The sequence below is a fragment of the Malaclemys terrapin genome, chromosome 7 (assembly GCF_027887155.1).
Source record: "Malaclemys terrapin pileata isolate rMalTer1 chromosome 7, rMalTer1.hap1, whole genome shotgun sequence".
In the NCBI taxonomy this organism is placed as follows: domain Eukaryota; kingdom Metazoa; phylum Chordata; order Testudines; family Emydidae; genus Malaclemys; species Malaclemys terrapin.
This window is the reverse complement of record NC_071511.1, coordinates 74,117,874-74,406,231: the sequence shown is the minus strand read 5'-3', so window position 1 is coordinate 74,406,231 and position 288,358 is coordinate 74,117,874. Positions and strand designations below refer to the sequence as shown.

General features: G+C 41.4%; 6 protein-coding genes and 1 non-coding gene across 10 annotated transcripts; 4 read left to right on the top strand and 3 right to left on the bottom strand.

The window, feature by feature from the left end:
• The first annotated feature begins 61,904 nt into the window (after window positions 1-61,904).
• On the top strand, window positions 61,905-64,614 carry GPRIN2 (G protein regulated inducer of neurite outgrowth 2). The gene has a single exon (XM_054033449.1). The coding sequence runs from the start codon at window positions 61,905-61,907 to the stop codon at window positions 63,708-63,710; it is 1,806 nt and encodes a 601-aa protein (XP_053889424.1). The 3' UTR covers window positions 63,711-64,614.
• A 5,421-nt stretch (window positions 64,615-70,035) lies between these two features.
• On the top strand, window positions 70,036-80,229 carry LOC128840020 (elastase-1-like). 2 transcript variants are annotated; one of them, XM_054033451.1, is made up of 6 exons: window positions 70,036-70,173; window positions 71,436-71,545; window positions 73,124-73,218; window positions 75,689-75,969; window positions 77,060-77,223; window positions 80,039-80,229. In XM_054033451.1, exons 1-6 carry the CDS (start codon window positions 70,077-70,079, stop codon window positions 80,213-80,215), a joined length of 924 nt encoding a protein of 307 aa, XP_053889426.1. In that variant the 5' UTR covers window positions 70,036-70,076; the 3' UTR covers window positions 80,216-80,229. The 2 variants fall into 2 exon arrangements, with proteins under 2 accessions (XP_053889426.1, XP_053889427.1); XM_054033452.1 differs by lacking the exons at window positions 70,036-70,173; window positions 71,436-71,545 and adding an exon at window positions 72,502-72,711.
• Window positions 80,230-82,961: 2,732 nt separating this feature from the next.
• NCOA4 (nuclear receptor coactivator 4) lies at window positions 82,962-109,870 on the top strand. 2 transcript variants are annotated; one of them, XM_054033447.1, is made up of 11 exons: window positions 82,983-83,069; window positions 94,670-94,733; window positions 100,936-101,090; window positions 102,648-102,788; window positions 102,980-103,068; window positions 103,697-103,805; window positions 104,684-104,755; window positions 105,717-105,863; window positions 106,057-107,070; window positions 107,376-107,465; window positions 107,912-109,870. In XM_054033447.1, the coding sequence occupies exons 3-11, from the start codon at window positions 100,950-100,952 to the stop codon at window positions 107,915-107,917; spliced, it is 1,809 nt and encodes a 602-aa protein (XP_053889422.1). In that variant the 5' UTR covers window positions 82,983-83,069; window positions 94,670-94,733; window positions 100,936-100,949; the 3' UTR covers window positions 107,918-109,870. The 2 variants fall into 2 exon arrangements, with proteins under 2 accessions (XP_053889423.1, XP_053889422.1); XM_054033448.1 differs by lacking the exon at window positions 94,670-94,733 and having other exon boundaries at window positions 82,962-83,069.
• On the bottom strand, window positions 86,200-87,600 carry LOC128840986 (jerky protein homolog-like). The gene is made up of 2 exons (XM_054035610.1): window positions 86,938-87,600; window positions 86,200-86,745 (listed from the first exon to the last, which is right to left on the bottom strand). The coding sequence occupies exons 1-2, from the start codon at window positions 87,598-87,600 to the stop codon at window positions 86,200-86,202; spliced, it is 1,209 nt and encodes a 402-aa protein (XP_053891585.1).
• A 4,776-nt stretch (window positions 109,871-114,646) lies between the features above and the next one.
• On the bottom strand, window positions 114,647-150,772 carry TIMM23B (translocase of inner mitochondrial membrane 23 homolog B). Its single transcript, XM_054035360.1, has 7 exons — window positions 150,543-150,772; window positions 149,220-149,278; window positions 143,592-143,685; window positions 143,244-143,328; window positions 130,667-130,725; window positions 127,703-127,813; window positions 114,647-115,248 (listed from the first exon to the last, which is right to left on the bottom strand). Exons 1-7 carry the CDS (start codon window positions 150,649-150,651, stop codon window positions 115,133-115,135), a joined length of 633 nt encoding a protein of 210 aa, XP_053891335.1. The 5' UTR covers window positions 150,652-150,772; the 3' UTR covers window positions 114,647-115,132.
• LOC128841372 (small nucleolar RNA SNORA74) lies at window positions 135,253-135,453 on the bottom strand. The gene has a single exon (XR_008445814.1). It is a non-coding gene; the product is annotated as a small nucleolar RNA SNORA74 (small nucleolar RNA).
• Window positions 150,773-150,996: 224 nt separating the features above from the next.
• PARG (poly(ADP-ribose) glycohydrolase) lies at window positions 150,997-266,350 on the top strand. Of its 2 annotated transcripts, none has more exons than XM_054035358.1 (18): window positions 150,997-151,358; window positions 153,931-153,997; window positions 156,406-157,419; window positions 162,979-163,162; window positions 165,751-165,873; window positions 167,766-167,849; window positions 169,701-169,775; window positions 200,068-200,160; window positions 206,901-207,058; window positions 228,398-228,477; window positions 232,242-232,302; window positions 235,740-235,815; window positions 241,852-241,999; window positions 252,492-252,570; window positions 253,428-253,536; window positions 258,420-258,525; window positions 264,947-265,075; window positions 265,962-266,350. In XM_054035358.1, exons 1-18 carry the CDS (start codon window positions 151,148-151,150, stop codon window positions 266,120-266,122), a joined length of 2,958 nt encoding a protein of 985 aa, XP_053891333.1. In that variant the 5' UTR covers window positions 150,997-151,147; the 3' UTR covers window positions 266,123-266,350. The 2 variants fall into 2 exon arrangements, with proteins under 2 accessions (XP_053891333.1, XP_053891332.1); XM_054035357.1 differs by having other exon boundaries at window positions 162,976-163,162.
• The last annotated feature ends 22,008 nt before the right edge of the window (window positions 266,351-288,358 follow it).

Here is a 288,358-nt window from a genome sequence, read left to right as displayed (position 1 = left end):
AACACAATAATGAAATATTTTTAAAGCCAATTTTAAACTAAGATCCTGTAGATTAACATGTTCTGAATAAATATTACAGTAATGCACAACTGTTTTTGTCAGTAAATTCAGAAACTGGGGGTTGGCAAATGACTCTTAAATGGCTTCATTACCACTTGAATGGCTTTTTAACAGTTTCAGTGTTGTGCTAATTGGTCTGGCAGACTGGAGGCTTTTTCACTTTTAAGTACTAGATCCCCTCCAGAGGAAGACTCACCGGGCTGCAGCAGCCAGCTGTAGTGGGAGTCTGCAGGAAGGGTCAGAACAGGGATAGGAAGAGGTGGGAGAATGGACACTAAGACCCAGGGGTGCCCCAAATTTTCGGGTGCCCTACGCAGCCACGTATGCTGAGTATGCCTAAGGACGGCCCTGTCTGTTTTCTTTTCTCTTCAGAGAGTACTGAAAATTTAGCATGTCACCAACTTTCTTTGTAGTCTTTTGAAGAATATTACCTGCTTCATGGTGACATGAAGAAACTTTGTGCCTCTCAAATTTATCTCAAACTGTTTTCCAGTTAGAGAATCCAGACTAGGGTTACCATATTTCAACACTGAAAAAAGAGGACACTCCACGGGGCACCGCCCCAACTCCGGCCCTTCCCCGCCTCCATTCCAACCCCTTCCCCAAAGTCCCCGACCCAACTCCGCCCTCTCCCCTGAGCACCCTGGATTCTCCCCCGCCCTCCCTCCCCCCAGGCTCCAGCTGCTGCTGCGCTGGGGAAGTTGCTTTGGCCCCCGCTGCGGTGGAGAGCGGCGGGAGCCAGGAAAGTTGGAGCCCGGGGAGGAGGCAGCTGCGTGCTCGGATGCCGCCCGCCACCTCTGTGCCCCAGCAGATCAGCAGATCGCGGGAGTTGTAAGTTTTGCTGCAGCCACTCGCACTCAGGGTCCCCTTACCATGACTCCCTATTTTCCCGGACATGTTTGGCTTTTTGGAAATTCCTCCCGGACAGGGATCTGAGGACCAAAAAACCAGACATGTCCGGGAAAATCCGGACATATGGTAACCCTAATCCAGATTGTGTGAAAACTTCATCTTTGCACTTACTTAAAAGTAGTTTGTGCCCAAAAACAAAGAATGCTGTGTGACAAAGTTCCTCCTCTATCTTGGTGGGTCCTGCACTTATTGGCGGATTTTCTTGCCTCAGAGATTCACCATGTGAACAGCCCAGAGACCTTCCCCTCTGGAAGAACCCACAGTCCAGGTCAATTGGGAGGTTTGGGGGGAACCCGGGCCCACCCTCTACTCCGGGTTCCAGCCCAGGGCCCTGTGGACTGCAGCTGTCTATAGTGCCTCCTGTAGCAGCTGCATGACAGCTACAACTCCCTGGGCTACTTCCCCATGGCCTCCTCCAAACACCTTCTTATTCTCACCACAGGACCTTCCTCCTGGTGTAGAGAGGGGTATAGCTAGAAGGACAGGCAGGGAAAAAAGGGAAGTTTTGTTGCATTGTACTCAAGAGTATACACCTTGTTCTAAGGTCCAGAAGGAGAAGAGAGGCAGACCAGTTAAGTCTCTGGGCAAAAGATAATAGGGGGAAAATAGGGGTGACATCATGGTGGGAGTCTAGTCTAGACCACTAAATCAGGAAGAGGAGGTGGATAAAGCATTTATAGAACAAATACAAGAAATATCCAAAACACAAGACCTGGCAGTCCTGGGGGACTTTAACTACCCAGACATCCATTGGAAAAGTAATATGGCAAAATACAAAAATTTCCAATAAGTTCTTGGAATGTATTGGGGACAACTTTTTGTTTCAGAAACTGCAGGGAGTAACCTGGGGGACAGTCATTTTAGACTTGATTCTGAACAACAGGGAGGAATTGTCGTGAATCTGAAGGTGGAAGGGAATTTGGGTGAAATGATAGATTTCATAATTCTTAGAAAAGGAAAGTCTGAGACCAGCAGAATAAGGACAATGGACTTCAGAAAGCAGACTTCAGCAAACTCTGAGTACTAGTAGGTATGGTCCCATGGAAAGAAAATCTAAGGGATAACTAAGTTCAGGAGAATTGGTAGTTTGTCTAGGAAACAATATTTAAAGGCACAACTGCAAACTATCTGATGCTAAGGAAAGATAGGAGGAATAGGAAAGGGCCAACATGTTTCCATTAGGCATTCTTTAATGACCTGAAAATAAAAAAGGAAATCCACAAAAAGTGGCAAAGTGGACAAATTGCTAAGGAGGAGTACGGGGAAAAAAAAAAGCACAAGCAAGTAGGGACAAAATCAGAAAAGCTAAGGCACAAAATGAGTTATTTTTATCGAGGGACATAAAAGGCAGTAAGAAGAGTTTCTTTAAATACATTAGGAGCAAGAGAAAGATGAAGAAAAGTGTAGGTCCTCTACTTAGTGGTGAAGAGCTAATAACTGAAATCATCAATAAGTCTGAGGTGTTTAATACCTATTTTTCGTCAATCTTAACTAAAACGGTTAATGGTGACCAGATACTCAACCCAATTAATATTAACAACAAGGGAGAAGAAACACAAGTCAAACTAGGGAAAGAACAAGCTAAAGTATGTTTAGATAAGTTAGGTGTATTCAAGTTGGCAGGACCTGATGACATTCACCCTAAGGTACTTAAGGAACTAGCTGAAGCAATCTTGGAATCATTAGCAATTGTCTTTAAGAACTCATGGAGGATGGGTGAGGTCCCAGGGGACTAAAGAAGGGCAAACACGGTACCTATCTTTAAAAAGAGGAAAAAGGAGGATCCAGGGAATTATAGACCAATCAGCTTAACTTCAAAACCAGGAAAGATACTGGGATAAATTATTAAATAATCAGTTTGTAAGCACCAAGAGGATAATAGGGTTATAAGTAATAGCCAGCATAGATTTGTCAAGAGCCAATCATGCCAAACCAACCTAATTTCCTTCTTTGACACAGTACTAGCCTAGTGGATGGGGGAAAGCAGTGGACATGGTGTATCTTGATTTTAGTAAGGCTTTTGACAGAGTCTCATGTGACACGCTCATAAGCAAACTAGGGAAATATAGTTCAGATGAAATTATGATAAAATGGGTGTAGAACTGGTTGAAAGACTGTACTCAAAAAGTAATTATCAATGGTTCACTGCCAAATAGTGGAAATGTATCTAGTGGGGTCCCAGATGGGTCAGTCTTGTCTGGTACTATACAATATTATCATTAATGACTTGAAAAGTTGAGAGAATGCCTATAAAAGTTTTGAATGACACCAACTTGGGAAGGGGCTGCAAGCACTTTGGAGGATAGGATTAGAATTCAAAGTGACCTTGACAAATTGGAGAATTGGTTTGAAATCAACAAGATATTCAATAAAGACAAGTGCAAAGAGCTACTAAGTTAGGAAGAAAAAAATCAAATGTACAACTACAAAATGGGGAATAACTGGCTAGGTGGTAGTATTGCTGAACAGCATCTGAGGGTTATAGTGGATCACAAATTGATGTAGTTGCAAAAAAGGCTAATATTATCCTGGGATGTATTAATAGGAGTGCTGTATGTAAGACAAGTGAGGTAATTGTCCCACTTTACTCAGCACTGATGAGGCCTCAGCTAGAGTTCAGTGTCCAGGTCTGGGCACTATACTTTAGGAAAGATGTGGACGAACTGCAGAGAGTCCCGAGGAGAGCAACAAAAATGATAAAAAGTTTAGAAAACTGGACCTGTAAGGAAAGGTTAAAAAAATTGGGCCTGTTTAGTCTTGAGAAAAGAAGACTGAAGGGAACAGACTTCCCAGGGAGGCTGTGGAATCCCCTTGAATGTGCCTTCCTGACTGACTGTGACCACAGGACCATTCCGTCATTTTGTGAGTCCGTATGCAAGTGTGCCTCCATGAGATTTGATTGAATAGGATACTGGGAAAGTTCAATTATAATAAAATAAAATGCTAAATACTAACAAACGCAGTGAGCCGAGTTCTGCCCAGTTACACCCATAACTGGCTCTGGTGCAACCCCCGGGAATCACTGTGACTGCATGGGTATACCTGAGGGCAGAATTCAGCCCAGTGAGTCTTTGTTACTGGGAACATATACAATCAGAATAAGGTATTGATGGCCTGATTTTCATCAGTCTGAAGACTGAGAGGTATGAGTATTTGTGCATCACTTTACCCATGCATTACTTCAACTGTGCATGGATCAAAACATCCTTCTGTGTGCACAATTGCCAGATTTCCAAATGCCATCACATGCATTTGTGTAAAAAATAGGAGTGTAATTGTCCATACAAAGATGCATTTGAACATTAGGTCTCAGATCTATGAAAATCAAACCCTGGAAGTCAAAACACTTTTCATCCAAATATTTATTTCATTTGAGCTGATGATTCCTTTCCCTTTGTGAAACTGCTGTGTGATTACAGGCCAGTTGCAATTCTCTGGCTCCCTCTGCTGGATTTTGGCTTTGCAGAATTGTCTCAAAGTTGAGGAAATGACTAATTTGCTGTGCCCATTTATCATCTCTGCCAGAATAAATGATCCAGTAAAATCTGACAGAAGACAAGATGAATGTGCAAAGGAACTTTGTAAAGAGGCCAGTTCTCAAACTGGCAACAAACAGTAAAGACATCCTGGATAGATGACATTTATTTTGCACAGTACGTCAAATGTACATGATGCTATCTAGCAGGTCAGGTATATTTAACCAGTAGTTCTCAACCTTTCCAGACTCCTGTACCCCCTTCAGGAGTCTGATTTGTCTTGCATACCCCAAGTTTCACCTCACTTCAAAACTACTTGCTTACAAAATCAGACATGAAAATACAAAGGTGTCACAGCACGCTATTACTGAAAAAATTGCTTACTTTCTCAGGGCTTGTCTTCACTACCCGCTTGGATCGGCGGGTAGAAATTGATCTCTCGGGGATCGAATTATCGCGTCTCATTGGGATGTGACAATCGATCCCCGAATCGACGCGCGTACTCCACCAGTCCAGGTAGGAGTAAGCGCCATCGATGGGAGAGCCGTGGAGGTTGATTTGCCACTGTCCTCACAGCGGGGTAAGTCGGATCGGATATGTCAAATTCAGCTGCGCTATTCGCGTAGCTGAATTTGCGTATCTTAAATCGATCCCCCCCCCAGTGTAGACCTAGCCTCATTTTCTGTATGCAATTTTAGTCTCGTTTTCTGTATGCAATTACACACATCCCTGGTTGAGAACCAAAATTTCCACTGATTTCAATGGATTTTGGACTCAGCCAGGGGTTCTATGCTGATCAGACAGAAATAACATACTAGGCACACCTGTCATATTAATTTATTGCTCCCTGGGTATTCCTGGCTTCACTATAGCTGGTATATGTACCCCTTTGATTATAACTATAAGCAATACATTCTTCACCAAGGTAAAAAGTGATAGATGCTTTTTTAACAGACTGAAACCTGGTGTAATTTTACTGCCTTAAATATATCTCTAGTCCAGTGTATGGTAAGAATAGCTGGTGGATACTTTTAATTGTTTCAGTGTAATTGGACCCTTCCTACACAGAAATCCTTTAAAACAATGATTCTTTTATAATTAACATTTAGGGGACTCTTCATTACCAATTTTTACATAGGGAAGTCCTTTTTCTTTCCATTGATATAAAGGTACCAATGAAAAGTTTTCCTTGCTGAGGAAGTTGTACGGGGGCCAATAAGTTGTGTGTCTCAATGGCTGGGCACCTCAAAAAATGGACAAGAAACTGTCACTCTCTGCCCCTGCCTGGGCACACATCCTGTTCAACACTGGTGTCTCTGGTTGCTAGTACAGCCTCCAATCTTCCCCTCAGGATGCCTGTCTGTGTATATTGGGTGATCCAGACTGCTTTTCCTAACTCTGTTTCGAGGGCCAGGCACAACTCTTCAAAACCCACTGATTGACTGTGCTGCTGACATCTAGGTTTCAGAAAATACTAAACTTTCATTTAACCAAAGTAAACTTAACAGCAGCATTCAGTACCCTTCTAATTCTTACGCCCACAGGGAAAGCTTAATTTGGTAAGAGCCTGGCAGCGCTCCCCTCCCTGATCACAGCGTAGCTCTCTGCTGTGTGATCCTGCTCCTCAGGAACCAACTGATGACCCTTCAGATTCAACCTCCCCTAAATTCCAAACAGTCTGGGTAGAACTTCCATGCAGGAGTCCAAGTTCTGTGTCTCCGTATACCCAGCAGTGTGTGTTCTTTTGGCCTTCATTCAACAACTTACCCCAACATACAATTTTGCTTAACACTTATTCTAAAACAATATCTTATGCCATACAATTTCATCTTAGCATATAGACCCTTCTCCACAAGTACATACCGGGTTAATACATAAACACTGGGGAGAAAGGAACTCCGGGAATTTAAATTTGTGGCTCTGCCGTGGTGGGATAAAGAAACAGGTTCACTAATTGAACCCAGTATATACTCTGCCATGAAAACCCTGAGATTACAAACAGGGCACAGAGGAATCTTTCCAAACAAATTTAGACAGTCTGTTACCAAATGCAGAATGCACTGGGGCTGAGTCATATTGGCGGGGCAATGTGGGGAAGTTTGTATTGATACTTATTGCTCTATACAGAACCTGCTGTGTGTGTAAAGTGGAGACCTGAGATTATGCATCTGTTAATCTTTCATGAGTATTAAAGTAACTTCAAAAATGTACTGGATTGATAAAGATCTTGGACCAAATTCTGCTCCCTTGAGTCCAGTGGGGTTGCAAAGTGGCAACTAATGAAAGAATTTGGTCCACAGTTTCCACTGAATGAAGTATCCACAGATCTCTCATAGAAAGCGTTTTAAAGCTTTTTAATTAGATATAATTTTCTATCTTTTTTCCCTTTTCTCTTCTACTGTTTTTATTATTATTAGGAGCATTGCAAATATTACCTCTTATTTAAAAAGACCTTATTAGGATCCACAGACCCACCCATCCCAAGGATCAGCTAACTGAATGCAGCTGGCATAGCAGGAAATCTACCTCATGTGACCAAATTCCACTCTGTTACCTCTGTGCTACCCAAGGGACTTTGTATAGTTGAGAATGGAATTAGACCCACGTTCTTCAGCTCCAAAAAACACAGGGTCAAATTCTCCTCTCAACTACACTGATACAATGCCATTGAATTCAGTGAGGTTTCTCCAAAAGAGAAGAGAATGTGACCCTGAATCTTAGGGCTTGTCTACAGGCTTTAGCAGGTGCGGGGCCCCATGCCTGGATGCGAATTGTCTCGCACCCCCTGGCCACGTCCCCTCCCTGCCCCATTGGATCCCTCCCCAAATCCCACCTTGGCCCCGCTCCAGCCCCACCCCCTCACTGCCCCATTGGATCCCTCCCCAAATCCCCGCCCTGGCCCCGCGTCTTCCCCAAGCACGCTGCATTCCTCCTCCTCACCCCTCCCTCCCAGGCTTGCGCTGACCAGCTGTATGGTGGCGCAAGCACTGGAGGGAGGGGGGAGAAGCAGGATGCGGCCTTTTTTTTTTTTTTTTTTTTTCCGCTCCGCCGACAGCCCCGGACATTGCAGGGCCCTCTTAGGCGCGGGGCCCCATTCCGGGGAATCGGCCGAATCGGCTTAAAGCCGGCCCTGCTTGTCTACACTGGCAATTTACAGTGCTCCAACTTTCTCGCTCAGGGGTGTGAAACCCCGTCCCCCCACCCCCAAGCACAGCAAGTTTCAGCGCTGTAAAGCACCAGTGTAGACAGTGCACCAGTGCTGGGAGCTGCGCTGGGAGCTATGCCCCTCGTGGAGGTGGGGGGGGCGTTTAGTGTTGCCAGTGTAGACTAGCCCTCTCACTAGGAAGCAATAAACTAATGGAACAGCTCTATGAGCTCAGCCTATAGAGAGATTGATTCAACACATAGCAGAGAGCAGTCACCTGCACAGGAACTGTCATGTTGTAAAAGACTTCTGCTGCTGCTTATTCCGCACTTTAAGGAGTATGTGTAGATAATCTAATGTGGAAAAAAACAATGGAAAGGCCACTCTACATTCCCCAAGCTCAGAAGTGGATGAGACTCCTTTTGATACACATCATCACCTCACTTTCATCAGAAAGGTAACAGCTCAGTGCCATGAAGTGCCCTTTCCCCCCCAGGAGCTCAACACAGCACTCTTAGTCTTTCTCAGGGTATCATGGACTGGGGCTCAAATCCTATGCTATGGGGGTGCAGGAGCTAGCCGCAACACCAGCACTATCCCACCCATTTTATAACTTTGGTTTAATGAGAAATAGATTTCCTTCTTCGAGTGATTGCTCATGTCAATTCCAATTAGGTGTGCACACACCACGTGCATGGCAGCCGGAAGGTTTTTCCCCTAGCTGTACCCGTCGTGTCGGCCCGGGCACCTCCTGGGGTCACGCCTTAATGATGCTGAATATTGGGCCCTGCAGACCTGCCACCACTTCAGTTCCTTCTTACCACCTGTGACGGTTAGCTTGTATCTCTTGCCTCTCTTAGCAGTCTTTGATCTTTGAACTTTGTAGATATACTTAGCTAGTAGTTAACAGTTAGTATAATATAGTTTGGTATAAGTTTCATTTGTGCGTACCGCCCCCCCCCTTTTTTTTTGTTTCCCCGGTACCGGGGCATGCCTTAGTCCCCGGGCTTTAAGCCCTGTGTGGCATGTGGCAAGTCTATGCCCAGGAGTAACCCTCACATTTCCCATCTGAAGCATTTGGGGGAAAGCCACCAAAAAGAGCGCTGCGAGATCTGCAGGGGATTCTGTCCGAGGACTCGGAAGGCGAGGGATCAGCGCCTCAGCTCCTTCTGATGGAGGCTGCTCTCCGTCCGCAATCAGACCCCGGATCGGCAGAGCCGACGCCAAGCACCTTGTCCTCGGTGCGCAGTGTGCCAGCACCGGCGGCACATGAGTCAGTCCTGAGGAAGGACTCCGCCAGAGACCTTTGGCACCGTATAGGCTCCGCTCATAGGTGTTCCATGCATGTCAGTGGGCGGCACCGTTCCCAATCCCCGGTTCCCCATAAGAAGAGGAGACCTGAAAGGGGCCGCTCCCCTACATCCAGACCGACACACAAGGAGCCTGCTACCGTGAGACCCATGTCGGGTCACGTGACTTTGGCTCCACCGACTAGGCTCTTGTCGAGACTGGGCCCACAACACTCCCCTATCTGGGAGAGCTGCGACCTACAGTTGCCATCCATGCCGGAGGCATTTAAGGCGGCCAAGGACCTCATCGCCCTCACGGCACCGCCTTCCCCTCCAAGGCGGGATAGGTCTCCTACATTGGTCTCAGCAGCACCCATGAGACCCTGGGTGCCATCCGGGGCAAGACTGTGATTATGCCATGTCGGTTGCCGTCCCCTTGGCACCGGTCGCCAATGCCCTCCACCAGTGCTCACATAGGAGAGCCACACCGGACCCCGAGTTCCTGGCACCAGTCTCCTGCACTGACGGGCACCGCTCCTCTATGGTCTTCCTACACAGAGTCCTCATAGTCAGAAGAGAGTCCTACTGGTCTAGGAGAAGCAGGAGATCCAGGTTGGGCAGGCACGGACAGCAGCCTCATCCAGGACCGTGGCCTGTTCAGTGGCAGACTCCTTCCCAATGGCCATTGTGGACCCCCTGGGCATTCTACTAGGGCCAGGGTCAGAATCAGAGGTCCTACTCCAGGTCTGCATCGGTGGCCTCGGCATCGTATGTACCTCTGGCATATTAGCAGGACCAAGCGATTGTGCTGGCCCTGACCATGCCACCACCGACCACACTGGCCCAGGCACCGATTGCATCGGCACTGACTGCGCCGGCTGCGGCACCGACTACACGGAAGACCAGGTGCTGCGAGATCCCCTTGGTGCCAAGGGCAGGGAACAGTGCCTGCTCCTAGCTAGGGCCTCATCCTTGCCCGATGAGGTGGTGGCGGGAACGTCGATGGCTCCTTCCCTGGAAGACAGTGGAATGCTCCAGCAACAACTAAGGAGGGTGGGGCAGAATCTGGGGATCCAGGTGGAGGAGGTCGTTGAGATCAGATCTCATGGTGAACATCCTCACCCCCTCTGGTCCCTCCCGTATTGCTCTGCCACTTATCAAAACTATTAATGATGCCACCAAAACATTGTGGCAGACCTCCTCCTCCTTACTACCAATGGCAAAGAGGAATGAACGAAAGTACTTAGTTCTCTCTAAGGGGTTCGAGCACCTCTATACTTATCCTCCACCAGACTCCTTTGTGGTAACCTCGGCAAATGAGCAGGAGTGCCAAGGCTACCAGGGGCCCTCCGCAAAAAAACGTGAGGCTAAAAAGCTGGACCTCTTTGGGAGGAAAATCTACTTCACTGGAGGGCTCCAGCTCTGAATATCAAACCATCAGGCCGTCCTTAGCAGGTATAATTACAACTCCTGCAGAGTGATGGCAAAACCTATGGAGCTGTTGCCAGAGGACTCCAGGGTAGAGTTTTCCTCCTTAGTAGAGGAGGGCAAGCTCATTGCCCAAGCTTCACCACAAGCTGCCCTTGACGTGGTGAATGTGGCCACCCACACTATGGCCTTGGGGATAGCCATGGGAAGGAGCTCCTGGCTACAGGTTTCAGGGCTCCCATATGATGAACAACAAACTATTCAGGACCTCCCCTTTGAGGGTTTGGCCCTCTTTTCAGAAAAAACTGACTCACAACTTCATAACCTTAAGGACTCGAGGGCCACCCTCAAGTCCCTTGGCCTCCACACTCTGGCTACCGAACGGAAACATTTTAAGCCCCTTCATCAGGCCAGGGTTCGGGTCAAGAGAAACAGTTCTCTGGCCAGAAGTAGAACTTTTGAAGGTTCACCCGGGGGTGATGCACTAGTCTGAACTGTGGATCCATCCCACCTCACCTTCTTGTGCCAACTGTCCCCTTTCTACCCTGGGTACTTTGCATGGTAGAAAGGGGATACTCCCTCCAGTTCTCCCTCTCTTCCACCCCCCTTCCCCATCCCTCTTCAGGGTCCCTTCTCACAAGCAACTCCTTGTGCAGGAGGTGCACTCGCTCCTAATGCTGGGGGCAGTGGAAGAGGTTCCTCAGGCGCTGAAGGGCAGGGGGTTCTATTCCTGGTATTTCCTAATACCAAAAGCCAAAGGTGGCCTCAGACCTATCCTAGACCTGCGAGATCTCAACAAGTTCGAAACTGAAGTTCTACATGGTCTCTTTGGCCTCCATTATCCCTTCCTTGGATCTAGGGGACTGATATACCGCCCTCAATTTGAAGGGGGCTTACTTTCATATTTCAATAATGCCGTCTCACAGAAGGTACCTCAGGTTCATGGTGAACCACAATTATCAGTTCACAGTCCTTCTGTTTGGTCTGTCAGTGGCTCTTCGAGTGTTTATCAAGTGCATGGCAGTTGTGGCTGCATTCCTATGCCAGCATCAGGTACAGGTGTTTCCATACCTTGACATCTAGCTAATCAAGGGCGGCTCGAGGGCGCAAGTGGAGGCACAAGTGAGTTTCATAAGGGCTACTTTCGATGACCTGGGCCTTCGACTGAATGTACAAAAGTCTACCCTAACCCCCATTCAGCGGATAAAGTTTATAGGGGCGGTATTGGACCCTACACAGGGAAGGGTGTACCTCCTGGAGTTATATTTCTGGTCCCTGTGTGACATCATACGAAGTCTTAGGCAGTTCCCTACTACCACAACAAGGAATTGCCTGAAGCTTCTGGGACACCTGGCCGCTCGTACCTATGTAGTACAGCATGCCAGACAGAGACTCTGGCCTCTTCAGGCATGGCTGGTGTCGGTGTATCAGCCAGTTCAGGACAGTCTAGACAAGATCATCCCTCCTCCTCGTCCGGTCCCCAACTTCCTCATATAGTGGCTCAACCCGCAGGAGGTGTGTGCAGATGCTCCCTTTGCCAGACCACAACCAACCCTCTTGCTGGTGATGCATGCGTCCGCGTTGGGGTGGGGTGCCAACCTGGGAGGCCTCAGGATTCAGCGCCTCTGGTCCCAAGCAGAGCTCTCACTTCACATCAACGTCAGAGAGCTGAGAGAAGTCCGTCTGGCATGCCAGACATTCCAAGTTCATTTGGAAAGGAAATGTATATTGGTCATGATGGACAATACAACAGCAATGTTTTATATAAACAGATTGGGGGCGCATGCTCCTCTCCCCTGTGCCGGGAAGCCCTCAGACTGGGATTTTTGCATATCTCACTCAATACACCTGGAGGCGTCATACCTCCCCGGAGTACAGTATAGTTGGCAGACTATCTCAGCAGGTCTTTTCATGGCTACAAGTGGTCCCTACACCTGGATGTCACGATTACCATCTCCAACAGTGAGGGTTTCCCCAGATAGACTTGTTCCACACGCAGCACAACAGGAAGTCCTATCATTCTGCTCCTTCCTGAATCACAGCCCGGGCTCCATCACAGATGCGTTTCTCTTTGCCTGGAAGGGACACCTCTTGTACGCATTTCCTCCCATACCTCTCATTCACAAGGTGCTCCTCGAAGTTTGAAAGGACAAGGCCTCGGTGATATTGATAGCTCCAGGCTGGCTCCACCAGCACTGGTACACATCTCTCCTGGAAATGTCCGTGGACAACCCAATCACCTTACCACTCTTCCCAGACGTGATAACTCAGGATCACCACCATCTCCAGGACCCAAACTTCGAGTTGTTTCACTTCATGGCGTGGAAGTTCCATGGTTGAACCCAATGGAGATCGCCTGTTTGGGTCTGGTCAGAGAAGTCCTCCTGGGTAGTAGGAAACCCTCCACTAGGGCTACCTACCTAGCCAAATGGAAAAGATTTATGATTTGGTCATCCCAATATCTCTTGTCTCCAATGCGTTCGTCGATACCCATGATATTAGACTACCTCCTCCACCTCAAAAAGCAAGGGCTTTCCATATCAATAAAGACATAGGCGCCAACTTTTCCCAGCACCGGTGGGTGCTCGACCCCTCCTGCCCCACCCGCCCCCATTCCAACCCCTTTCCCAAAGTCTCCGCCCCCTCCCTGCCCCTATTGGACCCCTTCCCCAAATCCCTGCCCCAGCCCCGCCTCTTCCCTGAGCATGCCACATTCCCCCTCCCCCCCTCCCTCCTAGTGTTGCCACTGCGAAACAGCTGTTTCACAGCGGGAAGCCTGGGAGCTAGGGGGAGAAGCGGGGAAAGCGCGTTTAGGTGAGGAGGCGGAGCGGAGGTGACCTGGGATGGGGCGGGGTGGGGAGCTGCCGGTGGGTGCAGAGCACCCACCAATTTTTCCCTGTGGCTGCTCCAGCCCCAGAGCACCCATAGAGTCAGCGCCTATGAATAAAGGTACAGTTCGCCACCATCTCTGCCTTCCACCCAGGTGTGGAGGGCCAGTGGGTCTTTACCAACTCCTTGGTGAGTCGTTTCCTAAAAAGTCTTGACAGACTATACCCTCATGTACAACAGTCGATCCCGGCCTGGGACCTTAACTTGGTCCTTTCCAGGTTAATGGGGCCACCCTTTGAACCCTCGGTGACATGTTCTTTGCTGTACCTCCCATATAAGGTGGCATTCCTGGTAGTGATACCGTTGGCCAGGAGGGTGTCTGAGCTCAAGGCCCTAACATCTGAGCCTCCTTACACCATGTTCTTTAAGGACAAGGTCCAACTCAGACCGCATCCCGCTTTTCTCCCTAAGGTTGTCTCCCAGTTCCATGTTAACCCAGTTCCATGTTAATCTTCCTTCCTTCCAGTTTTCTACCCTAAGTCGCACGCAAGCAGCAGGGAGCAAAAATTTCATACATTGGATGTTCAGGCATTAGCCTTCTATATCAAGCACATGAAACCGTTTCAGAAGTCCATTCAGCTGTTTGTCGCAGTAGCAGATAGAATGAAGGGGCTTCCAGTCTCCTCCCAAAGGATTTTGTCATGGATCACATCCTGTGTCTGGGCATGCTATGATCTGGTGAAGGTACCAGCTCCTCCGCTTACAGCACACTCCACAAGAGCGCAGGCATCATCAGTGGTGTTCCTTGCCCCTTGTTCCAACGCAAGAGCTCTGCAGAGCTGCGACTTGATCATCTATACATAAAATCATAGAATCATAGAATATCAGAGTTGGAAGGGACCTCAAGAGGTTATCTAGTCCAACCCCCTGCTCAAAGCAGGACCAATTCCCAGCTAAATCATCCCAGCCAGGGCTTTGTCAAGTCGGGCCTTAAAAACCTCCAAGGAAGGAGACTCCACCACCTCCCTAGGTAACGCATTCCAGTGTTTCACCACCCTCCTAGTGAAATAGTTTTTCCTGATATCCAACCTGGACCTCCCCCACTGCAACTTGAGACCATTGCTCCTTGTTCTGTCGTCTGCCACCACTGAGAACAGCCGAGCTCCATCCTCTTTGGAACCCCCCTTCAGGTAGTTGAAGGCTGCTATCAAATCCCCCCTCATTCTTCTCTTCTGGAGACTAAACAATCCCAGTTCCCTCAGCCTCTCCTCATAAGTCATGTGCTCCAGACCCCTAATCATTTTTGTTGCCCTCCGCTGGACTCTTTCCAGTTTTTCCACATCCTTCTTGTAGTGTGGGGCCCAAAACTGGACAAAGTATTCCAGATGAGGCCTCACCAATGTCGAATAAAGGGGAACGATCACGTCCCTCGATCTGCTGGCAATGCCCCTACTTATACAGCCCAAAATGCCGTTAGCCTTCTTGGCAACAAGAGCACACTGTTGACTCATATCCAGCTTCTCGTCCACTGTGACCCCTAGGTCCTTTTCTGCAGAACTGCTACCTAGCCATTCGGTCCCTAGTCTGTAGCAGTGCATGGGATTCTTCCGTCCTAAGTGCAGGACTCTGCACTTGTCCTTGTTGAACCTCATCAGGTTTTTTTCGGCCCAATCTTCTAATTTGTCTAGGTCCCTCTGTATCCGATCCCTACCCTCTAGTGTATCTACCACGCCTCCTAGTTTAGTGTCATCTGCAAACTTGCTGAGAGTGCAGTCCACACCATCCTCCAGATCATTAATAAAGATATTAAACAAAACCGGCCCCAGGACCGACCCTTGGGGCACTCCGCTTGAAACCGGCTGCCAACTAGACATGGAGCCATTGATCACTACCCGTTGAGCCCGATGATCTAGCCAGCTTTCTATCCACCTTACAGTCCATTCATCCAGCCCATACTTCTTTAACTTGGCGGCAAGAATACTGTGGGAGACCGTATCAAAAGCTTTGCTAAAGTCAAGGAATAACACATCCACTGCTTTCCCCTCATCCACAGAGCCAGTTATCTCATCATAGAAGGCAATTAGGTTAGTCAGGCACGACTTCCCCTTCGTGAATCCATGCTGACTGTTCCTGATCACTTTCCTCTCCTCTAAATGTTTCATAATTGATTCCTTGAGGACCTGCTCCATGATTTTTCCAGGGACTGAGGTGAGGCTGACTGGCCTGTAGTTCCCCGGATCCTCCTTCTTCCCTTTTTTAAAGATGGGCACTACATTAGCCTTTTTCCAGTCATCTGGGACCTCCCCCGATCGCCATGAGTTTTCAAAAATAATGGCTAATGGCTCTGCAATCTCACCCGCCAACTCCTTTAGCACCCTCGGATGCAGCGCATCCGGCCCCGTGGACTTGTGCACGTCCAGTTTTTCTAAATAGTCCCGAACCACTTCTTTCTCCACAGAGGGTTGGTCACCTTCTCCCCATGCTGTACTGCCCAGTGCAGCAGTCTGGGAGCTGACCTTGTTCGTGAAGACAGAGGCAAAAAAATCATTGAGTACATTAGCTTTTTCCACATCCTCGGTCACTAGGTTGCCTCCCTCATTCAGTAAGGGGCCCACACATTCCTTGATTTTCTTCTTGTTGCTAACATACCTGAAGAAACCCTTCTTGTTACTCTTAACATCTCTTGCTAACTGCAACTCCAAGTGTGATTTGGCCTTCCTGATTTCACTCCTGCACGCCTGAGCAATATTTTTATACTCCTCCCTGGTCATTTGTCCAATCTTCCACTTCTTGTAAGCTTCTTTTTTGCGTTTAAGATCAGCAAGGATTTCGCTGTTTAGCCAAGCTGGTCGCCTGCCATATTTACTATTCTTTCTACACATCGGGATGGTTTGTTCCTGCAACCTCAATAAGGATTCTTTAAAATACAGCCAGCTCTCCTGGACCCCTTTGCCCTTCATGTTATTCTCCCAGGGGATCCTGCCCATCTGTTCCCTGAGGGAGTCAAAGTCTGCTTTTCTGAAGTCCAGGGTCCGTATTCTGCTGCTCTCCTTTCTTCCTTGTGTCAGGATCCTGAACTCGACCATCTCATGGTCACTGCCTCCCAGATTCCCATCCACTTTTGCTTCCCCTACTAGTTCTTCTCTGTTTGTGAGTAGCAGGTCAAGAAAAGCTTTGCCCCTAGTTGGTTCCTCCAGCACTTGCACCAGGAAATTGTCCCCTACACTATCCAAAAATTTCCTGGATTGCCTGTGCACCGCTGTATTGCTCTCCCAGCAGATATCAGGGTGATTAAAGTCTCCCATGAGAACCAGGGCCTGCGATCTAGCAACTTCTGCTAGTTGCCAGAAGAAAGCCTCGTCCACCTCATCCCCCTGGTCTGGTGGTCTATAGCAGACTCCAACCACGACATCACCCTTGTTGCTCACACTTCTCAACTTTATCCAGAGACTCAGGTTTTTCTGCAGTTTCATACCGGAGCTCTGAGCAGTCATACTCCTCTCTTACATACAACGCAACTCCCCCACCTTTTCTGCCCTGCCTGTCCTTCCTGAACAGTTTATATCCATCCATGACAGTACTCCAGTCATGTGAGTTATCCCACCAAGTCTCTGTTATTCCAATCACATCATAGTTCCCTGACTGTGCCAGGACTTCCAGTTCTCCCTGCTTGTTTCCCAGGCTTCTTGCATTTGTGTATAAGCACTTAAGATAACTCATCGATCCTCCCTCTTTCTCAGCATGAGACAGGAGTCCTCCCCTCTTGCGCTCTCCTGCTTGTGCTTCCTCCCAGGATCCCATTTCCCCACTTACCTCAGGGCTTTGGTCTCCTTCCCCCGGTGAACCTAGTTTAAAGCCCTCCTCACTAGGTTAGCCAGCCTGCTGGCGAAGATGCTCTTCCCTCTCTTCGTTAGGTGGAGCCCGTCTCTGCCTAGCACTCCTTCTTCTTGGAACACCATCCCATGGTCGAAGAATCCAAAGCCTTCTCTCCGACACCACCTGCGTAGCCATTCGTTGACTTCCACGATTCGACGGTCTCTACCCCGGCCTTTTCCTTGCACAGGGAGGATGGACGAGAACACCACTTGCGCCTCAAACTCCTTTATCCTTCTTCCAAGAGCCACGTAGTCTGCAGTGATCCGCTCAAGGTCATTCTTGGCAGTATCATTGGTGCCCACGTGGAGAAGCAGGAAGGGGTAGCGATCCGAGGGCTTGATGAGTCTCGGCAGTCTCTCAGTCACATCGTGTATCCTAGCTCCTGGCAAGCAGCAGACCTCTCGGTTTTCCCGGTCGGGGCGGCAGATAGATGACTCAGTCCCCCTGAGGAGGGAGTCCCCGACTACCACCACCCTCCTCCTCCTCTTGGGAGTGGTGGTCATGGAACCCCCATCCTTAGGACAGTGCATCTTTTGCCTTCCAATCGGTGGAGTCTCCTTCTGCTCCCTTCCCTCAGATGGGTCATCTAGTCCATTCTCCGCATTAGTACCTGTAGAGAGAACATGGAAACGATTGCTCACCTGTATTTCCATTGCTGGTACATGGACGCTCCTCTTTCTCCTTCTGGAGGTCACATGCTGCCAAACCTCCTCACAATCCTTCTGTCCCTGCTGCGCCCGCTCTGAATCTTCAGAACATTGCGGCCGTAGAAGCATCTCCTGACGTCTGTCCAGGAAATCTTCATTTTCCCTTATGCAACTCAGAGTCGATACTCGTTTCTCCAGCCCTCGAACCTTCTCTTCCAATATGGCGACCAGCTTGCACTTTGTACAGACAAAGTCGCTTCTGTCCTGTGGAAGAAAGACAAACATGGCACAACCTGTGCAGGTTATAACAGCTGATCGCTCACCTTCCATATCACCATCCTCTTAAGAGCTTCCTCAACTGTTGCAGAAACTACTCAGAGAAACCTGCAGATGAAAGCCTCGGTGCGCTCTCCCCACGCGAACTCCCAGGCAAACTCCCACTGTTAGCTTCTGCTGTTCGCCACTCAGCTGGTTCGCTGCTGACTGCCCTTATATACCAGTCAGGCCCACTCAAGGCCCACCTGGAACAAAGCACTCCCAATTCACACTTTTCAAACAAACAAGCAAGCAATCAAGCACACGGTCAAACTGACCAACTGTCCCAGCAGCAGGCACTCAGATACTCACCAACACAGCCCCCCTAATGCAGCACTTAGCGTACCTCCTCTTGGACAGCTCCCAGGCAAACTCCCGCTGTTAGCCTCTGCTGTTCGCCGCATACTTTTACCTTGCATTACGCTACTGTAAGCCAAAAGCCTAATAGGGAAAAACTGTCTCAAGTAAATTGTACTCCTTTTTGCTTATTTTGCTTTCTACTCCATTTTGCTAGCTTTGAATTAGTAAAAAGAAATTGTAGCCTTGAATTAGTAAGAAGAAATTGTTCTGAGTTTATTCTTTGCTAATTAAGTTAATGTTTGTTCTTAGAAGAATCGAAGTTTTATGGCTGAAATTATTGCCTTATTTAGTTAGTGTTTGGTGTGTGAGTGAAGAATATATGGTATATTGATTAACTGAGAAGAGACAGCTGGGCCGGAGGGTCAAGAGGGGAATGGAGGAGTCGAGAGGCACCAACTTTATTATCAGAATCACCCGGATGGCAGATTGATGACCCTAAAGCAAAGGCATACACCCCAGGGACAAGATAAGAAACAGCTGCGGCTCTTCCCGGTAACTACTCAAAATAATGCTGATTTAAGAACAACCTTGAGTACCTCGTGATTGACAGCTCTGGTGTGACACAGTAAGGTCCATAGGCTTGTATGGAAACTTATTACTATAAAAGAAGGGTGTATTGCCATGGGACTTTGGGTTCGTTCTGCATCAACATCGGAGCTTCAAACACGTTCAACAGAGACCCAGCTCCCCTCCCTCATGTGCAGTTTCAGCTGGAGCAACACTAAAGACTAGTAACTATAAGATCCAACTGCAGAACCTTTTGGGGGGGGTGTGGGTATGTGTGTGTGAATGAAAGCATATGCTGATTTTAATGCTTAAATTGTACACACGGCATGCGCACACCTAATTGGAATGGACATGAGCAGTTACGAAAGGTAAGTAACCGTTTTTTTCTGTTACTTGCATCATTAAATTTTTTTCTTCAAACTTATTGTTTTCCAAGGTGAAAGGAGTAGAGTCTCCCGCATGATTTGATGTTGCCATGTATTTTGTTTATTTGGCAAAGAAGAAAAGAGAAGCGTTGTTTTTTTTTATGCTCCTGAAATCTGAGTCATTATGTCCATGAGTAGAGGTTACATAAATCTGATAGATTAGAACAAGATTTAGTTGCATAAACACCATGATTGGACTTCAATCTGTCACAGAGTCAACCCTGCAGATTATTGCAGACAGAGCCAGCATGGAGCTCAGATTCCATCCTACTGAACTATCTTTGGCAGGGTATGCGCTTGATGTATCACTATATTCCTTGCTCCGGTTTTTGTTCAAACCATCTGTACTATTTTATAGCTCTTATTTCTGCATCTCATATCTAACATATAGTACCGTTACTCTGCCTTTGCAAATGTGAACTGCTACCCAGACATACTGGCTGTATAGCATTTATTCTGTATTTCATCCGAGCAGGGGCCATTCCTCTAAATGTACTGTAGGCTACATTATTTGGAAATATTCCATGTCAAAGAAGTAAACAGAACCCTCATTAGGGCTGTGCACATATATTTTTAAAAGCACACTATTATACTAAATAGTGCTTCAAGGCTGCAGTGTTTACACCAAGTTAAGGTTAACTAGACCCATACGTCTTTTTTTAATCATTATCGCACATTTTTACAGATTAGAGCTGAAGCACAGAAAGACTAAGCCCAAAAATGTCAAGTGTCCACTTCTCAGGGGAAGATTGAGGGCAACATTCTCTTCTCATTTACACTGGAGCAACCTCCTTGAATTCAGTGAAGTTGCATCAGTGTAGCTGAGAGGAGAATTTGACCCTGTGTTTTTGGAGCTGAAGAACATGGGTCCGGAGGTGTTTTTCCTTCCAGGGTGAAAAATATTTTTGGTACCCCACAAGCAGCCAAATAAAAAGAAACAAACAAACAAAAAAAGAAACTAGCAGAGTGATTTGGCAACTGCCCTGATCACCTGTCCTTAAGGTCAGTCCTGTACCTAGGGCCTGATTTTTCAGAGTATTTAGCATATATATAGCATGTTATATGTTCTGAGCATAACTTCAATTGACTTCAGTCGCACCTGTGAGTGCTCAGTGCTTCTGCAACACATATCCCAGTGTATTAAGCTGGGTATGCAGAAAAATGAAGACTAAACAATTAGCAGCCACCTGTGAAAGGTTTGGTTTAAATGGCTTGCCCAGCATTAAATATAAATATAAATAAATATAAATTAATTGAGATATCCCATCTCCTAGAACTGGAAGGGACCTTGAAAGGTCATCGAGTCCAGCCCCCTGCCTTCACTAGCAGGACCAAGTACTGATTTTGCCCCAGATCCCCAAGTGGCCCCCTCAAGGATTGAACACACAACCCTGGGTTTAGCAGGCCAATGCTCAAACCACTGAGCTATCCCTCCCCCCAAAAATATAAAGGTCATCAAGTCCAGCCCCCTGCCTTCACTAGCAGGACCAAGTACTGATTTTGCCCCAGATCCCTAAGTGGCTCCCTTAAGGATTGAACTCACAACCCTGGGTTTAGCAGGCCAATGCTCAAACCACTGAGCTATCCCTCCCTGCTTTTTTTTTTTTTTTTTTTTATTTTATATAGCAGGATGTGTGTACTAATGGATGGTGACATCATTAGGAGATACGTCCATGTCCACCACTTCCAACTTATGCTCTTTTTCTGCAAGGACTTCTTTTTGACATCGCAGAAAATCTGATAACATTCGAGTTAATTGTTTTCTATCATCTATTTCAGCCGCCAACCTGCCATTGTAATCCGCCAGTACCATACAAGCATCATCTACCATCTTGGAAAGCTGTTCTTACACAGAACTTTGTGGAAGAGGCCAGAATAGAATATGATGCTCCAGAATGGCAGTCAACTTCTTCAGCCAGGAGACTATCCTTTTTTCTTTCTGCAGTCCCCTGCCTCATTCACTACACACCTTCCAACTTCTGCACTAAACAAGACAGTGGTCCTATAGACAATACTGGCATATACTACAGAACTCTGATTCCCATCCAAACTGTTGAGTAAATAAGGTCGGGGTCATGTGGAAAAAATAGTATGTGCGCATGTAACAAAAGACTATATAATAGTGCCTTGGGACACAGGTGCTGAATTAAGGTTGCACAGGCATCCTTAAGTCTGGCATGTCCTTATTTTTATGCTGGATTTGGCAACCTTATTTTTATTTTTTATTTTTGGTAGTATTTTTTTATGTAATTTCCTCAGGTATTTTTTTAAAGATGAACTGAAATTCCATCCCTGCTGGAACCAAATTAACCTCCAGCTCGGGTCATCAGGAGGGTTCGGACCTTTAGCTCCACAGGACAGACCTCCATCACTTGAGATAGCTGCCTACTATTGCCACCAATTCCTGAGTTGTCTTCTGTGTGAAGCAGCCACTACAGGGGAGAATGTGACATATATACACTTTGCCTGTGGGTTTCACAGCTAATTGCTAGACAGCAGAGGAATGTTGAAACTCAGGAATCCTGGTTTCAATTCTAGGTTCTGGAAGGGAGTGTTCTCTAGTGGTTATAGGCCTCTCTGCTCCTGTTCATCTAGCGTGCCCCATCCCACTCTGCTCTTATGCCCACCCACTCCTGTCCTGTTACCTTCAGGTACTATCCACTGCTCCCAGCTCCTGTACCTGTTACCAGCCACTCCTGTTGCTGCCAGCATATCCCTGTCCCCCACCTACTTCTCATCCCTCTGCATTTAAGTCAGGCTGCATCCTCCTTCTCCTCCATGCTGCTTGGGTACCAGCAGGGGGAGCACTGAGAGCACAGAAGACAGTCTCCCTAGTCCAGGGGTCAGCAACCTTTCAGAAGTGGTGTGCCGAGTCTTCATTTATTCACTCTAATTTAAGGTTTCGCGTGCCAGTAATACATTTTAACGTTTTTAGACGGTCTCTTTCTATAAGTCTATAATATATAACTAAACTATTGTTGTATGTAAAGTAAATAAGGTTTTTAAAATGTTTAATAAGCTTAATTTAAAATTAAATTAAAATGCAAACCCCTCCCCCTCGGACCGGTGGCCAGGACCAGGGCAGTGTGAGTGCCACTGAAAATCAGCTTGCGTGCCACCTTCAGCACGCGTGCCATAGGTTGCCTACCCCTGCCCTAGTCAATTCTGGTGCCTGACACTACAGCAGCACATGGAAAATGCAGGGGAAGTTATCTTCAGAGCCTGCATCCCCAGAACAGAGCAGTCAGTGACTTGGATTGAGATTTATAGATTCCAAGCCCAGGAGGGACCATTGTGATCATCTTGTCGGACCTCCTGTATAACTCAGGCTGTAGGACTTCCCTGAATTAATTCCTGCTTGAACTAGAGCAAATCTTTTAGAAAAAACATTGTCTTGTTTTAAAAATTGATGGTGATGGAGAATCCGCCAAGACCCTTAGTAAATTGTTTCAATGGTTAATTACTCTATTTCCAGTCTGAATTTGCTGAGCTTCATCTTTCATCCATTGGACTTTGTTCTACTTTTGTCTGCTAGACTGAAGAGCCCATTATCAAATATTTTTCCCACATAAGTAATTATAAACTGTGATCAAATCACCCCTTACCCTTCTCTTTGTTAAGCTAAATAGATTGAGATCCTTGAGTCTATCAATGTAAGCCACATTTTCTAATCTTTTAATCATTCTTGTTGGTCTTCTCTGAACCCACTCAAATTTGTCAACATCCTTCTTGAATTGTGAACACCAGAACTGGACATGGTATTCCAGTAGTGATAGCAGAAGTGCTAAGTACAGAGGTAATATTATCTCTCTACCCATACTTGAGATTTGCCTGTTTGTATATTCCAGGATTGCATTAGCTTATTTTGCCACAATGTTGCACTGGGAGCTCATGTTCAGCTGATTGTCCCCAAAATTCTCCAAGACTTTATCAGAGGCCCTGCTTCCCAGATTAGAGACCCTCATTCTATAAATATGGCCTACATTCTTTGTCCCTAGATGTATAACTTTAGATTTGGCCACATTATGCATATTGCTTGCTTGCATCCAGTTTACCAGGCAATCCAGATCTCTCTGGATCAGTGACCTGTTTTCATGATTTTACCATTCTGCCAATCTTTGTGTCATCTGCAGACTTTATCAGCAATGATTTTAGGTTTTCTTCCAAGTCATTAATAAAAATGTTAACTAGCATAAGACCAAGAACTGATCCCCACTAGAAACACACCTGTTCAATGATGATTCCCTATCAGTTAGCTAGTTTTAAATCCATTTAATGTGTGGCACGTTAATTTTGTATCATTCCAGATTTTTAATCAAAATGGCCTGAAGTGTATGGATGGACCTATGTATAGGCTAATTAGTACATAGGAGCTGTGTGGGAATGGAGCATGATCAATGCATATGGAATCTTTGGAAAATAATGTTCTCAGGCCTGGTCCCCACTAAGTCCCCACTTCGGACTAAGGTACGCAAATTCAGCTACGTTAATAACGTAGCTGAATTCGAAGTACCTTAGTCCGAACTTACCGCGGTCCAGACGCGGCAGGAAGTCTCCCCCAGTCGATGCCGCGTACTCCTCTCGGCGAGCTGGAGTACCGGCGCCGACTGTGAGCACTTCCGGGATCGATCCGGGATCGATTTATCGCGTCTTAACCAGACGCGATAAATCGATCCCAGAACATCGATTGCGTGCCGCCGGACCCTCCGGTAAGTGAAGACAAGGCCTCAGTCTTTATAACAAACTGTGATTTTTCAGAAGCTATAATATGGCCAGGTTTGGGTGGAATTTCACAGGAACAGCATTTCTGACAACAAGGTAACCCTCCCTCCCAGCCACATTTCATGTCCCTGCTCCAAAACATGGAGATGCTAGAGTTTCTCAATGAAACCATTCTACAAATTCAAATTATTTTAACATGGACAAGACACCATGTTTCCCCCAAACCGTGTTATAGAAAATGGTTGAATTATGTTTGCTGAAACTTAATAATAACAATAATATAAGGAGCCTGAGGCACACACCAAGCATGGCAAATTTCAGCCTGAACAGTTAAAATTTGGCAAAGCTGTAAATAATTTAAAACAGGGCCTTACCATGAAAAGTATTAGGCAACCTTAACTAGAGGCATTGCTAGGAGTGGCTACCTTTGAGCCAAATTCAGTTATTAGTTACATACATAGAGCTCTTATTGACTTCAGGATGAGTCTTGTTTACACATACAGGGGCAGAATCTGCTGTTAAAAGAGAAAAATGAAAACATGCATGTAGACATGGGAGTTTGATTTCAGTCAGCCATGCCCACTGTACTCACAAAGCACTTAATATTGCTTTCCACCTCCCTACCTCATTGCTTGTGACAGCAGCATTGCACAATCTTTTCCTTATGCCTTTCTCCCTCTGGTAGTTAGGGCCTAATCCAACACCTATTGAAGTCAGTGGGAGTTCTGCCATTTACATCATTGAGATCAGGAGCAGGTCCCTGGAGTCAATGTCTTTCCAACACACTCTATGAATATGATGGGGAATATACCCCTTACTCTTACCTCCAAAATTATACTTAACAGCTCTATTATTATTATTATTATTATTTTATGAAGTGTGGTCCAGAGACAAAAAATATTTCCTGAATCACAACTTTAAGAAAAGAAATTCAAGAGATTTATGATGTGCATTAATGTGTGTTATTGAAAGATGCCCAATCCCCGTTTTGCAGGAATGTCTTGGTGTACAAGACGTAAACAGTGAAGAATTTTTAAGGTGATCTTGAGGTGTGTAATTTTTAATTTCATTGTTTAGATGAAAGTTTTCCAAATTGTGCTATTTTGAGCAGTGCCTGGTCACATGGTGCTGACTAACCTGGTTTCCACTGAAGAGAAACAAAACAGATGGAAGGGGGGCAATGAAACAAAGAGCAAAAGTAGACAGTGTGATTAACTTCTCAAAAAGGACAAAATACTTATTGCACTAAAGGCGGCTTAAAAATATCTAAATACTGTAATACTGTCCTAATATTTTTCCATGTAAACTATTGCTGTGTTTGCCACAGGAACATTATGCAATTGTGGATGGGAGGGCAGATAGTCTGGCGATGGTGCATGTGAGGGGAAGACATCTGGGTGAAGGTGAAATGAGGGAGGAGATGGCCATGAGACAATCTCTCGATTAAGATGTGCTTCACACTAGGAAAAATTTGGTTTATACAAAAACTCGATTAAAAAGAAAAGGTAAACAAGAACACGTTGTAATCAACCATTTCCCCATTTGCTTGGTGAAAAATCAGCTGCGCTGCCTTGTCATTTGCTAAGTCTTTGAAATGTTTACCCCAGAAGATTAACTGAATCAGCAGCCCCACTGCAAACTGCATAGGCTGAATGGAAGCAGAAGAACTAGTCTGTTTAGCTGGAAAAGCTGCTTTTAAATCCAGGGTGATAGAGGAAGGAGGTGACATGGCTCAAAAATACCAATCTCCACAGTACTAAAAAGCCTGAAGGCTTTCAAAAAGATTAATTTCCCAAAGAAAAGAACACCACACCCATGCTGCTCCTTGAAAGAAGTGATGATAATACTGTTATAACATTATTCCCAGGGAAGCCGAATCTATAAAGCCTGCCAGAATTCAGTAATGACTTTATGGAACCAACAGATGAAAAAAGGACCACAGGAATCATCTACCTTCTTTGTTCACAGAAAAATAAAATTACAGAATAAAGGCTTAATTCATAGACTATACTTGAAACAATTAGGCCATCTAACCAGCAGTCTTCTTCTCCCAGAAGGAAGAAATGACAAAATAACGGTGCTGCTGCTTTTTAGGTGAAAATGCCCAAAATGAGTCTGACAAACTGTTCTGTGCTATCACGCTTCAGAGCTAAACACGCTAAATCTTGCAAGGCATAAATGCAAACAAATCTTTGCACGTTACAAATTAGTTTTCTTTTATTATTGACCTTCCTTATACTGGATATGTTTGAGTGCTTATGGAGTAAGCCTATTACTGCTATTCAACTTCAGAGTGATTACCGGTCATAATTGTTCAGATGTATTATAATCAGACAAATTCAAGCAGTAAGACACGTAAGTCTTTCCAGTCTTGGGTCTTTATAAATCAGGTGCTGTTATAACCAAGACACCGATGGCTTGGATGATTTTAACCATCCCTAGAGTGCAAATACCACCTTGAAATGCACTTCCCAGAGCTCTTGTTGTTGGTATAAAATGAAATTACCACATAGAAATGAAGAGAGAGGTCTGGGTGGCCAACCCTCCAGGATTGTCCTGGAGTCACCAGGAATTAAAGATTAATCTTTAATTAAATATTATGCCATGTGATAAAACCTCCAGGAATTCATCCCACCAAAATTGGCAACCCTAGAGAGGTCAGAACTGCATATTTTCTTCTAGATGTTGTAAACATGAATGTGAAGTCACTGGCATCAAGTCAGAAAGCTCCAATTTTATTCCACATGCTAAAACTATTTCATATTTTACTAATCAGATGCATCTTTGTGCTGAAATGGCAGATGTGCTGCAAAGAGAGAAATCCATAGCTTCTCAGATTCTTAATGGAACATAATACTGGGAACAGTAGGAGGTTTGGTGTAGATGCAGTGTGGTCCAGGCCTGTGTACTGAGCGACACTGGAGCACAGCTGTTCTGTCATATGTTACAACATCATGACACTACACCAGGGGTGGGCAAACTTACAGCCCGTGGGTTGGATGCGGCCTGCCAGCCATTTTAATCTGACCCTCAAGCTCCCGATGGGGAGCGGAGTCTGGGGCTTGCCCTGCTCCGGTGTGCCAGCCGGGGAGCAGGGTTGGGGGCTGCTCCACGAGGCTCCTGGAAGGGGCAGCATGGCCCCCCTCCGGCTCCTACGCGTGGGGCAGCCAGGGATCTCCGTTCTGCATGCTGCCTCCACCCCAAGCGCTGCCCCGCAACCAATGGGAGCTGCAGGGGCGGTGCCTGCGGACGGCCACGTCTCCGCATAGGAGCCATAGAAGGGAAATACTGATGCTTCTGGGAGCCGCTTGAGATAAGTGCCACCCGGAGTCTGCCCCCCTGAGCCCCAGTCCCCTGCTCCAGGCCTGATCCCCCTTCCACCCTCTGAACCCCTTGATCCCAGCCTGGAGCACCCTTCTGCACCCCAAACCCCTCATCCCCAGCCCCACCCCAGAGCCCACACCCGCAGACGGAGCCTGCACCCCTTCCTGCACTCCAACCCCCTGTCCCATCCCTGAGCCCCTTCCCATGCTCAGTCCCAGCCCAGAGCACCCTCCTACACCCCAAACTCCTCATCCCCTGCCCCACCCCAGAGCCTGCACCCCCAGCCGGAACCTGCACCCCACTTCCCCACCCCAGCCTGGAACCCCCTCCCACACCCTGAACTCCTCATTTCTGGTCCCACCCCAGAGTCCGCACCCTCAATGACAGCACTCACCTCTCCCACACCCCAACCCCAATTTTGTGAGCATTCATGGCCCACCATACAATTTCTATTCCCAGATGTGGCCCTCGGGCCAAAAAGTTTGCCCACCCCTGCATTACACTATCATCATGATGCTGTGATGCAAATGCTCAACCTGAGGCCTTTATCGGCTTAGTGCATCCCTGCTGGGAAGTCAGAAAAGTAAAACAGGACTCAGGGAACTCCTGGATATGAGAGAGTAGTCCAGAGCTGCAGATTTATTTTAAAATTAAACCTTGTATATTATACTGGGCAGTTCATGCATGGTTTAGGGGATGCTAACATGGCTAAAATTCTATTGTTTGGTTTTGATGTCACATCTTTTTTTTAAACACATCAGTATGACACTTTGGGGTTCATCCAGGCCATTAAGGGGTTCAGTCAACACCTGGCTTGAACTCTGCATGCCAAGAATGCTACGCTGCTGTGACTCACAGCCCTGACACCAACAGCCAGCATACAAGCATGCAGGTCACACCCTGGCTCCCTGCACCCAGTTACTCTTTGCAATGGGGACCTCAACAACTCTTCTAGCCCTGACTTCTCCCCCCAAAATGTCTTTCTGCAGTGCACAGCCCCTCTTACTGTAGCACTCACAAAACATTATAATCTTTGCTGCTCCTTTAAAGAGACAGCACCCAGCAGCCTGTTAATTTAACTGGGGTTAACACACCCTTCCCTTCAGTCACAGAACTAGTTGGATTGTAGTAAAAATAAAACAAGCTTATTAACAAAAGGACATAGGCTAAAGTGATACCAAGTAGAAGTAACAGGGATAGAAATGGTTACAAACAAAGAAAATATGGTACTTAGACTGAAGCTCAACCTAATAAACTAGAATATTTTGTTTAAAATTTTTTTCACTACAGTCATTCTTCCAGCGTGGCTTGTTAATCCTTAGCCAGAATCCAAACACAGCTCAGTTTCTTTGTCCCCTCAGCTGAAGGATAACTTTGGTGTTCTCTCCCCCTCTCTTTATAGTCCAGGAAACTTTTGAAATGTATTCTTCTGAAGTGTATCTTCAGACAAAGGTTCTTTTCCCTGCTGGCTGTAGCACCATAAGGCTTCTCACGCGCTTGTGATTTTTACAGTGCAAATGATGATCTTCCTGCAGTTTCCAATACAAATGAATAGTGCACTGTCCTTGGCCACAGCTGGCTTGAGGGGTCAGCCCTTTTCCTTTGTCTGGAAAACCTGTTTATCTGTTACCCCTGAGATGCTTGGTTTAAACACATTTTGGTCACATATGACCAGCACATCTATATAATTCTTTGTAAGTTAAATATACATACATCATGCAAGAATATTAATGATCAGTGAGTTATTAGTTTTCCAATGCTGTATTACATGCCACCTTTTGGCTAAATATTGATAACAGTATGTGAGGTGTACTGAGCTGTTCAGGCCACCTGAAACACGCTGCTACATATCAGGGAGCTCTACGCCATCTGGCACTGTGGTGCTCTAAGGGTTGCAGTCAGACCCCCACAATGACTAGACTTACAGTACTATCAGAGTTGGCCTATTTATATCTTCCTAATCAATCATTCTTGTCTACAAGTGGCTATCACCTCCATAAGTAGAAAATCAATATAAACTCAAATGAATTCTACTATTAAAATTATTGCTAAGCATGAACATAGTCTTGTAATTGAAATAAAAATTAACTATGAAATTGTTTATTCCATTTGTCAGATAATGTTACCGATTTATTTGTAAAATTCCTATGTCAAAAAAGTTTCTTAAAATGTAAGTATTTTATATGTCAGATTTGAAGTCCCTGCTGGATCTACAAATTCAAATGATCCCAAATTTTCAAAGTTAAAAACACGCAATTATTTGCACATGCTACAAATGCCTGCTCTAGGCATACAGATGCCAGCTGTAGGCATACAAATACCTGCTGTGCATGCATGCATACCTCATTTGTACACACACAGGCTATTTTTGCATGCACAAATTCATTGTTTGCAAATAACTGCATAAGTCAAACTTTGCAAATCTGGGCTCTACTTCTAACTGGTGTTATGTGTAATAACATTTTACTTTGATTTCTAAGATAGAGGTGCATCGGGTTGTGTTGTGTTAAGTTGTGTCATGATGGCTGAGAATGCTTTAGATTTATTCATAGCACAATCTAATCCTTTAAAAACTTACAGTATAAATTCTTAAATATGGACACCTTGGATTTGATCCAAATTGCCTGTGGCAGATGGAATTCAAGGAAATGAACAATGTAACCTACAAAATGGCATATCTTCCTGGAGGGCTACATTATTTTCATAGAATACAACAGATTGTAAAAATACATTAGGGGAAAGGCGGCCTCTTGGTGCTGGCTACAGGCAGCCTGGTTGCAGGTGCAACTTCATCGGTTTAAATGGAATAGAATCATGTGATGGCGAGTAAAAGCCTTCCTGTACCTTCTTTAGGAGAGCCTGCAGCCATGATACTCCACACCCCTGCGGCTCCCATAAGGGGAGAGCCTGCCTTGCTACACAGCAGAGGTGGGGCTTCTGTGAGTGAAATCCAAGCTGAGTTTTCCGAGTCAACTGAGAGAAGCACTTCCAGCTGAGCCTAGTCAGGCTGGGAGGTAGGAAGTACTGGCTTGAAGTCAGGATGGGGGTGTTCTAGAATCAGAAGAGCTGCTCTGTTTGTTTATATTCGTTTTGTGTTTTACAGATAGTTCTGGAGTCGGAGTTTAAGGATTTTAGCTGCGCTCAGTATTGCCATCCACCTGTTCAAACAGCGTGAGTCAGCCCCCCCAAAATGACGAGACTGGTTTTAAATCATGACATTTTTGAAATAATACATGTTGGGTTCTTTTTACCTTCTGCCATCTGAACCTTCAGGAGTTAAATTTTGAAGCTTTTGTTCACTGCACTAAGGGCTAGAAACTTACTTTATAAACCAGCCAACACCGCTGAGATTCTTATGTCATAAAATGATTCCAGGAACTTGGGCTCTAAGAAAAACTCCAAATATCCTGAGAGCTGGCAACAGTGCAATAATTTTATTTCACAAGAACCCTGTAAAAATAAACCAGAAACCCCAGAGAGATTGAATTTAAGCAAAACACAATCCTGTGAAGTTTCTCCCCACCTGCCCAGACCCTGTGTTTTGCCCAAACCCTGCCACAAACTCATGCTAGGTTTGAATATAGCCCAAAGCATCTGAGGAATCCAGAGACCCACAATTATAAGGTGTTTTTTTTTGTTTTGTTTTGTTTTTAAATAGCACCCCAGTCATGGACCAGGACCCCATGGTGCTAGGTGTTGTACAAACAGAGAACAAAAAGATGGTCCCTGTCCAAAGGTTCTCTGATCTAAGTAAGTATATAATGTTTTATATTCAGTTCTCCTTCCACTGTGAACTATTTTAACAAAGATACATTGAATAAACTGTCCCAAATTGGATTTTAAAATGTTTTTTGTTCTCATTCAATGTAAAAGTAAAGAGGCATATGTGATCAACAATAAATTGTTGTGTGTGCCAATAAGGGTATGCATTACTGAGCTACTGGGTGAAATTCACACCTGTGTGACTGGCCACTGTAAAACCTAACCACTACTTTAATCCCATAATACCTCAAAATAGTCTCTTTGCCACTCTTTATGGCAGTGACATCGGCTCAGGGATATTTTTTGGTTTTGGGTCTCTCTCTCAGAACACATATCACCCAATCAACCAGTGAGTTTTCCTCTTTCTCATTTTTTCTGCTGCTGAATAGCTGAGGGCCATGGAGATTGTCGTGGAGACTGAGGTAGAAGAGAGCATTTTGATACTCATGGAAATATAATTATTAAAAAAAAAAAGTCAGAAGTTGCCAGAATCCTTTAGTATCCAAAATAATCTGTATTTTGTACTTTGAATGCAAACAGTTAACGGTTTTGGGTATCAGTGTTCCTGAGCAAATCCAAAACAAAAACTAGAAGGCCAAATACCCCCTCCTGCAGAGGGCCTGAGAGGAAAGAAATGCTTTAAGATATGCCTCACAGAGTTTTCTGTATATTGTTCCCTCTAAGGTTTGGGCGATTGTAGAGTTTGGAAGGGGCGATTGCTCCCAGCCTCACAGAGCACGGAGAGTGGGGGTTTGCAGAAGCCAGGGTGTCATTGAGTTCCCCGATACCTGCCCAGTAGCACCAATGGAATGCTGCTGGTATACCCACAGTTACCAAGGAACAGTGCCTTTGAGTATAGCCTCACCACCTTTGGCAGCTCAGCCGAGGGTCTCTTGCTGGGGGCAAATAGTGAAGGGGAAACTTTAGTGGCAGTGGCATGCCCTGTCCCCTCCCCCACCCATACAGACAAGGGCAGAACTGCCCACAGAGCAGGGCCGGCTTTAGGCCAATTCCACCAATTCCCCCGAATCGGGCCCCGCGCCTAAGAGGGCCCCGCGCCCAGTGGCAGAGCCGCCGGTGTGGGGGCAAGTGGCCGAGAATCCCTTCCCTGGCTAGAGGCTCCTTTTTAATTTTTACTCACCCGGCAGCGCTCTGGATCTTCAGCGGCACTTCGGCGGCGGGTCCTTCACTCGCTCCGGGTCTTCGGCAGCACTTCAGCGGCAGGTCCTTCAGTGCCACCAAAGACCCGGAGCGAGTGAAGGACCCACCGCTGAAGACTAGGAGCGCCGCCCGGTGAGTACAAGCCCCACGTGTTTGTTTACGTGGGTTTTTTTTTTTAGTCATCCCTGCTGGGGCCCCGTCAAAACTGTTCAAATCGGGCCCCACACTTCCTAAAGCCGGCCCTGCCACAGAGCATCCCTGCCCTCCCCCTCGGCACACTGAAGGGGACATTCTGAACCATGCTGGTTTGGTGAGCTTTGGCCTCCTGCCTCGGCACATCCCTGAGGTGAGCCCCAGCAGCCTGCTATAAATACCTGTTTTGGTTTATTGCTCCAATAAACATTGCAGATAAAAAATGCTTTACAGAAGCCAAAAGATTGTTGCTTAATAAAGCAAAATTATTAATCCTTGACATGCAGCACAACAGCAGCTACTGCCCTACAACTTCACAGCCTGAGGTCAATTCCTATGTGTGGGGAGAGAATTTGCCTGGAAGGACGCAGATAATCACCTTATTTTGCCAGTAAAGCCCAGCTTTGAAGGCTCAGAGAGAGCCCCCTCCCCTGCCATAGTCATCTCTTTCTGAGGAAGAGGAAGCGTCAGAAACTGAGTCTGCTCCCCCCCCCCCCCCCCAGCCAGACTGAGATAAGAGTGGTGATGAGGGTTTTATATGAGAGCTTAGATATAAAGAGAGCTTATGATGTCAATATGAAACAGGAAATAAATTAACACATTCATGACCAGGACAAACAAAACAGGCCATGGAGTATCCTCCACCAGAAACCTTCCCATCTTTCTTCCTGCTGCCCCTTGCTTTACCACATATCCAGCCAGTCTCATCGGTGAGGAGGGAGAGAGGGGATAGGCCACAACAAAATAGAAGCCACCTAATTACACAGGAAAAATAAAAAATGCAGGGACAGGAGTGGTGCCAGATAAACAGTAAAAGGCCTGGGACGATACCAGTCAAACCTGGTTAGTGTCCTGGATAGTGTCCACTTCTTGCACTATCTTGTTTCTCCTAGAGATACACCACCTTCCCCTCTTATCACAGAGACCTCACACAACCTCCTTCCCTTCACTGCTTCAAATTCCCTCACCAGAGACATCTCCCACCTACTTGCCTTGGTTTATCCTTCCTTTCTTCATCCACCATCAGAGTACTCCCTTCCCATTGCCTCGTTACTGTTCAGCCCAACTGGGTGTAAGCGACCCATCCACCATACTAATTCTTGTTTCTCCATCTGTTTCTCTTCCTGCCCCCTCCACCCAACCTGCTGCCAAAACACCCCTTCCCCAATATTGCACACTTCCACTGGGCTATCTTGAATTTCCCCTTATTTACTGGTGCTTCTTAGTAGTGGGTTTGGAGCAGGTCAACGTTGCCTAGAGTCTAGACAACAGAGAGAGCAACAGGCTTGATGGCTGCTTTCTGAAATCACCAGAGAGGGCAGTCTTTGACCTGAGTGTCAAAAAAACAGCTTCAGATAAGGGGAAGCCTTTTGCAGATGGGGGGGCCTTTGTGAAGAGGGGAGAATGAGAGAGAGAGAGAGACTTTGGCTAAGTATCTCAAGTTCAGCATGTTTATCCAAAACATCCCCCAGACTTCTAGAATTGAATGTCTTTGTGGGTGTTTGCAATGTTGACGCTGGGATATGCGTTCTCATATTAGTTTTACAGCTGATATTGTGTGGCTTTTGCATGCACTTTGACAGTATGGAGCTAGGTTTTATAAGTGTTTTCTTACCATATGTGTTTTGCAATGTTGAGTCTGAGTGTTGTGACTGGATGGTTGGATATTGTTCACTTACGTATTTTTGCAATATCAAGGGCTGGGTTTTGTGCATTTTCTTATGGACTCTTGCAAGCTAGAGGCTACACTTCATGTGCCTGGTTATATTTTGGCAGTTCCAATGCTGATAAACGTCTACTTTTAAACCACTTTGGTTCAATGAAGATTTTTCCACAAAGTGAAAATGACCTCTAGAAAATAACTTTGTGATAGAAAAATCATTTTGATTTTTGCCCATTCTATCCATTGCTGACTAGTTTATTCACTGTGTTGGCCATGATCGGGCCCTATTTTTGTGGTTCTTTTTGAGGCCCTGATAATTACGAGATTCAAATTAAACTAAAATTCACCAGACCTCTTTTCCCCAACTTCTTAGGGGAGTTAGCCCTAGGAGTGGGAGGAATAGTAAAGCACTAGCCAGAATGTCCATTGGGCCAGCCGGACATCCCTTGTCCTCTTCCTCCTATTCAACCCAAGCAGATGCTACTCCTCTGAATTTACCAGGAGATTCCTGTTTCTAATCCATATATGCAAAGCTGCTGTGTATTTCCTTCTTTACAGCCTTTAGAGACATGGAAGCAGCAGGTGTTTCCCACTCATATTTTCCAGCCTGTGTGAGAAGAGGGAGCAATAATGCCCCAGATAGTAGCAGTCCCTCTGTGCCCGGGTACTCACACTTTGCCACATCGCTCTCACAACCATCACTGTAGTCTCTCCTCCCCCTCCCACCTTATTCTCCTCTCTTCCCTCCCCACCTTATTTCCCCCCTGCTCCTCCTCCTCTTTTGTGACGCCCCCACCACCATCTGCTCCTCCTTCTGACCCCCTCTCTTTCCCCTCTCCATGCTTCCTTATCCTTTGCTGAGTTGCTAGCTCTGCACAGGCCCAGTCTCTCTAATCAGATGAAGCAGCAGGATTATCTCTCTCCCTCCCTCCCAGGCTCCATTTTGTTTCTTCTTTAGTCGGGGGGGGAGGAGGGGGCAGGAAGAGGCGTCACCTGTAGAGGCAAAGGAAACTGCATCCCTTAATCCCTTCTCCATTTGTTTTGATGGTCTTCACTCCCCACTCCTCTCTCCCCCTGCGCACACCTTGTTACCAACAGGAGGAGGAGCAATCTGAGTTTCCAGAGGAAACCTAAACTCTCATGGCTTTGGTTTTCTCATTTAATTACTGAGCATCTTTTGAAATCCCCCCCATCCCCAGGTAACCTGGACTGGCAAGCTGGATGTAAAACCTCTCTGAGTAGGGGGAAGGTAAGGACCACAGGAGGTACATGTTCTCTTATCTTCTTCTATTACAATGAGATCTTTTCATTTTAAAGGCATGTCTTGGAGAATAACAAAGCAAATTGTATGGAAGTGAGAGGAGCTGCAAAGAGACAGACCCAGAGTTCTGTGAGTATTGTGCTGGGGGCTGATGATAGCTGGACTCTGGGAGGGAGACCTAAAATCCAGTGATTAAAACTGAAATAGTAATTAATCTTCAGAGTTTTATTTTTTTCCCAAAAAGAGAGGAGGACCTCTCAGAGGTGGTATTTGTTTTGAGTTTTAAACAGATCTCATCCAGCTCTGCAAAAGGTGATTCTCTTTCCATGCTAAATGCCTGAAAGATCTTATTAAAATGTGTGTCTTTTGTCCTTTAATCTCTGTGTGTTCTATGGTATTTTGGAGATTTTAAAAGAAAATAAATACGTTAGGTGTTTCTCCCCCCAACACTTTGGGTTGTAGGGATGCTCAGCTGCTGTATCCAACTCTCTTGTGTGTGTTTTGCTGTTTTGATACCAAAAAAGCTCTGCTAAAAGGAAGAGGAGATAAGTCGTATAGTGGTTTTACTAACTCTTATTTCTTGGGTGTTTTTGCTGTAATATTCCATCAGAGAACAACATTCCCAGCACTGTACCACGTGGTCATCGCATACATTTTTGATGCTGTCAGCAAATTAACACACAACAGCAAATGCAACCTGAAAAAAATCACTGTTCCACACTTGCATTATACCATTGTTCTAAATGATGTTATCGGCTTTATTTTCTCCGTTGCTGCCCTAGGTAAAGGATCCATCACAGCTTCAGTGGTATTTTTTGTCTTCAGCTGTTTAGAATGACTGACTAAAAATTTGCTCTGAGCTGTAACCTGGTTTGCAAAAGTCTCAAGCCAGGTACAAATTGATTTAACAAAACTCAAATGGGGGGCAATTATTTTGCTGTGTTGAAGTCTGAGACTGCAATAGGGAATTGTGTTTTGTGTGCATCATCTAGCTCATAAATTCCCATGTTAAAATTAAAAACTTGTACTCAGTGCATTTTATGGATTAGGGGAAAGAGATGAAGAGAAACAAGCAGGTTATTTTTATTTAGAGGATTACACATGAAATATTGACTGGGACTAGAGAGTCATATAAGAACTTATTTTTTTAAAACATGGGGAGGTACATAAACAAGGCAGAACATATACTGTAAATAGAAAAAATATATATTTGTCAATAATCTATGTATTAAACAAAGTAACCATTTGATGCAAAACTCCAGTTTTTGTATTGTGCCTACCTGCAAAGGTGATGGTTAAGGTCCTGAGCCTGTGAACACTTAGGCATAAACTTAACTTTAAGCACTTGTGTAATCCCATTGGAAGTTAATCATGTGGGTAAACATTTTCAGGATTAGGGCAACAGTTTGTCCAGTGGTCAAAGCCCTCTGCAATAAGACAAAACAGGATTTAAGAAGTGTCTTTTTAATTTTTAATTTTTATGTTCTGGCTTTTGTTGACTTTTTTAAGGTCTGTGTGTTCTTTTCATTAGGATGTATTTTGTTACTACTCTCAGGGGAATTATAGCTAAGGTTTAATTTCTTATTTGATAATTGCATACAAATGCTTAAACATTAAGAGCAATCACTTGTACATAATGTCCTTGGGCTTTTTATTTGTGCTTATTAATAAGATTATTCATTCATTAGATAATAGTGCCAGGTTAAAGCATCAGAAATATATTTACCCTTTTTATAGTAAGCTAAGTTTTTGTTTTCAAATAGTCAAAATCAATTTGAAAAATAAGAGCTGGGCGGGGGCGGGAGGCGAGGCATCAAAGTAGGCAATATAAATAATCTTCCTTATCACTCTGTACAGTTTAAAGCTTAATTTTGCCTCTGTTAGCAGCGATGATAAAATAGCACAAATCAGGTGTAGCTTTAAAATGTCCAGATGGGCAGAGGCATTTGGTGCATTAATGAGATGATATTACACCTGTCTGCATGCTGGGTTAGTTCTGTGCAGAACAGCAAAGGGTTTCCTCCTCTTTCCCTTTCTGCTAACTCCTTTTTTTTTTTTTTTATGTAAACAGGTTGCATTCTCAGCTGCCGTTCCCTGTAGTTAGAATCTTAAAAACAAAACCTCTTATAGTCACAACATGTAAAGCATCACTTAAATCCACTACAGCAGGGAGATTCCAGAGATAAAGCTAAAACTTTAGTCTAGGGCCACCTTCTTGTGCTTGAACATTACAAAATGTTATATAATACATGGCATGAGAGATCACTCAATCCACAGAGACATCTTCCAGTAATTACAAACAACATGGTGAATTGAAGATACTATGTTCAGTCTTAACTCTGTTTTGTTTTCCCCTGGTTTTTATTGGTTTAAGGGATACATTTGAATTAAAAATTGTATTTTTATTTGTGGTTTGTTTTGTTTTGTTTTTTTGCTTATTGTCACAAGATCAGTGTAATTGTAAGAAGTCAGAGGAAAAACTATTTCTCTTTTTCATTTTGCTTGGTGCATTTGACAACAGTACATGTATAGTCAGTTTTATTTTTCCTTATACAGTCAGTTTCCTCCTTTGTATGAGTGCTTTGCACAGCAGTAAGGGACACTAAAATAGAAAAAAACGTGATTGTAAAACTATGAAAATTGGCAGGTGGACTTTGAAGGGTAGAGATGTGGACTTAGATATTATGCTGATGGCCACTCTAGAAAACCATACGATAATAAATAGTGCCTGACACTGCCTTCAACTTCATATTTTTAAAATTGATTTGAGGTCATGTGGACAGTCTCCCTTGAAGTTAGATACTGAGTATATATGGAGTAGTTGTATGTGATCATCAAGGTTGGGGTTTAATATTTTGGCATATAATAGACTGAAACATGTCACTAATCTTATGTAGCTGTCCTAATGTAGATTCACAGTGTACGCTGCTGGTTCTTTTGAAGCTATTATGATGTATACCATAAAGGTGTATGTATAAATCTTGCATACATTACAGCAAATCTGTGCCAGTTATGTGAAAGGGGCTTTTGTTTTTTCCTGGCAGCTCAGCTGTTCTTCTTAATTTGCAAATTCTGAAAGGTTTGAATCCCCAATGAACTCTAAATATTATTTTTGTTTTTTACAAGAGTCATTTCAGTGACAAGCTATATTTTTAACAAGAAAATTGTCTAAAACCAACAACCATTGATTTTACACTTCTGTGACCTCAACTGTTTTTGAGAATGGGGAGGGATATGTTGAAGGGGCAGTGGAGTGGAAAGATGTTAAACCACGCTTCGGCTGAGACCACTGATGCCATAATTCTTAAGGCTGAGTTAAAACGACTAAATTAACCTAATCTAGAAACACTATTGCGTGCAGCTCTAAGCGAAGAATTACCTAGGAAGAATGTTTTCAATTTGTTTTTAAATTGCTAGATCTTAGAAAAATTCCATTCAGAAGGAGCTCCTTCAGCAACAGAAACATCTATTAATTAAACAGAAGCCATGTTGTGAACCTGTTTTAAGTAATCCCTTACTCAATTAGGAAATGGGACTAGGGACAAGCTAAGTGTAAATGAGGTTGACACCAGCAGACATCTCAGCCTGAGCAATGCTATGAGCATACTCGTTAACTATTAGTGCTTTGGTTTAAAGCGCAGTTCTGCATTGAAAAGGGACTGTAAAAATAGCACCTTCTTACTCAACCAGTATGTTTCTTTGTGTGTATTTAAAGTCACATCTGCTCAGACAGATGGCGTTACTCCTGTTTGTGCTGTAGCACTAACAGCACAGAGGAATGAGCTGTGCACAATCTTTCTCCTTGTGCAAAATGTTTACCAATTAAACTTTACTTATCTGCTAAGCAACTTTTGACCTGGAAATCAGAGATGATAAATGTGCAACCCCACCAAGATATTTTTTGTTACTTTTAAAATGGCACCCTACTCTAAAAGATATCTTTGCTCATCATTTTCTGCAAAACATGTGTCTAACTAGGATAGGGTGAATGTACTGTATCTTTAATGGATTTTTTAAATTCTGTCAGAGGAAAAGACTTTTCCTATTTGTGGCCTTCTCCCCGTTCTTTAGTTCTTAAAGCACTTGTTTTCAAAGAGAGGTTTTGATACCTGATGCACTATGTTGTGGTATCCTGAAAGTTGTCTTGCTGAATTATTTGGACTATCATCGCACTGAAGTCCATAATATAATGGAAGTAACAAACTATATGGTTTTGGGGTGTGACTGACAAATTGGGAAGACACACTTAGACTTTACTGTTTTTGTGTGTGTTGACTTGACCTTAATGTAGAATGTAGGGGGGAAGTTCTCTGGTTAATGCATTATCTAGGGGTTGTGGTCTTAACCCTTTTCAATAAGTGGTGCAAGTTCTACCAACAAAAGAAAAAAAATTTAACTTATGAAACAAAATGTTAATAACCCATGTATAGATTATCCCATTTTAGTGTTAGGGTTAAGAAGCAACATAAAATCATGAATGGCAAACATGCCATTGTCCAAATGTTGGACAAAGGCCCAAAATTAAGGAGACAAGAAAATTCTTGTTCAAATAGCTTAAAATCCAAAGAATTGTGATAGTGGAATAGACCAGTTTTCCTCTGGAACAGTATCTTGTCACCAGCAGTGCTTAATAGCAGATTCTTCAGATGGTCACCTATAGTTATTTGATATAATAAAGGTGGGCAAGGTATCTTCTTTTACCCAAGCTGATGTTAATTTTGAAATGTTTAATCTTCATGAGCTGGAATGAATTTCTTTAGGGCTCATAACACTTTCTATCATTATGCTTCATAATTTGCTTTTCTGATGTTAATAACAGATGGTAATAAAGAAGTGGAGGATTCTGTAACTGACTGAACAATCAATTGAGATAAGCCATTGTCTTCAGATCAGCCAAGCAGTGGAGAAACACACCTGTTCCCACAGAATGGGAGATATATTTATCCCTAAAATACAGTAACTTCTCCTCAGTAGACATCCTGTGAACAATGCTGATACCATGCTTGCAAATTATGGTCTCCAGTTGTTGCCACACCTTGTCGTTCAGGCTTTTTCAGTGCTCTTGATTGATTGCAGGCAGTCTTTTGTAGGATATTTTGAGGATGGACACTCTTCCATCCCACAGCTTCAGCTAAATGGTCCAGTACAAACATTTTTTCATCCCTTCTTCCAGTGGCGTAGCCAGGTTCTAAGAGCAAAGGGAGCAAACATTAAAAAGGTGCCCCCCCTTGGCTCTTCCTCTGGCCACACCCCTTTGGCTCCTCCTCCGGCCACTCCGCGCCACCCCCCCTGGCTGGCTCCTCCAGCTGTGCTGCACCTTTCTCCCCCACCCCCGACTTCTCCGGCCGTGCCGTGCCACCCCTGCGGCACCCCCCCATGGCTCCTCCGGCCATGCCGCCCCATCCCCATGGCTCCGGCTGTGCTGCCCCCCCTTGTCTGCAGGAGCCCAGCGCCGGTCCAGCAGGCCAAGCTTCAGAGCGGAACGTGGGCCCCGCCTGCTGGCGCCATAGTAACCCCTAACTAAGGCGCCACTTTTGGAAAATGTGCTGAGGGGAAGCAGCTGCTTCCCCTGCACCCCCCTAGCTACGCTACTGCCTTCTTCTCTCTGTTCCGGGAGAACAGATTAATTGTTCTTGTCTCTGAAAATGGTCCACAGTAACTTCCCAAATAAATCTAATTAAAAGAACTCAAAGTAATCATAAGTAAGAAGCATAAGATACCTACTCTGTTTGGATATGTACCCCATCTGAAAAGGTCAAATTGTTGTAGTTCTAGTTGAGTTAAGCCAAAGAGTAAAACCTTTATGTTCTTAGGAGCTCAAATGAGCCTTAGGGCTTCTCTACATTACAAAATTAAGTCAACGTAAGTTAAGTCGACATACAGCCACTGCACTAATTATAGCGGGTGGTTCAGATCCACACATGCTCCTTCTGTCGGTGGTGCACATCCTCACCAGGAGCGCTTCCACCGACTGAAGTGGGACACTGACAGCTTGAGCCCGGCATAGTTGACAGCTTGGGCTGTCAGCGCCAGGGAGGGGTGGAGGTAGGGCTCCAGCTGTCAGCCCCGCTCAGGGCTGACAGACAACAGGTGATGTAAGTAACGCAGTATCTACACGGATCCTGCATTGCCCTAACTACATTGACCTAAGCACTATGCCTCTCGTGGAGGTGGAGTTATTGTATCAATGTAGTGGGTGACTTACATCTTGCAGCATAGACACTTACATAGTTAGGTCACTTCGTGTGACTCACAACATTTCAGAGGAATGAACCCTTTGAATGATACTGCACATCAATTGGGTAGACTAAACTATATTTACATAACTATTCTTACAACTCCTTTTCAAACCAGTTCAACATTCCCTTGCACAGATGCACACTCACTTCTCCCCTCTGGGCAGAGATTGCTCAGTCTCTGCCAGTGCAGAAAGGTACTGCTACTGCCATGCTATCGGTACTTGTGAAGAGTTTAGCATACTAGAATAAAAGCTAGGAAGTGAGTGAATCTCTATAAGTAAGTCTCCAGATTCTGATGATTTTCCACAGCTCTGTTCTTATGGACAATAAATTCAGCATGATTCAAATTATGATAAAATATTACATCATAGTTCACCCTTTGTACCAGTGTGTGTGTTCGTGGTAAACCCTTGCATACTTGAACAGGAGTGCTACATGTCACCAAGTGAGGATGTAGCTATGAAATAGGGTGCAAGCAGCATAAAACTGACCTATATTCAAGTATAATTATGATGTACAGCAAATAGATCCTGCCTCTGGTTTATTTGCTGGAACAAGGTTATTCCAGCACAGATAAAAGTTGTTTGTTTGTTTTAAAAAGTCAGTCCCAGCAGTAAGTAAAATGCTTATTCCATGGCATCTGATGGGAAAGGCATTTGAAGACAACTGTTTTTTATACTGGCATTTTCTTATTGGAGAAATTGTCATCTATGATGAAACAATATTACTGTTCAGCTAATCCTTGCTTTACCTATTTGAAATCCTTTGGATTAACCACTCTGACCTAACACTGGGAGTCTGAGGAAGGGGATGGTTTGCACTGATGCTAGTGTAAGGAGTGAATAGAATTTAACCATTTCTGATCAGATAGTTTTCTGTGAATGTGGCAGAAAGTTCATTATAAGGAAGAAACTACTGAATTATTTCAAGCAAGGTACTTTTTTTTAAAAGATAAAAATACTTGTCTCCTAACATCCTTCATCCAAGGATTTCAAAGTGTTTTGCAACCATACATTAAGCCTTGCGAAACCACTATGATGTATTTATCTTATCCCCATGTTACAGATAGGTAAGCTGAGTCTCACAGAGAGTGGGTGACTTGTTCAAGGTCGCACAGTGAGTCAGTGATCCAGACATGGAGATAGAAACCAGTAGTCCTGGCTCCCATTTCCTTTCTCTAATCACTGCACAATCCTCATCCCTTTTCATAATTTTAAAATCTATTTTCTTTTTGCTCCATGTTGGTACTTAGAGTAACTTTAATCAACTTTTGGAACCTCAAAGTCTAAATGGGTTGCGTCCTGAATTTTTCTTACTGTGCACAGTTACTTGTTGATAGAGGCTTGCTCATGAACGCTGGAAACCTGCCATTTCCTCCTCCTCTTTTTTGTGTGTAGACCATTAAAGACTGTGGTATAGGAGTTAAAGAGGGAAAATATGAGAGCCAGAGAGAGAGAGAGAACCTATTGGGGTATCTAGTCCATCTGCCACCTATAATACTGATGACACTGGGTTTGTGAAAGAGACAGGACTTTTTTCATCCATAAGAGGATAAACAGCTTCTCCACTGACCTATTTGGTGTGGCATCTTGGAGGGATAGCTCAGTGGTTTGAGCATTAGCCTATTAAACCCAGGGTTGTGAGTTCAATCCTTGAGGGGGCCACTTAGGGATCTGGGGCAAAATCAGTACTTGGTCCTGCTAATGAAGGCAGGGGGCTAGACTCAATGACCTTTCAAGGTCCCTTCCAGTTCTAGGAGATGGGATAAGTAAGCATTGGCTTCCCCGGCTGTCTGGTGAAATTCTGGGTCACCACCTATCTCTTTCCTTTATATTTCCAGTGTCATTGCTGCCACCACCCATCGCAATTTATAAAAACAACTGCTGTCCTTCTGCCCAGCATGATATCATGTGAGCCTCTCCAAGGACTACTGTCACTGGACTGTGTGACAAAGAGCTCTAAATGTATAGAACGCAAGGCACACTCTGTCGCTTAGTTTGCCACCTTATCACTGTCATGTTCAAGCTCAACTAGCCAAAGAAATGCTAGTCCTGAAGTTAATGTTGAACTTGGGACTTTGATAGATCATGACATTAGGTCAGATCAAATTTATTTCTTTCCATTTTTACTGTTGCTGTTAAACTTCCAAGCTAGCAGCAAAACAAAGAGAAAAATAAACAACCCTGCAAGATTATCAGAGTATTTTAAAGCAAGCATAATATTAATTTACACATGCATCTAAATGTTTCAGTCATCTAACCTCTTGGAGTGGAGTGGGCTAGGTATGCAAGACATGGGGTGGTTGTATGCAGCCTTCTGTAAACAAATTATATTAGTTTGGCTTCCTGCTTTCTTCATTACACTATCAGCAGCAAGTCATGACTTTTATTATTGTTTATTTCTATTGGTTTTTTGTGTGCATGGAGCAGCCCTGCAGGCAATCTCAAAACATAGGTCCCTGACTCAGAGTTTGCAAGTCCCCAATCCTGCAGAGACTGAGATGGGTGGATCGTTGTGTCTGCACAGTGTTCAGTTGAAGTCAGTAGGTGCAGGGGTTGATCTGTGTGGTTCTCTTTTGGGGACTGGGGCCTATGGCCCTGACCTTGCAATGGGATTTACCCAGGTGGAGCTCATCAGAGGATCTGAGCCAGAGTGTTGAACTCTGGGCAGTGTCCAGACTTACATCAAGGTCAGCCTGGAAAGACTGGGGTGGGGCTGGAGTGTGTGGAGGACAAGGGTTACAAACTTTGTTGATGCCTTTCAGTTTAATTTGCATCTGTCTATACATTTTTGCTGTGCTATATTTTTGATGGCTGACTTTGAATGTCAGTTGGATTTTAAGTAGCATCCAGTGTTAAGGAGTTGTAATATTTTTTTTTAAATCATCCTGCATGGTGGTTGGGAAGCCAGGTATTGGTCACTGTCATGTTTGTGCATTAAAGAGTTGAAATCCTTAAGAAACAGAAAAATGCTATACCCACAAGGGCTATTGTGTGCTGACATTTAACTGGACATCAGTAGCAAGATATTCCTACTTAAATAAATGTGGCAATTAGATTAAGTCTCTGCTTTGTGTAACTTTAGTCTATTATTTAGACAGGCTAGAGACTGTATGTTAATATGTAAATTCAGTAGACAGCAGAGCTTTCACTGTGAGTATAGTACTAGGTCATCTCACTCTCACAATATTTCATGTTTTTCTTAAAACCTCATCTACTGAAATCAGCTTATTACATGAGCATCTAGCTTTTATTTAAAAAAAGTTGTTAGCCTTCATGGTTGCGGAGAAAAGCTTGAAAACATGAACCCTAAATGCTCTAAAGGCAGGAGGCAAATAAAAAGAATGCAACTTTTATTGGATTTCAGAATAATCAGATTTAAAATATATCATAATTTTTTGAGACCTGACTCATGATTTTTGAACATGTGGGGTTGGCAATGCTCCAGGGTGTGGTGTGTGTGGGAATGTATGTATGCATGGGGGGGGGGGGGGGCATAAAGGGCAGAATGTATTGGTCATATTCATGTGTAGTAAATCCCCAGGTGAGTACTACAGGCCATCCCTGGATTCATGAGCAGAGGTCAGCCAAGGTGGTCAAATGTCCGTATGCTAATTTATCACATGAATATCATCTCCATTTGTGTGGTTTTGCTTTGGGCAAATAAACTATGGACGTACGGAACTTGTCTTCCTGATTTGATTGCATATTTTTATTAACTCAGTAAATATAGAAACCCATTCATTTTTTCCACAAAATAACTATTTTCATGTTACGTCATGGCAAGGTAAAACTATAAGCAGGGTTTCCCTGATATGTCATTGTTTTGGGGAGTCAGTCGGAGGAGAGAGACTCTTGCTGGAGCCTGGAGTATTCCCAGACACTTCTTCACTTGATATAGAAGGCTTTCCTGCTTCTTCCTTCCTGGAGTATTCCCAGACACTTCTTCACTTGATATAGAATGACTCCGGCTCTCCTGCTTCTTCCTTTGATGCTCTGTCAGTGGGTAAGCAAGATGTCTGTCTGACATTCCACACTTTACCCAGGCTGAGGAACAGGAGGCTAGTGTTGGAAATCATACCAAACTTGCTTGGAGTTAACCCTTGTATAGCTGATAAGAAGTAACAGATGCGGCTGATCAGCTTACTTATATGTTACTTACTAGGCTTTTGTATTGCACTCATCGAGTGCCTTTATAACATTCTTGCTCTGTGCAAAGAACTCTAATGTGAGGCACTTTTTTTTTCTTGCACTCCCATAATGATCACAGAGGAAAAACAGGCAAAATGGATAGGAACATAGTAAACGTTGTACCAGATCATACTGGTTGGCCCGTCTAGCCTATTATCCTGCCTCTCACAATGGCAAGTAGTAGCTGCATTGGAGCAAGGTGCAAGAAATGCTGGGACAAACAGCTATGGAATAAACTGTGCCTGGGGAACATTTCTTCCCAACTCTCATTAGAGGCTAGTTTATGCCTCAAAACATGAAGGGTTTTCTGTCCTTCCAAAACTCTTGTTTTGTGGGTTTAGTTTTTTAGTGTCTTTGCTATTGTTAATTCTGGATGATATGGTTGATTAATCAAAACAGTGACCATCAGTTGCAGAACTGGCCATGTGCCGATTCTGCAGAACTACAGGGCAAAGTGATAGTTGAGATAACTGAGAATGATGAACTCGTATTACAAATTAGCACAGTTGAAAATAATCCTACTTATTGAAGTGCATACTCAGTATGTGTTCATTACATGCATGTGACATTGTTTATCCACTCCACTTGATGACCTATGTCTGATAATCAGGGGTATTATTAAGAAGAGCCAAAGCATTTAAAAGAGAGGGACTACCAGCTTACAGCTGTGGCTAGCACAGTCGGTGCAAAGTGCCATACAGTATGTGAAAGCCTAAATTATGATAGTTTTTAAAAGTTCTTAAATATTTAAAAATTGGGATCTCTAGCCCAGTTCTGCAATCATCTCAGGTACCTATGTGTCCTGGTTGCTTACAGAACTTGGGAAAGCCTTGTCAAAGAAAATTCGTGTATGAGATCATCTGTGATCCAGAGACTCCCTAAATTCCTCACCAGTGTCTCCTCTCTTTAATTTCCCCTGCCCAAGAGGCCCTTGTCCCAGGCACCTGAGCCTCTAAGCTTTTTACTATAGCTAATCCTGTTTTGTCAATGCCTTTTAGGGGTTTTGATCCCCTGGCAGTAATGGATGCTAATCATTACAGCTAATGACCAGTTTCTTTTGAGAGGGGAAATTGCTACCAGGCCTCATAATATTAGAATGTAAATCCTCAGATAGATCCTCCTTATCTTGTGTAACGCAACTGTAAATATTAGTATGGTTAAAAATGGGCAAACTTTTATTATATGATTTCAGGATACGATAAATCAGTTCATACCAATTTATTTTTGTTATCTCCTTATTTTAATTGCTTACTCCGCCCAGCTCTAAAATAAAGGAATGTCAGATATTTGAAAAAGGGAATCTCTTTAGACATTTAAGTATAGTAGTTTTCTATCATGGGTGACTACAACAGAACTTTGTTATGAAGATGCACTCTGCACTTCTAATATTGATGTACGGTATTTCCCCCCCATGCAGTCAGTAACTGATCACAGCTGCTGTCACTTGGATTGCAATGAAAGTTCTTGAATGTTTGCCATATGATATCACTAATAACAATTGTAGCCTCTCTCAGGCAATTCTTCCTGAGCAGTATGTCAGGGAATTTGCAGGTTACAGTCAGGGTGTCTGTAATAGGCTTAAATAGAGTTAAGAACCTAGATATAGCAGCCTTCTACTGGAATAAATCTTATAAGTAAATTAAAATCACACCGCCCTCTTGGTATAAAACATACATACATCTGTCCTGGTGTTAAAGAAGAGTTCGGTGCCCTGAAGTTGTAGTGCTGTGCACGATCTATTGACAGACTTTATGAAGCCTTTCATAATATATTTTAATAAATGCTGACACAAAATGGAATCAAGATTTTAAAAACTAACTAGTAATTTTTAGGTGCCCAAGTTGCAGGGCCGGCTCCAGGGTTTTGGCTGCCCCAAGCAGTCAAAAAAAAAAAAAGCTGCAATCGCGATCTGCGGCGGCAATTCGGCGGGAGGTCCTTTGCTCCCAGCGGGAGTGAGGGACCGTCCGCCGAATTGCCGCCGAATACCTGGACGTGCCGCCCCTCTCCGGAGCAGCCGCCCCAAGCACCTGCTTGCCAGGCTGGTGCCTGGAGCTGGCCCTGCCAAGTTGAGACACCTTACAAGTGCCTGATTTTCAGAAATTCCTGAGCACCCAACCTCTAAAAATCAGGTCCCTTTAACTTGTCTCCAGTTGGGGACCCAAAATTATTCATCATTTTGAAAATCTTGGCCTAGATCTATTATAGAACTCTTTCTTTTCATTTCCCAGGTATATATTCTCCATTTGTGGCAAGGGTGGTTCTAATTTTAACAGATTTACTCTGTAATCAGGGGCTGATTTTGAAAGCATGGAGCAAAATTTTACAACAATCCATTGCTGTAAGGCAGTGGTTCTCAAACTTGTTCCGCCGCTTGTGCAGGGAAAGCCTCTGGCGGGCTGGGCCGGTTTGTTTACCTGCCATGTCCGCAGGTTCGGCGGCCAATCACAGCTCCCAGGGGCTGTGGTTCGTCACTCCAGGCCAATGGGAGCTGCTGGAAGCGGCGCGGGCCGAGGGACGTACTGGCCACCTCTTCCAGCAGCTCCCATTGGCCTGGAGCAGCGAACCGCGGCCACTGGGAGCCGCAATTGGCCCGGCCTGGCCCACCAGGGGCTTTCCCTGCTCAAGTGGCGGAACAAGTTTGGGAACCACTGCTGTAAGGTCTTCATAAAATACCACTTTCCTGACTGATTTTAAGAATAGTTGGAGGAGAGGAATGCGCATTACAAGCATATGCCCATAACCAATGCTGTCTGGATTTGTTATAATAGGTTGTAGGCTCTGCCATCATTATTCTTTCTCTAATTATGTGAATTATAGCCAGTTTTTGTGTTGAACATTACATTTATGTAGAATAAATAATCCACAAAAAGTTATTGATATAGAATATGAAAAGTAATCACTAGGGATACTGGAAATGTGCAGGAATTTTTACGAGATTGTGTTTAATCTGTAATACACTCTCTCCTTGCCTCCTGCCAAATTCTGCAGAGAATTCATAATGTATCTATTTAATCTGTTTTTGAGAACTTAATGTTAGCAGCACACTTTTCCAATTTACAGAGCAACAATGAGTTTAAAAATGAGCACAGCTAACTATCAGTCACTACCAGGGTGACATAACTAGCTAAATAAAGCTGCTGTGGATTTCTAGATAACAGCGTTGTAAAATAATAGATTGATTCTGCCCTAAGATTAAAACACAATCAGTTATATAACTTTTATGGCACTTTCACTTGTTTCACAAGGCTTCCTTCACCTACTGGAGGAAATGGAAACATCCATACATCTCTAGTCAGCATACCCTTTCCATATATACTAGTATCAAACCTTTATATTGCACCATATTTTCTGTATAAGTCACAATGTACAAAAAAAGTTTTTTTGTTTGTTTGTTTCTGTCCTATTCATCACATCTCTCCATCCATAAAGAGAGGCTCTCTTAGTATTAGATATCCAGCTGTATGGTATCTTGGAATAACTAAGGGAGGGAACTTCCAAAGGGCACAGTGTTGACCTAACTCTTGTCTCTGGAAGTTGTGGTAAAAATCTCCGCTTCGGTGGCAGGAGTGTTAGGCCAACACTGAGTTCTTTTAAAACTCCCATCCCAAAACAAAATGCAATAAAGGCAGCTTAGGAATGATCTAAAATAGCTTTTCTATGTATGTTGTGTTCTAAAAAGTCCAGTATCTTATGTGTGTTTTTTCCCAAGCCCCCAAACAAATCTCATTCTATTAGCAAAGAAAGATTCTTGGCTTTCTGTTGGTGGAAAGTTCCTGTTTCTAACCCTGATAGTTTGTTCTCAGAGTGGGTCAATATTTGAAAGACAGATAAGTGACACTATACTGATGACAACAGAGGGCTGTATGTTATGTCTTTGAGTACTTCTGTTTCAAATGTGTTCCGTTAACATGTTAACCCCAATCCCCACATGGGTTTTTTGCATCTCATGCACTATTACCATAATAAAGGTGCTGCGGTCAAATTAAACGTTTAGTAACACTGATACAGCCCTACTCACTTCAGTAGGGTTTCACAGGTGTGATTGATTATAACTTAGAAAACAATAGTGTTTTAAATGGAAAAGAATGTTTGGTTCTCTTAGCTATGTCGGCTCTGCAATGTCAACGAGAGTAAAGAGAGCAGTCAGAGCTCAGCACATGAGCTGTGTGTATTGACAGTCAGATTTTTTGAGCAAGATGGTGCTGTTTATATATAGTCATTCTTCAGAGTATATTGCACTTTAAACCCTTACTCTAGAACTGAATTTGACTTGTTTAGTATCAATGTAATTTGAGGAGCGAATCCATATTTTGGTAGGGGAGGGGACAATAAAAAGTGTTAGGGACAGATTTTATAAAAAATTGTTAGAAGCTTAGAATGCCATAGACTTCATGATAAGATTTGGAATATTTTCTGACAGAGATGGACTAGGGGACAAAGTGCAGGTGAGGCAACCAAACATGCATGATGAATGCAATTTATCCCAAGGTTATCACTATCATAGATGAAGTGTGTTTGGAGAGAGAGAGAGCAAGATATATATTCAGTCTTAATACTATTTAGAAACTTAGTACAAAATATGTGGATCCCCATAATCAAATGTTTCAGTGTGAAATGCAGAGAACATGGCAGGGCCGCCCATAGGATTCAGGGGGCCTGGGGCAAAGCGGGGGAGCTGCGGCTCTTGTGCTCAACCAGCAGTGGTCCGGGTCTTCGGCAGCATTTTGGCGGCGGGAGCCCTTCAGTCGCTCCGCGTCTTCTGCAGCACTGAAGGACCCGCTGTCGAAATGCTGCTGAAGACCCGGACCACCGCCGGGCCAGGGCTCGCGGGGCCCCTGCGAGGCCCGGGGCCTGGGGCAAATTGCCCCACTTCCTCGCCCCCGCCCGGCGGCCCTGGATGGATCAAAAGTGGTACAATTTCTGGAGTGATCTTTCAAGATTACTGCCATCTGGTGAGAATTGTGTGTCTCACCCATTTTTGTGGCAGGAAATGGTAGACATAGTGCATTGTCACAGACGGTAGTAGAATTCTGTTTAATGGGAAGTTCTGCAGAATTCAATGAGTCAGGTAATCATTGAAATTCCTTTTCACGGGATAAGAGATTATTGATTTAATTTGTGTAATGTGAGGTTTCATGCCAGTTGTGGCTGTTGCACAGACTTGGTATAAGAATGAAGGGATTGCGAAGCCAAGTAACTAAAAATAATCATTGTTCTTTGGGCTGGAGAGTATTTTTCAGGGTTACAGTCTAAAATCAAATCAAATCTAGACCTGAAATCAGCTACTGTAACAAACTTGTGTGTATATGCTGTATAGAACATTAGACATTGTGTTATGTACATATTCAATTAGTTAGAAGGATGCTGTTGGGTTGACTTAAAGGCTAAAATCTAGAGTGTATTTTTTAAAGGAATAATTTCCATTGCTTAAAGTATATTCCAGTAAAATTGGTTTTATTTTGTCTGAACCTAAATATTTTCCTGCAGCATTTAGCCATTCAAATAGTGCTACACAGTGTTACTTCATGAGAACCAGAAAATGAAAATAAGTCTCTTTAATTATACAATGAGTAAGATGAAAAAAACAAACAGTATCAGTGGTTTAAGTTTTTTTTAAAAAACTTTCTCTTTTATCATCTAACGTGCAATTAGTGGCACACACAAATCTATTATTAGTTCAGATTTTAACAAGATAGTGTCCCTTTCTTAAAAGTGCCATTGCAATAAGTGGATGAAACATAGGGTAAATCAGATTTTGGGTGGGCTTTCTAAATCATGAACTTAGCACTAGGGAAAATAAATTTTCTTTAGGTCCCAATCTTGCAAACAGTAATTCACATGGTTAGCATCACCGGTGTGTGTAGAATCAATGATGTCATTGACTGCATGACAGTGAAGCCCCAGTGCAAGCGTTTATACAATTGCAGCTTAATTTCTGTTTTAGTTCCTCTACAATGTGCACAATAATACTTCCCTATCTCACAGGGCTGTTGTGAGGTGTCCAGATATCATAGTGACAAGCATCCCAGAAGAGTCTATTAATGTCTTTAACAATGCAATATATGAATTGAGACACAGCAATTTTTCAAGGGAGAAGAGAGCTAACTACTCAAAGAGCTATTAAGCTCTGACACTAAAACTTTTGTGCTATTTATAAACAGACAAGAGTTGAGAAACTGGTTTGCTCTCCATTACCGCAGTTATGAGAATGCTAATAGGCACTTGGATGCTAGGATGATGGAGCTATAAAAGCAGCTAGATCAACAAATATTGTATGTCAGATATTTTCTCTTTATTGACTTTGTTTGAAGTTGGGCATGTGCAGAGAGTGCAGAGTTGGGACCCACTGATGCAGTATTGTCTTCCCAGATTTGCAGACAAACAGCACCTGCTGCTCCTCATAGCTTTCCAAAGCCATAGCAAACTGAAAACTGCTCTTACTAATTTTCACTCCTACTACTAGAACCCCCTGTGGGAAGTAGGAAAACTGACAAGAATCATTAATGCTTGTGAAAACTCTGAAGAGCTGCTGAAGCAAGCACTGGGTAAGAAAATGGGAAAGAGTAGTACCATGGGAAGAATCTCTTCCTCTTCTCCACCAGCTTGGGGGCACTCGTTGGTTTCTCACCTGCGTGTTGTCCCTGGACAGTGACCCTATAAGTGAGGGACAAGGAAAAAATACACTATCATCTGTTATGGAAAAGATAATGTGTAGTGAAGCCAGGAAAGGAGGGAGCTATAACAAAAGCAATTGAGGGGTTGGTTTAATAGTATTGAGTAAATTGACGTGGAAAAACTGGCAAAATGAAGACAGATACACACATGGAATTAAGTGGTAGCCCACAAATTTTATTAAACATCTAGCACAAGAGTACTACCCGCTCACTACCCATACTTGCCTATGCTAGGCATTTAATGGGTTTCAATGTAGGTATTACAGGGCTCCATCCCATATAACCCATAACTGGTGCTAGGGTTCCATGGCTCTTTAATATATAACCCACAATGTGGGGTAAGCTCTCCTCAGCTCCATCAGGACTCAGCTCTCTCTGAATCCTACCTAGCACCCTTCCCTCCATGAGGGGGACAGAGGATGTAGCAGGATTGGGGACCTCGGCCCATGAGGGCCACAAGGTCTCACCCTAGCATATAACCCCAAGGCCCATCACCAAAATCCCAGGTCTTTTACCTCTGAGAACTGTTCATTTTATTCTCTCAACCACACTGAAAGCCAGCCGCAAGTTGTGACAAGTAAGCAACACCACCCCAGTACTTCAGTTAGGTAACATGTGTGTTCCTACTTAACCGCTCGTTGCTTGCAGGTGCTGTGAAGAAGGCAAAAAACTCCCTGGTCCTCCGCCAATTTGGTCCATGGAAGAAAAAATTCCTTCCTGACCCCCCCGAACAGACGATTGGCTAGACCCGCAGCATCTGTCAGGCCAGGTTCCCATTCCTAGTTTGGGGGGGTAGGGTGGGCTGCTGGAATAGAACTGAAAGAGGCTCCACATGGCCTCTGTGCTGGGCTAAATCTTGGGAACTGGGGAATGCTGGCCAGTCAGCACTCCTCTCCCCCAGCTGGCCAATGAGTGCCAGAGACTCCCATGGGAAGCTATTGTTCCTTGGCAAGTGCTTCTCCGCATCGCTACTGGGACTGTCCCCCCATCAGTTTCCCCCACCTGTTGATGCAGGTGGGTGGCATTTTTTAATGGATCTGACTGATATTCATCCAGCTTTGTAACTGCTCAAATAATTTTTGGTGTATATACTATTTGACATACGAGTAAAACTCATTGACAAATATATTTTACTGTTATTTGGTCAGCCCAAGTAATAAATTATGTTTTAAAAAAATTAACCTGAAAATTGATTGGCAAGGTTATAGTTAAGCAATAGCAAATGAAACACAAATATTTAATTTATTTAAATTACAGATGCACGTGGCTTTGGGGTGCATGGGGATGCAGGAATTTTGTACTTTGCCTAGTAGGATTATCCTGGAGTTAGTAGGTGTCAGGTAACTGATTCAAACCATGGAAGAAAGACAAAGTTTTGTCTTCATCAAAATTATCACTTGCAAAATGAATAGTACTAACAAGTCTATGTAGAAAGATTATTGCTGGTATTGTGCATATGTAATGCCACTTGCTTTGAAAACTTGATCCAGATGCCAACATGGTTTTATGGATTGTTTTGCATTGTATCCATTTATGTTCTGTTTTCAAAATTGTAATTGAAAACATATGCATGAAATATAAAAAAAAATTGAGGACTTCATTTAGGCATAGTAATTTGTCACTAAATCTCAACTAGTAAAATGCACAAAATGTAATATCCTTATACTAAATTTACTAATGCATTAAATAGGTCACAACTTTAATCATAAGTCATAGCAAAACACACAAATTTGTTGCTTTCAAGTAAAGTAGTTCAGTGGAATTAGTGAAAGCATCCTAGATCCCCTCATGCAGCCATCTGAAGCTAAGCCAAAAATAGTGGATGTTAATTCCATTTCTATCCTAATCCTTTCTGTGCTTGTCTAACAATTTTGTATATGCCCATAACATATCTACCTCAAATGGCATGCTTTCTTGTTCATGTATCCAAGTGCAGACATCTTCATGTTTTCGAACTAAAATCTTTCACATAAAGTCTATGTAAACAATCTAGCTATCTTTAAATAGAATGAACCTCACGGGTGTTTTGTTGATTTTAAAATAAAACAAAGCAATTTCCTCCCTCCACACACTGAAAGAAAGGGACTTCAGATCTTCAGGTTCCCCAGCTTTCACTCTACCTTTATCCCTATCCATGCTCTATATGTGTATCCGAGTTTCTGATCTGCTTCTTCACAAAATGTAAATGTGCCCCATTGACTATGTAAATTACTTTAGCAGTGATCCACATTTTTATACATACCATTCTCATGACACCAGTATGGCCTTTATGAAGATATACATTTTGGTATAATTGCTGGGATGCGTGCCCACTCCTTTCCCCTCTTCAAAAGGAGAATTTGTAGGTACACTGCACATAACCCAGTATGTGGAAGAGAATCTCTCTGGTGTATTTTGGAAGGATGAAACATATATAGAGTGGTGCCTCTATGCCATAAGGACACAGTGTATGGAGAGATGATGATGGGTTTTTCTGGACTTTGGAGGTTCAAGTCTGCAGCATTTTGTAGGCTAGTCGCTAGAATGTAGAGTTTTGGAGGGAGGGTGTGTGTGTGTGATCTGAATTACATACCTGCCAATCCCTTGTGATGCAAAGCCATTTCATTTTAAGTTTGTGTAAAGTACTGCCTGATGGCATGGCAGACCCATCCCCAGGAGTGCCATTTAATTAGTTCTGCGCCTACCTCCCTGCCCCATGTCTACGCTTCAGGAAGCTCTGAGATGAAAGGGCTGGGTGCTTCAGTAGTGCTCCCAGCCTTTTGTGTATGGGTTAGTGACAGAGGGAAGGGGGAGGAGGCAGCTCCTCAGCATATGCAGCAGCATTGACTGGCTGTACTTCCCCATTATCTTGTTTACTGAGAATGTGCAATTTCTCTGTAGAATGACTGGGTTTCCCCCATCCGCCTACAGGAGGGTCAGAAACCCATAGTGTTGGCAGGTCTGATTGTTAGAAGGAAAGATGGAGGGTAGTAGAGGGAAGGTTAAGAAGCAGGAGTGAGTATCCCTTGCCTCCACTTGGGAATAAAGGTATATCATAGTGTAAGTAACACAACAGTGTACTGTTCACTTGCCATGTGACCATGGGAAAGCCGCTTCACATCACGGATCCTCAGTTCCTCATTTTACAAATGGAAATAATGATGTTTCTTCTCTTTCGTAAGGTGCTTTGAGATCTATGGGTGAACGTGCCTTGTAAGAGCTAAATATTAATTATCAACTCAGACATACATATCTCAATTCTGGCTTATATAGAGTGTATGGACTGAAAGAGAACTCAGGCTATGGCCGGTATTTGGTGGGTGGGTGATTGCTCATGGATTATTACAAAGGACCAAGGAGAATAGGATCTACAGATAAAAAGAGGGTGTGGAATTGGGGGAAAAGATGAGGATGTTTGTGGAAACTTTCCTTTGAATTTCCTGATAGTGGTGGGGGTGAGGGGAACATGTTTGTAAAGTATATTGCTCTAATAGAGGTTTGTTCATCTTGTTGGAAGGTATATCTTTTATCATCCTTAACTCTATCTTAAAGTTATTGTTAGGGAATTTCCCTTTTTGTATAATCATTTTTATTTTTTTTTTATTTAAGGAATAATAAAGTGACTGTTTCCATTATTTTGAGGTCCTATGGTTCTGGGTACCAAGAGCAATATTTATCCTGTATCAGAATTGAATATACATGTATCTGAACAATAACCAAGTTTAGAATGCTAAGTCAGTAAAGCAATAATTTACTTGCTGTCCACAGAGTGAAATAACCACAGATGTGAGGTTGGCTTCCTAATCCACTGGTGTTCAGTTACTCAGTGTAGTTCTGTTTAAAATTATCTGTACGTGTGGATAGCATCAAGGGAGACGAACACGATTTTATAAAGTAGTTGTTCCTTTTTGGAATTCTATTGAAAACTTAATCTTTGAAGTTTTCAGCTGATGTTGTTATGGCAACAGATCATAAGTTCATGTAAAAGTGTTTCTGCCATATTAGTGATTCTGCACCTGAATTTGACATTCAAATCCCCCCTCAGGCTCTGTTGTACTGTTTACTGTAATGTAAAAAGTTTTGTTCATACTTTGATGTGTTAACAGATCGTTACCTCCCAAGTCTTACAAGTTTCATGAGTTGTGTCCCTGGAAAAATTCCTACAGACTTCAATGGGAGTAGGATCAGTCCTATATCTCTACCTTCTCTTTGCTGTATTGGAGACTTCCTCTCATCTGAGACTTATAGATCCTGTAGCTGAAGAAATGGCCATTGTGAAATATTGGTTAGCACGGGGTGGGCAAATTTTTTGGGCCGAGGGACACATCTGGGTGGGGAAATTGTATGCAGGGCAGGGCGTTGGGGTGTGGGAGGGGGTGTGATGTGCAGGAAGGGGCTCAGGGCAAGGGATTGGGGCAGAGGAGGGGTGTGGGGTATATGAGGGGGGCTCAGGGAAGGGGGTTGGGGTGCAGGAGAGATGTGGGGTGCGGCAGGGGGCTCAAGGCAGGGGGTTGGGGTGCACAGGGGTGCAGGGAGCAGCAGGGAGCTCAGGGCAGGGGGTTGGGGTGAAGGAGGGGTGTGTGGGAAATGAGGGGGCTCAGGGCAGGGGGTTGAGGTGCAGGAGGGGTGTGGGGTATACCAGGGGGCTCAGGGCAGGGGGTTGGGGTGTAGGAGGGGTGCAAGGTGCAGGCAGGGGGCTTAGGCCAGGGAGTTGGGGGGTGGGGTACAGGAGGGGTTCAGGCTCCGGTCCGGCGCCGCTTACCTCAAGCGGCTCCGGGTTGGCAGCGGGGCACACTTAGGCCAGGGCAGGCTCCCTGCCTGCCTGCCTGCCCTGTCCCTGTCCCCGCACTGCTCCAGGAAGCGCTGCAGCCCCTGGGGAAGAGGGGGGCGGAGGGCTCTGCATGCGCTGCCCTTGCCACACCTCCAGGTACCTCCCCCGAAGCTCCCATTGGCTGCGGTTCCCCATTCCCGGACAATAGGAGCGGTGTGTGTGTGGGGTGCCTGGAGGCAAGGGCAATGCATGAAGCCCTCTGCCCCCCCCCCTCCCAGGGCCACAGGGACGTGGTGCTGGCGGTGCTGCTGGCCGGATACAAAGCCCTGAGGGGTCGGATCCAGCCCGCAGGCCGTAGTTTGCCCACCCATGGGTTAGCACCAATGGTGTCTTAGGGTCTTTACAGATGTGTAGGAAGACAAGATCCCTGCCCTAACAGTTTAAATCTAAAGCTCTGACCTTGCAATCGGTTATGCCCATGCATACAGTTGTACTCTGGCATTTAATCCTATTCACTTCATTTAGAGTACATTTGGAAAGATATGCTAGCTGGTGTATCTGTACACAGGACTGGGCCCATGTGTGCATTGTGAGAGAGCTGGACCAGTGAAGTGTGTTTAAAAACTAGGTCTCATTCCTATCACTTGCTTCTAGGGTGACCAGACAGTGAGTGTGAAAAATCGGGACCGGGGGTGGGGGGTAATAGGAGCCTATATAAGAAAAAGACCCCAAAATCGGGACTGTCCCTATAAAATTGGGACATCTGGTCACCCTACTTGCTTCACTTCTCAAGTGCTTTCTGAATGGGATTTTCTAAACACTTTCAGTTATGGGGTAGCAGTAGAGTTGTACAGAATGAGTTATTCATGCTGACAGCAAGTGGTTGTTGTCCGTCATTCCCTTCTGACTGTGCACTCCAGTACCTATCACATGTTGCTTTTGTAGCAGATTTGTCATTGGGAACATCATGTTGCTGTCATAGATGATCAGAGTATGAAGGGTATAGCACTGGGGTTAGGTAGAGGCAGTTACCTGAGGACTTTACATCTCTGTGGAACCAGGACTCCAGGGGTTCATGGCCTCTGCAGCCCTTGCCACCCCGCATTCAGCAGCACTGGTTAATGCCCTCAGCAACCTGGTGTATGAGCTTTTCTCTGAAGTTGGGAGACTAACCGTTGGGTGTGGGAGAGAAGGGTGACTGAGTAGGGGTTAAGCAACAGGCAGGTCTCACAGTCCAGACAGCAGGACAGTGGAGCATGGACTCCATAACTGATCAGTGGACTTTCTCCACTGTTATTTCATCCTTGGACAGCAGCAGAGAGAGTGGGGGAGCCCTTGGGGCTCCAGTAGTGTCCCAGCCCCATGTGTTTCCGGCTGCATCATCTGAGGGGACAGTTTACATTTATTAATATTATATATATGAAAGGAATTAATCCTGCTAATTAGTGGGGCATTAGTCTGTATAGAATTGGGGGATACAAGCAAACAAAATATGAAAATAATAGGCAATTATTTATTTGTATTACAGGACACCAAGAAGAACAGTTAGAAAAGCCCAACTCTCCAGTTGTGCTAGCTACTGTGTACATACACCGGGGCAGTCCCTTCCCCAAACATCTTAAAATTGACATTTAAAAGATCTTTTAAAACCCCAATATGTAAATGATTGGGAACCATGTAAGCACATGAACTTATTCCTGTTACGCTCCTCCTCCTTTGCCAGCCAGAAGAAAGGTGGCTGTATTAGATGCCCTCACCTTCTGTTCAGGGATTGGGCAATTTCCTGGAGAGATGAACAGAGTATTTTGATCTATTTACAGCATATTTTTGTTCTTGTGTGATGAACTTATCAGTTACATCTAGCTTTCTTGTCCCAAGAATTAAAGTTCTTCTTTGAAATGCATTCTAATGGCTTGAATCATGTATTTGTGAATGCTTTCTTGCTGCAAAGCCAGAATATGCAGTGTGCATTTGCTTAAAAGTTCTTAAAAACATTGGGACTTACATAGTCACAAAGGTTAAGGTTAGAAGGGACTGCCAGATCATCTAGTCTGACCTCCTGGACATCACAGGCCGTTAATCCCCACCCAGTTACCCAGTGTGGAGCCCAAAAACCTGGATTAGACTCAGTATTACAGCCCTCAGGAAACTAAAATATTGTATGCTACTGTAGAGAATAGGAAAAACCAAGGGACACACATGCCTGAGAGGCTGCTGCAATGGCAAGCAATTGATTTGGTGAGCTGCACCCTGATTATCCTAGCAAGCAACCAATGCCCCACGCTACAGAGAAAGACAAAACCCCCTCCAAGTTCCTGCCAATCTGATCTGGGGCAGAGTTCCTCCCTGACCCCAAAAATGGTGATCAGTACAAGTCTGACTGAGCACGTAAGAAAGATCCACCAGCCAACATCTGAGTGAGAGAATTCTCAATATCATCTCAGAGTTCCAGCCTGCCCTTTTCAGTGTCCCATCTCCAGCCATGGCCCTTTTTGATGCTTCAGAGGATGGGCGGGGAAACAAACCTGAAATACATTGAATGGGGGGAAATATTGCCTTCTGGACCTCTACTGAAAATCCCCTGAAGTCCTGAGGCATGAAATTTAGAAACACTTTCATCTGTACTTCTATATAAAAAATTACTTAGTATTATTTGATCTGGCCACTTAAATGCATGCTAATAAATTAAATGCTGCAGCTTGATTTAACTATGTGTTGGTTGGGTAGAAGATTTTAAAAAATGAAAAATGGAGTGTGCTCTGTTGTTGAAGAAAGCTGTTCAAATAATTTCACTTCAATTATACATCAAAGTGTCTGGTGAGAGGAGGGAAGGTGAATAGGCCAAATAGTCAATGCAAGATGTTGCAACAGCAGGAGAATAGAATAAGTGACATTAAAAAGAGAGCCACTGGAAGAAGCTACTTAAGGGCCTGTTACATCTGGTTAAAAATAAGACTGTTACTATTACAGTTTCTCCTAAATGAGGAAATAGTAACATAAAAATAAACATTTGTAGGGGTCATAGGGTCAAATAATAATTATATACCAGGCAGTAGAAGCAAGTATGTTCTTAACAGAAGTTAGCTAGTTCTCTTGTCAAAGACAGAAGAGTTGTAATATTTCATTTGAAAATGAGTATTTTCCTCCTTGCTGTTGGATATTAGCTTCAACAATTAATATGAACTTCTGGGTTCTTAAGGCAATTTGCAAAAGGAAACCCTGTTCTGAGATGCAGAGATCTTCTGGTTTCAGAGGGGTAGCCGTGTTAGTCTGTATCAGCAAAAACAACGAGGAGTCCTTGTGGCACCTTAGAGCGTTCGTAGGCTAAAACCCACTTCATCAGATGCATGGAGTGAAAAATACAGTAGGCAGGTATAAATATACAGCACATGAAACAATGTAGGGGAGGGATAGCTCAGTGGTTTGAGCATTGGCCTCCTAAACCCAGGGTTGGGAGCTCAATCCTTGAGGTGGCCATTTAGGGATCTGGGGCAAAAATCTGTCTGGGGATTGGTCCTGCTTTAAGCAGGGGGTTGGACTAGATGACCTCCTGAGGTCCCTTCCAACCCTGATATTCTATGATTCTATGGGAGTTGCCTTACCAAGTGGGGGAGGCGGGTCAGTGTTAACGAGGCCAATTCAATCAGGGTGGATGTGGCCCATCTCCAGCAGTTGACAAGAAGGGGTGAACTTCTTGTCAACTGTTGGGAATGGGGCACATCCACCCTGATTGAATTGGCCTTGTTAGAGCTCTTCTGCTAACTCACCTGGTGGATCCTATAACTGCAACCTTGAAGTTTAAATGGCCATGACTGTCTCTCTGTGGTAGGATAAATAGCAGGGGAAACCCAGCAATAATCTGAATTGTGGGTGGGTGTGAGTGTGTTAAGGTAACTGCCAGGAAAGGGATAAATTTAGACCATATGCTGTGTGTGTTTGTGTGTACTGCTAGCGGCAGAGTGGGAAAGCCACCTGATTAGTCTCCTCTTTCACTTTTTTAAAACAATATATAAATAAGGCTTGAAAGGATTTTCTGCTTGTTTGGGGGAGGTGGGAGAAAGAGTAGATTTTTTTTCCAATTTAGAAACTTAAATCCAATTTAAGCTTTAAGACTCGATGACTGGATAATTTGTGAAAATTATGACATCACAAGGAACTAAAAGCTGAACAGCTGTGAGAGGAAAGAATTTTTAGTCAGACTGTTGAAAACATTTTTGTTTTTTGTTTGTGACACCACCTGTTTAACTTAGGTTCCTAATAACTTTTCTCCTGAGTGTTCATCTTTGTTTAAAAATGTGCCTTCCCTTCAGTTAAGTTGTGGGCGGTCACAGTGCCTGTCTCTGGACACCGTAAAAAGTGTTTTTCAGTAAATTCAGGAGAGACTTGACATTGCTGATACTTACTCATAATGTGTAAAAACTCATTCTGTATCATGAAGTACAAACCCAATTTTGGGGAAAAATCCTTTGTATAACAATCTTAATGGTAAAAAAAAAGCTGATCCACTTGAGGATAAAGAAAGATGTTGTACTTTGATCTCTGGAGGCACATGCTCTTGACTATAAAAAGTAAGGGAAGCCTAAGCAGTGGATCCATAGGGATGATGAGTATTTCCTGATCTTGAGTATCGCTAATTACATATTCCTTCTTGAATTGTTTTTAAAGTCTCTTTCCTTCCTGCAGGTCTCTTATTTGCCATGGCAGCCAACAGCCACCAGGTCCAAACCCATTCCCATCAGGAAACACTAAATTCTGTTTGCCACCGTCCCCTGAATCTAAACAGCCACCCTCTGTCTAAGAGCTCCTCAAGTCTGGCATGCACTGGGCAAGTGAGTTCTGATGAAAGACAGAGCAACAAGCAAGATCTCAAGAAGAGCCTCAGTAGTACTGTCTGCCAAACACAGGTGAGCAAGAACGATGTTGGAAGTACCCCTAGTTCTGAATGGTCTTCCACACAGTCTGGAATGGTGGAAAGTTCGTCGGCTGTCAGAACAACGAGTGATCAGTCACCAGGTGATAATGTGCAGAACAGAGCTACGACTACAAACTGCTTCCTGACTGTTGACCAGACTCCAGTATCCCTGGAAGGAAAGGACACTAAGATGCATGTCAAGAGTAGCACTGTTGAGAACATTTCTTCAGTCTGTGATACACACCAGCAAAGTATGAATAGAATGGAAGGACTGGAAGCTTCAGTCCAAAGAAGCCATTCTGACCTAACATGCAGTTGCAAGCAGCAGAGTTCTGTCGCCCACATGGAAACCAGTGCCACACACTCTATTATAAGTTCTTCTAGCAGTAATTATGATACACCAATGCATAACATGTCTTTCCAAAGACCGAGATATGGCTCTGGAACATATGAAAATACTCCTAACTATCAAAACTGGGTGACTCAGATTCCCACTTCACATAGAGACCAAAAAGTGCCCACAAACAGCTTTGACAGTGGCGGTATAACACATAACACAACCATTTATACAGATCCTGGAACATTTCACACTGCTGTTCTAGGACCACACATGCCAGGAAGTGGTTTCCCAAACAGGACAATGTGCAGTCAATCAATTGGGCTTAGTCAAGGTGGCATGTCTTACAATAATGTATCAAGCAGTATATACTCTCCCACAGTGATGACAATTCACAACAGCACTGCCCTACCCTGCAGTGCAAGGCAGGATTCTGCTATGAAGATAGATGGCACTGTTTCTGCCTATTGCCATTCTTTGCCAATACCATCTCTTCAACTTGTTCCAAGGTTGGTATGCTCAGTTAGTGACTCGGGAAGAGAACAGGTAACTCCTGGATATTGTCAGTCCTTGCCTACTTCAGATATGATGACCTTTCCTAAACTGGTGTCATCTGTTAGTGAATCAGGTCTGGATGCAAAGCGAATCCTGAAATGCTGTAGTGTTCCTGGGGAGCATCTGTCACATGCTCAGCACTGCGTTCAACAGAGCAGAGCTCAACAGGAAATGAAGGCTTCTTACATTGTGTTGCATGACCAGCAGTGTGCAGACATGATAATGAAGACTAAAGACACATGGACTATGACCTCTATGAATGACTTAACCAAAGAACTGAGATCTCCTCTTGAGTGCAAAGATGCAGAGGTACAAACCATTTCAACAATGGAATGCAAGTCTGTGGCCACAAGCCCATCTGTTGTAGCTGAAGGTCACTCTCATGTGTTCCCAGAGGTTAATTTAGAACATGACCAAGAGGCCCCAAAGTCTCCGGTACGTGAAGTGAGATGGGATGATGAAGGGATGACATGGGAAGTATATGGGGCAGCCGTGGACCCAGAAGTTCTTGGATTAGCCATTCAAAAACATCTTGAAATTCAAATAGAACAATTCCAGACAGAGCCTATAGAGCTCTCTAGGAAAAGTACTGAGGAGTCACCTCCAGCTAAAGAGGCAAAGAAAAGGCCATTTAGAACAATGATGCACTCTCTGAGACACCCAAGCTGCTGTGCCCGTTCCAATACTGTTGTGGAGTGAACATAGCTACATGCCTGCAACATTTAAACTGTCTTGTAAATAAACATTGAATCTTAAGACTTAACGCAGCTAGTGTGGACAATCCAGTCACTTTAGAATAGGGTGGGAAACTGTGAGTTGACATAAAATAAGAAACTCCAAGGAGATCTATTACCTGAGAACTCAACAAGAAACTCCAAGGAGATCTATTACCTGAGAAAGCAGAAGCCTTGTATATTTGTAGCTCCTTGACTTTTTTGTTTTCTATAGTACTATTCAGTTCTTGTGTATTACAAGCAATGATAGATTTTTTTTCTAAAAGAGAAATCTTCTAAGGTAATGTTATTGTACTTTGTACTTTAATAATTTACAGTTAGGAAAACTTTTTAAAAATACAACTTACATTCCTTAAAATCCTATTACATTGAAACTCTTTGGGGAAATAGTATGCTGTTTTTAAAAACTATAACTTAATTGCATTTTAGACTTTACAGAGCCATAAATACCACTTTAGTAATATATAAAGGGCATAATATTAATGACACTGTAATTGCTATATAGTTAATGAATAAGAGTGATCTGTAATATAAATGTGCAGAGTAACTTCAATTCTGCTAGTCTGACTTCATTCTATACATCACATATGTCACAGACAATGTATAGATAGAAGACACTACTGCAATATCACTTAAATTAGTCTATATAGTTATAATGAATTACATAAGTATCCAAAGGACTTAGTGCTTGCAATGTAACTAAGACATAAATGTACAATATTACCAAAGATACCTATTGAATCATGAATGACTCATGTAATGTGAATTTTATCCTGAATAGCTCTTTCTTACAAACACGACACAAAAAAAGTATCTCAGGCTAGTCTGTCATACTGTGTCTATATTACAGATTGGTTTCCTGACATTAAATGTAATTTTTAGTGATTTCTGGATGTGCATCTACATTGAATTGTAATTTTTTAAAAAAATTGCATAAGTGATAAATATATAGTCACAGGGATGCCCATTTGGATGTGTACAGTACACTAGCGGAGGGGCCATCCTGGGCAACTTGCCCTCCACCAACCTCGTATCCTCATTTGACTGGAGTGAAACATGTTCCTAAAGTCAGGTTGCTGTTCATTTGCTTTTAATGTAATGCAACTTAAACTATAAGGTTAAAATTTCCAGCTGATTGATTTGCCATGTGAACTGTAGGATCCCCTCTTCCCAAAATTGGTGTGTGTGTGTGTGTATGTGTGTACACAAAAATTATGGAAAATCATTTGAAAATAACGGGATAGTTCTGATCACTGTAATTTTTTCAAAATAATTGTAATAAGTCCTAAAATAGTATTGGTATTGATTAGAAGGGAATTGTAAGCAGAAGAAGAGACCAATTAGGCTCAATGTCTCTTAAACAACGGTAGGTTGCTATACAGTGTAGAAGCTAGTACTACAACTACTAGGTTATATAAACCACTGCAGTGAATAAACCTATAGTACAGTACTGGCACAGATTTGCTGCTACAGTACCAATATCTGATTATCACTGTAGAAGAAAAATAAACAGCAAATGAAGGGGAAGGATAGCAAGGCAATCAGGTCAATGTCTTGCTAATCAAAAAAAACCAACCAGATGCTCCCTTATTTTGGGCATTTCAGGACTTTAGGCTTCTAATTGAGTCACTGTGGCTTGTTAATATAGTGTGTGCCGCTGAGGATTTCCTTTGCTTTTGGAAAGGATTAAAATAGAAGAGATTTTTAATGGGGATTTAGGAAAACTAAAATATTCATCTGAATATTAACTCTGTGGATGAAATATGACAACTGCCTCTTTTTTTAAAGGCATCATAGCACAGAATTTTGGGTTCACTTTGGATGTGGTCTTTGGAAAGTTACTTTTGGCATTTTGAATCTAAATGCCTGTCAGGTAACACGTTAATTGAATCTTTTCAGTTTTTGACCACTGTACAAAATTATTGTTGTGAATGTTCATGGAACTGGGGTTAGATTTATCAGAGACAGAACTGTAGTTTTTAACTTCTGAGTTCTAATGACTTGGAATGCTGTAGATTCAGGCTTGTCTGCATTTAAAATTTAACAGCTTTTGAAAGAGAATTGGCACCAAATTTATGTTCCAAAAACCAGAAGATGCTACTCTGGATAACAATTGGTGCTAACCTGTCTAGATGCTGGGGAGAAGGGCATGTTGGAACTATCAAAATAGCTCCTAGTCACAAAGTAATAGTGGGTAATTAATACATTTTAGAGCATCATAACTTAGCACTAGAAGGACCAACTAGTATCTGAACACATGGATTCTGGATGGCTCACAGCTTGCTTAAAGTGTAAGTTATAAAGCTGTTCCCTTCTAAGTCACTGGTTCAGATCTAGCCCAAATTGGTGTTGACTGAGAATACGTATTACCTGTCATGGGTGTTTATTAGGTAGCGTGTGTGAAATGAGTTATCTTAGTCCAGTTACCAATAAACAAGTATCAATATCATTAAATCTGCTGTTTGCAGTCTTGGAGAAGAGGCCAAGAACTGAATTAGCCCCTCTCTCACCTATTGAAAGTGGCCCCTGAAGATCAGCATTAGAGATGCATTGGGCTGAGCAGTGAAGAAGAAACTTGCAAAATAACCATCTGTGCTGTACCTGTTCTTGGTTGGAGTTCTTTGATCTCCAAGACTTTCATGAGCACTAACCAGGCTCCAGTTTTTTTGAGAGACAACAAATAACACCAGCACTTACTAAAATAATAAAAATAAAAAATATTCCTGTTGATCTTTTTTAATCTGTCCCTGGAATTATAAACCATATACTCTGATCTTGGTTCACCAGGATCTGCATGTGTAACTTCCAGGACGCCAAGATAAAAATTTTCATCCCCAGAAGCTCCACTTGCCTTCATGTGAAAGAATGCAAACTGGCAATGAACTCAATAGAACCTGGTATTCTGCCTCCCAGTGTAACTAATTGCTGGTGCTTCAGAGGAAAAGAATCCCTACTCCCTATAAGGCAACTAGCCAGTTGTTCAAAGCCGTATGTGTTTGGGAAGGCATTTCTTCCTGCCCTTCTTATAATCTGAAGCAATAAGAAAGGATCACTTCTGTGGTGACAGGCCCAAGTACAAAACATCTTACTCAGACAATTATTTAGCTTTTTTGTAAATCCAAGCAAATAGTGATCTGCCAGTAAGTGTGGTGAGGTAAGGGGTCCTTGGTGGGACAGAAAGTTGTTCCTTGTTAAAATTACAGGTCTGTCGCATCTTACACTGGGGTTACGTTCCGTAGTCAGCGCGTAAAGCGAAAATCGCGTATAGTCAAAATTACATTGAGTGTAATGGCAGGCAGAATCACCCGCACTACAGGTACAGTATTAAAATTGTTGTTTTTCTCTTTGTTTTTGTTTTGTTTTTCCAATCGCGTAAAGCTGAAATTGTGCATGTTAAATGTGCGTAAGATGCGACAGACTTATAGAACAAAGTCATGTAGTTCTTTGTAGGAAAAACAGTTTGGGGGAGGGTGCAGCTAAATTTTACTTAGCCCTGGTCTACAATATGAGTTTAGGTTGAATTTAGCAGCGCTAGATCGATTTAACCCTGCACCTGTCCACACGACGAAGCCATTTTTGTCGACTTAAAGGGCTCTTAAAATCAATTTCTGTACTCCTCCCTGACGAGGGGATTAGCGCTGAAATCAACATAGCCGGGTCGAATTTGGGGTAGTGTGGATGCAATTCGACAGTATTGGCCTCTGGGAGCTATCCTAGAGTGCTCCATTGTGACTGCTCTGGACAGCACTCTCATGGTCACCTGTGCTGATCAGCTCGCCACACTGGCCAAACAGGAAATGAAATTCAAAAGTTCGTGGGGCTTTTCCTGTCTACCTGGCCAGTGCATCTGAGTTGAGAGTGCTGTCCTCTGAAGGAAAAATAAAAAGAGGGAAACATTCATAGGAGTTACAAACTTAGAGCCAGATTCGTGGTTGGTGTAAATTGGCATAGCTCCGATGAAATCAGTGCACTTTCAGGCACTTGAAGTCCAATATGTACTTTGGGCAGGTCTACACTTCGAAAACAACTGAGTTGTAAGATGCATTAACAGTGTTGACGCTCCAAAAGTCGATGCTAGCCTCAGTACTGTGGACGCACTCTGCCGACTTAATGCGCTTATTGGGGACACACACAATCGACTGTATAAAATTGCTTCCTAAAAAATCGACTTCTATAAATTTGACCTAATTTCATAGTGTAGACACTCAGTCTTACTACAAGATTGGGAGCCAGAAATTCCTGACTTCTACTCTTGGAACTGACCCTTATGTTCTCTGTGACTTGGGCAAGACACTGCTCTCATGAGTTTTCCCAACTGTGAAGGTAATACTTGCAACTGTTCCTTGCAGCCATGTTGAGGTGATTAATTCATGGTTTCAAAGCTCTTTGAAAATGAAAAATCCTATATTAGTGTTAAGTAGTATTGTTAATTGGACAAAAGGGGTGGGAGAAGAATGGTTTATTAGATGGAAATCAATCCTTTCAGTAAACCCTTACAGTGTGGGCTAAATAACCATACAGAACTCTTCATAACACCAGTCATTTATGTCCTGCTTTCTTGGGTAGGAAGATAGAGATGATGGGGTTTATTTGGTTTTAAAATTACTTTTTTTTTCACTTTCTTCAGTAAAATAGTTTTGAAATGAAGGGATCAATTAAAAACCAATGTCTGACCCACATCTTTTCAAAGCCTCACCCCCTTAATAGTTCATGTTGCTAGATCCATCTAATCATTTGAGGATAAGAAACTGGTGATTGTAAGTGTCTCTGGGCAGAGCCCTTGTTTTTTCAATATGCCTGTAACTACCGCACACCCTTGTATCACTACAGACAATGAAAATGAGTAGTGTTGTCTAGCCCCCTGTGTTGAACTGGAGATTCTAAATAGGCTAGCTCTGCAATGGGGCAGAAAGGTGACAGGATGTGTGTTCATTTTGCATGGAGAGTGTAATTTGTAGATGAACAAGATCTATGTGTTTTTCTTGTTTGGAAAGATGAAATGTCAGTCTTGCAGCTAAAGACACTGGTTGTTTTAAGAATGAATGTTCTCCTCACCATCACCACCACTTTATAAAATGAGAGATTCAGCCTCCTGGCCTAGAGAGATTCCAACTGCCATTGGGGAGTACTGTACAACTGGTTCATTTCCTCTTCCTGTCACCCCCTTTCAGGGCTGACATGGGCTTGCAGAACTGAAGCCCCTGTTAGGAAAAGAAAGCCCCAAAGAATAACGGGATTTAATTAATAAAAGAAAAACTTAGGTTGAATATTAGAAAAAGCTTTCTTATGGTTAGAGCTGATAGACTGTGGAACATCCTCTCCGGGGAAGTGCTGGATGTCCAATCTCATCACACATTTAACTCTTGTCTGTATCAGATCAAGAAACACACTCGAAGGCTTTGCTGCAGTTATTCAAATGTACAGTTTCTGCCTCTCTAAAGCTCTAGAAATGCTGGGTCTTGAGCTTACAGTCATCACAGGCAGAAGGGTCAATGCATTCAGATAGCAGAGTACTAAGCTGCAGTCTGTAAATCTTTAGAAGCATTAATCCCAACTAATATGTGACCTAAACAGATGCCATCTATCTTATTATCAGCCTTCCATATATGACAGAATACATTGCTCAAACAACATTTCAAGGGAATTTTAAAAAGGAAGGGAATAAACACGAATGAGGAAATGATGCCAACAAATCTTAACCCTCTTCCAACCACATACTGTTTTCTTACTGGGAAAAAAGCAACCCCAGCAACAATTAACCACATGGTGTTGAAAGCTGTTCAGCCTCATAAGAAGAGATTTTGTCCCCTATGCGGTTAAAGGTAGCGTAATTTAATGAAGCTGGGTCAAGCACTTTCAATGAATTAAAGTGTGTTTGTGTTACTTCATAGAAAATAGCTTCCCTTGCCCCATCTGCTGCTCAGCGGTTGGATCTGCCACTCATTTTTATCAAGTAATAAAAATTCAATGGCTTCCTTCATTTGAGATTGTAAATCATTAATCATAAAGTGGATGTTGGATCAAAATTCCCTAAACATACAACAGTACCTTGCAGAAATGCCTGTTTAGTTTGTACCTTCCAGGGTAAAACTGCTGATGAGAACCACCCTCCCACAACCAGTCATAACAAGAATGCTAACCACAGGCAGAACCATCCAGACCTTGGTGTTTTGATCTGTCCTGCATTGTTTTACTGTATTTATCCTGAAAGTAACAACAAGCAGTGGTGTTTATGGTCCTGTCCCTCCAGTGTCATGTTCAGTAATGACAATTGTGCTGCAGTACAAAAATTCAGTCTCTCTTCTTCACTCGTCTGATCAAGTTCTTGGCAATGATGATAGACGGATTGCTTATGCTGCTGTTAGTGGTTTCCTTAGCACAAGCATCTTCACTCCAGAATGCTCGTCATCCCACATTCCTGAACATCGGTAAGTTGACACTACATGATCTCTGTTTTTTGAAAAAACTATTAAACAGGCTAATGCCATTAGCCAGTGGTTTTAATTCAGCAGATCCTGTGCACATGCTTAAACTTGTTTGATAAAGCTCGTTCCTTTCCTGCTTAATAGTGCTCTCTGTTGCCAAATGTTCCCCTTTCTCTGCATCTGCAAGAAATCTATTATAAATATGACTTTATTGGTGCCATAACACTGTTGGCTGTTAATGATACCAAACCCTAATGGCTGCTCTCTAGATACTGGCAAAAAAACAAAAACCAGATAATAATAGTATTAATTAATACCATGAGATGAAACGGGCACCTCGGGTCAAATTAGAAGGAGCTATTTGGGTTCCATGGGGATTTCTTTGGTCAAGTGTTCAGCAACCCCACCTAAAAGCCCAAATAAGTCATTTTCTTCTGCTCCTAGGTCAGAAGTTGCCATTTCTGTTAATATTTTGAAAGCCCCATTTTAAAAGGGAAGTCTTGGAGACTCCAATTGCGGGACTGACACCTGGCAAGATTGTTTGAGGGATGCATCTGATTTACACAATGGAACCAATTGTGTGACTAGAGATTGGAGGATCAGGCTCCTGATGTAGGGTGGGCTATTTTTAAACACCCAACTTCGTACTTTTAATTCACATTTCTTCAAACCTGTCAAGGGCATTGGTCCCTATTGCTGGGTGCATCCATGGTAAATATGAAGTTTCTGAAAGATGCAGCTTGAGGTATCTGAGTGCAAATTCACAAGAATGTGTCCAGTTAATGATATGTAACACAAAACCAGTAAAACATCTGAAAATCTTCTCACAATAAGCTACTGTATCTCCAAAGTAGTCAAACAGAAAGTGATCACACATTCCAGAGAAACAATCATCTGTAAATTAAGAAGCAAAAGGAAGTGTGTGTCCCAAAAGCAAAGTAGTCATAGACATTTGAAAATAGCAGGTGTGGGTGTATAAACTAATAAGCTCACACAATAAACTCTTCCATGTATTTATTGATCTATTTGAAGTTTTAAAATCCATTAACTTTTTTACTATTCCTATACATGCATGCATAAGTGTACAAAAAAGAGTAATATGAACACAAGGCTGGTGAATACAGTACATTGTTAATGATTGTCATTTTACCCCATTTTTCCAAATTCTCTGCATGTTTGAGTTGTATGCTCCATCTTTCCAGAATCAGCCTACTACTGTTAGAATATGATCTTGTAGACTTCCTTTATTTATCTGTATATTTTAGATTGGCCAACAAACTGTGGTGTTCCATATTTTCAACCAAACACAGTGGAGAGGATTATATCGGGCAACGAAGTAAGGCCACATTCTTGGCCTTGGCAAGTCTCATTACAGGTAACAATGACCTTTAGACAGAGGAACAAACCTAGCTGTCCTTCCTCAATACAACATTTTTATTGACGTCAATAATACAGTTATTAAGAGTGTGTGTGCAACCAAGCAAGTGACTGTAACTTGTGTCTCTATATTGTGCCACATGCTTCTCCTACTGAAGTCAGTGGTAAAATGTATGTAAAGTATGCTTTTCACATAGCTTTTAATAAAGGGATTGTGGTCTAAGAACTATTTATATAATTTTATATATAATATAAGGAGTTTCTTATGGTTGTAAAATATTTGTGAGCTACAATATGTAGCCATCAAACCTGAATTGAAGTATACTTTCCAAAAAGTTGGTGGAAGCACATTTAATTTAGGTTTTAGCCACCCCAATCCCCCTCAAACCAACTCTCTTTAATGGCCCTGTATATTTAATAGTAGGAGGACTGGCCACTTTCAAAATAAATTCTAAAACCAAGAATTGTATAGCAGCTTCATGGGAAAATAATTTCCTAGAAAATAATGAAGACTTGATTACAGATGCAGGCAAAAAGGATGAAATAGAAAGAAAAGGGATGGAGGGTATCTCTGTATGACATTGGTGAAAATACAGAACTTCAAGACAGCAACACATTTTCATCAGTAATATCATCTGTTTTGTATCTAAACAAAGTAGATTGGTATGTGACTGAATTATTCCACCAAGATAAAAAATGGAGACCATGTTCTCATTCATCCAGGAGTCTTTTATAAGCTGGTTTCTCCAGAACCTCTAACTCAGATAGTCCTCTACTTTCCACCACTGATACATTTTTCTTGGCCATCAAAGTAGATTATATTTCTGCAGGAGAAAGCTTGGTCAGGGAAGAGAATGGGATGTATATATAAAGAATCAATAATTGAAGTGCGGCTGACATCTGATAATTTGGACGTAGAAATGGATAACATGCACGGGCAAATTAAGTTAAAAGTAACATAATATCCTATGGTTTAAATAAAATGAGAGATAACTAGCTGTGTTAGGATTCACAAACAAAACAAAGGAGTCTTCAGTGCGAGATTCTTCCATCCTTGTCTTCCATATTTATGTTGTTACCCTCCATGTGTTTACTGCAATGTTGGAAGAGGAACCAATAGGGAGATGCAAAGAGGAGGGAGATGTGATGAGAACAACAAACAAGGTAAATGATCCTTGCAACAACGTTTTGAATAGACTTGAGGGGTGGGGCAATAGGGCTGGCCTCAATGCTAGACAAGACCAAATTACAGTAGTAAAACGGCTTGGCAGTCTGGACATACAAATATCTCCATAATTATTGCTTATTAGTTAACAGTGGTTTTCACTACCCCATCTTTATTCCACAATGGCATTAGCAGACAGGTCTTTCTTAACAATTCTTTAGCATCATTTTACACGCAGAAAAAAGAATGCTGGGATAAATAGATTTCTTCCACAACTGCTAGTAACACATATTGCTCAGTAGAGGGCACTATTACACCACCATTAGTTCATCCATTCCTTTCATGTGCCCAAGAATGAAATCTCCTCTGACATACATTTCTATTATTTTCTAACTTTATTTTTCTTTCTAGGTTTGGACTAGAACAAATAGCAAATTTATTCATGTTTGTGGAGGGACTCTCATTCACAAAAGCTGGGTTCTCACTGCTGCCCACTGCTTCCAGAAGTGAGTTTTACATTTGCAGTTTTTGCTTGAGTTCTTGGAGGTTATGGAATATATTTTTGTAAACTTATTACCACTAAAAGGAGAAATAAGTGCAGAATTAGATGTATTCTGTACTTCAGCCATTGTGACTCAGAGCCACCATGAAAAGAGACACATCAGAAAGACTGATAGAAATTGATCAAGGGAAATTGTGCACACTAGTGGGGTGATTCTTAAACTTACTCCTGGGACATTCTATGCCAAAAAAATAAAAATTCTGCGCACAATATTTTAAAATTCTGCAAATTTTATTTGTCAAAATAACACTACATAATCACACCAGTTTCAATTATTTTGACAATTTATTTCAAAATACCTGTCAGCAGGTATGTCTGTAACAATACAGACACACAAAAATTCCCCCAGGAGTAAAGAAACCCTATGACAACCCAGTTCCTGTTTCTCTGTCCCCTTCCCCACCCACCATAGCCCAGCTGAGGGGGTGGGGGACGGTAACCCACAACCCCTCCCCCTCAGAGCGTAGCCGCAGGGCCCCCCCAGCCAATACATCCGAACCCCCTCCTGCCCAGAGCACAGCTGTGGGGCTCCCTAGTCCAGACACCTGCCTCCCTACCCCCTAAAGCCCAGGGATCCAGAGGGAGAAACAGCCTGATGCTCTGTCCCAGGTTTGCATGGAGTTTCCTGCGCACTGCTCTCTCCTTCCCTCACGGCATGCTGGGAACTGCAATTGCCAGGAACCCTCTAGCTCTCTCCCTCTCCCCCGCAGCAGTGTCTTCTATGTGTGAGCTGGGCACTGCCAGGTCCAGCAGCCCTAGTGGTGGCTAGCGGCACTGCAGCCTATTTCTGTGGGGCAAAGGAAATTCTGTGCGCATGTTAATTTCTGCAAAATTCTGCATTGCGCAGTGGTGCAGAATTCCCCCAGGAATATAAACTTGGGAACATAACCTAGAAATTAGGGTGTTAATAGAAAAAGAAAAAACCATCAAAATGCAAAAGATGATAACCATGGGGTATTGCTTAGGAAAATATTTTGAAAGAAAGCATATAAATGAGGTCAAAAGAACTTCTAGTTTTATTACTTGGATTGAGAAATATACCATTGCAAGAAGGAATAAAATCAAACAAATATGGATTTACCCAGTTCTTAAACTGTCTTGCTTTCTGCGATCAATATTCCACACTTGTTTTTGAACAAACAAAAAACCACTATTATTCTTTCATATAATGATACAGACAGCAGTTATTTTCTGTACTTGGTAAACTTTCTTTGTATTTAGTGTTCCTTTTCTTGTACCATGCATGATAATAATCTGTGAATGTGTCACACATTTGGTAACTCCCCTTTTAAAGTAATTGTAATGTAGTTTTTAGTTTATACAGTATAGAGAAACCATGCAGGTGAAGTACAGTGTAAAACAAGTAACAATAGAAACTAATGCAATTGATCTTGTTCAACAAGTCATTCCAACTATTCAATAAGTTACAGTCTAACTAAGAAAACTTCAAACTTTCTGAAAAATATCTGGTCAACCTCCTTGCCAGTATGTAATTTGGTGTAAGGTTAAAATTCACCCTATTTCAAAGACCCTGTGTAAAGCTCGTCATGCCACTTAAGCTGTACAGTGGCAAAGCTTGACAGATTCAGTAGCTAGAAATCCCATGTAAAGCTACAAGTCCTATGTCCTGCCCATAATTAGAGCAGTCAGGGAATGAATTCCATTCTCCCCATTCCTCATTTAGGCCTCAACTCAGCAAGGTACTTAAGCATGTACCTATCTTTAAGCACAGGAATAGTCCCAAAAAATATTTTGCTGAACCAGAGCCGAAGCTTCTGGTGTAAAGCACATTTACTCAGGAGGAATGCATTTTACCCTAAAGAAATGTATAAAATTCATTCCTTTTTCCCAGTCAACTAGAAATGGTACTGAATCTTTGATGCAAAACCTTGTTATACATTCATGTGCAATGTCCAAAGGTGAAGGACAAGTGCACTAAGCCTCTAAACCTGCTTTTTATTGTTGTATTTTATAGATACCTCCTAAACATCTATAATATGTTTATTCCCACTGTATATGGAGGCCTGCTGTAAATAATGATGCATTGTTTCCTCCTGCAGTGAAGAGTCAAACTGTATCTTTGCTGCTGTTAAACACTAGGCAAGCTGCTCTTTACGTTTATGGTGTCAGCAGAACCCTCTAAACTAATTTCTAATCTACTGTTATGGCAGGATCTCATTTTTCATCATAAACACACCTTCACTCATTTCAGCAGGCTACCATTTTGCACTTCTAAACAATGTCATTTTAAACTCACAACGTTTGATATAACTGTCGTGCTAGTTTGGGGTAAACAGCCTTCTGGTCAATTATGTGAGTGTGGGGAGTATTGCACATAATAGGTGGAAAAAACTCATTAAAAAGAGGGCATTAGGTTCAACATAATGAGACCCTATGTTATTTTAATTTTTTAGAGGAAAGGTAGAAGATGCAGCAAATTGGCGAATTCTCCTGGGCAAGCATAACCTTAATCGTACCGAATCCACAGAGCGAGTCTACCGTGTGAAGCAAATTTATCGGCATGAGCGTTTCCGCTACCCTCACCTAAACGAGCTGGATTATGACATTGCCTTGGTCAGGCCTGTAGAAGACATTTTAACAAACCATTTTATTCACTATGCCTGCCTGCCTAAGAAAGACAGCACTCTTCGTCCAGGACAATTCTGTTGGGTGACTGGATGGGGGGACACAAGAGGTACTTCTGAGTGCTTCTCGTAGCATGAGTTCAGGGGTTAGACTTCACCAGTCTGTGGAAGGTGCATGCCTATCAGAGACCAACTTTTAGCCAATTACTCTTTGAAATTCCTATGATATAGAGGAGGCTTCTTTTAAAAACACATAGCAATATAGGCAGGATGCCTTCCTATGTGCTGAGGCACAAGAAAACCAAATAGTTTCCATTGCTTCTGAAGTGCAAGTACCTAGTATAACAGCACTTCCTGAAATAGGTGACTGACTTAATCTTTTAAATGTTACTGTTATAACAGTATAACCATAGCACCTAGGCGTCCCAGTTAAGGACAAGAACCCTAGGTACTGTATAAACACAGACCAGTCCCTGCCCCAAAGAGCGTATGTGACATATGGTAACAGTTAGTGCCCATGCTACCACATGTCTGAATACTTGCACAGCTAAATCTTTCAACAACCATTCAGATTTTATTCTGAGGTTCTTCCCTGTTTTCATGTTAATGTACATATGTATTTATTTATTTTATATTTGGGGAGCACATTTGAGGTTCCAATCTGTATTACAGCCCCATCGTGTTAAGCACTGTACAAACATCTGTGATACAATCCTTGCCCCAAAGAGTTTATATTCTAACTAATGCCCATGAAAAGTGTCAGACTCTTTAGTCCTGGAGGCTGACGTCTCCTTATCTGCAAAACAGATAAAACATGGACAGCAGCAGTACAAACCTCCCTCTACTGCCCTGCCAACATACCATGACCCTGCCCAGGGATGAATGAATAGTTGGATCCTTTTTCCCAGCTGCAAACTGTGACAATACATTGTGGGGAAATGCAGTTTCATAGTTGACTATACTTGTGGAATAGACACACACACATCTGACTATTTAAAACAAACAAACAAAATCAGAATTAACAAATCGGAAACAAAAATAGAATGGTAGGAATCTTTTAATTTGGAACATGGTAGACCCAAGTTCTTGTAACTTGTACATGAATACTGTTAAATTGCATTCCATGTCACTTGAAATGTTCATATTTAGAATGGAAATGTTTTTCATGTTCCCTTTTCTCATCTATTTTATCTATTTAAGGTGGGAAAGAAAACCTGGCTTTGTCTGAGGTTTTGAACCAGGCCAAGTTACCAGTCATAGATTACAGTACATGTCGCCTAAAGAAGTTCTGGGGAGACAGAGTTCGGCAGTCAATGCTCTGTGCTGGATTCATGGACACTGGGGAGCCTCCTGCTGCTTGTCAGGTACAAAAATCAGCTGTTAATTCCAACTATGAATGAAAACATCAGGCTGTTCAGTACAGGGATAGTTAACATAGTTTGTAGCTTTCTAAAAAATGGCCTGTTGCTGCCCCTGTCTTTAAAGAGAAGCATGTGTGGCCTGTGACAATTATACATCTCCATATGCAAGGGTCCACACTGCATGCTAGGAAATGTAGTTTCAAGGGGCATACTTCCATGTTCAGGATAAAGGCTGTTTATTGTTGTTGTTTTGCCTGTTAAATACATTTATTTATGGAGGAGAAATCACAGCTGTTTTCTCAACAGAAAATTGGCATCATTAAATCAGTAACTTCTCCGTTAAAAGCAATTAAGATGATTAAACATGGTACTTAGTAGGACAAAGTTTGGACATCCCTCATCCAATTGGAGAGAAATAGTTTTAAAGCAGTGGCATAGATTAGGATTGTCAAAGGCCTCAAATTACAGGAAATTGTCCTGATTTTCAGAATTAGTCCTGTATCCTGATTTCAATAGTAGCAAGGGGGCGGGGGGGAAGGAGTGGGAGTGAGAATCGGGAAGAGATTATTTTAAGCCCATTGCAGTATATGGAAAAATGTTCATAGCTGTATATATCCTTAGAGAAATGTAAAAATCTAAAAAATGCCCAAAACTGCTGCAAAGGAATCTCTTGTCAAAAGCTTGTGTATTATCACTTTTTGACTAGTCTAATTAAAGGTATTTAACTTTTCCACCTCTTTGTATTATAATGAGTGAAAGATATGTACCAATTCCCAGGCAATTTCTAGGAATATATTATTTAATATATTTTATGATGATTTTTGGTCAGGCATTATTTAGGGGAATTAAAACATTATTTTATTTTTGGATGTGGGAAGACTTGGGGAGTGTTAATTTTTAGTGCTTGTGAAAAGTGACTGATTGGTAGCCCTGGATACTGAAGTTCTTTGTACTTCCCATAGATCAGCTACAGCACAAGCACCTGTAGTGCAAACTTCCCTACACAGTGCTGTCAACATGCCCTTTATCCTCTCTGGATGCATCCCTTCAAGAATTACTAAAGTAATTGGCTCATTGACTTCTGCCAGGAATGGGCAAACTAAGGCCCATGGGCCAGATCCGGCCCATCAGAGCTTTGGATCCGGCCCGTGGGATTGCCACCCCTGTGGCGCCGCAGGCCCCGCACCGCTCCTGGAAGCAGCCGGCACCATGTCCCTACAGCTCCTGGGGAAGGGGAGGCAGAGGGCTCCGCGCGCTTCCCTCGCCTGTGGGTACCTCCCCTGAAACTCCTGCGGCCAATGGGAGCTTTGGGGGAGGTACCCACAGGCGAGAGCAGCGCGCGGAGCCCTCTGCCCCACCCTCCCCCAGGGGCCGCAGGGACGTGGTGTCATCTGCTTCCGGGAGCAGCGCGGGGCCAGGGCAGGCAGGCAGGGAGCCTGCCCTGGCCCCGATGCGTGCTGCTGCTACCCCGGAGCCGCTCCAGGTAAGCGGCACTGGGCCGGAGCCCATACCCTGAACCCCTCCTGCACCCTGCATCCCAACTCCCTGCCCTGAGCCCCCTGCTGCACCCTGCCTGCACCCCAACCCCCTGCAGCACCTCGCACTCCCCCTGCACCCCAACCCCCTGCCCTGAGCCCCCTGCCGCATCCCGCACCCTTCCTGCAGCCCAACCCTATGCCCTAAGCCCGTTCCTACACTCCTCCCTGCACCCCTGCCCTGAGCCCCATCGCACCCCTCCTCTGCCCCAATCCTTTGCCCTGAGCCCCTTCCTGCACACCACACCCCCTCCCACACCCTGCACTCCCTCCTGCACCCCAACCCCTTGCCCCAGCCCTACATTCATGGCCCTGCATGCAATTTCCCCACCAGAGCCCTTGGGCTAAAAAGTATGCCCACCCCTGGCCTATGCAGTTCTTGACCTCTCTGCTATGACTGCCCAACCATAGGGCATATTAGTGTCAGCTGAAATGGTTTTTGTGATCTGTACTTTTTTCTAGTAGGAATCTGATCAAGACCACTAATTCACTTCATGTGGGCCACTGAACACCCATCAGATGTTAGTAATGACCAACCTAGCCTTGATCCAGACCTATGGTTTAAGAGATGAAACACACTGTATACTGTTACTACATCTTTGAATCATCCACCTTCTTAATCCAATAAATGATTAGACAGCTTTACAGAACAAGGAGCTGACTCAGTCTGCATCTAATATCCTTATGTGCTTGGCAGAAAATGCTGTTCATGTGACCCATGTGGAGTTTAGGTAATCCTAAAGAGGACTCTCACCTGACAGCTAAATCTCATCAAGAGTATCCTGCTAAAACAGGGGTTCTCAAACTGGGGGTCGGGACCCCTAAGGGGGTTGCAAGGTTATTACATGGGGGGGGTCATGAGCTGTCAGCCTCCACCCAAACCCAGTTTTGCCTCCAGCATTTATAATGGTGATAAATATATAAAAAAGTGTTTTTAATGTATAAGGGTGGTCGCACCCAGAGGCTTTCTATGTGAAAGGGGTCACCAGTACAAAAGTCTGAGAACCTCTGTGCTAAAACATGGTGCTTTCCTCACTTCTTGTAAGTGGAGACCTTACCGCAAGATGCCTCAGAGCTAAGAACTCCAGTGTAGCTCTACATCCTTTTCTATACCTTAATGACACCCATTAAAAATAGATCTAGGTGTGTTTTATGCATTATATAGCATGCAAAAAGTCTGATTTGTTCTGTTTGTTAATAGAGCTATTAAAGAGCACAAAGTGATTGGCATATATAGCAATTTCCTGCAATTCCAAGTCCTATCTAATGGTTGTTTCTTTCAGGGAGATTCAGGTGGACCACTGGTTTGCCAGATTAGAAGAGAAAAGTGGGAAGTGCATGGTGTAGTTAGCTTTGGGCCTATTGGATGCAAAGTGGAGAACAAACCCAGTGTCTTTACGAGGACTTCTGCTTACATTTCCTGGATTGAAGCAACCAGAATCCGGGACTTCTTTTTGTAAAGACATGAAATACAACTTAAGTGGGAAAAAAATAAAAATATTTTAAATAAATAAATTAATGTCTTCATTTCTAATTTTGAGGTTAATTAGGCTCTTTGCAGAGGGCAAGATAGATGAATCTGCTGTACCCTTCACTTGTTTCCCCTTTCCTGAGTACCAGATCACTAGGTTAAATTTTCAGTGGTGTACAGTTCTGTTAGCTGTCTTTCATAGACACTTTCCCTTCTCATCTTGTGTCTTTCCTTTCTCAGTCCCCCATCTTCTTTCTGACATTTTTTCTTCTTAGACCCCAAACTCTAATTCTCCATGCCTCTATTCTCTTCTGCAAGTGCTGATCAAAAGGAATAGGGTGTACACCAGACAATACTGAAGGCTGCACTAGGCAACAACAAATTATTGGACATCCTTTAAAAAGAAATTCAGGATACTTAACAGTTCAGTGTCCCTTGCCAGGTGATTTGTTCAGTGCTTAAGTAGAGGAGCCCTGTAGCTATTATGGGGATTTGATGAGCTACAATATTGCAGTTTTCTTAATTAAGAAACTTGAAAACATTTATCCTTCCATAATATATGGGGCATAGGCTTGAAGTTGCTTTGCAGAGGGAGAGCAAGCTCCTTCTAAAATAATTAAAAGATGGGGAGAGGTGAATGGAGGTTGGGGAGAAAGCAGGAAGACAAGGGAGGTGTTTCTGCAAAGTGCTTGGTCTCCAGCTCTGGGTGTAGCTTTGACTTTTTCTGCTTTAAAACATTAATCTTTATATAGTCTCATCCAGTAAGCAAATTAACATCACTGCAGTGGAAAGGGAGTAGTGAGATATTGTTCACACCTTTATCTATGCTGTTGTTTAGGGGGAGATGGGTTTCTTTGAGGGGGTAGGAGGTGAAACAGTTCTGCCCCTCCCATCTCTGCATCTATTCTTTAAATCAGTAGTAGTTCTCAATCTATGGGTCACAGAAAGCTGGCAAGTCACAGTGACTTCTACAGGCATCCAGCGTATTCTTGCATGAAGGCCTGAAAAATTAGCTTGAAACAAGTATGAGGAAACAGCCAGTCTTCCTCCACCAGTGGACAGAGAGGATGGGGGAGTTGCCCTTGGAACCTGGAGCTACCCAGTGAAAAATTTGCTAGTGAAAAATTTCTGAATAAGGTACTTTTCTACCCAAGTATGTGCTGCAGTTGCCATGGGGATGCTGTTGGAGGGTGAAGGGGAGTGAAAAAGCAAGATGGGCAGTGCCTTGTGGGCTGGGGACAGAAAAATAAGGTAAGGCAGTCTGGATGAGGGAGAGTGGGAGGGGTGGCAAGGCTGGGTGCTTGTGGTTGGAAAGGTTGGACAATAGTGAATGGGAGAGGAGACTTGGTGCTGATGGGTAGCTGGGGAGGCTTGGCACTGGCAGGTAAGTGGTCATAGAGTTCTATGCCTCAAGCTGTGGCCTACTTTGAGACAGTCTGACAGCTCTGCCTTAGACCAAACTTGCTGTGGTTTGGGAGCTGTCTTTAGGGCTGCGCCACCTGCTCCCCCCTCCCCCACACTCATTGCAGCATGCCTGATCCCTTCTCAGGTCCCCCTCCGTCAGTCCCAGAGGCTCAGTCAGATGCTATGCACAAAAGCAAACTGTAGAGATGGGAAAGCTACAGCTCTTGCGCACAATTCAGCCAGATGAGATCCTGGCTGAGATGCAGACAAACATGATGGGGCAGTCAAATGAGATCCTGGCCACCCGACAGCCCTGCCTTAGCAAAAGGAACGTTAGTGACAAAGACATTTCTGGGCTTTCTCCTGGTCACTGCTGCCAGTTCCATTTGTGTCCCATATGCCAGGAGCCCTAGGGCACTGAGTTGGGATTTTTCTTTCTTTTCTGGATGCCAAAAACCTGCCAAGGAATTCTTTTGACCCCCCCCCCAAAAACCATGTATGAAAGTGTGTAGGGGTGCTAGCTTGTCTCATGCCAGCAAAGGGTGTGTGTGTGTTCCTGAAGCCCCAGCTGTGGGAGTCCCGTGATATGTGAAACTGAGGTTCTCATGCAAAGAAAAAAAATTGATATTTCTAGCCCCAGGCACACCCCACAGGCGCTACGCTGCCAGGCCAACAGAACCCAACCTCTCTGTGCAGCCCCAGCCTAGGATTAGGTCAGTCTTGCTCTCTCAGGGGGTCTGACATTAGAGGTGGTTTTGGAATTAATTGGTAAACTTAACAGTAACAAGTCACCGGGACCAGATGGCATTCACCCAAGAGTTCTGAAAGAACTCAAATGTGAAGTTGCTGAACTATTAACGATGGTTTGTAACTGTCCTTTAAATCGGCTTCTGCACCCAATGACTGGAAGTTAGCTAATGCAACGCCAATATTTAAAAAGGGCTCTAGAGGTGATCCCGGCAATTACAGACCGGTAAGTCTAACGTCAGCAGCGCTGGGCCGAGGGGAGCTGCTTCCCCGGGCATGGCGGCTCGTGTGCCATGCCCTGGCCCGGCCCTCAGGGCTCAGCAGCACCAGCTCCTGCCACCTGCCCTGCAACAGGCAACCCCGCCCCCCCGCGGGCGGCCACCGTCCTCGGCCAGTCCCCCCTCTCCCATTGCCCCCCCTCGCTAAGCGGGGCGGGAGGGGCAGAGGTTTTGAGCATGCGCAGACCCAGTTCTAGCGCAGCAGGAAACTCGGGCCGGCAAGGTGCCCGCCCTGGTAGTGGCGCCTCTCTGCCGCTACGGGTCAGCACACGCACACTACTCCACGCGAGGCTTCAGGACGGGCACAGTTCTCGCGAGAGTAGCCGCTCGCTCTCCCTCTCCCGTTTTGCGCTGAGCCTCCAGGCCGTGAGGTCAAACCGCTGCGTCTCTGGGACCCCTCCCGCCCCCAGCCCGGTAAGTGCGGAGCGCACCGGGACACGGCACCCCTCCCCGCGCCTGCGCTCACCCGCTGCGGAAACCCCGCCGGCTCGTGCTCGCCCAGAGCCGAGGCTCTGCCTCGCGTCCCGGCCGGCCCGGCTCAGCCCCCGTGTGCGCCGGGGAGGGACCGCAGCGCCGCCGCTCCGGCCTGGGCACACGGAGCTTTCCCCCGCCCTTTGCGCGCCGGTGACTGACGGGCGGCCGGCCGCTCCGGGCCGCGCTACCCCCGGGGCTGCGTCACGGCGGGTGACCGTGACTCCTGTAACGCGTAGGGCAGCCGTGCAGACAGACGGGCGGAGAGATGCTGCCTGTCCACGTTGGGGAGGAGAGACTGCCAGGGGCAGCGAGTGGAGTGGGGGCAGAGGGTGCGGGAGGACTTTGGGACAGCGCCTACAGATGGGCTTCCTCTGTTTGAAGAGCACATGCTGGGGGTTACCGCAATCAACATCAGTGGTTCTCGGCCTCTCTAGGCTACTGTACCCCTTTCAGGAGTCAAGTATCAGAGGGGTAGCCGGGTTAGTCTGGATCTGTAAAAGCAGCAGAGAGTCCTGTGGCACCTTATAGACTAACAGATTTATTGGAGCATGAGCTTTCGTGGGTGAATACCCACTTCGTCGGATGCATCACCCACAAAATCTCATGCTCCAATACGTCTGTTAGTCTATAAGGTGCCACAGGACTCTTTGCTGCCTTTCAGGAGTCTGATTTATCTTGCATACCCCCAAGTTTCACCCCAGTTAAAAATTACTTGCTTACAAAGTCAGACATTGAAAACACAAAAGTGTCACAGAAGACTATTACTGAAAATTGCTTATTTTCTTATTGTTACCATATAATTATAAAATCAATAAAATATAAATATTGTTTTGGAATTTCAATGTATGGTATATAGAGCTGTATAAACAAGTCTGTATGAAGTTTTAGTTTGTACGGACTTTCCTAGTGCTTTTTACGTAGCCTTTTGTAAAACTAGGCAAATATCTAGCTGAGTTGATGTGTCCCTTGGAAGACTTCTGTGTACCCCCGTATTTTAAAATTCAGCAAATTTTATTTGTCAAAATAACACAGTATAGTCACACGTTTCAATTATTTTGGTAATTTATTTCAAAATACCTGTTAGCAAGTATGTCTGTAACAATCCAGATAAAAACAAAAGATTCAGAAAAAGTTTTTTGACAAATAGATTCCTTACTAGGCATGTTAATACGGAACTTTGAGTAATAATTCATTTAAACTACAATACAGAAATGTATTTCCTGCACCCCTCAGAAGCAGTGCAAAGGCGTGGGGGAGTTGGGGTATCGGAGGAGCTGAGGGAGAGGGAAGTAATTGCTCGGAAGGAAAGTGAGAGTGAACTTGGAGGGTTGTTAGGTGTGGGTGGGAGAAGTATGGAACAGTTTTTTTTAGTTTGTTGGGGAAAGGGATTTTTAGGGAACCTCTTCCATGCAGACCCTGGGTGATCCCAGCCTCTCAGTCAGCCACCCTCTTCCCCCATCCCCATGTGTTCCTGCACCCCCACTCAGCCACCCTCTTCTGCCTGTCTCCGTACGCTCATGCTCCACCTCCCTGATGGGGCAGGCGAGATGGGCCGGTGGGGTCCCTGCACCCCCACTGCTATTCAGCCCCTGCCCCAGTCTGTCCCCCACTAGCCCTTCTGAACCCCAGTCTGTGACACCCCAGCAGCTCCATGTTCCCCACGCTGTCTGTCCCCCCATATCCCATGCCTCCTGACCTGACCCCACTGGCAGGGAGCTGTGAGGAATGCAGCCTCTGCTCTTCCCTAGCCGCAGCTGGGGCTGTTCCACCTAGGAGCAGCTGTTCTCTGTTCTGGTGCCAAACTGGGTGACTGGGCAACAAAATGGCAGATGAAATTCAATGTTGATAAATGCAAAGTAATGCACATTGGAAAACATCCCAACTATACGTATAAAATGGTAGGATCTAAATTAGCTGTTACCGCTCAAGAAAGAGATATTGGAGTTACTGTGGATAGTTCTCTGAAAACATCCACTCAGTGTGCAGCGGCAGTCAAAAAAGAATGTTGTGGATCATTAAGAAAGGGATAGCTAATAAGACAAGATATCATATTGCCTCTATATAAATCCATGGTACGCCCACATCTTGAATACTGCGTGCAGATATGGTTGCCCCATCTCAAAAATGATACATTGAAATTAGAAAAGATTCAGAAAAGGGCAACAAAAATAATTAGGGGTATGGAACAGCTTCCATAAGAGGAGAGATAAATAAGACTGGGACTTTTTAGCTTGGAAAAGAGACAACTAAGGGGGGATATGATAGAGGTCTATAAAATCATCACTGGTGTGGAGAAAGTAAATAAGGAAGCGTCATTTATTCCTACTCATAACACAAGAATTAGGGGTTACCAAATGAAATTAACAGGCAGCAGATTTAAAACAAACAAAAGGAAGTATTTCTTCATATAAAGCACAGTCAACCCATGGAACTCTTGGCCTTCACAACATCCTCTGGCAAAGACTATAACAGGGTTAAAAAAAGAACTAGATGAATTAATAGAGGATAGGTCCACCAATGGCTGTTAGCCAGGATGGGCAGGGGTTGCCCTAGCCTCTGTTTGCCAGAAGCTGCGAATGGGCGACAGGGGATGGATCACTTGATGAGTACCTATTCTGTACATTCCCTCTGAAGCACCTGGTATTGGCCACTGTTGGAAGACAGGATACTGGGCTAGATAGACCTTTGGTCTGACCCAGTATAGCGGTTCTTATGTTCACAGTGGCCCCTGGTGGCCAAAAGGTGTAACTGCAGCACTTCTTGGCAGAACGAATTTTCTGCTGAGGAAAAAAAAAAAATTCTGAGCAGCACATGAATTCTGCATGTGTGAAGCGATGCAGAATTGTTCCAGGAGTAAGACATGACTACAATAACACTGCATGGTAATAATAAGTATAAACAACAGTTACCCCTCTGGGGGGGGGTACTGAAAAAGGTTTACTGTACAGACCCATTTACGCGCGGATGTCGGGGATCAAGCTGTCATGACCGTGGGTTAAGAGGGCCATGCTGAAAAAAGTGTCTATGATTCACTTAGAAAAAAACGCTGTTATTTTCTGCTCTTTCATGCTCACATTTTTTTCTCTCTTATGAAGTCTGTCATTTGCCGCAGATGAATGTTTTCGATATTTTCCACATTTTGCTCCTCCATAAATCTTACAACAGTTTCTACAGCACTAAGGGCTTCTTTGGGCGAAATTTTGACCTTTTCAACAACATCCTCATCATTGTCATTTAGGCCTGCATTATTAGAATTCTCGCCATCACTTTCGTGGTCCGACGTAGCCTCGCAGCCTGTTAATATTTCTTCCTCAGACAGAAATTCTGAAGTCGGGCAATCTTCATCCATCTCCAGCCACTCGGTAATGATTTCCGGCGACGTATCCAAACTAAAATCTTTTATCATTTGAAAGAGAAGTTTACTTTTATCCTCTTTTGTTTGCATGCGTGTTTTTAGGACATCTTCTGAAAATCCTTCAAAGTCTGGCTCTGAATCAGTGCCACTGCTGGAGTTTTCCGAGTCTGACCTGTCTTTGACAGAAGAGGCATCACCGAGAGCCTTCATCCAGTAGTTTTCAATGGACGTTCGTTTTACTCCGTCCCAAGCTTTTTTTAACTAAATAAATAATTTCCTTCATGTTTAACTGTTTCAGGAATTCGGAAATGCCTGAAGATGTGCATGACACGATCGCTGAAATCAGCTCCCGTCAATAATTGTTTTTAAAATTCTGCCCTGGTCTAAAGGTTGAATTTTTGATGTTGTGTTGAATGGTAGGTATAGCACTCGAATTTTTCCATCTCTCGATACCAGTGATTCGGCTGGAGGATGGGCTGGACAATTGCTAAGTAGCAAAAGTGCTTTGGCTTCGAGTTTCTTCGACCGCAGATGCTTACGAACAGCTGGAACAAAGCTGTTGTGGAACCAGTCGTCAAAAATGCGTCTCGTCATCCAAGCATTTTTGCTGTTAGCATATATTACTGGCAGTTTGGCTCTATTGAGGTGATTAAAGCAGCGAGGGTTATGAAAACAGCCAGTGAGAAGAGGGGTAAGCTTATGGCTTCCCATCTTATTACTACTAAAAAGAAGAGTCACACAATCTTTTATCTTTTTAAATCCAGCTGTTTTCTGTGTCTCGTAATTAAAGGCTAAAGTCTCATCAGGTAGCAGTTTTGCAAATAAAGCTGTTTCATCACAATTATAAAGTTGTTCTTCGTGGTAGTCTTCATTTTGTAAAATAGATTGTAACTCGGTGGGAAACGCCTTCGCGGCTGATTCATCGGCTGATCGGCTTTCTCCAGAAATCGATACCTGTGCTATGCCATGACGCTTTTTAAAACGACTTATAAACCCCTTGCTGGCTTGGAATGATTCATCCCCCGTTAAATTTCCAAATTTTGTCGCTTGGGCTTGAAGAATTGGCCCACTTAGCATCATTCCTTTCAGCCTTTCCTGAGCAAACCACGTGCACATGGCTTTGTCTATTGTGGGTTTTGCTGAATAGTGCACACGTTTTCACTTCTGCCCTGTGGCAGAACTGATATTTCGTACAAAGCCATTCAGTTTAGATTAGTTCTTTAGCCATCCTCGGAGAGTAGATTCGGCAATCCCAATATCTTTTGAAACTTTGGCCTGGGTTTCTCCGCTATTTACTCCATCTATTGCAGTTAGCTTTTCTTCTACAGTATAGGAACGCTGACGCTTGCTCTCTGCCATTATATTAGGCCTACCTTTAAAATTTTCTAATGTAGTATATATACTGTATTACTATATAACTAGAGTACTAATGTATATATTATATATATCTCTAGCGTGACAATGACACGTCTTTACCAATATCGGTAAAGACGTACAACACATTTCCACTCCGCACTTCCTGTCGAGTTCTATGTTAGTGAGCAAATCTATAGTACTACATAGCAAGTTCCTGTACCGCATGTTAATGAATCTCGCATGTTAAATAGGTAGCACTGGGAGACATGGTACTGCTGCGCTTTAAGCGGATTCGCGTGTAAATGGGACTGTACTGTACTTTTACTTTTAATTTAAATGCCATAAAACCACAATCAGGCTTTAAGAAGGGTGCTGAACTTTTGTGTCCCAACTACATTACAGACTTCCAACACTTAAAAGAACCATTTCAAACATCTAGAACACATTTAAAACACTTTCCACACTAATGTTTGTAATGTTCTCAAGTGTGTATTGATATTACTGCATTAACTCTGAGCAAATCTTATACACCAAATCTGATATAACGCTGTCCTCGGGAGCCAAAAAATCTTACCGCGTTATAGGTGAAACCGCGTTATATCGAACTTTCTTTGATCCACCGGAGTGCACAGCCCCACGCTCCCCGGAGCACTGCTTTACCGCGTTATATTCGAATTCGTGTTATAGCGGGGTAGAGGTGTAACTGGTTCAGTCTGAACTATTCCAGTGTTAATGTGGATGGAAGTGCAGCAACAAAGTTCACTTGATACAATTCCAAAATGGCATGGGTAGATAAAGAGCACGTCTAATCTCCAGTTTTGCAAAGTGCATTATGTGAAGCATTTTTTGTTGTTGTTCATTAAGGTGGTAATTCCAGATTCCTCTCTTGTTTTGAGCCTACTGCAGCTTCTGTAACTATGTATGGCTTCTGTTTTATAAGGTACAGCATACAACAAAGACCTGTGTTTTGGAGAAGGGGAATGCTGACACCAAGTTTTATTAAATGCATGCTATTTTAGATTGAAAAATGCTTATAATAGGGATTACACTTTACATTTTGCTACAGCACTTCTCCATCTGTTAAGAGGATTTGTGGGGCCTGCATTCTGTGATAGGTACTTTAGGAGAACCATGATTCATTGGTACTATAATGGGAAACGTCTCAGTCTTTTAATATAGACAAGCATTAGTAACCTAAACAGTTTACAATGGTAGCTCATTTGGATCATTACGGTGACCAGTTAGCGACAACCATAGTCAACAAGAAGTAATTTTACTAATATAGATAGACTCTGTCAAGAATAAGTTTTTTGTGTCCAAAAGTTCTCTTAATTTGGTAATTAATGTTTAGAAATTACCAGTTTTATGGGTGTTTCTGACCCAGTCTGCATTTGAAATGTATGAAAACAATCTATATAAGCAGTAATTCAGATGATGCTGTTACAGATGAAAAGCTTGTACAACCATTATTCTGTTGTATCTGCCCCTCCGTCCCCCGGCATATGATCTTTTTCATTATACCAAAAGTATTCTTTAGTCCCTGAGCATTTGGACCAAAAAATAGAAATGCAAGAGCTGAGGAATATAGAAAGTAATCTTTTAGGGAGGTAGGGAAAAGGTCTCAGTTTGAGCACTGAAAATTCTGACATACAGTAACTCCGCACTTAGCGTTGTAGTTATGATCCTGAAAAATGCTACTTTATGCGAAACGATGTTAAGCGAATCCAATTTCCCCATAAGAATTAATGTAAAGGGGGGGGGGGGGTTAGGTTCCAGGGAATTTTTTTTGGCAGACAAAAGACATTATATACATATACAGTATAAGTTTTAAACAATTTTAAACAAACAGTTTAATATTGTACACAGCAATGAATGATTATGAAGCTTGGTTGAGGTGGTGGAGTAAGAGGGTGGAATATTTCCCAGGGAATGCCTTGCTCCTAAATGATGAACTAGCACTCGGCTGAGCCATCAAGGGTTAATATGCTGTTGTTAATGTAGCCTCACACTCTACAAGGCAGCATGGACTGAGGTAGGAGGGAGGAAACATAATAAATGCAGGGCAGTAGCTGCAAATACTTCCCTGCGGAAACTGAACATGATGATGAGCCTAAGCTATCCAGCTGGAGCGCACCATTCCCTCCTCTTGACAGCACATGCACGGCTGCACAGGTGCTGACTTTCCAAAGTGCTGGGGAGTGCAAGAAAGACGTGCATTGCCCCTTTAAGTACGCTGAGCCCCGTTTAAGTTGCCCTTTTAAGCAGCTCAGCAAGTTCAGACAGGAAGCAACAGCTAGCTCCCTCCTTTCTGTTCCTGAACCCTGTCCCCCTCCTCCCCTTTTTGGAGAGGGGGTATGGAGTGGGGGAGGAGCAGGGGGACTTCTTGATATCAGCATCCCTCTTCCCTCCTCCCCCAGCAAGCAGGAAGCTCCTGGGAGCAGTCCAAGGCAGAGGGCAGGGCAGGAGCAGCAGGGCAGTGGGCTGAGGGCCACCTGAACTGCTGCTGGGCAGCTGTTGAGCCACATACCTTACAGGGAATTTAGGGGAACTGATGGGGGAGGAGGGCTGCTGCCACCCCCCCCCCGGTTCTAATCCCCACAAGGAGGGGCTACTCTTACAGAGAATCCTGCAAGCAGTGGATAAAGCAGGCAGCTGGCAAACGCTGTTATAAGGGAGTATTGCACGATATTAAACAAACTTGTTCCCTATCCCTTTCTTTGATAGGATAACGAGCCTTGTGGATAAGGGTGAAGCTGTGGATGTGGTATACGTAGACTTTAGTAAGGCATTTGATACGGTCTCGCATGATATTCTTATCGATAAACTAGGCAAATACAAATTAGATGGGGCTACTATAAGGTGGGTGCATAACTGGCTGGATAACCGTACTCAGAGAGTTGTTATTAATGGTTCCCAATCCTGCTGGAAAGGCGTAACGAGTGGGGTACCGCAGGGGTCTGTTTTGGGACCGGCTCTGTTCAATATCTTCATCAACGACTTAGATATTGGCATAGAAAGTACGCTTATTAAGTTTGCGGATGATACCAAACTGGGAGGGATTGCAACTACTTTGGAGGACAGGGTCATAATTCAAAATGATCTGGACAAATTGGAGAAATGGTCTGAGTTAAACAGGATGAAGTTTAACAAAGACAAATGCAAAGTGCTCCACTTAGGAAGGAAAAATCAATTTCACACATACAGAATGGGAAAAGACTGTCTAGGAAGGAGTACGGCAGAAAGGGATCTAGGGGTTATAGTGGACCACAAGCTAAATATGAGTCAACAGTGTGATGCTGTTGCAAAAAAAGAAAACATGATTCTGGGGTGCATTAACAGGTGTGTTGTGAGCAAGACACGAGAAGTCATTCTTCCGCTCTACTCTGCTCTGGTTAGGCCTCAGCTGGAGTATTGTGTCCAGTTCTGGGCGCCGCATTTTAAAAAAGATGTGGAGAAATTGGAAAGGGTCCAAAGAAGAGCGACAAGAATGATTAAAGGTCTTGAGAACATGACCTATGAAGGAAGGCTGAAAGAACTGGGTTTGTTTAGTTTGGAAAAGAGAAGACTGAGAGGGGACATGATAGCAGTTTTCAGGTATCTAAAAGGGTGTCATAAGGAGGAGGGAGAGAACTTGTTCACCTTAGCCTCTAAGGATAGAACCAGAAACAATGGGTTTAAACTGCAGCAAGGGAGGTCTAGGTTGGACATTAGGAAAAAGTTCCTAACTGTCAGGGTGGTTAAACACTGGAACAAATTGCCTAGGGAGGTTGTGGAATCTCCGTCTCTGGAGATATTTAAGAGTAGGTTAGATAAATGTCTATTAGGGATGGTCTAGGCAGTATTTGGTCCTGCCATGCGGGCAGGGGACTGGACTCGATGACCTCTCGAGGTCCCTTCCAGTCCTATAATCTATGAATCTATGAATCTAATACAGTAGATCAGCAACGTAACAACGTTAACCGGGACAGTTATGTGAGGAGTTACTGTATCACCTTGAGGCTATGCATTATGGTCTTCATTTTGTACCTGACAAGTTTTAACTCTGTTGGTTAGTCATGCAGAGGAGTTCTTAGTAAAACACTCCTTTTCTGAAGCCTTTAGCAGTGTGTTCTGGTGCTGGGAAACAAAATAATTACTTAGTGTTAAAATCAATTTACAAAAATAGTAACAGATGCTATATCTGCCTCCAATCCTGCCTTGCCAGTTTTTGTGGCACATTTTCCTTTTTTTTTCTCCCCTCTGCCCACTTGCTGTGCGAAAGACCCAGGGTATCAATGAAAACTGACAGTAGTGAAAAGCTTATACGAGACTATTGTTGTTTACAGCTTTTTATTCCTTGCATCCCAACAAGTAAAAGGGGCTACTAACCACATGCTCATTGAGTATATTTTATGTATCTTTTTAGTATATAACACACGTTGTCACATCCAGTGAAGAGATTTGTGACAAAATAGTGGGATGTATTACAGCACTTTCTGGTTTTGTGGTTTAAACTGACAAGTGGATACTAAAATGCATTTGCTAGGAAAGAATCTTATTAAACCTAGAATGAGCTAATTGACCGCCTGTATTGCCGAGTAGAGCCTAATATAAGCATTTCAGATACTTTCCTAGCTAATGTGGACTGCTTTTTAAATAGTCTAAGGTAGTTTTTGAGTACTCCCTATGACATGAGATTTTAATCTTTTGATATAAGAATTAATTCCTGTCAAAACATGCAATAGAAATGTAATGACATTACCCATTTTCTGTGATATTGGACCTTAATAAGAAGTTGATTTTCTAAATTTATTTGGTCCTTCTTGGGGATAATAATAATACTTCCCCATTTCACAGTGGTGGTGTGAGGATAAGCACATTAAACTTTGAGATTTACTGATGAAAAGCACTATACAAGAGCTAGGTATTATTATTGTGTTTAAGTAGGAGCCATTACAGTGGAGTAGTGTGTTGGTTAAGTGGGTATTACCTGGAGGCAGTCAGTACCAGTACATTCCTAACTGCACTTACTGCTCAAAGAACTATTTTTTTTTTTTAATTCCAAAAGGTCTCTGGTCCTGGAGGAGTATTTGGAGAACTTCAGATGACTTTAATACAAGAAGAGCGTAGTTTATCTGAGATTTGTTCCCTGTTTGGAAAAATCTTAATTTAGCACATCTCAAATCCATCTGAGAATTAATGATAGAAAAAATTTGTTACATTTTGAATTATTCACTTGGAAGGGTGAAGTAGGTATTTACCCATACATTTAAAATTCTGGCTCAAAAGATTCCTGGATGTATTTTTTTAGTCCTATATTTATATTCTGAAAGCAATAGATTATTTGTTTTCTAAATACAGTAATTGTTGGTATTTACTAAGATTGTCCAGAGGAATCATTACTGTAAAGAACAATGAGAGAAAATATTTTCATAGCTTAGGTATGTAGGCTTCTGGCTAATGCTAGTTAGCTGTGTGTGTATATTATGTGTTCTATAAAATTGTTCCAGGAACTGCATCCAAGAAAGCACTTCAGTATAACTCTTTTTTTACAAAATGGGTTGGAGTTATAGGGAGGGTCTTTTATGTACCAATTAACCAGCTTTGCCATACACTCTAGGCACTTGAATTCTTTTTATCAGTTTAACCGTGTCTAAATAATTATCAATAGATGGGTGTTAATCATACACTAAAACATAGAATTTTCTAATTATGCATTTTACACCCACTCCCTGAAACGAGCAAGGATAATATCAAAACATCTTAAAACATTAATCCCATTCAGCTGACAGTCAGTTACTTCAGTGGTTTGAAAATAATCATTGTAAACTAGGCACATATTAAAATAATTGGACCATACTTGTGCATACTACGTCTCTAGGTGTCTTAGTATGGTGTGTGCATTATTAACTAGTGCACAGTATTCTAAAAGCAAAGTTGTCCTAGGAGAAACTTACTTCATGGGTTTGTTATTGAGAGTAATGGGTTGCCTTGGAATAGTACATGAATGGTATGAGGATAATAGCTGTCATAAGGTCCAAGATCTCATGCCAATTATTTTTGTCCTTGCTGAATAGAATAGTAAGATTTTGATGTGGACAGATTGTCTCTTATGTAAAGTGTGGAAGATTTGGTTGAAGAGCTAAGTTACAGATCTTTCTGAGAAAATTGATCCATATTTGTTAGCTAAACCACATACACAGATTGCATGCTCAGCCCTAAGCTGAGTGTGCAGGTTTGGCAAACAAAATTCCATCTTTTAATTTCCAAAAGGGGATTGTTTGGAGACTAACATGTGCCATACTTGCAGTTTTCTAAGACCCCTAAAGTGGCCTTTCCCCTTTGCATTGTCCTGTTGGACAGAGGTTAGAAGACTAAAATCCATAAGCGTAAAGTGGGGGAGCGGACATCATGTGTTCAGCAGCAGAGCTGTGTTCTTTCTGTGCAGCAACCATGCAAAGTAAAGAGCCTAACAAACTCCACTTCCCTAGAAGCTTATTTTAATAAAACTTCTATTAAATCTTAAAAAACACAAAATCCTCCCTGAGTCCCCCGCTCTCTCAGTATTAGCAATCCGGCCTCTTCTCCCAGCTTTATGCTGCCTGTAGCCTCCCTCGGGTTTCTGTGCATGAGCGTTCCGGCCAGTCAGAGCTCTCTGCAGCCACGGTTGTTTCCAGGCGTTTCTCTGTTTGATGCACCCGTAAACCCCTCCTCTCTATGAAGACGTGCAAGACTGAGTATCGGCTGTGGCTGCCCTGGCCACGTGGGGCTCGAGGGATGGGCTTAAGGAAGTAAACTGCGCTGGCAGATTCCAAAGTCTGCTCACTGCTCACAGCTGATAAATTTGCAGGGGCTACACAAGGCCGCGAGAACCTGGGATCGTCGCACGGGAAGACAAGGCGAACAGTAAACAGGTAGGATAAGCAGGCTTGGCTTTCAGACTGCAGGGATGTGACATAAAGTCAACGGTATGGGTGTCTGGTTTAAAGATTTGCATAAAATATTTACCACAGGGACTTGTGATCGCATGAATTTTTGTTAGTATGTTGTGTTTGTTATATTCAGAATAGGACGATAATGAGAACATTAAACACGTCTGGGACTAATAACTTAGACACAAGCAAAGTCTTTGGTTTCCAGACTTCTTTTTTTTTTTTTTTTTTTTAGAAGAAAATTTAATTGCATTCTTTTGTATGAAGAATTCATGTGTTTCTGCCTCTGCACTAGAAACTGTTTGGTGCATTCCTGAGCAGATATGCATTTGGAACAAGATTGCAATTTTGTTTAAAAGAGGTTTTGGGTGAGTCCTAGAAAGCTGTATAAATCAGTGGATGCTGAAAGAGAAAACACTAAAAGCTTGTTAATAACCAGAGTCACTGCTGAACTATTTCTGTCATTGGATAGAAATGCAGGATGAAGAAAGTGTAGTTTTAACTAATGTAGGGGCTTTCATTGTACAAGTTGTAAGATGTACAGACTCTTTTCCCTGATCATTTTCAGTTTCACATCAACAGTCTTCTATACATATATTTAAAGACATTCTAGATTAAAAATACTAATTGCAAAGTTTTGAAACATAAAATGTGTAAAACAACTTAGTGGCTTTGTACCTATGATATACAACTGAGACAGTGGCAAATATATCCTACTAAAGTGGCCTTAGTTTGCTGTAGCTTAAGCTAGGGAATTTTTGGCTAGGAACATTTGTGAAGAGTGCCATTGGATCTTTAACAGCTACTTGGAGCAGAAAGAGCATAAGCTACAGTGAACTAAGGCAACTTTACTTTTGAATGAGAGCATGGGGGTAGGGAGTGATAATGTCCTTTAATTTATGTGCATTACCTTCACAACTTTAAAAAAAGAACAGGAGTACTTGTGGCACCTTAGAGACTAACAAATTTATTAGAGCATAAGCTTTCGTGGACTACAGCCCACTTCTTCGGATTCACAACTTTAGTAACTTTGGTTTAACTTTCCTAAGTGTCCCATGGAGACAAGCCCTTAAATACCAGGATAATTAATTGAGCCCTTCATTCTTTAGAATTAACTGCAGTTATTGTATGAGAATGTTAAAAACTGAGGCTCTTACTGCTACAAGAAGGTGTGAAAGATCCAGTGGCACTCATTGTGAATGTCCTTGACCAGAAATTCCCTACAACTCCACATTTTTGGTATACTATTTGTGTCTTCACAGTTTGTAATATACCCATAATATTTGATGGGTTGTAGCTTGGTAGAGTAGAGATGAATTGAGTGACATTGAATTGAAAGTGACATGAATTGAGTGACATTGAATTGAAAGTGACATGAATTGAGTGACATTGAATTGAAAGCTGTAGCATAGGCAGGCCTCCTGTATTTTACCACTATAGTAAAATACAGGAGGCCTGCCTATGCTACAGCTTTCAGCTCTGCCACTGGTCAGGGTGATGAACTATGCATCCGAAGAAGTGGGCTGTAGTCCACGAAAGCTTATGCTCTAATAAATTTGTTAGTCTCTAAGGTGCCACAAGTACTCCTGTTCTTTTTATGGGTATGAAATGGCTGCCTCACTCCAGAGGTGGCTGCATTTCATTAGTACTGTGTGTGTGTGTGTGTAGTTTAGTTTTAAAATATTTTGAAAGATGCTATATATGGTGCTTACAAAACGTTCTGGACATAGAGTGCTAAATCAGTTAGTGTATGAAAGCTAGATGGTGTTGATGGGAGACAGGGAGGTCCAGTTACAACCCTTTCAGTGCTTTGGCTGCTTTTTCCTAAAAGGTAGCAAAATTGACAGTGAATGCCAACCATGAAACTGACACATCTATTGTCAATTTTACTCTTCTAAAATATGTAAGTTGCAAAATGTTGTAACTTGTAATGGTTTTGCATTGAGTAGATGTGCAAAACCAGTGTAATTTTCACCATCTCTTCAAGCTCACTATTATTTATACAAACTATAACACTGCAAAATTAACTTTTAAAAAAGTCACACTATCTTCTGAAAAATTGTGACTGCTATTGTCACAATTGGTAGGTAAAATTACTGTAACTGGTTAGTAGGTGCATTTAACAGCACTTAATATATAACCAGTGTCATTGTTTTGTTGGTCAGTTATGCTTCCATCTTATGCAGTAGCACCATTGCTCTTATGTAGTGCCTGGGGGATGGGCTCACATGGGAGTTTACCCTAGCAGCAGGAAGGATCATTCAAGAAAGGAAAGGGAAGAGAATCAACCATGTTAGTTTGTTCTTGGCTCACCCAAAAGGTGCTGCTTAATATTAGCAGGGGAGCAGAATACTCTTCAACAAGAAACTTAAAAAGAGAAGTCAGGACACATTTAGAGGAGGCTGCATCAGAATTTTTTTTAAGTAGTTAAAAATAAAATTTAGCAGTGTCCTCTGAACTTTAAAATTAAAAGGAAATGATGCACTTAGGCTTCTCTTGGACTGAAAATCACTGTAGCAAGAAGAAGGATTTTTTTTACAAACTTATTGAACATGTAAATGAATTGAGTTAATATTAGAATTAAACATATAATATTCAAGCAAAAATAGAGACAAGGTAGGTTGGCCCTCTGCATCCTGAGTAATTTGGTGGAGACTTACATACATTTAAAAAAAGGAATTAAAGTACTCTTCTAGTTCTAGCTTGAATATGATCATATGTTTCTCAAGAGGAGGAGATATTGGATGAAATTACTTCACAACTTGTGGTGTGATCTTTGATATTACATACAAAATATTGATTCTACCCTTTTCCATGGAGAGAAAACCAAACACACCATACGACACCACTCTGGAGAATGCATATATTTGTGTTTGGGTTTTGTTGTTTGTTCGTCCTTTCATTCATGGTGGTTTCCTGCATTTTCATGTGATATTATTACTAAAGACTTATTTTCACAGATTTAAAATATATTTACAGTGAAACTTACATTCTGCAGCACTGACTGAAGTCCACAGAGGAACTGAAATTCTTGGGTAATAAGTAATCACTCCCACCAGGCAAAAATACTGTGATACAATTTCTGTAAATGTGGTACAGATCTTCATGCATTGCAGAATTCTAATAATGTTAACCTTCTGCCTGGCTTACAAAATGTTTATGTATAGAACTTTCTGCAGAAAGATTGCATCTTAGCTCTCTTCACTTGAGGATATGTTGAAACTGAGCAGCCTGTACACATACAGTTTGTGGGTGACTTCTAGAAGTTTTGAGTCAAATTCACTGAGGAGTCTGAGGGCTAGTCTACACTGGCAACGCTAAAGCGCTGCCGCAACAGTGCTTTAACGTGGATTGTGTGGTCGCAGCAGAGTGCTGGGAGAGAGCTCTCCCAGCGCTCTAAAAAACCCACCCCCATGAGGGGCATAGCTACCAGTGCTGGGAGCGCGGCTCCCTGCACTGGTGCACTGTCTACGCTAGTGCTTTACAGTGCTGAAACTTGCTGTGCTCAGGGGGGTGTTTTTTCACACCCCTGAGTGAGAAAGTTGCAGCGCTGTAAATTGCCAGTGTAGACAAGCCCTGAGCTTGTGTAACATGACTCATTCAGACCTCTTGGTAATGAGACTTCGTTATACTTCTATCATCTTATCAAAGAGAGTCTGATGTGTAACTTACACATATTAGGAAGTCTGAAAAAAAATGTATTGCTAGATTATTTTATAGTTTATCATTCTATTGTAAGAAAATTTGCATTGGTGTAAAGGTCTTGAGTTTCGTTATTTACATCTATGTAAGACCCTTTGTGTTTTGGGGGATAGAAGAGGAAACTAGTCTTATTTTAAAAAAATGTGTATTGGAAGCAGTGTAGTTCAGTCTTTCAACCAAACAGAATTCTCACTGCGGTAACTGTTGTGAGTGGAGGCAGGGAATCATACCTTTCAGAGTAGTTCTGTGCCTCATTTAGGGTTTGTCCTGACTAGCAAAAAGGTAGGATGTAGTTGGGCTTAGCTAACATTTCCTACCTAAACTCAGCCTAGACTTGACCACTTTTCCTAATCAAGAGAAGGCCAGAGATACTGCACTCTTCTGATAGTCTTTTGAAGTGAATCTCATGTTTTATAGCACAGGTCTGAAGAATCTGTTAGCTCTTGTTCTAAATTAGGCCTCTCAGAGTACAGCATTTTCTAAAAATTACCTAATGCTGCAAACATAGGTTCAGCATCACCAGTGACAGAAAGTTTCCTCCTCCTATCCCCAGAAAAACAAAGGGTCTTACATAAAGACATAATGTGTGTCACCCAGAACTGGACATATTATTCCAGCTGAAGCCTCATCGGTGCCAAGTAGAGTGCACATTTACCTTCTGTGTCTTACAAACAACACTCCTGTTAGTTCACTCCAGAGTTACATTAGCCTTTTTTGCAACAGCATCAGGTTGGCTTATATTTAAGGCTACGATTTGGTCACGGAAGTCACTGAATTTGTGATTTCCGGAGACCTCCGTGACTTCAGCCGCTGGGAGCTGCAGGGTACCCCCACCTCCCGTGGTGGCCAAGAGTCCTCCGTCAGCTTCCTGGCCACCAAGAATCCTCCCATCAGCTCCACAACCGCCGCGGGCGGCGAGGGGAGTCCCCCAGCGGCTCCCCAGTTCCTGTGGATGCAGGGGACCCGTGCAGCTCCCTAGCCGCTGCAAGCGGCAGGGGATCCCAGCCACCACAGGTGGGAGTCCCTCCCAGCCACGGGGCAGAGGCTGCAGCTCCGAGCCACAGCAGGGCAGGGTGCTGGACCCTCCTCCCTCCCCCTTCTTGTCATGGACGTTTTTAGTAAAAGTCAGGGACAGGTCACGGTTTCATGAATTTTTGTTAATTGCCCGTGACCTGTCCATGACAAAATTGTAGCCTTACTCATATTTAATTTGTGATCCTCTATAACCCCCAGATCTTTTTCTTTTCTGCCTAGCCAGTCATTCCCCATTTTGTATCTGCATTTAATATTTACTTCCTAAGTATAGTACTTTGCATTCATTGAATTTTGTCTTGTTCATTTCAGACTAATTCTCCAATTTGTCAAGGTCCTTCCAAATTCTGGTCTTCCAAAGTGCTTGTGAACCCTCTCACTTCAGTGTCATCTGTAAATTTTAAAAGCATACTCTCCACTCCATTATCTAAATTGTTAATGAAAGTATTGAATATTATCGGACCGAGGATAGACCCCTGCGGGTCCCCAATACATAAGTCCTCCCAGTTTTAATTATTCCTTGAGTATGGTCTTTCAATTAGTTATGCACCCGTCTTATAGTAATTTCATCTAGACCACGTTTCTCTAGCTAGCTTACAAGAATATCATATGTGACTGTGTCAAAAGTCTTACTACAGTCAAGCTTGATCAAGTCTACAGCTTTGCCCCTACCTGCTAGCCCAGTAACCCTGTCAAAGAAGGAAATTAGGTTGGTTTGGCATGATTTGTTCTTGACAAATCCATGCTGGCTATTTCTTATAACAGTGTTATCCTCTAGTTGTTTACAAGTTGATTATTTAATAATTTGTTTGAGTTCTTTCCAGGTATCGAAGTTAGGCTGATGGGTCTGTAAGCCCCTGGGTCCTCTTTGTTCCCCTTTTTAAAGGTGGTATATTTTCCCTTCTCCAGTCCTCTGAGACCTCTCCCATCCTCCATGGCTTCCTTAGCTAGAAAAAAGTTTAAAAGCATTGGAAAACAGAAATCTAATGAGGAAGTTTACAGCACGTTGATATTCTTCCTCTTTTTATATTGTTAGTGTGGATAGATTACTATGCTGAAAAATTACCCAGAAGAATCGCAAGACCTTGATGTGACCTCCTCATTAATATTTTTCCAGACAACTTGCTTTCTGTAGCACATTAGATATTGCAAATTGCTGTGTACCAAAAGTAAACAGAGAAGACAACCAAGGCAAAGATTGGTATATTCAGGCACACTGTCCACAGTGTTACTGGACATTACTTTCTTATACCAGTTTTTTTTAGTGTTTGGTCTCTTGACCTTTAGAAAAATTACATTTCAAATGTGTTTTCAATAACAAATTAGTATTCCTGAGATAGCAGATGCAGATGACTATTCAGAATATGCCCTCCTCATTCTTACCTTTTCAGGGACTTTTGGAAATATTTAAGTTTCACTGTTGTTAAAACAAAATTTCCTTGTGGTTTAGGATCACTGTCAAGAATGAGCCCACCGCAGGATAGGAGTGGAAGCTCCTGCAGTAAGGAGCCCCTTGTAAAGTGCCTTCAAGCTAAGAAAGACTTGGAGACCGCTATTGCTGGAATTGTCAAGGCTGAACAGCAAATTGAAGTCAACTGGAGAGAGGTATTTAAAATATACTTTTTAAAAGTCTAATGTTTTGCCAGTCTTTGACCACAGTTTTGATTGGTAGTTCTGCAAGATACTTGGTCTTCTGAAACAATAAGCAGTCTGTCCTAGAAGCACCATTATTAAGGCTACAATTTAGTCATGGGTATTTTTAGTAAAAGTAATGGACAGGTCACAGGCAACGAACAAAAATTCACGGCCCGTGATCTGTTCATGCTATAAATACCCCTGACTAAATCTGGGGGGTGGGAGGGAGCCTTGGGAGGTGGGCCAGCAGCACCCATTCCAGCCGCACAGGCCCCTGCTCGGGCGGTCCCCAGGGTCAGCCGCCCAGGGCTTGCTGCAGGGCTGCCCAAGCGGCTGGCTGCAGCGCTGCTCCAGCACTGTAACGCAGCGGCTGGTGAGGCTGGCCCCGGGGCCATCTGAGAGGCTGGCCCCGGGGCCAGCTGCTTGGGCAGGCCAGGGGTCAGCCACACTGGCTGCTGCAGAAGTGACGGAGGTCGTGGAAAGTCAGGTCGCAGAATGTCATGGAATCCATGACAGACACAGAGCCCTAACCATTATCTCACTGTTACTCAACTATAATCCTTACAAAACGTAAGCATTTGAGTATTGCTAACCTCACCAGGTAAAATAAAAACCTCAGCATCTCACTGGCATATGTTTTGTGTTAGTCTCTGGGTTTTATTAATAGTTTCTTATTTGTAATGGGATTTTTTTAGTGATTCACTATTTATGCTGCTGGAAATAACTTCTTTAAACTGAAAGATATAAAGGTGCTATAAATAATATGTAGTAGAACAGCTGTTTTAATAAACTGATATTCCTTTGCGTTTGGGTACTCCTTCAATGGGAGTGGTCTTGTGTTTGGGTACTCCTTCAGTTGAAGTGGGGTAACTGGTAAGTATGTTGAGTAAAAGCCCACGTCTTTGATGAATAAACGTACAATGACATAGATTTCAAAATGGTTTGTATTTGTAGATTAAATGTATTTTATGGGGTGAGAAGAAGGTGGTTGAAAGCTAATGTCTGTTTGTGTCACAATATATTTTCTCCTCTATTCCTGCTGCCATGGTGGTGCCCAGATTCTGACAAGGGACTCTGGGTGTTACTGTAGTATGCATAAATGACAAATATTACTATTTAATATTATCTGTCTGTGGAATTGGGTAGCCACATTTGACTTTTGTGAAAGTTTGTTGTTAATCATTGAAACTGCATTTGTCCTAAAGAATACTCAGACTTGTGTACAATAGCATTAGCTTTCTTAACCCAGCGAGTTGTGTGTGAATTGTATGTTGTGACGTGTGAAGGTTGGTGACTTCGGTGTGTTCTGTGAACAAAGAAATTTCAGGTTATGGTTTGAGGTGATTACGTTTAGTACAAAAATATTAGTATTTAATTTCAGTGGGTGGGTTTCCTCTCTTTTTCTTTCTTCCCCCCCCCCCCCCCCCACAAAAAAACAACAACCCACAACACATTGGGCATGTTCTGGTTTGAACTACTCAGCAGACATTCCAGAAATACTAAATGGAGCTCGTATTTATCTTGCAGGTCAAAGCTCAGATTCACAGCTGCATAAGTCGTCATATGGAATGTCTGCGCAGTCGTGAAGTTTGGCTGCTTGAACAGGTAGATCTCATTCAGCAGCTCAAAGAGGAGACCTTGCAACAGCAAACATACCAACTCTACTGGGTAAGATTTGTGTGTTTAACTCATTTTAGCTATATTGGCCCTTTCAAATACACTGGTCTTGCTAGTATGTATTCATGGTAAAGTACAAATCTTGAACAGGTATATCCTGTGTCAAGTATAAGAGTATGAATTTGAACATGTGATGCCTTTACTGGAGCTAAGGCAATAATAATGTTTTATTTTTCATATAGTTGCTGGGACAGTTCAATTGTCTTATCCACCAACTGGAACACCCCCATAGTAATGACCTAGTCAATCAGATTTCTGTGTGCCTGGAGAGGTAAAAATATTACATAATCTGAATAAATGAGTGCTATTCATTTTGACTTTACATTGAATTTAAACTGTTTTCTGGTCATAATGTCTGTAGACCATCTTTTCTACATAGTTAGCTTTTATGACGTATGTATTAATACTTTACTAAGAGCTATTTTCGGTAATTCCTAAAAAAAAAAAATATTGGTGAGATTTTCAAAACAGTCTCGGATAGAAGATGAGTATGGCTAAATACCCAGGATTGCTTTGAAAATCTCAGTGCAAGATTTTTAAATTGATCCTTTAAAGAGAAGTCAGGATACCATCAGTTGTAATGCAAGCACAACTATTTGTGCAGGTTACTACAGAGGTTAAGGTTTGATTTGGGAGGAAGAGTAAGTGTTTTGCTGGATATTTCACTTTTTTCTGTTTTTACTGCATAGAGCCTTGGATGGACATATCTTTTTATTTTTGTGTAAAAACCTAAATAAATAATTCAAATTAGTTCACATTTTTGGCTGTTTGCAGCAGAGCCAATTAAAAGCCTTTATACAAATATTGGCTCAGTTTTACAAGCTTAAAGCTAGCGAAGGGTTTAACTGAACTTATGGGTGAACTTTATTTTTTATTAAAGATCTCCTTAATTCTTTTAGACTAGGCAGTCTGACCCTCAAACCAGAAGAGTCTTCCAACCTGAACTTTGAGGCTGATACATCTTTCCTTCGCCAGGCCATCACGTCGTTTGGCTCAATTAAAACAATGGTGAGTACCAAGGCTTTTCTAGTAGGATCACTGTTGAAAGTACTTGATTCAGATATTTTTAAGGGGAGAGGGAGTCTGCAGATCCCTCATCATTTATTCAACTGGTTTCATTTTAAATCTTTAGTTGAAATATAAAACATACACAAATATTTTTACAGCTTTAGGCACATAATCTAATAATCATTGCATATTTCAACATTTTTTCAACTTCAGAAAGTGTAGAACTCCTTGATCAGATAAATTATGATCACATGGGAGGGATGTGATATTTATATACAGCAATAACAAAACCCAAGCTATGTCAAGAAGTCAGTTTCAAAAGTATCTCCTCAGCTACGTTTGGAGTCAGTCTATATGCAGTCTATATGTAAAGCTTTGTGCAGCAGCCTCCTTAAAGTATACCTGCATTTTATTAACATACAGGTATGTTTTTGGCAGAGGTTGATTGGAAGGTTAGGGTGACTGGTGGAGGGCGGCGGGTATGTGTTCTTGCTTTTTGTTGTAGCAGTTGGAATTTAATGTGGGGACTTCCTTTAGCGGATGCCAGTTGTAGGCAATATCGATGGAAAAAGTACATGCCCCAGCCTCTGGGAGCGTTTAACTTTAAAAAAGCAGAAATAATTCTGCTTAATTGCTCTACACTGAAATTTGCCATAACATCTTTATTTTGAAGGCTTCTCTCCTCCCCCCTTCTGCCCCCCCGTTCAGTAACCTTGAAGTTTCCAGGGTATAAAAGGAGTTTACCAGTTGTAACTCTGCTTTTAATGCTGCTTCATTATAGTCTTAATGTTTAAACATTTGTTTTTTAATTAAATTGAGTTGAGTTTTAAAAATGAGGAAAGTGATTATTGTTCATACTTTTTTTTTTTTTTAAATAGCAAACTCCTGAGACAGAAAATGCCTCCCCTTGGATGTCAGTGCAGAACTGCACGCTGGCCCAACATGAACAGGTAAAAAGAATATTTGTCTTCTGAAAATAGGATTTGACTAAAGATAGTATAAGCATAATCTTGTTATCTCTCAGCTTTCCTAACTGGTAATTTTTATGGCAGTTGTTAAGGTATTGCAGTTTGAGTATCTAGTAATAATGTGGCAATTGAGTATGCCTATTGGGGAGGATGTTCTAGTTTCCTTTTGCCATCTTCCCTTACATCAGCTCCTTAAATATGAACCTGGGTTAATTTGTCCATGGGGGTGGAATGGGGTGGCTCCAGCTTGGCTCTTCTAGTCCAAATGCTAGAGGATAAATGGAGTCGAGTCCTAAGTGTGCCAGACAGGGATTTGGAACCATTCCAGTTGTATTGCAACAGTTCAGCTGGGAGGCACCATGTTGGGTCCAGCACAAAGATGCAGCTGTGTTCAAGGTATTTTTCATGTAGATTGACAGACTGTACAGTCAAAAGTGCTGCAGTGTTTACAGGACCCAGAACTACTGTGGGTCATACCGATTAATTTTACACACATAACTGTTTCCAATCTAGTTTCTAGATACTCCTCTACCCCAATATAACGCTGTCCTCGGGAGCCAAAAAATCTTACCGTGTTATAGGTGAAACCGCATTGTATCGAACTTGCTTTGATCCACTGGAGTGTGCAGCCCTACCCCCTGGAGCAATGCTTTACCGCATTATATCCGAATTCATGTTATATCGGGTCGCGTTATATCGGGGTAGAGGTGTAATTCGAAACAATTGGAAAAGCAAACCACACAGCAGTAAGCTGGTTTTCTGCCACATAGATGACTGTGAGGCTTTTGAGAAGATGGCGTGAGAAGGGACTTCTGTGGTTCTTCTTTTGGTTAATAAATATTGGTATACATTGGACACACTGTACATTCTAAGATTCTCTGTAAATTGCCTCCACAATGAAATAGTTATTTTTATAACATGGAGACCCTACGTTCTTTTTTAGAAGAAACTATTGTCTGGGACGTTGGGTTCCCCACTCAGTGACTGGCTACTTGGAAGCAAGTCTGCTAGCAATTGCCAGGCTCCATATGCTCCCAGCATCAACCCTGAGGACTGGCTTATGAAAAAGCATGTGCCAGAGACCAGCCAGGTATGCTCTTCACATACTAAATAAGATGTATTAAAGAGGAATGTGGTGGTATGCTGCAGTTGAAATTGGAAGGGTGGGGAGCACATCCATTATACTTTCCTTGCATCTCTGCCTTACCCTTGTTACATCTTGCTTGATTCTCAAAATATTCTGAGCTGTCACTATACAAACAGTATTTTTTTTGTTTGTTAAGGATTTAAACTCTTCCAAAGTCTGTTATTTTGAGGAAGCCTGGGGAAATCTGAAAGATTTGGAAAACTGGCTTCTGCAGAATCAGCAAAGAGAAGAAACTTCTGAAAAAACAGATTCCCATAAGCACAAGAGCGCCTATTCCACCAGCGGCTCCTTCTTTTCCACTGAAAAGATGGATCAATTGGAGTTCCTTGAGCAAGAAGAGATGGACATTTCTGACTGGCTGCTTACTCCTTCTCACCCAGAAAATGGAAGTAGTGCCTCAGAAGAGAAATGGAAATGTGTGTTTAAACCTTTTAGGGAGGAATATAACATAAATGATTGGCTTCCCAAAGCTGACTCCTGTACTAACTGTCATGGCAGTCAGGCCAAGAGTGTAGAAATAGAAAACCTTGGAAATCTTAAGTGCCTGAATGATCATCAGGATGTGAAGAAATCACCCACGGTATCTACCAATGTCTGGCTTCTACAGCACCCCCAGACTCCATTTAAAGTGGAAGATGTGTGCAAAGCTAATGAGCCATGCACTAGCTTTTCAGAGTGTGTGTGTGATGACAGCTGTGAAAAGGAAGCTCTGTGTAAGTGGCTCCTGAAGAAAGAGGGGAAGGATAAAAATGGCATGCCAGGAAACCAGATACCGGTGGTGAACCCTGAGCCTGAGAAGCCTAAATCTGCTGTCAACATCTGGCTTCATCCCTCCAGGCAGCTTCCAGAGGAGTCAGCTACTACCACAGTGAAATTGGATAGTTCAGTGAAGGTTGTAGAACCTCTAAAAGCATTGCTTGAGAGTCCATTGACAACCTGGCTAGCCAAATCAGTGCACAAAGCAGCAAGCACAGAAGAAAAGGCAAACCAGGAGAAAGCAGAAGTTAGCTTCAAGAGTCCCTTTCTAGACCTCCTGGCCCCATTCCACCTTCCTCTGAATGTCAACAGTTGGATGTTGTCTTCAAAGAATATAGAAAATGTCAACCAGCCTCCAGTGGAAGATAAATGGCTTCTACGCAAGAAGGCACAAGTGAGCATAGTTTTTAATGTTTGTTCCTAGATAATGTGTTAAGACAGTATAATTACCAGTGTTACTGCTTTCCCTGTGTTTACAGCAATCCTCAATGCTCAACCACTATTTTAAGAGTGCTGAAATAAAACAGATCTCAGTATTGAAATCCAACAAACTTTGTAAAGCAAATATAGCCAAGATTCATCTCATAAGAAATATTAGATGTAACTTTCTTTGATCTGACCCCTTTAAAAGATTGCTGACACACAGGAAAACTAACTTAGATGCATTTTGAATGTCCTTAATTATGTCCCCTTTTTCAGGACTATGGCCTACCTACAGTTTGTGAACTTTTTGCCTGTATGAAACTGAATGGAGATAGAGAAAAGTGGCTGTACCAGACTCCTTTACAGGTAAGATTAATCAATTACACAAATGCATTGCTAATAAACACAGTTGTGCATTCTATAATCCTTGAAGATATCTACATTTAAATGTTAAAAGCAACATATGATTTCCTTTCTATATCTATCTTTAGCAGCTTAACCTATTCCCTCTTCTCCATTCGTACCCCTCCTGGTCCTCCATTGTTCTTTCCCTCATCCTCTTCTGCCAGGGGAGGTTGAGGGAATCATTCCCACTGTTAAGTAAATTGATATTAAATATTGAATCTTTGTATGGTTTATGGTGAATTACAGAACAGAAACCTATCAGTACCAAGAAACTCAGCCTCAGAAGCAGTATCTTTATGTGAAGCATTTTCAACATCCCTTTGTACGCGCTTCTCTCACAGAGTGTTACTTTGTTTTACCAAAGAACAAAATAAAATAACTCTGCATTCTGAATTGTTTTGTTCTAGAAGTGAAGAACCTGAAGCATTAGAACCACGTCACCTTCCTGCTGATTGCCACACATACATACTATGTCATTGCAGTCTGCTGAATAATTGTGTTTGTGTCTGACTAGTCTGCTTTAGCTAAAAAACAAACTATAATTATAGGTAACTGAGTTATGGTGCAGAAAATGCCTTTGTGTTATAAATGACTCCTGAATATAGCAGGCCTGCTGAATATACGCACACTGACACAATAGGCATTTGTAAGATCGTATCTTTCATGGGCCTATGTGAAGCTTCTTTTATGGGTTGTCACTTCAAGCATGTTGAAGCTCAGAGCAATTGTAAAATGAAATGTCTTCGCTGTGAAATCTGCATCTCTGGTGCTTGGACTGTACTATATAGTGTTGCAGTTTCCTTGCCCAAAAGGTTGCCCTTCAAATTCTAGAACTTTATCTTGAGAAGGATTCCATCTTTTTCAAGATAGCTTATTCCTTAGTTGAAAGCAAATTTTTGTTAACCTTTGAAGGATGGCAATTGTTGCTTGCATCCTATGTACAACTCAGCCTAAGGCTGTTAAACGTATTCTAGTTTTTGAAAGAAATGTACTGTTTTTGGCCCCTGACACAAGATGAGAACTCTTAGATGTGTTTTTAAAGGAAGACCTTCCTGTCAAATTTTTCCTTTGAATGAGATCTTCAGCTAGTGAGAACTGAGACAGATTTGGCCCAGATCTTTTTAAATTGCTTTTGAACTGACAGTCTTTTCAGAGCTGTTAGTCTTTGTGAATCAATACACTCTGAAGCTAGTAGGTGCCCCACATTTAATGAGGTAACAATTACAATTTTACTAAAACAATTTGGTGTACAAAAAAGTGACTCAAAGATGTCTATTTTTAGACTAATTGGCAGTTAACTTATATTGTATAAACTGCTGGTAGTCATGTTTCCTTGTCTGATTCATAGACCAATACAATTATAAATGGAAACCTCTCAGAATGCTTAACAAAAATGGAACTTTGGATGCTTGAGAGCCTCCTAATATGATGTTCAATACGTTTTCCAGCTGGTGACCTCATGGATCCCACCACCTTTTCAATCTGTTTTAGATAGTTAAGGTAACTATCACCTTGGTATCAGAGTTGGGAAGTGGGGTCAGATTAATTTTGATCACTGTAGCAGTGGACATAACATGAATATACCTCCTTTAGTATACAACATTTTATTAAACCCTTATGAAACTGCATAAGTTGTCTGAAACCATTGGTGTACTAGGTGCAAATGAGCAGTAGGTTTTCTAGCTTGCATGAAGAATTAGCAAAGTTATTTAATATCTGCACAGTTAATTTCCCCTGTTCATTTTCATTAACTTTTTTCTGATGATTTTTAGATAACGTTTTCTTAAAGTTTGTCTGGCGTAAAAATGGCCTCAGCTTTTCAGTGCAGAAAGAAAATCTTGTTCCAAGGACTGAAACTTAATACCACTTGCCTGGTGCTACACAGTATGAAAGTATTTGTGTGTACCACTATGTTCAGATAGCCTGTGAACTGATTTATGAAAAAATCTTGGCCCTTTGCACACTGAAAATAGACTCTATAAGGGCTTTAGATTAGCAGACCACTTAAGACCTTTTCTTTTAATAGTTTGAGCTGTCTACTGAAATCAGAAAGTGTTTTTTGAACTTCAGCTTTTGCCGGACCATATTGCCTGTTGCTGCATGGAAAGACTACACTATGACTAACTCCAATGATAGCCTATTTTGATTAGCAGTTGAATTTGATGATGTCTGATGTGCAACTCACCTTTATAATCCTTTTAACCTAAGTTAATGAGTGCTAACTTCATATTCAATTCATTATGCCCTTAAAACTTTCTGGGTGTGTATTCATTTGCTTTTCACAGAACCCTAATTTAGTTAATACTAATAAATATTTATGTAAAGTGTTGATTAGTCTTTTCCATTAAAAAACATTGCAGCCAAAAGTGGGTGTGGTGGTTTTTATTTCTTTGTGGAAAGCTGTATTTGGGGAATTTTATAAACTTTGTTCAGCTTTCTGTAATTTAGAATTATTTCACTGTTCCCTACAGGCTCCACCCCTCATCCTTTTGAGGCTCTAAACACACACATTTCAAATTTGCATATTGTCCTTTGACTGATATGGGACTATCCAGTAGGCTACGTGGGTGCTCTTTAATACAGAAGCTACTTAGAAGAGGCACAGCAACAGCAACAAATGCCTCCTCAAGAGTACTACTGGAAGGTCCTTTCTGGTGCTGTAAGGGGCGGGGGTTGGGGGGGGGGAGAGTATCTGTTCTAGGGCCCTTGCAGAGGGGAAGATGGAGCGAAGGATGGCCATAAGCAGAGCAACTGGCCACTTTTCAAGATCTTTTATTTCATGCAGGCATTATAACTTGTTGGCTGGTCCTGGCTGCCTCTTGAACAGCATGCTTGGCAGGGGGGAGAGGGTAACAGCTCACTACCAGGCCTTTCCCCCTGTTTGACAGTGAAAACAGAGAAAGCAATTCATGGCCTGGCTATTTCTCATCACTTCCCAAATTCTGGCACTTGGGCAGGGCAAAGCTTAAGGCAAGCTTTAGGTAGAAGCTTCTTTAATGCCTGCTCATCCTTTTTTTTTTCCTTCCCCTCCTCCCCCCCCCCCCCTTTACAAATGCATTTCAGAGGGTGCTCACCTCCCTGCTACTTTATCAGTTGTTTATAAAGATGGCTATCTACTGGCCACCCACTCTAATCAGCACGCAGCAAGTAAGCCATCTTTCATATAAGATGCAGCTCAGGTTCATGGAACTCAGAACACTGCTGTAGACAAGGTTACTGACGCTTTGTCTACATTGCATTTACTCCAATGACTAGAATTCCGTCATGAAAAGCCCTAGTGTAGACAGAGTAAATGCTATAAGCTGCAACTTTCACTGGTATAGTCAGCCCTGCTTGTCTGATATTGGCAAATCCGCAGTATAGACAAGACCTTCGAAATCCATTAGTTTAAAAGACGTAGCTGAGGGATGCCTCTTATGTTTATAGGTTAAACCTTCCTTGGGCATGAGTAAAAATGCAAGCCACAGGGGAGTTTTCTGCATTTTGCTTATTAAGCTGTCTAGAAATTGCATGTGTATTGATGTACTAAACCCCACTTCTGTAAAGTCACTGTACAAATCTTTTAAACTTCCCTGCAGAATAGATTGAAGTGAGAATTCCCTTCTCTTTGACTAGAGAAGCTGTGAAGCACAGTCCAATCTTTTGCAATGACCTGGCCTTTGAAAAGGGGTATCATTCTGCACCTCCTCACATTTTAGTGCAGGGAGAAGCTGGGCTGACAGTTACAAGTGCCCAGAGGCTAGGAGTGTTCGCACCTTCACTGCTTTCATGTACATACCCCTATGGTTCAGAAAAGCACTCTGCCTCCACCAGGAACTATGGGGCTGGAAATTCCAAATGTAATCTGCTGAAGTAAATGTTCTTAAACTGATTAGAGTATGGAGAGCTGCTTGCACATTCTCAGTTATGATGGAGAGTAAAAGTAGACAGCATGATTAGCTTCTTTCAAAAGGACAAAACAGCTTTGACAAAGAGAAGATAAACAAGGACTGCCATGACCACCTTCTACAGAGCAGGTCTCATCTGCTTTTAAACCCCCTGAGCCTGCCATCTGATTCTAGGCCTTTTCCTTTTCACTCTAACCAAGCTTTTGTTTTCCCCCACCTGCCTTTCCACTTACCAGCCATCTCCCACCTTTAATCATGTGACCAGTTTAAAACCATTGCCTTGAATTCAGCTTGAGCTGCTATAAAACCACTTGCTTTCCACTACTCTCCTTGTCAAGGCTCAGGGTCTGTATTTTATACGAAGCCTTTACCTTTCCAGTATGTTTGATTAATTAAATTAATTAAACTCCCAAGCCTACTTTGCTTTAGTGGGGACACTACTTCAAGGTAGTTTGAGACTTTTTGCAGGCTAGATTTACTAGAGGGATAGATCAGTGGTTTGAGAATAGGCCTGCTAAACCCAGCATTGTGAGTTCAATCCTTAAGGGGGCCATTTAGGGATGTTGGGCAAAAATCTGTCAGGGATGGTCCTTGGTCCTGCTGTGAAGGCAGGGGACTGGACTGGATGACCTTTCAAGGTCCCTTCCAGCTCTATGAGACCGGTATATCTCCAAATTATTTATAGTCAATCTAGCCTTTAATTATGGCCTTAAGGCATTAGTGAATTTGATCATCATATAGGCTAGTAACTAATTTTGCATCTAATGAATTACAGGTGACCTGCAAAGGAGACAAGAGGCCTTGACTTAATTTTTTTGGGGGGAAGAGGATTCCAATTAACTGGATAGAGAGTAGGGTATCACAAATCAAGCAGCTGAAATCTAATTGAGGGGAACTATTTTCACTTGCTTTCAAAACTTTTTCAGCTATCAAACTTGCATGCCCCTCTGCTGCTGGAGGAGTCCAGCTGTTTGTTAAAGCCTCACAACACAACCTGTTCTGTTGTAGTTAAGATCTGTGAGCTTACATTTCAGTCCTGAAAAAATCTCCAGCAAAATGTGAAACTTTACATTCCTGATATTTATTTTTCAAGCAAAACACTCCCAAAATTTCAAATTTCCTTTATACACCATCACAAAGGAGCAATTAGGGAGAAGCAGCAGCAGCAGCTACTCTTCCTTTTCACTCTACTCTGTATTTATCAAGAAGGAAAAACACAAAGTAGCTCCAGTAGCAGAGCTCTGTGGCTCTCAGCTAGAGCCAGATGTACATTGGTATTAAACACCTGCTTGGTACTGTGCTCTAATGACTGATAATTTAGGTTAATTGGTGTCAATTATAAGGCTTGTTAGCTATCTAGATAAAAGCTAGTCCTAAAGACCTTTGCTATGGGGCAAAGCAAGGCTCCCTTTTCAAGGGAAGAAACTCCTGTGAAAAGCCACATCCTTTCATCTCCTCTTGTAGAAAGAAGATAAGGTAAAGTCAAGCTAGGAGAGGCTGCTTCCTGCTTTTGTTGCTCTCATTGGATTGAGGTATGAACTGGGATGCAGAACTCCTGTTTCAACTGGGAGTATTTTTTTTAACGCTACCTCTTTCACAGGGGTTGTACAAGTGAGGAGGAAGCTTTTGAGATTCTCTTGTTTTCAAACAGTACAAAGGGGTGCTTACTAATTCACAAGCTCTACTTTATTTAAAAAAAAAAAAAGGGGGGGGGGTGGTAAAGCTACTACACAACACAGTATCTTCAAGTCACCTTTTACCGTACCTTTTTCCTCCTGGTTTACTGCCATAGCATAGGGGGTTTTGTTTTAATCCTGAGGAAATTGACTAGGTCTCAGATGGATGTGAACCAGGGAGTAGCTACAGCAAAGTTATCAGTAAAGGTAGGTAGGAGAATCACCAGAGGAAGAACTAGAAGACTGCTGCCTACAGTGAATCTCCTCCCATGCTTTCCACTCACAGCAACTACTTTTTCACTGAAAGCCAACTCTGTGTTATAACTTCCTGGCACTATGCAAGAGCCCTACTGTAGACAAACTATCTCCACAGCCAGAGGATGGGGTTAAGAGAAAGCAGAGGGTTTATTTTGGAGAGAAGGAAGTGTGTTGGAATAAAATCCTAGTCCTATATTGGGATTTGTAAATGCCCTGGATTAATATGCACTTCTGTAGTGTGGCTTACTGACACACATACTCACGTGTAAGCATCTGACGTTAAGTGTAGACTGCAGCTGTTCCTGTAACATTTTTTGTAACCAGTAAATGTATAGTAATGTAAGGAATCCACTATTCCAGTTGTAAGTTCTGCTCATACGAGGGCTGATTCCCCTTTCCACACTAGTGTTACCTCACAGATTTACTTTAGTGTAACTGAGAAGAGAATCAGGCCCATGCTTCTCAGTGTGGGTGTAGTGAAGACTGTTCTCAGAGAAACTGTCTTTTACTGATAACAAAGGCTTAGAATTCTTCAAAAAGCATAAACATTATCCTGCTTGACTCCATAGAAACATTTTTACCAGATTGAAATAGATGGTTTAACAGAAACTGCTTTCTAAACAGTGATGTTCTGTTGCTTGGTTTCAATTTACTGACCAAACCAGTTTCCTCATCATCTTAATTCTGGAGCACTCATCTGTTTTAATAGTGAGAAAATATTCTGCAACAACACAGATCGCTGTCCATCCCCGCCACAGCCTGCATGAAGAAATGAGTCCCTCTATTTGTAATAGAAACAAATACAACACCCAGTCAATTCCCCCCCTCCCCCTTTAAAACTATCACCATACCATTTATCTAGCAGCAGGAGCCAATTGGCCTGTGGCTTTTCTGTTCCACTAATTCCTATGCATTGTCCTTCTGTGACCTAATCACATTGCCCCATCAAACAAAACCAGGGGTTGGCATCACCATGTTGCACGGCAGCAGACACTTGACAAAATTACTGGACTTAGTGATGGACGTTGGGGGGGGTTATGGCATTGTCATTCAGCATTTCTTGAAAAATTACCACGGCCCTCAATTTTTACCACAGACATGTTCCTGAACAAAACTATTTTATAATCAAACAAAAACCACTGGACTCTAGGTGTTTCTTTGCCTTATCAGGTTAAAAGAAGACAGCTTAGAAAAAGCACATTCGTACCATGCTTCTATTTACTGCTTGATATACCTATTAACAGTTTTCACTGTGCTTTTACCATTAGCACAAGGCAAGGCTTGTGCTAACTGCTAATGACAAACTCCACCTTGCTCCAGCTGAATTAACATTGGCTTACAAAACCATTTTTATTTAGGTTAGAACTGCAGCAGTTAGCTCTAGGGATTCAAACTTTATTGGCTAGAAAGTAGCACAATCATAGTACACAAATAACCGAATGAACCTGGTGGCATAGCACTGTCTACATGAGCCAAGTTAGGGGACCAGATCTTGGAGCTTATGTCCAGGGCTAGTAGAAAGTGAGATGCTGGGGAGACAATCTGTGCCGTTTGAGGAGAAGTTAATGGCTACATTGTAATCATTTGCAGATCCAACAGGTACTGCTGCCTCCAGTAGTCTGCTGGCTAGAAGAAATGTGCCAGTCCTGGTAAATGGTGTCAATGAACTTCCTCACAGTACAATAGCTTCCATTCAGTTTCACACTAATTGTAGATAAAATATGAAGGGACATCACCAGACAGATTTTGCAATCAATTTGATTGGTGAACTACATAAATGTCCTATAGTCAGTCCTCATGACCCTGCTCAGAGGGATTGTCGTTGTACTGAGCCCTTCATATGCTCCCAGTTGTTATAGAGAGCATAGAGGCCAGTAAGCATCAAGCCTGCAAGGCCTCCTCGTGCTATTCCACGCACTCCACCTGGAAAAGAAGAATAAATAGCATTAAATAATACCCAGGGAAAGTATTTAGTTAGAGCAATTGGCTAGGCATCATTTAATCTAAGAGGATCTCAAATCCAACATGTTCTATGTGACTGGATCTTTTCCCCCTTTAAAGTCTAAGCTTATTCATGAAAGCAAAGCTCTCCCAAAGAGTACTTGTAGTTTTACTAGACTGTATGATAGACTCAGAAAGACCCATTATAACTTTAATTCTGTTAGTATAACTGCCCATACAACTGTTATTAGCGCTACTTATTTTAAACGGATGGTAAAGAGCTTTTGAAGCAAACAAACTCTCCATAGGTCATATCTTCTATATATTTCTCTTGTCCTTATGACTGGATGTTGATATGCAGATGAGACCTTTGCTGCTTTAGAATTAATCTCATGTTTATTCTAGCTCACCTGAAATCCTAATCCTGTCTGTCAAATAAGGTAACTGAGGGGGAAGTGGGGGAGAGATAGCTCAGTGGTTTGAGCATTAGCCTGCTAAACCCAGGGTTGTTGTGAGCTCAATCCTTGAGGGGGCCATTTAGGGATCTGGGGCAAAAACGGGACTGGACTCAATGACCTTTCAAGGTCCCTTCCAGTTCTAGGAGATAGATAGGTGAGGGAACAAGCAAACAACAGCAAAAACAGATGTGAACTTCTGCAACAGAACTTCTTTATATCTGGCCCTAGTCCTTTAATTAGAAATTGAGAGTTAAACAAGACTGCATCTAGATTTTTAAAGTTTAGCTAATTTTGGTAATTTGGAATAAATTGGGGAAATAGGATCAGTCATCAAGCATTTGAGGGGATCACTGAATTGACTTACTTCACTCTCACTTAGGGTGACCAGACACCAAGTGTGAAAAATCGGGACGGGGGTGGGAGAGTAATAGGAGCCTATATAAGAAAAAGACCCAAAAATCGGGACTGTCCCTATAAAAATCAGGACATCTGGTCACCCTACTCTCACTAGTATCAGGCAGTTGAGATCAAAGAAAAAGCAATGAAAAAACAATTTATCTAGCCACCACATAGTAACACAGAAATATAATAAAACCATTGACTCTCCTATGCCAAGTTTCTTGTAAAAAATTTCTACTATTAATGGTAAAACGTGGGTTTAGCTACTCAATGGTCATAATATAATCAGATGAAGTTTTCAGTCATTTGACAGTTAGCATTTCAGTTCTATGCCCTATTTAACACCCTGCTCTGTTAATCACAGTCGGACAGGCAAAAGCTGAATTCTAACAGTAAAATGGAGACTTCTGCAGTTTCCAATATCTAGTACCTTAAAGCTTCCTGGCACAATTCCAGGAACACACTGTACATGCAATGGTATTAGGGACCATGACCGTAAACTGTTGGGAAAACTAAGTATTGGAACCTTCCGTGTTTACCAGGAGCAAGCCAAGTGAGAGACCAAGTCTGACATTTAGAAATAGATCACTTTCAGTTTTAGAGCTAGATATGAACTGCCTGCTAGATGGGAATTAGCAGAAGTACAAGGGGAATTTCACAAATTCTTCAGCCTTAAACAGAAAAAGGAATGTGTATCACAGTAATCTGTACCAATTAATCAGTTCCTCCTAGAACAACAAGGAGTCCGGTGGCATCTTAAAGACTAACATGCACAAATAAAACTAAGCTTTTGTGGGTAAAAAAAACCCTTCTTCAGACGCATGGAGTTTTCACTCCATGCGTCTGAAGAAGTGGGTTTTTTTACCCACGAAAGCTTATGCCCAAATAAATGTTAGTCTTTAAGGTGCCACTGGACTCCTTGTTGATTTTATGGTACAGACTAACATGGCCACCCCTCTGATACTTAGTTCCTCCTAGGTCATTAGCTGTCTCCCCCTAAACTGCTCAAGGTTTTGTAGGTTACTTTTAGTGGGACAAATTGTTAGTTTCACCTAGATTGAGGCATTATTTGAGCTTTAAGATTAAGCAGAATCCCTCTGAAGCTGCTATGTCTTAAATCTATTTGCATTGGCCTAGGCATGTAATAAAACAAGGAAACAGCAGAAGGGATAACCGGTGACCCAACCTTACTTCCAGTCCTACCTTCTATAACTTTGCAGCCAGACTAGCTGTGCTTACCTAGCTACAAGATCTCTTGTTTGTAAGTGGGTCAAGAACTCAATTCTAGTTAGGCTCCTAAATAAGTACTGAGCCCCCAGCAGCTCCCAATGAAGTCTTTGGGAGGTGCCGAATGCTCAGCAGCATTAAAAGTTATCCTTATTTACCTAAAACAGGATTTAGGAGCGACTCCTATTTTTGAAAATTTGTCTTGGGTACATAACACAAGAGGAGGTAAAGAGCTGACAGGAAATTTGTGCAAAAATAAGCATCTCGGGGAAAGAACAATATCCCCCCACCTCTCCCATCCTAGGGAAAAACTCAAATGAAACCTTAGCTTATGCTGTGGGAAAGGATTTGCCATGGAGAATAAACAAGGGAAGGCGTTAACCAGTTAGGTGTAAAGGCAGATGAAAGGACATTGCAAGGTTTCACCTATTCACGGAACAAATACTACAGAAGCTAAACCACAGTGTAACTCCTCTTTCTAAAAATCCCATTCTCCCAATTGAGGGAGGTTGCAAGAGGGTCTGAGCTGATTTCTGACAGTAGGAAGCTATTTATTTAAAGACAGACATTTTATTTGGTTGTTGCCATGAGTCACTTGCCATGTCTAGCTATTTTTTTTGTGCAGGTTTGGACTCCAATTCTCATGGCAATGTACTGCTTAGAGCATCTGAGGCAGCGCCAAAGTTTTCATGTAGGCAGGTCAGGCAGTTGAGTAACGAAGCCGCACACAAGCTTTTATAATCCTCTAACCACCACATGCTTCAGTGCAGAGTGGGTATTTTTGGGCAGCTTGGTGCCCCTTGTACTTTGCTGAAAGATTTAGAGTATGTTTCAGCAGAACAGCTTGTTTCATGTAATGGAAAGTGATACATATGGTTTGTACAATGAGCCTTCCTGTTAACTGGAAAGCACAGGAACTGGGCATACTTAAGCCTCCAGATATCACTATTGAATTCTGCAATTTCACGCTTACTTGTTTGGTGCAATTTGCCTCTCTATCCAAAGCATTCACACACACAGGAGCGCAATGCTAAAGGAGTATTCTCCCACTCCACCAAGTGGGTAGACTTGTATTTGAGTAAGACGTTAAACCCTTACTGCTCTGCTCTAGCCAGCAAACTGCAGTTTCACCAAACAAAACTAAGTTACTGGGCAGGAAATGCGAAGTGTTCTGACCTGATGACCTTGCTTAGAAATCACCCCACCCCCATCCCCAGGGTGCAAACTAAGTGATAGGCTGAATTCCCACTCCTCCCCTACAATCACTTTCTGCTACTCTTGATAGCAAGTTGCTGTGGCACACCCCATCAGACATACATAGTTATGCAATTATCTCACGTTGACATGTGCAAGGTGAGCCTGAAAGAGTCAAAAAAGGGGCTTAATTTGCTAGAATCCTATTAAACCGTATCTTTAAAGGATAGCCAAGTAACAAAAGTTATTTAAGGAAATTGCCAAAGTTTCTAAGGATACATTTCCCATGCCTTAAGTTAGATGAGCTGTTGTCTGATGTATACTTTTAGCTTGATACAGCTTATCAAAATAATCCTGTCTGCTTACCATACCAGTGAGCGTGCATACTCATTCTGTCCCAGTTCATCTTATATTTTATTGTACAGCATACTTGCAGCACTCAGAGCACAACTCTCATACCAATTCACTGCCTCTTCACAAAAAGTGGAGCTGACAGAGCAGGGGAAATTATGTGCTCAAGCTGAAAGAGCTGGACAGGCACATTTTTAGCCTATTGTTTTCACTGACAAATAGATATAGGAGTTTCAGGCAACATTAATTCTTCATTTCCTGAAAGTTTAAAAAAAGAAAACTAGGGGTCAGGAGCTGAAGAAAAGAAAATGCCAACATTGATAACTGCTGCCTATTACCTTAAAAGGTAGACATTAAAAACACTAAACCTGAAATCTAGACATACAAAATATGTCAAAAAGAAGAACAGGAGTACTTGTGGCACCTTAGAGACTAACAAATTTATTAGAGCATAAGCTTTCGTGGACTACAGCCCACTTCTTCGGATGCATATCCGAAGAAATATGTCAAGAAAATATGTCAAGTAGAACAAGGCAGATAGTTAAATCTAAATATTTCATGGCTTCCAGTATCTGCCTCCCAAGAACTTAGAATGAGAGATAATCTTTTTTTCTTTTGCAGCCTGTAGAAGAAATAGCTATAAAGGGCCTGATTTCCAGAGGTGATAAGCACCTTCACCTCCCACAGACTTAAAATGAAGCAGTAGTTAATTGGCATCTCTGAATCTAGCCCACTGCTTTTCATTTAAAAACAAAAACAAAAACCCACATTTGTGTAGTTAAATGTAGGTCTATGCTAGGAACATTTTCTAAAAGGTCACTACTGCCCCTGGGAGTTTTTAAAAGTTTCCAGGGTAGCAAAGGCCCGTCAGTATAGAAATTACTGAGGGAAAGCAGAGGTGAAGAAATGAACTGTTCTAGAGAAGCAGCTCCGATTTCAGACTGCTGTAGCCAGACGCTAAGGCATGGTCTATACTTAAAACACAGGCTATGTCCACACGACAGACCTTACAGCAGCACGGTCTCCCATGTAGCCGCTCTGTGTGGACTTGGCACAGCGCTGTCTGCACCAGCGCTTTTGTCGGTGAAACTTACATTGGTCAGGGAGGGTTTTTCCCACTCCCCTGACCGACAAGTTTTACTGACAAAAGTGCTAGTGTAGACACAGCCTTAGGTTGACCTAGTTACATCTCTCAGGGCTGTGAACAATTTCACACCCTATACAATGCAATGCAGCTAGGTTGACCTCCCTCCTCACTGTAGCTGGATTACCTACATCAATGGGAAAACCCCTTATGTCAGTATAGGAAGTATCTACACTACAAGAGCACAGCTACAGCACTTGAAACTAGGAAACTCCTTGTTTGGTGGCAGTGGTGGAAGGGAGACAGACTTCATTTTCTAAAGAAACTAAATTTTCATTTAAAAAAAAAATAAAATAAAAAACCACTTTACAGCCCCTGCATGGTTGTTAACATCACCTTCTATATATTAACCAATGCGGTGCTATCTTCCTGAGTCTGTTAGCTCCTGTGTTTCCACTGGTGATATTCAGAACCCAGCAAGCAGCAGTGAAATTGAGAAGGTGCTCTATTTTACACTGCTTAGTTCTCTCAAGTAGCAACAGATCAGGCATAAATCAGAGGCAACTGTTTAACCCCTGAATGGGTTGTATTTGAACCTCCTCCCTTGTGAAAAATACCCTTCCCTTCTTGTACCAGATGTGGAACAGCTGTTGGATCAAAGCATGATTAAGAGTGAATCTGTCCACAACCTAATTCAGTTGAGTTTATTCATTTAGAACTCATCTCAAGGTGGCATCCAAGAGGCTGACACTATAAAGAAGGCAGACCACACTGGTTGTTCACTATATTTCTAAAGTATCTGAATGGATTTCAATTTACAGCTAGGAAGCAAAATCTTCTACAATACATTTTATGTATGTTCTGAAGACAAGCAAGGTATCACAGAGCCTGTATCTGCAGCAGGTTGCAAAATACCTCAAGGGTTTCTCCCTGAAGAAACATAATGGATTAAACAAGAGAATCTCTACTTCCTAGCAGATACATTAAAAAAAAAAAAAGACTTGGATCAAGGAAACTGTAACAAATTGGGCTGCAGTTTGCAGGGCTCACTGTCTTGTGGTTTGTCTGTGTGGCTTCTTTTACAGCTAGACCAGTTCGCCTGAACTTCTGCCCATTACAACTACACCAAATTACTCTCTAGATCTAGCCTGGTCAGACTTTGTATTGGTAGCAATAAAGTGATTAGTCCTGTTTAATGAATTTAAGATTTGTTGACTTTCAGGGTTGTGTCCTGTATTTCTAAAATGATGACTGGTCCATTTTAGCTATTAACATGTATGGACCTCCTGATTGCAACAAATTAATATATATTTATTGCAATAGATTTAGGATCCAGAGACTCTAATCAGGATCACAGCCCCATTGTACTAGGTGTTGTACGTATACATGGAAAGAGTCCCTTTCCCAAATGTTAGTGGTCTCCTTGCTGCCTCCCCAAAAGAAAAAGCTAAATACACTAAGACATAAGGAGGGGAAAGGAAAGTCATTTACAAACTCGGCTCATGTTTTATGTTAAAGGTTAAGTTTCCTGCTGACTCAATTCACTGTGCAAAGAGCTTTGCTTTTATAGCTAAACAGGTAAATTGAAAACTGCCAAACTTGTTTTAAGCTTGACTGAAGTTTTCAGTGACCCTTGTTTTTGAATCAAAAGAAATGTTGCTGAATGAATGAGCCCACACAGAGATAGGGTCAATATAAGCTTGAGTCTGAACATGTATGTGCGATGTTGCAGTCTATATGATTTTATAAAAATTTGCTAATGAGTGAATATAATGTAACCGTAATATGCTTCATGCAAAAGGTGTCTTTATAAGCTTTGTAATGATACCTTACAATCTAGTGAGTGTGTTCATCCTATTTCTATAAATGTATCACTCTTGTATCTAAAACTAGAAATATGAAATAACTCAGAGGGCCTATTGTAATTATGCAAAGTGTGGGCAATTAATGGTGGTTTGGAATCTTGATGGCTCCCATCAACCAGGACAACTGACTGTGGATAGCTCTGTTTGCAGGCAAGCCTTCCTATGAGTCAGGCTGGGAGGAAGGAGGCCTGGGGGTCTTACAGTGACATGTGATCATATCACCTGAACTGGAATCCATCTTTAACGTGGTGCTTTTCCAGTGAGGAGGGGTGGGAACCCAGAGGGACAAAGGATTCCCGCCTTATGCAAAAGATATATAAGTGGGTGGAACAGAACAAAGGGGGGCAGCCATCATGAGAAATCCTCTAGCTACTACCTGAGCTGGAACAAGGGCTGTACCAGGGGAAAGGATTGTGCCCAGACTAGGAAGGCATCCAGTCTGTGAAAGAAACGTACTGAAACATCTTTGAGGGTGAGATCTTATCTGTACTCCATTGTATTACTGTATTAGACATAGACTTGCGTGTTTATTTTATTTTGCTTGGTAATTCACTTTGTTTTGTCTGTTACTACTTGAAACCACTTAAATCCTACTTTCTGTATTTAATAAAATGATTTTTACTTATTAATTAACTCAGTATGTATTAATACCTGGGGAGGCAAACAGCTGTGCATCTCTCTCTATCCATGTTATAGAGGGCGAACAATTTATGAGTTTACCCTGTATAAAGCTTACACAGGGTTTATTTGGGTTTAGACCCCATTAGGTGTTGGGCATCTGAGTGTTAAAGACAAGAACACTTCTGTTAGCTGCTTTCAGGTAAGCCTACAGCTGTTAGGGGATATGCAACCACATACCACAGAACAAAAACACTAACCCAGGAACCTATCCTTGCAACAAAGCCCGTTGCCAACTCTGTCCACATATCTATTCAAGTGACATCATCATAGGACCTAATCACATCAGCCACACCATCAGGGGCTAGTTCACCTGCACATCTACCAATGTGATATGTGCCAGCAATGCCCCTCTGCCATGTACATTGGCCAAACCAGGCAGTCTCTACGCAAAAGAATAAATGGACACATCTGACATCAGGAATCATAACATTCAAAAACCAGTAGGAGAACACTTCAACCTCTCTGGCCACTCAGTAATAGACTAAAAGGTGGCAATTTTGCAACAGAAAAGCTTCAAAAACAGACTCCCAACGAGAAACTGCTGAACTGGAATTAATATGCATATTAGACACCATCAAGTTAGGCTTGAATGGAGACTGGGAATGGCTGAGCCATTACACATGTTGAATCTATTTCTCCATGTTAAGTATTCTCACATCTCTTGTCAAACTGTCTGTAATGGGCTATCTTGATTATCACTACAAAAGTTTTTTTCTCTTAATTAATTAGCCTCTTAGAGTTGGTAGGACAATTCCCACTTTTTCATGTTCTCTATATGTGTATATACATCTCCTTACTATATGTTCCATTCTATGCATACAATGAAGTGGAGTGTAACCCATGAAAGCTTATGCTCACATAAATTTGTTAGTGTCTAAGGTGCCACAAGTACTCCTGTTCTTTTTGTAGACCTGGGTCTGGGTTTGCAGCAGGCTAGCGAGTCTGGCTCAAACCAGGCAGGGCACTGAAGTCCTAAGCTGACGGGACAGGAAAGCAGGGGCAGAATTAGTCTTGGCACATCAGTTGGCAGCTCCCAAGGGGGGTACTGTGATCTAACCTGTCACAGTATGCATCAGAACATCCACAGCAGTAATTCTGACCACAACAGATCAGTTCTTATTTCTGCCTATTTATAAGTGGCAAAACACCCAATAGGTAGATTTTTAAACGGAGGAGCGCAGAAAGAGACCCACCACCTGACTATGTTTATGGGCTTTTTTGCTTTGGAATGTTTATACAGAAGTGAGACTTTGAATTTGAACTCATTTAAACCACTTCTCTGCAAACTATGATGACATCGTGCAACCCAAGGAGGGGGGGGGGGGGGGGGAGGGGGGAAGAACAGGAAGAAGGAAGTGTTGACCTGTCTTTTTCTGAGATTATAAATCAGTTTACAAGACCACTTTTGGCAGGCAACGAGGGGGGAGGAGGAGTCAGTCTATAACTGAGCAGCATATGCTCCCTGATGACCTAGAGCGTTTTCTCAACAATTCTCCTGCTCCTTATAATACTGGTAAAAGGAACAGGAGAGGATTTCCTTTTGTGTATCACTAACCGTCTACTTAGAACATTCCGTGTAAAGCGTGATCTCAAAATGTGTCCCAACAAGCTGCAAGAGTAGTGTAGCAGTTAATACTGCACGGAACTAGCTCCAGTTGTAAAAAATCTCTAATCACAGCACTTAAGCTTCATGCCACAGCATAAACAGAAAAGCTTAGATAACTTTTTCCAGAGTGGAACCATGCACTCTTTGGCCAAAGTTCAATTTATTTTGTTGCGTAGTCATTTCTAAACATTTGCTAATCTAGACCGTGTGGAATAGCTAAATTCTGCAAAGGATTTTGTTGCAACATAGTTCCCTATTCTAATCTTGTGACATCTTTGTACGTGCATTTAAAACATTCATAAGGGGCAAAATGTGAGATCAAGGGTTAGCTTGGGGAATCAGTTTTCTAAGTAGCAGCATAATGCACTAGATGCCAACAATGGCCTTCCCGTGAGCTATTTCTGACCAGTTTTCCCCTCATCAAAAGCTAAGTCAATGCAGTTTTAAAAATCCAGTCAATAAGCAAACTTCATAATGCAGACACAGAAATTTTCAATCCTGCAAGGCTACCACTGATATTTAGTCACAGTGCTACATCCATGCACTGCTGGGGGGGAGAAGGGGAAAGAGTCAGAGCTATGTAGAGCCTAGAAAGTGAAGATGGAAATCATTCCCTTCAACAAGTGTGAATATCATCTGTGATGTTCTCACTTAAGGAATCAAAACTTATCATAAACCTTGGAAAGTTTCAATCACACCTATAGTGTAGCAGTTAATACTGTACTTAACTAGCTCCAGCGGAGTTTAATATCCCAATTGTTCTTAGGGGTTTTTGCATGTGGCATTTCATATGTAACAAAGTATAGAAAAATTGCCTGAAGTGATATATTGGTACATACAGTGCTGTGAACAGAGGCAAACCATTATCTACACTGCCATTAGCTCAGTAACTTTGGACATTAGAAGTTAAAGGAATACAACATTTTTTCTTCCTATTTGCCTTTTAGTAATATATAATGTATATACTCATTCATAAGCTGAATATTTTTGGTAAAAAAGTGATGCATCAAAGAGCGAGGGTTGGCTTATAAATGGGTCTACACCAAAATATGATGATTTTAAACTCTATGGAATCATTTAATTGAATATCTAATACACCGGCGTTTTGTTTACCTGGAGTGTCTGCAGGCATGGAGCCCCTCAGCTCCCTGTGGCGCACCACTTCCTGCAGCTCCCATTGGCTGGGAACGGCAAACTGCAGACACTGGGAGCTGAGGGGCTCCATGCCTGCAGACGCTCCAGGTAAACAAAATGTCCAGGTCCACTAGCGGCTTACCCTAATGGGCCAGGAGCCAGTTTGCCAGCCCCTGAAATATAGGGTCGTCTTATGAAAGGGTCATACAGTTATGGATATTTTTACCAAACCATCTTGGGGGGTCAGCTTATAAACGAATGGGCTAATGAAAGAGTATATACTGGGTGGGTGTGTGGGCGTGTGTATGTATTTTTTTTTTTTTTTTTAAAGAAAATCAGTACACTGAAGATATACTGCAGGAACAATCCTGTCTTGGCAAGGGAAAGACTAGGTGACCTTACAAGTTATCTATGCCTGTGCCACCCCAAGATTGGATTAAAGCAATGCACTCTCCATGAGATGACTGAGAGGGGCTATGGATAAAGGTTTATAAAATCATGAATCGTGTGGAGAAAATGAATAAGGAAGTGTTGTTTACCCCTTCACACAACATACGAATCAGGGATCACCTGATGAAATACATAGGTAGAGCAGGTTTAAAACAAACCAAAGGAAGTACTTCTTCACACAGTGCCCAGTCAACCTATGAAAATTGTTGCCTAGGGATGTTGTGAAGAACAAAAATATAACTGGACTAAAAAAAGAATTGGATAAATTCATGGAGGATAGGTCCATCAATGGCTATTAGCCAGGATAGCCAGAGGTACAGCCCCATGCTCTGGGTATCCCTAAACGTCTGACTGCCAAATGCTGGGACTGGATGACAGGATGGATCACTTGATAATTGTGCTGTTCATTCCCTTTGAAGCATCTGGCATTGGTCACTATCAGAAGACAGGAGACTGGGCTAGATGAACCATTGGTCTCACTCACTATGGTCATTCTTATGGCTTTACACTTGAAAAACAATGTGAAACTTCTGCTAGTGTAAAGTATGCCAGCCTGCCTGCTTAGTGGTGCTTCCTGCAGGAAATATCCCATCATCTTCCAATGCTCACTGTCAGTGTGCAATTCATAGTGGTGTTTGACTCAAAGTCCTACTGGCTTAGGAAACAAGTTACCCAAGAAACAGTATAAGGTCTCTACAAAGGGTGATGTAATTATATTCCCAAAATTTACCTCCTACAATATACTAATTGTTTACTAATGTGATTTTATAACCCTCCTAATTACAATACCAAATCCCCTGTTGCCTTAAGGAAAAAGGCTACTTAAAATTCTTAGGTTTTCATTTTTGTAGAATTTCATTTTTCTTTGAAATGGTTTGGTTACTATTATAAACAATATGTACTTAGGGTTGTACTGTAATGGTAATGTCAACACAGATGTAACAAGCCTTGTGGATTGGGGCTGGGGGGGGCGAAAGAGATGTGGTATATCTTGATTTTTAGTAAGTCTTTTGATACGGTCTTGCGTGATCTTCTCATAAACAAACTAGGGAAATATAGCCTAGATGGAGCTACTATAAGGTGGGTGCATAACTGGTTGGAAAACTGTCCCCAGAGAGTAATCATCAGTGGTTAACTGTCAAGTTGGAAGGGCATATCGAGAGGGGGTGGGGGTACTGCTGGTACTTATGCTGGAGCAAGAAACAGCTGATTTAAGGAGTCATCCTTTTTTGTGAAGATGGAATCCAAAACCAGGCCTACAATAGTTTGTACTGTATGTCTATCTAATAGAATTTTATAGGTCAGACCCCCCCAAACACTTCGTTCCCTTAAACAATCTTTACTTCTCAGGTGGCTGAGGCCAAAGACTGAGTGTATCCTCATTTTGCCTTAACAGGCACCAGAGATTTTAGGGTTATTATTATAACAATACATGTAATTAAGTGGTTGTGAATCTACTATATCACAGAATGTATTCTTCCACCATAAACATTCCCATACTTTTTAAATCCTAAATCCTCTAATTCTTAAGTGTAAGTCTACTCTGAAAAGTGACTTTAAAAACAGCACTGTGGAGATTCATATTTGTTTAAATGATTTCCGGGTTAAATTTACCCAGTTTACATAGGCAATTTTCCAGTCCGACAAACTCCATATGGCTTCTTTCATTCTCACACATCAGCACTGATAGATTCTGCAAGCCAAACTATGCCTTGAGTGCCACCTGTGTACCACATTGTCTTTAGAGGCTTTTAACAAATCTAATATATATGAAGGAATAAAACCGCTCACATTCTTTGCTGTGTTGGTTGACACTAAAGTCCTGTGTGTGCTCAGAGTTGTATCTGTGGAAACAACTTTGCTGAGTACAAATATGCCCTTTTTATATAGTCACTCTTCAGAGCAGAACTGCACTTTAAAAACCCAAGTTTACATTCATGCTTTACATATCTTTGGCAAAAATATTTATATTATCTTCTCAGTCTACCTGTGCATTTGTATAACATTCCTGTCATAGTCCCAGCAGCTACTGTGTTCAGGTCATCTTCGGCACCTCGTGTTTTCTCTACGATGACTCCAAATGCGCTGTAAAGCAATGCTGGAAGAGGAATTAAAGTTATTGGTAAAATATCAAAATATTTGCACCAAATTACCTTGCCATCCATGTTCTAGAAGAGATAAGATTAACCAGGCCTTGGATTCTGGTCTCAATGCAGCCGTCAAAGCTATCCCTCCTGAGCTTACATTCATATTTTTCCATTTCTGGTGGAGTCTTTGCAACTTCCCTTTACTCCTGCTATTAATGCCTTTTCAGTCTTTAACATTACCTCACTTCTATTCTATAAGGAGGATATCTATGTCTATCCTCATTCTAAATTAGGATTCTCAGAATTTTCAACTGCACTATAAGCTCTGTTTCTGTCTGCATATAATAATTTTGTCCCTAAAGCTGAAGTGTTGCACCACCTTACACACTTAGTTAACAGGAAAGCATCAGTCTGAGGGACTGCCTCCGTGGCAAAAGGGAATCTATGAACTCATAGTATAGGTGCATGAGCCCAAACCAGCAAACAAACTAATCCCTGGTATAACGTAACAGTATCTAGAATCTTCATATAGGGCGAAGACGAGTAAAGAACTTCATATCACTCAAAACAATATAGATACAATACTGTTAGTTATTCTTGCTGCTCTAAAAGCCAGATTATGATACCTTTGCTCACATGATTGTACTTTACTCCTCCAAAACCCACCACACTTAAAATGCTACTGAATATGAGCAAGGATATTAATCTGGCCTTAAATGTGCAGTATTAGAGAAAAAAAATCTTGTTCAACAGAATCCTTCAAAATGGATCACTCCATGAATGGACAACTGTAACATTACGGAACCATCTCTGTTTAGCAGAGACTCTTGAAAATTAACACAAAACAGCAAGGTGGAAGAGGAGAGGGTTGCTCCTTATTTTTGACACACACACAAAGCACTCCAAACGGAGAAAAAGCATGGAGCTTCTACAGCACCTAGCACAGGAGAAGCCAGAACCAACTCATGTCCTGCTTGGCACCCTTAAGGACTATAATATGCTAAGTAGGAACGTCATGTTCTATATGAAATTTGCAAACTAGAATGCATGCCAATATAACAAACACTGAAGGAAGATTACTCAAGAAAACAAACACAGCTGTGAAGAATCTGTTAATATATCACTTATCACACTGGAACCTTGAACTGCAACATGCAGCACCTTTTTCAGACGTGTTTTTATCTATATTGTTTTCGTTTTATAATCAGGTAATAGGTAAACCTAAAAAAGAACTGCCATAATGGAAAAGACCCAAGGTTCACCTAGTCCAGTATGCTGTCTGACAGTGGCCAGTACCAGATGTGGGATAATCTGCTCCCCACCTTGTGTCATCCAGATTTCTAATGGTTACAGATGTGCTTCAGGATTTAAGCCTAAGGTTCAATATCTCTTCCAAAAATTGGTGTAAATTGTAACTCTGGATATCTGTAAAATTATCCAATCCCTTTTAGAATCTTAAATTCTTGGCGTCAAATTCCATAGTTTAAGTACACATTCTGTGAAAAGTAATCCCTTTGATCAGTTTTTTTTTTAATTTCCTACCTTTCAATTTAATTGAATACCCCCTTGTTCTTGTGTGAAACAGGGAGAACAGAAGTTCCTGATCTACCTTTTCATTTTATCAACTTTTATCATGTCCCAACTTTAGTCTTATTTCTAAGGTAAACAACCCCAATCTTTTCAATCTCTCTTGAGGCCCTTGATCATTCTTGTTGTTCTCCTCTGGAGTCCTTTTAGTTATGCAATGTCCTTTCAGGGTATGTCTACACTGCAGCTGGGAGTAAGCCTTTCAGCTGGGTAAGACAGCCTTGTGATAGCAGGCTAAAAATAGCAATGTGGACATTACAGCTCAGGCTTTCAAGTTTAGGGGGTTGGGTGCGCTTGAGAACCCGAGTTGCAGCCTGAGCCCTGCTAGCTTGAGTCTATTTACCTGGGGTTAGGAGGATCGCTCCAAGCTGCAGTGCAGACATATCCTAAGAAACTGGATGACCAATACTGTACACAGTATTCCAGATGAGGGTGCACCATTGATTTATATAAAAGCATTCTTTTATTACTCACCATCCCATTCCTTATGCATTCTAGCATCTTGTTAGCTTTTTTAACTACAGTTGCGATGAAGCGGAGGTCTTCACTGAGCTTCCTACAACACCACCTAAATCCCTTTCTTGGGCTGAGATAGTTTTGCACCATACAGGGTTCTAAATTAACTAATCTATATATGTCCCTCCAATGTGCATTACTACTTTGCATTTAGCAACACTGAATTTCATTTGCTATCTACAATGCTAGAGAGACAGATACAAAGAAATCTTTTTAGGATGTCTATTGTCCTTAATTACTCCTGTTGATCCAGCAGGCCCACTGATTTTTGTTCAGTCTTCTTACTTCTGATATATTAAAACAACCCCCTTTAGTTGGTTATTTTTACATTGTTAGCTAGTTGGTCTTCAAAATCCATTTTGGACTTTCAAATTTCTCTCACTTTATGTTTGCTTTATTTTTCAGAGACAGGAAAAAATGGTGACTAATGACTAAGCAGTTGTCATAATACACATGAAAGGCTGAGAGAATAAGTTCAAGTTAATTCTACAAACGTCTCTCTGATCAGAGGACTAGAGAATTTGGGTGCCCAACTTCAGACACCTGAAAGGGGCCTAGTTTTCAGGCAGTGCAGAGCACCACTTTCTGAAAAACTGGGCCTTTTAGATGTCTTAAAGTTGAGACCCAAAATCACCAGCTCTGACTGAAAAATTTAGCCATAGGCTACATCAACTCATTTACTATGCCAAGAAACCAAAGGTGTTTTAATTTGCTTCAAACCCTTTGTACATTGTTTAGTTTAAGATAACAGTTTGACTTACCCAAGGATCCCAGAGTGTTGGCCCATAGAGCTCCTTGCCTTGTCACCATATTTAAAATTCTGAAGATTAAAAAAAAAAAAAAAAAAAGCATTGTTTAATAAAACTTAAATACCTTATTTATTAATCAGGTGCCTATGGGCCCCAATCAAGATGAGGATTGCATGGTACTAAGCACAATGGAATACACATTTAATTCTATATATTTAGTATAGTAATAACTATAGTATGAGGACCATTTCCCTCATCTCCAGCCCCACCCTAGAGCCTGCACAACCATCCCAGAGCCCTGTCCCTCATCAGAGGAGATCATGTATTCTTAAAAACTTTTTTTTTCCTAGAGAGACATGTATATGACTTCCTACAAGCCCGCCTCAAGTTTAAATGATGCATCCCTGATGCCAGTCCTCATGTCTGGAAACTGTTTAAAACAGGTTCTTAGGTTTGACCGCTGGTGCTGCTGTTCAGTTCAAAACATTGTTTCTTTACTTAAAAATGCTGCTTTGCACTTCTGGGAAACGCAAAATGACAGTCAAATGGAAAATGACCATCTACTAGAGCAGTGGTTTTCAAACTTTTTTTCTGTGGACCCAGTTGAAGAGAATTGTTGATGCCCGTGACCCAATGGAGCTGGGGATGAGGAGTTTGGGGCGTGGGAAGGGGCTCTGGGCTGGGAGCTGGGGTTTGGGAGGGGGTCAGGGCTCTGGGCTGGGAATGAGGGGCTTGGGGTGCAGAAAGGGATTATGGGTTGGGGGGCCTCAGAGGGTTGGGGTGTGGGCTGCGGGGTGGGGCCAGGAATGAGGGGTTTAGGTTGTGGGAGAGGGCTCTGGGCTGGGAGTTGGGGTTCAGGGCTCTGGGCTGGGGATGAGGAGTTTGGGGTGCAGAAAGGGATTAGAGGTTTGGGGTCCTCAGGGCTAGGACAGGGTGCGGGAGAGGGACAGGGCTCTGGGATGGTTGTGCAGGCTCTAGGGTGGGGCTGGGGATGAGGGGGTTGGGGCACAGAAAGGGGTTCCAGGTTTGGGAGGGCTCAGGGCTGGGGCACAGACTTACCTCCGGTGGCTCCTGGTCAGCAGTGCAGCCGGGGTGCAGAGGCAGGCTTCCAGCCTGTCCTGGCACCATGGAGCGTGCTGCACCCCAGAAACAGCCAGCAGCAAGTCCAACTCCTAGGCAGAGGCGCGCAAGCAGCTCCGCACAACTCCCGCCCGCAGATACTGCCTCCCCTCAGCTCCCATTAGCTGGTTTCCGGCTAACAGGAGTGCGGAGCTGGTGCTTGGAGTACGGGCAGTGCGCGGAGCCCCATGGCCCTCCCTGCTTAAAAGCCGGACCTGCTTCTGGCTGCTTCTGGGGCACAGCACGGTGTTGGAAAAGGTAGGCACTAGCCTGCCTTAGCTGGGCAGCATCGTCAACGGTACTTTTAACGCCCCGGTCGGCGGCGCTGACCAGAGCAAGGTGACCTAGTGCCTTACATGCTGCGACCCAGTACTGGGTCACAACCCCCGGTTTGAAAAACACTGTACTAGAATGCTTCCAAATGATACCATAATAATCCTCTTCTAGTCACATAAGGTATATTAGGCTTTGTCTATACTAGCACTTTTGACGGTAAAAATTTTATCAGTCAGGGATGTGGAAAAAAAAAACCCCACCTCCCTGACAGAAATAAGCTTCAGTGCCATGTCACAGGAGAAGCTCTTGGTGTAGTTACTGTCGCTCATTAGGAATGTTTTAATTAGCTCTCCCGCTGGCATAGAACGGCTACTCAGAAGACCTTATAGTGACACAGCTGCAGTGGTACAGCTGTAAGGACTGTAGTGTTGACATAGCCTTAGACTCCCCTAATGACTTAAGTAGTGGGGATGAGATGAGGAAATTAGACAAGGAAGCCAATACATTTTTCTCTTGCAGTGTCATTTCTACCTTGAATGCTACAAATGAAAAATTAGCCACTCAATACTGAGTACAGTAACTCTTCACTTACCATTGTAGTTATGTTACTGAAAAATGCGACTTTAAGCGAAACTATATTCAGCGAATCCAATTTCCCCATAAGAATTAATGTCAATGAGGGGGTTCGGTTCCAGGGAATTTTTTTTCACCAGACAAAAGATGATGTGTGCGTGTATGTATACACACACACACACAGTATAAATTTTAAACAATTTAATACTGGTACACAGTGATGATGATTGTGAAGCTTGTTTGAGGTGGAGGAGTCAGAGGGTGGGATATTTTCCAGGGAATGCCTTACTGCTAAATGATGAACTAGCAATTGGCTGAGCCCTCAAGGGTTAACTCTCTCACTCTACAAGGCAGCAGGAAAGGAGGGAGGGCAGACAGAGACACACACCGTGTGTGTGTGGGGCGCATTTCCCCTTTAAGTATGAAGAGTGGTGTCAGAAGTACACTGCCATGTTAATTAGATCAGCAAGCTGAGACCAGACTGCAGCTCCCTGGAAGCTCCCTCTGTTGTGTGTCCCCCCTGCTCTATGGAAGATGGGGTAAGCGGTGTGCAGGAGCAGGGGAACACCCTGACATTAGTCCCCCCTCCACACACACAGCAAGTAGGAGTCTCAGCTCCAAAGCAGAGAGCAGGAGCAGCACATGGCAGTGGGGGGAGGGACAGTTGCAACTGCTAGCCTGCTGGGAAGCTGCTGCACAGGGAACTTAGGGGAGCTGATGGGGGGCTGCCGGTACACCCTGGTTCCAACCACCCACCAGCTAGCTCCACCAGGCTGCTCTTCCTGCAAGCAGTGGACAAAGCAGGCGGCTGCCAAACAACGTTAGAAGGGAGCATTGCACTAACTTTAAACAAGCATGTTCCCTAATAGATCAGCAACAAAACAATGTTAACTGGGACGACTTTAAGTGAGGAGTTACTGTTCAAGTATTTGCCCCTGTTAAGTCCTAAACAAAATGGAAAATAGCTTTCTTCCAATTCCCATCCATCTGGCTCGTATCTCTCCAAGTAATCCAACTTCTCAGTTTCAAAACACTAGTATACTACAGCTGTGAGTGACTTGCTAGCTTAGTTATAGCAATATTAATTGCACTGGGTAATTTGTGCTCTTTCCAGTGAAAATCATGACTGTCAATATACAGTAGTTGCAAACCAGCCACACAGAACATACCAAGGCTCTCAAAATTGAAAAAAAATCTTGTAAGTACGAGTGACATTTCTTCATGATACTTAATACAACAATCTTTGGAAATTAGTGTGGTATGCATTGGGAGGGCTGTGATTATGTAGCTAGATACAACAGCCATTATGCACCATATAATACCTCCAACAGGCTTGAATGATGCAGCCATTGTTACTAACAAGAAAAACTGGGTAGAACGCCAGGATTACTTTCTAAGGCTATGTCTACACTACTGCAGTAAGTTGACCTTTGCTACCCAACTCCAGCTACGTGAATAACATAGCTGGAGTCGACATAGCTTAGGTTGAGTTACCATGGGGTCTGTACCGCGGGGGGCCAACGGGAGAAACTCTCCCATCGACTTACCTTACTCTTCTCTTTGGGGATAGAATACAGGGGTCAACTGGAGAGCGATCTGCTGTCAATTTGGCGGGTCTTTACTAAACCCGCTAAATTGACCGCCGGTGGATCGATCTCAGAGCGTTGATCCTGGCTGTTGTGTAGATGTAGCCTAAGCTTAAGAAAAGTCTCCCTTTCAGCAAACGAATGAAGTTTCAGTTTTCTCAGACCCTATCACCTCAGAATCTGATACAAAAAAATAAAATTTTAAGCTGGCTCCAGGTATAACCAACTTGTAGAAACCCTACAAACTCTCCCCCTGATCAGCAGCTAAGATTGCTCTCTGAACCTTTCACATCTACCTCTGACTAATAAGGATCTGGTAAACGTTGAGCTCCAGAATACACTATCATATCCAGCTAAAGTTACAGGAAGGATTTATGGTAGGTAGGAAATGTAATTCCCCAAGTCAGACTCTGGGCACGACACTGGAGTTAACACCATATTCTTGCGAGAACGGCCATGATATCTTTATAATCATCAAGTTGTCGGAACCTTTGGTTAGGTTTTACATCAGTTCTGAATGATGGCAGCCCAGTGCCCTCAACTCCCTCTGGTATTTATTCATTACTGACTCAAAAACCACTACCTACTGAATCACCAGCACCAACTACTGCAGTACACTGGGTATCTCTGATCCAATTACTGACTTAATGTGCTCACTTGTAGCTTATGAGACAATAAACATAGTCAGGCTGACAGTAATTGGACGAGAGACCTTCCAGGAAACCAGAGTGTTCCAAGAGCTGAAGCTGGTGGACCCAGCAGAAGGCACTCTTCCTTCTGAGGTCAACACTGAACCAATGCCCAAACTTTAGGCAGTATGGTGAAGACTGAAAGAAGGGTGGCTGGTTTGAACAAAAACTATTTTACCAAATAGACGCATTTGAAATGGCTCGACACTTATGTTATAGTAACAATGGATAGTGCCGGGAAATATTTGGTTAAAAGAAAATTGCAGTATATTTAGAAGATTAAAGGAAATAATTTTACATATTCAGTTGCCCCTGGAATCGTGTACACTACAGAAGCTTAAGAAATTTAATATTTCATGTGTGGTTCCAGATTAACATTAAAGAGTGAAGGCAAATGCTTAGTGCACACTCAGGGAAGCACAGCACTGTTCCACACTGGTGGCAGCTGCCTTCAGAAGTGTGATGACAGGCACATGAAATGGCCAGTATTTTATCTCCCAGCAGTGTAACACTGTCACAGGCATGGTACTGCCCTGGACAGCTTACTGCCACTGGAATTCAGTGTCAAACTATTAAAACATGTTTTACATGTATTTGTTTCTGAATTATCAAGCTCGTTTCCCCATTACTTTCCTTTGTAACACTACACTCACTTTTCACTGAAAGACACAGGACAACACTGAATGCTGCTAGATTTAAATGAGTTGAAAAGGTATGGAGAAGTTCATGCTGAAACTATCAGGTGTAGTACAATAGAGAAGAGATGCTCAAGTAATATCCATCTATCTGAAACATCAACACCCTCCATTTTCCCAATTTATCCATTTTACATCAAGTTTGAGAATTTAAAGAGTCAGGAAATTAAACAAGAATAGCAATGTTAATTGGGACACATTGCATACATGTTTCAAATAGCTGCAATGTTAAATTAAGTCTCTAGCTGTATTACTAAGGTTTTTTTTAAATATTTACATAAATGTAAATTTAAAGTTAAGAATGTAGATTGCCTTAAAAAAAAAAAGGCAATCAGTTAGGTGAGCTTATCTAACTAAATATTTCTGTACAGCACTGGTCTCCCCTGACCATGTCTGGAGCCTTCACTGGTCATCTTGCTTTCGTAAATAAGGTATGGTTTTGATTTAAGTCTATGTTATAACCAGATAACAGTATAAAGAGAGAGATTAAGAAACTACAGGCAAAGAACAGAAATTTATGAAAAAGCCTTTGTAGTTCATTCAAACAGTGATTGGCAGCAATTAAATTTGATTTTAGCAAGATTAAATTAAGCAAAGACCTTTCAGTGTAAAGTCATCAGAGGCATCAGGCTCAGTCCTGCTCCTAATGACACTTCCATCAACTTCAGTGGGAGAGGACTGTTGCCTGAGAAACAGACAGAAGCTCCTGGCATACGTTAGTAATAGAAGATATTTCTGACATCCTTCAAAAGTTCATTGACATTCTTTGTGATGGTGATTATTAACGATACGATTATCACGGAGGTCATGGATTCCATGACAGTCCAGGACTTCTGTGACTTCTTCCAGAGTGGTCAGCCCATCTGAGCTGTGGCGTGGCTGGAGCAGCTACCAGAAGTCAGCCCCTGGCAGTGCTCCAACTGTTAGTTTCCCCCTCCCCTCGTGGATTTTTAGTAAACGTCAGGGACAGGCTCCTGTGAATTTTTTTTTTATTGCCCGTGACCTGTCCCTGACTTTTTCTAAAAAATATCTGTGACAGAATCTTAATCTTAGTGATTACCTAATAGAAAATGTAGTTTGAAGGGGATGTAACAAAATGAAACTAAGTTTCAGCTTATAAAAGAGAAATGTAAGGAGTGTCTACCCTTGCCGCTGAATATGAAAGGGTGAAACTGAGCACACTATTTCACTGGACTTGCATAAAAGGACAAACTTAGGTGGAGTCTGTGTGTCTGTTGCCCTCTACTGGCTCAACTTGGTAAAAGTTTTTCATATGACAGTCTCAATTAAGAAAAGTAAATAATTTTCTTGCCTCAGTTTGCTCACTGTACCCTCCTCCCCCCCAATCTATAAAGTAAGGAAAATTTATCTAAAAACCAATCATTTAGATAAATTTAGACTTTTCTAAAACATTATGAAAATAACTTTAGGATTTATACTATAGGATATTTGGTTTTTGTTTTCATTTTATACACTGAAGGAAGAAGGAAAAGAATACACAAACCATGCTCAAACATGAGCAGTCAATGGGGGGGGGGGGGGTAAATCACTAGTGAGTGCTAATTTCCTCCCACAGATGACTTAATTTCAAGAAGAGGTACTATAGCCAACTTAAAATGACGTTTTTCAATACAGTAACTCCTCACTTAATGTTGTAGTTATGTTCCTGAAAAATGTGACAAAGTGAAACGATGTTAAGTGAATCCAATTTCCCCATAAGAATTAATGTAAACAGGGGGGATTAGGTTCCAGGGAATTTTTTTTTTTGCCAAACAAAAGGCATTATATACATTTTAAACAAGCAATTTAATATAGGTACTGTACTATAGTTGGGAGGTGCCCCTGCCTTATCCTACACAGGCACAGCCCACTGGCACTGGAGATGAGGCAGGCAAGGAGACTGAAGGTGCTGTAGGCTAGAAGCATGTTGCAGCAGCGGCAGCTTCCCCTACTCTGCAAGCACCAGGGGCGGGGGGGCTCAACCCTCAACCCACCCACTCTCCCTCTTTCCCCCAAGCTCCCATCTTGACCTGCCTCTTCTCCCCTCCCACCTCTTCCCCCCTTACTTCCCACGCTGGGTCCTCGCTCCTCCACCCTCCCTCAAGCCTGGGGCAATCAGCTGACTTGCAATGTGAGGGAGGGGGAGCTCCTCCCCCCTCGCTCCTGCCCCCAAAACTTCGCAAGCCAGCTGATTGCTGCGGGCAGGGGAGGGAGGGGGGAGGAGTGAGGACTTGGCGTGCAGGCTCCCCCTCCCTCCCCTACCTCTGGAGTTTAATCTAGAGACTTGGAAAGAATATAGCATGTGCCACACTGTAAGGTGAGATGAGTGCTAGGGATTTTAGGAGTAACAGCACCCCAGAACAAAATTTTGTGCCTTGGACTTTCCCACAGTGGAACTTCCTCCTGCCCTGCAGAAAAAACAATAATCTAGGTGGACTCAGCTGTTTGCTTTCTGTGCTGGCATGGAGACTGATTCTATTCTGAGGCTGGTCTACACTTAAAAAACTTATATTGGGACAGCTATGTCTGTCAGGAGGGTGAAAAAAGACATATCCCTGAACAACATAATTATGCCAATAAAAATCCCAGCATAGATGCAGCTATGCTGACTGAAGAGCACTTCTGTCTACATAGACAACATCACTTGGAGTGGTGGTGTTCCTACACCGGAAGAAAAACTGCTCCTTTTGACATAGGCTGTCTCTACACTTGGGCGCTATACCAGCATAGCTATGTTAACTTAGGCCTGGTCTACACTACGACTTTAATTCGGATTTATCAGCTTTAATTCGAATTAACCCTGCAACCGTCCACACGACGCTATTTATTTCGATGTATAGGGCCCTTTAAATCGATTTCTGTACTCCACCCCGACGAGCGGAGTAGTGCCAAAATCGATTTTAGCAATTCGAATTAGGGTTAGTGTGGCCGCAATTCGATGGTATTGGCCTCCGGGAGCTATCCCACAGTGCATCATTGTGACCGCTCTGGACAGCAATCTAAACTCGGATGCACTGGCCAGGTAGACAGGAAAAGCCCCGCGAACATTTGAATTCCATTTCCTGTTTGCCCAGCGTGGAGAGCACAGGTGACCACAGATAGCTCATCAGCACAGGTAACCATGCAGGCTGATAATCGAAAAAGAGCACCAGCATGGACCGTGAGGGAGGTACTGGATCTGATCGCTGTATGGGGAGAGGATTCAGTGCTTGCAGAACTTCGTTCTAAAAGACGAAATGCAAAAACTTTTGAAAAAGTCTCCAAGGGCATGATGGAGAGAGGCCACAATAGGGACTCAGATCAGTGCCGCGTGAAAGTCAAGGAGCTCAGACAAGCCTATCAAAAAACAAAGGAGGCAAACGGTCGCTCCGGGTCAGAGCCGCGGACATGCCGCTTCTACGCCGAGCTGCATGCAATTCTAGGGGGGGCTGCCACCACTACCCCACCTGTGTTCGTGGATTCTGGGTCGGGGATAGTCTCATCAGCGACGCCTGAGGATTCTGCCGATGGGGGAGAGGAGGAGGATGAGGATGAGCTTGCAGAGAGCACACAGCACTCCATTCTCCCCAACAGCCAGGATCTTTTTATCACCCTGACTGAAGTACCCTCCCAAGCCTCCCAAGCCAGTACCCAAGACTCTGACCCCATGGAAGGGACCTCAGGTGAGTTTACCTTTTAAAATATAAAACTTGTTTTAAAAGCAAACGGTTTTTAATGATTACTTTGCCTGACTTTGCATTCGCGGTCAGTTCAGCTACTGGAAAAGTCTGTAGCTACTGGAAAAGTCTGTTAACGTGTATGGGGATGGAGCGGAAATCCTCCAGGGACATCTCCATGAAGCTCTCCTGGAGGTACTCCGAAAGCCTTGCCAGAAGGTTTCTGGGCAGTGCATCTTTATTCCCTCCTCCATGGTAGGACACTTGACCACGCCATGCTTGCAGCAAGTAATCTGGTATCATTGCCTGACAAAGCCTGGCAGCGTATGGTCCCGGTGTTTGCTGGCATTCAAGCAACATCCGTTCTTTATCTTGTTGTGTAATCCTCAGGAGAGTGATATCACTCCTGGTAACCTGGTTGAAATACGGGAACTTAATTAAGGGGACAGAGGTGGCCGTTCCTACTGGGCTGTTTGCCTGTGGCGGAAAATAAATCCTTCCCTGCAGTTAGCCAAGCGCAGATGGGAAATTGGCCCTGAGTTTTTCGCGTTTGGCTAGCAGGGATCTTCCCTGTTACCAGCCACGCGGTGGGGGGAGGGGTACCGTGATCATCCCAGAGAATTCATGGCGGGAGGGGGGCGGCGGCGGGGGGCGGGGTTAGTTTGGTGCCTGCAGGGATCTTCCCTGATACCAGCCACGTGGTGGGGGGGGAGGGGTACAGCGATCATCCCAGAGAATTCATGGCGAGAGGGGGGGGGGGGGGTGGTTAGTTTGTTTTCTGGTGCTGCTGAATGTTAACAGAAAAACCGCAGCACTCTACTTGCCTGAAGGGGCCCAGACAAGCCCCCCCACACTGCCCCCCCCCAACTGGCTGAGATTGGACACAGCTCGTGTGGAGTGCTGCCACTTCGTTTCCCAATTCTGCAGCACTCTACAAGCTATGCTTGGTATGTGGGAAAGGAGGGTGTAGAAGCTTACCATGGCCGCATGCAAGCCGAATTCTGTTGCCCAGACCTGTGATCTCTAGCAGCAAAGCCACAGGCACTCAGCATTAAGAGGCAAAATGCGACCTTGCACAGAAATCACATGTGCTATGTAATGTGAACAGTGTTGGTCACCGTGAAAGAGTATAAGCATTGTTCTGCAAAATGTAGCTTTTAAAACAATTCTCTCTTTTTTCCCCTCCCTACAGCAGCTGCAAATTCCTCAAGCCTCCCTCCTCCATCCCGAAGGTTATCACAGATAAGGCGTCGTAAGAAGAGAATGCGGGAGGACATGTTTTCTGAAATTATGGAATCCAGCCGCAGTGACAGAGCTCATGTGAATGAGTGGAAGGAAACAGTTTCAAAGTATAGGAAAGAAGTCAGTGAACGTGAGGACAGGAGGGACCAACGTGAGGAGAGGAGGGACGCTCGAGATGAGAGGTGGCGGCAAGAAGACCAGAGGATGAAGGATGCAACGCTGGGGCTGCTCCGGCGTCTGGTGGAGGTTCAGGAACGGCTGCTGGATAACAGACTGCCGCTTCAGCCCCTGTTCCACCCTCCCCCCTCCCCATGTTCCGTATCCTCCTCACCCAGACGTGTAAGAACTCGGGGGGGGGGAGGCTCCGTACACCTTCCCATTCCACCCCAGTAGACAGCCCAAGCAAAAGGCTGTCATTTTTTTAACCTTTTCTTTGTGGCTTTTTCCTTCCCAGCAATCCTCCTCCCAAATACCACCCGGGTTCCCTCCCTCTTTTTCTAATCTATTAATAAAGAATAAATGATTTTTAAATGATAGTGACTTTATTTGGTTTGAAAGAAAGCTGGGGGAAGGGGCAGGGTGGGTTCCTTACAGAAAATCAGTCAGTAAAGGGGGAGGGTTTTCATGAAGGAGAAACAAACAGATATTTCACACGGTAGCCTGGCCAGCCATGAAACTGGTTTTCAAAGCTTCTCTGATGCACAGCGCTTCATGGTGTGATCTTCTAATCGCCCTGGTGTCTGGCTGCGCGTAATCAGCAGCCAGGCGATTTGCCTCAGCCTCCCACCCCGCCATAAAGGTCTCCCCCTTACTTTCACAGAGATTGTGGAGCACACAGCAAGCAGAAATAACAATGGGGAGATTTCTTTGGCTGAGGTCAGAGCGAGTCAATAATGAACGCCAGCGACCTTTTAAACGGCCAAATGCACATTCTACCACCATTCTGCACTTGCTTAGCCTGTAGTTAAACAGCTCCTGACTCCTGTCCAGGCTGCCTGTGTACGGCTTCATAAGCCATGGCATTAAGGGGTAGGCTGGGTCCCCAAGAATAACTATGGGCATTTCAACATCCCCAACGGTTATTTTCTGGTCCGGAAAGTAAGTCCCTTGCTGCAGCCCTTTAAACAGAGTAGTGTTCCTGAAGACGCGAGCGTCATGAACCCTTCCCGCCCAGCCCGCGTTGATGTTGGTGAAACGTCCCTTGTGATCCACAAGTGCTTGCAGCACCATTGAAAAGTACCCCTTGCGGTTTATGTACTCGGTGGCTTGGTGCTCCGGTGCCAAGATAGGGATATGGGTTCCGTCTATTGCCCCACCACAGTTAGGGAATCCCATTGCAGCAAAACCATCCACTATAGCCTGCACATTTCCCAGAGTCACAAACTTTCGTAGCAGCACCTGAGTGATTGCTTTGGCTACTTGCATCACAGCAGCCCCCACAGTAGATTTGCCCACTCCAAATTGATTCCCGACTGACCGGTAGCTGTCTGGCGTTGCAAGCTTCCACAGGGCTATCGCCACGCGCTTCTCAACTGTGAGGGCTGCTCTCATCTTGGTATTCTGGCGTTTCAGGGCAGGGGACAGCAAGTCACAAAGTTCCATGAAAGTGCCCTTACGCATGCGAAAGTTCCGCAGCCACTGGGAATCGTCCCAGACCTGCAACACTATGCGGTCCCACCAGTCTGTGCTTGTTTCCCTTGCCCAGAATCGGCGTTCCATGGATAGAATCTGCCCCATTAACAACATGATCTCCAAAGCACCGGGGCCTGTGGTTTCACTGAATTCTGTATCCGTGTCTGTGTCCATGTCCTCATCATGCTGCCGCCGCCACTGCCTCCTCGCCTCGTTTCTCTGGTCCTGGCTGAGCATAAACTCCACGAGAACGCGCGAGGTGTTTACAATATTCATGACTGCTGTCTTGAGCTCAGCGGGCTCCAAGCTTGCCATGGTATGGAGTCTGCAGTGTTCACCCACCCAGGAAAAAAGGCGCGAAAATGGTTGTCTGCCGTCCGTTGCTTTCATGCAGGGAGGGAGGGAGGGAGGAGGTGAGGCTGTACCCAGAACCACCTGCGACGATGTTTTTTGTCCCATCAGGCACTGGGATCTTAACCCACAATCCCAATGGGCGCGGGAGACTGCGGGAACTATGGGATAGCTATGGAATTGCTACCCACAGTGCAACGGTGCAGAAATCGACGCTAGCCCCGGTACTTGGACGCACACCACCGAAGTAATGTGCTTAGTGTGGCCGCATCCATTTCGACTTTATACAACCTGTTTTTCAAATCCGAATTATCTAAATTCGGATTAATCCCGTAGTGTAGACATACCCATAGTCTCTGTAGTGTAGACATAGCCTAACCCTCTCCCTGCCTGATCCTGCAAAGGCTGGGAGTACTGAAGAAAGAGTACTCTGTTCCAAATAAGAGGAAAAACAAACGAATAGGTGGGTTTTCAATAAGCATCCAGGGAATGATTAATGCTTCACTTATTCTCTTTCCATACCACTTTCAGAAGGGTCAAACACCACCACCAAAGCTCATTAAAAAAGTAAAATCAGCACTTAACAGATTAACCAAGACATTTCACAACTCAATTAACCTAATACTGTATTTACTCTTTGTACAACTTGCCCCGCAGAAGAAGCAAATGTACTTTAGTTTTGTTATTGTAATATATTCAAAGTTAGCTTTGAGCCATTCTAATAACGATGGGGTGAAAGTATACATTTGTGGGTACATTTATATACTTACTGTACATTTCTAGGTTTGGACCAGGCCATGCTGTGTGTCTCCTTCAATCCCAGCCGCAGACCATTCAGTGCGCCAAATGCAGCACCTAGTGAATCATAACACTAGACATTACTTTATCAACAATACAGTAAATGGACAAACACATTCATTCCCAATCTTGTAAGTCTACAGACAACAGTCAGGTAGCCATTGCATATGTAAATACATACACAGTCTGCAGGGGGAAAACAAAACAAACAAAAAAACCTATAGGACAACATCTCTTCAGTTTTATTGTGTCATGTACTTGGGATTTAATACAGTAACATCAATCTTGCATTAAGATATACAGTAAATAGTCCCATATACCTGTCATACAACACCCTCCAATGGTAAAAAAGGCCAGCTCAAACCTTCCCCGAGTTTTGTTCGCTCCTGTAGGTAAGATAAACTCATCTGAATCCTGAAACAGAAGAAAAGGTAAGTGTTTATACATTTGTACTTTCCAAATAGGCATGGTTTCAGACACATCTCAAATTCTCTCTGTTGGCTTAACTAAAATAATTTTTTCACTTGACCAGAGTACTAAGGTTAAAAAACAAACACTTCCACATAAATGCTGCTGAACACCACAGAGGAAAAAAAATCAGTAATACTCTTGCTTCTCGATACTCTTGAATTATGTTACAGAAAAGTATTCAGATGGAATAGATTAGTTACAAATTCTAAAAAAGGGATATTTTAAATATGCAAGTGGATGAGATTCTCTTCCTAGACTAGTATTTCCAGCTAACTCAATATGAAGTGAAAAAGTCAAGAAACTCAGTATGCATTCATTAATCATTTGTACGATGTTTGTTTATTACTTATGCCTCTGAAAGCACCTATGCATTCTCCAACTAAATGCATACCAACATAATACAGCGTTCATTTTCTTTTTCTACTACTTTTATAGTTACTATAAAGAATCCCTTAGAGCAGTATAAGAGATCTATTCTGAGGATGCTAAGGGGCAAGGAATACAAAGCTATTGGTGGTTAAGCATTAAAAATGTACAAAGAGTGATGCACAAAGAAATCCACAAGTCTTTCCACAGAGGTGTTTCCGATTATCTTTTGGATGAATCTGCTGTACATCAATGGCAACCAATTGTAATGCCAAAATCAGGGCCGGCTCCAGGCACCAGCTTACCAAGCAGGTGCTTGGGGCGCCCACTTCGGAGAGGGGCGGCACATCCGGCTGACGGTCCCTCACTCCTGCTCTGAGCAAAGGACCTCCTGACAAATTGCTGCCGCAGATGGCGATCGCGGCTTTTTTGTTTTGTTTTCTTGTTTGGCTGCTTGGGGCGGCCAAAACCCTAGAGCCGGCCCTGGCCAAAATGTGGGTGTAGGAGGTCAATTACAGCGTTTGTTTGGCTTGCCAAGGTGAGATGGAAGAAGAAAGCAATATGACAGCTGCTTCTCTGGAGCATGCACATCAATAATAAAAGAATTCAGAAGATAGATTTTTTTTTTTTATAATTTGTTATGCAGTTTACAAGTCTAGCACAATATCTACCCTATATCCAATTAACATTTGAAAAAGGAAAATTGTAGTTTCACAGTTCTGTATTTTTTGTGAGTCAATATTGCATATTCCTTGGTAATTTATACTTCTGTGGTAAGATTTTCTTTAAGGTAGAAGTTTCCTTCTTCACTCTAGACATTAGATGTGGCATCTAACAGCTAGAATTCTAGAAAATTCTGAGTCATGTTATTAAGCGCACTATGAATTACAAAATGAAAGATAGCCACACTCATACACCATGACACCTAAATAGTATAAGTGTGTTTAAGAGGTCAGCAAATTCATTTTTCCCTACTAATTTTTAAGAGTAGTTATATTGTCTGTAGGCTCTCATTTCTTAAGCAATTAGGCATGTTAGCCATTATTAATTTGCCATACTGATATTGTAGAATATTTAACCAATTATCTTGAAATATAGTTTCAATAAACCTACCTGTAAGCTCAGAGGCTAGGCCCAGCCTACTGATTTTTAATATAATAATTCAAATGAAGAGGACATTAGTGGGCAACAAGCTGCATCAGTTTGTGGCTGAATTAAGAATGGTCTAAAGAGGTAAGCAATATCCTGGCACTCAACTTTATAGTTTATAAACAAAGCATATTGTCTAGGTTTTCTACAATCTCAGATCATACTGCATTCACTTAATTTTTGTGGTATTTTAGAAAAGGCAGTCTCCATAATCCTTCAGTTTTAGTTCTGCGTTATAAGAACTGAAGAACAAAATGATACAAAAGAGTAGAGAAGATGCAGCATGCTAGTTTGTCAAGATCATACTAGAAAATATCCCTTGTGTACTACTGCTGTAACAATGTTGTCCTGTAATCTCTTCCTGCAACAGCTCATAGTTAATCAAATTTCAGTAAATAAAATATCTACAATGAAAGTGGAAAATTGACAAACTTTCAATCCATAGCAAAGTTAAGCTTTATTCAGAGCTTTTCAATTAATTTTTTTTAAACTGGTACTGACCCAGTATCTATACTGACATGAAGTCAAAGGCATCCAAATTGCAGATGCCAAATAACCAACGCGCTCTCTGGGTTCTGAATTGTGATTTTTCCCTCCCTCTCCCCTTTTTGGCCATGTGAGGTGATGGTGTTTGTTTAGTGCAGTCGCTTAGATGCTACTTTTCTGAGATTTCCAAATGTTCATTCTGCTCTCAGCATAAATATTTTAGTAAAAATCTTATTTTGCTGCAGTTTAGATGTTTTAACTTTGCTTTCTGAATATCTAAATGAAGTATGGTCTTTTACTTCAGAGTTAGGGTAGGCTAGCTTCTACTTGTAACAAAGTGGGAATCTTCTATAATATTTTTATTAATCCTATGTGTATCTCTGTTTCCCCTATATTGTGCTGGCTACCCAGTGGTGGAAAGAGAACTGTTTGCTCTCAGGGCAGGCTAAGGCCGTGGCTACACTCGAAACTTCAAAGCGCTGCTCTCCCAGCACTGCAGGTACTCCGCCTCCACAAGGGGATTAGTTTACAGCCCAGCGCTGGGGCACTGTTTACACTGGCGCTTTACAGCGCTGTAACTTGCTGTGCTTACGGGGGTGTTTTTTCACACCCCTGAGCAAGAAAGTTGCAGCGCTGTAAAGCGCCAGTGTAGCCATAGCCTAAGAGACGGGTATGAATATGCCTACCTGTCTGAGGGCTGGTCTACACTGGGTGGGGGTGGGGGTTTGATCCAAGATACGCAACTTCAACTACGCGAATAGTGTAGCTGAAGTCAAAGTATTTTGGATTGAATTACCTGGGGTCCACATGGTGCGGGATCGATGGCCACGGCTCCCCCGTAGACTGCGCTACCACTGCTCGCTCTGGTGGAGTTCCAGAGTCGATGGTGAGCGCGTTCGGGGATCGATATATCGCGTCTTAACAAGATGCGATATATCAATCCCAGATAAATCAATCGATTGCTACCCGCCGTATCGGCGGGTAGTGAAGACATATCCTGAGTTTGAATGGATCATTTAAAAAAAGATTGGTCAGGCAGAGCCTTTATCAATAGAGAATCTGGAAAGACAATGGCAAAGCCAAATCACCAGGATGTTAACACCTAGCAACCAATGACCCAGAGGGAAATGGATCTTCCCACCTCTCAATAGGAAAGCTGAGCAAAATCCCCCATCTTGAGAACAAAGGACCAAGAAGGTGTGAAGTGAGAGGATAAGAGCTAGCTGCTGAAAGGAGTCTGGGCTCTCACCTGGGAACAGATCAAGGTCAGACAGAGACACAGAGGGCTAGTCTAAACTGGCAACGCTAAAGCGCTGCTGCAGCAGAGCGCTGGGAGAGAGCTCTCTCAGTGCTCTAAAAAACCCACCTCCACAAGGGGCATAGTTCCCAGCACTGGTGCACTGTCTACACTGGTGCTTTACAGTGCTGAAACATGCTGTACTCAGGGGCGTGTTTTTTCACACCCCTGCATGAGAAAGTTGCAGCCCTGTAAATTGCCAGTGCAGACAAGCCCAGAGTCTGAACATGGGGCTCACTATGCCCCCTGCCTTCACTAGCAGGACCAAGTACTGATTGCTCCAGATCCCTAAGTGGCCCCCTCAAGGATTGAACTCCTCCCCAGCCCAGCCAGGACTAGCAGTTGAGTCCAGGGCAGGGTAGGAGCCACCAGCCGGGTCTTCCCCAGTCCCAACCCCTGCCCCACAGTGATTTACCTCTCTGCCAGCTACCCTGGCACCCAAAATATACTGCTGGGGAGAGTCGCATGACTGCTCTTGTGGCTTCCCTGTCAAAGTAATTTTTCTGCGGGGAAGCAAGGAAATATGTAGGGGACATGAATTCTGCGCATCCACAGTGGCGCAGAATTCCCCCAGGAGCAGATAACCAAGGCAAATCTGCCAGTCGTGGGCCTGGCAGTAGGTGTAAAGACTTATAGGATTTTCCAAATTCAAGATGACTGACTACCCTAGATATGTCGATATAACAGATGAAGAGGAAGTAAGAAGTCAAGTACTATTTCTAGTGGTTTATACAGTACAGGTTTTTACTTTTAAATAAAATCTTTGAATAGAATACAAGTGCTGTTTTCTTTTACTTAAATTAAGTTTGATTCACCACTGAGGTTACAGAACATTTAGTGTGTGCCTCCTGAAACCTTTGCAATTCCCAAACTCACTGAATGGAAGCTCTTTTGAAGAGAGTTGTTACTTTTGCTATCTTAAGAGTGAGCACGTGTTAACACTCATGCAAAATAAAAGACCGGTGCTAGATCAGAAGAGTAACACATACTGCTGTACTTGTTTAGCCAAACAGATTTCCTTAAGTAGCAGTTCCCTCCCCTGACCCAGCAAAGCTCCTAGATATTTTAGATGTGACAAAGTGTCTTTATTAAGATCATACTACAAGCTATTTGTACTAAACATCTGTTCAAAACTGAGGACATAAAGAAGCAGCTATCTTCTTTGGGATATTTTTGCCATATTTAATACAACTGGATGAAACTGGGAAGCAAATGAGGTTTTCTGTAATTGTTTAGTTTGATTTTATCTTCTGATGGTCTACAGAATTTGCATATTACCTAGATCTCGGGCAGATTAAATATAATACCAAAGCTGGGAACGGGCAACAGGGGATGAATCACTTGATGATGATTACCTGTTCTGTTCATTCCCTCTGAAGCACCTGGCTACTGTCCAAAGACAGGATACTGGGCTTAATGGACCTTTGGTCTGAACCAATATGGCCATTCTTATGTTAACTTTCTGCAAAATTAATTTTGCAGACAATTTTTAGCTTAAAAATAATCCTGCTTTCTTAAAGTTATATTTAATTTAGTAATATTAGTGGTTTTAATTGAGAAGTATGTTGTACTCAGTTGAGCATTTTGAGGTGACATCAAGTCTACACTGCCCTTGTACACTAAAATATTTGGATATTCCCAAAACATTTTTCTTATAAACACTATTGTTTCATAAATCAGCTGTGAGTTATTTTATAAGGGATACTTTTAAACTAAACTAATTCTGATGTAGGTGTTCTCTCCTCTTGGGTGTAGGATCCAGCAAAGGGCAATGATTAAGTGTAGTATCATCAGTTTCACAACTGATACATCCCTTGTGGGGTACTATATCTTGACCTGGAAGGAAGCATGACTTAAGATTCTAGAAATTCCATTTCTAATTTGGACTAATTCACACTCTGTCCCTAAACTGGATTTCTCCTCTCAGGCACTATGAAATCAAGAAGTTGTACTAAGTACTGTGCTGAAACTCAGTTCTCAGACTTCAAGTGATCAATAGTATAAAATTTGTATGGAACCATATTAAGTTTTAAGTTTTCTGCTTAGTTCAATTTGTCGCTGATATAGAAGAGAAAAATCAGACCTCTTTACTTTAGGAAAAGCAGCTCTACACAAGGGAAACAGTAACTCATTTAAGAGAACTGACTTAATAGGATCAAAATAGAAACATGCTTCTTACCTGTATTAAATATCTGGGATCCACACTTAAATAAGGAGACAAAGGGCTCATTCCAGTTACTGAAAGAGGAAGAAAAAGAACTTTGTTACTGAAATCAGTATGAGCAATAGCTCCAAGACTGAGGCAGAAACGGGGATGGGAAGATGGTTGAGGAAAGAGGGTAGTAGTTATTTTGATCCGGTCATTTAAAATCCATGTTTCAGTTAATTAAAACTGTCATCACTATTATTTGATATCTCCAGTACATACACATTTCTACAGTAATAATATACTGCATGACACAGAGGAGACAAACACCATGATCAAGGAAGTGGTTATTGGGAAACCTGGGTTCTATTCTCTACTCCACCACTGACATACGGTGTGACCTTAGAAAGTCACTTAACTTCTGCCTCCATTTCCCCATCTGTGAAATGGGATGATGATACTTACCTACCTTTGTAAACATTTTTGTAAATCAATTTATCTATAGACAGACTGGTACAAGTTGTATAGATTATTCTTAAGTGCAAAAGTTACAAATTTATTTTATTCTTTAAATCTACAGCCAGGCTGAGATGGGCAGGATGATATTTTGTCCAAAAATCAACCTGTGGACTCCCTAAAACAAGTAATTAAAAGTGTACTATAGAGCCAATTGCTTAAGTCATAGTTAACTGTCAAATTCATTCAACTATATATAAAGTCTTGTATAGGTCAGCTCAAACTGATTTTTTTCTTAAACTAAGCAAGGCCCCCTTATCTGCTTATCACTCCCAGCAAGGATGCGATCACTCATGTTTCTGTGCCAAAAGCAGCTTGTATGAATAAATACTGGCCACCCGCTCAGGCACCACGCTAGTAATAGCGGATGGAAACACAGATAGTCAAAGCGGCCAGGGCCTCAGCTCACATCCTCGATTGCGTGCCGGCTCTTGACGCCCCCCCTACACAAGCACTGGCTTCTCTGCGATTGCCCAAGGCTCGGATTCCGCAGAGGACAGCTCACCCCGCCCGGTACCCGTGCAACCCGCGTGACTGGTGCTAGCTGCTTCTCAGGGCTCGAGTCAGTTTCAGGTACCGGTGCGCCCCCCCGGGAGGGTTACTGCGGATGTTCTCGCGGTTACTGCGCCGCCAGCTTCCCCATTTCCCCCTTACTAGAGCCCTCCTCTATCCCCGCCCGCGTGCCCCGGTTCTGCCCCGTGGCCTCGAGTCCCGCCCGTCCCCGGGGATATAAGAGCGGGGGAGGGGGAGCTCCGCGGGGGGCACGGGCTGCGGGAGCCCCCGGCCGAGCGTGGCGGGAAGGGCAGGAGGCCGGGCCCGGCCCGGCCGGCGGATACTCACACGGCACCCTGGCCAGGTCCGCGTGGGAATAGCCCGGGCCCCCGGCTCCTCCAGCACCGAACAGGCCGCCGAGGCCTGAGCCCTTCGAGTTGCCACCGCCGCCCTCCATGTAGCCGCCTTTGGACAGGGCCTGGCCCTGACCGAGTCAACGAACAACCTCCCCAGCGACCCCTCCCTCGCCCGCTGCTACTGCTGCCGCCGTAAAGCGAGTACTTAGCGCCGCAGCTTTCACGTCTCCTGTTCCGCTTTACGACGGACCGGGACGTGTTGCTTTACGGTCCAAGGAGGCGGGGCGGCGGAGGAACTGTTGCTATGGGGAGAGGGGGAGACATTTTGAGGTGTGTGGCCGCGGCCCCTGCTCCCCCATTGGCCTGAGTCCAGCCCCCAGTTGGGGCCCTGTTCCTTGTCCGCTTACTACTCCCGGAAGGTTTGGGGTGCGGGAGAGCCGGGCGAGCTGCTCCCGCCCCTCCACGCGCCTTCGGCAGCAGGAGGATGTGGAGGGGAAGGACCCCTGCTGTCTCTCCTTTGGGGGCTGCCTCTCCTTCCTGGTGAGCCCAGCGCCGCAGCGCGTTTGGGGGTGCGCGGAGCGGGGGGGTCTCCTAAGCATGAGTGCAGGGGCTGAGTGTGAAACCCCCAGGAAGAGAGTCAGGTTGGGCCCCCCCGCGTCCTCCAGTCGCGGCTCGGAGAAAGAGCAGCCCCCTTCCTTGGACAGAAAAGGGACACTGCAGCCTCCGCCTCCTGCCCCTCCCCCCCGGGAACGAGGGCCCAGAAGCAGCGGTAATAGCCAAAGCTTGGCAGCCACGGTGGGGAACAAAGGTTTGTGCCACCCGCCTCCTTTTAACCTTCTTCTGTGTATCTCTTTCTGTGGCTGTTTTTCGTCTCCTGTTTGACTTGGTGTGGGGGGAGAAGCCTTTCCCTGTATGTGTGTGTAACTGTGATTTCCCCCACCCCCATGTCCATCGGAGAAGCCAAGATTGTACTAAGTGCACAGAGACAAGTATGTTGTTCAGTCTTCTGATTGTTTTGTTTGCTTTCATGTACACCTCTACCTCGGTATAACGCTGTCCTCGGGAGCCAAAAAATCTTACCACTTTATAGGTGAAACCACGTTATTTTGAACTTGCTGTGATCCAAGTGCGCAGTGCCACCCCCCCCCCACCCCCCAGCACTGCTTTACTGTGTTATATCCGAATTTGTGTTATATCGGGTCACGTTATATCGAGGTAGCGGTGTACTTTAAATAAACAGGGCAAATGGTGTCTTTACTACTACTCCCTACTTGTCACCATCTTGCCTATAGAAACAGTTAGTTTCCCCCTTTTTTCGTAGAGTTAGACTTGCTAAGATTTGATACTTTTTATAATCTTTCATAAAATAGTTTTGCTAGATGTACATTGAGAGTATCAGTTAACCTAGTTAGAAAACTGACCAGTTTTCAAATATTTAAAGTGCTATCTGCATGATGAATTTAATGGAGAGAAATGCTTATGTTAAATTATAAGGGATTCATCTGTTTAAATAGCCAAAAGTTTCTCATGTTCATCCAGATCTGATCATCCAAATCGTGTTCATCCATGGGGATTACAGGAAGTAATGACTGTCAGATTTAAACATTGGAGGCCATTGTAGTGATGAGATTTGGTTGTTGTAGAGGTGAATGAAAAGAAAAAGACAGGGATACAGACAAAGTAGAAATGAAGCCAGAGGAGGGAAAGTACTACACCCCAACAAATTAAGAACTTTGTGACTTGCAACTTGCGAGTTTCTTGGCTGCTCTGCAGGTTTTTATTCCTCCAGAACTTCAGATTGTTTACTGGAGTAGCCCAGTTAGTTAAAAGGCTTCAACTAAATGCTTTATGCAGTGGATTGTATCAAGGTGAAGATTTAAGTCTTGGTGGGTTGTACCATCATATTTGGGGCTTTTCAGCAGCAATCCAGTTAGGACAAATATATAGATTGTCAATTACCTTAATATATTTTGAACTTAAAATTCTACTTCTGATTTAGAAATCTGATTTTTGTTGGAAGATTTTGGTTAATAAGACAGATTCTCTTCTACCTTTCCTTATGTGCTGTCTTACCTGCATAATACTAAAATGTAAAATATAAAATATCAATAAAAATGGTAGCATTCAGTTACATACACTTAAAAGTACAAATTTTAAAGTCTGTCCCTCCTAAAACTGGACATACATTTCAAGAAATTTTCTGGTATGAAAGGATGCGTGGGTTGCACGTTCACAAAGGAAAAAAGAAATGAGCAAGTTACATGCATTCTCTATTTTGAACTTTGGAATGACTGAGTGCATAAACTACAGCTGCTTCAGCTCATTTTTAATACTCTCAGTATTACAAGGCCCAGGTTTCATTGTACAATGTTTACAAATTGGCTTTATCAGTCAAGTATAATATGATACTAAAATTGTATGAAGAGCACACGAAGTTCAACTTAGTGGGGGTGTTGAGGATCTTGTTCCACCCCTTCTTGACTTCACTCCCTGCCCCACGCATTCTGAAAGTTCAGTGGGTAGAATGTGTCTGTCAGTGTTCACTGCTTATGGGTATGTGTGCACGACATAGACTGTGTCAGCATAGCCCCATATAGTAGACGCAGCCTGCACTGACAGAAGAGGTTTTCCTGTTGGGGTAGGCCTCCCTCAAAATGTTAGCTGAGTTGTCAGAAACTCTCTTCTCTCAATGTAGCTGTGTCTGCTTTGGGGATTATGTCGGCATAGCTATGTAATTTTCTACGCCATAGCTACGTGGTTTTTTATACCCCTGATAGACAGAGCTATGCCAATATAATTTTCAAGAGTAGACTAAACCTAGCCACTGATCAATACAGTTTTATTTGGAGCAGTGGTGGCAGAAGAGAAGCAAGACTGACTATCTTAATTTTGCTATGTAAGGATCCAGGGCGTGTCTTTTTCCCATCTACTAAAGGCGTATGTTGGCATCAATAGCTAAAGATACAGAAGCATCTAATATTCATGTCTGAGAAGTGAATACATCAAGAGCCGCAGTATGGGTAAGGTAATTTTCCAACCCATTCCATTGAGTCCAGCCAATTACTTTGTATTCATTGTGAATACTAAGTAGCCAATGCACTTACCCTGCTTTGCAGATAATCCTGGGATGGGGAGGAAAGAAACCTGTGACTGTATCCTAAAAGCAAAACTGGAGTTTATAGGGAATACAAGAACTAATTACAGATGTGAAATCTATATGTGATGTAATATTGCATCATTAGTCTGGATGATGCCTGAAGCAGTTATGGTAATGAAAACTTAATTTAGATGTTTTACTTGTAGCTGATACAAAATGTAAACTTCATGGTTTTTGGTAATATTGCAATTTGTGTCCTAATATACATAGTATGTTTTTTCAGTTTACAAACAAAGGACAATTACCACTTGGATGGAGAATAAAGGACCCAAGACAACTGAGTTAAAGAGGTAAAAGCTATACTATAAACTGCTTGAAAGATTTTTTTTTTTTTTTTTTAATTAATGGAACAATTCTTTTAACGGTCTCTAAAGAGGATTTGTGTCAGAAGATTTATTATAACTTACTAACATAATCATTTTATTCCAGAATAGAAGTAGGACTATTGTAGATACGGCTCTGCTTTCATTTTGGTATAACATAGAGCAGGGGTTGGCAACCTTTCAGAAGTGGGGTGCCAAGTCTTCATTTATTCACTGTAATTTAAGGTTTAACGTGCCAGTAATGCATTTTAACATTTTTAGAAGGTCTCTCTCTGTAAGTCTAGATTATATAACTAAACTATTGTTGTATGTAAAGTAAATAATAGTGCAGTGAGGTGAGTGGGGCTGGCAGCTGGTATCCCAGGCCAGCAGCCAGCTGGCAGGGGGCCAGTGGCCAGGACCCCAGACTTGCAGTGAGCTGAACGGGGCCAGAGGCCGGGACCCCTTCTTTCTGCCAGCTCCTGCCAGACAGGGTCTCAGCTGCCGGCCCCGCTCAGCCTGCTGCCGGCCCCGCTCAGCCTGCTGCCGGCCTGGGGTTCCGTTCATCCAGGCCGGCAGTGGGCTGAGTGGGGCCGGCAGCCGGGACCCTGGCTGGCAGCAGAGTGCCACTAAAAATTGGCTCGCGTGCCGCCGGTTGCTGACCCCTGACATAGAGCATTAATAAATCAAAGCTCTTGGTGCAATCCTGTTTTCAGCAAATAGTTTTGCTGTTCCTACAGCTTTTAGGATAATAATCAGTTCTGATGTAAGGTGGTGCATCTCCATTGACTGTGTTCAAGTTGTAGCTACTCACATATGGGTTTAGTTTGAAGCATACTCTCCTTGCTGAGTATGAATGTCCAATCTTGCTTTCATAAACTTATTCATAGGCTGGTGTGACAGTATCACTATTACAAATACACCTCTACCCCAATATAACATGAATTCGGATATACCGCGGTAAAGCAGTGCTCAATGAGTAGAGAAACTGATGTAGGTATACAGATTAATGGACGTAGATGTGAATATTGTAAGATGAAAGCCACCAAACTCTTTTTAGTTGTAACTAGTGTTCTTGTAGCTTCTGCGCTTTCAGTGTCAGGTCTTGAGCAGTGGCCCATTTATCCTGTTTATTTGGATTGCTTAGTTCATAGTACGCAACAAGTAATCCATTTATTCATCCATAGTATCTTCTAAGAACAGCAGAATATTATCATTTATTGAGGGGGCTGCTGACTTTCAGTAGCTTATCAAAATGAGTTTAGACAAAGAGTTTATAAACTATAACAATCAGTAATTTCCCTTTTTTATCTTTTAGATGATGAAAGATTAAGGAAAAACCTAACAAACTACTGTCTAACATTTGATCTATGTTACTTATAGACAATTCTATAATAGAACCTTCTATATGAAGATCTTAAAGTTCTGTATAAACATTTATTTAGTTTTACACCGTCTCTTTGCTATAGATATCTATTTTTATACAGATTTACAGATGAGTACATGTAGGTACAGAAAGGTGAAGTGATTTGCTCATTGCTGCTTGGGTTCATGCTGGGAATATAAACTAAATCTTTTGAATCACAGACCTGATATTTAATCAGCAGATCATGTCTCTGTTCACTCTTACTGTAATATTTAGTCTAGAACTAACTTAGCTGTAAAATAACAACACATTTAGTAAATATCACTTTTTATTAAACTGCAGACTGTTTAGGACTGCTACATCCAAGAATTATTATGCATAAATGTATAAACTGGATGCATGTGGAGTAGGAGTAGAGGTATATATGACATTGGTGAGAAAATAACTAAATTATTATGTCCAGTTCTGGTGTCCATACTTTTAAACATGTGTAGAAAAATTGCTGAATGTTCAGAGAGAAGCTACAAAAATGATTTGAGGTCTGGGAAACATAGTTATTCAATTGAGCTAGTTAAATCATATTGTATTTAGATGATCAAAAACACAGTTAAGAGATGAGTTGATCATGGCCTCGAATGACCTATATTGACAGAAAAGAGACCTCATTTATGATAGCAGAAAAGACATAACAAGATTCAGTGGCTGGAAAGTGAAGATAGAAAAATTTAATTGGAAGTAAGATGTGACATTTTAACTGTGAGGATAATCAACCACTGGAACAGATGACTGAGAGAAGTAACTAATTCATCATCTGACTTTGAACCTTTAACAGGAGACATGTTATCTTTTTAAAAGATATACTCTAGTTTAGCTGTAAGTTATTGGACTTTACTGCTGATGTTACTGGGGTAAAATTCTGTGGTTTGTCTTACATGATTGTAGTAGTCCCTCTGGCCTTTAAATCTACAAATAAGAATTTCATTTTGCAAGAAACAGTTAAACCCAGCTTTTCAAATCTTTTCTTCCACAGTTTGCAGAGCAAAACTAATAGCACAGGAGCAGATCCCAAGATGACTTCTGTTAAAAAGGATAACTTGTGTGAGCATGATGTTAAAAAGCTAGAGAATATTTGTCCACAAAGCTATCCAACAAAATCTGTGGAAATGAGTACGAAACTTGTAAATCTGCCTCAGACTGGCAACCTGTGTAAATGGGAGGCAGAGGGGCCATGCAGAGATCAGTCATCAGACATAGAGCCTGTTAAAGGGACCGGGTCTGGAGATCAGTTTAAAAATGCCAATATTGATCACATGCACAAAACTGGCAAGCAGGTTCACAGAGGTAGTGAAGAAAATAGTGACAATTGGACTCACAGGAAATTATCATCAGGCAGGTCTGTGAAGATGGCAAATACAAAACATCCATTGAAAGACAGTGAAACAGAAGGAAAAGTAACTTCATGTAATCCACAGCAGCTAAAGAGCTGCAATCCTGTCCATGTAGTCTGTGTGACTAGTGAACAAGAGGAGGTGGATGTAGTTCCAGAAAGCCCACTTTCAGATGTTTGCAGTGATACTTGTGTATCTGATATCAGAGGTCCAGGAAAACTGAACAAATATCAAAGTAGTTCAGGAGATTCGCATGCTTTTGAGAAAGAAAGTGAACCGGAGTCACCAATGGATGTAGATAATTCCAAGAATAGCTGCCAGGGCTCAGAAGCTGATGAAGAAACAAGTCAATTTCTTGATGAGCAAGAGGATGTTGACACATCAAAAGCTGCAAGCAAATCTTCCAGGTTTCAGCAAGGGAATGCTGACCCAGAGTTGAGAAGGTCACCGTTTTCTTCCAAATGTTGTGAAGGTGCTCGATATAACCTCCATTTTGAAGGGACGGATGACTCTGTCAAAGAGGATGAATTGCATACGAAGTCATATGGGATCTCTCCCACTCTTTCATCAGAATGCAAAGGTGCAAAACACTGTGGGAAGAAGGACTCGAAAATCACTGCCCATTTCATGAGGATACCCAGAACAGAGGAGAAAAGGTAACCTTTGTTTGTCCTCTTCCTTCTTTCCCTTTTAAATATATTTCTTTTCAGTAATAACACAGTAGTTGTTTTATTATCCTCTAAGCAGATTTGCAAAATTTACATAAAAATGAAGAAACCATTGCTATAAAAACAGCAGATAATTTCAAAAATATTTATATAACCTTATTTCAAGGTTACACAATAACAGCTTGTCTTGTGCCATTTCTAGAACACAGAAGAAATATTAAGGTCATGAATTAATACTGACCTTCTAAAGCCAGAGTAATGCAAAGTGCTTCTCTGTATATCTTGTCAAGACATTGTTTAGAATAATTAGATTTTAATACATGGAAACACATGATGGCACAGGACATCTTTGACAAAGAATAGCTTTACTATTCATTGTTTAGTAAATTGTAATAGCAGGGTTCTTCTAAAATAAAGAGGTGGTACGTATTTTCTTTTGATATATCTTGGCAAACGAGTACTGTGAATTGTGGAATGACTTCTGACTGTTACATATATGAGCTTGAATACAAGTGAAATTTTTCTTTCTAAAGAATTAGTATGATCATAGAACCAAATTAAATTCCTAATGTAATTCCATTGAAGTCAATAGATTTATAGCAAGGATGAATCTGGCCTACTGAGCTATAACACAGTCTAATACAATTTAGTAGCTCTTATCTGCTTTTAAAGAGATCCAGTGGACCAATCCTTAAATACACTGATAATCTATTTTTGAGGTGTTTTTGGGTAAAGAATGTAAGCCACTGATCAAGAAGATTTCCTTCAAACTTCAATTGTTCCTTTGTCAATGATCAATATTAAAAAAAAAGATGTTAGATTTTTGTATGTGCATTCGTCTAATGCAAAGAAAGCAGAAGCTACAAAATTCAATCAGAATACATGGGGGAAGGGAGCTTTTGTTTTTTTTTTTTAATTTGTTTTTTCAGTGCTTACATTACTCAGCTAAAAAACAAACAAACCTGACTTAGTTTTGCTCAAACTTACCAAAATATCCACCTTTGGGTTGAAACCAATATGGAAAATTTCATTCCAGAAAACATTGAGAAAGATATTCATAATTGGGAAATGTAGTGATGATGGGTGCTTGCTGTTTGTTTTTTGTTTGTATTACCATAAAGCATAGAAGTCCTAGTCATGGATCAAGACCTCATTGTGCTAGGTGCTATAAAAATACAGCAAAAACACAAGCTGCCTCAGAGGTGTACACGCTTTATAATAGATTTGTCTAGGTTATATTTCTCTAGTTTGTTTTTGAGGAGGTCATGTGAGACAGTATCAAAAGCCTTTTTAAAGTCAAGATGTATGACATCTAGTGCTTCTCCCCACCCCCATACACAAGGCTGCTTATCCAGTCAGAAGACTATTAAGTTGGTTTGACATGAATTGTTCTTTACAAATCCATGTTGACTGTTACTTACTTTGTTCTAGGTGCCTACAAATTGATTGTTTGCTCCATTATCTTTCTAGACAACCAAGTTAAGCTGACTGGTCTATAATTCCCTGGGTTGTCCTTATTCCCCTTTTTATAGATACTGTACTTGCCCTTTTCCAGTTCTCTCCTCTCTCTCCTCTCTTCCATGAATTCTCAAAGATAACTAATGGCTGAGAGATCTCTTCAGCCAATTCCTAAGTATTCTAGGGTGTATTACATCAGGCCCAGCCGACTTGAAGACATCTAACTTTTCTAAGCCCTGGGCTACACTGCAAACTTATGTTGATATAACTGTGTTGCTGAGGGGTATGGAAAATCCACTAAGTGCTACAACAGTGCAGCTGCACTGGTGCAGCTCTGTAAGTGTAGACAAGCCCTAAGTAATTCTTAACTTATTTCTCCCCTTTCCCCCCCATTTTAGCCTCCGCTCCTTCCCTATTTACAATGATGTTCTTTGCTAGTCATCCAGTCACTGCTAAGGATGAAAGAACTACATTTTTAAAAGAAGTATTTGAGTTTCAGATCCAAAGTTACGAAAATTGAAATTCAAAGACTGATGGCTTTGTCTTTATTTCTCATGGTAGTGGGGTCTGAGTTGAAGAAGTAGTGGGCATCTGTGCCTCCTTATTGAAATCAGTGTGAGTTGAGGGTGTTCATTGTGCAGACTCTGGTAAGACATATAGGTTGCAAACTCTCCACTTTATGTGGGGACATATTCTCTGTTCTTTTAGAAAAGTACTTGCAGAATGCAGCATTCCGGTGTTATGCTGTGGCTAAAAATATAGGAGAGCTGAAATCTTGAACAATGTTGTCTAAAATGACCTTTAATCAATATTTTTTTTCTATTAAAAAAAGAAACTGAATATGAGAGTCATGGGTATTCTGGCCATAAATCAATTTCTTCAGAAATAGCTGCCTACTTGAAATTCTCTTGTTCATAAAGTAACATTTGGAGAAGTAGTAGGTTGTGAAGGCGAATGGATCTCATGCAGACATAAAGAGGTTGGAGCAGTGGCTATTTGTATAGCTATTTTTCAAACCTTTAGGGTTACTGAACTGTGTTAGTAGAGTATAGAGAGAGACTTGTTGAGTTTGCTGTTCAACAATTCTGGCTAAGTGAAATTGCAGCATATCCTTCTTAATAAATCTGGTCTCTACTTCAAACAATGAATTGTACTTTCATATGTTCCCAAAGTAAATGTTATTTCCACAGCTCTAATTTTTTTTTAAAAGCTGTATTAGTAGTATGCCCATTTATTGCTCAGGTCTGTAGTAATTGGGTTTTTAGCTATCCTCAAGATGTGCAAATGAATGCTGAAAACTTACAGTACAGAGCTGATGGTGTATTGCCATAATTATTTTATCATATGGATCTAATTTTTTATTACTTGTAGAATTTAAAAAGTAAGAAGGAAACGGAAAACAAAGTAAACAATTGGTCTGTGAATTTGCATTCTGCAGGGTTGTGTCATAAATGTGCTATTAATTCCAATGTGTACCTTGCATTGACAACAGACATGAAAGACAGGATGTGATAGAAATTCAGTATTTTCAAAAGAATCTGTTTCTCCTTAACAAGTGCAGATAACTCCCATTGGCATTAATGGAGTTGAGGGAAGAACAGATCCCTTTAACCAAAAGATTTTGTACACTGTGTTGAAATTAGATCAGAGAGGACAGTGAATGAATTTGGGCCAGATTCTGATTTCAGTTTCACCAGTGTAAATTCTGAGTAACAAAGTGGACAAACTAGCAATTTGTGTTGAGAGAAGTGTTTTTTGCTTGACTATATGACATATTCTGTTATAGCTAGGTATTAAGCTACATCTTTGCCAGTGGCACTGCATCTGTTCTCAATAGCAAAGAGCAGCAATTGGTAAAAATCACTTGTGCAACTAGAAATGTAAGTTTTTAATGAAGTAGCTCTTAATTTTTTAAGCAGCAGTAACCTTGCTTCACTAGAGTATTGTATGCTATGCCTATTCTGTGAAAACAGAATACTTGGCATCGTCTGACTTTTTTACTGAGTAATAATATGCACCTCTACCCCGATATAACACAACCCGATATAACAGGAATTCAAATATAACGTGGTAAAGCAGCGCTCTGGGGCGGGGGGGGGGGGGGGAGGGCAGGGCTGCGCACTCTGGTGGATCAAAGCAAGTTCGATATAATGAGGATTCACCTATAACGCGGTAAGATTTTTTTTTTGGCTCCCGAGGACAGCGTTATATTGGGGTAAAGGTATAATTCAAGACTTTGCTTTCTGGCTTGGCTCTTCAGTATGTATCTAACAACTGTGTGCATACTTTTATTATAGTATCAATACTTCATGGTACACATTGTACTTAAGGTTGAGTCCCGGTTTCTATTTTACTCTACCTCTCAGTGTAGACATGCCCTTACTTTTCAGGACTTTCTCAAGCTTCTGAAATTTTCTGTACTTAGTCTTTGATTCAAGTTACTAGATATGGAATCCATTCTTCGGGTAGCATTTGCTTATTTGTAACAATTTCCTTGGCTAAAATCTGATAAACAGAACTACTTAATTTCTTGGAGGTCTAATCTAACAGAAGAAATTAGTAATATAGTTTGTCAAAATTGTTATGCTGATCTTTTGACTTCTGAAGAAAGTTCAAACTGGGATTTTTTTTTTTTTTTGCCTCAGTGGCTGATAATGAATGAGTACACCAGATTTTAATGAGAACATGGAATAAATGGCCATCCATCCATTACAACTGTTGATTTTATATGAAATAGGTTAGCACAGAAACCTCTGGATAGTCTGTATTTCAGTGTATAGTCTGGTAGAGATGCTCACCTTGCCGTAACAAATAAGTCTTGCACAAGGGGAATGTCCTCACAAGTTAATGTATATATTATATATAATTTATTATAGTTATAGTTAGTAAATCTAGATTCAAACAAAGCTTCAGGACACTATCTCTTTTATCTGTTGGGCACTGAGCAGACTTCTGGGCACTGAGTTAATAAATAATGAAGTGTTCAACAAAATTAGTCTTGTTTGTGGAGCCTCTTTGGTTAGTTTAGCCCCTGCCAGCTTCAAGAAATAGAGTTAAATTATTGTTCTAAATTACCTGTGTAAGTCTGAAGTAATGCCAGTGTAACAGAGAACAAAATTTGGGCTTGTTTCTATAATCTTTCCTTGTGTGTTAGGCCCAATTCACTATTGCCCTACAGCTTGTCTAGTTACTTACGCACATGCAAAGTGGGTGTAAATCATTACCTGTAAATGACTATATAAGGAGAAAGGCAAAGCTGGATTTTGAAATGTGTAAGAGCATTTGCTGCTCCCATTAATTTTAATGTCCGCTGTGACTGCTCAAACACTTCTGAATATCCATCTCTACTTCTGATTTAAGTCTGTGCCTCCACTTTGATACCTTTTTTTGTATTCAGATAGGATATTGCTTGTATGTTATACTGAGATCTATAATCACTCTGAAGTTCTACAACTGGTGATTTGTACCAGGTCTCTACAATGTCTGCTTAAGCCATACTATACAGGTGGAATACACTGGAACTGTTTTTCTGCTGTTTGAGGACAAATATAAAGGCTGTTCAAACTACTGACTTAGAAGTCAATATGTTCCATTCTCCCGGTAGTGTCTGGGGAGCTGGTGGTACGGGTAAATGTCATCTTGAGAAAGCTGTTATCCGCTACAGTGTCCTGATGGGTTCATATGGTAAAAGTACTTTTCATCATGTATAAATAGAATATTGCATTGAACATGTACAGTTAATGATTAAACTGATACTTAGAGACTTCTGTTAATGGGGACCATAATGGGACCAAAGCATCTGGCTAAGGATTGTGTTCCATTCCATAAAGTTTACAATATTTGGAGCAGTTTTGAGAATGGCTTTTCTGCTGTTGAACACTATGGAAAAGTGCATGTTGTTGAAAACAAGGTGTTTCTGGATTCAACTTTTGCTGTGTTTTGGATGCAGTTAAAAAGGATTTTAGAAAAGAAACTGCTAAAGTGACACAAATTTAGTTTGAAATCTAATGTTAATACATACATTTAGCTGTAGAGTATTCCACTGTAAATAAGATGTGCTTCAATGTATTCCTTTTATTTTAACAGCAGGAAAGAACCTTATGAATTCAAACACCAAAGGCCAGGAAGGAAGATTGCTAAATATATCCCACCTTCACTTCCAACTAATAAGAAATGGTTTGGGACACCTATTGAAGAGATGAGGAGAATGCCTATGTGTGGGGCTCGTCTTCCTCATTTGAGACCATCAACCAATCACACAGTGACCATCAGAGTATGATGATTCAAAATAATATTTGAAAACACAACCTTCTTATTAAATTGATGGCATAAGACTGATATCCTGCCATTTATCAGTTTTGCCGCTTTCCTGATTGTGGAAACTTTTGACTTCTCAGGAAGCTAGCTAGAGTCTAATATGCTTAAAGATGACTTGCTTTCTGTGATACAGCGGTCTTATAATTTGGTTGAGTAGGACTTTAGAAATATGATTAAGATTTTGATTCTCGCCCTTATGGGACAAACTTTTCTTTTAGATAGGTTTGTGCCTCACCATTTGACTTCAAGTTTTGGGAGCTGCAGCATGTATCTCTGTAGCCAGAATTGGTTGATGTTTTCTGTTTTCAAAATTTCTCCATTTTTGACTCAAGGTATAAAAGATAAAAGTGAATGAGTGAAGAGGAGTCTAAAGGAATCTTAGCCTTGCATCCCATACTAACCTGGCACATATATGTGTGTGTCTGTCTCTCTCTCTCGCTCTTATGTACAGTAAAATAATTTTTAAAGTGAAATATATGATAAACTGGCAGCATGTCACAAAAGCACAGCTAAAGAAAATCACATTCATTCTCAATAAACTGACATTTATTTGACTTACGTGTTGCTTAAAAGGCATGTGGTCTATAAGGTGTTCAAATGTTAATGCAATGTTATAAATAGAATTTACTATCAGAAAAGTCAGGAATTTTAAATATGGTTCCCACTGTATCCACAACTAGTTATCCCCATGTGCAATAATAGTGTGTTGTTCATGCACATAAATATGGCTACATTTGGAACCATAATTGTGTGACTTTTGTATATGTAAATTTCCAGCTATATTGGCTCAGAATAGCTTTCAGTATTTTTTATTTTTAGAGGAAAAAAATCCCTAGCAGGTGATCAGACATTGGAATGATTGCATATATTACATTTATTTCAAAGTGCAGTAAAAGTTAAATTGATGACACTTTATTTTATATTTATTTTTATATTTTAGAATGTTAGGCTAGAAGGAACCATTATGATCATATACTCTGACCTCCTGAATAACACAGGCCATAGAAGCTCTCCCATTAATACCAGCATGGAGAATTACAAATGTGCTATGCCTGGAGTTTTTTAAATATATCCATGTTTGAGTTATTAGAAAGCAGAACAGTATATAATACATTTTGTAAAAGCACAAAAAAAATAATTTTCTGAGTTTTAATGGCTCAAAAAAAGCCAAACTAAATTGTACAATTTTTTAGAATAAAAAATCCACTTTTGGGCTGTGTATAAAAATGAGTAGCTTTTCACCTGTAAATGGTGTGTACTTCCCCTGTGTGCCCCTTGTGACTGGGTATGTACAGCAGATACACCCTGCCTTAATGTTTCCAACTGTATACATCAGTAAATCCACTGTAAAGAAACCAGACAAGGGTAAGCTGAAACAACATACGTACATCCCCTTTAATACGGTCTTGGGGAGGGAGCATTTATAACAGAATTCATAGGCCCTTACCGGATGACCCTGTTTCAGAATTTCCAAACTAAAAGTCCACAAAGAAATCCTCTGGCTGGGTTAGGCTAGCCCTCTGGAGAGTGAGGAAGAGACTACTATCCTTTGCAGCCTGGATGGCTTCTAGACCCATTCCTCCTGCTCAGTTTCCTGTTCCTGTTTAGATTACCAAGCCCTAAGGTGGGCAGGGGCTTCCTTTATTACACCCAGGCTGTCTTGATTGTAGGCTCAAGCCTGCCTCTTAAAGGGGGAAGTATGCTCTTACAGCCCAAAAAGAAATAATTTCAGAAAATGTTATATAAATACCTGAAAATGATCATCTTGTAATGAAAGTGTCTTCTCCACCAAAATGATTGTTTTGTTACTCTAATATCCTAGTGTCTTAGACTGAAAACAAGTATAACCCACACCAGCACAGTGTGGCTTTTTGTCCCCTTCTGGTGACTAGACTAGAGAAGTTTGAGTTGTCTACTGCTGACCTAATTGACCAGGTGCTTTAGCTCAAGCAGTAGCTGCACTCTGTTTTAGATCCAGAGGTCCTGGGTTCAATCCTCACAGACAGCCCAGGCAGGAGCAGTGTTACACAAGCATGTGAGTATCTGAGACTATGTCTACACTCCTGCTGGATTGATGCACCGGGGGTCGATTTAACAGGTCTGGTGAAGGACCTGCTAAATTGACGGCAGAGCACTCTCTGATCGACCCTGGTACTCCACTGGGAACGAGAAGAGTAAGGTAAGTCGATGGAAGAGTGTCTCCATCGACCCAGCACAGAGTCGACACCACAGTAAGTCGACCTAAGTTACGTCGACTCCACTACGTCGTTATTCACTAGCTGGAGTTGTGTAACTTAGGTTGACTGGTTATGTGTACACTACTGCGGTAAGAGTTATGTCTAAGACTATATAATATGGGACATTGCCTGCTCTGAGATGTTTGGGTATAGTTGCTGTTAAACTTGATGGAACGTGTGGAAAAGGATTTGTGGCCAAAATTTGGCTGTGCATTCACTTTTTATGAGGATTTCTGTTTCTTATTGTTTATGTAGGTTTCACAAGCACTTTGCATAGCATGAATTTTCTTTCTATTCTCTGTTGCAGGTAGATCTATTGAGGGAAGGAGAGGTGCCAAAACCTTTTCCAACTCATTATAAAGATTTGTGGGATAATAAACATGTTAAAATGCCCTGTTCAGAACAAAACTTATACCCTGTAGAGGATGAGGTAAGACAAAAAAAATTTCCTTACAAATATGAATGAAAGTTTGGGCAATAAAACTGAGACAGATACAATAAGGAGTTGTGACCCTGCCTTCTGCTATAGTTTTAGATGTTCAGTTTGCCATACTGAATTAGAACACTGGTCTATCTGGTCTGGTAGCTAAACTTCAGACGGAAGAAGAGAACTCTTCTGCCAGCCAATAATTCATTTAGCAATCTGTGTGATGAATACTATACATGGTAAGGAAAAAGAGGGGCAGGTTGGGCGTGGAAAAAAGGAGACACATTTTTTCCCCCCTGATCCTATTGGGGATGATCATTACACCTTGCAGAATGATTGGTTCAGTTATAGTTTGTCACTCAGTGTGCATGTATTCAGTCTTCAGAGGTTTCAAGTGTATCTTCTTTATTATATTACTGGCTAAACCATAAATGGCCTAGTCTTGCTAGGTTAAAGATTTTTTGATACGAGTATCATGTTACCACTTGGGAGACTTGTGATTGAGATCCCTTAGTTATAGGTAAACACATTTTTGGAGATTTACCTGTGTGGAGACCAAATTGTATTGCCTCTTGACAGCTGGTGCACACCTTTACAGCCTAAAGGCTTTTTGACTTTCTCAGCTGTGGTATTTTTGCTGCAGCTGAAAAATTAATAACTGATGAATTGGTGCTTCATAGGAAAAGGATTCATGAAAACCCTATGGTGCCACTTAGACAAGAGCATTAGCATGACTCTGAAGAGGTAAACTATCTTGTTCAGCCCTCTCATACCAGTCTCATGAAAATTGCCTGTTTCCACAGAGTAAGCATTGGAGTTTTTCCCAATATCTTTTTCTCTCTTTAGGCATATGGCCTTAATTTGAGTATGTGGAAGAATGAGTCAGACTTTCTGTACCTTAATCCCCCTATCTGTAGTAAAAGAAAATTACTGCTTTTGAAGTATGAATTGTTGAATTAATATTCTGAGTGTGAAAGGAGATTTTTTGGGGGATTTTATAACTCTAGCCATATTATGTCATAATCAAATATCCACTTTATCCTTACTGCAGAAACCTTTGTTAAAGTCTTGGTCATCTCTCTCTCCTTGCTAATTATAACTCCCCCATTTCTCACCTCCATTTCAATATGGTCTAGATCTTCGCTAACAATTTTGTCTCCTACTGCTTTGATCATACCACTTTTCCTTGCCTAGTATAATGAGCATAGAATACCTCTGTTTTTGTGAATTTTATTGGCTTCCCCTCTGATTCTGAGTGTGATTGACGGTGGTGTTTGTAATCTGTAAAGCCCTACATGGTTTGGGACTTGGCTCATTTAGGGACTTTCTCTTTGCCACTTTACCATTTTGGTGGTTGAGAGCATGAGAGGCACTTTTGCCTACTGTTCATGGATGTGCAACCTTTGGGTCTAGAGGCAGACTGTTTCTGGTGGAGGGTCTTCAGCTATTAAGCTCACTTCCTCCAACAGTGGTCTCCTTTAATAATGTTTTGATCAACCATTTCCTGCATTAAGGACCGTTAATGCATTATTTATGGCTGATGGGGTAGTATAGGAAAGAGTGTGGTTAGTATGAAGGAGAGCACTTGATATATCATTTAACAAATGACCTAATTTAAAAAAAAAAAAACTCTTTAAAGCAAAATGCAGTGTGATTTGAGACATTAATTAGCAAATTACACAAGTGCTCCAAGAATAAGTTCTTTCTAAAAGTAGGCAAATAGAGAACCTCTTTTCCTTTTCTCCCCTCTACAATTGTACTGTGGTATACAGTCAATGACACTGAATATTTTACTGCTACATGCTTTTTGACTTGGGGGGTCGAATACAATTTTATTAGCTGAAGTGTTTTCAGATTTCTTTGCTTTGTTCGTGTTTTTATTTTATTTTTTAAAGAATGGTGATAGGACTGCTGGAAGCCGATGGGAGCTAATCCAGACTGCACTACTTAACAAATTCACCAACTCACATGATTTGAAGGTAAGGCCGGCAATCTAAAATAAAGTCAATTTATTTGAGTTATAAGCAGTTTCAGGTCCTATATCTGTCTAGGAGTGCCCTTGCCAATCCCGTCCTTCCTTCCTTCCTTTCTTTCTTTCTTTCTTTCTTTCTTTCCCTCTGCTGAGGGATGGACCCACATAAACAACTGAAGAAAGTGACCATACAGGGGGAAATGTGAAACTCATTCTGCAAAACCCCTCTGTTTAGGAGCAATAGAGCCAGTCCTTACCCCTCAGAGGGGCAAGAGGTTTTACTCTTAAGTATTTCCTCATACGAAAGGAGGATGGAGGGCAGAGACTGATCTTTGATCTAAGACTTCTAAACAAGTTTGTAAAGCCTCAGAAGTTCAGGATGGCGGTTCTGGCAGCTATAATTACTTCACTGGAGAAGGGAGATTGGAAATGATCCTGGTCTATAGTGATTCATAAATATTTCCTGTGCGAAGGGTCTATTGTTATATGGGAATAGGCATCTTGTAGGTCGAGGGCTGAAAACCAAAGTACTTCCCTTCAGTATCTACTCTGTCCCAAGGCTGTTCTCCAAGGTCGTGGTGGTAGTGGCTGTTGACCTCTGACAGAGGCAATCCTGGTCTTCCAAGGGCCATTCCTATGAAGCAGTGCTGTCCTCCAGCCTCCTGGCCTTTGCTCTTTTCCAAGAGTTGGGCCTTTAGCTAAAAGTAAGGAAATCCCTGTTAATCCCCACAAGGAAGATTGTTTATAGGGGCTTCTGTGGATTTGTCAACAGCCAGGGCCTACCCTTCCTTAGACATGCTCATAACCTTGTCAGATTTGATATGGACAATTCAGGGGAATTCTTGAACATTTATAAGGAACTGTCTTCAGCTCCTGCAATACATAACAGCTTGCACTTTTGTGACCAATCATGTAAGGCTATGCCTCAAGTCAGAAACACCTTTGGACAGACAGGTGACTGTTCCTCTATAAGTGAGGAACTCCCTGGGTTGGTGGAAAGATCAATTCAACATCTGCATGGGCATTCTCTTCTGTTGCCCAATTAGATCACTGACTTTAACAACAAATGCATCGCTGTTGGGATGGGGAACTCATCTCAATGCTCTTATGCCTCAAGGCAAATGGACAGCTCAGAAAACCAATCTTCACATCAAGCTGTTGGAGCTCAGGGCTGCCAGGAATTCCTGCCTCTATTTCTATTTCACAAAAATTCAGGCGGCTGGGAAGGCTTTAAACCTTTTTTTAAAAACAACTTTTAAAAAAAAAGCCTCTATGCCCTGTGATGACTAAAGAAAATGCTCAGTTTTTGTATGTTTCATGAATGACATAGCAACTATTAAATTATTTTTTTGTCAACAATTCCTAGCGTGTGTTTTGAGGCTCACCAATTTCTTGAAGCAGTGTAAAATTGATATTTTAAAACATTGTTCTTTGTTTTAATAAAAAAAAAAGAGTTAAATTAGACAAAAAGAGGTCTTAAAGAAAGTCAGATACAGAGAGAGAGAGAGAGAGAGAATATTGTAAATTAAGAACTAAGCCAGTTTTCCTTGGAATTATTTCTGGTAAGATTGTTTAGGCCTGGTCCTTGTTTCTGTGTTAATTGTTCTGCTTAACCTTGCTATGCTTCTGATTCTCTAGTCCCCTATACAGGCAAAAGTTCCTGTCAATTACAAGAGGCGTTTTTTGCCTATATAAAGCCTGCAGGTAAGGCCCCAAGATAGCAAGTTTGTTGTGTATTAAGATACTTTTCTGCCAGTAGATGGTGCTGTTTCTTCAAAAAGATAAACTTCAGTGGATTGTCATATGCCAACCAAGGATCCGTATTTATTATTCCAGTATGTGTGTTTTTCTTCTATAGGAGGCTATATTGAGATATAATGTTGCTTATGCCAAGAAGTGGGACTTTACTGCTCTTACTGACTTCTGTGATAAGGTAAAGAAAGTTTACTTCAAAACAGAAAATGTAAAAGCTAATTCAATGAATTCTGGCTATATTTACTATATATCTTGTGTAACTTTTTTTGTTTCATTTTCTCTTCTATCAAGAATCACAAGCTGCCCATATCTATAACTGGCCCTAATGTAATACTTTGGTTGGCAATAGTAGCTACAGTGGTTAGTGCATACTAGGCTTTTGCTTCATTCTAGATTTTGCATGACTAGCTCAGAAGTTTTAGAGCATTCCTGAACCTTTTACTTCCAGGAAAAAAACTGTGATCATCCTGATATGCTGCCAGATTTGTTAGTAAACTCTATTGTGTTTTCGTAAAGAAACATTATATTAAAAAGAAACTCGTTATTTTTATGTTTCTCCCCAGTGTCATTCCCTGACACACAGACTGGTTATAAGTCTAGCAGTATATTTTTCTTTTAAGGTATGGGAGGTCTTGATTTTCAACTTTCAACTTGATTTTCAAACCCTTGTGAAGCTGGGGCAATTGCTCTATCTTCAAACTTTCCCCCTGGCAAGAGGATGGGCGGGAAAGAGCTACAGGTGACAGATGCTAGTAACATTGCTTAATGCACTTCTGCAAAGTGCTCAGATGCCATGTTGTTGAAGGCAGTACAAGAACTTAAATAGACTACAAAGAAAGGGTTTGTATCTTGAGTTTAAGAGCTCCACAAAAGACAGGTTCTGAGTTGCAAAGAGAGGAAGAAATGTATTTGGAAAATACACAAGACTATCTTTGTTTTGGTGATAAAAATAATGCATGGGTCTCCAGCCAGGGAAAGCTTCTCCAGCAGGTAATTCAGGTATGGTTGAAATTGAATTTGATTTGTATTGAATGTTATAATTATAAAAATTTTTATAAAGAAGAATTTTTAATATAAAATCATAGAATATCAGGGTTGGAAGGGACCTTAGGTGGTCATCTAGTCCAACCTCCTGCTCCAAGCAGGACTAATCCCCAGACAGATTTTTGCCTCAGATCCCTAAATGGCCCCCTTAAGAATTGAACTCTCAACCCTGGGTTTAGTAGGCCAATGCTCTAACCACTGAGCTATCCACCTCTCTTCCCCCCCCCTCCCCTCCCCCCCCCCCCCCCAGTATGGATTTGTTGGGAAGTTTTTGGTAGTCATTACAAAGATATGCCAGGAAATTTGAAATATGCCTGCTTTACTATAAAATATAGAAGAAAATGTATTTTCTTTTGTTGACCAATTTTTACATGTGCACAAGCAAAAATTTCATAGGAGAAACAGTAAGTATCCAAAAGTAGCTGTGGATTTACACAATTGGTGTTTAGTAGTTTTCTTCATAATTCATGTGTTTGCTTTTTTGTAAGTTCATACAGTACATATGTGTAAAAACATGTGATCAACTGATCTGTGTGGGAAAGCAGGCTGTTCTTTGTAATGTCTCTCTTATGCTCATAGGGACAGCTGGATTGGAGTGGAATTTGGTTCTGGGACAACATGGCGGTGGCACTGCTGCAGGAGGGCAGCTATAAAAACTGCTTATGGTTTCATAGAGAGCCCTCCTTGTCAAGTTTGTCTGGAAGAGGTGCTGAATCAGTCTGTCTTCAGGCCTCTCTGGAGCTGCCCCCTCCTAGTCCTACTTCATCTGCTTTTGGGGCTGCATTGGCTAGCTTTCACGCCACTAGCTTAGCAGTTGTTGTGGGTATTTTTTTTGCTTTCTTGCTCCTGGTGGGCTTTCCACCACTCAGGGCTTGCGACCTTGGCAGCACCACCAGAAATTAATCTGGTCTGTTGAAGATGCTCCCTATAATATTGTCAAACAATAAAATATTTCAACAAATGTAACAACTTATAAAAAAGGGGTGGGAAAACCCCTGACATAGGGCAACCCTACTTGCCTTAGTTTCCCTCCTTTAGTCACCTGCAACTCCGTACAAGCTTTCTTTACTCACTAATATCCTCATTGGGGCCAGTTTATTACCAAATCTAGTGCAATTTTGTTATGGACTAAAGGCTTAAAACATCATCTATTACTTGTCCATGGTGTGTATAGTTCTTCAAAAATTCCATGACTTCTAGTCCATTGATTTGGCACATATCACACTCCAATGTGTTCTACCACACCTGGGTCTTTCATTAGTCTTCTACTGACGTAGTGCCAGGACAGCTATCCCAGCCCTTCCAGCAGGAATGTAACCCTGTTCTTCCCAGTGGAGAACACACTCGCCTCTCCCCCCTCCAAAGCCTCTCTGCTGGAAGTTCATCCTCATCCAGAAAGCATCCATGACTTCCCCTGTTCCATTAACCTCTCATTTCAGACAGGCCATCAGGTAAGCTCCTCTGCTGCTTATTTCCCATCATCCCTCTTTGGCCTTCAACTCCAGCTTGGGAGTCAGCCAGCAACTCCCTCTGCTATGTTTCTTGTCTTCATCCCTCTCCAGCTCTTTAGCCCTGGCTGTCTGGCTTGGGGAGGTCAGCTGACAAACCCTTCTACTGCTTTCTTGCGTTCATCCCTTTCTGGCCATGGCTCTCCCGCTTTAAAGTCAGCAGGCAACGCCTTCTCTTGCTCTCAGCCGTTAGCCCTAGCTCTCCATCCTAAGTGGTCAGTCATCAAACCCCTCTTACGTCTCTCCTGTCAGCCTTCCCCCAGAAACCTATAGCTTCCTTCAGGGAGTTCCTGCAGTCTCCTGGTCTCTGGCAGCTCTCAGCTGCCCTTTTTCTGACTGACTCCTTCACTGTCTTTGTCTCTACCCAAATATATGGCCCACGTGCCTTCCTTTAAAGCCCAACTGGGGTCAGCTAACCTGTTACAGATGACCTGGCCTCTTCCTTCTGAAAGGGCCGGTATCACCCTGTTTCAATCCCCAATGTTTTTTATCAAAAGTACTATTGAAGAATACACTTGAATGTTTGAAACTGATACTGCACAGCTACAATTGTTTCTGAGCTTGTCATAATGCATTCAAGTGATGCTGTGGGAGTTTAAAAAAAAAAAACTGTGGATGATCAGACTGAGAGATCATCAGCCAGAGACAGTAAGCTGCTACTGGAGAAAATAGGAACAATAGGGAAATAAACTACAGTGGGCATTAATCCGTCCAAAGGTCGGAAGGCAGTTTGTCACACAGTAACAGTGATTTATTTGAGATTCCCAGAGAAATTGAGGAAAGCTGTACCAAAGTCTGAGCTGCAGACCAGGCTTGAATAGTGTGTGTTGGTATATTAAACAATGAATAATGAAAATCACAATGTACAAGAAGGGAATAAATCTATACCCTGGTTCAGAAATTAAATGTCTAGAGCTAGGGAACAGGGAAATTTCTCTCTCCAAACTTTCTAACTTTCCCATTCCTTTAATAACTAAATCACTTCATGGAAATGCATGTATTCATATATGTTAAAATGTTGAATTCCCCCAAAAACATAGGTGAATGAGGTAATATAGTTTATTGGACCAACATCTTATGGTTAAAGATTCAAGCTTTTGAGCTTACAAGTCTGAAGAAGAACTGTGAGTAAGCTCAAAAGCTTGTCTCTTACTATGAGAGGTTGGTCCAGTAAATTATATTACCTCATCCACCTTGTGTCTCTAATATCCGGGGACCAAAACAGCTACAACAACACTGTAAACAAAAAACCCTATATATTTTAGATAGAGAAATTATTTTAAATCAGTTTTGGAATAAGGAACATGAAAACTTTGAAAGGTTCCATAAATTATCAAAACCTCTTCTTTTGCTTACTTTGCAGTACCAGAACACATGAGCTATTGAATGAAAAGCTGAGCTTCTGTGGGCACTCAGTGGAGATGATTGCAGATTGACCTAAACATGCCAACTGGAGTGAAGTGCAGAGTTTGAACCTATGGAGTTTGGGAGCTAGCACTTAGTTTTACTGATGACTGATGCTTTCTCCTATTTACTAAGTCCATTTGAGAGAATGGGATGAAAGCAAAACTAGCTGTAGTAATAAAAGTCCAGAGGGTGGCGAGTCACTTGACTAAGAAGAGGAAATATTTTGCTGAACAGTGGTCACAAAAAAGTATAAAATTGTGATTTTTTGTTAGAGCTGGAGACTGAGACAAGAACCTTTGTTTTCATTCACAGCCACTGCTTACTTTCTGTGTGTTTTTAACCAAGTCATGTACAGTCTGATTTGCAGAAGAGCTGAGCCTCCACAATTCTAACTGCATTCCACTATTGTCTTCTGGATAGTCCTGTCTGCTGTAATGGCACATTGGGGCCCGTTCGTATCTGGGTGTAACTTTTAGACCATATCTGTATATAACAAATATTTAACAATATTATTCTAAAGAATGTTGGCGTTGCAATCTCCCGATGCATCTTGTGTGTGCTCGGTGCACCTCACCCACTAGTTTGTTTCATGCTATCGTGTGTGTGTGTATGTATGTGTATGTATATATATATATATATATATACACACAATCTCCTTGTCTTGTGCATCTGCTTGTGATTTTCTTAATTGAGTTATATGGTCAAAATACAGGGTAATTCTTTAAATTTTTAAATGTAAAATCCAAATTAATTTTCCTTGTAACAACAATACTTATTAAGACAGTTATTAAACCTTTGGATGAGTGTTTTTAAATATTAAAGCCCTTTTGGCTTTTTAAACTGGTTTAGAAACAGATTCCTGTATGTGGCCCAGTGTCTCATTCTTGTGTGGGAAAGTTTCAAAGTTCTAGTTTGCCAAAAGTGTTGCTAATGCCAAAGGCTGAGTGATAAATGAGGGCAAGGTCTAAAGGGACTTCCCCTGTTGGCTATCAGAATGATAATGCACAGGTGGTCCATTGACATTTTATAATCCTGTCAGCTCAACCTGTATACAGCAACTTAATTTTTGGAGATAATTTGTTGCAGTTAAATAACAGTAAAAGATGGGGATGATGGTTACTTTGTAGAAAAGTGCATGGGAGTACAATATGTAGCCTGAAATGTGTTTTAAGTGATCAGATCTATGTGGCATGGTGGTGCCCTCATAAAAAATACCCAAGTATTTTTGAATTGACTATTCTTGGTCTCTTATAGGGTAAATTACGTAGTCTAGTTGTGGACCTTGGACAGGAGCAAGAGCTTACGACTTGGTGGCCCTAAGCAGATGGATACGATTCTGCGAGATGTGTGTGCCTTCATTGAGAATATATAAAATACATTTATAAGAATGTTAAGGTTGCAAAGTCAAGCACTTGAAAGTTAAGAAATGGCAGAACTTAAGTTCCTTGTGCAACCTTAAATTGGCCCCATAGTGTGTATTTTTTCATAAACTGGGCCAACATCATATTGAAAGTCTGACGAAAGTAGCAGAGTCCCAGCTCAGCTGTGTCCCAGTCCAGTGCTTTAAACACAAGAGAACATCTTTTTTCTCTACTTGAAACTTTCTTCCTCATTCATTGTCCATTCTGCACCCTGAATGACTCAGGGGCCCTGTAAAACAGATTATAATTTGAGTTTATAATACATATATACATACATACAATGGAGGTAGTTTAAGTTTGCACAGGCAACCTTTATTCTGGGATTAAGGCCATTGACAATTGATGTCCTGAAAGGCCAATGCAGGGATGTGTTGTTTATTAGCCTGGCATTGCTAAACATATTTTGCTGGTTAGTAAGGTTTAACAGAGAGAGAGAGAACTTTTTTTTTTTTTTTTTTTAATCTTTCAAACTAGGGAATATGGTGGGTTTTATTTTTTTTTTTTCTATTGAATCAATCTTTGACAGAGGTAGTGTCTCTTCTGCCATATTCGCCTAGTCTTTTAATCCCTTTTCTTTTTTGAATTTCTAGTATTCTTTTGCTCACATCTGTTTGGATAGAAGGATTTTTCTTAAAAGGTGTTAAAGAGTATTACTAAGTATTAATTTTTTTAAAGCAAAAAAGTTGAGATTGTATAGTTTTTGGATGTAGGAATACATGTTTACATGGACTAGATATTGCAGTTAACCCTCAAACTTCCTCATTTATACTTGTGGGATTTGACTTAGAGTATAATTTAAATTCTTCAAGATAGGGAGTATCTTATACTCTCAACATTCGTTACACAGTTGTAAAACCAATAACAAAAAATATAAGTATCTACATTATTTAAGAATCCTGGCAACCAGCGCTAAGAGGAACTTGCTTAAATGCAGAAAAACAAGGAAATTTATAGGAAGTAAGCCTCCTATAAGTAGAACTAGTGGCATGCAGTTAAGTAACTCCCAAAGTTTTCTCCTTAGAGACATAAATAAGTCTTGAGGATGTAAAATAGCTATTTTATTCTACATAAGCAGCAGTTTTCTTTGTGGTTCATTGTGGCTTGTATGTCAGCTGAGCTGTTTTGTATCCCGGTCTGTGGCGTAGGATCAGTATAGTAGGCTTATTATCTGATCCTGATAGCTAGTTTAATATTATAAATACAGATGTCTTTTAGGGAGGGGTGGATGAATTTAAAAAATAAAAATACTGCCCTCCAGCCTTCCAAACTCTGTAAAGTGCAATAGGTTGAAATCTTCAGCAGTTTCATGTGTTGTTAGAAAGTGAAAAGGGATTAGGGAGGAAGTATTTATCTAGATAAAACAATGATGACTGTGTGTTGTGATGGATTCAATCATATTTCTATCAGAATAAAGTAAAGGTGAACCTATTAACTGCAATTTATCATTCTGTCTAGGATTAGAAAATTGAAAATGGTGCTGAGCTGAAGTGGCAATATTTAGTGTTTTTTGCATTTTAAGTGCTAATGTTGATCTTCCTCTCCGCCAGCTGCTGAAAACAGCAGAAACTAATGTGCTTTGTTTTATGGCTCTCCTGTGTAGCGTTCCACTAAATTAAATCTAAAACACTTGCCTAATAACTTATATTCTCAATGAATCAATATGCTTAATGTGGCAATTTTTCACAGGAATATGTGACAATACATTACAGAATGGAGGTCGCCTGTGCTAATGCATTCAGGGTGCTTTTGGAAGCTTGTGTTTTAAGACAATCCTTTTTGATTTTACCACTTATTGCATGCCTAGTACATTTGAAAGTGAAATTTACATTGTTGAAATAATGCTCTATATCAGACAGCTTCTAAAAAACAGTTAACCTGAATTAACACTGTCTGATTCCAAATAGAGGATTTTCTTCCTCACAGCGTTCCTGGATTTACCTTATTTGGATTTCTAAGAAAAAATGTAATGTGTTTTGGATTTATCTTTAAAACCTTTTAAAACAAATCTTGAGCATAACACATTTTTCCTAATCTATGTATTGGATTCTTTTTGGGAGGCTGCAGTTCTAAAATAATTTTTTGTGGTTTGAGGTGAGAGAAAGTAGAACCCATGTTAAAGTATATATTTGGTCTGGGGAGAAAGTGGTATGGTAGGAATTAAATTTCCTCTACATCCTGACTGATCCACAAGGGATGCTCCTGTCCAATGGAATTGTTTGCAGTATCGTACAGTTAAAAGGAGCAGTAGAGTGAGGGGCAAAGAAAAAAAGACAATGAAAGGTAGAAAGCAAGTCATAAATAGTGAAATGTTGAAGGTGAAATTAGAATGATTTCTTACTCATGTTTTTTGTAAGAAGTCAAAAATGCTTTTGAGAGGCACAGCACTAATTGCACATGTAAGCATGAAAGGCTGAGATACTAACCTCAGAAGTTATGTAGATTGTTTCTTTTTAATTATTTTGGACTGAAGCATAAAACATCTGTTATGTTATGGCTGGCATTATATGACCATCTGGAAAAGTGTGTAGTAAGATGTTTTTCCAACCCATCAAGAATAAAGGTGCCTTTATTTTTGTACTTTATTTTCAGATTATTTTATAAAAGCCCTGGCTAATTTTAAAAGACACACACAGATGCTTGTGTGGTATGAATTCCTGAATATTTCTAGCTTATTTATTTCTCTTAATGGCAGATGACCTACAGAGTAAGAGTTAACACTTAATTACAATTTCTAGCCGTATGTAAAGCTCTGAGAAACACTGATTTGATAGCAGAAACAAAAATACATTTGCATATGCATATACTTTTGCACATATCTCTTGACAGTGAGTAGGACTGGCAAGGGGAACAATGTACTGTTGAATTAACCTATGTGCACTGGAAGGAGATACTTAGTGCTGCCTTTCATGTGTCACTGGGGGATCCAATGTTTATTTTCCCCAGGTAAATCCATTGGGACATCTGTTTCCTTAATATCTGTTTCTGTTTTGTTGGGTGTTCTAGCTCAGGTGAATTATTTTATTTTTTCTTTTAATAAACTGGACATCAAATTTGATTTTTTTGTTTGTTTTTAAAGCAATCATTTAGCAGCACCTACGTGCTATTGTTTATAAGATAATGAATGTGTGATCAAGCTGCTTAGAAACCTCATAGTTGACTTTAGATAATTAAAGTGTGGTAATATATCTTTCAAGCATAAAAAGTTCACTATATAATTAATGCAATATTTTGACATACTTATTCACTGTTTCAGTATTTTGCTTAGATAAATATCCTTATTGTGTCTCTTGTGATGACTACTTGAACATTTCATGCCTAAGGTCCTGTTCGATGCTTCTCTTCCTGTACTATACTATCACAGTTGAAACCAGTGATAGCGGTACAGCTTCCTTATTGTAAATGGGAGGGGGATTCTATCTGGGGACTCTTCAGGAAGGCCCTCGGACCTTGCTCTAGCAGTCTTCCACTCTCTGGAGCCATCCCAAATATATGAAGCTTCTGGGCATGCTGCAAAGTCCGCCTTTTTTCTCCCATCAAGTGTTGGAGTGGGCGAAGGATGGGATTTATTTTATTATCCCAATTTCTGTTAAGGTGGGAGGATCAGTCCATTATTATTATGTTATTGGTGTTCTGTATACTTATGCAATAGGCTCCTGTGAGGGCATTTATAAATTTAAATAAACTTGGATTTCATGCTCAAAGGAAATCTGACCTATTAACTGTTTAAGTTATTTCACTTTCCCAAAAAGACAGGTGTAAGTAATGTTTGCCTGGCACGTCTGTAAATTTTAAGTGCATAAGATAAGAGCTAATTACTGTCATTAAAACTTACGTTTAATTTTCTCTTAAGGTTCTTTATTTGATTAATAGTTTTAAATACAAAAAGCGGTGGTGTTTTTCTTTGAAAGACTGTTTTCTCAACTATCAGGATGAAATGCATGTCACCAAAGCCTAAGACAAGTAATGCAGATCAGTCAATCAGCACACATTGACAAAAAGCCTATACAACATTCTGAGCCCCTAATCCTGGAGAAGGTTCTGCAAGTGCTAGTGTGGGAAGAATCCTGGTGCCTTTAGTGGACTGACTGGAACTATAGAATAGCAGGATTGGGGCTACAGAATACTATTTTATGCATTATATATGTGTGTGACAATTAACTGATATATAGTACAGACATGCTAATAAAAAGAAGAACAGGAGTACTTGTGGCACCTTAGAGACTAACAAATTTATTAGAGCATAAGCTTTCGTGGACTACAGCCCACTTCTTCGGATGCATGAAGAAGTGGGCTGTAGTCCACTTAGGTTATGCTCTAATAAATTTGTTAGTCTCTAAGGTGCCACAAGTACTCCTGTTCTTCTTTTTGCGGATACAGACTAACACGGCTGCTACTCTGAAACCTAATAAAAAGACTGGATTTTTACATGTATGCTTGGAGCGCTGTTTATATTGTTTGCGAGTAAAGCTGTGGAAGCAAGTTATCAAATATCAGTCTTGTATGACTTATAATCATGCTTAAGATTGATACACAAAAAAATATATATATCGAAATGTGCTTTTTCAGGTGTGTATTCTGCAAGTTTTGTGGTCTCTTAGACTTATTACAGCCTCAGGCATGACTGCAAACCAGATATTTTGAATGTAGTCAGTACTGCAGATATATTACATACTTTTACAAGATTCCACCTGATGTTTGTTTTCTCTCTGTGCTTTGGAATCTCAGATTTAAAATTTAATGGAAGTTCTCACTCTTTCTGGACTCCTTCCCAGCATGAATCATAGGGTTTTTTAATCAGTACAGCCTGCATTATTTTACAGCTCAGTCTAATTTAATTAAAAAGGACTGTTTAAACCACAAGGGAGCTAATCAGAGCCATTAGATAAGATGAGCTAGACCTAACAAAGCATGACATTTACATTTTGTGTGTGTTTTATTAAAACAGTTGAGGCATTTTATTTGAGACTGCTATATATTACTTGTACTATTCTAAGAAATCTGAACTGTGATATAAGCTGAAGAAGTGACAACTTTTGCTTTTGATTTCTTGGATCTTCACTCCTTGAGTGCCACGCTTTTTAAGGCAGGCGGTGCCCATGGAGCTGCATGATGGTGTATGTGTCTTCTTTGGACATGCACTGTTTCATAGGTTAAGTACAGATATAGGTTGCGCTTTCAATGCATCTGTGTAATACATATTTGCTTCGAAGGGAGTTACTGTTTACAAAGGGGGAGATTTAGTGCTTTCCCCCTTCCCTCTTTTGTACAAAGCCTGCTGGCTTTGTGGGAGGACTAAGCAGTGTTGGATTATTTTATTTTTTGGGCGGGGGGCAACCTAGAAACTATCTCTGTGGCTGTTCTGCTCCAGCCTGGAGACTGGAATAGCAATTGTTGCCTTTCCATGTTCCTGTGTTAGAAATCCAGGGTCTTACAGCCACTGACTCCTCAAAAATACAGTGTAGGGCCTCTTTCTGTGGCTTACTCCTGATTGCTCAATGCCATGTTAGTCTGTTTTGAGCCAACATAAATTAAAGTCTGTGTTGTTGTACCCACCTCCTCCCAAATGCCACTTTCTCTTGCCTATGTACCAAAAGACTTTTGCTGTGTGGAGGGCCGTACATGTATGCACCATCTGCCCAGTCGTGTGTTTCATTTGAACTGTTCAAATACAGAACTTTAGAAATACAGGTTTTAACATATTGGACAGTATTCCATCAGCCCCTACTTGTGAACTGTCACTGAACCCATAGCATTCAGCTGGAAAATATATCCACTAGAAGAAACAAACACCCCTTTTCCGTAATATTAATTAAACACATCCATATGCACATCAAACAATTTGTGTTAGCCATTTCTCCTAGAATTATTCCCCTGCATTCTGGCAGGATCAATTTAATTATCCCTTAACTACTCTGATGGATGGGTAGTGTACAGTCTAGTTTTGATTATCCCCAGTGATAGTAATTCCACAGCCTTTCTTGGCAGCTTATTCACTGTCTGGTTTTGATATACTGCCATGCTTTAATACACACTGAGCATGTTTCATTAGGTTTATATAGTACAAACTATTTTGCTTTGTCATATTAATCACACTATTTACGAACTTGATCCTTAGAGTTTAAATTTTTTAACCTCCTACAGCAGCTTTGAACTACATCTAAGACAAAACAAAGATGAATATTTTGTAGTTTCTAGCCACCAGAAAGTAAAAAGTCATTAATTGACTGACTTTTATATGCAGTTAATTCAGTTTTGTCATGTACAGCTCTTAAATTGTGGTTTCAGGGTCATAACTGTAAGGCTTGTAAACCTGACTTCAGTACCGGGCAAACTGGTTGAAACGATAATAAAGAACAATATTGTCAGGCATATAGATGAACATAATTTGTTGAGGAAGAGTCAACATGGTTTTTAGTAAAGGGAAATCATACCTCACCAATCTACTAGAAGTATGTGAGGGGGTCAACAAGCATGTGGACCAAGGGGATCCAGTGGATATAGTGTACTTAGATTTTCAGAAAGCCCTTGACAAGGTCCCTCACCAAAGGCTCTTACGCAAAGTAAGCTGCCATTGGATAAGAGGGAAGGTGCTCTCATGGATTGGTAGCTGTTTAAAAGATAGGAAACAAAGGGTAGGTATAAATGGTCAGTTTTCAGACTGGAGAGAGGTAAATAGTGGTGTCTCCTAGGGGTCTGTCCTGGGACCAGTCCTATTCAACATATTCATAAATGATCTGGGAAAAGGGGTAAATAGTGAGGTGGCAAAATTTGCAGATGATACAAAATTCCTAAAGATAGTCAAGACCCAGGCAGAGTATGAAGAGCCACAAAAGGCTCTCTCAAAACTGGGTGACTGGGCAACAAAATGGCAGATGAAATTTAATGTTGATAAATGCAAAGTAATGCACATTGGAAAGCATAACCCCAACTATACATATAAAATGATGGGGTCTAAATTAGCTGTTACCACTCAAGAAAGAGATCTTGGAGTCATTGTGAATAGTTCTCTGAAAACATCCACTCAATGTGCAGTGGCAGTCAAAAAAAGCGAACAGAATGCTGGGAATCGTTAAGAATGGGATAGATAATCCAAGAGAAAATATCATGTTGCCTCTCTGTAAATCCATGGTACGCCCACATCTTGAATACTATGTGCAGATGTAGTCGCCCCATCTCAAAAAAGATATATTAGAATTGGAAAAGGTTCAGAAAAGGGCAACAAAAATTATTAGTGGTATGGAACGGCTTCCGTATGAGGAGAGATTAATAAGACTGGGACTTTTCAGCTTGGAAAAGAGACGGCTAAGGGAAGATATGATTGAGGTCTATGAAATCATGACTGGTGTAGAGAAAGTAGATAAGGAAGTGTTGTTTACTGCTTCTCATAACACAAGAACTAGGGGTCACCAAATGAAATTAATAGCAGGTTTAAAACAAATAAAAGGAAGTATTTCTTCACACAACGCACAGTCAACCTGTGAAACTCCTTGCCAGAGGATGTTGTGAAGGCCAATCATAACAGGGTTAAAAAAAGAACTAGATAAATTCATGGAGGATAGGTCCATCAATGGCTATTAGCCAGGATGGACAGGAATGGAGTCCCTAGCCTCTGTTTGCCAGAAGCTGGGAATGAGTGACGGGGGATGAATCACTTGATGATTATCTGTTCTGTTGATTCCCTCTGGGGCACTGGACACTGTCGGAAGACAGGATACTGGGCTAGATGGACCTTTGGTCTGACCCAGTAGGCCCATTCTTATGTTCTTAACTTGTGTATTTTTTGCCATATCACTGGCTAAGAAAGTGGTTTAAATCCAAATAAATTGCATATTGAGTGTCTGCAGGTGTTCAGAATGAGACTGTTTGTTTTTTGTTAGTTTGTTTTTAGAACTGGCCAGAGGATGGTTATTCCATTTTGTGGCAACTTTCAAGGCTTTGACATTTGATTTTGTTCTACATCAAAAGAAAATCTTTTGAATGTCGCCCCCTCCCCCACCGGAGTTGTGTTGAATTTTCCACTTTTGGCTTGAAACATGAGCTTTTGGATTTGGAAGTGAGTGGGGAAGAGAGGATTGGTGATTAGGGAACTGGCCTGGGATGTGGGAGGCTCAGATTCAAGTTACTGATTTGCCTGATTCAGAGCAGAATTTTTTATTCCAGATCACTCCTGGGGTCTCCCAAGTCTCAAGCCGGTCCCCTAGCCGCCAGGCTATAGCTTTCAGTCTCCCTCTCTTCGCTTTCCTGACACAAACTTCGTTGAAACTGATAGGTCTCTGTGATTGTTGTAGCCGTGTCGGTACCAGGATATTAGAGAGACAAGGTGGGTGAGGTAATATGACCTGAAGAAGAGTTCTGTGTAAGCTCGAACGCTTGTCTCTCACCAACAAAAATTGGTCCAATAAAAGATATTGCCTCATCCACCTAGCGTCTCAAGTCTCCTTGAAACATTTTGGTTTTGACAAAATGTTCCAAGTAGCTCGAGTGTTTTTTCCAACACAAGAGGGAGCTCATACACTGTTTTAGGAATAGTCTCTTTCAGGATGCAATTTAATATGTGAATGCAAAACTCACATTCCAGAAATAAGGAACATTATCTTAAAACATTTTGTAAGAAACTAAGTTAAAATGAAAAGTTAAGTTTTTTAAATGTAAGTAAGTAGTATAGCACAGAATTCCTGCTAAATCAAGATGGCTCACTTGTCCCTAATGGATGCTACCTGGGATCGATATCTGTTAGGTGGACAATTCTGTTGACGTGTATGGAATTGACACACAGTTTTCTTTTGTTTTCTAACAGTAGCTGATAACTTCGTGTGTGACTTGTTTGCATGTCATTGCTAATATTATCATCTAGATCATGAAATTCTTGCTGCCTGAAAATCATGCTGGGCTCTAATCAAATGGCAAGGAATAGAAATGGAAAAGTTCTGAAGTGATAGGAAAAAGTAGGCAATGAAAGTAAGGGTGAAGAGTAGGCGGTGGAAAGGGGGGATGTTGCTGGGGTTAGGGCTGTTGCAGTCCCCTGGTGAGATGATAACCTAATGGTGGTGGGGCTTGACTATATGACAACAGATCAGTGGGTTTTATTTAATGGTCTCCTATAAACAGTGCTCTGTTTATTTTTTTGTAACTTTTTTTCCTTTGGTGTATATTTACATCCCACTTCAAATTGTCATTCTCTGAGTGGGCAAGAGATTGCCTGAGCCAAATCCCAAGATCTGTGAAAGGTTCCACCTCCAATTGCTTCTGCTTTGTCTCAGGAAGTTAATTCAAAGGACAAAGAGGGTTATATCTTCTAAAGACGTCCTTTGTTACTTCCTACAATTTTTAAACTTTTTGAGCTTAAGCATACTGCTGATGCTGCTTTGTGAATTGCTCTTTTGTTGCCTGTGACTACGCTGTTCTTTGAAGAGTTGGAGAAACTTTTGAATTTTAAATAGACATGGCACCATTGTACAAACTGTTGGAGTGACCAGTGCGAAAACAAAATCCAGCTTGCAAATTTAGTTTTGGTTATATAGAATGTAGCAGAGATTTAAACGAGGAGGGCCAAATTGGCGCTCCATTGATTTCACAAATTGGAGGCTTTCTCCAGCTTCAGAACCCAGTCTTCAGTAAAATCATTGGAACTCTGCCAGAGTAACCAGCAGAAGAGTTGGCACAGAGTTTGTTGTAAGTTCTCGTTACACTGATTGTGCAGGGTTTCCTTCCTTGAGAAGGAAATCTACAGGTTTAAATTTTGATTTTTAGTAGTAGAAAATAAGTGTCACCACTGCTAAAGTTTGCTGCAGACTAAATCAACTGCTAAGTAGTATAAGTAATCTACTTGCCTATTATACTTAAATGAAAGGAAGGAATCAAAACCAAAAGACCCAGTGATCATATCTTGCTTTATCACCTACTGCAGAGTGGGGCGGAGTGTGAAACACCAGTTGTCTGCTGTGGTCTTGTCATTCTATACATGTAGGCAATGAGTATATGTACTTCAGGACCCTCCAAATGTCTAGTTCAGGGGTCGGCAACCTTTCAGAAGTGGTGTGCCGAGTCTTCATTTATTCACTCTAATTTAAGGTTTCATGTGCCAGTAATACATTGTAACGTTTTTAGAAGGTCTCTTTCTATAAATCTATAATATATAAGTAAACTATTGTTGTATGTAAAGTAAATAAGGTTTTTAAAATGTTTAAGAAGCTTCATTTTAAATTAAAATGCAGAGCCCCCCGGACTGGTGGCCAGGATCAGGGCAGTGTGAGTGCCACTGAAAATCCGCTTGTGTGCCGCCTTTGGCACACGTGCCATGGGTTGCCTACCCCTGGTCTAGTTGCACTGAGTAAGCACACTTAATGGATTGATGTTTGTGTTACATCATTCGGTTAAAAAAAAAAAGGGTTAAAAGTTCATATTTAAACATGCCATTAAAAGACAAATTGAAACCTTTGTAGGTTATTCCTACATAGGGGGTTGTAAATAGAAAGTCTGGACTCATGAAGTTCCTGACTGATTTTCTGAGGAGAAAAGAGATAAGTGGGAACTGGCCAGCAGTCAGACTGAGGTGGGGAGTGGAAGTGGTGGTGATACTATTCTAAGCTCATCCACAAAAATGAAACTTCTCCTGTGTGAGTAATCAAAATGAGTGTAGCTCAGACTCCTTGAGCTTGGCTCCCCTTGGTGGGGCTTGTACATGTTTTGGTGGGCTCCTTCTTGATGTTTTAGAAGGGAAGTGGTGGGTTCACCCCAATGCCCCTTTTAGAACCAAAATGATGTCACTCAAGAAACGGAGAAGACCTGTGATCTACCCTCTCCTTTCTTATGAGGAATGAAATAATTTAAATGTCAACATGGTTTACTATCACTGGGCATCTGAGTTGAGATGAGTGGGCAGCTCATACCTCTCTTGTTCCAGGCTCTCTACAGCTCACATCTGCTGTACTCAGTTCAAATTTTTAAGGCTTTCTTAGGAATTATAAAAGCTAGAAACCTTTAAAAAAATGAGATTTTGCTGCTACTCATGGTTTTTCAGAGAGATGCCAATATGGTGTATGGGCACATACCAGCTGTTTGCAAGCCCTGGATTTGGTTATGCAGATTAGGAAGGGAGGATTTCTGTGCCTGATGCTTAGAGTCTCAGGAAATTTGTTCAAGACCAGGTGCCTCTATTCTTGCTCTCAGTTTCCATTTAAACACAGTTCCTTTAGGAGGGACTCTATGGCTCCCAATCCTCCTCTATGATAGGGTTTCCCTTTTTGTGTGGGGGAAGCTGCATAAATGAATGTTGACTCATTCATCACTTACTTGGGTATTCCTTATGAGGCTGGGGACAGTGACATTGCCCCAGATATGGGCTAACCTTCTGGCCCATCCCTTCCCAGCTGCAGAGCTCAATCTTTGGAATCAAGGGAAAGGAGGATCATGCCATAAAGCCAATCCTCCCTCTTTCCTGACCCTGTGCAGCTCCGATGTACTTTTTTTTGGCTTTAAAATGCTAAAATCTGCTGTTCTTAATTTATTTTTAGGATCAGTCAAAGGCTGCACCATTATATAATTTCTGGTAAAATCTATAGAAAACTGTGTGTCAGCTGTCAGACTAAAACAATATGGCATAATTTGTCAAAGGTTAATGGAAATAGGTAAATCTTTAAGTAGCTGTAGCAGCAGAAGCAAATGACCTGTCCTACTGGTCGTTCAGATTAAAGAAAGAATTCGTTCTTTTTTCTTTTAATCTTCACCTGCTCATCTTTTAGTTCTGGCGATTGGATCTTTATGAAAAGTATGGATCTGTCATGGTGTAATGTTCCTTGTTTTCTTTCTCTACATGCAAATCTCTGTGAATTTTCACTAGAACATCATTGCCCTACATCCTATTTTCAAGAATTAAAATTAATTGCTTTATTGCAAATACTGTACATGTTTTTCTTCACTAATATTTGTTCTTTATTAGCAGTTTTAATTATAGCATATGTTGTACCATACTAGCAAACATTTTGCATTTACACAGATCTCAATATCTAAATTTTGGCTTTGCAATACTTATGCAGATATGTGCACAAAGTACTTGTTTACAACAAGCTTGTAGAAAGATTTCTTTTAGTTTTCTGTGTAAACTCCATGTAAGTTCAAGTTCATTGTGGTGGAACCCACTGCAATGAGCCTCTGATTCCATTATTCAATATTTTGCACTCCAGAATTATTTACAAATGTAAAATATGGCATAATTTTATTATTGAGGTAGATCTTTGCGAATTCACACTTTCTGGGAAACCTGTTACTGAGTTGGCTAATTTAGTGACAAAAAACACACACAATCCAAGATAATGCATTACTAAATTTACTTTGTTCATATATTTGATAAAGGATAGTTTCATTTGATTTATACTGCTACATAATGTACTAGTACATGTGACAGTATATTTTGTAGAAGTGCTGATGTTTAAGTAGTAATATTTTAAACAACTAGTAGCCATCACTCCATCAACTCTTTTAGAAGTAAGGAGCAAATCTTGTATGCAAATGATGATGGTATGCAGACTAGCAAAGGTCAAATTAGCATGGCTCTTCTGTTAGAGGAATGGTCTGGTCAAAAATATCGGTGAGCTGCTTCCTCCTTTATATGGATGAAATTAATACAGTCCTGTCCAGGTAATAACAGTACTTCTATAAAAACAACAAGGAGTCCGGTGGCACCTTAAAGACTAACAGATTTATTTGGGCATAAATCTGTTAGTCTTTAAGGTGCCACCGGACTCCTTGTTGTTTTTGTGGATACAGACTAACACGGCAACCCCCTGATACTGGATACTTATATAGTCTTTCACTGGAAGATTACCAAGAGCTTCAGAAACCTTAAATAATTAATTCTCTTCCCCCCCCCCTCATTTATCCTTTATACAAGTGTTAAATTCCTCACTTTACAGATGATGAAATGAAGACTCAAGTTAAACAACAAGCCTAAAGGTCACGTGGTCATTCAGTACCAGAGTCTAGTTAGAACCTAGAACTTCTGACAGCAGTCCTATTTTCTAGACTATACTCTAGTTTTGAAAGATGTACATCTTAAGAACACACAAATCATTCTGGCAAGATAAATGTACCGAATATTAGTTAAGTGTCTGTTTACTTGTGTGTGTGTGTGTATATATATATATAGAGAGAGAGAGAGAGAGAGATATCATGCTGTTACTTTTCTGTATAACTACAGGCCTTCACATAGGGAAGACTGGAATAGTCCTTGATATGTTTTTTGTTTGAACCAACTGCTTGAATAAATGAGTGCTGTAATCAATGAAACCAGAATAAAGGAAAATCTGAAGTACAGGCTTGTTGTACTGATGACTGGGTTTTTGATAAGTTATCTTCGTAATTGGCTGGACAGTGCTAATAGAAGTAAGCATTGTTGAGAGAGGTCAGCACTACAAATGTAAGCTTTTTAAGCAAGAAACAACATGTCCTAAGGCCTGAAATAACCTATCCATTGCTCCAGTCTGGATTTCATTTTAGTCCAGATGTTTTGAAAAAATTTCATTACATCAGATTAAAAAAGAGTAATCTAAACTGAAATGGTTTTGTGAATGTGCGGTGGAGGGTTTTCTGTTCAGAGTAGCAGAAATGAATTTTTCCTCATACTGAACAAAATATAAACATCTCTAATATGTGAAGAACTGAAAAAAGTTACCTCAAATATTGAAGTGCATTTATCTGAAATGTACAGATTTAAAATGTAGAGGCTAAACATTTTAGACAATAGCAATAAGGATTGAATTACAGGCATATAGGTGATTTTTCCATATCTATCTGATTATTTTAAAATGGCATATGCAGGCACCATGGTGATGAGCCTGGCATAGAAATAGATTTGCCTTAGGTGGAGTGTGGAGGAAATTAGGCTATTCACTTGTAACAGATGTGGAGTTATAATTATGTTGTGTGTGCATAAAGTTTGTACATATGCATTGAGCCATACGGAAAGGTGTATTTTAGATTTTTAAAATGCAGTGAAACTATGCAAGAGACTGCTTCTATTAGATATCTAATTAATTTGAAGGTACCTATATATGCAACCTTCATTTGAAAGCCACCTCTGCTCATCAGTCAGATTTTTGTCAGCTCTTTTGAGTGGTTGCTTTAGGCAGATTTTACTGTAATCATTAGGTTGTATGAAAACTATGCCATTATCCACAGCAATTCCTTGTCACAAATGAGTGAGCTACATGCTCTTTCATCAGAACATTCCTCTTCTTGCTTTATTTCATAGTGTCTCCAGATAATAGGTGTCAGGAGTAGTTGTGCCACTGAAAAACTTTGAAAGGTAAAATCTTTCAAAACTTTGAAGTGCAGTGCTACCTTGAAATGTGGCTGTGGGGAAAATGGCCGTGCCGTTTACAGATATTTCAGTCTGTCTTCAAAGTCCTATCTGCTTAGTCTTGTAACTGAAGGTTTTTAATTGCTTTTTTACTCCTGCTGTTTCATCTTAGAAAGTGAGTTGGATTCTATTCCTTATAGTATCCTCAACAGAATTGCTTACCAAGAGCTGTCTACTTACTGAAGGCAGTGAGTTTGCACCAAGTGTTAGAGGTTCTGATTAGGCACATGCCATCTTTATTACTGGAGATATTGTTCAAGGAGGGCTCTCTGTCATGTTAGGTGTCCAGTGCTGGCAGCTGGGAACACTGTTTCAAAAATGGACCATGTCAATAGTGAATGAAATTTGTTAATATAGATTGCCTTTTTCGTGGCATCCACAAATCAAGTTTGTGGTGTCAAGCCTGTTCTTGGTAGACTTCTGAAAAACTACACCATTACAATGCTTTCTAACACCCCTTCAAAAAATTTTATTTTATTGGGTTCCACCCACCCCCATGAGAGAAAAACAGAGAATAAAGACAAAAGAGCAAAGTAGTTAAAGAAAGGGAGGAGGGGAAGCAAAAAAGTGACATATTGGTTTCTATTTTATAGAGATCAATCAAAGATTCTAAAAAGTTAGAGCAAATCTTTTCAAATGTATCTCAGATGTGAGGTAGTTGTTTGGTTTCAAGCACTGCTCTGGAGAACCAAGCTTTCTGTGAGATGGAGATTTTCCAAGATGAAGGGATAAATTACTAAACACGGTGCTGGGAAGTAATTTTTAAGGATATATCTATAATCTTCTTAATCTTCCTATTTACTTCTAGCCAAAAGGATTGTATCAGTTGCAAAACTTTTGAGCCAGGCTGCAGGAAACCCACATTTCCAGCCGGAGTCTGTTTTGGCAAGGCCTGTCCACAGTAACCTATATGGGGACCAGTATCAATGAAATCTAATTCTCTGCTGGATAGAATTTTTAATGTTTTGCAAGGCACTTCCCCATTGGCTAGTGTTCAAGGATATACACAAATCTTTGTTCCTGGCATGGTGCAGGCAATTAAATTAGGGAGGGTCTTTAGGGCCTGTAAGTTATAGAATCATAGAACTGGAAGGGACCTCGAGAGGTCATCTAGTCCAGTCCCCTGCACTCAAGGCAGGACTAAGTATTAAATACATAATGGACTCCAGTTGGTTGGGTGAACTTACTAAGCTCTCACCACCACAACAACAACAATTCTGAAGTCTCTGGTCCTTCCAAGCACATCAGGGTCAAATGTCCTTAAAGAGATGCGTAAATTGCAGGTAATGTCATGCAGCTGGACCAAATAGATTGCAGTGTTGGAGTTCTTGGAATAGGAGAAACTGATCTCTGCGATCAACTGAGACACCCAAATTGTCCCCTTACCCATCCACTCTACCCATTAATGGTTTCTTGTCAGTTTTCAACAACGATTGACCCAAGTACAGCATGAATGCGTCAGAAGAAATAGAATTTAACATTTCTAGCGAAACTGGCCCACGCTTGTCTGGTAGCCAGTATTATTGCTGAGATTCTACAGTCAAAAGGGTAATAGGTTGAACCTACTATTCCTGCCAGTGGGAGAGGATGTATCTCAGCTTTCTTGGCAGTTTCAGTAGTACACATGTCAAATATTTGAGTAGAAATGGAAGCTGACTTCTAGAGATCTGCTCTAGTGAGGGTTGGAGCACATTGGATGGTCAATGTTGGGAAGCTTGCGTTGTTGCTGCTGCCCATGCTGCAACTTATTCGGATAATGACTTCGGACTCCATGATTTCAATCCAGTATCTTTCAAATGTAGTACATAATTACTCGGGCTTCACTCATAGGGTTCTGCTGGTGCTCATAAAATGATTGCTGGTGCTCATAAAATTACTCTCACAATTTCATGATGACAGAAAAGCTTCTTGAGTAAATTTAGTATCCACTCATGGGCCATATATTAAAGAAGTCATTAAACATTTTAAGGATAATGGAACCAAAATCAGTGGTATTGGTGGGGGGGAATATAGACTGAATATCAGAGTGCCTGATGATGAAATCTGTTAAGCTTTTGACTAGTCTCAAAGTAAGTGTTGGAAGCCCCATCACTTGGACAAAGGAAAGTACTGATGTGAACAATCCTTCATAGCTAGAAAGATGGCCGGTGATTTAACAGAAGTGACCTTCAGATGTCAATGACTTTCAATCATTACTGATGTAGACCAGTTACTGAGATGTAAAAAGTATAGTATGTCATTCCCCACACCCAGATCGATGATGTTGATAATCCTGTCCATACCTATGAGGGAAATGGTATCTTTCCAGTACTGTGGTGAAATATAAACTGTTTTTTTTTAAGGACATTAAAATGAGTCCTAAAAATAAATTTAGTACTTATTATAATTATTTCTCATTAACCATTTAGACTTTATTTAAAAATTTGAAAAACTGTAAAAATGAGGCTGCAGTTGTCAAGGTTGATACACCTGAGAGAGCATTTCAGGGTTCAGTTGGCAGGAGACACATATGAGCCTTCAAAAAAATTAAACAAAAATGAATTAACTTCTCTTGTAACCTGTCTTCCTTTCTCTTTTCAAAGTGTCAGTTTGTGGTTTTGATAAATGTCAGAAACATTTCTTTTTCTCAAATAAAATTCTCTGTATAATCCTGTGTTGTGATTTTTTTTTTCTCATCCCTCCAAAGATTACTTTGTCCTTCCTATGGTTTCTCATCAGAAAAGTATCTGAGTAATGGGATGAATTTGACAGCTGAGTGTGTTTCCTACTTAATTAGTTTCATGTGATAACTTAAAAAGGGAGAGGAGAGAGTTCATTTGTTTGTCTGTTTTTGTTTTGTTTTCCTATAGTGTTGGAAGTTCATTAGGCTTTTATTTTTATTCTTACTTTAAGTGTTGTTGAACACTTACTGTATTTTTGTTGCCAGGCTGTAGGCTTTCTTGTCATGCTTTCTACAGTGTTTTGGGTAAAGACAATGATTAATAGTTTGTTTTACATGATACAAGGATATATATCTATACTTATTAGAGAATTGCACCCTCATATCTGTGCATCAGTCTCTGACACAAACCATTGATAAAATGTGTAGGTGTGTGCTGGCACAATGCAGTCAAAGTGGAATCATAATCATCTCCTAATCAAGAAGCCAGGGTTATGTGATACTGACAGCAGTTTGAGTTAAATCACTGTTTATAAAGTGTCCTAAGGATCTCTTCTCAGTCAAACCAGGAACAGATTAGATTAATATGTAGTTTATAAGAATTTACTTAAAGAGTTTGTCTGATGTTTTTTAGTTCTTACAAATAAACTCATAGGCACAAGTACTTTTAGGAATCCCCAGTGTTTTGAATCACTTCTGTTTTAGCATGTATCATCTGCCTCTTGGGGAGTCCTGAATGGTTATCGATGAGGTTATTCTTCTTTCTGGTAAAATATTTATATATGTTAGAAAATTGTTGTTTTGTTTATATTGTGGTAACACTTAGGACTGTCAGTCATGGACTGGACCCAACTGTGTTAGGTGCTGTACAAACACAACAAAAAGATGGTTGATGTCTCCAAAGGGATTACAGTCTAAGTAAGGCCCAACTTGAACTGCAGGATGATTGTCAAACAATTGCAGCCGAGTTGTGGACAAGCCATGGAAAATTGCGGAAAAGTCCATTATTACTTTTCCTCGATTTTTGCAGTGTTAGCTGCCTGGGGCTCCCATTGTCGGCCTCCTGGGTCTGAGAGCGGGGGCTCCCACTGTCAAAATTGTGGAAGTCTAATATTGTGAATCTGCAATTTCTGCTATATCGAAAGTTAAGTAGGGCCTGAAGTATAAGACAAAAGACAATAGATAGGGGAAGCACAAGAAAACAAGGAGACAGTATTGGTTAATGTGATAGGCAGTTCTCATAGGACTCCAGCTGCGTAACCATTTTCAAGTTTTTTTGTAGGCTTCATTGCAAAGAATAGTTTTAAGGAGGTATTTGAAGGAGGACAATGAGGTAGCTTTACAGATGTATACAAGGAACTCTTCGGAAGCACAAGAAAGGTACTCTTTTGGAAGCTTAACAAGTGCATGTTGAAGGTTGGCATCATTGGCTGAAGGGAGGCGAGAGTCAGCATCTCAGTAATATATGAGACATGATTAGGTAACTTTGGGAATAGGGCTTGAAAATGAAGACAAGCAGCGTATATTTTAGCTGATGGAGAAAGGGGAACTCGTGAAGGGCTGCAAAGAGGAGTGACATGGTCGAAGCGATGAGCTAAGAAAATGATCTTTGCAGCAGCATTTTGAATGGATATAAGCAGGACAAGATTGTGACAAATTAAATACTTATTGCCCCTTCCATAAATGGGAAAGATGTGTATTACTTTTAATTATTATTGCTCTGCTTTATTTTCTTTTCCATGCCCTTATCCCTTCGATACACAAAAAGGGACTGAATTTTATGAATGTGACTTAATATTCAAATGACTTTCTTTTATGGGGGTAAAATTCATATTAAACTTTTTTAACCCAGAATTTCAGTCTTTTACTTTGTAAATACAAGAATAAAATCTGCTTCATTCATATTTTTTGTTCATTCTTGGAACTATTGATTTTGATTCAAAATCTCTCTGATGCTGGCTTCAGAATGTATGTGTGGCTACTGAGTGTGTGCTTTTATTTATTTACTTATTTATTTTATTTATTTAGAGAGACGTAAAATCCAGAAATGAATATTATATTGATTTTTATTAGGCACTAGGAATATTGAGGGTATTTTGTTTAGGGGGAAATATTATAGTCTGCTAAATTTAAACATAAAACTCCTTAAGTTGAATGCAGGTGCAATAATATTAAAATGTCACAAAATCCACAATAATTTTTTCAGCTGTAGGGTGGTTACCACCTCCATCTATATTGCATCTACTGTTACGATAGTTAGGGAAACTGCTTAGCTGGAAAGGCAGGTCATGACAGTAACTACTTTGTGGAAACTGATTCCAAATATGAAAAAATGTGTTTTAAAACAGGAAAAATGTTTTTTTGCAAACAATACCACTGCAGTTTGAGGAGCAGAAAAGAATAAAATGGCCAAAATACATTACAGTTGGGAAACAGATTTCATCAGGTCTGAAGGAAGCATTCATTTTGTTACTGAAGTGTTGTTCAGTCAGTCAGCATCCTGTCACAGCAAGTTAATATGGGAAAGAGAAAACAACCAAGTAGAAAATGTTAAGCTATTGCTGTCTCTGCATGTTGTTTTTGCCTTTTTGGCCTTCTTATGTGATGGATAGAGTTGTCTAAGTGCATGTTTCGTATGTTTCATTTGTTTGGTTTGATGGGCTGTCAGATTTAGATTTTAAACTTCGTACCATCACTACCACCACATGCTACCTCCACCTCTTCTCATTTGGGCTGTCAGGCACATTTGTTCATTATATTTGGAGGACCAGTTTATATTGACAAGCAGCCATTACTTATGGCAGTGTTTAGTCAAGCTTCTTTTGCTGCAGTATAAATGTTCATTTTGCTAAATTGCAAGTCAAGTATGCTTGGCCAGGAGCTCTTACCTCTGCTACAACTCATTGAACCATTTGCATCACTAAGTCATAGTCATTTAGTCAACCGTTCAGGTACAAACCTTGATGAAATTACCAAATTATATTTGGCAAATAACAGCCAATGTTTTGTAAATAATAATCCCTGGAGCTTTCCTGGGAAATGAAACCCTCCTAAAAAGATCTTAAAGTTTTTTAATATTCCTTCAAAATTTTTGATAGGTAAAATATACTATAGATTTCTTTCAGTTATATAACTTCGTTTCAAATCCAGTTGCCCAAAAGATGCCGCAAAGGGTAAGTACATATTTAAAAAGTAAGGACCTAACTGGTCAACTATAGGTTTTTATTGCTAATGTTCTTTATTTCTCTCTATCAAGAAAAATGTTGGCAACAATTTTTATGCTTCTGTACCTTAAGTTAGAAAAAGAGGAAATAATGTAAATGTATCCACAAATGAGCATGGCTTAATGTTCCAAAATTTGGGCATCTGCACTCAAGAAGAATAGATTTTCATCATTTGAATCTGATCACAATATTATAATTGAAGTATTGTATCACTTTTTCTCATTGCCACTGCCACAGAGTGAGTGGATCTGTAAGGAGGTTAGAGTTCATCTAAACCTGAACCCTTCCTACCCCCTGTCCCCAGGTGGAAGAAATGAATAAAGTCATGTGACAATCAGATGACTAGGAGCTGGGTGCACTGGGAGATATAAAGGCAGTATCTCAGTGAGAGGAGAAGAGAGCCAAGTAGAGAGGAATTCCAGGGAGAGGAATCTTAAGAGTCTGTGCTCTATAAAGAATTAGGAGGGCAGTCAGGAAGGCTGGTAGTATAGAAGAAACCCTGGGAAAGAGAAGCAAGACAAGTAGTGGTTATGGGGGACAATCAGTCCAATTATTTAGTGTTCCCCGGGCCAGGAACCCATAGAGGGTGGGTGTCAGTTCCACTTGTAGGGCCACTCTATTTGCACTCTCCCACCCTCCAATGTCCCCATTATATAAGTGGGAAGACTGGACTGAATAGAGCCCTGGATGTCTTGTTGCTGAGCCTGGGAAGGAAGGGCTGGAATTAAGGTGACGAGAAGACAGACCCTCGGGAAGGAATGGCTGTGCCTAGGGACCAAGGTGGAAGATTTTTGTGTGTGTTTGGACTTTGAGAGCCCAGAAGGGGTTCTTGTGACTTGGCCAGAGGGTTAAGTCACCTCAGCAGTGGAATTGTGCTGATGGCCAAGAGAATTATTGGTAAAACTAGGAGAGAAACTGAGTCACAGTATTTGCAATGCCTTGGCAGGCCATAAGGGGGTGTGCTCTTGGTCTGCATCCTGCAACAGTCCCATTAGCGTATTTTATTTCCTCCTGAAAACTTGATGGTTTAGTTAAGAAATGTTATTGAGAAGATCTAGTATGGGCTGGGGAAAAAGGGGAAGTACCTTCATCACCCCCCTTCTCTCCCTTTTCTAGGTAAAAAGCACGGTGCATCCATAATGAAAACTATTTAGGGAACTCTGCCTTGTAAAAAGGAGAGGGTTGAAAGCAATGAAGACCCTAGAGAAAAAGTTGGGAGATCCTTGGCATGCTTGTGGATTTAGCACTCAGCCTTGTAGCCCTTACTCAGGTAAATGAGTTCCATTAAAATAATCATTGGAATTATTCACCTGTGTAGGTGCTGCAAGACTAGGCCTTTAGGTCCTGATGCTGGTAACACTTATTCCATGCACGTGAGTAGACCCAGTGAAAGTACTCCTGCGCATAAATGTCAGTATTTCGCCCCATGATTTGTACAAGGAGGATTCCTAATCAAACTTATAGGTAGGTAAGAGAGACAGAGGAAGATACTCTTGTAGGGGCATAAGGAGGGAAAAGCAAGGGAGAAAGGAAAGCAGAATTTCAGAGTTTAAAATGTGCACTTATATTCATTTAATTATGCATTTGCCATCAGACTTGTGAAGTTGCTGGCCTTGGTTCTGTTTCAGAAAGGATATGTGTCATACTATCATTACATTTTTTTTTTTTTTTTTTTTTTTTTTTTTGCAAAGGAGCATAAACAAAAGGTTGAAGTGTTGACAGCTATGACAAAGTTCAGTACCATAGTGTGTCACCCGATAACTGATACTGTATAGTTTGTGGTAGTCAGCAAAGCATGGCGGCCACTATTCATGTGTCAGTTTTAAAAGACAGGAAGTGTTACCCAAAGGGGAGAGAATATCAGAATTTGACAGCCTGATAGACACTTAAGGTTAAATGTTTTCTTTTGAATAGATTTAATTTATATATGTATTCATTTTATTTTATGGGTTGAAGTCTGAAATTCAAGGCTTGCAACACTTTTTTTGTTTATCTTATTACTTGGGGGTGTTTGTGCTGTGGGAGTACAAGCCATCTTTAAAGTTTCCTGCTAAAATAGAAGGGTACTAGATTTTAGATGTTATCTTTGATATCCAGGTTTTTTACTGCAGAAAAATGCAAATGTACATGCAGCCAACAGCCAGCCACTGCAGAGAAATAAGTGCCTTATTCAATTTTTATTAGTAAATGTCCCATTTCTGAAAATATACTGTATTGTTAATAGATTATGATGTATAGCTTGGGCTCAATTGCTCCACTGCAGCCAAATTTCCTTCAGATTTCTCAGACTTGCTACTATCTTTGCAAAACCAGAGCTTTAATTCAAGGTGTTAAATGGAAATTTAAAACTCTACATCATAGTTTTTTTTTTTTTTTTTTCATGAACATCTTATTATAAGATTCCAGGATTTTCATTCTGTCTGCGTCTCACTCTGAAGCCTAGAATGTCTGAGTCAGTGCAAAGCAAAGGAAAAAGCTTCAAGGATGGTTGAGCGCTCTTTTTGTCTAGAATATTATCATTACTGGAATTCATGGACTTTTATGTCCAATTTTTAAGTTTTCAGCCATTTTTGGCTTTTTTACACTTTACAGATTTACACCTGAATGAAAGCACGGACTTTCACCTAGTTATAAATAATAAACTAGAACCACACTATGTGTGTTTTAAGGTTGTATTATCCTCCTTTCTTTCACATATTCAGTTTGTTCCATAAGTTCCTTTAACTTCCCAAGCACTTATATTCATTCCTTCATATCTCCTGTACATGAAGATGTGAGGGAGACTCTAAAATAAGAGTTGCTGTAGAAATAAAACTTCTGCCTTCAGTTTCTCCAAATTAAGGGGGGAAAAACGAGCCACAAAGGTGAAGAACTAAAGCAGTATATTGTAGAACAGTGGAAGCTAAAGTGTCTCCTTTGCAAGAAATCTATCGGCAAAGTTTCAAAGAGACTGTGTAGTGAAATCATACAATGAACACTTGAAGCAGGAAAAGCACTGAATATATGACTAAAAAGAAATATTTTCTTTGTAACTTTTGATTATTTAATCTTTGAACTCTTATGCATGTCTAAAGTAAATAACACCCATCAGTGTTTTTCATATTAAGTCCACTATCTACTATATGTATTTTTGGTGTGTACAATATATAAAATATTTAGAAAGCAATTCTGGATGTTATAAATTGACAGTTTGGCTTCAAAACTATAGAATATTAGATCTCCAGATTTTGGGGATTGTTGTTGGTGAAGGTAATGATCTTAATTGCCTACTGGAGGGACCCAACCATCTTGCTCTCAGATTCCTTCAGCACCCTGTGTTAAACTAGAATAAAAATGTACATGGATGGAGTGGCTGAGCAAAAAAAAGCAGAGAATAACTACCAGATGTATTCAGACCTGCCTCTTCCCCTCAAAGATTGTAGGCCACATCCTCAGCTGCTGTAAATTAGTGTAGCTCTATTGACTTCATTTGAGCTTTACCAGTTTATGCCAACTGGGGAATTGGTTATCTTGAGTGAAAAGTTCCTGGGATTTCCCTGCTTTCTCCCCCCTCCCCCCCTTTAAGCTTCCACACAGTCTAGCCAGTGTTAGTTTTTCTCTGCTGAAGCTTTTTCCCTCTGGAACATATACCTCCCAACGTTTCAAGGGGCTAAAGCGGGATGCAGCACCATTCAGGTTTGGTCCATCCACATAGAGATGGAAGGGCAGACTGGCAAGATCTGATTGTTGTTGCAACCTAGCACATGGGGTTGCAACACCAATCACATTTGGGCCTGGTCCACACTAACCCCCCACTTCGGACTAAGGTACGCAAATTCAGCTACGTTAATAATGTAGCTGAATTTGAAGTACCTTAGTCCGAATTTACCGCGGGTCCAGACGCGGCAGGCAGGCTCCCCGTCGATGCCGCGTACTCCTCTCGCTGAGCTGGAGTACCAGCGTCGACGGCAAGCACTTCTGGGATCGATCCGGGATCGATTTATCGCGTCTAGACAAAACGCGATAAATCGATCCCAGAAGATTGATCGCTTACATCCAGACCAGGAAGTAAGTATAGATGTACCCTTGGTGGAGAAGCGGAGATGGAGAAGCAGACAGACCAAATGTGAGTGGTGCTGTGAGACCCTGTGTGCCAGGTCACACCACCACCATTGGGTTTGGGGCCCCTCTCAAAGGGGGGTCCAGGGCAAACTCCATCCCCTGGGCAGCCCTGAATGGAGGAAATGTTCACTTCAACCAGGACAGAGGGTTTTTGGGATCAAAGCAGGACCGTCCAGCTAAACCCAGGACAGTTGGGAGGTCTTGGAGAGAGAGAAACAGGAAGGATGTTCCATCAGCAATTCTTCATTTCATTTTAAATTACAGCTGGAAACATCTCTTCTCCCTTGCCTATACATCTTAGGTCTCTCTATCCTTTGGCTCTTATTTCTTAGTAACTTTATTATTTAACTCTATAAAGTGTCTTTGGATAACCATTTTCTTGTCTTTTATTACATTAGAGAGCAATTAGTGGCTAATTGGATTCTATGTTCACCTTGTCATTGACTTCTTATTTTGTCTTGGACAAGTCACTTAACCTCTCCTCTCATCATACATATAAGTGGGTGGATAATGGTTACCTACTCTGTCTGTACCTTACAGATTATTGAGAAAGATAATTAGTTTGTAAAGTTAATTGAAAACTTTGGATGACAGATGCTATAGGAATGCAGAAATTATTAAACAAAATAGTTTTTAAGATTAATTTGCCTAATGTTAAATATTTTCCAATGTGAAAAGTGGACCTGTGCAGTCTTTATCTTGTTAATATCAATCCTATTTTTGGTGCAAAAGAAATCTTTCTTTTTGTAGGTGCTCGAAGATGCAGAATCTCAGCATTTGTTCCAGTCCATCTTGCCTGATATGGTGAAGCTAGCACTTTGTCTTCCTAGTATCTGCACTCAGGTAAGTAAGCGCAGATAGGTACACCCCCAGGGCAGATTAATTTCATATAAACTATAACTAATTGCTGGGGTCAAAATGACATAGCCATGTTATGTTTCTTATTGAACTCTGTGGTGGTTCTGTCACATTTAGCTGAGGCCTAGGGAACAGGGAGGACAATACACATCCATAATGGTACAAAAGAACATTAAAAACTCACTGTCCCATTTCTGAACCTTTAATTTAAGCCATCAGTCAAAATTCTATATATACTGGAATGTCTTGTTGTTCTTTCTAATGAAATGACCATGCAATTTTTAAACTTTGAATTAATTCCCCTGTTGAAAATATTTTAGTGGATTTATACCCTTTTGGCTTTGAAACCACTTTTAAAGCTATTTCAATCATGTGAATAATGCTTCTGATAAGGTTTTCTTCTTTGCTTATAAAAATACATGATTATATTTACACCTCCACAGTATCTGTGAATATACTGTTCTCAATAATGATCATGAATGTTTTACTTTATTGTAATAGGGCCAAATCCTGCAGGCACTTCTTAGTTGGTATAATGCTTACTGCTGGGAATAGTCACCTCAAACTCAATAGGACTGTGAGTAAAGACTATTTAGATGAGTAAGCATTTGCAGGATAGAGCCTTTGATTTGTAAGCACGACTGTCTCAACTTTTAAAATAGTTTTTTCAAAAGTAAGGGGGTTGTATTGGAATAGAAAAGCATTGCCCTGCTTAGTTATGCTAAAGAGGATGTTTACAGAGGACACAATTGCAGAAAATTGAAATATTTTCTGATCTTTTTACCAGTCATTTGGCTGGAAGAACTTTTTTGACAGTTACAAAGCTTTTAAAAGTGAGTACAGCATGCACAGGACACCAAGATGATTAAATTATGCATATTTTAAAGGAGTTTTACTGCCTTGAAATGTTTCTATTTGAGAGATGAGTTATTGACCATTGTATACTATCTCTAGGTCACTCTTTGAGTTTAGATGTAGCTGACTTAAGATGCAGTAGTGAAATCTGTTTTATACACCGAAATGACTTAATCTACAACAGCAGTATAGTTTAGATAAATAAACTGAATTCTGTGAAACAGGATTTTTCAATCTTTTTCTTCCATTTTTTTCTTCTGTGATATCATAACCTAGTCTTACAAAGCCCTAATATAGATTGACAGATGAATATATGGAGAAAGAAAAACCTGTGGCCAAAAGAGATATTAAATTTATAATCACTTAATTTAGATAACTTCACATTTTATAAAAATATATCAAAACATTCTTAATGAAGATTTCATTTACTACATGTCTCTTAGGGTTGTATGTCCAATAATTTTACTTATTGCACCTGTTCACACAGGAAATTTATCTTCACAGCTAGTGCTAAAATATAATGACCCAGCTCCACTGAAGCTGTTCTTGTTGCATTTGTGGAGAACCAGAAGCAAAGATGACAATTGTTTAATTGGGAGGGAGGAGCTAGAAGAAGGGATGAAGAAATGTATTTTCATTTGATTATTTTTTTAAATGACTATTACAATAGCTACTAGCCCATTACTTAAATAATTTTAACTTATTTTGTAATATTGTATCAGATATAAAAGTGGTTCTTAAAATAAAATCCCTTGGGTGTTATGGGAAAAACTCAATTTAAGAAATTTTTCAGACTTCTTTTAATGCACAGTTAAATTTTTCATGCTGTCAACTATGATTAAAGGATAGCAGGGTCTGCTAGTTTGATTTCAGTTTCTAAAATTTAAAAGCATTAATTTCATCCTGATTTTCAGATATGTAATTGCTTTTGCTCGTATGAAAATGTGGCTTTGCAAAATCTGCATCTCCTGAAGTCAAGTTACCAAACCAAAATGGTAGATGAGGGCCAATTTAGTTTCCTAATATTATAGTAGACATGCCAATAGATTAGTAAAAATACAAAATGGTCAATTTACTAGAGATGAATGGGAATCTGTGCCCCTTTTTGGAGGTCTCCTTAGAAACTAAGAATGATAGCCAAGGACTTAATGCAGAGATTATTCATCTGCTAATACATTAGTGAAAATGCTGCATACATCTGAGGGTTTGCTTTCTCTTGCGTTGTCTAAAGTGATACATCTCTGATACTTTTTATTCTAACACATTCTGTTCTGCCAATACACAGTTTCTCAAACTTTTCAAGACATTTTTATAGCTCTGCAGCAGTATTTCCTAGTTAATGCTGAATATTTACTCTAAATCAGAAATGTCAAAAACATAGCCCCTGGCATGGATTCAGTGTGTGTGTCTGTGACAGAGAGAGAGAGAGAGATGGCATGTTCACATCCTGCAGAATCTGAACTTCTACTGGGGAAGAGGAAAGTTGGTTTCTCATTGTTAGAAAGTAGACATTGAAAACATGGATCACTTTGCACAGAACTTGAAACAATAGCTTGGAGAAGTGTGGACTCCCTCACCCCCATTCATCTAATTGATTGGTTAACTCTAACACCTAGTGATGATGCTTTAAATGTCAGCATTAACTACTTAATTGCTGATCATTTTCATGGACTGAATGGGGAAGAGTTTGGGAGTGAAGCTTGTGGGAGATGAGAACTGGAAATTAACACAAGGAGGGAAATGTGCATTGAAGAAAAAAGGAAAGACAGGAGGAGGGAGAAAAATAGAGGAGGAAGAAACACAAGGCAAAAATGGGTGTGGTTCTAATGGAAAGTCTTTTTTCACTGAATGGTGTGGAATTTAATGATAAAGTAATGAACAGTAATAACTAAAAGCTTAGTTTTTATATAAATGTTATAGTCCACCTTTGAGCTTTGTGTAAACTTCTAATTGCACTGTGCAAACTGGGTGCTCATTTTGCAGTAGGTTTATTTATCAAGAGGAGAGAACCTCCCTCAACCCTCCCCACACCAAACAAATTAAAAACACCCACTTCCCACTTATTGCAGCTCCATATTGCTAAATAATTTAGGGACAGGGAAGCTGTTCTATATCTCTCTGTCCTTCAGTCTCTGCAGTGGCTCCAATATGCTTACCCTGGTTCTCTCCTTTTACCCACTCAAGCCTTCTGGAATTCCTACAGCCCTCCCAGTAAAATGGCTGTCCCGCCTAGCTGCCAGCTGGGATGAAGACCAGCTTCCAGCACTTACCACCCCTCACACTTCCAGCTATCTCCCTCTCACTATAGGTGTGTTGCTTGCAGGGAGTAGGAAAAGAAGATACCCTTTCAGAGATGCTTCCATTAAGTGTGTGTGTGTATTGCAGCCACAGGGTGTGATGGCAGTTCAAGTAGACATACCTGTGCTAACTTTAATCTAGTGAGCTTAGGTCCTGAAGTAGTGAAGCCACAACAGTGTGCACTTCAGATTCTTGGGCTCATACAGCTCATGCTGAAACATGTGCTGTCATGTCTTCATTGCTCCAGGACCCAAGCTAGCTTTAATATAGTATGTGTCTACTGAAATTGCAGTCACACCCTGTGACTGCAGTATAGACTTTCCCTATATCTGTAGCTGCTGTCTGGGGCAGGGTAACATTTCTATAAAGGGGCAGAAACCTGCTCCCCTCTCCAGATCTTGTAGAGAACTCATAGATGCAGCTCATGATGATTATAAAACTGAAGATTCTTTGTAGTGTATGACCCCTGTGAATTTGTTGGCAGAACACCCAAATGGAGCTGCCAGCAAGGAGAGTCTGCTTTGGGCTATAGCCCCTTTTTAGTCTCTTCTTTAGTTGACATCCATGGGGCTCTCTCCTGTTCACTATAAAACATTTTGTGGAGGGGAAAACTTGTAGAATATGCTTAGGGCATCTGTTAACATTACTCCCATGAGTTTAAAAGCCATGTTTGGTGTTCAGATAAGAAGGAGGGACCATCTTCAGTGGCCACAGATGTTTCATTACTAATGAGCAAGTGCCTTGTCAGAATAGTGAGCGGACTCAAAGACCCGGTGAACACTAGAAAATTAGGTAGATTTAACTACGTAGGCTGGGGTGTAAAAAATCCACAGTCCTGAGTGGCGTTGTTAAGATGATCTAAGTCCCCATATAGACATCACTATGTCAACAGAAGAATTCTTCTGTCAACCTCGCTACTGCGTCTCAGGGAGGTGGATTACCTACAGTGATAGAAGAACCCTTCCTGTCGGAGTAGGTAGTGTTTACACTGACGTGCTACCGTGGTGCAGCTTTGCCACTGTACTGGACAACCCCAAAGGCTAGTTTTGCTTGATGTGAGCTTATAGGTAGGGAGGGGGGGAAATATTCTTTGTAAGACACTGTTCTTTATTAGTCTTTACTTAAGACTTTCTGGTTTTTCATGGATAACTTTGAAAGTTGGTGGCTCATATTTTCAGTATTTCTTTTCATTTTCTGGCCCCCAAACTTTTCTGTTTTGGTCTTCATTAGGGGTATTTTAATAATAAAAAAAAAGTTACTATTCCACTCTGGCTAATTATACTTCCCTTAAAGTATTAAATCTTTAATTATGGTGTCCTGGTCTTCATAACATTCATTATGTGGACTTGTAAATTCTTTGGAGAGAGGCATCTTCAACCTGAGGACGTTGCATGGAATTGTGAGATTAAGGTGGATCGAATATAAGTGGTAACAAATGGTGTCAATGAAGGTTTACTCACACAAGTTACAAATGTGGATAGTCTGTAAGTAGGCTCTGTACAACCTTCTCGATTCATTCTTGCCAGTGCATGTCATTCCTGATCTCATCCCAGGCCTATTCACAGCTCTGCTAATTTACTTTAGTCTTGTCCTGTAAATGTATTGCCAAGTTTGGTCCTTTTTATATCATGGACTGCTTTTTGTGCTGTGGACAGATGCCCATGTAGAATGAGATTCTCCAAATTGATTTCCACTTGTGATCAAATAAGATTTGAACAGTGATTCCTCACAGGAGTGAAAATGGTGAACTAAGTTCCTTCCAACTCCTCCACTCCCTCCAACATTTTCCTCTTCAGGCATATCATAGAGACAGAAATTCTAGTTTATGTACTGCACATATTTTATAGGGTGGGGAGACAGAAAGGAAGCTTTCAAATTGATAAGCCAGTAATAAAATAAATATATAATAATAATGAGGCTTCTTGTGTTTGTTCTTTAATTCAAATTATATTTGAGTCTTTTCTAGTTATTTAAAACACAAAATTGGACGAGGGAGTCAAAATAAATAGTCGAGTAATTAAATCTTTTATAGTTAAGGTGACATTTGTCCCCTCATTTTACAGCTGTAAATGGGTGATTGCTGTAATTATACATTTTCTTTAAATTGTGCGACAGCATTGTGACAATATGCTGGGGTTCCCAGAATTGAGAGTTAGTGTTAACCGCCTCAGCAGGTGAGAGTTTTGCTATTGCTAAGAAGTGTGACAACTCCCTGACACACCAGCTTGTCAGCCTTCCCAGTAAACTTCAGGACTCTATCAGTCCAAATCTTGCCTTGCAGGTAACAAACTTCCCCAGAGACATCTCCCTGTAATACTCTCTTTAGTCTCCTTCGTGAACAAACAGAAGTTAAATTTGTTGCTCCTTTAAGGAGACAGTATACTGCAGCCTGTTAGCTTAAGTGGGTTTAACACTCCTTTCCCTTCAAACAGTGCACTGAATTGTTTTAAAGCAGAGCAAATTTATTTAACAAAAAGGGCAGAGGATTGAATAGTGCTAAGTATAAGGAATAAGGATGAAAGGTTACAAACAAACAAAAGTAAAAATACACTTCTAAGACTAAAACCTGGTTCAACAAACTAGACTTTCTTGTTCAAAGAAGTGTTTCTTTTCCAGCATGGCTGACCAGACTCTCTGGCCAGGACCCTTCATAGATCTCAAACTGCTCAGTTCCTTTGTCCCTTCAGGTGAAGAATGCCAAAATGGCCTTTTCTCTCTGCTTATATCTTTCCAAAGTTCATTGACTCTGCTTCAAGAGATAGGCAGGCTTCCTGGGGTGCAGTCTTCATCCCCCATTGAGATTGTTAAATGGTTCTCTCTCTCCACTTGCTCTCCTGATGGCTTTGTTTATCTTGCACGTCAATGTGCTTTTCTTTGTCTTTGGTCACATTTTGCCTACTTTTCAGCGGGGAGACATTCAAGCAATCAGAATTGTTTTTCTTTGGAACAGTTGTAGCTTAAGCATTGCTTGCCAAATACATTTTAAGAACATAATTCTGGAACGTATTTATTACCCTTTGTATACACCTCTTACATACACCATGCAATGATTTTGAGACAAGTATGTTACCAGTTTGTATAGATATCTTACATAACACCTTTTAGATACAGCTCATGACACCAATGTGTGGGGTAAAGAGAGTACGTCAGGCCTGACAAGAGTTGCTGAGACAGTAGTGAACTACCCACAAGAATAACTTTAGAATCCAGCTGCTGGAATAAATAAAATATAATATATATCTTTCTTGATTTTAAGATTGCCCGGTTACTACTACATTCCGTCTGTTTCCACCTCTGGAGTCTGTTTTTTCTCTGATAAGTTGTGCTTTGTTGGCCTTATTGTTACTGATTAGAAATCTGCTATTTGTCAAACAAGCTTGTTCCCAATCATCTTAGTTGAACAACCCTTGACTTTAATGGTGCTGCTGATTTAAGGACCAACCAATGGCCCTAAATTACTCTTGCTCTAATTTAGCAAATGTAATTTTGTGCTCCTGTGGTTTTTTTTTTGAATTGCTAAACTAATTATTTCTCTCTCTTTTTTTTTTTTTTTCTTCATTCCCTTCTGGTAGCCAATACCTTTACTGAAACAAAAGATGAATCACTCCATCACAATGTCACAAGAGCAGATCGCTAGTTTTCTAGCCAATGCTTTTTTCTGCACGTTTCCACGACGCAATGCCAAGATGAAGTCTGAGTATTCTAGTTATCCAGACATTAACTTCAACAGGTATGGCATTTTTGAATAAATGGAGCAGATGACCCTTCAAGGAAAATATTGTAGTTGCTTAGGGGAGAATCCTGTTTTTTCTTTCACATCATTAAAAGGCAATTAACACCAATTCAGTAGTTGGTTTCTTGCTCCTAAAATTATAAGGAAAAAACAGGAAACAATTTAATCACATTATCCATGGGAAATATGAGGGTCTTGTGGATGAAAAGTTAATGCTTGATAACAAGGCTGACCTACCCCAATCTATTCACAAACACGCACTGGTTTAATTAAATGAGTGCAACCCCCTGTGTGGACACTCTTATTTCTATTTATGAACATTTATAAGCTTAATGAAAAGTGCTATATAAGCAGGGCCGCCCAGAGGATTCAGGGGGCCTGGGGCAAAGCAATTTTGGGGGCCCTTCCATTTAAAAAAAAAAGTGCAATACTATAGTAACATGTATTTGGAAATGTAAAAAATAACTAATGAAATACATTCAAAAATTAATTTGTAGTAATTTGAAAATACACTAAATACATTATTTAAAAACATTAAATGCTTTAATGATATGTATACATTTGCAATTACATAATGGGCTGTTGCTGAGTGATGGGGATGGGTGGTGCTGCTGTTGCCCAGGGCTGGGTGGGGAGCTAGGCTCTGGGCTGTGGGGAGATGGAGTCAGGGGGGTGTCCGGCTCAGAGGGGCTGGGCTCGGACTGGGGGTCAGGGCTGTGGGGGGGCTGGGCTCGGAGCTGGGGGTCAGGGCTGTGGGGGGATGGGGTGGGGGGTGTCCGGTTCAGAGGGGCTGGGCTCAGAGCTGGGGTCAGGGCTGTGGGGGGATGGGGTCGGGGGGAGTCCGGCTCAGAGGGGCTGGGCTCAAGGCTGGGGGTCAGGGCTGAGGAGAAATGGAGTCGGGGGGTGTCAGGCTCGGAGCTGGGGGTCAGGGCTGTGGGGGGATGGGGTCGGGGGTTGCCCAGCCCCGGCCCCTTACCATGCCGCTTACCCCCTCTCCCGGAGCCTGAGTGCGCCACGTCCAGCGCTGCAGCGGTGTGGTGTTTCCAGTGGGACCTGAGGTCCCGCCGCTCAGCTGCAGCTCACAGCCCTGCCCCCTTACCAGCTGAGACGCCCGGGGATGTGGGAAGGTGGGGGCGGAGGGGAGCCTCTGACATACTCCTGGGGGCCCCTGTGGGGCCCGGGGCCTGGGGCAAATTGCCCCACTTGACCTCCCCCCTCTGAGCAGCCCTGTATATAAGAGCTCGGTATAATTATTGTTATTAAAGAGTGCCTTACTACTTTTTAGCTTCAACCTGTTCCTAGTAGACTTAAGTGAAACTGAAATAAATCTGACTTAAACTGAGTGTGTCCACACAGCCTTTTGTACACTGTTTTAGCTATGTCAGTTAAAATTGCACCTTTAGCTAAAACCAGTGGAATTCTGAGTGTAGACAAGCCTTTATTCTCCCCTTCATGGGCTCAAACTTGCACTGAAATAATTAAATTGATTTTAATTCACACCTTTTGTTAAATATTGGTCTATGCCATGCCTGCCCCTCGTTTTTCTCTTTAAACTCTCTGCCCATCAACCAATATAAATTCCTACATGGTTTCATCACCACTCGAACCTCCTGCTCAGGTCATACCCTAAAACAAACTAATCCCTTTATTTACATAGGACAGAATGTTGCCCTTACTTGCATACATGCAAGGCTACTGATGCTATGCTTGGAAAGGAAGAGAACATACAGTGTCCCTGAAAAGTGGAACTGTCTTTGTTCTCAGGGCTTATCAGAGTCCCTGTTGATTTTTTTACAAAAAACATGTTTTGTCATGGTTTTTGTAAACACTTGCAAATTTTGACCACTGAAGCTGGTGCAATTAACATCAAACTGGCTGAACAGGTATCCCACCACTATCCCCACTAGTTCTATTACATAGTGGAACCATGGGTATGCAATCCTTCATAAGTCCTTGGGCTACTCCTCCATTGCATTAGAGTCCAATCCACATGGAGTCGCTGTCTCACTCTTACTCTAGGCAGTGCTGTGAGTGACATGTCTACAGAAAGATCAGCTGTACTGCAGCCATTTGCTTGCAGTTGTAGTCATATCCTAGGCCACCATGAACTCTTCTTCCTATCTCCCTTGCACCAGTAAAGAATAGACTGGGGAAGGGCACCTGGTGTGGAGGGAAGCAGCTGACAGTGCATAAGGAGAGAGTGAATAAATATTGCAGAGACAGGGAAAGATTAATAAGGTAAGAGCTGCAGAGGAAAGGATGCAAAAAGCAGATTGAAGGATGGAGGCATTCAACAATGAGCAGTGGGAGAAACTGACCGAGAGGAGTAACACTGTTTCCTACCTCACCTTTAACTGTAACGTGGCCCCGTTTGTATTTTGAAAAGGGGGAGTTGTGGGGAAGAAAAGGGCAGAGTGCACCGTTTTCTTCCTACCCTCAATGCCAATGTCATCTTCTTTCCACATTTCCTGGTTTTTGAAGGTAGGAAGGAAAGGGCAATAAAATAAATGTCCTTAGCCATTAGTGGTATTGCATGCTTGTAATTAGGACAGAATTTGTCCCATTACATTCTCTAAGACTCGAAAATACAAACAAGCATTCACAAGCTGGCAGCATATGTACAGAATGTACTGGGCAGTATCCAAAATCATAATTTGAGATTGTTATAACAATGCACTCCACTTTTGAGGAATATTAGGGGCTTTTTTCCTAATGTGGTTAGAGAACGCTATATTAGAAGTTGTTCTGCTTCAGCAACCCTGCTTTCCCACAGAAGTATGCTACGGCATCGAGACTTAAACTGTGTGGAAACTACTACATTTTATTTACTGTATAACTGAATGAATTACTTCCATTGCTTGTAGAAATTCATGTACTATACTCCTTTAATGAAGCAGAATAATTGTGTGCATATTAGCAAATTTTTGTGATTTTTTTTCTTTAACAAATGCATTATTCCATAATTAAACTGACTTTCCGTCTTCCCAACATTTGCATAATACACATTTTTCTTCCTACCAAATCTTTAAATAATAAAATTTGCAGCTTAAGGTAAAAAATACACGTGCATAAGAAATTTCTTAATCAAATGTCTTTAACTTCATACAACAGTCATGTTCCTAATCTTTTATTATTAATTTGTTTTATTCTACAAAGAAATGACTAGATATGCACATGCTCAGTGATTGTTTTGGAAAGGACTATAGAATCATGGGCCAAATATAGGTATTTTTCAACCCTGTTAATTTTAGGACCTGATGCTATGATTTACTATTCAATCTTGTATCTCACCGGAGTCTATGGGAGTTGATGGTGCTCTGCACCTCACAGTATCCATCCCTCATAGTTAACAATGATGGACTTTTGTTTCAAAGTAAAAATGATCTGTACCCTCATAGTTGTGTGGATTTCACTTTTATGTCAAATTGCAGAATGAACCATGCCCCTTTCACCTCTATTCATTTTAAACACATTTAAAAATTGGTACTTCATAGATGATTAAACTGAGAAAGGTATTAAGTCTAATTTAAAACACTTTAAATCTGCTGTCAGAAAATGTCCCCCTTTTCCACTCTAGAGCTTGGCCATTTCAGGTAATAAAATGAAATGGTACACTTGGTATGTACATATTAAATAAAAATTGTCACTGTTTGCCTACTGTGATTTGACAAGGCTATCAATCTGTTTTATCAAACAAGCCATACTTGGTACAAGAGATTGAGAACGTACCATTTATTTTATTTCCTGTAAACCATCTCAAATGTGCCACTGCTTGTTATGTGGTGATGAAGGCAAGTTTCCTGAGTGCTTTTGTGCATGCTGACAACTTTATGGTCATCTGGAAGGGAGACTGCTTATACGTCAGCGTAACATAAGCCATTTTACACTTTGTCCTTTCCAATCCAACTCTTGCTATTGTCACCTAAAATAAATATATATGTGTCAGTACAACTTTGACTTTGTGGTGCTTAATTTTATAGTATGTTGTAACATTTTCATGTAAATATAGATTGTACTTCCTCCTACAAACTGAGAGGCCATTAAGTAATAATATAATAAAGTAGTAAAACACTTGCCAATGTGATTAAATACATCCCTTTTAAACCTGGCAAGGATGCGCCTTTGTGGGCTTTTAAAGTTGTTAATAGTATAATATATAAATTAGAAGTATATCTGATAAAATGGAATTGTCTCTAAGACTCTTTTAGGATTACAATGCTAAAATGTTGCCTTAGAATTGTAATTAGGACAATGTCTATGCTGCTTCTTTTCAAAACATTTAAAATGTGAATAAAAATATTGTAAGCAATATTTTAGAAGAGAGAGAGATGAAGTTGACATGGAAAAGATGCATTTTAACTTGTCTGAATTAAAGAGAGACAATTGGGGAATTTAGGTGTTATGGTTGAAATGCCATCACAAAATAAATAGTTATTAAGTTTATTGTGTGACACCCTTGTTGATAGACTCTGCAGAGAGGTCAAGCACCGACTGTGCTTAGAGAATGAACTGCATTTTTCAATCCTAAAGGTGATCCTTCTAGAACATAGTTGAGGCACATTGTTAGGGTAGCTGAAGAAACTTATGCTGCTTCTGCTCGTGGTGTATCTGTTCTGTGACTAGATAGAGAATCTGAGTTGTGTCCGGGGTTTATCTATCTAGCACAGGGGTGGGCAAACTTTTTGGCCTGAGGGCCACATCTGGGTGGGGAAATTGCACACAGGACTGAGGCAAGAGGTTGGAGTGCAGGAGGGAGGGAGTGTGGTATGTGTGTGTGTATTTAGGGGGTGTGGTGTGCCGGAAGGGGCTCAGGGCAAGGGGTTGGGGTGCAAGGAGAGGTGTGGAGTGCAGGAGGGGCCTGAGGGGAGGTTGGGGGCTCAAGGCAGGGTTTTGGGGTGCAGGAAGGGGGATCAGGGTAGGGGGTTGGGGTGCAGGTGCAGAGTGCGGGAGGGGGCTCAGGACAGGAGGTTGGGGTGCAGGAGGGGGATCAGAGTAGGGGGTTGGGGTGCAGCAGGGGGCTCAGTGCAGGGGGTTGGGGTGAGGGGTGCAGGAGGGGTTCGGGGTGTGGGCTCCAGCCTGGCGCCACTTACCTGGAGCGGCTCCGGGGTGGCAGCGGCGCCACACTGCTAAGGCAGGCTCCCTGCCTGCCGCTGCTCCGCGCCGCCGAACCTGGAAGCAGCTGGCACTATGTCCCTGCGGCCCCTGGGGCAGAGGGCAGTGTGTGGAGCCCTTTGTTCTCCCCCATCTCCCAGGGGCCACAGGGACGTGGTGCTGGCCACTTCCAGGAGCAGCGCCACGGGGGTGGCAATCCTGTGGGCCGGAACCAAAGCCATGAGGGGCTGGTTCTGGCCCATGGGCTGTAGTTTGCTCACCCCGATCTAGCACCTTTTGGGGAACAAAATATTTCTCCTCATTCACTCTCTTGTAAAATAAAGAAATAAAACATGCATGGCTGAACCTTTTGTTCTTCAGTTTCACTACTTTTGTGTGAGGATTGTAGATGAGAATGGTCTCTGTCACGAGGGTTTGTAGTGATTGTGATACTACTGTTGAGTTTGCCTGTTGTTCCTATTGAGAGTTATCAGACTTGCCTCTTAAATTCCTACACTTTGGGAAGCCCCTTCATTATATTTGGGCAGTTTTTAAATAAAATTGAGTTTGAAGCAGGTTATGAAGGTAAAATAAGCTTTCTTCTCAAATTAGTTTTCCGGATAACTGTGAGAGGGGTTGAGTGGCTTGTCAAGAGCTCATACACTTTACTTATGTGGTTCTGATCTGCTAGCAGCTGTTGACTCTTAGCTATGGTATGCTCCTACAGTAGTTCCTTCCCCGTTTTCCTGTAACAAGAGACTAAGCAAATTAAAAGCGCATGGGCCCCCAGTCATAAATAGGCTTAGCTCAGATCATAGGCTTCAGTTTCATATTTTAAAGCAGTACATACACAGCATACACCTAGAGATTTTTTGACACACAAGTGAGAGGGTAAAATGAAGTTATATAAAAAATGCATCTAAATTATGGTGCACTTTTTCAATAGTGACAATATAAAATACTGATACCGCCAATATGTATCCTAAATTTAACTCCAGCCATGTCAGGCAGGATCTTTAAGCTAATTATTTTAGTGAATGGAAATGGGAAAAAATTTACACTAGTTAAGATATATGCATCTTTTATGGATTTTTTTAATATAGGAAAGGAAATGGACAAACTGTACAGACACTTATACAGGGGAACTGAAATCTGATTTAGCAATAATGCAATTGTCTCTTACCATAAACAACATCAATTTCATAGCATTGAGTATTCTCTGTGGAGTAAATTATCCAGTGTATTTGAGGTGATCTGGTTAGGGAATAGGAATATATATTGTTTCTATAAAAAGTGGCTCCAGTTACCTCCTAACCATCAACATTTCATTGCAAAGAACTGAATATTGCTTTTAAGTATTTTTTTGCCCCCTTAGGATGGTGGCTGTGTATTCTATTAACCTTCACTGTGGATGGAAATGTTTATTTTTAAATGTGTAATTTTCTGTAGAACTTACAAATATACATGTGAATTTGGGTTATAAAATGTGGTCTGAATTTTAAAATGAAAAATCTTGTATTCTTTATAATAAAGTCTAAAACTATATTGAGCAGTTCTTTATCATATTATTTATAATGATCAGTAGAGCAAACTAATATTTGGATAATGGGAATTTGGTTTAATGCTTAAAGCTTAAAAACTGAGTTCTGGGTTCTATTCCTGGTTTTTATATAACCCAGGGTGATATAGTGAGTTAAGTCACTTAGAGTATGTCTTCACAGCAGCTAGACACCTGCGGCTGGCCCATACTAGCTGACTCGGGCTTGTGAGACTTGGGCTGTGGGGCTGTTTCATTGCTTTGTAGACTTCCAGGCATGGGTTGGAGCCTGGGCTCTAGGGTCTTGCGTTGTGGGAGGGTCCCAGAGCTCGGACTCCAGCCCAAGCCCGGAAGTCTACAAAGCACTGAAGCACCTCTGCAACCCAAGCCCCGTCAGCCCGAGTCGGCTGGCCTGGGCGAGCCGCAGGTCTTTCTTTTCTGTGTAGACATCCCTTTACTCCAGAATTTTCAAGTATCTACTAATTTTGAAAGCCTCAATTTTTGGGTGCCTAACTTATGATCTAGAGCCTGACTTTCAGTTACTGAGCTCCCACAGTTCCCTCTGACTTCAGGAAGAGCAAGATTTGCTCCTTAGTGTAAATTTGAGGGTCTTAAGACAAAAAAAAGATTCCCAGTAACTTTAAAAAAATAAGTTGCTATTATTTTCTTTGATCCAATTTACTTACCCAACATGGGAAAAACCCAGAAATAAGAAATGCCTCTTCTATGGGGGTGTAGTAAGGGAGGGCAGTGTTTGCAATTGGATTGACCAACAAAAATTACATTGCTCCATGTATATATGTTCAAACCTTAGTGGAAAAAAATCTTTGTTTTAAAGATAAATTTCTAATTATGCATCAGGTTGTTCAGTGCTCTGGTTTTGTCTGTTTTGTTGACAGCATTTTCCACCTGTGACAGTTAATAGTCTGCAGTAAATAAGAGAAGAAATTGCCTGTGAGGTTAAATTGTTGAAGTATAGTATGTTTCTTCTCTTGGAGGCCAAGGGGAATCCCAAACCTCTAAGCTACTTTCTGTGTAAAGAGAGGAATAGAAGACAGGTTTTAATGTAGAAAGGTGGGATTTACTTAATTAACTGGAAAAAAAATACAGCACCACCAAATCTATTTATTTCACAGTGCCTTGTGTGTTTGACTTGTATAAGTCTGCTCTGAGGTTTTTCCTCACTAGAAAACATAATATCGTTAGATAATTGCATTTCCTCTTGCATTACCAGAAGAGTGATAATTTGCAGTCTGCTTGGTTTTCTCAGGTTTTCTCAGAATCATGACAGGTTTTCTCAGAATTATCACCTGGATTATTAGAGATCAATTAGTTGGGTAACATTTTGACACTGTAAAAGAACATTCTTATCATTAATCCATTTGAGACCTGTTTTTCCATAAAAACCTTGTATTGGTAATTTACTAAAATCTGTATCAGCTTGTACATTAATACTACTGAAAATTTTACTCTAAGAAATTTAGGAGCCTGATTTTTCAGTGAGACTTTAGGTTTACAAATCACTTGGATGCTTTTTTAAAATATTTTATTCAGCTACATTATTTTGTAGTTACCATTTTTTAAGTGTTTACTGTGGCTCTAGAACTTACACATATGCTAGCAAGTATGGCTGTGTTTTATCTTTTTTATTGGAGATTAGAATTTCCAATTCTATATTTCTTTACATTTCTAAACATCTCTATAGACTGCCATCCTATGCTCTGTGGTTGACAGTTAACTTCAGAGCTGTCCAACATACTGTTGTCCACAAAAGCCCTAGTAGAATGTTGTGGAGACCATTTCACTTGATGATGGGAATATAAATAACAGTAGCAAACATTTATTGTAGCTGTTTGTTCTTCATGATGGCTTTGACCAATAACTGATTCCAGCACAATTTCATCTTACAGAACTTGATCAATATCTGTGATGGAACACAAAATATGTTAAAATGTAAATAGAAAATATTTGTTTAAAAAAATAAACTCCTATTGCCTAAGGGTGACTAGAATGATAACACTATACTAATTAACTGCTTTTATTATTAGCCTGAAACATTTCAAAGGTACTTGCTGCACTGATATAAAGAAATATTGCAATCTGCAAATATTCTGTAGAGAGATTCTCCTGACTTTCCCAAACATTTGATACAAAAAGCTTACAACCGTATGTGGTCTTGGACTTTGGTTCTCAACCGGGGTCCGAGGCCCCCTAGGGGGCTGCGAGCAGGTTTCGGGGGGGCCGCCCAGCAGGGCCCAGGGCAGAAAGCTGAAGCCCTGCTGCATAGGTTTGAAGACCAGACTCTGCCCCGCCACCCGAGGCTGAAGCCGAAGCCTGAGCAATGTAGCTTTGCGGTGGCTCCTGTGGCATCAGGCCCCAGGCGATGCCCTGCTTGCTACCCCATAATGCTGTCCCTGACTTTTATGTGCAGAAAACCTGCGATTGTGACACAGGTGGGCCGTGGAGTTTTTATAGCATGTTGCGGGGGGGCCTCAGGAAGAAAAAGGTTGAGAACCCTTGGTCTTGGAGATGCATGTGATTAAAGTTGCTTGGAGTACAATTGAATGAAAAGGTCAGATAATGTTATTGATGTGACAGAATACTTATTGAAAGGTTTCAGGCAAATGTTTATAGCAATGCAAATTGAAGTCTAACAAATCTTTTTAATGAGTGAAAGAAAAGATGGTTTTGAAAAGAGAAAACACTTCTGTTTTCCTTAAGCAATTCTGTTGGGGGCAGGGGGACGGGGCAGGAGGAAGAACCGGAAATCAAGTTGCATAGTTCAGAGAAATAGGCAATGATAGTTGAAAGCAAGTGCTTCTATGCTCACTAGTTAGCCTAGTCTATAAATTGTTAGTGTTTTCCCATTTGACCCCTGGTTTTTCTCTTAGGGCCTTGTGGAGTGGAGTGGAGTGTCCACATCTCCCAGTGACATCAGTAGGATCTGAGTGTGCTTAGCATAGTAAAGGATAAGGCTCTTAATAGCTATGTAGACTTAAGTGTCATTGTAGCCATGTTGGTCCTAGGGTATTAGAGAGACAAGGTGGATGAGGTAGTATCTTCTATTGGACCAACTGTTGGTGAAAGAGAGAAGCCTTTTGAAACACACAGAAGAGCTCTATATGGCTCGAAAGTTTCTCTCTCTCACCAACAGAAGTTGGTCCAATAAAAGATATTACATAACCCACCTTGTATCTCTATGTAGACTTAAATCAGTCTTTACGAAGTACATACAAGCATAATAGTTTACCTCCTAAGCAGATCCACCCAATAATATGGACTATGAAAACTAATAGTTTATTATTTGGGCTTCAAGTAATTGGTCAGCCTACGCATTCAAATGAACTTTTGCTTAAAGATGTGTTGTATCCTTTGATATTTTTGAAATGGAAAAGTGAATATTCCTTATGTGCATGGCTGCTTTCTTTGTCCCAATAACATATTATTCTCAAAGGATTAAATGGATCTTTATGCAGATGGCCAGCGCCATTTAAGTCCTACATTTTAAATCTCATTTTAAGGGCTTAAGTAGGACTTTGGTGGTACATACCCCATGTGCTGACCCTCTGGACAGGAGTAAATGTCATCATCCACTGTGAGAGCATGTTAAAATCCAGGAAACAGCATGAGTAATCTGATTTCATATTCAACTGCATCAGCAGAGATCAATTTATTTTCTTGATGAATAAGGTTGACTGCAGAATTCCAATTGCACTGTCTGATAACTTTACAGATTGAGGTTGTTTGGAACCATAACTGGTGTGTTTGGATACATGTAAATCTCATGGAATTACACTCAATACCGTGCATCTGTGAATGGAAAATTTTATATTGAGATTTTATGTTTGAGCCATTCTTGCCATAAAATGCAAATTTCTAACTATGAGGGTAATTAACCACTGGAACAATTTACCAAGGGATGTGGTCAGGGGTGAAAGTAACTTAAAGGACTTACCAGTACAGCTGAGACCTGAGCAGGGGGCGGGGCCTAAACCAGAAGGGGTGTGGCCTCAACTGCAAGAGGTGGGGCTTTTAAATCACACCCAGAGCTATCAGCTGCAGAGGTGGCTGGGAGCCCTGGGGCTCGGGCAGCGATTTAAAGAGCCCAGGGCTCCCCGCAGCAGCCAGAGCCCCGGGCCCTTTAAATCGCTGCCCGAACCCCGCTACCGGAGCCCCTGGGGTAGCGGTGGCGCCCCAGGGCTCCGGCAGTGATTTAAAGGGCCTGGGGCTCCCAGCCACCGCTACTGCAGCGGAGCGCTGGGCCCTTTAAATCGCCAACAGAACCCCAGGGGCTCCTGGCTGCTGTTGCTACCCCGGGGCTCAGGGCTCTGGTGGAGATTTAAAGGGCCTGGGTCTCCACTGCGGTAGCGGCAGCTGGGAGCCCCTGGCCCTTTAAATCACCGCCGGAGCCCCGCCACTGCTACCTCAGGGCTCTGGCAGCGGGGCTTGGATGGTGATTTAAAGGGCCCGAGGCTCCTGGCCGCCGCTACCTCAATGGAGCCCCAGGCACTTTAAATCACCGCCCAAGTCCTGGGGCTCCCGGCCGTCTCCACTACCCAGGGGCTCCAGCAGTTGGGCTCTGGTGGCAATTTAAAGGGCCTGGGGCTCTGGCCGCTGCTGGGAGCCCCAGGCCCTTTAAATTGCCGGCCTGGGGAAGCCGGTCTGGTACGGCGCACCAGCTCTTGCCGGTACACCAGACTGGACCGGCTTACTTTCACCTCTTGATGTGGTGGAATCTGCATTACTCCAATGAATATTGGATATCTTTCTAAAAAATATACTGTAGATTAGCCACAAGATATGATCTTGATGCAGAGATTACTGGATGAAATTCTATGGCCTTTGTTATGTAGGAAGTAAGATTGGAATAGATGATCAAAAGGGTCCCTTCTGGCCTTAAAAAAAAATCTATGAATTTGGATCCCGTTTTTGCCTGAATTCCAAATTTAAAAATTAAATGATTTTGTTCTGATTTAATGAAACAGACAACATTTTCAGAACCATTTACTTCAAAGGTTCAACTTCTTTCCATTAGACAAAATCCATGCCCTGTCAGTTTTTTGTAGCAAATAATGTAATGTTACAACATTTAATATACCTGCATTGACATGATGACCCACTATATTTCAAATATTTTTGCCATGAAAGGTCTATAAAATATGTCAGGAAACTGAACCAAGATACAGTAACTCCTCACTTAAAGTCGTCACGGTTAACACTGTTTCATTGTTACGTTGCTGATCAATTAGGGAACATGCTCTTGTAAAGTTGCGCAGTGCTCCCTTATAACATTGTTTGGCAGCCGCCTGCTTTGTCCACTGCTTGCATTGAGCATACTTTTAAGTACTTTCCTGAACTGGGGCTGCAGTTTGCAGACCTAACAGTTGGGGTGTGGGAGAAGTTTACTAGTAAACAAATTGTAAAGTTGTAAATTCTATGTAGAAGTAATTACACAATAAACACTAAAAATGACATCACGAGATTTCATTTTTTTCAGTCAAATCAAAATTTTAAGCAAAGTGTAAAATTAAAGACAGTTTTTAAAATATTCTTTGTTTCTAACCATATAATATTGAAATTGTTTATTTTAAATACTCCTCACCACTATCGCTATCCCGCCACGTACTCTGTCATATTATATATTTTTGTGGCACACTAATATATTGGAACTTTGGCTGTCGATTAATCGCAGTTAACTCATGCAATTAACAAAAAATTAATCATGATTAATCGCAATTTTAATCTCACTGTTAAAAAATAGAATACCAATTGAAATTTATTAAATATTTTGGATGTTTTTCTACATTTTCATATATATATTATGTTATATGTTGTAATTGAAATCAAAGTGTATTTTGTTTTTGATTATAAATATTTGCACTGTAAAAATGATAAAAGAAATAGTATTTTTCAATTCACCTCAGACAAGTACTGTCTTTGTTGTGAAAGTGCAACTTACAAATGTAATTTTTTTGTTACATAACTGCACTCAGAAACAAAATAATGTAAAACTTCAGAGCCAATGTAAGACTTCAGAGCCTATGTAAGTCCACTCGGTCCTACTTCTTGTTCAGTCAATCACTTAGACAACAAATTTACATTTACAGATGATAATGCTGCCCTCTTATTTACGATGTCACCAGAAAGTGAGAACAGGCATTTGCATGGCACTTTTGTAGCCAGCATTGCAAGGTATTTACATGACAGATATGCTAAACATTCGTATGCCCTTTCATGCTTCGGCCACCATTCCAGTGGACATGCTTCCATGTTGATGATGATCGTTTAAAAAAAAAAAAAAGTGTTAATTAAATTTGTGACTGAGCTCCTTGGGGGAGAATTGTATGTCCCCTGCTCTGTTTTACGTGCATTCTGCCCTATATTTCATGTTATAGTAATCTTGGATGATGACACAGCACATGTTGTCCATTTTAAGGACACTTTCACTGCAGATTTGACAAAACGCAAAGAAGCTACCTATGTGAGATTTCTAAAGATAGCTACAGCACTTGACCCAAGGTTTAAGAATCTGAAGTGCTTTCCAAAAGCAGAGAGGGACAAGGTGTGGAGCATGCTTTCAGAAGTTTTAAAAGAGCAACACTCCTATGTGGAAACTACAGAACTGAACCACCAAAACAGAAAATCAACCTTTTGCTGTGTTTGTTTTGGTTTTTTTACAGTGCAAATACTTATAATCAAAAATAAATGTAAAGTGAGCACTGTATACTTTGTGTTCTATGTTGTAATTGAAATCAGCATATTTGAAAAATGTAGAAAACATCCAAAAATATTTAAATAAATGGTATTCTATTATTGTTTAACTGTCATTAATCATGATTAATTTTATTTGTGCGATTAATCGCGATTAATTTTATTAATTGCTTGACAGCCCTAGTTGGAACATAACCACTGTAATTTTTTATGTTTTTTCTTATCAAGTGTAGGATTTATATTCAGAACATAAACACTGAAAACAGTTGAAGATTAAATCAGAAAGAACATTTTGTTTGGCAGCTAATGTTAACTGAATATCTTGTTATATTGCTCCCCCAAGTCTGCTTACTTTTATTATTGACCTTCACTCCTGCCTGTTCTTTGGTTCCTCAGAATACCTAAATATAAAGGGCTTCAATTTGATTAGCAATCCTGCTGCATTTGCTTAGAAGCTAGAAGGTCAAAGATAAATCGTAGGTTGCCTCAGTGGTCAGCTCAGCAGACTTTTTGCATCTGTCTCCTCACTAAATTGAAGTAGCTGTGTGGCAGTGTGACAGAATTCTTGCACAAAGCAAAAGTGGCTTACTGGATGAAAATATGCAGTTGCAAGTAATTTATCAATTACTTCAATTTAAAATGGGGCTTGCAGTGCTTTGAGTTTGATTTACAGTGCAGTTTAGTTGGATGAATTCTTAAAATTTGTATTAATGGTTTCTTGCCTTGGATTCTTATATTGGTAAATTGATAATCTACATTCCACTCAGGGAATTGCTTTTTTGTGGTCTTGCCATAAAGAGCTCAAGAAAAAATCCAGTTAATATGCATCATGCCGTAACTAAACCTATTCTTTTTAAAACTACAAAACTTTGTATTTGAAATAAATGTTTCCATAATGTTGCATATTGACCAATTCACTTAAAGCTTCATGTTAGCAAGTACAGATATTAATGAGTCCTCACCATTAAATTAATATTTGATATTTCTGGTTCTGTGTAGAGACAGTTGATGCTCAAGGTGGTTGTACAAATGTCTTCATGTTTTCCCAGTGTTCTAGCAATTTCTATTAATGCTTTGTCTCCATGTTGGAGATTTGAAAGATACTTAAGTGTATATGCATCAGGGCCGGCTCCAGGCACCAGCATTCCAAGCAGGTGCTTGGGGCGGCAATCTGCAAGGGGCGGCAGTCCGTGTGTTTTTGCCACCCCAAGCAGCGTGCCGAATTGCCGTCGCAGACAGCGGGGGCCGTCCGTGTGCGTTACGGTGGCACGCGTGTTTCCGTGGCGGCGGCAATTCAGCAGCAGCTTCTATGTTCAGCTGCCCGCAGCGGCAATTCAGCGGCAGCTTCTGTCTTCCAGAAGCTGCCGCCGAATTGCCGCTGCTACGGAAATGCACGTGCCGCCCTAACGGCACACGGACTTCCCCCGCTGTCTGCGGCGGCAATTCGGTGCGCTGCTTGGGGCGGCAAAAACAGTAGAGCCAGCCCTGATATGCATCATACAATTGAGACATGATTTGTTCATGTGTTGTTTGGACTGAGTAGGGAATGTTGTATTTATTTAGAGAAAATATTTGTGTGTTTTTTAGTCCATCTCCTATCCCCTGCCTTCAGGGAAAAAAAGCTCTGCTCTTGCAATTGAAAACTTGGCTCTGGAATAGGTTCGCGTTCTCAGACAGAGAATGAACTCTAGGGTCTGATTATTTTTTTCAGAGGTTCTAAGCACCTAAACTCAGATTGAAGTCAATGGGAAAATGTGGATCTCTGCACCTCTGAAAATAGGGCCTTTGGCTTGTCATGTGTGGAAGGTGGCTGACCTTACAGCCCTTTTGAGCACCTTGCAGACTAGTCTGGTGTGGGAAGAAAAAGTAGGTGGATTTAAATTGTTTTTGGAAACTAATTAATTAATAAACTGAGACTGTTTAGTGTATGTTAAGATTTGGGTGTACGTATTAATATAGATGTAATTTGAGATTTAGCTCTCCAATAAATTTTTGGGCAGGATATTCAGAAGCATTCATCATTGTCCTAATTCTATTCCAATTGAAGTTCATTGTAAAACTCCCACCAACTTCAGTGGAAGCTTGGTTAGGGCAATGGTGTGTGCTGTTGAAACGCTCACTCTCTATTACTATGGTAATAAGCTTACAGCCATAAAAATGACCTGCTGCTTTATAATTTATAGGGAAGTCCTAAAAGGTTGTTTGTACATTGGTTTGGGGTTTTTTTCATGAAGATTTCATGCTTGCTTTTGATATTATAATCCAGCTAGTTCTGTAGTCATTCAAGGAACCCTCCAGCAATGTAATTTCTTTTAAAATGTGAAACACTTTAAAACCCCAAAAATCTTTCAGATCTTCATTCATCACAATGTTGCAAAAAAAAAAAAAAAAAAAAAAGGCATATATCTCCTTCCCTCCCCTGTTCCTTCCTTCTGCATGCAGGTCTACTTTAATGCAGTTTGGAAGTTTTCTAAATTGATCATTTAATCTTTGGACACTGAAAAAAAAATGAACTAAACTGCATACTGATATTACATTTGGATGCATTTTCATAAACTGATAAACGTAAGGGTTTAGGGCAGAGGTTGGCAACCTATGGCATGCGTGCCAAAGGCGGCACGCGAGCTGATTTTCAGTGGCACTCATACTGCCCGGGTCCAGGCCACCAGTCCGGGGGGCTCTGCATTTTAATTTTAATTTTAAATAAAGCTTCTTAAACATTTTAAAAACCTTATTTACTTTACATACAACAATAGTTTAGTTATATATTATAGACTTATAGAAAGAGACCATCTAAAAACATTAATGTATTACTGGCACACGAAACCTTAAATTAGAGTGAATAAATGAAGACTCCGCACACCACTTCTGAAAGGTTTCCGACCCCTGGTTTAGGGGCTTAGCCGAGGATCACTATAAAAAATAGGAACCTTTTCACTCACTTCCATTGCCTTTGAATCAGGCCCTGAGTTTCTAGAGATGTTTGAGCCTCAGATGAATAGAAGTTTCCTGACCTAACTGTCTCAACATTGCAAAGAACCAAAATGTTTCTCTCATTCTATGTTTTGTATTGCTAAGTGATTTAAAAAAGTATGGCTGCTATACCATATTTTAGATCTGTATTGACAAACTCACTAATAATAAGCCTACAAGATTATGAAATGAATCATAGCATATTCATCCAGTATTTTCACTCATTGTGGGTTTTTTTTCCCCCCCACTTAAATTGCCACTCCAAGACTTCATTTTGTGAAACTCTTTGATTTGAACCAACATTAATTGTGATGAATTCAGAATTATTCTGATTGGAGTGGGCATGGATTTGGGGCTAGTGTCAGGGTTACATCTTTATTCACAAGTAAGTATGGGACCACTGGCTTAGGGAGATGCACTGATTTATATTCTCATCTAACTAGCCTTTGCCCATGAAATCCTTTTTTCCACTTATCGCCATGGAAAAAAGCTCTAATAATGAAGGCTTTATCTTAAATATAAACAATTAGATTGGAAACTCAAAGAAAAAAATATTTTATATACATGAACTTCTTGATTGTAAATATAACTCTCCATTGCTTTAAGAATGGAAAAAAATACTGGAACTGGGAGAAGGAAATAGGAAATCAGTTCATAGATTCTAAGGCCAAAAGGGTCCATTTGATGATTAGCAAGTCTCTCATGTTTAGGAAATCCACCCAAATACTTCTGAAAAGATGCTCTGCGTTGGCCTGAACTCCACTCCATTGAAATCAATGATAAAAATCCCATTTACTTCAGTGGGAAAGTTAGGCCAACACTGAGGACTGCTATTCCAGTGCTTGGCTTTTCCTATACAGGAGCTGTCTGTTATGCTGAATCATGGTTGGCTTTGTGAGGTGGACAGCCATCCATTGAACATTTGGTTGAGATTAACAAATTTATTTGCAACCTAAACATTATTTCAATTTAAATTGAAGAAGAAGAAAAAGTCTAGTGTGCGCATTATTAGTCTTGCCCTGTCTCAGATAAAGGGCACAAACATTAAAATAAAATTACAAGGTTTTAGAGGAAAAACCTTTAACACATACCTAATTTATTTTTATTTTGCTGCTTTGATTTGCTGCTTATACTTGCCTCCTTAGCTCTGCAAGCTCTGTACTTTATTAGTGCCTGCAGTAACACCATTTTAAAATGGGGGGTACAAGTAAAATTTGTTTTCCTGAAGTCCTTGTTTACAGGTTTCTCTTCCCCCCCAACCCTCAGATTAGTGAAACCAGGACTAGAGGCTAACCTTCCCTTCTCTTCCCCCATCCCAATTAATTTTTTTATTGAATAATAATTTCCCAGTAAAATTAATCTGTTCACATTGAATACGCCCTCTTCACATAGTTCTTACGTAAGTCTTTTCTAAATATGAAAAATCTAACCCATTTCAATACTAGAAGGCTGAATTCACCTAAAGCTTTCTGCTTTTGAAGCAGGATTGTCTTTGCGCTATGTGGAAGTGGATGAATAACATTCTGTCACGTTGCATTCCCATTCCCAGCCAATTTTGCTATACTTTAAGAATGGTTTTCAGAAATGAGATCTTAAGCCCCAAGGGCTTCTACTGTATCTGACATCTTTTAGTGAACTTCTTACTCAAGGCATATTGCTTCCAAAGCCCCCTATGTTCTCCCCTCCAGACAAATTGCATTATGTGTTACCAATAACAATGCCATGTCATTTTATAGGAAACCAAATTAAGCAATACAAGTGCAGGTTATTGGAAGCTAGAGGATTCAGTAAAAATAGTATTTTGGTTAACACTGAAAGAATTCATTCACTTAATAGCTAAAAGTATGGAAGTTTCTTTTTATAACTTAGATTTTCATAAATGGATTTCTATATGTCAGTAATAGCCCTCTAGGTAATTTAAAGTAGAGCTTTTCTTGGTTTTGTTTTGTTTCTTAATCCAGAAGAAAGGGTAGCTGGTGGTGTCTTCCGCATGCAATGAAATTTCTGAAGGACAATGTTACATTATTTTCATTCCTAACATGATTATTACAAGTGTAAGTAGATAAAATTCAGTTTTGTCTGGAGGAGTTGGATGGCTGAGGGTATTGGGATTTGGATTTGCAGCTTTTCACTTCTTGGTTCCTAGTGCCAGTCCAGTCCAGATCAGTAACAAAACAAAAACCACAGTCTTTAATATCTGCTAGTCCAGGCAGCCAGTATGTAATGAGTTAGTAGTTTCAGCTGCAATTCCCAGAGGACAGGTTTCTTTTGTTAACATTACAAAATCCTTGTAAATAGGACTAATTGGTGTTCTTGTTGGCAATCTCATCAGACATCCCAAGCCTGGAATAGATATAACAAGCAAATGAATTTTTCACCCCAGACGTGATCTCTACAATTCAGAGTTCAAAAGTATTAATGGTATAACATAGAGAAGCTTGCATTCCTGCTGCCCATGCTGTAGCTCTTCTGTAGATAGATTCTAGTTTCCACGATTGTCAGTCTGGTACCTTTCATGAGCACTAAGTTCATGAAAGAATTTTGAAATGGACGAGCAAAGTAATAACAATATCAGTGTAATCTTCTCCCATCAATATTTGTCAATCCTGAGCTTGGAGAAAAGAAGGTAGACTCCATAATTTGTGCTGCTTTTAAATTCTGCGTTTTAAGTGCAAGGGACAAAGTGTGTGCTAATATTGGTCCCAGTCCTGCTGTTGGATCTGTATGGGTAGACCCTTGTGTTTGTGTGGAATCAGATTGACTCCAATGGGATTCTGCACAAGCCCCTGTGTCCACCCACGTGGCTCCAGGTACAGAATGACATATTGGAAACTTCTGGTTTTTCAGTTCTCAAAAACAAACAAACAAACAAAATTCCCCAAATTTATGGTCTCTTAAAATATTTCGGTGAGTTAATTCATCTCTAATTTAAAATATTGAGTTTGTGTTGGGTTTGCCATTTTCTGAATTTGTAGATGTACATGAGCTCAGATCTGTCTCTTTATGAAATGGTGTATTTAGTCTTGTAGGGATGAGGTTGTTGTCCAAGAAATGCTTTACCAGCTTTTCTGTGGAACAAACATTGGCCTTGGTGCCAGTTTTTAGTTAGCAGTAAGGAAACACGGAGATGGCAGATTCTGGTTGCTAGAAGCAAATAAGGAGTTTATTTCAGTCACTTTGCATTCCCATTCCCAACCAATTTTGCTATACTTTAAGAATGGTTTTCAGAAATGAGATCTTAAGCCCCAAGGGCTTCTGCTGTGGGGAGGGATAGCTCAGTGGTTTGAGCATTGGCCTCCTTAAACCCAGGGTTGTGAGTGCAATCCTTGAGAGGACCACTTAGGGATCTGGGGCAAAATCAGTACTTGGTCCTGCTAGTGAAGGCAGGGGGCTGGACTTGATGACCTTTCAGGGTCCCTTCCAGTTCTATGAGATAGGTATATCTCCATATGTTATCTTTTATATATTAGTCCTTTCTTTCATTTTGTGGTCCATGGTAGCACAAGGGGGCATTTGAGGAGTGGGAGGCAGTGGGACATGTGGTTCTAATTAACCCAGGTTAGGGAATGAGTGAGTCATGCATAGATGAGTAGCTAATTTGGCAGTTGAGGATAACTTACTTTTTATTTATTATCATGTAAGGGATTTGTTATCCACAACTGTCCTCTTACAAGCTCCTGTTATAAACTTACCAATGCTAGAGCAATTGGGGTAGTTTATGTATATTGTATTGCATTTTGAAGGAACTAACCATGGCTAGGTTGAGGAGTAGTTGTAGATGATCTGTATATTACAAACCAAATAGAATGAAAAAGAACTAGTGAAACATATGCCCTTTGTTACATTGACCACTTTGTTTGTATTTTGTATGCCTTTTCCTCACTTGTCATCTGCCTTTTTTCATTTTAGGATCCAATCCTGCAAACAAACATGTAACTTTTCTCACCTGAATAGTCCTACTGAAATCTGTGGGGAATACTTCTCTGAGAAAAATTAGAGGTGTTTCTAGGGGCAGGGACTGTCTTCCTGTATGTCTTTACAACTCCTGGTATATTTTGGGTGCTTTTGCAATATAAATAATAATGTAGTGGAGGAAAAACAGAAAAATATATTTATAGGTTTTTTTTAACAGATTTCTCTGAACTTCTAGTTCTAAGGGCACCTATTTCTAAGGAAACTGATAACATATTAAAAGGTTTAGTGGCTTGGAGGACTGAAGATTACAAGGAGATCTGAAGTTTTAGTTGTGTACCATTATCTCATTAAGGATTTTTTTCCCTTTAAAATAAGGATGGTAGTATTCTTGCATTTAATTAATCAACCAAAATAATTTTTTGTTTGAGCCACTTAATACTAGTGGGATTAAATTAACCCCACTCTGGAGGGCCAGTGCAAGGCTATCTGCACCACTTAAACTCTGTAGAGGTTCCCCAAGGCTGTCCACTGGCTGAGCAACCATGCAAGTATGCCTCATGCCCCCAAGGTGCTACTGAAAAGATCTCTGCACTCAGCCTGCATAGACCAGCATGTAAATACAACACTGAGGGCAGGCCAGGGGAAGGCTGTATATCCACATCCCATACAAATGCTGTGGAAGGTCTGTGGTTTCGAGCTTGTAGACTGGAATAATGGCTGTGGAGGGGCCTTGGAACCTGACACTTAGTTGTTGGATGAATTTTTTTTTTCTCAGTCTCTCTACTTCATCTGCTTAAGGCTAACGTATTTGGGCTTTATGCAGGCAAAGTGGATTTTAACTAGTCTGTGTAAGTAGTACTAATTGATAAGGAGAGAAAATTATGTAACTAACCTCTGATTTACAGCCCTCTTTGAACAGAGAAATCACATTTGTTTTCCATGTTACTTTTCAACTTAAATGAGTGTGACACTTTTATCTTATTAAACATCTAGAGAAGCCTCTATTACTTTCAAAATCCAATCAGATCACTGTTATTAAACAGCTTAATTATTACTCTGTGTGCCATTGAAACTAATTCAATCACTTTTATATCTTTCTTTTTATTCAGATTGTTTGAAGGGCGGTCACCAAGGAAGCCTGAGAAGCTTAAAACCCTTTTCTGCTACTTTAGAAGAGTCACAGAAAAAAGTATATCCTCTTATTAGTTCATTTCTTTTGAATGCTGTGAAAAATGCAGCTTAGTTTGAGCTGCAAAGCAAACACATAAAGAATGTATAATAAATGGAAAAATCTGTAGCAATACAATGTTATGGAGAAGGTTTTGAACAAAGAAGTCAAGAAATTGAAAATACTGGTTCCCACAGGAACTGTAGCTTTGCACTGAGGTACAGAATATATAAAGTGTTGAATTATTATGTAAGATGCTAACTGCCATGCACATGCGCACGCGTGCTCTCTCTTTCTCACACACACTTACTTTAACACTTTGTGTATGTGTATGTGAGAGGATGCAGTATAGTTGTAGCTGTGTCGGTGCCAGGATATTAGAAAGACAAAGTAGGTGAGGTAATAATTTTTATTCGATAAAATTCTGTTGGTAAGAAAGACAAGCTTTTGAGCCACACAGAGCTCTTCTTCAGCTAGGAGTACCTTTCCCACACCTGAAGAAGAGCTCTGTGTGGCTCGAAAGCTTGTCTCTCTCACCAACAGAAGTTGGTCCAATAAAAGATTTTTACCTCGGCCACTTTGTTTCTCTAATATGCGAGAGCATAGCAGTTAGTAGAATATTCAGTAATTGAAATATATATATTATCTTAATTATTCCATATGCTGCTAACTGCCATTCTCTTTCTTGTCCATAAAAAGAGAGAGAGAGCACTCACGCACATAGCAGCAGTTAGAAGCATATAAATACACACTCACTGTCAAAATAATGGTTTCCAGGGAACTATAACTTTGAATTTACTGGCTTAAGTGCATCCAAAATCTCAGCTCTGATATTGCAATAATGCAGCTTTTTTCATTTTTCCCCAAACACTTCTATCCCCTTCTTCCCCCAAAAGCTCATAAGAGAGCTGACCCACGTTTAAAATAAACCCACTAAATGAGCAACCCAGCGAGATATTGGGCTCCCTTAACTCCCGTGGAACTTAATTGGATTTTAAGGCATGCAGCCACCTAGCAGGATGATGCTCAGAATGCATTTGTGTAGCTGGACACTCCAGTAAGATTATATAAGCTATCTGAGATTCAAGTTAATATATCAAGTGTGCTTAATCGAAGCTTCTTACATTGTCATGGGGTTGCACATTCACATAAACTTGTAAAAATACATGTATATGGCTGAGCACTCATTGTAATAAACATGTACCTATAATGCTCTAGTTGTATGCATAATCATTAAGGCCGAGATTTAATCATGGGTATTTTTAGTAAAAGTCATGGACAGGTCAAAGGCAAAAAACAAAAATTCACGGCCTGTGACCTGTCCATGACTTATAGCGTAAATACCTCTGATTAAATCTATGGGGGGAGGAAAGCCCTGGGCAGCCAGTGGCAGCTCTGGCCACTGCTGGAGGAGGGAGGAAAGTCCTGGGCAGCTAGCGGTAGCTCTGGCTGCCCCAGGTTCACTGCTGGGAGCCCCTGAGCTGTGGCTGCTCCTGCCACCCCTGGGACTACTGCTCAGGTGGTCCCCGGGGCCAGCCGCATCAGCCACTGCCCGGGGCCGCCACAGCAGCGTCTGGTGCGACTGCCTGCAGGGCCATCCAAGCAGCTAGCTGCAGAGCTGCTCCAGCAGTGGACGGTGTGGCTATCCCAAGGCCACCCAAGCAACTGGCCTCAGGGCCAGTTGCTCGAGTAGCCCTGGGGTCAGCCATACCAGCTGCTGCAGAATCCCTGACTTCTGTGACCTCCATGACAAACAGAGAGCCTTAGTAATCATTCATATAATATATATCTTAATTATATCTGAAGTATCATATCTTGGTCTGGTGTTAAAGAATTTCTGATGGCATACTCCATATAAACATCATGATGTTTTCTACTCTTAAAACTTTATTTTAGAAAATCATTTGTTCTAACATGTAAAGAATACTAATTTTCCTTCATAACTAACTCATACCAAGTCAGAAGCATTTGTTTTTTTAAAAAGACATTTTTAAGGTATTCAGGTGCAAAATGGCATTTAAAAAACTACTTCCATACTTGGGCCTAAAAAAGGTTCCCGTTTTATCTGACTCAGTCATTCTTTTGACTTATTCTTCCACCATGCAAACTAGTAGTACCACATCCTATCCTTAATATACCCACCAAAGTCTCATTGATGTCAATAGATGTTATTCACACAGGTCAAGAGTAGAATGTGACCCGTGCATGTAACTTTTTGTGTATAGGTAATTGCATTTTTACACGTGAGTGAAAAGATGTTTACATGCAAACTGAATTACAGCAACCTCTTACTTCTAAGTTATACAGCTGCTCCGCCTCTTTCTAGATACTTAAAATCAGTTGGGATTATGTTCTATGTAACGGGTTAATTGGAATTTTTTACAATATAATTCCAAATAATATTTAATGGGATTCTCAAATGTTCTTCCTTGAATTAGTAACTTATATTTCACTTTCAAACAGACCCTGTCTCTCCCCCCGCCCCCCCCCCTTTTTTTTTCTCTCTGTATAATGATTTAAGACTGAAGTAATTTAGCTCTGGAAATGAGTGGAAATTAAATGTTTAATTCCCCAGCCCTTTTCTTATAAATAGTAATTGAGTTCCTTGTAACAGAATACATTGGAGTATATGTAAACCAAAGCTTAGTACTCAAAGTGTATGCTTAATTTGTGAAACGTCACCTCCATAATATCACAGAACCCTTGTGGGGAAACACTTGATTAATACAAGACCTTCTCTCTAAAAAATTAAGCTAACCTTTTTTTTGTAAAAGTCTTTATAGCCTCATAAAATTTCTAACAGTATTACAGGAATATTTAACACTTTCTGGGGAATATGTTATGCTTTGCACAAAAGTAAGAGTTCTTAGAGAATAGAGGTTTTAAAATATGTTTTTATTGAAATGACACCACCATTGTCTCTAATAGTTTCTAATCTCTTACTCTAAGAATGCTTTTCCATAGAAAACAGGGAATTTCTTTCTAGACAAAGAACAGATTGAATAAAATAAGTTTCTTCCAAATATTCAAAAACTGATTTTTTTGTTGCTGCAACTAAAACACATTTTTAGTGAAATAAAAGGAAGTCACAGAAATAGAGGTAATCTCTTATAATATGCATCTATTAGTGACACATCTTTTTTTCTGTTGAGGGCTGGAGCCCTCCAGGAATCTTCCTATTTCCTATCTCATATGCTTCAAGAGATAATGAACTTCCTTCCTCTGGAATCCATCAGTCCTTCATGTTAATTAGTTACGGTTCTTGGTTGAAAACATAGGGTGCTGCCCTACTACAAGCATGTAGTGCTTCATGACCTGCTCACTGAAGCCTGCTCAGCGTCTGAACTCTGATTTTTTCCTATGGCAACACATTCTGCTCTCACCTGAGCTACCAAGCCAGTCTGATGATGATTAAAGTTTAAGTGGAATAGCTGAGAAACAACATGTCATACCCCCACTTTACTTCTGCTGGCTGATAAAAAGAGAAATAGATGTAAAAAGAAGTGGAGACAAGGAGGTGAAAGTTTGATCATCATATATATTTCCTTCAGTTTGAACACTAGCCCTGTCAGTGAGGAAATCAAACTTAAGTTTTCCTTTTAGGAGAAACAAACATTTATTTTAACGAGCATTTTTATTTTAAATTGGTTTTAAATGTTCCTGAGTAAGAACCACATGTGTTGTAGCCTTAGTTTCTGAATGATTTTAAGTGGTGAGCTTTTAAAACTTGAAATATACAGCTGATAATTTGTTTCACTGTTTTTTTGTTGTTTTTTTTTAAATAGAACCGACTGGATTAGTAACGTTTACAAGACAAAGTCTTCAAGACCTTCCAGACTGGGAAAGGTAAGTTAAACACATCTCTCAGTGTGAGTAATTGTTTTACTTTGTTGTGATGACTTAAGGCCTTATGCAACTCCCAATAAAGTCATAGACTCCTAGTGACTTCATTGGGAGTTGGGTCAGGCTCTTAATCATTACAAGGGACACTATTTTGTATGGATCTTTGTTATTTTTATTCATCGAGTCTAGAAAAAATATCAGCTGAACCGATGCAAAAGCAAAAAGGGAGTTGTTTCAGTCTTCCGTAGAAGTAGATAATTTTGTCAAAAGTGCTAAAATTTTGTAAAATAAATTTCTAACTTGAGCATATTTATGTGCTTCAGTTACCTCATTTCATTTTGTTTGTTCATGATTTAAATGAATATTTAAACAGTGATATTTCCATGAAAATTTGCAAGTATATATGTGGGGATGAGGTTAGCCTGGGTGTGATGGTTCATCTGAAGCAGCAATGACAGGAACTCTGATGCAATATGGCTGACAGCCAGCATGAAAAATTTGATTTGTTAGCTTTTTCATTGGCTAGTGCCATGTCATCAGCAAACAGGCCAAGTAAAATGGTGGCTGCTTGTCTGGGAATGTGAAGTTTTAGATTTAAGCGAAGTTTTTGGATGTTGGAGTTTTGGGGCTGGGAAGAGAGGCAAGAAATTGGGGAATTAGGTGTGTAACCCTAGAATCAAAATCTGTAGATTTAGGATTATAGATATAAATACTAGTTAAGATTTAACATTATATATTAAATTTGTATCCAAGACTGTAAATAGCACAGTGTAGAATTACTGGCTATTCCATGCTCTTTCTTTTTTTAGACTTACTTTAATAATTGGTGTTTATTAAAAAAAGAAAAATCTTATAACTGTAGTAGTTATAATAGTTACTATCCCTAAAATGTGCTAAAATAACTAGTGTGTACATTCACTTTTAATTTACTTGCTATACAATGCATATTAACTATAATCTAAAAAATGCACCCTTGTTAGACACATAAGGTCTGATACTGTGTCTTGCAAATAGCATGTCATGGATTTCTTGTTAGTTTTACCAGTTCTTAAATATACTATAGTTAGTATATGATAAATGGATCCCCAAGCCCTAAAGGGCATACAACAAAAGTTATTTTAGAAGGTAATCCCATGAAAGTAGTTACTCAGGGTAGGAGCTGACATTGCATTCCCTTGGCACTCACTGCTTGAGTAATTTTGTGCTGTCTCTTGCAAAGAGATTGATTTCTTGAGGTGATGGTGGCACAGTGAATTGTAAGGAAAAAGCACTTAGCTTGCTCTGGTTTCAGGATAAATATGCAATGATTACTGAGAAAGACTTTGAGGTATGACAAAGGAGAATTAAGCCACCATTTAAAAAAGATGAGTCAATTCAGAATGCAGAATCCTTGAATTGCAGAAGTAAACAGGTATATATGTGCTGGGCAGAAAAGATGCTGGCATTTTGGGGTCTAAAACATTTTTTAAAAATCTATTAGTATAAGTCTCAGAGTACATCAATTCATGCATGTTTAGTAATAACAGAGTACACATGCTTCTCCTAGTCTTCCAGGAAACTGCATACCCTTACCATTGTATATGTCAAGGGTCAGATCTTCAGCTGGTGTAAATCAGTTTACCTCCATTGACATTGACTGGTGCTTTGCCAATGTACTCAGATGAGGATCTGACCCCAAATTATTTTTCCTAATCTGTCTAAATGTTCTGTAAAATGATTTTGTCATATTAACATACTGCTTCTTTGCTCTATCTGTGTAACTACTATTTAGGGGTATAAAATATGTAATTGTATGCTATTAAAGGTTTTAAAATTGGTGATTGAGGATATAGACATGTTTCACATTAATCTCAGTGGGAGCTGAATGGCTAATTTTTTTTTTTTTAACAGAAAGGTGAAACATCATTTTATTTCTTGTTTGTTAAAGTGAGGAATCTAAGCCATCACTGATATGAATGTACATCAGTTTATGTACTAGCTTCTCGTACAGAATATTCTGTTTCTTAATATCCTGCTCAAGTAGAGAGTAGATTTATGTCCCTTGTAAATCTATTAATGGATGATTGTAACTAATACAGCTTAATTTAAACCTCTCTTTTTTTTTTTTTTTTAAATTCCACTATATTATGGTTAACTGTCAGTGACTTTCTTCAGTAAGTCAAAAGATTTAATACCATTATTAAAAGTATATGGCAGATTAGAATATTCTGTCCACAACACTGGTGATCAATCCATAAAATTAAGTGATTATTTTAATTTTACAATTCTGGATGGAAATTAATGATCAAAAATGATCATTCTGAACAAAGTAAGTCCAAATTTGTGAAAACCCAAAGAGTAGTTGTGAGCTGGAGAGTGTAGTTCAGCAGAAATAAAATGGCAGCGAGCAACAGGATTTTTCAACAGCAGCAAATCTTTATCAGCATAGATCAAAATAAATTACCATTAGCATAAAACAACAACAAAAAGATCCCCCCAGGTGGGGTTCACTCAGGCTATGGCTATACTCCAGCTTAAATCAACATAAATTATGTTGCTCAGGGGTGTGAATTAGCCACACACACACCAAGTGACATAATTTATGCTGATTTAAGTGCTGGTGTGGACAGTACTATGTCTATGGGAGAAGCTTTCTTGCCAACAGAACTGTCGCCACTCATGGAGACTGGAGTAATTAAACTGATGGGAAAGCTCTCTCCCGTCGCCTTAGAGTGGCTACACATATTGTTTATTGCAGCCGCTGTAAGCTCTCTAGTGTAGCCATAGCCTCAGTACCTGTGTGGAGCCCTGCTTTCCAACAGACATTCCTCTCTTCTGTTTTTCCAGCATTCCTGCTTATGTAGCTGTTCACATGAGTTACTGTGTAACAGAAAGGAAAAGGGAAGCTGTAGTTAATCTTTTGTGTACTGGGGCACAGGTGGTGCCCCTGCACTCAGCGACATCTAGGAGTATCAGAATTCTAAGCCCAGATCTGCTGTTCTCTTGTTCTGTGGCCTTGGGCGAGGAACCTAACTTCCGTTTCACCATCTATAAAATGGGAATAATAAAACCCAATTCACCAAGTGGTAGTGAGGATTGACTGATGTGATCATAGGGAGCGGATATCACTGGATGGAAAGTACTATGTAAATGCAGAGTATTCATTTTCTTCACCTCCCACTTCCCTAACTCATAGCTGACTTTTTTCACGTTGTGCCAAATTCTACTCTAAGTTATCCTGGTCTTAGTTGTATATCTGGAATATCCCTTTGGAAAGCAAACAAAGCTTTTCATTGAAGTCAATGGAGTTACTTTGGATTTACACTAATGTAACTGAGAACATAATTTTGTTCATTTATTTTTTTGCAGATTTTTATAATGGAGGCTTTTACATTTGGTGATGTAGTTAATTGATTCTCTGTAAGGTAATACTGTATCTATATATATTTTTAAAATTATAGATCTCATAAAAAACTGACCAGATTGTATGTCACATATGAGGGCACTATAGAAAGCAATGGACGTGGTATGCTACAGGTAAGTGTCTAATAAAAATATGGCTTTATGCTGTGCTTTTGGCCCTGCTTTTGATGACTGGGTAGTTTAGCAAAGCTATTCATATACCTCCTTGGTTTTTGTTTTTTTGTTTTTAAGTAGTGATATTATACCGGATAAAAGAAACAACAAAACTGATCATTTTGAAAGCCTTAGTAGTGTCAATATTCCCCAACTCACCTTGTTTTTCACATGTGTCCCTGTTTCCAAAACCATTTGACAGAAAATCACAAGACCTGGACAGCTTCAGGTCCTTCAGTTCAGACATGGATTGAAGATTGACAGGAGAGGAGTTTCCAGGGTATGATCTTGACAGGGTGTCACAGTTTTCAGTTTATTTTTTAAAAGCTGTTGCTGTGCCCCATCTGGTGACCAGTTCAGTAGTTCAAGAGGCTCTTTCTGCTGCCAGCATAGTTGTTTTGGTCTGAGAGCCAGTCAGCTAAAACTGATTGATAAGCAGACTGTCTCCTCCATATCCATAAAGAAATATTTAGTTTTGTTTGAAGGGGTGACAAGTTTAGCTTTTAGAGTTTAGTATAAAATTTTGTGTTCTGTCCTTTTTATCAACTTACATTATCCTGTCATTTGAAGTTGCTTTTAGTTCTTGCAATCCCACTTGAAAAGGGGAAATACAGTCCTTGCCTAGGGGAGAAAATAGATCCATAAAGTTTGTAACTGGAACTACAAGGTTGCTGGATAATATCTGGGAATGTGTTCAACGGGGGATCTCCATGTGGTTTGGAGTCCTCCACAGAATTTTCCACGGGGAGTGACCCTTTAAAAAGGTCCTAGCAACTCCTGCTTACCAGCACTAGTGGCCAGATGGAGTCTGGAAAGTCTGTCCTGCTCCTGTGGAGCAGCGCTAGGGAGGTGGTGCCTTTATCGCCTCAGAGGCTCCAGGGTTGTCAGCTGTTCCATGCTGATTCACACCTGACACCTGCAGTGATGCATTCCTGCAGAGTTTAGGAAACCCTCCGGGCCCCAGTGGCCTCCCAGGAGGAAGGGGGCATCATTACATGTGTTGTCTGAGCGCATTATGAAAATTGTGCAAGAACATAAGAACAGCCATATTGGGTCAGACCAAAGGACTATCTAGCTCAGTATCCTGTCTTCCGACAGTGGCCAATGCCAGGTGCCCCAGATGGAATGAACAGAACAGGTAATCATCAAGTGATCCATCCCCTGTCGCCCACTCCCAACTTGTGGCTAACAGAGGCTAGGGACACCATCCCTGCCCATCCTGGCTAATATCCAGTGTGTGTGTGTGTGTGTGTGTGTGTGTACACACTGTTTACTGTATATAAAATCTTGTGTGCATATACGTACATATATATACACACACATATAAAATATAATAAACAGAAATCAATAATGCAAAGTAGAAGGGGGGAGATGAAATATATAAATATAAAAAGGTATGTGCCCAGGGTTACTCTTTCTATGGGACAGCAAATATTAAGAGTGCACAGAAGATAATGGTTTGCTAGGTTAACAAATGCACAACAGGATGGTTCCCAAACATTTATACTTCTATAAATTCCCTGTGTAACCATATGAACTTATTAGTGTTACCCTTATCTCTCCTCACCTCCCTCCTATTTTTTGTCTTGTCTTGAATTTAAACTGTTAGGCTCTTCAGAGTAGGGAGAGACCATGTTCTACCTTTTTGCTTGTACAGCAGCTAGGACAATGGGCCCCTGATCCTGACTGGGGGTCTTTGGGTGCTACCACAGTATGCACATAATACTATTATTCTTCAAATTATCAATAATAATAGTAAATTAACTAGTTATTCCAGGCAGCTCTAAGATATTTTAGTTGTTAACCAGTAGGCATTAGTGCTGCTCCAATATTAGCCACAAGCAGACACATGATACTGTACCCAATGATGTGACCCAGCACGGCATATCGTGTGTCTCAAGTGAGAGCATTACCACAAGTAGATTGCTGATATTTTAACATGAGGAAAATTCTTCTCCTTGAAGCCCTTCGTACTTTCATTAAATCCGAGCAGCCAGAATCTGCATGGAGATGATAAACTTAAAAACTACACAGAAATATTAATTTTTCTTCCTTCTCCTTAGTCACCCATCCTGTAACCCCAGGAGGGAGGAGGAAATTATGCTGATACTTTTATAATGCCTTTTATGTATTGTATAAATTTACACGCAGTTAAAACAAATATACCCTGAGGGGTGGTGGTATTCCCTTTTTCTAGCTATTTAGCTTTTTACGTCTGAATAAACAGAGCAGGTAATCCGTCTGCTTGGATTAAGAACTCTGACAAAAGATTTTGGAGAATTTTCATCTGAGTTTTATGTATCACAGTCACTTTTAGCAACACCTCAACCGCTAACTGTCTATCAACATTTTCATCATAAGTTTCAGTAGGGATTTGTTGTTATTTTGGCTAGTTGTTTCAAAGCCTTGCCTTTTAGAGGTTAAAAATCACTTTAGACTTGACACTTAATATGAGTTTGTGGTCCAAGGGGATTTATTTCTTCTGCCCCCCTCTCATTTTGGTTGAACTCTTATTATCTATTATGAATTCAGTTGTCTTAAGAGAGATGTGGAAAAATATAGTGGCATTTGAAAGATTAGGATGGAATAGCATCCTTTTTTTTATAAAAAGAACAAAACTATAAATTATATGCTGGTCACTAATTTATAATGTAGACTCATAGGCTTTAAGGACAGGGGGGACCATCATGATCATTCAGTCTGACCTGCACACTGCAGGCCACAGAACTTCATCCACCCACACCTGTAATAGATTCATAACCTGTGGCTGAGTTACTGAAGTCCTCAAATCATAATTTAAAGACTTCAAGTTACAGAGAACCCACCATTTGCTCTAGTTTAAACCTGCAAGTGACCTGTGCCCCATGCTGCAGAGGAAGGTGAAAAAACCCCAGGGTCTCTGCCAATCTGACCTGGGGGGAAATTCCTTCCTGACCCCAAATAGTGGCAAGACCCACCATCCAGACACCTGGGATAGAATTCTCTATTGCAACTCAGAGCCTTCCCCATCTAGTGTCCCATCTCTGGCCTTCGGGGATATTTGCTACTAGCAGTTGCAGATGGGTTACATGCTATTGTAGGCAGTCTCATCATACCATCCCCTCCATAAACTTATCAAGCTCAGTCTTGAAGCCAGTTAGGTTTTTTGCCCCTACTGCTCCCCTTGGAAGGCTGTTCCAGAACTTCACTCCTGTGATGGTTAGAAATCCTGTCTAATTTCAAGCCTAAACTTGTTGATTGCCAGTTTGTATCCATTTGTTCTTGTGCCCACATTGGCTGTTAAATAACTCTTCTCCTCCCTCGTATTTATCCCTCGCTTGTATTTATAGAGAGCAATCCTATCGCCCCTCAGCCTTCTTTTGGTTAGGCCAACTAAGTTGAGCTCCCTGAGTCTCATCTTATATTGGCAGTACCTCCCAACTTTTGTCATCTGCAAATTTTATTATCAAGTTCCCACTTTTTGCGCCAAAGTCATTAATGAAAATGTTAAATAAGATTAATCCCAAAACCAATCCCTGAGGAATTCCACTAGTAACATCTCTCAGCCTGACAATTCACCTTTCAGTATGACCCATGCTAGTCTCCCTTTTAACCAGTTCCTTATCCACCTTTCAGTTCTCATATTAATCCCCATTTTATTGAATTTAACTAATTTCCCATGTGCAACTGTATTTAATGTTTTACTGAAATCCAGGTAGATTAGATCCACTGCATTTCCTTTGTCTAAAAAATCAGTTATCTTCTCAAAAAAAAGAGATCAGGTTGGTCTGGCACGATCTGCCTTTTGTAAAATCATGTTGTATTTTCTCCCAATTACTGTTTATCTCTATGTCTTAACTACTTTCTCTTTCAAAATTTGTTCCAAGACCTTGCATACAATTGAGGAAACTAACAGGCCTGTAGTTTCCCAGATCACTGTTTTTCCCTTTCTTAAAAATAGGTAATATATTACCCATTCTCCATTTGTAGGGTATGACCCCTGAGTTTACAGATTCATTAAAAATCCTTGTAATAGGGCTTGTAATTTCATGCGCCAGTTCCTTTAATATTCTTGGATGGAGATTATCTGGGCCCTCTGATTTGGTCCCATTAAGCTGTTTGAGTTTGACTTCTACCTCGGATGTGATAAGTTCTTCTTCCAAATCAATATTTCTATTAGCCACTCTGCCACAACCTCTAAACTCCTCATTATCCTTATTAAAAACTGAGGCAAAGTGTTCATTTAGGTGTTGAACCATGCCTGGATTATCTTTAATCTCCACCCCATCCTCAGTGTTTAGTAGTCCCACTTCTTTCCTTGTTTTCTTTTTGTTTATACGGCTGTAGAGCCTTACTATTGGTTTTAATTTCCTTTGTAAGGTCTAACTCTGCTAGGCTTTTGGCAGTTCTCACTTTATCCATATACTTTCTGACCTCCAAAAGGTAGCTTTCCTTTCTGATCCATCCTATCTTCCATTCCATATTGGCTTTTGGCTTTCTGCTTTCTCTTAGTAAGCTGTTTGAGATGCTTGCTCATCCAGTTTGGTCTTCCCTATGAATTTTTTTCCCTTGCTTGGATGTAGACTTCAGATAGCTTCTGCAATCTTGATTTAAAGTAATTCCAAGCCTCCTCCACATTCACGTCCATGAGTTCTTCAGTTCAGTCCACTTCCCTAACTAATTCCCTTAATTTTTGAAAGTTTGCCCTTTTGAAATCAAGGACCCTAGTTGTAGATCTGTTTTTGTTTATCTTTCCATTTAGTTTAAACTGAATTAGCTCATGATCGCTCGAACCAAGGTTGTCCCTTACAACCAGTTCTTCTATGAGATCCTCATTACTCACCAATACTAAATCTAAAATGGCATCACCTCTTGTTTGTTTGGTGACTATTCAGTGGAGAAATCTGTCAGCTGTCGCATCCAGGAGAATCTGGACCCTACCATTATTATAGCACTTGTTCTCCAGTCTATATCTGGGAAATTAAAGTCTCCCATAATCACACAATTCCCAGTAATATTTATTTCATTAAAAATATTAACGATGTCTCTATCCATATCCACATCAGATTCTGAGAGGTCCATAGCATACCCCAAGCACTAACCCAGAGGAATCTCTGGTAACCTTTTTCCCTGAAGTGCTTTTGACCCAAATAGATTCTATTTTATCCATTCCATCACTTTTAATTTCTTTACAGTCTACCTCATGATTAATATACAGGTGTTAGTTCACCACCTTTATTTCTGTGGATGGAGGCTTTTTTTAAAGTGAAATACATGCTACTCCTGCAAAAAAAAAAAAAAAAAAAAAAAAAAAAGAGCTTAAAGCTTATCTATTTCAAACAGTGTGTCAGTCTGATTTGAACAAAAAGTCTCATCCCATTCAGGTGTCCTCAGCCATAGTTAACAGTGAATCTCGGTAGGTAGAGAATTGCTGGTACAGTTGCATTACCAATCTATAAATGATTTAGGACATGCTGCTGATGGCCAAATGTGTAAAAATGTGTAATTTTTCTAACTTCTGTAAAATATAGAATGGGAAAATTATAAAGGGATGTAAAAATGGAAACAACAACTATATTTTACTCCAATAAATGTCTGGAAAGAAAGTGTTCCTTTTAAGAATCTTGGGCTGTGAGCATTTTGTGAAATAATAAACCCCCACCCCACATGATCTACTAACTGCTTTCTGCTTCTTAGATGAAGAAGGTAACCGGGGGGCGAGGCATCTTTATGAGGGCAACAACCTCTTTCCTGTCAGCCTGCTGGACAAGCCACCTTTGCAATTAAACAGGGGCAACTCACTTTCTTTCTCAAGCTGGACAAAGGTCCCCACCACTTAATATGCAGTGAGGGCAAGGTGGATCAGTTCTGCTAGTTGCATTTCTAAATGCAAGTGGGCAAACAAAACAAAGGCTGAACAGAAAGATGAATCTCACGCTGCATTTATTTATCTTATTAAAGAAAGGATGTAAAGATGTTTGCCTATTCTGTAATCATCTAGGACTTTTTTTCTACTAGGTTGATTTTGCAAATCGTTTTGTTGGAGGTGGCGTCACTGGTGCAGGACTGGTACAAGAAGAAATTCGTTTTTTAATCAATCCAGAGCTGATAGTATCTCGGCTCATCACTGAAGTCCTGGACCACAATGAATGTCTTATAATCACAGGTTAGTCTTTGTTAACTCTGTGCAGAAAATTTCAAATACTTATCTTCCTATTATATATGGAATCAGTGTAGTGCCAAGAAATTTCAATTGACATCTCCAACATCATAGAAGCTGAAGCACTGTCAACAGTCATATACATACCCTGATTTATTCATGCCATTTTTTTTAGATCACAAATTTTAAAAGCGTCCTGTGTACCTATCTCCTAGTCTTCACACTCACTGCAATGCTGTTTGTTGATATTTCTCTTTGTAGACAGTTCTCAAATGAGTAATTATTGTGATAAGAGATTAATTGCCTAATTATGTTCCAGTGTGAGTTTATGCTAAAAATCGCACTGACTTCAAATAACTCAGGAACAGGCTTTATAGTAAAAGCAAACCTCTTTTGAGTCTAATGGTCTGATTATAAATTCCTCTTAAGGTCTGCTGTAACTTGGCTATAATACCTACATTAATACTCAGTCTACATAATGTCTCAGTTTACTGTGGGTTTCTTGAATTAAAATTCTAAGATTTGATATTGAAGTTAGTAGTTATTGGAGATGTCTACACTGCACAGTTAGGTACACAATATTCACTGTGCTCACAAAGTTCCATCTTAGTAAATCAGTGAGCCCAGTGTAAAACGTGAAATGGCTTCTTTTGGAGGTAGTCTCTTTTTTTGGTTGTTAGTATTGTGGTCAAGAATAGAGTGGCTCTTATCAGGATGGTTCCATTATTAGCATATCTAGGAGATCCATAGGATTCAACATATGAGTCAACAGTGTGCCCTTGGTGCCAAGAAGGCTAACGGCATTTTGGACTGTATAAGTAGGAGCGTTGCCAGGAGATTGAAGGATGTGATCATTCCCCTCTATTCGGCATTGGTGAGGCCTCATCTGGAGTACTGTGTCCAGTTTTGGGCCCCACACTACAAGAAGGATATGGAAAAATTGGAAAGAGTCCAGCGGAGGGCAACAAAAATGATTAGGGGGCTGGAGCACATGATTTATGAGGAGAGGCTGAGGGAACTGGGATTATTTAGTCTGCAGAAGAGAAGAATGAGGGGGGATTTGATAGCTGCTTTCAACTACCTGAAAGGGGGTTCCAAAGAGGATTGATCTAGACTGTTTTCAGAGGTAGCAGATGACAGAACAAGGAGTAATGGTCTCAAGTTGCAGTGGGGGAGGTTTAGGTTGGATATTAGGAAAAACTTTTTCACTAGGAGGGTGGTGAAGCACTGGAATGGTTTACCTAGGGAGGTGGTGGAATCTCCTTCCTTAAAGATTTTTAAGGTCAGGCTTGACAAAGCTCTGGCTGAGATGATTTAGATTGGTCCTGCTTTGAGCAGGAGGTTGGACTAGATCAGGGGGGCGGGACCCCTCAGGGGGTCGCCAGGGTATGACATGGAGGGGGGGGTCGCATCTGTCAGCCTCCACCCCAAACCCCACTTTGCATCGAGCATTTTTAATGCTTTTAAATATATAAAAAAGTGTTTTTCATTTATAAGCGGGGTCATGCTCAGAGGCTAGCTCAGAGGGGGGTCACCAGTACAAAAGTTTGAGAACCGCTGGACTAGATGACCTCTTGATGTCCCTTGCAACCCTGATATTCTATGATTAACTGATATGCAGATTGTTAACAACTTGTGTGTTTTACGTATTAAGCCTTTATATTTTTAGTGAAATTGTAACATTCATCCTGAAGGAGTCCAAAGCACTTCACTGTCTTTAAAAGCACTCCTCACTTCATCTGTCGTTTGAAGTGCTGCTACATCTGGGCTGGAAAATTACAGCTGTTTTAATGTTTGCAGAGTTGTTTTAATAGCACACAGAAATGCATGCAACAATTTAGGAAAGGACTTTAAGAGTTAACTGTTTTTCTGGATTAAATATACCTGTGAAGAACACAATATGAATACATAAATAGATCTAAAACTATACAGGAATATAGTTTCCCAAATTTGTATTGGCCAAGATATCAGGGATAAAAGGAGAATATTTATACTTAAGTTATTAATTTAGGGTCTCGGTTCTTACTAAAATCTGTTGAACAGCTCCCATTGACTTCATAGGGAGGTGGACCAGGCCTTAGACATGGACTAAATATAATGCAGCTTTTATTATTACTGGTAGGAGAGACCAAACGATCTATAGCCTGCAATATTTTTCCCTACTACTATTTCTTTTTTATGGCCTAATCTCAGATTTCTTCATCTGTCACTGTATGAGACAAAGAGCAGTGGAAACAAAATGAACTAATAGTTTGCAATGTTTTTAATTTTTTTTTAAATTTGAATGTGGATTTGAAAATATTTCACTTAGGTTTATATTTAAAGTTGAAGTTTAAAAATGGTACCATAGTGCATGTGTTTTTAAAAAAACACATTGTGCATTTCCAGAGAAAAAGGCCAGTATACATCATAGAATATTTTTGTGAATGAGCTACTAAAAAAGTGGCCAACAGCAGGCCTACAAGACAAATAAAACTCATTTATTACACACCGGTCTCTGGAGACTCCTAAACAGTCTCCATGGCTATTTTTAAGATGTAACTAAAGAGCACTGCAAAGAAGAGTCAGTAAGTAAAAGCCACAATCAGTTACCATTAGCAAATACTTCTATTTTGTCAAAAAACAGTTTTCCAATTCCTTCCTGGAATCAGCTACATTTAACCTGATTAAAGTGGGAGATTGAAAACTCAGTCTGAAGAAAGAAATTGGCTTATAGTCACCACAAAAAGAAAAAAATCAATCACCACAAAGAGCAGAGCAAGACCAGGCAATCCAAGAAGTCCCTCTCAGACTGTTGATTTTGCAAGTTACTTAGACAGAATATGCTCAGGGTCTGCACAGTGCCTGGAATATGTTGTTTTGAGGCTGTTTACAGAAATGTGCAATCTCTTACACCTTTTAGAATTTGGAGTTTACTGTTACTCATGTTAATACAGTTTCTAGAACCAAACCAGGATGGATTAAATCAGGTTTCTGAGCCCCAAAGAGTTGAAGGAAGGCTGAGCTGGGGCTTTGAGCTATGTAGGGTTTCCCGCAATAATGATGTGCTCAACTGATGGCTTGGGTGATCTGCATCATTGGAAAAGTAGACTGGCAGCTCAGGAGTAGAGGATGAGTCTGTCAGGGATCTGGGGATGGGGAAGGAAGGAAGAATCTCTTTTGGGCAGAGAAGAAATCAAAGTTTGTGTGAGGGGTCTACAGTTTACTGGAACGCAGCTTCCCTTTAATTTTAATTCAGACCAGAGGTGATACATTTTTTTTATCAGGTTATAATACATCTAAATACATATTTGATAAAACCCTCTGAAAGAATGCTTAATGAAAGAATGTACTCATACAAAAGATAGTTTAGTACCATGTCCATTTTTCAGGTTCTGTTGTACTCTGAAGCTTTGTTTTGTTACTCATTTTAAATTTGATTATCTTATATACAGTTGTGTCAGTAGGCAAATATCTTCAGGAATATAGTTCATGTGCCGAAACACATTTGCTGTAAGGTGATACGAGTTTCAGATTCTCAGTCGAATGCCCTGTGTTCGGCACTAACCAGATTAAAGCACTAAATTACTTCCCCTCCGGAAAGGGTTAGCTCTTCCAGGTTAAGGTTACTAAAAGAGATCGTAAAGAAAGAATCCTCCCAAGAGAAGTCTACATCTCTGGATACAGTAAACAAAATGTTGGGGCAGCTAGTCATTCACCTTCAAAAATGCAAGCATTTGTTGCTAGGGTCAAACAAGTGTGACTTTTTCATTCAGCCAGTATTCTCCCAATTTTTTTTTCAATCCTCTTTACTTTATTATAGTGCCTCCTAATTAATATCTGTGATGTTCTGCTCCCTTAATGGAAATGGCCATTTCATCATCCTCATTTGATCCCTGGCGTTCTTCCATCTTGGTTCTTAGGCAAGTCTGCACTGTATGCCACTATCTTCCTGATAAATTACATTTTTTTTATGATGCATCTTGACGCAGTGGCCTAATGGATGTAACTGTGCTACTCAAATTTGCAGAAGAGTCTGAGAAATTGGAAAGAAATTAAATTTGTTCTGATTGTGCAACATCTGGTTGAGATCATCACTGTAATGAATATGAAACTGGTCATGCAAACGAAGTAGTTCTTCAACACACAGAGAATTGTCTGCCTACAGAAATGTTAGAGGGAATGCTAGAGATTCCCATGAGAGATTTCTACTATGTTTTCTTGTTTGGCTTATATACCACGATTGCTGCTAACAGACTATGGTTTCTACTCAGATTGTGAAAAAGTCCTGATACTCTGAATTCAGCCTCTTTACCATGTGAGACCAAGTATGTTCAACCAAAGTAAAAACAGGCTGCTTATTCTGCTGCTTTACTGGTTACGAGTGGTACTAACCTTCTTCCCTCAGAGGGTATGATGTTCTATCCTCTTCCATTCAGACACTATGGGAAAGAAAGGTGGGGCAATGCCCTTTTCCTCCTCCCACTATAGCTCAGTGATTTAATTTACATGGCTAGATCTTAAGAATAGTAAGATCCTGAGTCCTTATGTTGTTTCTAGTAACCTACACAATTCTTTTTAGAGGCTCTAGCATATGGCAAGCAGAGTTTTCCTCGACTTCTGTAATTCATAGAAGTGCTAAAGAAATATTCTTTGCTACTGCATTGTATCTCTTTTTTTTTTCTCTTTTTTATAAGTACCACCTTCATCTTATTTTGTAGCTTGTCCTCTGAATCTTGGCACTCTGCCTACATGTTTTGTTTCTTTCTTTGCTCTCGTTTTCTTGGTTGTTTTCTGCTTTGTAAATGGCAAATTAGCCTCCTGCATTTCTCTGTTTGTTGTTTTCCCTAGTGTTCTGCAGTGTGCTATTATGTATACTTTCATTTGAATTCAGATGTTGGAAACGCTAATCAATTAACCCAAAAAATAGGGCAGAAGATAAAGTAGCCTCTGAAATTCTCCAGAAATGTTTGCAGATCCGATTCTTTTTCCAACCTCAGCTTGGAAGCCTGAGAGTCACAGGCGAGACTACTGCCTGTCAAGTAATAATTTTTGTCTGATATCTTTCCAGAGTTTCATTTATGAAAATCAATGGTTTTCATTAATGCTGGGTTTCTGGGACATGAGTTTAAATTTTGTGTGACTTCTGTGAGCCTCTTGATGATTAATTCATCTCTTCATACTTTGGTCATCAGAAGTTGCATTTTCATAAAAAGCAAATGAAAATGACCGTTTAAAAAACAAAACTAATATTTCTACACTCTTTAAACCATCCTGATATGGTATAGTTTCTCATTCCTGATAACCCAGTGCTTTCCTTCTAACTGCTATACCTGAAGGGAACATGTTCTTCTCAAAGTTGAAGGTTTCCTAGGCTGTCCTGACAGAGAGCTGTCAGCTCTCATTTGCTTTTCTTGTTGTTTGTGCAGACATTTTCCCCAGGCATATCAATAAATATCAATTTTAAGCGAGTCAAGAAGAGCCTGTATTGAAAACTGATAGTCTGTATGTTTCAAAATAAGGTTTGTCTTTTGTATTTAATACTTTATAAACTGTACACAGCTATGTCTTTTCTGTGTGCATTTGTGTGTATATGAATGACTGAATGCACTGTCTGTGCCAGGTTCACTTGCATTTGTGACTCTTAGTGTTTTTAATGGTACGCGTACTCTTAAGAGCTGTCTAAACTTCAGTGTAAGCCTAGGGTTAATGGGACTTGAGTTAGCTGACCTGTGGGAGAAACTCCTGGGCCTGAGCGTCTACACTGATTCTTAAACCTGAGTTAAGACTTTCAAACCCAGGCTTGACCCTGGGGCTCTGGCATCCACGCTACAGTACGCACACCCGAGTCAAACCAATCGTATCCCAGAGTCCCTAGTGTTCTCCTGAATTGTGACTTCTCTAGCCCTTTCACCGTGATGCGCTATGGGAAAACTTTACTGCCTACCCTGCATGTTACAGGATGTTTGAACAGCCTACCAACACAGCCTGCTGAGGAGTGATTTTGGTCTGTATGCTCCCAGCTAAGAGCCAGTAACATGGAGGAGGTGCCTTTTGAAGAACGTCTCTTGCTTGCGCTTTCACTCATGTGCCAAGAAATGGGCAAAGCTTCCGTGAGGCACTTGTTGACGTTTTGACAGCATTTTCTGACCCATCAAAGGTACCTGACTGATTCCATGATGGAGGAGGGGGAGTACCCTGGCATGGCAGACTCGCACTCCATTATGCTGCTCTATACACTTGGCATAGTCGCTGATGCACCCTACATAGACTGCTGCTTCTAGCGCAGGGCCATAAGCACAGACTGTAGGGATCATGTTGTCATGCAGACCTGGGATGACCAGCAGTGGGTCCAGAGCTTTCACATGAAGAAAGCAACATTCTTGGAGATTTGTGAGCGGCTTGCCTCCCTCCAGCATAAAGAGACATGAATGAGGTCACCCTGGCCAGTCCAGAAGCGGGTCACTATAACTATCTAGAAGCTGGCTACTCCAGACTGCTACAGGCCTGTTGCCAACCAGTTTGGTGTTGGAAAGTTGACTGTGGGTAAAATGGTGATGGTGGTTTCTGAGGCAATCAGGCATGTGGTTTACCCCAACGTGGCAGGCATTAAAAATATTCCTGAAGTATTTGCTAGCTTTGAGACTATTGGGTTTCCTAACTGCTCTGGGGCCATTGACGGGACTCATGTACCTATTGTTTGTCCTCGTCAAGGAGCACATAGTACATGAATCAGAAAGGGGACTATTCCATTGTTATGCAGGCACTGGTGGACCACAGAAGCTGATTTATGAATGTCAACGTGGGTGCACTGGAAACGTTCATGATGCCTGAGTTTTTCACGGATTGGGAGTCTATAGACACTATAGATGGACAGTCTGGGACACTATTTTCAACAAATGACATTGTCATAAATGGGGTCACTGTCCCCACCATGATTGTGGGGGACCTCACGCACCCTCATTTTCCTTGGCTTATGAAACCATACCCTGATTTCAGAGGCCTTGGCAATACAGTTTAATTACACTCTCAGCAGGTGTAGAATGATGGTTGAATGTGCATCAGGCAGATTAAAATTTGTTGGCAGTGTTTACAGTGTCATCAGTACTGTCCTCATTACTGTGGCTTGCTGTGCTCTTCACAATCTTTGTGAAGCCAGAGGTGAGTCATTTCTCCCTGAATAGAGCTATGACAGCAAGGGGTCACTGAAGCCGTATACTCAGCCAGAAAGGGCACCTTCCACAGCTGGAGCTGGAGGCACCGAGGCGACAGAAGTCAGGGGTGCTTTGTGCTCCCACATTATGGACTTGCATGGCCCAATGGAAGAGAGGAGGTAGTACCTCTAAGTGTGTGTTTGTGGGGAGGAAAGGGGCTAATTAATTTGGGGCAGGGTTCAGTGCTTGGCAGGATTGTGGGCTTGATTGTCATACAATGTACTTATGAATAGACCCCTGCGCGGATACGAAATTTGTATCTGCATCTGATCCGTGATTCACAAAAATGATCCGCAGATATCTGCGTCCACAGAGGAGGACATCTGAGGATATAAAGCAGATACCTGCAGATTTGCAGGGCTTTAGATATAAAATGTGGATCCGCATCCATCCATCTGCAGATATAAAGTGGATATCTGCGGATTTGCCGGGCTCTATTTATGTGGGGGTGTATGGATGGATCACAATGTAGGTCAGGGGTGGGCAAACTACAGCCCGGGGGCCACATCCGGCCCTCCAGATGTTTCAATCCGGCCTCAAGTGCCAGCCGGGGAGCGGGGTCAGGGGCTTGCCCTGCTCCGCACGGCTCACAGAAGCAGCGGCATGTCCCCCCTCTGGCTCCTACACATAGGGGCAGCCAGGGGGATCAGCATGCTGCCCCTGTCCTAATTGCCACAGCCGGGAACCACAGCCAAAGGGAGCTGCAGGGGTGGGGCCTGCTGATGAGGCAGCACGCAGAGCCGCCTGGCTGCACCTTTGTGTAGGAGCTGGAGGGGGGACATGCTGCTGCTTGAGGTAAGCGCTGCCCAGAGCCTGCACCCCTGACCCCCTCCCGTGCCTCAACCCTCTGCCCAAGCTCTCATCCCCTTTCCGCCCTCCGAACTCCTCAGTCCCAGCCTAGAGCACCCTCCTGCACCCCCAACCCCTCATGCCCAGCCCCACCCCAGAGTCCGCAAACCCCCCCCCCCCCCCGCCGGAGCCCTCACCCCCCCAGCACCCCAACCCCCAATTTCGTGAGCATTGGTGGCCTGCCATATAATTTTCATACCCAGATGTGGCCCTTGGGCCAAAACATTTGCCCACCCCTGGTCTAGGTTCATATAAGGAAGTCTCAAGTGTGAATTGGTGTACCTAACTGCATAGAGGACTACAGTTTACTTAGTAATCTCATTTTCTGTGGCTTTATTATAGGTGGGGCTAGTAATACTGGCTATTATAAAGATTGTCCAACATTTACCGTTATAAGACCCAGTTCAATTGCTTATAACTTTGACAAACTTTAACCATTTGGGCTGAAATTTTCCATGGGGGTGTCTGTCTCAGGCTGATTTTTTGAAAAAGTTTGGCCAAAAAGATTGTCATTTTAGAGAAAGTAGCCAGGAAAAAAATGTTGTTTTGCACATGTTAAAAAAAATTCTTGAGACCTTTTCTTGAAAGGCTGTAATGCCCCCATGCTTTGGAGCAGTGATTTGAAATTTTGCAGAGGGTGTCTTGTCTGCTATCTGGACTGCTTATTTGCCTTCTCCCCAGAGTGAAATGAGTATGCTCCAGTTCCAGACTGAGGGTCTCAAACGGACTTTTTCTGTAATTTGCTCCCAGCTGCTCTGAGCTGAGGTGGGGCCAGGCGCCAGAACTGACAGCAGGGAAACTCTCTCTTCTATGCTGTCAGTGACCCCCTGCTGGCAACCAGGCAGTGTGGAAGAGGAAGCCATTGAATGCTGGGAGCGCTTTAACGTTACTAGTGAAGACGTGCCCTCAGAGTGCAAGTGGGGGTAAGGGCATAGCGGGAGTAGCAGTCAGGGGTCTCTGAGGTCCAAGATGACAAACATCCAGTGGAAGACAGCCCTAGACCAGATGTATTGATTTTAAGGTGTGCAGTCTAGATGCCCAAGGCTCCTGTTGGGGTGATGCAGCTCTGCACCACTCCTGGCACAGGGCAGTAATAATTGCTTCATTCTGGCCCTTACACCTTCATGCATTTTCTAGACTTTCTTTCAGAGAAATGTATGTTGCCCTGTGAAAATGTACTTCTCTCTGGGGATACGTCTACACTACCCACCGGGTAGCGATTGATATATCGGGGATCGATTTATCGCGTGTAGCGTAGACGCAATAAATCAATCCTCGATCGCTCTCCTGTCGACTGCTGAACTCCAGCTTGGCGAGAGGCGGAAGCAAAGTCGACGGGGGAGCCGCGGCAATCGACTCTGCACCGTGAGGACGTGAGGTAAGTCAAACTAAGATACGTCGACTGCAGCTACGCTATTCTCGTAGCTGAAGTTGCATATTTTAGGTTGATTTCCCACCCCACCCCCTTCCCAGTGTAGACCAGGCCTAAGATCTCATTTTCCTCCTCTTATTGTGTTTCCTTCATTAGGGGTATATTCCAGTCTTTCAGTGAATGGTGCTTAATACGTATTCTGAATAGCGGAGTATTTTATTGTCATTGTAATATGTATACAAGTCAACTTGTTTCAATGTCTATGTACCTGTGAACCTACTGCCCATGTAGGAATTTCTGACCTTTTGAACAATATAGATTAGAAATCATTGTCCGATTATTAAAATTCGGGAAAATATTCTTGCTCGTATGAAAGAACAGTTAACTATTCTGTGTCCATCACAGAGAAAAGTGACAGAGATGATGCTCCCTTATTTTGGTCTTCTGTGTTGATCAAGCATGATAGCTCCCTTCCTTATAATAACGCTGTCAGTGCATTACAGTAATGCTAACCAGACACTTTTCTCAGTCTTTTCTCTCTACTAAATTTTGCAAGCTAATTTTCTTTATTTGTGTCTCAAACAAAAAAACCCTGTCAGTAAGGCATCTGATCTCTTTGTTAAATAGACATTTACCAGTAAAAACTTGAAGGAAAAATAGTTTATTGGAAAAACTCATGTCCTTCCATTCCTCCCCCCACCCGTCCCCCAAAAACTAACTTGCTACTCCCAAGATCTGCATCCTTAGCCATCAGCCTGGTGTCTTTCCTGTTGAATTTCACTCTGGACTGGGGAGGTTGAGAACTGCAGGTAGTTAAATGTATGTTAGGACTTGTGGACACAGGTAAAAGAGACTTGCAGTTGTGACTGCCTGTGTTGGACACTTACTACCCCCTGTGGAAAAGAGACTCATCTAGATTACATAGGGTTTGGTTTGCCTCGTAATGTTCATATGGAGCTCCCATTAGCATTAACATAAGTTGCACATATATTCAGAGGAGTGAAGACTCCTTGGAGGAGGTGATGTATTAAGAAGAGAAAAATCTGCAAATTGCGTGTGTAACATGACAAATGATTTATTTCAGGTACTGAGCAGTACAGTGACTATACAGGCTATGCAGAAACATACCGATGGGCGAGAAGCCATGAAGATGATACCCCAAGGTAATGCATTCACTGTTGAGTAGTTGAGATCATTTTTACCATTAAAGCTTAGCCTTTATTTCTGAAAAAAGAGTAAGGAAACTATCATGAATGTTGAACTGCAGCTCTCAGGGGCACTTTTTAGCTTCTCTTTTACAGATCTGACCAATTGGGTTTTTAAAAACTGCTAGAAAGCATGTAGGTGCTTTGTTATAGAAAAGGCCCATATATTTTATGGCAGGGGCAATTTACTACAGAATCTGTTCTTTGCAACAGGATAGTTTAAGGTAATAAACTAATTATTCATTCATTTAAAGCTGTTTTGGTTCCAAAGAAAACCTTTCAAAGAGGAACCAGGTGCAAACTGTAACAGTATTGTCTTCCTTAGCCTGTACAGCTTGCAACAGTAGTTCTGAGAGGCATAAATTGCATCTATTCAGAAAGGGTGCTAACTCTGAAATCAGATGACAGTTGATTTTACTGTTTCACTGCTGAGCATTACCTTGTTAGGTGCCAAAAGCCACAGCTACGTATGACTCCATTTTATACTCTCATAACTTCTACAGTGTAGTTATGAGTCTGCAGTACAAAAATATCTGTAACACATTGAAAGGGCTTTTTTATGGCCTTCATCAGCATGATATCAGTGCTTCGCGGACATAATGAATGTATTTTCACATCAGTGCGAGGTAAGGTGGTGCTATTATCTCCACCATGTTTGCATTTCAGAACAGGTAATTGTAGCTTAGCTTACTGAAAGAGTTAACCTGCTGAATGAGTTATAAAGCTTTGAGTCACATTTCAATTCTTGGAATTGTTTCTTTGATGATATATTATTGACTACACAAAATTTTGCTGTCCTCCTTTTCCCAATGTAGGGATGAATGGCAGAGGCGCTGCACTGAAATTGTTGCTATCGATGCATTTCACTTCAGACGTTTTCTTGATCAGTTTGTTCCTGAGAAAATTAGAAGAGAACTCAACAAGGCCAGTAACTTCTAAGGCCCATTATTTACAGCCATTTCATTAATGTTGGAGTTATGCTTTCCCATAGTTCTTGCAGCATCAGCAACTCCTTTGAAGGGGACATCTTGTTTAATTGCAGTATCGTTTCATAATAGGTATCCTTCATATTTTGCAATAGTAAGATTAAAGTTTAAGCATGCCAGATAGAATGCTTGTTGGAAAATGGTTTCTGTCTTGGCATACATTTTTAAATTTTCTAAATGGAAACTAATAGGTCTGTCCAAATCTTCCCAATAATGTTTTTCAAAAATTCTAAGGCCAGAACTAAAAAGTTACCACTACCAATATTTCCTGCAATTTATATTTAAGATTGGTTAGCTGTAATAAATCTAGTCTACCCTATGATTTTAAAGAAACAAACAAAAAAAAGTACAGTACCTCATATTTCTATAGATTGATGGTTAATACTGATATTATTTCCTTCTCTTCCCCGTCCTCCCCCACCCCTGCCCGCAGTTTCTAATTCATGACCAAATTCTGGACTAATTTTTTCTCTTCTAAATGAGTATCCAACTTAAGTTTCTATTTTCAATCAAACACTGGAGAGGGAAGTCTCTTGCTTTATTATGGATCAGATCCTAGCCCCATCTAGAAACCAAGTAAACATTGAATTCTGATGATACTCTACATTATTGGTATACCTTTCCTGCTACTGGTATCTTTAGCTGCAACTCTTTTTTTTTTTTTTTTTTTTTTTTTAAATAAACATGGCAGGTTTTTCATTAATTTCTATGCCTTGTAATTAATCTTTAGCAGGTGTACATATGTACTGTATAGGCCCTACTGTGAAAGGTACTGGGAAACCTCAGTTTCCATTTTACTTCAGTGGGAATTGAAGCATTCAGCATCTTTCAGGATCAGGTCCTATTGTGGATATGTAAGTAAATTCAAGCAAGTATAGGAAGCTTTTCATTAATCTTCCAACTGAAAAGGAAATACCACTTTTAAGGTAATTTTTCCAAAAAATCAAGACTAATTTTAGTTTAAAAACCTGTTTCCTGTATAAAGTAACATATATCACATCATTCCATCACTGATGGTAATGAAATAAGCCCTGAAAAAGACAGTAAATGAATTTAGTAAATTTCAGTGACAGTTTAATTGGAAAACTAAATCGCCCACCCCAATGCATTTGAGATCAGACTAAACTTATCAATCATATTGATAGATGCAAATCCTTTCATATATTAGGATAAATGCATGCATTTTCTTCTGTTTAGAACTCCTGTTAGGCAGCGGTAGTTCAACATGAACAGGTTAATCATATCTGAGGAAAATGCTAAGCCAACTGCTGAGTGAAATAGATTTTACATTCCATTAAGTAAGGTAAACTCAAATGTACGGAGGAATTCTATACTAAATCATACTAGAAATCACCATGCCTTCTGAAGACAACATATTGCTAGAGTATACAACAATATTTGTCTACGTTGGTTTTCAGTCAGTTATATTTTTTGTGTGGTGTGGAAACAAACAATAAGGGTTACAATTTCTTCTTATCTAAAATGTATTATGATTTAATTAATTAGACCATTTATTTAGGCCATCAAATATCTGTTTATACAAGAATGGCACCCCATCATAGGATAGGGATCAGTATCCATTGACTCCTGCAGTTCTGTTATACGTCTGTTCTATTATTAAGAATTAGGAAATAATTGAGAGAGACATTTAATGGAGTGGCTTTATCTTTTAAAAGGAGCCTTTCTTAAAAGTTGGTATTGTATCTCCTTTTTAAGCTGCACTTATCTCGGTGGGACCAGATGTTAGTTGTCGGTCAGTTTTCCCAAGAGGCAGTTTGTTGGGACTGACACCTACTCATGGTGTTGGAATTATTCATATTATTGGAAATTAATATTAATATGGGAGATCACCAAACACTAATTCAACCATAAATTTCTTTATTAAGTCCAAAGGACAAATGGTATTTATACAATTGCTCAAAACATATCTAACTGCCTAAAGATAAGCAGTCACTACACCAATAAAGTAACAAATTATTCATAAGCATGTGATCAGTATATTTAAAAACAGGTCAGACCTAGGGAAAACCGTCTCATCCTAGTGTGCTCCAGAATGATCAGGTAGGGTCTGACAAAGAATTTTCAGATTCATGGCTCTCTTTATACCCATCAGCTAACTTGGTAGCTGTAGCAAAAGCCCAGTTTGAAGCAATTTATCCTTGCTTTTTTCCTTCCTTTCTTGTATACTCCCATCTCCTTGCTTACCAGCAGAACAGTGAGAAGGTTTGTGCTTGTTTCTTTTGAAGAGAAAAGGTTTTAAGGCAGTTTTTCTTGCTACTGCTGCTTATTAGTTGTTTTTGAACCATACATCCTTCCTACACTACAACTACTACTACTAATTATTCTCACAGCCTTCCTTTATTTGCTGATTAGGGTCTTTTTCTGCTTACTAGCCACAAACTATAAAACAAATACATTATTTTTTAACCAAACTTAAGATAACTATAATATAACTGGCTGTACACCTGGTTTAACCCATCCCTGAAAAAACTGATTGTTGTCCGAGATCAGCTGTTTAGAATTCTAAGGCATCCATTGTGCCTGATTTCAATATTAAGATTTGCAAATACACAATGTAAGAAATGGAATAGTAAGATAGTACACAGGGCTACTGCATTATCATCATGATTCCCTTGAGAATAGTGCTAGTTAATATTAATAGTCTATTCCTGGTGATACTTCATAGCTTAATTATCAAGATGCAACTTGATCTTTTTAATTTCCAGCAGAGCATCACTTATCATTGTTTAGAAATTTGAGATATTTTATGACCAAGACAGTTCCACTCTTATATTGGCTATAAGGGTCATTGTGGAGCAATGAGAGGTACTCCGGGCACTCAGTTTGCTACTTCTGGAGGCTTCAATCTGTTGTTAGATAGGAGAGTGAGAGAGAATATAAAGGCAGTTTCTGTGTTCTCCGTGTATTCTCTCTGTGTACTTCAAAAATACATGTCCCACTCCTTCCCGCAAATAAACAACCAAACACAGAAACAAAATGGCTGTCTTTTTCCACTACAGATCCAGTTCTTTCAGCTGGGGAGGTTTATTTTCCACACAGCTGTGTAATAGTTTGCTAGGTGCTGTCATTTTTCACAAACCTGCTCCAGTCATTGAGCACACCAATATTTCTGACTTGAGAGAGACTTTAAAAAGCCACATGCATCTGATGGAACAGGTAATTTGTGAACTGTTGTGTAAGCTCTCTGTTGTAAACTTTGAATAATGGTGTACTGCCAAATCATAACTAATATCTGTCAGAATTTACAGACTACTTGGGGGCGAAAAAACCATGTTTACTAATCCATACCAGACAATGTGTTCAATAAATTTTTTACCTTTGTAAAAATTTCATGGAGAGATTTGCCCTTTTTCTCCCCTGGGTCTTTTGTAGGAGCATCTTACTTTATCCAAGATTTGTGAGTGTGTATCAGGTTTTTCCCCTCTTTCCCTCACTTCATATTATATAAGACCTGTATTTTAAGATGGCTTTGTGTATTTTATTTTCAGGGCTTTAAAGAACATGGGACAAATTAGTCCTGCTGTTACATAGTGGTTTAACCTACTGTAATGGTCTCATAATATTCTATGTGTGGATCAGTGATAGGCTTTTCAAGTTTTAACTTCACAAGCAATCACAAAAATGCTTCATTACATTTAATTTAGTGCTGGGAAAATTTGTCTCCTTTTCTTGTAAGGTCATTCTGTTTCCTTGGCTCAGATGAGTTTCTTTTGTCTTTGATTGCTATGGTAGCTGGCAAATCGCAAGTTGGTCCTTTTTTGGTCATGCTCTCTAAATTCTGATGAGAAGAGATTTTACACCTTTATGAGAAACAATTGTGGTCAAAAGACAAACAAACAAAAACCTTAAAAAATAAAAAGGACAGAATTTGTATTAACTTTATAGTACTGGTATATGAGAGAGGCACAGTAAGAAAGGATTCTACCATTTTAAACCTATAGCTAATCTAACCTTTAGTTTTGTGAAAACCAGAAATGAAATGCTTCCTTATCCTTGAAAGGTGACAATTATGCAGGGCCTAGGACAGCAGGAGTTGCATGGGATAAAGGGGATTATGCAGAAAAACTACAAATACCTGTGCTTGGATGGAAGCCCTCTAAGGAACCTGCATAATAGTTTGGGAGGTGGTACTCTTCCCTCTGAGTAGATATTGAACTGAAGCCCTAGCATGGCGTGTACTAGTACTGTACTGCTTTCAGATGAGACACGAAAACTAGGCCCTGACCAGTATGGTAATTTAAAGAGACCATGGCATTTTCCATACAAGTAGGGTTAATCCCAGTGTCTCAGCCATATTCCATTTAAGAAATTATTTCCCATTTACCTAAATAGGCCGTCCAGTTTCAACTGAGTACAAAGTATCCTCTTTCTTTGTTAAACTGTAGCATAATGGCTATTTCTCCAGAAAGGTTTCAAGTGGACCAAGTGAGCTTTCACCCTAAATATAAAGGACACATTACGTTTAAATGTGTAAAGTGTTGTTTTACAGATATTCTTGGAATTTTACCTAGGGCATGAGGGATTCCCTGCTCCTCATTAGTGCTGGGGAAATAACTAGGATTTTGTTTTCCTATCTAATTTTCACTTTAAATGTTTCCGTTGCCTATCGTTGCTCATTTGCCAACAAACTAGTGTGTTAACTTTCACTTTTAAGCCAGCCTGAAGATATATTGAATTTTAGGTTACCAGAAAACAGTAGAATAAAAATGCAGATTACAGTTATCCAACACTAAGCTTAAGAATATAGCATCAGAACTACTGTCAAAAACCTCCTCTGATGTGCCTTTTGTCTGCCTGCAGGCATACTGTGGCTTCGCTCGACCTGCTGTTCCCCCTCAGCATCTTTCAGCAGTAGCCACAGGAAACTGGGGATGTGGTGCCTTTGGTGGTGATTCCAGATTGAAAGGTAAATACGAGCAATGTTTTAAGGACCGAATGAATCAAATGTCAAGTTGGAGTAAGTTTTCTATTTTAGGTGCTTGGACACTTTGGTTTAGAAGGAAATAAGTTTTTATTCCTCCCTTTTTAAAAGTCCCGAAAATTGAAATGAGTTTTCATAGCAAACTGCTGCTAGCCAAGGGCTGGAGTAGTACTAACCATCTTAAATTCATGTATTTTGCACATTATAGTGGGAGGAGGGTGTAATTCTATTTTGACAGGAAAGGTCAAATGGAATGAGCATGGGAATGGGAGCTAAGAATTTGAGTTTTAAATCGTTGCTGCCACTGGCACACTCTGTGGCTTTGGGCCAAACCTCTCTGGGCCAAACTTTGAGCCCGATCTTAAGTGGACCTTTATTTATGGGCCCACAAAGCTGTCTTAATTACCTAGTTGTACTCACAAAGCAGGTAGAGTGCTTAGATACCTAAATGACCCTAAAATGCAGGTGCAAATAATTTTGGTTGCAAAATAGTGCCTGCAGTTATTTGCAAGCACAGTTTGCCTCGCCCTCCGTTTCTTCCATCTGTTACAAGTTATTCTCATTCTTTTCTTGCTTATCCAGTGTATGTTTGCACCGATTTTTTTCAGGAAAAGCATTAGTCGCCCCTGCCTTAAGCAAACTCCTAATCTGAGCAAAACAGGGTTGATACCTGCCCATCTACCCAACACAAGGGTTAATGTCTGTATAGCACTCTGAAGATGTACAATGTTAAGTATGATATTGGAGATTGTTGGCTGATAAGAATGAGTTGCATTCTAGGAGAACTTATGCCCCATTTTGTCCCCTACCACTTTGAGGGTATGTGAGGGTTTGTGCCTTTGGTTACCAGGCAATACGGCTGTTGGCCTGAGTCCATAGAATCGCCCCGGGGTGCAGGGCAATGCGGCCTAGTGGCCAGAATCTCTAGGGTCACCCTGGGTTGCAGGGTAGTATGGCCTATTGGCCAGAGTCCCTCCCACTCCATCGGGTCCCAGCCTCCGGCCCTAACCGCAGCGTAGGACCTTGCCCCTGGCTCAGCCGGGGGGGGCGGGATTCCCCTGCCAAAACATGCTGACGCTTGCTGGGGCAAGGGGGGCAAGGTACCAGTCCGTCACCCCACCCACGGGTCGCTTTCTACCAGCTTGAGCATTGAGGTCTCCCACGAGTCTCTAGGTTCCCTGCGGGCCTCCCTGCTTCCCAGTCAGGTCCTTCCCCTTCCCTCCTTTTATACTCCCAGAGCACTTGGAGCATGCTCAGTACGTACGGGGCGGGACTTCCACCGTCAGTGCTACCAGCCTGACGCTGCTGGGGCTGGTGCGGGGCGGTTCTGCCTCATCACAGGGTACCAATTGCCAGTGCAACGTATTTGATATCTTCAAAAAAGGACAGAAAACATAGCTTCCTTTGAAGCCTCTCTAAATGCCTCCTGATCTCTGCCTTCCTAAAAGGCAATGTGTATTCTTGGGACCTGCAGTCTCTTAAATTTCTCCTTCCTTGCAACCAAATCCCTCAATTTCTCTTGCACTGTCCTTAATCAAGGCACTCAGCCTGTAGCAGACCCCAAAGTCCTGTATTAATTTGTGACTGCTTCCCACTTTGTGGGTACCTGCAAATCAAGCACTTGTTTGGATTCTGGATTAGTAAATCCCCAAATCTAGTTCTGCATAGTTATAATTTAACTTAATTTAAATCTAAACAGAAATTGGCATATTTTGCTGCTTATTGTCAGGTGTTTGGGGTGAAAAAATATTTTCAAAAGTTAGTTTTATAACTATGGCCTAGTGAATATTTAAGTGGTTATGTTAGAAACTAAATGTAAGCATCATGATCTTCAGGCTGCCAGCTTCATTAGTTTTTTTCCCAAATGTGTGTTACTCAGCGAGAGCCTATTTTTCACTCCGTGCTCATTGATTTCGTGACAACTGTTTTTTGTTTTCCATTAAATAAAATAGATTACCAGGTTCAGGCCATCAATACAAAGAGCCAAATCTGCTGCAATCTGTGATCATCTTTGATAGACAGTTCAAGTTAGGGAGTTTTAATAAATGTTTTAATTTGAATAAGAGCTCTTTTTAGTCTGAAATGCAATATCCCAGTGTAATCCCAAAATGTATGGGTTTCTGCTAGAAATAATGATTGCTTGACTAAGGCATGATTGGACCAACAGTGGACATGAACTTTACAGTTGATGATCCTTTATTGAAAATACCTTTCTTCTAGTCATGCAGAGGTCCAGTCTGGGGATGGCTAAGCAGGACTGTCCCAGCAGATTTGTTGAGGAAAGAAGCATTACATTAAAAAAAAAAAAAATCTCCAGTGTTTTAGTAGATGAAAATTAGAGGAGGACATCAGAGAGAGTGAGAGTATAAGGGCATGGTAGAATTATAAGTGTGTGTTTAAACAAATATAAATTATGTTATGAAGCATAAATAAGCTTTTCTTCAGTTACAATATATGCACAGAAGTTTAATTTTATTTGGCTTTTGTTCACTAATGTTGTGGCCTTTTGATGTTAGAAAATGTTTATAACCTGATCTCCAGTAAGCCAAGTGCTATAATTATCTCTAGTCTGGCAAGAGAAAACTAGCCACTTTCTCTACCTACTGGTGGAATTTGCCTTACTTTGTGTATCCATCTATGATTTTTCAGAGCTGAGATTCTCAATTTAGTACCACTTGAAAACAAGTTTTGCTGCTGCTACTGTGTTGAGAATATAGATCAGAATATACAAATGTATCCTCTAATCTGCACCGCGACCTCCTTCTGACAAAAATTACTTCACCACCCTCACAAGCTGAGCCCGCCCAAGCCCCACTGCCCTGGGGAGGTGGGGGGCAAAGCCTGAGCCCACCACTCTGGGTGGGAGGGGGCAAAGCTGAAGCTCAAGGGCTTCAGCCCCTGGCAGGGGGCCTGCAACCTGAGTCCTGCCACCCAGGGCTGAAGCCCTCAGGCTTTGGCTTCAGCCCCGGGCCCCAGCAAGTCTAAGCCATCCCTGGCAACCCCATTCAAAGGGAGTTGTGACCCACGGTTTAAGAACCGCTGCTCTAATCTTATGATGTGGTTCCATCAGATATTATAAACTTCGGGGCTGATCCACTGAAATTGGTGGAAAGACATCAATTAGAGTTGGATCAGGCTCTAACCAGGGTTTGGCTGTGTCAGTACTTGGTTGGTAGAATTAGGGAACAGCTAGGTGATGCACAAGAGGTATTATGATTCAGTATGTGATGTTTTTTTCCCCCTGAGTCAGTGCTGATATGATACTTGAAGGGTTAAAACAGCCTTTTTGAATAAAAAATGGGGCAAAACTAAGAACTTGACCAACTTCTGGTCATTTAAAATCCCATGATTCTCTTTTTGAGAATTGAAGTGGTAATTCCTGGCCAAATTGAAACTACTTATTACATTCTGCCTGGGCAAATTCCCTATATGATTTCAAGTGCAAAAGATATTTTCTCCTCTTGTTCTAAAATGTTATATACCATTATTTGCACTATGAAATTTGGGAATGTTTTTATCTCAATAGTAGCTCAGTTTTTAGTGGTGGGGAAAAGTCTATTGGTTAAAGTTTGTAAAGAGTTTTAGGATCCTTCATGATGGAAGGAAGTATGTACATGTAAGATTATCGATGTCATCTGTAGTTTTCATTAACTAAAAGAAACTGATATTATAGACTTTACAGACTGTCTTAAATCTGACAATATATGGCAGTGAGAAAGCAACTTTAGAAATGAGGAACTTGTGTACTGATGAGACATTTTTGGCTATATGTTGTATATGTATTTTTATAACCCTTTTTAGTCTGGTGTTGACCAGTGTTTTTATGTGTGTTCAGAAATGCAAAGATTCGAGTTTGAGATATGAATTCATTTTCACAGATGATTAAAAAAGAAAATAGTCTTCATCTCCAAATGTTCTACCAAGAGATTCTGCAGATGTTTCAGGACAACTTGGTTATTTTATATTTTTTTAAAAACAAAATAGTACATTTGTTCTAGAAGCCTTAATCACACTCCAGCATGATTGAGTGTCACGCATTAAAGAAAAGCTATTGTATTGAAAATACAGTCTGAATGAAGGTCACAGTGAATGACCTGAGAACGCAACAAACTGCAGTATAAAGAAAGAAAATTATTCCAGTTATAAATAGAAGAATGCTATGTTGGCTAAATAAGACTTTTTGAAGTAGATTTCAGCTTGTTTGTGACTTTTTTCAGTGATCTTAAGCTATGAGCATAGATATTTTGAATATTTAAAAGGTGAGCTTATCTGGCTGTGTACACATATGTGGTAATATTGGTCTGTCTATCAGCTAGAGATACAACTGAGCTACAAAGTTTGGATCTACATCTAAATCTTTCCAAAGATTGGGGTGCTTGGAGGCAAGGTTTTGATTTGGATTAATTTCTACTTTGTATCAAACGTGATCAGCCTGAGGTGGGGCTATAACTGATTTAAAGTCACCACAGAATTGGCTGTTCATAGAAATGCCCCTTTTTTGTCTTCTTCAAAAAATTCTGCTTTAATATTGTGAAGTGGGCTTTGTTTGTTTATCTTTCTGAACTGCACTGTGTGGCACATAATGCTGAGATTCTTTCTCACAGAGGATTTGCATGCTTCCATTCTCTAATTTTCTTTTGTTCATTTTATGTACTGTATGTACTGGAAAGGGTTAAGGATATGCATACAATTATCCTGTGGATCTCTGACTTACTACAGTCTAACAGCCATAGTCATCAGCATTGTTCCCATGTCCTCTACATTTCTTTGCACAAGACCTGTTTGGCCGGTACACTCTTTTTTATAGTTCCATGAAGCAGATCTGCCCTTAATTCTGTAGATTCCTACTGGAACACTTTATCCAGGCCAACTTAGTTTTTTCTTTAGAAAAATCTAATAGAAAATCATAATCCTATATTGCAGTACTGCGGAAAGGTTCCACTTAGGATTCATGGTTCCGTTGTGCTACTTTGGGGGTAATAATCTGAAGTGATGCTTCTTGTATAGAAAGGAATTTTTTCGTGATTGTTTTAAAATACTTACCCAGTTTTCCAGTATGTTCCAGTTAAAAGGGAAGAGCAAGGTCTGAGATAACTAAAATAAATGCTAAATGTTCAGTACCTTCATAGTGTTATGAAAATGTATTTTAATGGGGTATGTTATTTGTAAGGTACTTCTCAACTACCCAGATCAGTGTTTTTATAAAAAGTTCTCTAACCTGAAAAAATCTGTTTAAAAAAAATAAAGTGAGAAACCAAAGGGAGGTTTTTTCCATTAGCTTCAAAGGACATGGATCAGGCCCTAGTAGAGGTGAGAGAAGGGAAAGGGAAGGCTTGCATGGTGGGAAGTCTGACTGAAGTCACCGCTGTTTGTCCCTCGCTTTCATGAGTGTCAAATTTACAGATTTTTAGCAATTAAAAGTAAAAACTTGGGTGGAAAGCAGTTTACAGAGTACCTTCTCATGCTCCTAGTGCAACGTGCAGTTGCATAGTTTGTTTGGCCTAAATGTGAAGAGTCATTAGATTCAGTTCTCCTATGCAGGTTAGTTCATTAGGCCCTTTATAAAACAGAACTGCTGAAGTGTTTCCAAATCCATAGGCTGTTGGTTAAGTATTTAAATTAAAATATCATCCCCAAATTGAGATTGATCGTGTATGTGATGAGTGTAATGAATAATTTAGTTCTGGGTTTAAAAGGTCCCTTTGATTAAAGAGCATACTATGTTAAATTTGTCTGTATTAAATAAAATGGGAAAGATTCCTCCTCCTAGTTGAACAATGAATACCTTACTAGTGTGCTTTGCCCTGCCAGGTGTGAATGCAAGGACAGTTCCCTATGTCATATTTTTGTTTAACATAAAATTCTTCATCACCTTCCACCGGTGAGCATAGAGTGGATAATATCCCTGACGGACATTGTGAATGGAAAGATTAGCATTCAGACAAGTATATGTCCAGAGACAAGAAATAATGGTAACCCTCCATAGATTCAGCAGTTGATAGAGATCCAGCCTTTGGAACATTGTAGGCTGATTGAGCTAAACATGTGATTAAATAATACGTAAAGTGCCTATCACACTACTAGCTAAGTAAGGTTTCTTAACATGAATACTTACACATTTTACTCTTCAGAAGGAAGTATTTTCCCTATTTTCCATATGAAAAAACTTGCTTTGAGCTTCAGTTTCTGGTGGTATTTTGTTTTAAGTGGAATGATGCTTGCAATTTTACAAAAAGTGGGCTTTAAGATCTCCAGATGAAGAGTACTATATGGTGTGATTATTAGTTGTGAAAGCTCCCAACCTTAAATTTAGAGCACAAATTACTCTACTTCTATAATAAATTGTCTTATGCTATATTTACCTATTTTTTTAATTACTATTTATTTATTTATTTATGTGCTGCAGCCTTAATACAAAACCTTGCAGCTGCGGAGGCTGGGCGAGATGTGGTTTATTTTACATTTGGAGATGCTGAGCTGATGAGAGATATTTACAGCATGCACACCTTTCTCACTGAGAAGGGCCAAACTGTAGGTAAGCATAAAACAATCTCTCTCCCCTGTGAAATACGAAGGGGAATAAATCCATTTCCAGTGAAAGTTGAACAGTAAGAAATGTAGACACTAGGATCATAAGTGCTGAATGTAAGTAAAGGAAACCTCAACATTACAGGTCTATGCAAGAAGCTATTCCTGAAAAAGTGGTAGATAATAAACATGTGCCATCATATAAGTTAGTTTATGGTAACTAAAGGCCTGCCAGAGCTCTAAATAGAACTTGAAATAAGACCCACATTTTTGTCCCTCGTACTATTCTGATATGGTATTATGATCCCTATCGTACAAGCCCTGATACACCTAAGTAACCAGATTTGAAGTCATTGGGATTCGCAGTACAGGAGAAGCTACATTCATTGCCCTGCTGATAGTAGTGTCTCTAACTTTTTGTGGGAAACAGAACTCTAAATTTAGGTCTTTCCAAATCAGTTGAAAAAATAACCCATTCTGTAATGGTTTTGTTGTTTAAAATTATAAAGTGTATATACATACAGTTACTGTGAAATTCACCACTCCTTGCTCAGAGCTCAGGTAATTTTGTGCAAGGAGTTGTGCAAGCAATGGATTTCGTGCAAGGAACTGAGAAGTTGAGGGGGACCCAAACCCTTCTTTTCAACTAGCTCGCAAACCACAGGTTATGGCACAGTCCCTCTTGGTCTGCACTTCCAGTCTACACACTGAAATAAGAGCTGCTGTCCCTTCACTTCCCCTAAACAATGTTCCTTGCCATTGAAATCCATGTAAATGCAGATTCTCTGGCCTGTACCCAGTACACAGTTGTTGGTTGTGAATATATACATACTTATAGTATGATGCAGTAATTTTAGAAACGTGCATTGGTTTTATTTCTTTTCATTTTCAAGGGGATGTTTACAGGCTGTTGCTCAGATATTATAATGAAGAATGCAGAAGCTGTTCTACTCCAGGACCAGATGTGAAGCTTTACCCTTTCATATATAATACCCTTGAATCCTATGCAGATTCCACCGATGAAGATGAGAAAGGATTGTGCTTTGATGACTAAAATAAAAATTTATGAGGAGGATTTTTTTCCTTTCCTTCTAATATATTGTTTGAATTGCTGGGTGTAAAATATGGACTGGCTTAACTTAATATCAATGTATATAATACTGCATTTGTAATCCTATAAACTCTCCTAACCTAAAACCAAACTTTCAGAGGTGAGATTTTCTGTTTATACAATGTAAACCCCATCCATCCACATATATAAAGAGTTGTTTTGTAAATCCTATTTGCATGTCGTCTTGTTCATCGGCAGATTTTGGTCTATATTTGTTACCCTTTGGAATCAATAAATATCAGTTTATGTGAAAACTTTCTTTAAGAGAACCTATAAAATATACCGATTTCCAGCATAAAGTGATTACTAGTAAACCCACAGCCATGTAACTAATGGGCATGATGTTAGGAAAGCCTGTAATTATCCATTTTATTGGAAATTCTAACGGTTCCAGTCCTGAAACTGCCATGGTACTTTTTTACCTTTAATTTTCACTTCTTAATTTCTGCAGCTTTAAAAACTTCACAATTTTAGAAATGTTTTAAATAAAAAGTAAAAGTTTAAAAACTGCAAGGATTATGGGGAAGCAAAAATTAAAGCAGCACTCACAACTACTCTTCTGGTGTTGGCACTCTGAGGAGAGCAGGATAACAGGAAGTTAGACTGGGAAAGGGAAAAGAGGGGCTGAGTGATAAGGAAAAAAGAGCAACAACATTAAAACTAGAGGAAGCAGAGGGAACAAGTTCAGATCGTTTACTTGCGTTCTTAAAAAGCTATAGTAGGACCCAAGTATCATATAAAACAGTGAACAAGTTCTTAAACTTGATGATGTATCTAAAATTACTCAAGGTTTGCTGCAGTGATTTGTAATATTACTGGAATTGAGCTATTTGTTAGATTTACAACAGCATATCAGTGATCCCCTACCTAGAATATATACAGATATACGCACATAGGTGTGTATAAATGTGCACACAATAGAAATTAAACAAGGATATGATAATTACTTAGGCATCAGTGGGCAAGAAATCTTTTCATCCTACAAAAAAAAAAAAAAAAAACCAAAACATTAAAACAGCAACTGTTGGGGGGAGGAGTGTGCGCGTGATAACAATGGAGGGTATGTCATAGGAAGTAGTGTAGAAACTGTGCTATTACCATCTTCATGAGTCCAAAATGCATACTGCTGCTGTACATTAAAGAAATGTACGAATGAGTTTCAAGGCTTCAAAAACATAACTGTAGCATAACATCCCAGGAATGTATACTGGCCAAACTCTATTGATTTCAGTGGAAGTTTTGCCTCTGGTAAGCAGTCTGCAATTTAGTCCCAAGTTGGAAAGTATGGCCTTCTCTCCATTAGGCTTTTTTTTGGTCCAATCTCATTATTGCTGCTGCTACTACCAATTAAGCTCCACAGGTGGTAGTAATACTGAAAGCTGTAGAGTAGATAAAGCACTGTTGGCCACCAACATTTTCAGCATGATGTCTGGTAGATCTCCTCTGAGTGGGCTTAGACAACATGGTGCTTAAATACTGGTGCACGTTCAGAGTCCAGCCTACATTAAAGCTCCTGCTCGTACTGTTGGAGCTGAACTAGTGGGGAATTTGGGACTTGACAAAAGATTAGTGCAGAGGCTCTGTAAAAACATCTTCACAGTTATGCTAATAGTTCAAATAGGAAACATCAGCATTCCTTGTAATTTAATGCATTATGGCACAGGTGATTTAACCCTGCAGTTCCCAACTGTTGTACTTTCTGTCCATCCAAATCCATTGAAGAGCAAATTGAAAAAGAAATCTTGATAAGGAGACTTGGAATAGCATTTCAGCACCTTTATTTTGTTTATACCTGTGGCTTTAGAGCTAAAGGAAATGTGTCTGTTCCAGGAATTGCTCAGATTCTGACTATAAGATGTTAATGCTCATAGTGAACTCTTATTCCAGGCATTTTGTTCTAAGGATCATGTTTTGGGATTTGACTTCAAATGCATTGCTGATAATAAACACAACCTGATCATACCTGTGTACAGAAAATTGAAGCTAAATGTCAAATCCTGTTCACTTTACTACTTATGGCAAAGGTGAACAGGATTTGGCCTAAACAACTGGAAGAAAATATAGCAGCAAGTCCTGTAATTGGGCATAACTTCCCATTTTTTAAAATAAATAAGTCTTAATGAAAACAAGCATTGTGTTCATCTTTGGGGGAAAATGTCAGTTTTGTAGATCAAACTCTACCAAATGAATGTCTTGTCATTACAAGAAAGTCTACTTCAGCCATGAAAATGGAGAATATTTGTAACTATAGGATGATTTTCTCAAGTTCATTTTCTGACTGTACCATAGTGTATTCAATTCAGAGAACAAGATGTTTCCAGGACAATCCATGTGATCACATCTGTGATGATTTTTTTCCTTAAAATCCTGGAGAATTAAATAATGGTGGAGCAGAGAGCAATCTATTCAAGCTCAGTTCTTTAATGTATGTTCCTCCATATTTTTTTTAAAATGTAGTTAAACTATTGTCTGCTTTTTCACCGGTTGATACAGAATTCATTTTAATTTATATATAGTCATCTGAAAAATTTGAAGTAATATCTCCTGTATCCTTATGTACTTGGTCTTTGAAGGGGAATACTGTGAGGGCACTTGCAATGTAATGTTGAGTGCAGCATAAAGATTATATTTACTTGTACAGATTTGAAGTAACATAGCACATGGTTAAGAAGTTGTTAAGAGCATTATATTCCCAGGATCTTTCTAATCTGAGAAAAAACTAAACTGTCCAGGATGTTCCATCAAAGCCAAAAGGATAATTTTAGGTCAGTGTAATATTCACTCTACATCTTAATTTCTTTCCCACCCAATCAGAATCATCCATACTTTCTGGAGCACGCTATCTAGCCAGAGGCGCTTCTGGTGCTGAATTAAAAATATTGAGAAATGGAGAGTGCTGATGGACTAATGTTGCAGTCGGGGAAGTTAGAATTTTACTCTTCTAGAAACCTGTTTGTGGAATACTCTATTCGCTTCATTCTTATAGGCGTGTTTGCTACATATGTTCAAATAAACAGAAGTATTAAACTTCCTACCCCCACAATTGTTTTATACCGTGTTTTAGCTGCAAAATAGAATGATCAATATGTAACAAGGGTGGGCAGTCTATTAGATTGGAGTGTGGTCTTATAATCCAGTTAGGGGGATGGAGTGCCTCTGTTCACTTTACAGCTCCTACACCTAAATTCCTCAGTCAGGAGATGCTTTTATCCAGTTATGTGTACCAATAGCTGAATAGATTAATTTACAGATTGCTGAAATATTCTTGACACATTCTTAAACTTGCAGTTGATGCATCATATTTTGATTTTTCTGGATGCTAATGTTTACATGATTTTTGTAGGAATAAAATATAAAAAAAAATCTGATGATCAGAACTTTGTCCTCTTCATTATTTACAATCTTGATGTATCATGTTAAGTAAATTTGAGACAGGTTGAGGTTTCTAGTATGTTTACATTGTATAATATTAGCTATGTAGAACTATTTACCAGGTAGTGTAACAGACTTAAATTAAATTGTAGCAAAGAGTAGTCCAGCTAAACCTTCTTTGCCTGTTGTGTGCTGTTGCTAATCAGTGTTGAACAATTGCTACATTTTTTAAAAAAGATGATTACTATACATTTCAAGGATGAGCTAAGTGATTTTGTATAGGCGTCTAACTGAATAAATAGTGTGTGTTAGTGTGCAAGTGCACATACAGGTGGCTATTAAATTATTTAATTTCCATTGGCAAGCAATTAACAGTATTATGGTATTCACAATATTGCTTTAAAATGAGTGTAGGAAATACTACAGTAGCATTAATTTAAAAAAACCTGAAAAAATGTAAATAGCAAATGCTGTATATGTCCTGTGTGTGCCCAATCAATTTGTAAAAGCATTTTGAGATTCCCACTAGATGAAAGCTGTGAGAACTATGATTATTGTAAAGTCATTTTTAAATGAATTTTAAAATCCATTTTCTTCTTTACAGAAGAATATATATATATTTGTCATCAAGGCTTAGTGTTTGATATAAAATGGTTTAGATTCTCTAATCTAGCAGGCAACAACCATCCCTGCAGAACTTGTCTGTCTGTCTATCCATCTAGAACTTGTTTTAAGATCTGCATCAATCAAGCCCAAATGTATTACTATTACATGTAGCTGTTCATCTAAGTCTTACCCCAATTGATCAGTCTGGAATGTGGTCCTGTACATATAGGGAGGTTATTTTCTTATAGATGTAGCAATGGAATCTTAATTTTTATTGCTTGCTTTTAAGAAGTGCTATGGCAAAAATAGGAATGCGATTCCAAATTAAAGCAGGAAGTAGTCACAAATCACAGCATCTGAAAAAGTGTTTGATTATCTGGGTGAGGAGGGACCAAAGATTAAGCTTGCGGAAAGTGAATGACAATTTGCCTTTTAATTGAATGGTAAAATATTTTGCTGTAGCTTGTCTTCAGCCTGTCACATATGAACTTAGATTCCTATTTTGCATATGTAAATATTCATGCAGAGTTGATCTTTTAAAACCAGATAGCATCAAAGGCAGGTTGAAGTGGCTGCCCCTCAGCGCAGCTCCTACATGTCAGGATGCTATCAGTGGTTGCTCCTCTCTAGAATTGTCCCCTACTTCCTTGTTTATTTATGACCTTTTAAAAAAAGTAAATGCAATAGCCCGGCGGCCATGTGTATCAAATGTAACTCAAAGAAATTCACCCTTTCATTCATCATTTTTATTAAAGGAAGCATCTGCTCTCTCCGCTGGTAGTACTATTTGCATGATGACACAGCTAACCTGTAGTGGCAAACACGAACATGGAAAATCCACTGGTGGCTGAAAACTTGTTTTGTGTTTTTCTTTGGATGCATTGCTATTTTTAAAAAGAGCCTAGCCATAAACATGCAGGATGCCCAATTGAGAGCCCTCCACCTTCTCTCACCAGTTACCACTTGTCAATTTCCCCATACTGTGGTCTGTTTATCTGCAAGCACACATGACAGTTTATCATTCTTGTTTTCTTTGGACACTTATTTTTTCTGCAAATGGCCACTAAAGCATATTATTACTTGCAAATGTCAAATATTTACTGCAGCTTTCTAACTGCAGCATACCAGAGGAGATCACCTGGAGCTGATTGGTGTTGGCCATCCAACTAAAAAGCAGAATAGATTACTAGATTGATAGCTGCCGCAGCCCCATGGGCCCTAGACAGTCCATGACTAGCTGGGAGAAATATGCTGCAAACTTTAGATGGGCATGTACGTATGAGAGAAGGAACTCTTCCACTCTGCTCCTGCAACATCTTAAGACCTAAAGTAGCCATCACTCCCTGCCACAGAGTGATGTAATGCTATGGTACCCTGGGGCAGCAGCCTTGGGAAGTAAGGTCAGCTAATTCTTACTAGAAATTAAGATTCCAAGAAAGGAATTTATGTAAATAACACTGGGGACTAACCTGAGTTGCAGAGCTGCTTTCCCATGGATTTAGTCAGGTTTTGACTCTTGCTTAAATGCAAGCCTCCAGTTTCCCAGTCAATGTATCTGTCGTTATTCATAGGAACCTCAGGCAAACAACTGCCAACATTTACGCTCCAAGTGTTTTTCCATTTCACAGAGCTTTGCTTGGGCTTTGGAATGGGAATAAGGATGGGGTTATGTAGATGTTGGGATACCAACAAGCTGCAATAAACACTTTCATGTTTACCAGCTTAATGTTTTTATCACCCCAAAACCGGTAAGCTCTAATACTTGCTATGAATATCTGTAGTAAAATGTTTATGACAGCATTTTCCACCTGATACTATCTGGCATGTTTTTAACAGGATTAAAAACCTCCATAAAACCTTAGAAGGCTCACGGATACTGTAACTGTCTGAAGATTTGCACACTAAAAACTGTATACTTATGGTCTTGTTTTGTGATTAACAGTATTTCATACTCCTTTATCATTGCTTAAGTGAGTGTGACCTGGAAGCTATGTAGAAGGTGTCTCTCATTGATAACTCCATTACAGTAAGACATCAATTCCTGGTTAACTGAGCTGTCAGCTGGAGATACAAAACTATGTGGTTCTGATAAGTGACACTTGGTACATGGTTAAAGGAAGCCACAGTATGTTCTAAGCATATTTGATATGGTATTGTGACAGGTCCTTGGACACACAATGATCATTAACATCTGTGACTGCTTGGTATCAGTGGGGATACATTCGATCTATTCCAAAAGCTAAACAAGAATTGCCACAAGCGGTTAGCAGTACTAGATATATGGTCTACATCTGATCACTTGTAATTCCATCTAGTAGAGGGCAGTGGTTCCTATATACAATAACCATTTCATTGTAGTATCTTTGGCTGACCTGAATTTACTACCTGGCTCTCTTTAAAGTGGTTTATATTCTCTAAATGTTACTATGCGTTTTAGAAATCCCACCTGTCCTACCTACCAGACAGACAAAGGATTTAATTTCAAAAACAGATTATGAAAAAGAATGATGAAGCTGGTCTAATCTACAAAACTCGTGCCCCAGTATTGTCCCTAGCATGGATGGAACAAATGAAAGGGAAAACTGAACTGTAAAATAGGAGATTTGTTATCTAGTGATTTGTCTCCTTTCAGGCTCACCATTCCAACACTCGAGTTTTTAGAGCAGTGGAACCACAAGGGTTCACAACTCCCATAACTATGCACAAAGATAGAAAAGAAGAGCCTGAATGACAAAGGTGACTGAGGCACCACAGTGCATGGCATCTTTCTACCACAGGTGGCATCTTCTGAAGCCTGTACACCTCACCTGTAGTGCTTGGAGAACATGTGCAGATGTCCACATAGCCACCTTGTTGATTTATTTGTATTTTCAATGGTGACTTTATCTTGTTCTCAGTTTGCTTCCAAGCAGGCTGCCATGTCTAATGAACTAAAAAAAGCTACTACTGAAGAGATGCCATCTACTGTTTGGAACTTATTAGGATTGTGCCACTTACTATACAGAGAAGGGTCATCAAAACAGCATCCTGCACTAAGACAAAAATATCCCATTCAGTGGCTGGAGACCATGAAATAGAGACAGGTAAAGTGGTTGTCAAAAAGTCCACATTTACCAAGAGTCAGCACACAGCAGCATCTGAGATACTGCCATTTTTCCACTATATTTAAAACAGACAAACGAGGGGTGGTAATCATGTAGCTCAGAACTGCCATTCTAAAGACTTTTGTAGGTAGGTAACTAATCACTTTCTCTTAATATTTCCTTAAAGAGTTACTTTTTTTATGTCTTGCCTGAGTGTAGCAGGGAAATTTTTGTCTAAGGGTATGTCTACACAACAGCTGGGAGGTGTAATTCCCAGCTCGGGTAAACACATATGCAGTAGTTCTCCTGGAGCTAGCATGCTAAAAAGAGCAGTGTGTTCACAGCAGCACACACACTGGCTCAGACTAAGTGCGTAAGTAAATACCCAAAGAGCTGGGCGGGATTGTGCTCAGGCTGCTAGCTGAGCTGCTACTTGTGTTGCTGTAGCCAGACTGCCTGTTTTAGCACAGTAGCTTGAGCAGAGTTAGTGTGTATGTCTACTGGAGCTGGGAATTGCATTTCCAAGCGGAGGTGTGGACATACCCTAAAAGTCTGATACTTGCTATACATTACCCTTTAAGGCCAACAGGAATTCTAATTCACACAAGGAACAACTGTTTTACATCAGAATTAGGGGTGAGAAATTGAAACCACCTCCAAATCAAGGTTGTGTCCTTGTATAGGAGAAGGAGCATCTGGCCATCCAGCCACAGTTGTCCACCCAGAATTGTCATCTCCAAGACCAGGCCATGCCAAGGAAGTGGAAAAGGGAAAGGTTGAATCCTCTCCACAGGTTCCAAATATATCCTCACCTTTCTTTTCCACTCCTTTCCTGGGCCTGGAAAATTTAGATTCCTTGTCTTTTAAAAAAAAGTTTGTCAAATTATTAGTAATACAATAAAAAGGTTTTCACATGTTGCTGTAATGGAGTGTAGAGTTCTGAACCAGAGTGACACCATCAATATGCCTGGATTTTAGCATGGGAATATACTGTAGCTGTATTCGCTGTGTAAGTGTGTTTAGATTTCTCTCAACTGTCTTCCTTCTTCTGGTTTATTTCCAGAGCACCTTCTCCTTTATTATCTAACATTCAGGCCAGCAACACACCAACTTAATTCTGGAAGACCTATCTCCACTCCAGGAAGGATTAAATATGAAGCCCAAAGTCTATTCAGACCTTCCTTTCAAGGCCAGTTTATTCTTCAAACTCAAAAAGTAACACAAAGGTATTGCCCTGACTAAAATCAGCAGCAGGGGCTTAAAGGCCTTTCCTCTTACATTTCTCCCAACTGCTCTACAGTCTGCCTATCACAGGATGCTTCTAACAGCTCCCCTTTTAACTGAGTTCTTTCAGCTCTTTATAGAAATCACCCAATCCCTTCCAGATGGGTTTTATAATCCCCTCTCGCAGGCCCAAATACCTGTTCTTAAAGGGAGTCTGTCTCTGAATGGGAGGAGTGGGCTCCTGGCCCTTAAAGGGGCAGACCACCCTGTTAGTGGGGATACACTTTAGACAAGCTTTTTTTGCATTGTTGCCCATTTGCTAAGCTATCCTTTCTCCACAAGGTGGTCTTGATGTCAAAGAACAATACAGCAAAGTTTATATTCAACATATAGTGGCCTCCTTTGTAGGCCTCTTGAAGTGTTTGTATGAGCACTCTTGAGATTGACAGGCATATTTCTACTCTAACATGGCATTATCAGTTCTTGAATCAAAATGGCTCAGTTTACAGTTAAAAAAATGGCATTTTTCTCATAGTTATGTCTACAAATACAAACCTGAGCTCTGGCCTGGAGATGCTCATTTTAGGACCCACAGGGGCAAAGGTAGTTGCAAGCCATCCTAATGCTTCCCTACTCCTGAAACTACTGGGGGAGGATTTGGCCCCCACCACAAGTGAGAGGAGTCTCTGTGGCAAACTACACCTCTACCCCGATATAATGCAACCCGATATAAGGCTGGTTTGCATACAAGGCAGTAAAGCTCTGACACAGTGCTCTGAGCAGCGTGTTAAGCGTGCCAGGCCGGGGCTGAGGAGTTGGATAAGGGGCAAAGGGTCTCAGGGGTGGTCAGGGTCTGGGAGGCAGGAGCTGTGGGGGGGGCACTTTTGGGGGGCCCGCAGTCCCAGAGCACCCTGGGGATTAGCAGGGGGCCCGGAGCAGCCCGCTCTGCTTCCTTCACTCCATCCCCAGCCATGTCGCTTGGGGGAGGGGATTTCACACACACACCCCCACACACACTCACTGGCAGCAGCAGAAGCGGGGCAGCCCAGCCCCAGCCCGCTCCATTCTGCCAGCTCCCAGCCATGGCGCTCTGCTTCCCACCGCAGGTGACATCTGTCTCACTCTTATACTGTCTTTAATAGTTTTGCAAAGGTGTAAGAAAACAATTCTTTTGATATACTAACTAGATGAGAAACCAGAGTGTTCCCTCTTACCTGTATTGGCTCTGTGGGGCTAGTATGAGTAAAAAGCAGCATACACTCTCCCCCACCCCCCCGGAGTCAGCTGGCCAGATTCTAATCTGTTGAGTAAAACGGTTATTTTCAGAGTTTCTTTTCAGATTAAAACTGCACTTGAACCAGAAATACAGTCAATTTATTTGCAATACATCAATTTATTTGAATCAGGAGGACATCCTGGCACACCAGATACAAATACAAATTTACTATAAATCCCAGTTTGACCAATTCTAATTCTGCTAATATTGTTCAGGGGAAGATTTGAGACTTACATTTCCAAAATTAAATGGTGAGAAAACTGCTTCGGAAGGCTGCATTCTGTAATTAAATGACACAATTTTCCTTATTGTACTAGGAATTGATTGAGTTTAAACCAAAATGTCATTGAAATAAATTAGGGTAATTGTGTATGTTTCACATTTTTTCTAAAAAAAAAGGACAAGGCCCTGAACAAATTGTATTTTCAAATCCTGTGCTAACTCTATCTTAGAAATGCCTACACTGTAAGTAATTATCCTGTTGAAGTTTTAAGTCATTATTTCCACAGTTGCCTGAGGAACTTTACAGAGGAACAGTATTAATAAGATGCCAGGAGTAAGAATTTCTTAACTTAATCTCTGTCATGAAACAGAAGTTGTATAAACAAAATGGCATTTTCATTCATAATTACTTGACCTTCTGCAGATCTGGGTCAAGAATGAGGGAGAGTTTGATTTTATGTTCAACTTAAATGGAAAACTTTAAATTCGAGGTGGAAAGGCAAAAATCCAACATCCACTGTGAATCGAGCATCCCAAACTCTAATCAAAAAGGGCATCTTAGTTTTCCCCCTGAGAAGGTCTCAGCAGAGGAGTCTTCAAAACTTACAATGGAAATTTCTCATGGAAATGTCAGATTGCAACTTATTTTACTGAGAGTGAAGGAAGTGTAGTCCAGAGGTTAGAGACGGGGACAGGGAATAAATATTGTGTGTTCTTTTCCTATACATTTCTGCTTCTAACTTACAATGCTACTTTGGGCATTTTGTATTTAATCTTTCTGTATCTGTTTATGTATAAATTTGGGTTAATCACATTTATCTGCCCCCAATAAAGTGTTTAGAGCCGAGGCTTTATTCATGAATGTTTAAGTATTTTGCAGTTCTTTAAAGAAAAGCATTACTGTTATTTATTAGTAAATGGAGTGAATCCTCAAGCTTGGCTAAACACCCATCCCCACTATGTTTTGTTGGGTGAGAAGAGTGCTACAGCCACTCATTTTCCCTCCTTGCTGCCTTCTTAGTTGGAATGTCCAATGTAGGGCAGCAAGATTTTTTGCATCTCTTTCTCCCCCTCAGTTGTGTTGAAAATGGGTTTCTCTAACAAGGCAAATTGGAAAGACTCAACTCTGCTAGTTCAGGAGAACAAACAGACTCTCTTCCAAGTAGCTGGCAAGTTGTGAAACAAAACTGAAGTGCAAGAAGGTGCTATTAATATGGGGGTTCTCTCTCTATTCTTTCCAACTGGGAGTTTAAAAAAAAAAAAAAAATCTCTAATGAAGGTGTGACAAAGTTCCTCCTCTATCTTGGTGGGTCCTGCACTTATTGACAGATTTTCTTGCCTCAGAGATTCACCATGTGGGTTGGGGAACAGCCCAGAAACCTTCCCCTCTGGAAGAACCCACAGTCCAGGTCAATTGGGAGGTTTGGGGGAGGGGGGAGGGAGACGGGACCCAGGCCCGCCCTATACTCCGGGTTCCAGCCCAGGGCCCCGTGGACTGCAGCTGTCTATAGTGCTTCCTGTAACAGCTGCATGACAGCTACAACTCCCTGGGCTACTTCCCCATGGCCTCCTCCAAACACCTTCCTTAGTCTCACCACAGGACCTTCCTCCTGGTGTCTGATAATGCTTGTGCTCCTCAGTCCTCCAGCAGCACACCCTCTCAGCTCCTTGCACTCACACCACAAACTGAAGTGAGCTCCTTTTTAAAGCCCAGGTGCCCTAATTAGCCTGCCTTAATTGATTCTAGCAGCTTCTTCTTAATTGACTCCAGGTGTTCTAATTAGCCTGCCTGCCTTAACTGCTTCTAGCAGGTTCCTGATAACTCTAGTGCAGCTCCTGCTCTGGTCACTCAGGGAACAGAAAACTACTCATCCAGTGACTAATATATTTGCCCTCTACCAGACTCCTGTACCCCACTGGTCTGGGTCTGTCACAAAGGGTTCTTTTGAGATTTGGTAAACACTGTATTTTGCTGTGTTTCTATTGCAGCTGCAGTCAACCTTACAGGCTTATGTTTGTCCTCCAATTTCACAAGGTTGCTACTTTGTCCATGTGACAGTCTGTACCCTCATGTTCATCCTTTTTTACAAAAGGTATGATAAATCTTGTACAAAATATGCCTTGTGAGGTATCATTTGAAAACTCATAATTTGCTGATCATTATTGTCGTTGCAAAATGTGTATACCAACGTTGCATGTAAAGTTATAAAATTCTACTGTATAAGGCATGTTCCACATCTGGGGAAGCAGTTTCAGACCAGTTCCCCAGAGACAAAAGGCTAGCCAATACCTCAGCCAGGTATCAACATAATCAAATAAACTATCAGCTAGTTAAGTGGTGATTCTTTGGCAGGAAGAAAGATTTGAGTAAAAAAATTTACATCTTGGCAAAGGAACAGACTTGATGTTGCCTGAACCCCAGCTTGAGATGGTTTTCAAAGATGAGGAAAAGATATAAAAATAAGGAACAGAGGCCCCCTAGCACTTCTCTTCCCTCATCTCTACTCACAGCATCAACAACATTGGAAAGAAAAAGGAAGCATCACTGAACAGTTGTCGTCCTGACTGAAGGAATCCAGCCAAACTGCTGTGAACATATGGTGAGATAAATCCTTTTGGTTTAAGTTCACATAGCCCTGGTCTACACTACAAGTTTAGGTCAAATTTAGCAGCGTTAGATCGATTTAACCCTGCACCCGTCCACACGACGAAGCCATTTTTGTCGACTTAAAGGGCTCTTAAAATCGATTTCTGTACTCCTCCCCAATGAGGGGATTAGCATTGAAATAGATCTTGCTAGGTCGAATTTGGGGTAGTGTGGACACAATTCGATGGTGTTGGCCTCTAGGAGCTACCCCAGAGTGCTCCATTGTGACCGCTGTGGACAGCACTCTCAACTCAGATGCACTGGCCAGGTAGACAGGAAAAGCCCCACAAACTTTTAAATTTCATTTCCTGTTTGGCCAGCGTGGCGAGCTCATCAGCACAGGTGACCAGCCAGAATCGCAAAAGAGCTCTGGAGCCAGTACCCTCCCAACCCACCCAAAGCGGGCTCCCGGACCTTGAAGGCGGAGAAGGGACCTCTGGTGAGTGTACCTTTGTAAATATAATACATGGTTTAAAAGCAAGCGTGTTTAATGACTAATTTGCCCTGAAGTTTTGGAATGCATTTGCAGCCAGTACAGCTACTGGAAAAGTCCGTTAACATGTATGGGGATGGAGCGGAAATCCTCCAGGGACATCTCAATGAAGCTCTCCTGTACTCCCAAAGTCTTTGCAAAAGGTTTCTGGGGAGGGCAGCCTTATTCCGTCCTCCATGGTAGGACACTTTACCACACCAGGCCAGTAGCATGTAGTCTGGAATCATTGCATAACAAAGCATAGCAGCGTATGGTCCCAGTGTTTGCTGGCATTCAAGCAACATTCATTCTTTATCTCTCTGTGTTATCCTCAGGAGAGTGATATCATTCATGGTCACCTGGTTGAAATAGGGGAATTTCATTAAGGGGAAATTCAGAGATGGCTGTTCCTGCTGGGCTGTTTGCCTGTGCCTGAACAGAAATCATCCCTGCTGTTAGCCATGCGGTGGGGGGAGGGGTGAAGTGATCATCTCAGAGAATTGGGTGGGGGGGGGTTAGTTGCGTTTGTTCTGCACATTAACCTGAAAACTGCAGCCCCTCCTTTTAAATGGCCAACCCATTTTAAATGGCCAACCCAATGGGTGATTAGTATGGGAAATGAAGGCGCTGCTGTTTGAAACCATTCCCACATGTTATGAAGGTTAAAGAACCCAAAGGTTGTGGCTTACCATGTCTGCCTGCAAGCCGAATTCTGTTGCCTGCCGGCCCTGCGTGTGTGATCTCTCACACCAAACAGGCAGGCCCTCAATATAAGAGGCAAAATGCGACCTTGAAAAGAAAGCACACGTGCTATGTAATGTTAAAAGCTTGGTTCACCCTGAAAGAGTCTACCCATTGTTCTCTAAAATGTGTCTTTTTAAATACTACTCTCCCTTTTTTTCCTCCCGCAGCTGCAAATGTTTCAACGCTCCCCATATCATCTCCGTTCCAGAGGCTAGCGAAGATTAGAAGGCGAAAAAAACGCACTCGCAATGAAATGTTCTCTGAGCTCATGTAGTCCTCCCACCCTGAAAGAGCCCAGCAGAATATGTGGAGGCAGACACTGTCAGAGTGCAGGAAAGCACAAAATGAATGCGAGAACAGGTGGCGGGATCAAGATGATAGGTGGCATCAGCGTGATGAGAGGAGGCAGGAAGCAATGCTCAGGCTACTGGAGGATCAAGCTGATATTCTCCAGTGTATTGTTGAGGTGCAGGAAAGGCAGCAGGAGCAAAGACCGTCACTGGAGCCCCTGTGTAACCAACCGCCCTCCTCCCCAAGTTCCCCCCATTTGTGTGACGAATTAATAAAGAATGCATGAATTTGAAACAATGACTTTATTGCCTCTGCAAGCGGTGATCAAATGGGGGAGAGGAGGGCAGTTGGCTTACAGGGAAGTAGAGTGAACCAAGGGGGTGGGTTTTCATCAAGGAGAAACAAACAGATCTTTCACACTGTAGCCTGGCCAGTCATGAAACTGGTTTTCAAAGCTTCTCTGATGCGCAGCGCGCCGTGCTGTGCTCTTTTAACCACCCTGGTGTTTGGCTGCACGTAATCAGCGGCCAGGTGATTTGCCTCAACCTCCCACCCCTGCATAAACGTCTCACAGATATTGTGGAGCACACAGCAAGCAGTAATAACTATGGGAATATTGGTTTCACTGAGGTCTAACCGAGTCAGTAAACTGCGCCAACGTGCTTTTAAACGTCCAAATGCACAGTCTACCACTATTCTGCACTTGTTCAGCCTATAGTTGAACAGCTCCTGACTACTGTCCAGGGTGCTTCATGAGCCATGGCATTAAGGGGTAGGCTAGGTCCCCAAGGATAACTATAGGCATGTCAACATCCCCAACGGTTATTTTCTGGTCTGGAAAGTAAGTCCCTTGCTGCAGCTGTTCACACAGACCAGAGTTCCTAAAGGTGCGAACGTCATGTACCTTTCCTCGCCATCCCACATTGATGTTGGTGAAACATCCCTTGTGATCCACCAGTGCTTGCAGCACCATTGAAAAGTACCCCTTTCGGTTTATGTACTGGCTGCCTTGGTGCTCCGGTCCCAAGATAGGGCTATGCGTTCCGTCTATCACCCCACCAGAGTTAGGGAATCCCATTGCAGAAAAGCCATCCACTATGACCTGCACATTTCCCAGAGTCACCACCCTTGATAGCAGCAGCTCAGTGATTGTGTTGGTTACTTGGATCACAGCAGCCCCCACAGTAGATTTGCCCACTCCAAATTGATTCCTAACTGACCAGTAGCTGTCTAGTGTTGCAAGCTTCCAGAGAGCTATCTCCACTCACTTGTGAACTGTGAGGGCTGCTCTCATCTTGGTATTCTTGCGCTTCAGGGCAGGGGAAAGCAAGTCACAAAGTTCCATGAAAGTGCCCTTACGCATGCGAAAGTTTTGCAGCCACTGGGAATCATCCCAGACCTGCAACACTATGCAATCCCGCCAGTCTGTCCTTGTTTCCCGGGCCCAGAATCGGCATTCCACGCATGAACCTGCCCCATTACCACCAGGATGTCCAAATTGGCAGGGCCCATGCTTTGAGAGAAGTCTGTGTCCATGTCCTCATCACTCTCATCACCGCGCTGCCGTCGCCTCCTCGCCTGCTGTTGAAGTTTCCAGTGCTGCATATACTGCAGGATAATGCGCGTGGTGTTTACAGTGCTCATAATTGCAGCGGTGATCTGAGCAGGCTCCATGCTTGCCGTGGTATGGCGTCTACGCAGAAAAAAGGCACGAAACGATTGTCTACCGTTGCTCTCACGGAGGGAGGGGTGACTGACGACGTGGCTTACAGGGAATTAAAATCAACAAAGGGGGCTGGTTATCATCAAGGAGAAACACACACAACTGTCACACCAAAGCCTGGCCAGTTATGAAACTGGTTTTCAAAGCCTCTGTGATACGCAGCGCGCCTTGCTGTGTTCTTCTAATCGCAAACAGCCTAGTCAGCAAACAGCACCAGGGAGCTTTTAAACATCCAAAGGCACATTCTACCACCATTCTGCACTTGCACAGCCTACAGTTGAACTGCTCCTTACTACTGTCCAGGCTTCATGAGCCATGGGAGCAAGGGTTAGGCTGGGGTAGGTGTGATGGCACAGTGCTGCAAGCTGGGAGAGCAGCCTTTCGTCACTGAATCTCCATTAGATGAAACTTAAAGAAGAGAATGACTGAGGTCGGCCAGGAGCCCCCATGTCTGCCCAGGCGCCCCCGACCAACCTCACCTAGGTCGGCCAGGAGCACCCACGAGATGACGATGACCGTTAACAGTCGTACTGAACCATCTGCCGCCGGCAAGGCAAGGCAAGGCAAGGCAAGAAGATGCTGCTGTGTAGCAATGCAGTACCGCGTCTGCCAGCAGCACCCAGGAGACATACGGTGACAGTGAGCTGAGCGGGCTCCATGCTTGCTGTGGTATGCCATCTGCACAGGTAACCCAGGAAAAAAGGCGAGAAACGATTGTTTGCTGTGGCTTTCACGGAGGGAGGGAGGAAAGGGGGCCTGATGACATGTACCCAGCACCACCTGCGACAATGTTTTTGCTCCATCAGGCATTGGGAGCTCAACCCAGAATTCCAATGGGTGGCGGAGACTGCGGGAACTGTGGGATAACTACCCACAGTGCAACGCTCCTAAAGTTGACGCTAGCCTCAGTACTATGGACGCACTCCGCCGACTTAATGCGCTTAGTGGACACACACACAATTGACTGTATCAAATTGATTTCTAAAAAAATCGACTTCTATTAAATCGACCTAATTTCATAGTGTAGACATACTCATAGTTAAGTTAGGTATTAGTTTGTGTTTTACCTTTTATTTCTTTGTAACCAATTCTGACTTTTATCCGTCATTACATGTAATCATTAAAAATCTTATATTTCTGTAGTTAATGAACTTGTTTTAGTATTTCATCTAAGCCAGTGTGTTTTGGATTGAAGTGTTTGGGAACCTCCACGTAAGATAATAGGGTTTGTGCATATCATTTTCTATTAATAAAGTGACAGACTTTCTATCAGCTTGTATTGTCCAGAAGGAAAGAAGTAGGCAGTACAAAACCCACATTTCTGGGGACAAGTCTGGGACTGGGAATTTGCTGGTGTCACTCTCAGGAGTAGCTGGCTAGAAGCACTCATGTAATTCAGCTAAGAGTATTTTGCATGCTACAGGCTGTGTGTGAACAGACCAGGAGTGGTTTCTCTCACAGCAAAGAAGTGTAAAAGGTACGCCAATTGGAGAGGTTAGGGGACACAGCCGTTCAACCATTTAGATTATACCCTGGGGAATGTCACAGTCCACTTCCCTCCTCTTTTGCTCATTTTCTCCATGTGTTGTCCAACCACATACAGGATGTTTGGGGCATGGATAGTTTTTTGGTTACGTGGGTGTATGTTGCCCCACTGCAATCCCAGTAATAATAATGGATGGTCCCATTTCACTTGCTTCAGTGCATCTGTCATTCGTCAGTACTGCCAGCCCAAAAATTATGAGTCAGGCCCTAAAATAGCTTCAGTTTGGATTAAAAATCATGGGATTTAAAAATATAATACGTTTGGGGTACTTTTTATATGCCTCATGATCTTTGAACCTGTAGGATTCACATTTTCAAGTCTTTTCCTGCAATCATCATGGCTAATTCTTGGGTAATCAGCTGACTTCAAAATCTGGAGCTTTAAAATCCCCCTCCAAAAAGTATGAGACGTGATAAAGTCAAGAGAGTTATCAACACTGAGACTCCCCTCTCCCAGCCTCTCACATGTGAGCTTTAGAAACAATCAGATGATCTAGCACAATAGCTAGGGCCGGCTTTAAGCCAATTCAACCAATTCCCCTGAATCGGGCCTAAGAGGGCCCCGCGCCCAAGCCCCAGTACAGTGTACCGGCGTGGTCCGGCTTCCCCAGGGGGCAATTTAAAGGGCCTGGGGCTCCCAGGCTGGAGCAGAGGCTGGAGCCCCAGGCCCTTTAAAATGCCACCAGAGCCCCACTGCTGGAGCCCTGGGGGCTATTTAAAAAGTCCAGGGCTCCCGCTGCCTCTACTGCCCCGGCCCTTTAGCCGCTGGAGCCCTGCCGCTTCCTCAGGGATCCCTCGGCTATTTAAAGGGCCGGGGCGGTAGAAGCAGGGGAGCCCCGGGTCCTTTAAATAGCCCCCAGAGCCCTGGGATAGTTGGGGCTTGGGGGCTATTTAAAGTGCTGGGGCTCCAGCTGCCTCTGCTGCACCCCCTGCCCGCACCAGCCCCGCACCCCCTGCCCTGCCCGCAGTCAGCCCATCTCCAGCCAGCCCTGCACCCCCTGCCTGCACCAGCCCTGCACCCACTGCCTTGCCTGCAGCCAGCCCCGCAACCCCTGCCCTGCCCATAGCCAGCCCCTGCCGCACCCCCTGCCCACAGCCAACCCTTGCTGCACCCTCTGCCCTGTCTCCAGCCAACCCCTGCCCGAAGCCAGCCAGCCCCACACACACCCCTGCCCGCACCAGCCCTGCCCCCCCTGCCCTGCCCGCACCAGCCCTGCCCTGCCTGCAGCCAGCCCCGCATCCCCTGCCCAGTCTCCAGCCAACCCCTGCTGCACCCCCCTGCCTGAAGCCAGCCAGTCCCGCACTCCTCTGTCTCCAGCCCTGCCAACCCCGCCACACACCCCTGCGACCCTGCCTGAAGCCAGCCAGCCCGCCCCACACCCGTCTCCAGCCAGCCCCGCACCCCTTGCCCTGCCAGCAGCCAGACCCTACCTCCAGTCAGCCCCTGCCCTGCCTCCAGCCAGCCCCCTGTCCACTGGTGCACTGCAGTTCCCAGGGCAGTAACCCTGCACACCTGCTTCAATGAAGGGGGCAGGGAGCAGCTGGGACCCACACATGTGCACACCCCTAGGGAGTGGTGGGGACCCATACATGTGAAACGGAGCTCATTAATAACCGATCAACAGCATATATGACGCAATGTACATAATATATCATTTTATTATTTATATAGTTACGGAAAGTAAATAATACATGGAAGAAATGAAAGGCTTTTTTTTACATGTTTTTTTTGTGTGTTAGTCATCCCTGCCAGGGCCCCGCCAAAAATGTTCGAATTGGGCCCCGCGCTTCCTAAAGTCGGCCCTGACAATAGCTGTCTGTTCTTGGAACTTTTCCATTATAACAGACAGCAGGATCCTCCAATGGCTGCTAATGAGATGCAAGCTTTTGTTATTCCCATTCCATATTGCTCAAATTCTGTTTCCTTTCATCAAGAGCCCCCATCTTTGTTTCCGCAAAGCTTAATAAGTCTGGGGAATTACATATACCTATTAGCTTTAGACAGCTTCAAATCATTAAGTAATAAATAGAGTCTTAATTGGCCTCTGTGGTACTGTAGCAAAAGCTTTTGACAGGTCAATAAAATTGTACCAATGAAAAGCCCATAGTCCGGGACCAAAGCTAAGTACTTATGTACCAAGGAAATTGATGGCAGAGTGCTCTGCTTTTCTGAAAATGCAGAAGGCAGTGGGGTTACTAAACTTAACATAATCTTAAATTTGTATCTGAGTTTTGAGCTCTAATAATGTTGACTGAATTCTTGATTGGATGTTTTGTGGATGATGTGGAAATGCATCTCTAAACAGCCTTCACATGTTTTCAAACACCTTACCTTAGCATCTCCCTAGGGTTCAGAGAGACACTAGCAGGCAAAGAATACAACGGTTCTCATGTTACAAGCATTTATGAATAATAATTAATATTCAAAACACACTGTGAGGTGGCATTATTTGAATAGTACAGATAGAGATACTGAGACATCCACAGGTTAAGTGACTTGTCCAACTCCTACAATGAGTCAATGTCCGCTGGGAATAGAACCCCAAGCAGCCTGGCTCCCAGTGCCCTGCCTGACCACTTAGCCACATTCGATAAAAGATCTTGCTTTTGAAAACCCCTGTGCAGTGACATTTTCTTCAAAAGGTGAAACTCCTGCAACCACAAAACTGAAACCTTCCCATAAAATCTAGGTTTATGATTTGTCCTGTGCTCATTAAAGTGTTAATGTTGCTTTAAAAATATTTTTATAAGCTCTCTTTTTATATCTCTGCACTATGGTAAAAGGGCTCATCACTGCTCAGGCTCTTCAGCTCTGTCTAGTCAGTGATCTCAGCTCTGTCCTGAAAGGCTCACCCTGTCTGGAAGGAAAGTCATAATTCAGTCTCCCTATTAGTTTAGGTCTAAGCCTCTAAAGCATGGTGGCTGCCAGTAGTGATAAACTGTGCCAGTTATGCTTGGTGGCTTTATAATATTGAATGAAATGTCAGCTTCAAACTCATTTTATTTAGTATGTAGGCTGATCATGATCCATACTCCCAAAACTGCATATGGAATGCTTTCTTCTCTGATCCAGATCTCCTCTTACTGCAACATCCAACATAGTGCAATGGGAGTACAGCAGGTAAGGGGAACCGAAGGGACTGCAAAAGTGGGGGGCACAGCACGAGCCCACAATGCCACTCACTCAAACTTGCCATAGCTACCCTCCTGTCATGCTGCAGGGGTCCCAGGCCCCCATTTGACCCCCAACCAGAGCTGTGTGGGGTAATGGCAGAGTGTCTCTGCCATTACCCCACACAGCTCTGGTTGGGGGTCAAATGGGGGCCTGGGACCCCTGCCGCAGCACTGCACCCCTGCCAAGTTCACGTTCTCAGTGGGGGTCATGGGCCCTTCTGTTTAAAAAGAGTGTGTGTGAGGAGGAAACCAAGCAATTACCTTTCCTCTCCTGGCTCTGGCCCCCAGGGCTGGCTCCAGGCACCAGCTGAGCAAGCTGGTGCTTGGGGCGGCAGATTGTTTGAGGCGGCATTCCGCCCAATCCTAGGGCGGCATGGCCGCTTTTTTTGTTGTTGTTCCGCTCCGGCCGCCCTGTAGGGGGCAGCAGCGCAGAGGACCGGAGTGCCCTGCAGCAAGTCCGGCAGGGCAGTCCTCGTCCTTCCCTCCCCGCCGACTGGAGCAGAGCCCTCTCGGCAGGCGGCAAGAGGCGGCATGGCGGGAGGGGCCGCGTGGCAGCGCCCCCGCTGTAGTCCTGGCCCACCCCCCTCTCTCTCTCTCTCCCGCCTGCTCCCTCCCCCTTCCGCCCTGCTAGCCGGTCCCCCTGCACCTGTGCCGCAGGTTTTTTTTTTTTTGCTTTGCCGTTCTGGTAGCCTCGGTTTTTTTTTTTTTTTTTTGCTTGGGGCAGCCAAAAAGCCAGAGCTGGCCCTGCTGGAACCTATGAGTAGGATTTGCCAGGAGTAAATTTCACATTTTCCCAAACTTTCTCATAAAGCCTCAGGCAGATTTTTTTCAATCACCAGCAATGATAATATGACAAACACCCTGCAAATCTATGAGCACTAAGACACATGCAGAAAATCTCTCATTATACCAAGTAGGATATGTAATTACCTTAGGAACTGCTCTAGGATTGGTGCTATGCAGTCAGAACTCAGGTTCCCTCTGACCATCTCCACCTGTCTTCCTCAGTTGCACAGCTGTATATTGAAGGGATATTTAATAATACTGCTTATTACTTATGGAGCTCTTCATGCAAGGATCTCAAAGCTCTTTACAGGGAAGGCTATGTAGCATTATCCTCATTTTACAGATGGCAAAACACAGGACACAGAGAGGCACTAGGACAGAAAAGAACCTAGGTCTTCCGACACCTAGCAAAGCATGAATGGGAGGGAGAGTTGGGGAAATGGGGGGACTTCTATAATGAGCACAGGCCTGAGCTGGGGAGCACAGCACAATATGGATGGCAATGGCCAAGTGAACACAAGAACAGACAGCTGCTCAGAGTCTCAGATCAATCGTTCACCTTCTTTCCAAATCCCCAATATTAATTTCCTTGAAAACTATCTAATGGAATTCTGGCTGCCAGTGGATCAATGGTTAATGTGAACAATAAATGGGAAACCAGTCTTGTTCCCCTTGACAATGTAAACTCTCAGAATTAAACCCATGAACCCTTATAGTTCCTCAGTATGGTAGGAAATAGAAAAATCCAGGCAATGAATATTTAAGGGAAGTGCAGAGCCACTTATGCTGTGAACAAGAATCACCTGCCAAGACTGTCACATACTTCTTCAGCATTGTGGATGCAATGTTTCCAAATGGCCACTACCAAGAAAAGAATTGATTGTTACTCAGTTTGTTACTAGAAATGACCCCTATATCCAGTCACTCTGTCATCTTAATGGATTCAATACCTAAGCACCATGTGGTTTTCAAAGCTGTTGTAAGACGTTGGATATTTTACATTAATGCTTTTGC

Excerpts from the sequence above, each read along its gene's own strand:
- LOC128840986 (XM_054035610.1), bottom strand. The coding sequence starts at position 87,600 with ATGTGCACGTGGTTTGCTCAGGAAAGGCTGAAAGGAATGATGCTAAGT. Across the intron at positions 86,746-86,937 it reads ATCCTCCAGCCGAATCACTG|TTAAAAAAAGCTTGGGACGG; the intron begins GTATCGAGAGAT and ends TTATTTATTTAG.
- LOC128840020 (XM_054033451.1), top strand. The coding sequence starts at position 70,077 with ATGATGATAGACGGATTGCTTATGCTGCTGTTAGTGGTTTCCTTAGCA. Across the intron at positions 73,219-75,688 it reads GCTGCCCACTGCTTCCAGAA|AGGAAAGGTAGAAGATGCAG; the intron begins GTGAGTTTTACA and ends TTAATTTTTTAG. Across the intron at positions 77,224-80,038 it reads AGCCTCCTGCTGCTTGTCAG|GGAGATTCAGGTGGACCACT; the intron begins GTACAAAAATCA and ends TGTTTCTTTCAG.
- NCOA4 (XM_054033448.1), top strand. The coding sequence starts at position 100,950 with ATGAGCCCACCGCAGGATAGGAGTGGAAGCTCCTGCAGTAAGGAGCCC. Across the intron at positions 101,091-102,647 it reads TTGAAGTCAACTGGAGAGAG|GTCAAAGCTCAGATTCACAG; the intron begins GTATTTAAAATA and ends TTTATCTTGCAG. Across the intron at positions 104,756-105,716 it reads CGCTGGCCCAACATGAACAG|AAGAAACTATTGTCTGGGAC; the intron begins GTAAAAAGAATA and ends GTTCTTTTTTAG.
- GPRIN2 (XM_054033449.1), top strand. The coding sequence starts at position 61,905 with ATGGCAGCCAACAGCCACCAGGTCCAAACCCATTCCCATCAGGAAACA.
- PARG (XM_054035357.1), top strand. The coding sequence starts at position 151,148 with ATGAGTGCAGGGGCTGAGTGTGAAACCCCCAGGAAGAGAGTCAGGTTG. Across the intron at positions 157,420-162,975 it reads CCCAGAACAGAGGAGAAAAG|CAGGAAAGAACCTTATGAAT; the intron begins GTAACCTTTGTT and ends TTATTTTAACAG. Across the intron at positions 169,776-200,067 it reads TTACTGACTTCTGTGATAAG|GTGCTCGAAGATGCAGAATC; the intron begins GTAAAGAAAGTT and ends TTCTTTTTGTAG.
- TIMM23B (XM_054035360.1), bottom strand. The coding sequence starts at position 150,651 with ATGGAGGGCGGCGGTGGCAACTCGAAGGGCTCAGGCCTCGGCGGCCTG. Across the intron at positions 143,686-149,219 it reads ATCCCAGATATTTAATACAG|GATTCAGATGAGTTTATCTT; the intron begins GTAAGAAGCATG and ends CTTCTGTTTCAG. Across the intron at positions 127,814-130,666 it reads CAACACTCTGGGATCCTTGG|CATTGCTTTACAGCGCATTT; the intron begins GTAAGTCAAACT and ends TTCCTCTTCCAG.